Source organism: Musca autumnalis, unplaced genomic scaffold (genome assembly GCF_047663935.1).
Source record: "Musca autumnalis isolate F117 unplaced genomic scaffold, ASM4766393v1 scaffold_1, whole genome shotgun sequence".
Taxonomy (NCBI): Eukaryota; Metazoa; Arthropoda; class Insecta; order Diptera; family Muscidae; genus Musca; species Musca autumnalis.
Genome location: NW_027411644.1, coordinates 198039113 through 198299124, shown reverse-complemented (window position 1 = coordinate 198299124; position 260012 = coordinate 198039113). Strand labels below are relative to the sequence as shown.

Sequence of the window (260012 nt, the reverse complement as noted above, 5' to 3'; positions counted from 1 at the left end):
CCCATATAACGGTACCCCCGATTTACGGTATTTTGACGTTTTTAGCTACATTTTCAGACCGATGTAGGTATAATTTGACATTTAGGGTTCTTAAGTGCCAATAAACTTATATAACAAAAGTTGTGGACATAGGTCCATGTTTTGGTATAGCCCCCATATAACGGTACCCCCCGATTTACGGTATTTTGACGTTTTTAGCTACATTTTCAGACCGATTTAGCTCTAATTTGACATTAAGGGTTCTTAAGTGTCAATAAACTTATATAAGAAAACTTGTGGACATAGGTCCACGTTTTGGTATAGCCCCCATATAACGGTACCCCCCGGTATTATGACGTTTTTAGCTACATTTTCAGACCGATTTATCTATAATGTGACATTTAGGGTTATTAAGTGTCAATAAAATTATATAACAAAAGTTGTGGACATAGGTCCACGTTTTGGTATAGCCCCCATATAACGGTACCCCCGATTTATGGCATTTTAAAATTTTTAGTTACATTTACAGACCGATTTAGCTATAAATTGACATTTTTGGTTCTTAAATGTCAATAAACTTATATAACTAGTGGACATAGGTCCATGTTTTGGAATAGCCCCTATATAACGTTATCGCTAGATTTCATTTTGACGTTTAAATTCACATTTCTAGACCGAATTAGCTATAACTTGAGATTTAGGGTTCTTAGTGACCAAAAAAACTTATATTCGAAATAATTATGACCGTAGGTCCGTGTTTTGGTATAGCCCCATATAACGGTACCTCGGTATAACGGATTAGGGTATCCCCATATAACGGATTTTCGGTATTTTGAGAATTTTACCTACAAGTTTTAACCGAATTATCTGTAATTTGAGCATTTGACATTTGAAATTCTTAGTGGTCACCACACCTCTCCACCAAAAATTGTCAAGAAAGGTCGATGTATTGATAAAGCTCCCATATATGTAAAAGTACCTCCTGATTTTCAGTAATTTGATGATTTTAACTACAATATTAAACCGAACTAGCAGTAATTTGACATTTGAAGTTCCATAAAAAATTGTCATCATAGGTCGATGCTCGGATAGAGCTCCCATATGACGGTACCTCCCAATTTTCAGTAATTGGCAATTTTAGCTAAAATTTTTAACCGAACTAACTGTAATTTGACATTTGAAGGTTGTAGTGGTCACCACACATCTGTATCAACAATTTTCAACATAGCCCCAATATAACGATACTTCCCGATTTTCGGTACTTTGAGGATTTTACTTAAAATATTTAACCGAACGTAGGTCCATGTTTTGGTATGGCCCCAAAAGAAACCTCCCGATTTTCCGTACCTTAGCTTTATTTTTTGGACGAACTTTCTGTAATTTGAAATTTAAAAGCCAACAAAAATTGTTCATTTAAGTTCATATTTTCGTATAGCCCACATACCTCCGAACTAGTTGTTAATGATATTTGAAGTTCCCACGTTATGTACCGATTTTCGGTATTTTGAGGATTCTAGCTACAATTTTTAACCGAATTAGGAGTTATTTGACATTTGAGGCTCCCATCAAAAACTGTCAACATAGGTCGATGTTTTATTATAACCCCTATATAACGGTACCTCCCAATTTCTAGTCCACCAAAAATTGTCAACATACATATTTAGAAATAGGCACCATAAAAAAGAGCCTACCGAATGAAACATTTTATGTACATTATCCGACATTTTCACGTACCCACTTAAAGTTGGGGACAGGAATGAAAACTAATTATTCCATTTTAGTTCAGAATATTTTATGGTGGAGGGTATGAAAAGTTCGGTCCGGCCGAACTTAACGCTTTTTTACTTGTTTCCTTTCACTCATATACATATATGTTTATATCACACTGATATCACCCTGAAATACACAAAACCGTGTGCATTATCAAACATAAGTATGACACAAGTGCACAACTTTTGGACGATAGATTTTCAATAATTTCAAATTTTACCTTTGAACATTTTTATATAGCATATGTAGTTGCTTTATGTAGAGCTTTAGGTCAATGTGGATTTTTATTTATTTTATTTTTTCCATATTTCGCAATTGGATAAATTACAACCTCAGGGAATATGTAAAAATTCTAAAGTCAAGTTAACTTTAGAATTTTTACATATTCCCTAAGGATGGAATTTATACAATTGCGAAATATTGAAAAATAAAATGAATAAAAATGCAACTACAATGTTCATAGATGAGAAAAATCAAAAAAAAAAAAAACAAATCGCCGGAGGGATTTTCAAATAAATCGCGGTCAAAGTTCACATTTTTAGGGCTTTTTTAGTTTTTCACGATTTTGCTTGGAAACCGCAAGCCCTATCGAAATAAGATTAAAAAAAATGTTGTAGCAATGAAAATTCTCTACAAGATTGACCTCAATGGTATTTTTGTAGGTTTTACAATTTACTGACTGTATGGCCCCCTATAAGACAATGTCATGCAGGGCGCACCGCTTACACCTGTGAAGTTTTCGCGGATTCTGAAACAGCAATGTTCTAGATGAGAAAAATCCAAAAACAAGAAAAAATCACTGAAGGGATTTTTAAATAAATCGCAGTCAAAGTTCACATTTTTAGGTTTATTTTAAGTTTTCACGATTTTGCTTGGAAACCGCAAGCCCTATCGAAATGGGGCTAAAAAATTTTGTAGCTGTGAAAATTCTCCGTTATGATTTGTTCCTAGGTTTTACCATTTTTGAGATATAGCATTTCAAGTCATATTTTTAGGTTTTCAAGATTTGCTTGAAAATGGTAAGTCTTATCGAAATGTGAAAAAATTATCTATAAAATTGGTGTTTGTAATTTTTTCCTAGGTTGTACCATTTTTGAGATATGTATATAAGTTTAAGTTGGTAAATTGCAGTCATGACTTTGTTTTATAAGGAGACGATACCGTCAGTAAATTGTCAAAATTTGAACTCCTATATCTCAAAAATGGTAATACCTACGAAAACATCATGGAGGACAATCTTATAGAGAATTTTCACTGCTACAACATTTTCTTTAATCCCATTTCTATAGGACTTGCGGTTTCCAAGCAAAGTCGTGAGAACCTAACAAAGCCCTAAAAATGTGAAATTTGAACGCGATTTATTTGAATATCCCTCCGGCATTTTTTTTTTTTTGATTTTTCTGAGCTTTGAACATTGTATTTTCAGAAACCGCAGAAATTTAGTTAAGGCGCACCGTGTGTATTTTTAGTGCATTAAACTAAAACCATGTCATCAATATTAAAACGGCATTTAGAACATTTTTCTAAAGAAGCTTTTTGACCACAAAGAACAAAAATTGCCAATGTATGTCTGTATATACTGAATAAAGGACTAAACACTATAAAATATATTCAAATCTAATACGTGGATATTCAAAATGTATACTTCTTATTATAGTTATATTCCAGAACCTGAAACTGTAAATGGTACTCTAGTATTTTTTCCCATTTTGTGCTAAAAAACGAACCCTTTTTCCAAAAACTAGAAAAAAATTGCGCTTTTATCTAAACAAAAAATGCGATTATTAACTCTAGCTCCTTTGTTTTTCTACTAGACAATTTTGGCCGAGTAGAAACTATCGCCATATTTGGACAAGTTGATTTTGACATTTCTGATTGAGTTTTGAAATTTTAAATCCGATGTCTATAATACTGTATCCACACAATGTCATATTTCTGTTTTACATGATTTTATATTCTGAAATATCATATTGTTTGGATTCTGCATTAATCTTTATTCAGATATATTATTGTCAATTCACATTTGTTATCAACATTGAGGAATTTTCCACATTTCCATTGTGCATTCATTTTATGGAATTATGCCAGAAAAATATTCATTCAGCCTTACATAATATGTGTTCCATTCTTCAGAAAGCAATCAAAAATAATTCCACAATATTTTCACCTACATGTCTGCATACAAACTGCCAGTCTGCCACCACCATCTACCCACCCAGGCATTGATGTCGGACTTTGTTATTGTTCCTGAAATTTGTTGTTCATGGTTTTTTGTTGGTTCTTTTTTGTGCTCTCACCCATAAAAAACACCAACAGCAGAAAATTAAACAAATGATTTGGTCTATTTTTAACAATTTTCTTAAAACGAAATACCAACTACTACGTATGACAACAACAACAGAAACAACGACACGAGATTGAAATAGAACTATTCGACGAATAGCATTTGGTAGGCAGGCAAGTAAAATTGTAAAATTGTTGGCCGATTTTGAAACACCTTTCGACCCTATTCAGACAGAATGCCAACGAGTTGAAAGTAAATACCTTGATGTTTACATTCGTCATCCCACCCCACCATTAATCAGCATGGCCTCCCAGAGTATGAAATGAGAAAAATACCTTAAAGGAAGATATGTTTATAGTACATTTCGAATACCAAAAATAGAAATTGTTTCTTGAATTGCGTCGAACATTAAATGGAATCTTTTAAACATAGTATGTATTTAATGAATTAGACAACAACTGTAGGTCTTATACACGATGTTTTGTAATGATAATTGCTTTTATTTGAAAAATTGACATATTATGTACCAACTTTTGTAAAATCCCTGCAATTTCCTAGATCCCGATATCAAAATAACAATAAGTTATGTTCTTTTAAATGTTGCAAAAATGTAGGGTGTTTTGAAGTATTTTAAAACAAATTTTCTAAAACATAGCATTTAAGGATCTCTGGCTATTATAATTTGTATGATTATTTGATATTGTCTTATACGATTATTTATTTCTATCACATTCATTAATTTCAAATAGGATGAAAAATATTGGATCTTTAACGACATAATTTCAATTGTATTATAAAGGATCCTAATTAGGCAATGGGTTGGAGGCTATGCCATTGTGGACCTCAGCATCTCAACACATAATGACTAGAAAGGGGATTTTGCATATTTTTCAAAAAAAAATCAAATAGGATTTCTGGAGAAAAAAAGTTCATTTTTTATGGTAGGTAGGATTGTTGCCTTTGAAAAACGATTCGATAAATTACCGTAGCGTTTGCACGAAGTGAGCTATTGTATTTTGTCTCAGCTACTAAATTTTAACGAAATTCCAACTTTAGTGGACTAGAACTTTAAAGGAACAACATGGAACAAATTTTCATATTCACAAATAAAATACATTCTTTCAGACAGTATATACTTTTGTATGCGTACCGTTCCGTCCGTTTAACCCTTTTTTCAAATTTATTGACATTACATTGGTAAATATGAGTGCTTTTTCTTACGGTTTCTCATATTAATTATAGTTTTCTTATACAAATAATTATTTTTATACCCTACACCACACAGTGGTAAGGGGTATTATGTCTTTGTGCATTTGTATGTAACATAAAAAAGGAAACGAAATAGACCCACAGTTCCTTTTGGGGATATACATATAATCACTTTCTGAGTCGATTTAAGCGTGTCCGTCCTTCTGTCTGTCCGTCTGTCCATTTCAGCTGAAAATTGGGGACTTCAACTTTTTTAGCCATAGGAAGAACGCTATTGCTTTTGGTGAAAATCGGTTCAGATTTGGATATAGCTCCCATATATATTTTCGCCCGATTTCACGTATTTGCTGCACCAAACACGCTATATACGTCCAATTTAGATGAAATTTTGAATGTGTGACTGAATTTTGTCTACAAATAAGTGTGCAAAATTATATTGAAATCGGTCCGGATTTGGATATAGCTCCCATATATATTCGGCCGATTTCACGTATTTCCTGTATCACACACGCTATATATGTCCGATTTCGATGAAATTTGGAATGTGTGACTGAATTCAGTCTAGAAATAAATGGGCCAAATTATATCGAAATCGGTTTAGATTTGGATATAGGTCTCATATATATGTTCGCCCGATTTCACGTATTTGCTGCACCAAACACGCTATATACGTCCGATTTTGATAAAATTTGGAATTTTTGACTGAATTCGGTCTAGAAATAAATGTGCCAAATTATATCGAAATCGGTTCCGATTTGGATATAGCTCCCATATACAGCTGTGTTCAAAATAATAGGAGTGCTCATTCACACCAAGGGAATGGTCGAATAAACATGGTTAAACTTACCCATTTTGGTTTATTTTGAATTTGTTTAACATTGTTGACATCCCAACAGTTAATTCGTCAGCAGAAATGTGGTAATCTGTTTTAAATTATTTACTGTTTACACCACCATTATAAATCGCCTTCAAATTTGTTGTTAAAAAAAATAGGAGTGCGGAAGAAAAAGGACAATAAAAATATTTTTAGTTGAGTTTAAGATCAAAATTGTCTATATTTTAGTTGACAGTAGTGAATCCAATAGATTTTATGAGATTTGATGGCTGTTTGAAAACAAAAGTTCTTTTGGAGGTAGCCTAAAAACAGGTGATTGTCTTTGCAGCGATTTTTTCCATAAATTGAGCACTTATTGGGTAACTCATTGGATTTTGTAGACAGAACTTTAGTGATTAGAGTTTTTTGATGCTCTGGCTGTTATCTCGAACAATATATAATGATCGATATCCCGGAAATTCGTGTATTTTGATCCTTGAGCCAAGTTAAAGCCGGTTTCCATTAACTCTTTACGTAAGGATTGGTTAAATAAGCGTATCTATAAGGCATTAATTTCTCGATCAAGTGATGTTTTGAGGTCCTTAGCATCTTAACTGCACGCAGAATTCATTATATGGTTCATTTTTGAATAATTGGATGATTGGCACATATGAGACATTTTTCAAAACACTTTGTTGAGAAGGAAACTTTAAAGACAAACTTTTGAAGTTGGCCTAAGATTATTTTTATTAGGTTTTGCATCGTAGAATAAACAGTTTTCTAATGAAACTAACCTAAATGAAGTATTTTTGAGTGAAGAGCGTAAGTTTATATTGAAAAATATATTACGGCGTATACCAACCTTAGTGCAATCCCAGCCTGCCTATCACTAAATGGTTCAAAGTACATTTCAACCGTTCACGTTTTAAACATTCTTTGAATACAAGCGAAATTGATTGCATACACAAGGTTAGCATCCTAAGGACTTCCAAATATTATTTGGTTGGGGAATAAATTCCTTATAGATACGCTTTTTGGGTCGATCCTTACCTTATGGGCTAATGTAAACTGTCTTAAACTTGGATCAAGGATCAAAATACACATATTTATGGGATACCAATCATTATATATTGTTAGAGATAACATCCATAGCATCAAACAAATTTAATCGTTAAAGCTTTTATCTACAAAATCCATTGAGTTGCCCAATAAGTGCTCAATTTATGGAAAAAAATTCTGCAAGGACAATCGCCTGTTTTTTGGCTACATCCAAAGGACTTTTGTTTTCAAACAACAATCAAATCTCATAAAAACTATTGGATTTACTACTGTTAACTAAAATATTGACAGATTTGATCCTAAACTCAACTAAAACTATTTTTATCGTCCTTTTTCTTCCACACTCCTATTTTTTTGAACAAACACATTACACACGATTTATAAAGTTGGTGTAAACAGTAAATAATTTAAAGCAGATTGATACATTTCTGCTGATGAATTAACTGTTGGGATGTCAACAATGTTAAACAAATTTAAAACAAACCAAAATGGGTAAGTTTAACCATATTTTTTGACAATTTTCTTTTTTTTGTATGGGCGCTCCTATTATTTTGAACGCAACTGTATATTTTCGGCCGATTTCACGTATTTTCTGTACCAAACACGCTATATATTTCCGATTTCGATGAAATTTGGAATGTGTGACTGAATTCAGTCTAGAAATAAATGTCCCAAATTATATTGAAATCGGTTCAGATTTGGATATAGCAGCCATATATATTTTCGGCCGATTTCGTGTATTTTCTGCTCCAAACATGATATATAAGTCCGATTTCAATGATATTTGGAATGTGTGACTGAATTCGGTCTGGAAATAAATGTGCCAAATTATATCAAAATCGGTTAAGATCTGGATATAGCTCCGATTTATATTTTACATATTCACAGTGGTGTAGGGTATCATATAGTCGGCCCCGCCCGACTTTGATCCTTTCCTTACTGGTTATTTTTAAATTTATGAGTTTTCACGGTGCTCTTGGACCAACATTAAATGGAAGGTGCTTACATCTGGGAAGTTTTTGCGGATTCTGAAACTACAATGTTCATAGATGAAAAAATCAAAAAAATCGCAGGAACCCCTTTTAAATAAATCGCGGTTCAAAGTTCACATTTTTAGGTTTCCTTAGCCCTATCAAAATGGAACTAAAGAAAATATTATAGCTGTGAAAATTCTCTACAAGATCGTCCTTTATGATATTTTCGTAAGTTTTACCATTTTTGAGATATATAAGTTTAACTTGGGACAATTCACTGACTGTATCGTCTCCTTATAAAACAATGTCATGACTGCAATTTGTCAAATTAAAATTATAAATCTGAAAAATGGTACAACCTAGGAAAGACTTTTCGATAGGACTTGCCGTTTTCAAGCAAACCGTGCAAACCTAAGAAAAAAACCTAAAAATGTGATCTGAAATTCTATAGCTCAAAAATGGTCAAACCTAGGAATAAATCATAACGGTCAATCCTCTAGAGAATTTTCACAGCAACAACATTTTCTTTAGGCCCAGTTCGATAGGACTTGCTGGTTTCCAAGCAAAATACCGAAAACCTAAAATAAACCTAAAAATGTGAACTTTGACCGCGATTTATTTAAAAATCCCTTTTTGGATTTTTCTCATCTATGAACATTGCCGTTTCAGAATCCGCAAGTTAATTAAGGCGCACCGTACATGACATTGTTTTATAAGGAGGCGATACACTCAGTACATTGTCCTACTTTGAACTTCTATATCTCAAAAATGGTACACCCTACGAAAATATCATACTGTCACTCGTGTAGAGAATTTTCACAGCTACAATATTTTCTCTAAGCCCATTTCGGTAGGACTTGCGGTTTCCAAGAAAAATCGTTCAAACCTAAAAACCCATAAAAATGACAACTTGAATCGCGATTTATCTAAAAAGCGCTCCGGATTTTTTTTTTTGGTTTATTGATTTTTCTCAGAATCCGCAAAAAATTCCCAGGTGTAAGCACATTCCATTTAAAGTTGGTTCAAGAGCACCGTGTTTTCTGAAAAATTAAGTAGTATTGTTTTTCATTTTTGAAAAAATTTTAATTTTTTTTATTCGCGTTTTACTTTTTTAGTACACCTTTTTCAGATGTAATTCGAAACATTCCAATTGTAACTTCCCAGCAAAAATACTCATTACAATTTGGCCTACTTTCTCATTATTTTAACACGGGCATGTCATAGGGAGTAAGTACTTATTTTTTGGCCACTAAAAAGTAGATAAATAAGTAGTTACTCCCTGGTTACTTCAAGTCGTAACTACTTATATAAGTACTTTTTTTATTTACTTTTAAGTGCCAAAAAAAGAAGTACTTACTCCCTATGACATGCCCGTGTTAAAATAATGAGAAAGTAGGCCAATTTGTAATGAGTACTTTTGCTGGGTTGTAATATTTCATTTGTAATTCGATTATTACATTTGTAATTCGTAAAATTTTAATTGTAATTCTACTTATTCAATTACAAATGGAATAATTCGAATTACAATTGAAATGTTTCGAACTACAAATGGAATTACGAATTACAAATGGAATTCTCGAATTACAACTAAAATGATTCGAATAACATCTAAAAAGGTGTAGATTAGCAGATATAAGAAAAACACTCATATTTTGATGAAAAATAATAAAAAACTCAAAATTTTAACTTTGAATATGAATACCTCTGCAACTACCAAATTTTACCATTTTTATTTCGTCGGAAAACAGAATAAATCTGTCGGAGCTAAAATCATCAATATACCTAAAATTCGGAGGTATAATTAGTACGTGGACCGATAAAGCCCATATTAGAACTTGACCTGCTTATGGAAAAAATACAATCGAGTGCAAAAATCAACCGACGGAGATATCGCAATAGTCGGTACTACATCCCACTTTTCCATTTTTTGTAATCACGCTACATGTTGCAATTTATTTATTTAGTTTTATACCCTCAGCATTTATGCTAACGAGGGTATATCACAAATGTTGTCAAATATTTCATATTCCATTTCAAAAAAAAAATTTATTTTTTTTCGCGCAACATCAAAGATTTTTGGTACATAGGTTAAGAAAAGAAATTCCCGCTACGAATCCGCTCGCGAGCCAGTTTTTTGTTGATGCGGACAAAAGTTATGGCGGTTTTATTTTCGTTTTAAAGATAAAATTATTATAAAAACGCTAATTATTTTACCGCGAGCATTGTTACTAAAAAGTTATCTGGAAGTGGCTTGAGTTAGTAGATTGCATAATATTTGTTAATGTTACTCAGTACTCGCGAAATGTATAATAAATTGATAAATTATTAAATGTAAGTCAACTTTTTTCAAAATAAAGGTCCATTTACCACCTATAAAATTACGAAAAAATTCGTATGGAAGCAAAACATCACGGCGAATCAAATGAGACTAAAACCATACAGATTGGTATTATAGTTTCGATGTCACAGCCAAAACAAAACACATATTTTGGTTAAAAAAAAATATTTTTTGTTTGAAAAAATATTTTTTCACATTCATTATCCCAGCAAAATAAATTGGAAGTAGTGCAATGTAGACTAGTTCTTTCACCGCATGTTTTTATGCAGTTCAAACGGAGTCGTGAAAAAGGCACTCCATTCCTCACATTTTAACCGCATTTGGATGCAATCCAAAGAATCACATCCATTTGTCATGAAAAGGCACTCCACTTCCTCACAATTTAACAGCATCCGGATGCAGTGCAAACGGAGTCGTGAAAAAGGCACTCCGTTCACTACATTTTATTAGCAGTTGTTAGAGATCCCTACATGTACATAAATCAGTTTGTACATCTCTACAGGCAGCGGAATACATTTCCAAAAAGAGATAATCGTGTTAACATTTCCAAACATTTGTTGATACTAACTAAATAATATTTAATTTGTGAACATTTTTCCGGTAATTCACGAGAAGAAAATTTGCCAATGGAGTGCTGTTGGAGTACATGTCGAAATCTTAACTGGTGATGGGAAGACAATATCAAACCCAAATGAAGAGCGGAGGAAACACACATGTTTCCGATTGAATTCAATAGAGAATTTTCATAATTTGTGTTAATTTAATAAAGTTATTAATATTTTTGTTTGACACAAATAATAAATGCATTTTATTTTGTTATTCAAAACACGTGCTCTGGACCGCCTACTATTCTACGCTAAAGGGTAAGTTAAAATGCAATACCAAAGGGTCAGTTAAAATGCAGTGCCAAAGGTTCAGTTAAAATGCAATGCCAAAGGGTCAGTTAAAATGCGGTGCAATGGAGTGCCTCTTTCCGGGGTCACTCCCTTGTAAAAATCATGAGTGAAAATTCATAATTTAATGCACTTCCAAATCACTTGTACATATTATTTAAATGCCTCTTTGGAGGCAAACTTTTCGCTGGGATGTAGTACATATACAATTTTGGAAAAATCTATAGGAATACTTCCTTCATTTTGCTTAAATCTCCCATTAAAATATACGGATTTTGCTTTATAGACATTGCTGAGGATATATCTCAAGGCTTCTGAAATGGAAATAGAGGTCAAATAACCCACTTTAATTTATATGCATTTTAAAACAAATGTAAATCTCGTAGTTATCAAAATCATTTTGTCCGCATGTGATTTTCATGTACAGAAAAACCATATCTTTTAATTTGTATATATTTTTCGAAATTTAATTTGGAGGCTAAGATGTAGCATCGGCTGCATTTTAGCACTAAAAAAACCTATAAAATATCGCTAATTTGCGCAAAGTGAATACAATTTTTGTCCGCATCCGATTTCAATGTCCACCATGAAAATCTACATCGATATAAGAACCGTGGATGTAGCATCCCACACTATTTTTTGGGTTAAAATGAATGTGGCTCCCTTATCATTGAAGTTTTCAAATCTCTGTTTCCGCTAAAAGGAAGATGCTGTGCTAATTGTTTCATTGCAGTGGAAACGAACCGCAGAAAACGCGATAAAATACGCGATATTTTCAAAAATATTTTTATGTGATTTTAATACTTTGGAATTTCTCGTAACTCGCGTTTTAGTAAATGGATTTTCACGGGGAATGATTTATTGGACCCGGAACCTAAAAAACTAAAATGTGCAATCAAGTACGAGGAATTCGAATGACGATTGTAAGAATTAGGCCCGAAAAATATGATTTTTAGAAAAATGTTCGCACACAATTTCCGTATTTGGATGCAGATTTCTATGAAGCTGTGTAGACTACATTCACGCCACATATATTAAATAACTCAGAATCGCGAGTTCTACAATCCTATATACGATTTTTTGAAAAACCTGTTTGCGGAATAAATTTAGAAGAAAATGTCAAAAAACACTGTAAATCTGGCTTCAAAATGTCAGCATCATTTAATGGTAGAAGCAGATCAAATTTTGAAAAGTAATACATTAGTGAGATGATCCTTATTAAGCTTGCTTCTGCTTTTACTTTGACAGGAAAATGAAAAAAGACACGTTGGCTTCAACCCATTTTTACGTATTTTTTTAACATAAATATAGCCACAGCTTCCACGCAAATTAACTTTTGATGCCAATAATTTTTTCCACGTCCAAAAACATCTCATTTTAGCCAAAAACATTTAATTTGTATAATATACATTCATAAGTCGCGTGTTCTAAAAGGGTAAACCTTGGCTTCAACTATGTTAAATTTTCAAAAATATGGGTGATACACAGTTTCATACGGGCAAAATGTGCCTCATCGAAATAATGGTTTTAGACCCCAAGTATGTTTGGACGAAATGTGTTTCAGACAATTTGGAGTCGATTTGGCTATGTCCGTCTGTCTGTCTGTCTGGCTGGCTGGTGCGCACGATAACTCTCGAACGGATCAACCGATTCGGTCCAAAATTTGGCTTTCGTAATATTTTGTCCAAACTTAGTTTAAGTTCGGAGATGGGTTATATCGGTCCACTCCTTCCGGTACCTCCTCCACAAAACTTCGGAAATGTTCGGAAAATTTGTGCGCACGATAACTCTTGAAGGGAGTAACCCATTTGTCCCCACTTTGCACATCGTGAAATTTCTACTAGACTTAGATGAGGTTTCAATATGGACCCAATCCGTCCACTCCTTCGGGTACCTCCCACACAAAATTTTGGAAAAGTTCAAATTAGGACCTGCTCTCGAATCGTTTTGGTTTTTGTTGTAGCAACTTCTATTCACTGTCCTCTATACGACAGTACAACTTTCATCAGGGGCAAGTCCATACTTCCTGAGAAAATAGCCTGAATGGTGCCAAAAACCCCTATGACACCGTATGTAGTGGTTGGAGCGCAAGATAACTCTTGAACGGATCTGCCGACTCTGACTAAAATTTGGCCATTCTTTGGTCTATACTTGACACATCCAAATATAACTTCCAAATAAATATCAGGTTCGAATATGGACTATATTTGTCCACTCCTTCGGGTACCTTCCACACAAAATGTTGGATAAGTTCATTTTAAGAACTGCTCTGGAATCACTTTGATTTTTGTTAAAGCAACTTTCATTCGCTGTCTTAATTACGACGGTAAAAGATTTTTCAGGGGCAAGTCCATACTTCTTGAGAAAACAGTCGGAACGGTGTATAAACCCTCTATGGCACCACCTAGTGGCTGGAGAGCACGACAACTCTCTAACCAAATACTGAGTTGATATCATATTTTTCGTAGGCAAGTACATGCTTCCTGATATATTGGTCCAAAACCTGTGAATTATATGGTGACCGACTGAAAAGACAGGTGGTCGCGATATCTTTCGAGGGAAATGACACCCAAAATTAGACCCACTTTCAAAATGGAATATGTCGGTCCATTCCTTTCGATATCTTCCCCGCAAAACTTTTTGAGATTCTATCCAAATCCATATTTTTGTCGGTTCATTGGCCCATAATTTTCAAACCCCTTTAAATGTATAGGTTTTTTGGGGAAACATTTGTTTCAATTCACACAGGCTGAGGGTATATCTCTGTCGGCAAAGCCGACTGATCCTTTTTTACTTGTTTTGTTTATATGTTGCGAAGAAGCCATTTGGCCTACCTATTAATGTCACAACATGCAAAAAACTACAAATGTGTTCTTCGAATCAGGAAATGTATCTTAAAATATTACAATTCAAATCTTATAATAATAAGTATGTAATTAAATGTACACATGTGTGTGTGCAAAACAACTACAAGGCAAAAATATGGCTCCCCAGCCAAAATGAAGAAAGAGTTATCATATGCCTATTGTTGGTAATATACAAATTGAAACAATGCATCAGTAATTCCAATACACAATCTACAAATAATGACAAGATATATACGTGACTATAATATCACATCAGCCCATCGTATTATTAACAGCAAAGCTTTCAAAACTTCGTCGAAATACACTTCCACAAACGTGCAGAGCGAATAATGAAAGGTCTTTCGTATAAAGATGTGGAAAAACGTGGAAAAATTAATTGTGTGTTTCTAGTAGATCTAAAGAAAACAAGCCGATCTCGCAGGAAACCGGGTAGTTCAAAAATTACCGATTTATAAAGAAATGAAACAACTCGTTGCTGAACAAAAACAATAAACGGCACTCCTAAGAAAATCATTGCCTGTTCCGAAATATGTTCAGATCGGCGCATGTCATATACATATCTTACAATCATGTTGAACAGTTTTTCTACCTTTACAAAAAGTTCATGCTTTGTACCCGATATCACTTCTATACCATAAGAAATGATCGATATTAACATAGAATAAGCAAGCTTTTTCTCGACAAATAGGGGCAAATAGAATTCAGTAGAATACAATTTCCGACGCATATTAACTACTCTTGGGTATAAGGCATCTATATGCGCTGAAAAATCAAGTTTTGTGTCGAGTATAACTCCTAAACATTTAAACGATCAACGAATTCAATCGACAGTCCATTAAGCTGTATATTAATACTACTACTGGATGCATTTCAACAAAGGAATCCTATTAAAGAAGACATTATGAGCTTTAAAATGATCCCAATTGTGGTGCCAAAAGTGGTCAAATACTAAAGATAGAGAAAAAAGACGCTCAGATATCCCAATTTTCAATATGTGTAATTTTATTTCCAATGCGGATATCGTTGCTTCTGTTGGACATATTTCAAGGGAAGAGCTTGATAATGAAACTAGACCATCTGAACTTTAAATTAATACCAAATGTGTTGGCATTGATCAGGCTTATTGCAAAATGCGCTTAGCTATCCCCATTTTAATACTAGATCCTTCAAAAAATTTTGAAAAATTATACTGTTATACAAAAGTTGAAAAAAATGCAGATGTTCTGATGAACTATTTTTTATTTTATAACTGTATGCGTGACTAATAACTTTCGAATAAGCTATACATTTTTTAAAAAATGGTTAACCTAACCATTTGTTAAACACTTTTAAAAAAATATAGCTTATGGTTATACTCTAGGCTACTTAGAAGATACCAAACTGTCGAATTTATTTCTTATTTTATAATATGTTATTTATTATTTGCAAGTAAGCTTTCGAAAATTGGAAAAACCAATGAATTCGGTTGAAAAATAGATGAGATATGTAATTTTTACCACATTTTTACCCACCACCATAGTATGGAGGGTATATAAAATTGGTTTTTCCGTTTGTGACGCATTGAAATACTTATTTGCAACCCTATAAAGTATACATATTTTTGATCAGAATAAAATTCGGAGTCGATCTAGTCATGTCAGTCAGTCTGTCGAAATTAAAGTCGGTCCAAACTTAGTTTAACTTCGAAGAGGGCCATATCGGTCCACCTTTTAATTATTTGTGATGTCAAAATGTGTTAAATAGATATTTTTGTTTAATCATTGAAAACGGTTTTATTTAAGAAAGCATAGATGCAATTTTTCAAAGTATGTTTGGACGATCTATGTCTCGTAGAAATATTATGATGTGCAAGGTATGGACCAGATTTGCCGTGCGAGCCATTTTAGCGAAAAGTTTCGAATGTTTATGGGGGAGGTACCTGGAGAAGTGGTCCGATATGGCTCATCATCGAAATTAAACTAAGTTTGGATAAAATATTACGAAGGCCAAATTTTTGACCGAATCGGTTCATCCTTTCGAGAGTTATTGTGCGTCCAGTCAGCCAGACGAAAGGAGATAGCAAAAACGACTCCAAATTGTCTGAAACAGATTTCGTCCAAACATATTGAGGTGCTCCGCGCCAAAACGGCCTAGCCCACATGTCCACAAAAATATTGCATTGATTAATACCAGGTAATACTATCTTCTAAAATAATACAATATTTATTTTTTGGAATTTGTTTCAAAAGGTTTCAGTTAAATCTTTACAGTCTGTTTGATTTTTTGGGCATGTGGGTTAGGCCGTTTTGGCGCTGAGTGCCTCAATTGGGGTCTAAAATAATTATGTCGATAAGACACATTTTGATCGTTAGCATAAAAGCTGAGGGCATGAAAATGCCATAGCAAAACGTGGACCTATGTTCCCAGTTTTGAGGGGGATATTGTCTTTTCGCTGGATAAATTTTTTGACCACCTTGAACTTAGAAAGCCAAATTTCAGCAATTTAATGACTTCCAAATGCCTAAACCCTAAATTCAAAATTAAAGCAAATATATTTATAGATAAAATCTTAAAAATAACTGAAATCGGGCGGTACTGCTATATGGGGGGCTATACCTGTGTCCATAATTTTTGGTGCAGATTTGATCACCCTAATTGCCAACTAATTGCTAATTTCGTCTTTCTAAAACTTCAGTGTTATATCTAAATTTTTGTGGATTATCAATTTTACCATAGTAAAATGGAAATTGGTGTTCGAAATTGACGCGAACACTATATGTGTAGAAGTAAAAAATTGATTTATATGCTGATTTATTGATATATTTTATCAATTTTGAACGAAAAAATGATTAAAGAGTGGTATTGAGTCTTCTTTGGGCCTATAAAACTTTTCCCCGGACATGTGTCAGCACTGGTCCACGTTTTTATTACCCACAATAGAAAGATACCGCCCGATTTTCGGGGGATTTCAGGGATTTAACTGCATTATCCTATAGAAATGGTTGTAGTTTATAATATTTAGTCTTCTTTGGGGCTACTAAACTTTTCTTTCAGAAATTTGTCAGCACTGGTCCATGTTTTATATAGTCTATAGCGATTTAGAGTTTTTAGGATTTTAGCCGTACTCTCCTACAGAAATGACTGACATTTTGTATTTAGTCTTCTATAGGGCTATAATAACTTTTTCCCTAATTTGTCAGTACATTTCCACGTTGTAATATAGCCACAGACATTTATGATAAGTACCAGTGTTCGAAATTTTGATCAGTCAACTTTGCACATATGTAAAGTCGTGCTTGAGCATCTAAATCATCTTCTTTATATTTTGTGAAACGGTTCCATATATTGGCAATAATTCACCATGATTACTTTTTAAATTTCATTTTTTTTTAATTTTTTACATTAATTTAAAAAGTATCCAAAAATATAGGTTTCAAAAATGTACCCCTACCATCTAGGAGTAGGGGGAGTTTTCAAGGGAAGATTTTTTTTATTTGCTGACAGATAAGACTTACTAGGCGTTTACACTAGACAGTTTGTCTTCAAATACAACTCTGATTTACTAACACATACATACATTTGTCGTTTGGCTACCAGCTGTCCATCATTCTTTCACAGACAGCCGGGTTAACAAAATTTTGACATTTTTTGTAAAAATGTGTGAGATAATAATTGAAATGTGTTGAAAACAAAACAACATGAACAAAAACAAAATATGTGAACGGAAAACAAAAGGAATCGATGATTTTCATTCATAATTTTACAACTGTTTTTGCAGTCGTCTGGACGCCTACGTCACAAAGGCAAGTTTTGGGATTTTGACAACCAATACATGAAGTAAACTGTCCTGTCATTTGTAAACGCAGGGTTAAAATACATACCAAAACTTGTTTAAAATTTGTTTACTGTTCAAAAAATCGAACACAAAGTACGTAACCCTGTGTTTACAAATGACAGGACAGTTGACTTCATGTATTGATTGTCAAAATACCACAACTTGCCTGTGTGACGTAGGCGTCCCGACAACTGCAAAAACAGTTGTAAAATTTTGAATGAAAATCATCGACATCCTTTTGTTTTCCGTTCACATATTTGTTTTTGTTCATGTTCTTTTGTTTTCAACACATTTCAATTATTATCTCACTTATTTTTACAAAAATGCCAAAAATTTGTCTTCCTTACTGTCTGTGAAAAAATGATGGACAGCTGGAAGACAAACGACAAATGTATGTATGTGTTAGTAAATCAGAGTTGTATTTGAAGACAAACTGTCTGGTGTAAACGCCTAGTTATTGGTTAAACAGGTAAACAAAGACATACATATACAGTCGAAATCGCTTATAACGTTGTCGTTTATAATGTCATATCGGTTATAACGACGATATCCAAAAGTCCCAAATCTCTGGGGCCCTTTATAGCCCTATCGCTTATAACGACATATCGATTATAGCGACAAATTCCGTCGGTCCCTTGGCCGACGTTATAAGCGATTTCGACTGTATTAACATTATCTAGGTATGCTATATGTATCTGTTAAGAAATTACTATGCTCGAACCACAAGAAAATGTGCATCCAATGTCATTAGGTGTATATTTCGCTTGTTTCGGAATATATTCTGTAAAATAGTCCAAAATTTGCACATCGTATTATTTCATCCAGTCATGTATCAAGTCGGATATAGTCCATATCAATCCCGTTCTTCGGGTACCTCCCATTCAAAATTTTTGTTTTTATTTACATTTTCTCTATAAATTGGGTGTAATTTAGCATTAAGGGTTCATAGTGATCAAAATACTTCTCCGCCAAGAGTTGTGGACAAGTATTGTACAAAATTTTAGCTGACCGGCTAAGGTTAGGTGGTAGGTAATTGGTTTACGAAGTGGTCAAACAAATTCGCCTAAAATTGTGTGAAATGGTACTTTCGTAGGAGAAAGAAAATTATCTATTCCATATTAGTTCAAAATACTTCATGGTGGACGTTTTTTTACTTGTTTTTTCTTTAGGTAAGTACCTAAATAAAGGTTTTAAAAATTTGTATGTAAAAACTATACACATCACTAAAAAAAAAAGAAGTTGCCCCCCCTAGATTGGATCCTGGCTACGCCCTTGGCATTGTTGTTGTTTTAATATTTTAAAACAACGAATTTATTACTGGAGAAAATTTGGCATTGTTCGGCAAGGAGTAAGGCAAGGAAGACTTGAGTTTCCATCCTCGCCTCAGTACCCTTGTTTCTTGTTTGTGATATTCTCCACCAAAGTTATTCTTTAATAACTTCTCCAACAAAACACTTGCTATACCCAAGCATCAATCGGCGGCTCGAAATATAAGAGTGAACAAAAAAAAATCTCAATGAAGTTTTTCCTAGGCAACTCCAACGAAAGTGTTTGAAAAACATGTTGATTCGCTATACTTAAAATAATAATTGTTCCACAAACATCCCATAAGGGACAAGGGAGACTTCTCTCATATCAATGAGTGCACCCCGATTCATATTAGCTCAATGATATCAATGATATGGGGCCTACAGTTTATCGCCGAGTCCGAACGGCGTGTCTAAGACACCACTTTTGTAGAGAAGTTTTACATGGCTGATATACTCAGGAAATGTCGCCAACATTACTAAGGGGTATTTTGCCACCGTTGAAAAGTGTTTTGATGTCGCTTGGCCGGGGAATCGAACCCACGACCTTATGCGTGCAAGACGGGTGTGCATACCATTGCACAACGGTGGCACGCTATACTTGCACGCTAAAAAATAATATAACTGCCTCTGAAAAATGATTTGCAATCGGATTTCCAGATTTTAGAACGTTTATACTTGGATTTATTTGTTTGCTGTATATCTGCATTAAATATAGATGACATGGTGAGAGTAAGATTGTATGTTCGTGCATGTAATGTCAATCCCTGTTTTTCTAAACCCCCACCAATGTGGATTAGATAAATGTCAATATTTTTATCTTTGTAGTAAACTGATTTTACGACTCATTCATAAAATTTTAGCATCAATGGAATCATATGTTTCATTGATAAGGTTTTCCAAGGATAACCAACCTGTTGCTTCCTGAGATGCAAAACAATTTCTACGCAGCCTCCATTTACCACAGATGTTTTTCATTCATCTTGTGATTTACACACACAGAGATATCCTTACAGTTGCTATTTTCGAGACAATAATATATCCCTATCTTTTTTCTCTCCAAAATTATTTAAATATTTTTACGCTTTGTGTTTATGTATCTCTCACGCATATTCCAATCTCTCTCTGCTTTCGGCGCCAAAATTATTGCAATATGAAATCAAAGTTATTTATTCTACGTTTCCAAAATTTATCTGGAATTCAATCACATTCTCGTTTCAGTTACATATTGTTTTTATTATTATTCGAACTGTCAAATATATTTTTATTACTCAAATTTATGTTGCTGACTTAAATAATTTTAGCAATAAATCCCCAACTGACTAATGTGTCAGTCGGTTATTCTATCCTGACACTAGTTTTATTTATTTTTGCTACGGCAGAAAGTATTTAGCGGCATTTTGCGTTAATTGATTGAATTCCAACAAAACTCACCCTTAATCCACCGTCGTTTTATGTCCGGTTATAAATGATACTACCACAAACAGTGGGGTGTGTATGACATTCTCAAGTGTATTTGGTTTTATCGCTGTAAGGGTTCAGTGGCGTACTAATGACAATATTTTTGAGGAGGGTTTTTTTTGCTAAACAACAATGACGCTTCATTTAAGGGGCTATGGCCACTTATTGAGCACGAAAAATTACATTTTTCATTAATTTTTTACAAGAAATCCAATATCACACCTTGAGCTACTTTCGAATTATTTTTTTTTTTTCTTTTTTGTTGAAAAATATTGCACAGTGTTCTGACAAATGGCCGCCTACGAAACACTGTTTTTACTATAGCAGTTTGCGGTGCCCACTCTAGCTCGTAAACGTATGAACCGATCAGCATATGCTTTTGTGGGACCATTAAGAACCTAATAATGTTGTACTTAAGCGAAACAGTCTGTCAAAATCGAAATTCTGATTTTAACTGAAAAATGGATAGCTTTTTCGCCATAAATCCGCCAAAATTTTTTTTAAAAAAATCTCTCCCTTAAGTACAAGCTTTTTATATGTATAACAAGCCCACAAAAACATTCGAAGATCGGATCATCCGTTTTCGAGCTACATTGGGCACCGCATTCCAAAATGCCATTTTGAGAAAACTGCGTTTCAAACTTCGATGTTGCATACAAATCACAATGAATTTTCTATTTCTAACACTCATATCTCAGCTAATTTTTGTCCGATCGTCCCGAAGTTTTAGCAACATATTCTATTCTACCTGTACTTTAAAATGAGCCAATAAAAAAATTTTCGATTTTGTAAAACTTGTAAGTGGCCATAACCCCTTAAGATTTTAAAAAAGCTTAAAACGAACTATATCGATAAAAAGCTAGAGCTCGAAAAATATTCCCTACATTTTAAAACTTGTTTGCTTCGTTGGTAAAAAAGAAAAGATTTTCATTCCTCCCTATTTGTTGATTTACTTTTTAAATTTCGAATATCGCGTTTTTTATCTCGTCTTCCACTTGTTTACTACTTGGCCTTCCACTTATTCGTGTACCGCACCTTTTTAGCGGTTTAATAATAGCTCATTCCTATGGCATGGCCTAGCCAAAGCAATCGTTGTATCTCGATACCTTTATGTATTCTAATGTCGTTGTGTAGGTGATACTGCATGTAGTCCAGTCAAAATAGGCATTGAAATAGCAACAATTCCCACAAAGCTGAATATTGGTGGAGAGCTAGGGTTTTCCATTAGAAGCAATGTCCTAAAAGTCCTCATCAATCACATTTTTGCAAAATCAATTATTCGGGGTCAAAGGTCAAAATTTAGGGAATTTTTAGGTTTTAGGATTTTTTCTTGAAAAAAGAGAGTCTAATCAAAAAGTGACTAGGGCAACTATGGTAGACAGACAAATTCTCTACAAGTTTGGTCTTTATAACTTGTTTCCTAAAAGGAACAATTCTTGAGATATAGCGGTTCTAAAAAACACATAATTTATTTGCACATATTCAGGTGAAACGATTACATAACCGGAGTAAGCGGGTATGTCGCCAAACTTTTCTAAAAACTTTCCTACGATTTTTTTTTTTTGAATTTTTGTCAGAAGATAGGGTCTGTTGTGCTGATTACGGAAATGTATAATTTTCGTGGGCGGTGGATTAGCTTTACCGGTTATTTGACCCGAAAGGCCAGATTTAAAATCGGGATAGACCCGGTTCAACTGAACCGATTACTACAGAGTGGGTATGTTTTGAAAGCTTATGGAAATACTTCACACATGGCGTCCGGTCTGCCTCTTGTTGTTCTTACGCGTTTTACTTCTTCACATGAGTAATTTGACACTTATATCACGATATCTCAAGAATGGTGACTCCTATTGAAAAGTCATAAAGATCTTACTTGCAGAACATTTGTATACCTACAACTTTTACTTTAGTCGGTTTTTAATAGGTCTTACCGTTTTTGGAAAAAATAAAAAAAAAACTGAATAAGCCCTCCAAAAAATGACCTTTGGCACTGAATATCGATGGGGACTTTTAGGACGTTACTTCTAATGGAAAACTCTGGCTTTCCACCAAAATTAAGCTTTGTGGAAATTTTTGCTATTTCCCCCTTATAAACAAACAAACAAACATTATTCCACAACATCCCATACGGGACAAGGGAGACTTCTCTCATAGCTCATGCACCCCGATTCATATTAGCTTAGTAATATGGTACCTACAGTTTATCGCCGAGTCCGCACGGCGTGTCCTACGACACCACTGGACTAATGTGGTTCATACGACGACGATATTCACCGTCAACACATATTGACCAGTAGATTTTTCGAAGAATTTTTTTTATCAAACACACCAAGTACAAGATAAACTGTGTTATCTGCTTGCGCAAGTACCCAGGCTTCGGAACCATACATTAGCACAGGTAGTATCAGTGTTTTGTAAAGCGTTGTTTTTGTTTGAATATATGTTGCTTTATTCCTAAACTGCTTACTCAGTCCGTATTTCACATCTTATGTTAGACGAAGACCTTTACTACCTCAAAATTATAGGAACCAACCTCAAGAGTTGGCCCGATCTCTATGGACGCTTTGCGCGTCGACTCCATCAACTTGGTCTTCTCGCCGTTTACCGCCAGACCCATTTTAGAAGATTCCCTTTCGACTTTTTCAAAGGTATCAGTTACTTACTTTACTGATCGGCATAAGCAAGTAACATATGGCTGTTTGTATATATTGTGCCACTTTTTTTTGACCTTCGCATCTCGTATAACCTTTCCCAGGAGCATGTTGAATAAGTCACACGAGAGACCGTCTCCTTTTCTGAAACTAGAGTTGTGTAGTTCTTGAAAGAACTAGTTCCAAGAAACTATTGCGGACAAGGAACTATTGGAACTATATCCAGTTCTTGCGTTTATATAGTTCCTTTCGTTTTTCGCGTTCCTTCAATTTAAAGCCAACTTCGATCATTCGTCTTTGCTGGTTTTTCGCTGCAATTTATTTATTTTTATGTCATTTATCCACCAAACCATGAAAACATTTCGGTCTCGGAACTATTTGGAACAAAGGAAACAAAAAGAGCGACGAAAGAGGAAGATTCGTTGAACTATTTCGGTTTCGGAACTATTTGGAACGAAAAGAACGATGAAAGAGAAAGATTCGTTAAACTATATCGGTCTCGGAACTCTTTGGAACTATGGAACTATATTAAGGAACTAGTTTCTTTTGGGAAAAGGAACTAGAAGGATCGATCCGCTCCTGGAACTAGATTGCCCAACTCTATCTGAAACCTCTTTTGGTACTAAACTCTTCGGAGAGGTTCTTTCCTATTTTAACTGAGGACCGAGTATCAGTTAATGTCATTCTACAAGGCCGAATGAGCTTTGCAGGGATACCAAACTCAAACATGGCTTGTAATAACTTTGAACGTAGGGGATTGCCGAAGGCTGCTTTATAATCGCCAAAAAGGTGTTAAGTGTTGATCTGCATCTCTTGGGTCTTCTCCAGGATTTGCAGCAGGGTAAATATCTGGTCAATGGTGGATTTACCCGGTCTACAGCCGCACTGATAGGGACCAATTATTTCATTGACCATAGGCTTTAGTCGCTCACACAACTTGCCAGATACTATCCTATATGCAATAGGGAGAAGACTTATGCCCCAATAGTTAGAGCATACAGTCTTATCTCCTTTCTTGTGGACAGGGTACAGGATGCTCAGATCCCAATCGTCGGGTACTCGTTCTTCCTGCCAGATAGCGCTAACTAGCTGATGCATACACCTTATCAGCGTGTCGCCTCCGGTTTTGAACAGCTCGGCTGGTAAGTCATTGGCTCCTGCTGCATTATTATTCTTTAGCCGGTTTATTGCTGACTTCACCTCATAATGGCTAGACGGTATACATTCAATACCATCTTTTGGGACTGGAACTGTGGTATCTTCACCGTCTTCGCTACTATTGGATACCAACAGTTTGGAAAAATGCTCTTTCCATATCCTAAGCTCACTATTTGTATCAATTACCAAGTCGCCTAGCTGGTCTCTACAGGAGGATGTGCCAGTACCAAAGCCATCAGTTTGATGTTTCACTCTTTGGTAGAATTCTCGTACTTCATTCTATCTCCTGTACATCTCGATTTATTCACACCCCCGCTTTTCCATCTCTCTCTTTTTTCTGCGGAAAAGACATTTCTCCTCTCTCCTTTTCTCCCGATACCTCTCTCGTGCGCTCCACGTTGCTACTGATTGTAGAGTGGCTCTATATGCCGCATTCTTCTCTTCGGTAGCAGCACGGCACTCAATGGGTTCCTTGGTGGCTTCCTAAATTTTAGAATATGGATTTTCCGACTGTTTGCATGGACTGGGTAATACTTTGCTACTGTGCTGATATGGTATCGCGACGAGGAGTGCTTTGATTAAGCAATTGGGTCCGTTGAGTGGAATATACTTTGGCTATCTGTTGTGATTACAGCTTACCGATACCCAACTTCGTGTGTGTTCGTATTTTATTTTCTACGATCGGGTACGTACCTTTGCTGCATCAAGGTGCTGATCCAAGTTGTGTGTTGCTCCTCGGAACGATCGTTCATCCAACGCTCTCGATGAATATCAAACACAACGTGATCAATTTGATTTCTTGTTTTGGTCTGGAGACAGACAGCTGAAATTATGAATGTCGAGATGCTTAAATCTGGTACTGCTAACTACCATATTTTTCGCTGCGAAGTATATCAGCCTCATTCAATTTTAAGAAATGTTACTTTGAAGATTGAATTAATTTTCCGACTTTTGGACCAAAGATACTCATCTTTCGAATTTTCACCTAGAATACTTCTAATGGAATGGATAGACCAACGGTCATTTGTTTGTCTAAGCGTTCGTGAAATATATCTTTAGTCTGGTCGGCCAAGTCTTCAGTGGGACCATGAGCGCAAACAAAATGTTATTTTGTCGCCTTTCCCAATCCATCGTATTTCCTGTATGGCAGTAATATCGGCCTTGTTTTATGGAGGGTTGGGTTACTAGCCCAACGCCCAACCCAAGTTAACGTTTCCATAGTTGAACCCGCGGCATATGTTAACTCTCAAACTTTAACGAGGTGTTAAAGGCAGTTCCCCAGGTGACACTACGGAGAAGTCACTGTCCGCTTGAGAGAGGGACGGGGACCAAGAAAAGTCCTGGGCTTTCCCATGTTAAAACCGGTCAGTGCCGTCGATTGTTTTCTTTAGTGCCCTAAATCGCCTGGCATTACAATTAAAACATAAAAAAGTTAAAAAATGGTATGGATAAGAGATATCTCCGTTGTTAGAATACCTACGCCAACTTTATCATTTTAAAGTTGAGATTTTCTACTTTAATTGTTAGGCTACCAGTTAGTACCTTTTCCACACTTATAGTGCGGATTTACCAAACCCTTTTCTTATTTTCAAAACCACTTCCTTATCCAAATCATAAATCCTAACCGTTCACATAATACCAATTGGTACCAAATTGAGTATCTTATACATCTTTAAGGCACACCACCAATGACCTTCGTTGCAAACTTCATAAAGGTCTGCTCGTTCGCCAAATACATTTTAGTACTTTAGTTCCTTCTAGTACCAAATTCCTCAAACCAAGGCTTATCTCACTAATACACACAGTGACCTAAATTCAAAATTTTAGCTTCAACCCTTTCGTCTGAGCGTAAATGAACCAGCCCTCACTCATCTCATTAGATATTACATATATCTTTGATATAAGAAAACTCTACCGTTGTTGATAAGGGACAACTAGAATGTTGATTATAAAAATGTTTTACAATTCTTATTAAGAGAAAGGATCAACTTTATATAATAAGGTTATTTATCGATAACAAGTTCCCTCTTATATCCTCCCTCTCGACATAACGCTCCTGTTGATGTTCACCCCCACCAAACTGAATGTGTTGTATTTGTAAAAATGTCAACTTATCAGGTTGCAACCCCCGCACAAATAAATTATTCGCCAAATAACAGCGCACATAACGACGACAATGAATGTGAGTAGAGTGTTGGTATTTTATCTGGCGAATGTGTAGACGACTCGTGGACACAAACACACTCGGATATAACTTTGACCTAAACACGAGAGAAGACAAAAACACAGCAAACCGTATACACTTTATGGCACATACATCGAGTACAAATGGTTCAATTTGTTATCTTTGATAAAGAGAATTTGCACTGCAACAATACAGGGTACCCTATAAATGACACACCCAAACAAAAGCTTTGAATATTTATTTATATTTATTCTTGAGTTGGGGCAGATATAAAATTTGTTTCAATACAAAAGAACTAAGAAAACTGAAAGGATATGTGAAATGAAAATATAGTCTTATCTGCCTTTTCCGAAAGCGAAATAATTAAAAAAAAAACCTTTGCGTTTTAAGAACAAACTGAAATTAAGCAGAATTAATTTTCAAATAATAAGTAATACACATCTCAACAAAACTGTGTTTATTTATATTATGTTGAATATTTTTATACCCTCAGCATTTATGCTAACGAGGGTATATACACTTTCATACGGGCAAAATGTGTCTCATCGAAATAATGGTTTTAGACCGCAAGTATGTTTGGACAAGATCAGTTTCAGACAATTTGGAGTAGATTTAACCATGACCGTCCGTCTCTCTGGCTGGCTGGAGCGCACGATAACCCTCCAACGGATCTGCCGATTCGGTCCAAAATTTAGCCTTCGTAATTTTTTATCCAACCAAAGTTAAAGTTCGAAGATAAGCCATATCGGTCCACTCCTTCAGGTACCTCCCCCATAAAAGTTGAAAAATGTTCGGAAAAATTGTGCGCACGGCCGATGGGAGTGACCGATTTGGTCCATTCGTTACACATTCTAATATATCTACCAGATATAGATCAGGTTCGTATGGTGGACAAATATTGTCACTCCTTCGGGTACCTCCCCCTATAAAATTTCGGAAAGTTAACTTTAAGACCTGCGCTCAAATCACTTTAATTTTTGTTGAAGCAACTTGCATTCTCTTCCTCCATTACGACGGTAAAATTTTTTTCAGAAGCACATCCATAGTTCTTGAGAAAACAGCCCGAAAGTTGTAAAAACCCCCTATGGCACCATATATGTATGTATGTATAGTGGCTGGAGACCACGATAACTCTCGAACTGATCAACCGATTTGATTCAAAATTTGGTCTTCGTCATAATTTGTCCAAAATTAGTTTCAATTCAAAGATGGGCAATACCGGTCCGGTACTTCCCCTAACTTTTAAAAACGGTCACTAAAATGGTATGCACGATATCTCTTCAACGGGGCAACCAATTTGGTCCAAACTTAGTTTAAATTCTAAACTAAATTCTAAAATTGCCCATATCCGTTCAATAATTGTGCCTAAGTGAAGTTTAGGGTCTGTTCGAAGATCTTTTGGAAATGTATACCGATGCTTTTCGTTGTGGTCCTGTTTACCGCGATATTGTGTTTTAGGTGGACAAGTCCATGCTTCCAGAATACTAGTCCAAAAGTTTTACGATGACACACTGAAATGACTACTGTGCGCGATATCGAAAATATATGACTCCTAATATAAGATCAAATTCCATATTGGACTATGTCGGTCCATTCCTTTAGGTACCTCCCTAATTTGACATTTTCTCCTAATCCATATCTTTGTCGGCAAGTTCATACACCCAAAATTCGGAAGACCCTCTAAAAACATACGTTTTTGGGGAAAAGGGGTTTCAATTCACACAGGCTGAGGATATATGTACATACATGTGTCGGCAAAGCCGACTGATACTTTTTTACTTACATTTAAACTAGCAAACAGCGTATGTTTAATAAAATGGCTAATAATTTCCATTACTTATACGCAATAAGGACATTACTTCATACTGCCTGACTATAATGAATCAGTTCACAAAGAACTTTAATCTATTTGTAGAAGCGAAATAGGAAAAAAATCGGAGTAGCCTCCCGAGTCGAAATATAAGTGAGTAAAAATGATAAATATCGCAAATCTAACTAGAAATGTGATGCAAATAGAGTGTGAAAAAAACTTCAAGACTTCACTTTTTGGTTATTTCATTTCATTACATCTTATGCATTGGTTCGAAGGAAGTCTTGAAAGATCCGATCTTTTCATTAGCATTTGAACAAATGCAAAGGAAGTCGTGAAAGATCTGATCGTTTCATCAGCATTTGAACCCATGCAAAGGAAGTACTGAAAGATCCGATCTTTCATCAGCATTCCATCGATCCAATAGAGATGAATTTTGTGTTTTTATGTATACACATTTTTCTAAATATATAAGATTAGTTCTTTACAATAGGCTTGATTTAGTCGGAGACTCGAAATCACAACCAACGTTGTTAAAACTCTCGTCGTAATGATAATGTTATTGCCAAGGGTTGGTTAAAATGATAATGATAAAATTCATCGATGAAGATCCTAAAAATATGACATGCCAGATCACTTGCACCCATGATTGAATGGCATCTTTGGCATCGAACATTTTTCTGGGATTATAATACATACGAGGGCCACTAGGAAAAATTTCTGGAATAATAGTGAAAATGCGAATATCTTTCATCAAATACAGTTTTATTGTTTTCTTAAATATTCTCCAGCATGATTTATACATTTGTATGCGCTCGAACTAAGTGTCGAATCACTTTTCCAGAGCTAAACGGCGGATGACCCATCAATTTAACGTTTTGTTCGGTCAAAAAGGCACTGGTTTGAATCGATGTGTGAGAGCTCGCATTGTCATGGTGCACAATGATTCGTCTTTTCTTGTTCGTTTTTCGAATTTCTCTGAAGACTTTGGCAAATAAATTGTGGTGTACCTAATGACGATCTTGACAAAGGCCATTTTGGACGACCTTTACATCCTTCGTTTTGGAGCGAGCGTCGGCCACAATTAAATTCATTAAACCCGTTTTTCACAGTGGTAGGGGTTTTGCTTCATTGAACATTTAATGACATCGATACAAATGAAGTCAAACAAGTAAAAAGGTATCGGTCGGCTTTGCCGACAGAGATATACCCTTAGCCTGTGTGAATTGAAACTTTTATATATTGACAATAACGAATCGAATACCACTTACCTATGCACTGTTCAGAATCGCTTTTTCCTGGTCAAAACACTGTAACTTTTGAACGGATACAGTTATTTTTATAATTCTTTTTTGTTCGACAGATAACACTTTCAGCTTTCCGAAACCAAATTCGGTCTAGCGGTTGCAGAGGAATGCTTGGTCAAAATTAGCATAAATGCTGAGGGTATAATAAATGTCAAATGTCGTTCGTTGGTAATGGCATCAGTTGAGAACGGCTAACCCAATTTGGATAATTCTTTTTTTGAAATGTTTGTCATAACCCATCTTATGTTTTTATGCGAAGAAAATTCGACCACGCCCACTTTTACGACCACTTTTTTCAATTTTAATCTTTTCTACAAAAACTAATGAACTGATTTTCGTGAAATTGTCAGGGAGTGTGCAGGTAAAAATAGGCCACAAATTTAGTTGAATTTTTTGTGAAATGTTCGCCATAACCAGACTTAAATTTTTATGTAAAGAAAAATTTACAACGCCCACTTTTTCAATTTTTAATTTTTATCGTTGCTTCAAAAATTACAGAACCGATTTCCCTGAAATTGTCAGGGAATGTACAGCGATGGCCCTCGATAAAAATAGGCTACAAATTTAGCTGAATTTCGGAGGGGCGGGGTACTTCCCCTATTCCCTATTTCTTTAAAAATTCTATATCTATATAAATAAAAATCAAATGTCGTTCGTTGGTAATGGCATCAGTTGAGAACGCCTGGACCAATTTGGATAATTCTTTTTGTGGAAAGTTCGCCATAACCCGACTTAGGTTTTTATGCAAAGAAAATTTTACCACGCCCACTTTTTTTTCAATTTTTATCTTTTCTACAAAAACTACTGAACCGATTTTCCTGAAATTGGTAGGGAATGTACAGTGATGGCCCCGGTAAAAATAGGCTACAAAATTGAATTTTGAAAGGAGCGGGGTACTTTCCCTATACTCTATTTCTTTAGAAATGCTATATTTACAATAATTACGAATGTATCCGTTTGGAAATATATTTGGGAGACACTTGTGGTTGTGTCTCCGACCTTACCTACTTATTTGGGACCCAAAGACATGACTACACCAGCTTTATAAAATATGTTACATGTACAGAACTACTGAGCCTATTTTCTTGAAATTGTCAGAGATGTACAAGGATGCTACATATGCAAATATTACGAATGTATCGGTTTACAAATTTACGAATTAATCTACAATCCAGGTATTTCTTTGGGGCCTAAAGACTCGATAACGCCTGCTTTTTATACCCTCAGCATTTATGCTAACGGGGTTATATACACTTTCATACGGGCAAAATGTGCCTCGTCGAAATAATGGTTTTAGACCCAAAATATGTTTGAACGAAATTCATTTCAGATTAAGCAATGTCCGTCCGTTTGTCTGGAGCACACAATAACTCTCGAACGGATGAGCCGATTTTGTCCAAAATTTGGCCTTCTTAATATTTTTTCCAAACTTAGTTTAAGTTCGAAGATGAGCCATATCGGTTCACTCCTTCAGGTACCTCCCCCACAAAAGTTCGGAAAATTTGTGCGCACGGTAACTTTTGAAGCGAGTAACCAATTCTGTCCGTAGTTGGCACTTCGTGAAATATCTACCAGACGGAGATGAGTTTCCAATATGGACTCTATCGGTCCACTCCTTCGGGTACCTGCCACACAATATTTCGCAAAAGTTCAGTTTATGATCTGCTATCGAATAGCTTTGATTCTTTTTGCAAATACTTGCATTCGTTGGCACATTACGACGCTACAACTTTTTCAGGGTCAAGTCCATACTTCCTGAGAAAATTGGCCGAAAGATGTGAAAAGCCCTACGGCACCATGTGTAGGGCCGATTCGGTCCAAAATTTGGTTTTGGTACTATTTTGTTTATACTACTTAGTTTTGGTTCAAAGATGGCCCACACTTTTGGGTACCTCCTCCCAAATGTTCGAAACTTCTCGCTAAAATTGTGCGCACGACAACTCTCGTAGGCAGTAACCGAGTAAAATTTCTGCCTGACATAGATGAGGTTCCAATATGGGCTTAATAGGCCGACTCCTTCGTGTACCACTAACACAAAATTTCAGAAAAGTGCAGTTTAAGACCTGCTCTCGAATAACTTTAATTTTTTTTTTGTGCAAGAACTTGTATTCGCTTTCCCCATTACGATGGTACAAGTTTTTTCAGGGGCAAGTCCATACTTCCTTAGAAAATAGCCTGAAAGCAGTAAAAATGCTCCCATAATACTTTTGAGTTCTAACTCTAATATACATATCGTCACCATAAATGCCGGAAGACGTAACCGACATGAAAATCGAAATTCGTTTTTTGGTGGAATCAGATACATAAAGCTAAAATACATGTTCTGGCAAAATTTCAAGCATCTACATTCAAAAATCACGATCCTATACAAGAAATGCCAAAAGACGTAACAACATACTGAAATTTTCATAAAACACAAAAGGCGTACCCTCACTATTTTAAAATGAAACATCAGTAGTGTTCAATGTATTCTTTGATTTTTCCAGAAATTATTATGCCACAAGTAGAGTTTATTGGGCTGATTATGAAAATGTGGAGCGGATCCGCTTATCCGGTTATTTGACCCGAAAGTCCAGATTAAAAAAAAAACCAGGTTAGACCCGGTTCTACTGAACCGATTACTACAAAATGAATGTCGTATGAAAGCTTATGGTGGGTTACTTTAACAGTTTTGGCTCTTAATAGGCTTATTTCTCCATATGTTTAATTTGACTCTAACGTGACGACATCTCAAAAATGGTGGCTACTTTCAAAAATCACAAACACCATTCTTGTAGTTAATTTTTAAATCAACAACTTTTAGTTTAGACGGTTTTCAATATGTCTTACAAAAAAAATCCACAATTGAAACAATTGAAGAGGATGACAGAAGACCTGCATAAAACGGCATATATGGAAAAAATATGTTAAACGGCCAAAAGGAAGTGGTTATTGGAAAGGCAATGCAAGACAAATGAAGCCCGGATGTACATCATCATTTTGTAAAGGCAGGTCGCTTCGAAATTGCTCATTTTTCCAAGAGAAAGAAAGAACGGAAATACTCAACATTTCTGACAACAAAACGTACGTAACGAGAATATTGAGACGTGGATACGAAAACGTGTATATGGTCAAAATTCACGTCGTTCCAATACAAAGAAATTTTCTGTATTGGTTTACTTAGACAAAAAGACAAGAGCTCCTACAGTCAATAAACTGCGAGAATTGGCTTATGATCCTAGTGGTATAATCTGTTTTAAAACTGATATCAAAAACGACTACCAGATTCTACCATAGAGAAGTTCCGCAAATTTTGAAGCAATTTTGAAGAGTCGTTCCATCCTACTTTTATGACAAAATTCCTTATGAGAATTAAAAGTTTCATTTAAATTATTACAGATCACTTAATTTATATTAACTACATTTTGTCGATAAATTGACATAAATACAACAATAAACATAATATTCTAGATCTGATGATTTAAATATAGTCTAATACAATTGAACTTATAAATAATTATAGTGATGTTCACCTAATTGCGGTCCATTGAGATATCAACGCTAAGACTGGGAATTGAACCCAACACCGTCAGATTGCTAGTTTTAAGTTCGCTTACCCGTGTAGGCCAATAAACTAATTCTAATTTAATTATAATTTTTCATTTATACTACTTTCTTCAAATGTATACTCAATAAATTGTGGGTTACGTCGTTTGGCATTTCAGAAAAATACAATACCAAAAGACGTAACCCACACAGCTTCTAACATTCTGGAAAAAATTTTAATTTTTTTCCAAAAATATATTTCTTCTCTGTCTTAAAACACGATACTAAAATTGTTCGATATTTTATAACACCGTTTTCATTTTATAACGTTTTTTGCTTCTCCTGTAAAGTTTTATTTTTGTGGGTTACGTCTTTCGGCATTTATGGTAACGATATATTATATCGTTTTCGGCAAGTTCATACATCCTAAATGGGCCTAATACATAATTATTGGGGAAAAGGATTTTGGTTACGTAGCACAGTAGTTCAGAAATCGATTTTCCCGGTCAAAGCCCCATTTTTGTTGTCACCGATTGTTAATTTCTATACGGGATTCGATAGTAAACATATTGAAACTAAGGAAAATAAAAAAAAAATAATAATAAAACAAAATATCGTAAGGTTGGTTCCCAATTTTGGAAAATACGTAATTTGTGCAAATTTCTAGGGAAAGAAACAGCTATTTCTCAGAAACTATAAGAGTCGTTCTAAGACAATTACCGTAGCGTTTACACAAAGTGAGCCCTTTTATTTTTCCTCAGGTATTAAATTTTAGTGAAATTCCAAGTTTAGTGGACTAGAACATTTAGAGAACAGCTTGGAACAAAGTTCCGTTTTCACAGAATTATGCCCGAGAGTGTCCTCTTTCAGCCCATATACACTTTTGTACACGTCCACTTCCGTCCGATTAACACTTTTTTTAAAATTACATGGGAAAAATGTGTGTTTTTTCCATACCGTTTCCTATATAAATTACAGCTTTTTCACACAAATGGACATTTTTAATTTTGGAAGAAAATTTAAATTTTTCGAAAAAACATTTTTTGAAAAATATTAAAAAAAAATCAAAGAAAAAATATATAATTGTTTGTATTTTTATGGTAGGTTTATTGTGGTTTCTTTTTTAAATTGTTAGAACTTATGAAAAAATCAAACACACTCATATTTTGATGCAAAATATGTAAAAATCATTTTTTTAATTATACCCTCTGCATTTATGCTAACGAGGGTATTTACACTTTCATACGGGCAAAATGTGCCTCATCGAAATAATGGTTTTAGACCCCAAGTATGTTTGGACGAAATGTGTTTCAGACAATTTGGAGTCGATTTAGCAATGTCCTTCCTTCTGTCTGTCTGTCTGTATGGCTGGCACGATAACTTTCGAACGGATGAACCGATTTGGTCCAACATTTGGCTTTCGCAATATTTTTTCCAAACTTAGTTTAAGTTCGAAGATGGGTTATATCGGTCCACTCCTTCCGGTACCTCCAAAAGTTCGAAAATGTTCGGAAAATTTGCGCACATGATAACTCTTAAAAGGAGTAACCGATTGGGTCCATACTTTACACATCGGTTCCAATATGGACTCAATCGGTCCACGCCTTCGGGTACCTCCCACACAAAATTTCGAAAAAGTTCAGTTTAGGGCCCTCTCTCAAATCGCTTTGATTTTTGTTTTAGCAACTTGCCATACGGCGGTGCAAGTTTCATCAGTGGTAAAACCATACTTCCTGAGAAAATAGCACGAAAGGTTCAAAAAAACCCTCCTTAATGTACCTCCCCCATAAAAGTTCTAAAATTTTCGGAAAAATTGTGCTCACGATAACTCTTGAAGGGAAGGACCGATTTGGTCCATGTTTTACGCATCTTAATATATCTACCAGATATAGATCAGGTTTGAACATGGACTATATGTGTCTATTCTTTCGGGTACCGCCCACACAAAATTTCGGATAAGTTCACTTTAAGACCTGCTCTTGACTTACTTTGATTTCTGTTGAAGCAACTTGAAATCGCTATCTCAATTCGACGGTAAAAGTTTTTCAGTGGCAAGTCCAAACTTCTTGGGAAAACAGCCCGAAAGGTGTAAAAAACCTCTATGGCACCATATGTAGTAGCTGGAAAGCACAATAGCTCTCGAACTGATAAACCGATTTGGTCCAAAATATTTTGTCCAAACTTAGTTTAACTTCTAAAATGGCCCATATTGGTCCTCTTCTTCACAAAAGTTTAACATTTGTGTCCAAGTGCAGTTTAGAGTCTGTTCGGAGAACCTTTAGAAATGTATACCGATGATGTACAGCCATATTATGTTTTCCGCAGAGTTCGAAAATAAACAGTACACTAACATAGTGTACCGCTCCGAGTACAGTATCACTAAAATATTTTTAGCGTTAGTGTTCCGGAACACAAACACTAAAAAATATTTTAGTGATACTGTTCCGGAGCACAACGATAAACGTAGTGTACCACATTTTGGTACACTAAAAACGTTGGGTACCGCAGTCGGAACACTAAAAATCGTAGTGCTCCGCAGTCGGAACACTAAAAATCGTAGTGCTCCGCATTCGGAGCACTAAAAATCGTAGTGTTCCGCAGTCGGAGCACTAAAAAATCGTTGTGTACCACATGTCGGAACACTAAAAAATAACGTAATGATAAATTACCACACTCGAGTTTATTATGATTTGCGAGGAAAATTAAATATTTATAATTTTTGAGATAAGTACAAATTAAGACATAAAAACTCATATACACCTCTTAAATCCATGTATGTATACATATTAATTAATAACATTGGGAACTTAAGTAGAAAATATGAAAAACATTGATTCGGTTGTTGTACAATGGCGCACTACAAATTGTAGTGCCCTGACTGTGGATACATGAGTTTATTATGATTTGTGTGGAAAATTAAATATTTTATATTTTTTTTAATAAGTACAAATTAAGAAATAAAATTTAATAGAACACGCGAAAAACGCCTGATTTGATTATTGGACAATGGATCAATAAAAATCGTAGTGTTCGGCTGCGGAGCACTAAAAATCGTAGTGTTCCGACCGCCGGATCACTAAAAATTGTAGTGTTCCGACTGCCGGATCTCTAAAAATAGAAACAATGGAACAATAAAAATCGTAGTATTCGGCTGCGGATTACTAATAATCGAAGTGCTCCGACTGCCGGATCACTAAAAATTTTAGTGTTCCGACTGCCGGATCACTAAAAATTTTAGTGTTCCGACTGCCGGATCTCTAAAAATCGAAACAATACATCTGGTCATATTTTCTACTTACATTCTCAAATTTTTTTAACTAATTTTAAGTACATGGATACAACATGCTCATCTTAATTTGTATTTATTAATTTTTAATTGACCCAAAAGCCATCAAATATTTAATTTTCTTCATAAATCATAATAAACAGATGATTACCTAACCGTCGAACAGCAAAATTTTTACTGCTCCATTGTCCAAAAACCAGTCAGATGTTTTTCACATTTCCTACTAATTTTTATTTCTTAATTTGTATTTATTAAAAAAACATAAAATATTAAATTTTCCTCACGAATCATAATAAACTAATGTGTGGTACATTATCTTATTGTATTGCACGTGGTGCACTACGATTTTTAGTGATCCGGCAGTCGGAACACTAAAATTTTTAGTGTTCCGGCAGTAGGAACACTACGATTTTTAGTGTTCCGCAGACAAACACTACGATTTTTAGTTCTCCATTGTCCAAACACCAAATCAGATGTTTTTCACATTTTCTTTTAATTTTTATTTATTAAAAAAAAATATATATATGAAGAAAAGACAAAATTTTTTAGTTTTCCATAAAAAAAAAATTAAAAAATTTTTTTTAAGCTACATGAAAGATTTTTGGTACATAGATTGGGAAAAAAATCCCATTCTTAAATCTGTTCGAGATACTAATTTTGGTTGTTGCGCGCAAAAGTTATGGCGGTTTCAATTCTGATAAAAAGAAAAAATCTTTAAAAAACTCTAATCATTATATTGAGAAACTCTCTTAATTAGGGACTCCCTACATACTATATGTTTACTGAGGTCCCATAACTTTTGTGAAAAAGTTGTAAATTTTCGCCGAAATTAGGAAAGCATTCAAAACAATTGGTAGTTTACAACTTGTTCTAATAAAATTCAAGCTGTTTATGCATCTGAAAAATATATAAAAAAATATGTGCGTAATCTAAACATCGCGAAGATTCAAATGAAACCAAAACTATACAAATCCGTTTAGCGGTTTGCATATTATAGTAAAAAACAAAAATATATTAAGGAAATTTATAAAATTTTTGTAAGAGAAAATATTTATTAAAATTTATTTTTTGAGTTAGTTGAACAAAATGTAAGAAAAATAGGTCGGAGTTTTTCTTCTATTTTAGTCAAATTTCACGCTATAAATCACATTTTTTATTCTAATCACTTTTCGAAAACACGCTAACATCTAGCAGAAGATATGGATATATTTCAAATAAATGTTGGGTTCCTTTAAATGGGGTATAATCTTGAAATAAAATTGTATCGGGTAATGTTCATTTTGAAATGCGTGTAAATCGCGAAATCCTCAAAATCACTTGATGCGCATGCGGTTTACCAATACAGCGAATTCTTTTTTTTTAATTTGTACACATTTGCCAGGATTTACTTTGGCCGCTAAGATGTAGCATCGTCTGCAGTTTAGTGTGCAACGAATTGTATAATGCTTATATTTTGCACAAAGTGCATACACTTTTTATGCGCATCCGATTTCACTATCAACCGTGAAAAAATACATCGATCTAAACATATTTCAATGAAATCCATCAAGAACCGTGGATGTAGCATCACACAGTATTTTTTGGATTAATCGGATACAGCTCCCATGCCACTAAATTTTTCAAACCGCTGTTTTCGCGTAAACGCGAGTGATGATTGACTTTCTTCATTGAAATGGAAACGATCCACATAAAACGCGAATTAGTCAGCGATATTTTGAAAAACATTTTTCGCAAATTTTTCAATTTTTGCAGTAGCCATTTCCGCCGTTCTAGTAGATGGATTTTTACGATCTGTGATTCATATGATCCGGATCGTCGAAAAACTAAAATATCGCGGGGTACCAGCACACTCAAAACGATATTGTAAATACTGTACCCAAAAAAAAAGGTTTTTTAGAAAAAATATCGCACTAAATTTTGGCCTTTGGCAGTAGATTACCCTGCTGCTGTGTGGACTACATACCCAATATACATATCAGATTATGCGAAATCGCGAGTTCTTTAATCCTATAATTGGTTTTTCGAAATATCCGAATGCGCGTCCCAGTTACATAAAAAATACAAAAAACACCTGAAATCCGGCTTCAAAATGTCAGCATCCATAAAAGGTGGATGCAGTGGAAATTTTGGAAAGTGATACATTAGAAGTGTAATCTTCATTTTGTGTTCTCCTACTGTTACTTTGGACAGATGTCCGTCATTTGAATGGTTTAATCAGAAATCGAATAGCAATGTAAAAAACCTGTTTAGCGTCAACGTGTTTTTACCTATGTTTTTTCCTTTACGCGGTCGTAACTACCACGTAAATTAAATTTTTTTGCTAAATTTTTGAGCTTTGTACAAAAACATCTAAATTAATCCAGCAATAGTCATAGTTACTGGTAAACTACAATAGTTCGCGTATTATAATAGTGCAAACCTTGGCTTCATGGAAACTAAAAAATTTTGACTTTTCCTCATATATATAAAGTATTTAATCTCCTCAGAAATCATTATAAATTCATGTATGGTTCATTACCTTATAGTTTCAAAACGTGATACAAAACGATTTTTGTGCTCCGGCACGAAGATTTTTGTGCTTCATTCCACAAAACTAAATATTGTTTTTTCATAATTTTGACCAAATTTCGCAATGTGTTTAACTAATTTAAACATACATGGATGTAACAGTCTATCTTAATTTTTATTTGATCAAATTTAACAAAATATTTAATTTTCCTAAGAAAACATAATACCTTTATTATTTTTTAGTGTTCCAACACGTGGTACACAATGATTTTTAGTGATCCGGCAGTCGGAACACTAAAATTTTTAGTGCTCCGGCAGTCGGAACACTAACATTTTTAGTGCTCCGGCAGTCGGAACACTAACATTTTTAGTGCTCCGCAGTCAGAACACTACGATTTTTAGTCCTCCGCAGTCGGAGCACTACGATTTTTAGTGCTCCGGCATGTGGTACACTACGATTATCGTTGTGTTCCGGTACAGTATCACTAAAATATTTTTTAGTGTTTGTGTTCCGGAGCGGTACACTATCGTAGTGTACCTATCCACCTTGGTACGGTACAGAACGGTACGGTACGATACCATAGTGTTTATTTTCGAACACTGGTTTTCCGTGGACAAGTCCATGCTTCCTGGCATACTGGTCCAACAGGTGTACGATAACCCACTGAAATGACTAGTGGGCGCGATATCTATCGAAAAGATATGACTCTCAAAATAAGATTCACTTTCGTAATGCACTATGTTGGTCCATTCCCTCCTCCGCAAAACTTTTGAACTTTAATAATAATCTACATTTTTGTCGGCAAGTTCAAATGTCCAAAAAGTGACAAAAAATTCTGAAGAGACAATAAATACATTCGATCTGTCCGTAGACGAAAGTTCCAATTCACATAGGTTGAGGGTATGTCTCTGTCGGCAAAACCGACTGATACTTTTTTACTTGTTTACTTGTTATTATTTTAGATAGATAGATTTATGGCATTTTATTGTTGCTACACAATGTAGTGTACATTTTATTTATTTCAAATATTTGTTATAATAAAAAATTACAATATAATTATGTAAAAAATAGCACTAGCATCTTAGGCTATCGGCTAATCGCGTACATTTAATTTCTAAGCACCCTGTGAATACACCAGAGTTCGAAAATAAACAGTACACTAACATAGTGTACCGCTCCGAGAACAGTATCACTAAAATATTTTTAGCGTTAGTGTTCCGGAACACAAACACTAAAAAATATTTTAATGATACTGTTCCGGAGCACAACGATAAACGTAGTGTTCCACATTTTGGTACACTAAAAACGTTGGGTACCGCAGTCGGAACACTAAAAATCGTAGTGCTCCGCAGTCGGAGCACTAAAAATCGTAGTGCTCCGCAGTCGGAACACTAAAAATCGTAGTGCTCCGCAGTCGGAACACTAAAAATCGTAGTGTTCCGCAGTCGGAGCACTAAAAAATCGTTGTGTACCACATGTCGGAACACTAAAAAATAACGTAATGATAATGTACCACACACGAGTTTATTATGATTTGCGAGGAAAATTAAATATTTATAATTTTTGAGATAAGTACAAATTAAGACATAAAAACTCAGATACACCTCTTAAATCCATGTATGTATACATATTAATTAATAACGTTGGGAACTTAAGTAGAAAATGTGAAAAACATTGATTCGGTTGTTGTACAATGGCGCACTACAAATTGTAGTGTTCTGACTGTGGATACATGAGTTTATTACGATTTGTGAGGAAAATTAAATATTTTATAATTTTTTTAATAAATACAAATTAAAAAATAAAATTTAATAGAACACGTGAAAAACGCCTGATTTGATTTTTAGACAATGGAGCAATAAAAATCGTAGTGTTCAGACTGCCGGATCACTAAAAATCGAAACAATGTAACAATAAAAATCGTAGTGTTCGGCTGCGGAGTACTAAAAATCGTAGTGTTCCGACTGCCAGATCACTAAAAATCGAAACGCTGTTAATTATAATTTCTGAGGAAAATTAAATATTTTATGGGTTGTGGGACGAGTAAAAATTAATAAATAAAATGCACGAGTTTTAAATTAGTTACAAACGTTGAGAGCTTTAGTAGAAAATTAGAAAAAAATCATCATCATTAATTGATGAATATTGTTTCTTGTACAATTGGCAACAGGTACAATTTCCCCAAAATAATAAGTGTCTTCAAACGTACAAGTCTACTTGGGAAAATCCACATACTTTCTTCAACTGAAGTCACTGAAGAATTTTGTTTTTGATACAAAAAGTTACAGGTACAATTTCCGCAAACATTGTGTTGTTATCAATATTTTCCGTTCCTTATTTCTTTCTGTTCACATTAAAAAACTACAGTAACGTGTAATATTTTAGATTATATGTAACAAAAAATGTAATATATAGTGTTTTATAAAAATTTTTACCGCATACATCTTGTCATATTTTCTACTAACGTTCTCAAATTTTGTAACTAATTTTAAGTACATGGATATAACATGCTCATCTTAACTTGTATTTATTAATTTTACTTGACCCAAAAGCCATCAAATATTTAATTTTCCTCATAAATCATAATAAACAGATGATTACCGAAACGTCGAACAAAACCAGTCAGATGTTTTTCACATTTCCTACTAATTATACCCTACACCACTATGTGGAGAGGGTATTATAAGTTGGTTTTGGCCAAAAAGTTTGTAACGCATCGAAATAATGGTCGTAGACCCATACTTATATACATATATCAAAATGAATGTCTCGACGAGCTGAGTCGATCTGGCTATGTGTGTCCGTCCGTCCGTCCGTCCGTCCGTCTGTCCGTCTGTCCGTCTGTCCATCTAAACCTTGTAATCACGCTACAGGCCGCAATTATGATCGGATCGTCACGAAATTTTGTATGTTGATGGGGGTCCCGGAGGGGAAGAAGCCTATTGATTTTGGTGATGGTCGGATAATATTTAGGGGTCGGAAAGGGCAAAAAACTTAGGTGGATAAAAAGACAACACTTTTTTCCAAAGCCAATATCTCAGCTTCTATATGGGGTATACCAAAAGCAAAACCTGGCAATGAAAGCAGAAAATATCACCTTTCTAATGATGTAAAGTAGGTGCTCGTAGGTGATCAAACAACGAAGATATCGCAATAGTAGCAAATAAAACCCCAATTTTCATTTTTGCGATTTTAATTATATTGACAAATATCACAGCTTTGGTTGAACATTTTCCAAAAGCAAAGCCTGACTATGAAAGTTGAAGATCCCGTCTTTACAATGATGCAAACTAGGTCGGCGTAGGTAACCAAATAACGGAGATATAGCAATAGTCGGTAATACATCCCATTTTTCTATTTTTTTGGAAATCACGCTACAGGTCGCAATATTGATCGGATCGTCACGAAAATGTCAAGGTTAATGGGGGTCTCACAGATGAAGAAGCATATTGAATTTGGTGATTGTCGGATAATATTTAGGGGTCGGAATGGGCAAACACTTATTTGGAGAAAAGTCAACATTTTATTTCAAAGCCAATATCTCTGTTTCTTTAAGAGGTATATCAAAAGCAAAACCTGGAAAGGAAAGTAGAAAATATCACCTTTACAACGGTGTAAAGCAGGTTGTCGTAGGTGGTCAAATAGCAAAGATATGGCAATAGCCGATAATGCATCCCATTTTCCGATTTTTTGTAATCACGCTACAGGTCGCAATTTTGATCGGATTGTCACGAAATTTTGGGGGTCAATGGGGGTCCCAAAAAGAAAGAAGCCTATTGATTTTTATGATGGTCGGATAATATTCAGGGGTCGGAATGGGCAAACACTTATTTGGAGAAAGGTCAACGTTTTATTTCAAAGCCAATATCTCTGTTTATTTAAGAGGTATATCAAAAGCAAAATCTGGCAAGGAAAGTAGAAAATATCACCTTTACGGCGATGTAAATTAGGTTGTCATAGGTGGTCAAATAGCAGAGATATGGCAATAGTCGATAATGCATCCGATTTCCGATTTTTTTGGAATCACGCCACAGGTCGTAATTTTGATCGGATCGTCACGAAGGTTTAGGGGTTAATGGGGGTCCCACAGAGGAAGAAGCCTACTGATTTTAATGATGGTCGGATAATATTCAGGGGTCGGAATGGGCAAACACTTATTTTGAGAAAGGTCAACGTTTTATTTCAAAGCCAATATCTCTGTTTCTTTAAGAGGTATATCAAAAGCAAAATCTGGCAAGGAAAGTAGAAAATATCACCTTTACGGCGATGTAAATTAGGTTGTCATAGGTGGTCAAATAGCAGAGATATGGCAATAGTCGATAATGCATCCGATTTCCGATTTTTTTGTAATCACGCCACAGGTCGCAATTTTAATCGGATCGTCACGAATTTTTTGGGAGTTGATGCGGGTCCCACATAGGAAGAAGCCTATTGATTTTGGTGATAGCCGGATAATATTTAGGGGTCGGAATGGGGAAAAACTCATTTGGAGACAAATTTAAAGTTTTATTCTTTGTGAATATATTGGCTTCTTGTAGGGGTATTCCAACGACAAAGCCTGTCAATGGAAGAAGAAAATATTACCTTTACATTGGTGAAAAACAGGTTGGCGAAGGTGGTCAAACAAGGGAGATACCACAATAGTCGGTAATGCATCCAATTCTTCCATTTTTTTGCAATCAAGCTACAGGTCGTAATTTTGATAGGATGGTCACGAAATTTTGGTTGCTTATGGGGGTCCCAGAGACAAAGAGGCATATTATTTTTGGTGGTAGTCGGTTTATATTCCCTAAAAGAAATGTTTACCAGTGAAAAGCTTATGCACAGGGGTAGTGGTGTAGGGTATCACATGGTCGGCCCCGTCCCGACTATAGCCTTTGCTCACTTGTTTTTATATCTTAATTTGTATTATTAAAAAAACATAAAATATTAAATTTTCCTCAAGAATCATAATAAACTCATGTGTGGTACATTACCTTATTGTACGAGTATTGCACGTGGTACACTACGATTTTTAGTTATCCGGCACTACGATTTTTAGTGCTCCACAACCGAACACCACGATTTTTATTGTTCCATTGTTTCGATTTTTAGATATCCGGCACTCGGAACACTACAATTTTTAGTGATCCAGCAGTCGGAACACTACGATTTTTAGTGCTCCACAGTCGAATACTACGATTTAGTGCTCCATTGTCCAAAAATCAAATCAGATATTTTACACATTTACTTCTAATTTTTATACCCTCCACCATAGGATGGGGGTATATTAAGTTTGTCACTACGTTTGTAACTACTCGAAATAATCATTGTAGACCCCAAAAAGTATATATATTCTTGATCAGCGTGCAATTCTACATCGATATAGCCATGTCCGTCCGTCTGTCCGTCTGTCCGTCTGTCCGTCTGTCCGTCTGTGGAAATCACTCTAGCGTCCGAACGGATTGACGTAGGTTGATGAAATTTTGGGAAAATATGTTATATTTACGTAGGACTTTTGGTATTGAAAGTGGGCTATGTAGGTCCACGCTTTCGTATAGCCCCCATACAAAATGACGCGTGACGCGTCGTCGTTTTATGGAATTTTTAAGATATTTGGCCCATTTTACCACCGAATTGGTTGTAATTTGGTACTTTGTGTCTCCAGAGGCCAAAAAATATTCCTACCAAAGTTGGGTTATATAGGTCCACGTTTTGGTATAGCCCCCATATAAGGCCCCATATAAAGTACGCGTCATTTTAATATATTTTGAATGTATTAGACCCATTTGACCACAGAATTGGTTGTAATTTGGTATTTTGTGTCTTCAGAGGCCAGAAAACATTCCTACCAAAGTTGGGTTATATAGGTCCACGTTTTGGTATAGCCCCCACATAAGGCCCCTTATAAAGTACGCGTCATTTTAATATATTTTGAATGTATTAGACCCACTTAACCAAAAAATCGGTTGTAACTTTGTATTTTGTGTTTCTAGAGGCTAAGAAACATTTCTACCATAAAATGTTTATATAGGTCCACGTGTTGATATAGCCCCCATAATGCAATATCTCCCGATTTTCGATATTTTGAACGTTTTAGCCTCATTATCACACCGAGATGGCTGAAATTTGGTATTTAGTCTTCTTTAGGCGTATAAAACTTTCCCCCAGAAATTTGTAGGTATAGGTCCACGCCATCATATAGCCCCCATAGAACGGTACCTTCCGTATTTCGGTATTTTGAAGGTTGTGGCCACATTAATCCACCGAAATGGCTGAAATTTGTGGTGGAGGGTATAAAAAGTTCGGCCCGACCGAACTTAACGCTTTTCTTACTTGTTATTTATTAATATGTATTTATTTATCCTAAAAACATAAAATATTTAATTTCCCTCATAAATCATAATAAACAGACGATTACCTTAACGTTACTTTTTAGCGTTTCGTCTCGTGGTACGCTACGATTTTTAGTGTTCCGACAGTCGGAACACTACGATGTTTAATGTTCTGCAGTCGAACACTACGATTTTTAGTGCTCCATTGTTCAAAAATCAAATCAGATGTTTTACACATTTTCTTCTAATTTTTATTTATTAAATAATAATTTATTAAATAATAAATAAATACATATTTATTTATTCTAAAAACATAAAATATATAATAAACACATAATAAACAGACTATTATCTTAACATTATTATTAGCGTTTCGGCTCGTGGTACGCTACGATTTTTAGTGTTCCGACAGTTGGAACACTACGATTTTTAGTGCTCCATTGTCCAAAAACCAAATCAGATGTTTTTCACATTTTCTTTTAATTTTTATTTATTAAAAATATATATATATATAATATTTAATTTCCTCAGAAATCATAATAAATTAATGTATGGTTCATTACATTATAGTTTCAAAAAGTGGTACAAAACGATTTTTAGTGCTCCGGCACGACGATCTTTCTGTTTCATTCCAGAAAAACTAAATATTGTTTTTTCATAATTTTGACCATATTTCGCAATTTGTTTAACTAATTTAAACATACATGGATGTAACAGTTTATCTTAATTTTTATTTGATCAAATTTAACCAAATATTTAATTTTCCTAAGAAAACATAATACCTTTATTATTTTTTAGTGTTCCAACACGTGGTGCACTATGATTTTTAGTGATCCGGCAGTCGGAACACTAAAATTTTTAGTCCTCCGCAGTCGGAGCACTAAAATTTTTAGTGCTCCGCAGTCGGAGCACTACGATTTTTAGTGCTCCGGCAGTCGGAATACTAAAATTTTTAGTGCTCCCCAGTCGGAACACTACGATTTTTAGTCCTCCGCAGTCGGAGCACTACGATTATCGTTGTGTTCCGGTACAGTATCACTAAAATATTTTTTAATGTTTGTGTTCCGGAGCGGTACACTATCGTAGTGTACCTATCCACCTTGGTACGGTACAGAACGGTACGGTACGATACTATAGTGTTTATTTTCGAACACTGGAATACACCAAGCGCTTGTAAACACTAGGACATCCCCCATACGCACTGTTGGTCGTACAGATGAATTCCTGTGTATATCTTCTCTTTTATGTGAGTTTGCCTTCATGTTCAAGTATGTGTGTGTACGTGTGTATTCCACAAAAGGCAAGATACTCGTCATTTGTCGTTACACTCCTTTTGGCAGATACAGTTTTTCCCTTTTCAGTTACATCCGAAGCTTCGAACCGTTTAAAAGTATTTTGCTCTGTTAACCACAAATCGCAACAAAACCAGTTAAAGAAAAAATATTGAAAATGTAAGTTTTTCTTTGTCTGTTAGAGAAAACAAGAAATAAAACAGAAAAATTAAATCAAATTGAAAATTATCCTTGGAAATCGTTAACACAATTAAAATCCAAACGGAATTGCAAAGAAAGAAATTAAAACCAATCCCATATTTGCCATTTTCAATTCTATCTTTATGAAGTGCTAAGCATAACCAATTATTGGTCAAATAATAAACGTGGGTGCGGTAACGGTTATATCAACAAAAGCAATTGTGATAAAGTGTTGAAAGTAAAGAAAATTCAATGTAATATTTAATAAAAATATTGAGAAAATCCAAGAAAATATTAAAATGAAAAAATTGTCAAGTGATTATATAAGCAAGTGAAAATTTTCCAGCGAACAAAGGCGACATCTATAGAGTTTGTGAAAAAATTTTCATGTCTCTATACCAAGGAATACCAAGATTTGGAGTCTGCGTTTATCAAACGGATGGTTGGCACACAAAAACGACATTCCACAGACACCACCACCACACGCTCCCACTCCAGAACACATAGATAACAAAACATATTTGGGCCAACAGCTGTCTCCAAACTAACCAAAACAAATACTCGTACTGTAGTAATGTCATTGGATTGTTTACAAACATTACAAAGCAGCTGTTACAGATTTTTCGTTGGTTCTGCGCAAAGGATGCTGCTGGTTAAAGATGATGAGAGAGATTATTTATTTCTCTCTGAAAATAGTATCTTAAAACATAGGATAGACAAATATATAGTGAAACAAAGAACCTGTTGCTCTAGGAATGTAATTTAAACATATGATTTCTAAGTGTTTACAAATATTAACATTAGTGTGCATTATTGAATGAAGTTTTTTTGTGATAACTTTGGTCATTAAATATCTCAAATTCAGATCATCGTTCGTATTTAAATAGTCATCTTCTGGTGAAAATATCACATTAATAATCACGAATAATCTATTCGTCTCGGATTTTGTTTTTAATGTTTTTGGCAATTTGTGTCACATGGACAAACTTTTGATCAATTGTGTTCCACCTCCGTTATGTGAAGTGCTGCTGTAGAGCTGAAAATTCGGGGACTTCAATAAAACAGTTGCAGTAGAAAATAAATGCTTTGGGGACCATTGTTATATGTTGCCTTTAAATTTATTTAAGGAGTGGACTCTTACACTTTCGAAAAACATAATTTTCATTAGCTTATTTTTATTGTCTTATTTCATCGTTTAATTCATTCGAAAAAGCAATAATCGTTCTTTGAACTATTAGTAGTGGCAATAGAATTCTATTTTAATTAATTTTCTGAAATTTTAATTATCTTACATGTATTTTATTAAGCCGAAGGCGTTAAATTTCAACAAAAAATAATTTTAGTATCATATAACAATACAAAATTTTAAAATATCTTGATTTATACACTATTCTTCTTCAGGTTTTAGACCCAGTCCTTTAAAACAAATTGTTCCAAACGCCACATTGTTCGTAACTTGACAAAATTGGGTAATTTTTTGTTCCAACCGCCATCATTTTTTGAGAGGAACAATTCGTTTTTGTCTTTTTTTGTTCCATACGCCAAACGGTATGGATATGGAACAAAAAAGTTCAAAGTTCTTTTGTTCCATACGCCAGACTTTATGGATATGGAACAAAAAAGTAGATTTTTATGTGTCCAAAGTGGATATGGAACATACTGACATTTCTATATCTCGAAAACAATGAGAGATAGAGGAAAACCGACTAGAAATTCAGAAGGAGCAGGGTTGGAAACTTTGAAAGGTACCTGTAACTCAAAATGTCAAAAATGGAGTATGGAACACTTAAGCATGACACCGACAATATATTTTATAGTGTTTCTTCGAAATTCTCATTTTGACGGCAATTTAAACCGCGATAATGGCGCTGTTTTGAAAAATATCATTCATATTAATAAATTTTGACATGTTCTTTTCTAAAAGCTTATTATTATTAAAAGTTGCAAAATCGACTTTTTGCCTCAAAAAACTGGGCAAATTACCTATAGTGCAATTGTATTGACAAATTTTAAAAAATTAAGAAAAAAAAATAGCAGTCATTCGAATCCCACTACCAAATAGGACTTAAATTTTTGTAATTGATTGATGAGTTTAATACAAAAAATTTCAGGAAAATTAAAAATTGATTTTAAATTTTAAGTCGCAAAATTACATTCAAGGCCACTGTACAAATTTTTCTATTTTGAACCAATATTAAAGAAGTTATGAGTATTTCTTTACATGAAGTTTTTACAGAAATGGACGTTTTCAAGGCGCGATATCCCTAGAACCTTTAGTAAAAAAAAAATCTGAAAATATACTAAAATGTTTTGCTGATAAGCAGCATAACTACAGCAACAAATAAAGGAAATCAAAAAGCTCATCTTGAAAAAGTGTCCGATTTCACTCGGAAATCCCCGAATATACCTTCTAAGTTTAAGACATTCCAAGGTTCCAAGGTACTTCCAAAGTCAATCCATGTCGGAATTGTTTCTACCTAACAAATCTGTTTACCACTATTTGCCGTTGAAAAAGTTGTAAAACCACAGGGTCGCATACATGGCGACAGAACGTATACGCAATGGAGGTCCAACAAAAAGACATGAACATTTATTTATGTATTACTTTAAAATTTAGGTACTCCAAAGATACCTTTAATTAATCTTACTTTATGTCTGTAATTATTGATATAACAAGCAAAAAAGTATCAGTTGGCTTTGCCGGCAGAGATATGGCAAAAACACAAAACTGTTTTACACTCGATGAATACGAGTTTCACCCTTTCAGAATTCGCGAACTAATAACACATTATATATAGTATGAATGAAATTCTTTAAAATGAAGTTTTTTTAAGTGTTTTAATTAATTTATGTGGCTGTGTTGGCGTCAATGTAGAAAAATGGGTTAAAGCCAACAAATTTTTTATGTTCCCTTCCGATTTCTGCCTTAACCTTACATTTTATAGACCTATGCCCAAAGAAAGACTCAAAGAATACTCCATAGGCAACATTATACTAGTGTATGATTTTTCGATATATCCACTGCATCCACCTAAAATTGATGCTGACAATTTGAAGCCGGAATTTCGGGGTTTTTGAATTTTTTCAAAACTTGTAATAGGATTATAGAACTTGCGATTTTACATCGTTTAATGTACAGTGACACAGAAAAGTATAAATACACCCTACAAAAATGCACTTTAAGCTAAATCGTTGGGTTTTTTACAGCAACAACTGCAATGTGTTGCTCCTTGGTGACAAAATAACCAGAATTACACAAATTTATTTTAATCTAATACGTATTATTTTAATCTAATACGTATCACAACACAGAAAAGTACACATACACCCCAAGGAAATACGAGTATTATCGTAAAATTTATGGAATTATACATTTTTTAGTTTTGGCGAATGTCTCTCGGTGTCTGAGATATATTTTAGAGAAAACAAATATTTTTTGGGATTTTAATACCGTTATTTAAGGTCGGACTTCTTGTATAGCTCATTAAAGATGACCCTTGCTTAATTATTTGCGTTTTTAGGTATTGTACTTTATAAAAGCACAATTAGTTTCAGATTGCAAATCTTGAGACCCTAGAAAGCTTTGGAGTTGTTATTGAGCAAAATATTCCTGCCTGGACGTCGATTAAGACACGTTTTTCCTCAAATTGCCCAGGAAGTTTTATATTCCGCGGAATTTCTGGCGAAAATTACATACAAAAGGTATTGAATTGGATTGTAATATGGTCTGATACAATTCTTGGGCATTAATTGATTGTAAGCCATATTCTTGACGAAGTTTTATGAGAAAATATTCATTATTGTATGAGATTTTAGCGAAATAGTTGGAGAACTCCCAATTTTTTTTCTATCCAAACCATTATAATCGAATCAAACCAAAAAATATATTTGGAACAATATTCCAACAATAAGTTATTCTCTTTTGTTGTTGCTATAATATGCAATTTATATACCCAATCTCTATAAATTTGCTCACATATTTTTTTACGCTTTGTCCAGATTCTGTACATATTTTTAATTTATTTTTTTTAGAGGTTTGTACGGACTCTGGGGCAGTATACTTTGGATTTACTTCAAGATTTTTTTATTATTTGTTGATTTTTTCGCAAAAATTAAAATAAATTTAGTAAAAATTTAAACATCTTTATAAATAAAAATCAAATGTCGTTCGTTGGTAATGGCATCAGTCGAGAACGGCTGGACCTATTTGGATAATTCATATTTACAATAATTACGAATGTATCGGTTTGGAAATTAATTTGCGGGACAATTGTGGTTGTGTTTCCAACCTTACGTACTTATTTGGGATCCATAGACTTGACAACGCCTACTTTTTCAAATATGTTATATGTACAAAACTACTAAACCGATTTCACTGAAATTTTCAGGAATGGCTGCGGTGAAAATTGGCTGCATATTTTGATTGATATTTAGAAAACGCTACATTTGCAATAATAACGAATGTATCGTTTTTAACATTTACGAATTAATCTAGAATCTAGCTACTTCATTGGGGCCTAAATATCCCACCATGCCTACTTTTTATACCCTACACCACTATGTGGGGAGGGTATTATAAGTTGGTTTTGGCCAAAAAGTTTGTAACGCATCGAAATAATGGTCGTAGACCCATACTTATATATACCAAAATGAATGTCTCGACGAGCTGAGTCGATCTGGCTATGTGTGTCCGTCCGTCAGTCCGTCCGTCTGTCCGTCTGTCCATCTAAACCTTGTAATCACGCTACAGGTCGCAATTTTGATCGGATCGTCACGAAATTTTGGATGTTGATGGGGGTCCCGGAGGGGAAGAAGCCTATTGATTTTGGTGATGGTCGTGTAATATTTAGGGGTCGGAATGGGCAAAAAACTAGACAACGTTTTTTTCCAAAGCGAATATCTCAGCTTATATACGGGATATACCAAAAGCAAAACCTGACAATAAAAGTAGAAAAGATCACCTTTCTAATGATGTAAAGTAGGTTCTCGTAGGTGATCAAACAACGAAGATATAACAATAGTCGCAAATAAAACCCAAATTTTCATTTTTGCGATTTTAATTATAATGACGAATATCACAGCTTTGGTTGGGGACTTTCCAAAAGCAAAGCCTGCCTATGAAAGTAGAAGATCCCATCTTTTCAATGATGTAAACTAGGTCGGCGTAGGTGACCAAATAACGGAGATATCGCAATAGTCGGTAATACATCCCATTTTTCCACTTTTTTGGAAATCACGCTACAGGTCGCAATTTTGATCGGATCGTCACGAAATTTTGAGGGTTAATGGGGGTCACACAGATGAAAAAACCTATTGACTTGGGTGAGGGTCTGATAATATTTAGGGGTCGTAATGGGCAAAAAACTTATTTGGAGAAAAACACAACGTTTTTTTCCTAAGGGAATATCTCAGCTTCAATATGATGTATACCAAAATCAGAACCTGGCCTTGAAAGTAGAAAACATCGCCTTTCTAATGATGTAAAGTAGGTTTTCGTAGGTGATCAAACAACGAATATTTCGCAATAGCCGCTAATAGAACCCAACTTTTTATTTTTGCGATTTTATTAATAATGACGAATATCACAGCTTCGGTTGGGGATCTTCCAAAAACAATGTCTGACTATGAAAGTAGAAAATCCCATCTTTACAGTGATGCAAAGTAGGTTGGCGTAGGTGGCCACATAACGGATATATCACAATAGTCGGCAATACATCCCATTTTTTCATTTTTTTGTAATCACGCAGCAAGTCGCAATTTTGATCGGATCGTCACGAAATTTTGGATGTTGATGGGGGTCTCGGAGGGGAAGAAGCCTATTGATTTTAGTGATGGTCGGATAATATTCAGGGGTCGGAATGGGCAAAAAACGTATTTGGAGAAAAAATCTACGTTTTATTTCAAAGCGAATATCTCCGCTTTTAAAGGGGTATATCAAAACCAAAACCTGCTAATGAAAGTAGAAAATATTACCTTTGCAACGATATTACGTAGGTTGTCGTAGGTGGTCAACCAACGAAGATATCGCAATAGCCGCTAATAGAACACAACTTTTCATTTTTGCGATTTTAATAATAATGACGAATATCACAGCTTTGGTTCGGGACCTTCCAAAAGCAAAGACTGACAATGAAAGTAAAAAATCCCATCATTACAATGATGTAAAGCAGGTTGGCGTAGGTATCCAAATAACGTAGATATCGCAATAGTCGTTAATACATCCCATTTTTCCACTTTTTTGGAAATCACGCTACAGGTCGCAATTTTAATTGGATCGTCACGAAATTTTGGGTGTTGTGATTTTTGAAAATGGTCGGATATTATTCAGAGGTAGGCATGTGAATAAATGGATTTGGAGAAAAAGTCAACATTTTATTTCAAAGCGAATAGAAAATATCACCTTTACAACGATGTGAAGTAGGTTGTCATAGGTGGTCAAACAACAGAGATATCGCAATAGTCGGTAATGCATCCCTTTTTCCATTTTTGTGCAATCACACTACGAAATTTTGATAGGATCCTCACGAAATTTTGGGGGTTAATGGGGGGTCTAACAGAGAAAGAAGCCTATTGATGGTTGGCATACATCCCACTTTTCCATTTTTTATTTGGGTTGTACAGTCGAAACACTTAAATGCGTTTCAAAAAAATTGACCTATCCCAATTTTAATATTTTGAATTTTATTAGTCAAAAGCTTATGAACAGGGGTAGTGGTGTAGGGTATCACATAGCCGGCCCCGACCCGACTATAGCCTTGGCTCACTTGTTTAAATATGTTATATCTCAAAAACTATTGAACCGATTTTCATGAAATGTATACATTGCTTCTTTCTTGGTGCCCGAAGTCCCCACGGCGGCCAGTTTTTAAGTATGTTATATCTCGAAAACTAACGAACCTATTTTCATTAAATTTTGTGGAATGTGCGGTGGTACATGTAGGAATAAGTTTTGAAGGTGGCACGGTATCTCCCATATTAAGAAACACGATATATATACAAATTTCCTTAAATGGTGAAGTTCAACGGTTCATCAGCCATGAACAACTAAACACATATCAGGAAAAATGTCTAAAATAGTCTTTTCAATTTCAAAAAAATCAAAAAAAATTTTTGATACTACATCAATGATTTTTGGTACATAGATTAAGAAAAAAAATCAGCATTCCAAATCTGTTTTCGTTACTAACTTTGATCGTTGCGCGCAAAAGATATGACAGTTTTAATTATGATAATTAGAAAAAATTCTAAAAAAACGCGGCTTAATATAGTTAGCTGTTATATCCTATTATCGTTAACTGAATTCGTAACCTTTGCGATGATGCAAAAAATAATCGCAAAGTCTCAATGGATTCGCGAAAAATCAAGTTTGTTAAATAATTTCACGTATTTACAAACATATTTTTGAAACAATAGCGCTTATACTTACGAAAAATATAAAAAAAAAATTATAACAGCATCCAGACATTATGAGGAATAAAATGAAACCTAAGTTGTGAAGGTTGGAGCTATAGTATTCATGTTATTTGCAAAAATACGAAGAAAATATTAGGAAAAAAATTAAAATCATATTATTCTAATTTTATTTTTTATGGTTTTATAGGAAAAGTTGGAGAAAAAATGTTTGGGTTCTTCGGCATTTTCATGAAAATTTCACGCAAAAATGATGATATTTCGTTGTAACAAATTGTTCGCTTATAGTTTTCCTATTGGATAATATTATTAGAACCTTATATTAAATTAAAAGAAATTCCAATTGTGGCATAACGTTAAAATAATGTTGTATTGAATATTACAACATCTGAGACGCATATAAACCGCGTAATTATGAAAATGACATGATGCGCATCCGATTTTCCAACACAGCGAATCAATTCCTCTTATTTGATGTACAGTTTGTCAAATTCTATTTGGCGGCCACGATGTAGCATCTGCTGCATATTAGGGTGCAAAATACTGCAAAATGGTCATAATTTCCGCGAAGTTCATTTACATTTTATGCGCATCCGATTTCAATAATCACCATTAAAAAATACATCATTCTATGCCGTTTCAATGCGATCCATCAAGAACCGTGGATGTAGCATCGCACTCAATTTTTAGAAAAAATCTATTATATCTCTGGATTTACGAGAGTTTTTAAATATCTGTTTTCGCACAGTTTAAACACGCGTATCGATCTATTTATTAAAGTAGAACTGGCACATCCAAAACTCGTTTTAATTTGCGATATTTTCAAAATATTTTTTTGCAAATTTGAGGGGTATCATATCCGCCGATCTAGTGGGTGGATTTTTACGCGTCGCGGCTTGTTAGATTCAGAACGTAAAAAAACTAAATTTACGCGGGTTTCCACGGAAATCGAATGAAGTTTGTCGATTTTAAACCAAAAAAATAGGTTTTTGAGAAAAATTTACGCACAAAAATTTCGTGTTTGGGCGCAGATTACTGTGATCCTGTGAGGGCTACACCCTCATGTTATACATTAAAAAATGCGAAATCGCGAGTACTACAATCAAATAATAATCTTTTATGGAAATCCAGCTGCGCGTCCCGATTAGAGCAAAAATTCAAAAAACCCCATTTTTCAGGTTTCAAAATGTCAGCATCCGTTTGAGGTAGATACAGTGGATATATTAAAAAATCATACATTAGAAACTTCAACTCTGAAGTGCACTCTTTAACTTCTCCTTTGAGCATTAAGCTCTACATTATGTTGTAAAACCACTAATTGGAAAATAACATAATGAAACTAGTTTAATTCAACGATTTTTTCCGATTTTTTTACATTAGTACGACCACAGCTTCCGCTCAAATTATTATTTTAAGAAACCCCTCTGTGAATCGGGCTAAAACAGTTTATTTTACCGAAATGCGGTTAAAAGTTATGGTATAGTAAAACTGATCGCGAGTTACAATACCCCATACCTCAGTTTCAACATAAGTTAATTTTCTACAAAAAGCTTGATATAAGTCTCAATAAGCGGGAGAATTCGACGTTACCCTTTTTAACTTTTATAATTAGATTGCTTTAGGATAAAGATAGGGACATGGGCGATAATAAATCCCAACCAGCATCAAAGGGCGAATAGATCATACAAAGTCCATAAGAGAAAAGAAAGGTTACAGACAAAATCGGTTGATAAATTTAAAATCCTCAATGATAACTCGGTTTGACAATGGGCATAAACTCCATAAAAAGTTATATTAAAACTCAAAACGACGGGCCAGCAACGCGGAACAGGGTCTGCTAGTCTATGAATAGATATGGAATGCTATTAACAGTTTACGCATAACTTTTCTCATAAACACAAATAAGGCATTTTTTAATATTTTATCTTTATATGAGAATAAAAACCGGTATAAATTTTGTGCGCATGGGCCAATTTTCTGAATGCGAACGGATTTGAAACCAACACATTTTATTTTCCAAATGGCATTGCAAAATAAATTTGGTTTTTTCATATACCCTTAGTCTGTATGAATTGAAACTTTCATCTATTGACAGTACCGAATTGAAACCGGCTACGCAACCGAAATCCTTTTCCCCAATAATTATGTATTAGGGGGTTTTCAGATTTTCTACTGAGGGATACCTGAAGGAATGCATCGGCATAGTCAATCGATGAGAAATTTTTACCTGTTCATTGCTGTGGCTAGAATACAAAAATTTATGAAAATCGGGTAAGATTTTGATATTGCTCCAATAGTTTATTTGGTCAATTGAGGCCCTATAATATAGCCTTATATTAAAATCCAGCCGATTTTCACAATTTTTTGTAGGATTGTGATCAAACTTTGTCAATCTTAAAATCTAACAAAACTAAACACCTTAGGGGGGGGTGTCGTATAAAAAAATGGGACATCGAATTTAATTAAAACCAGTCTAACGACACATCTTCGAACTTAAACTAAGTGTGCACAAAATATTACAAAGCCCACATTTTGAATCGAATCGGCTGATCCGTACGAGAGTTACCGTGCGCTCCAGCCCGACAGACGAAATAACATTGCCAATTCGACTAAAAATTGTCTGAAACAGATTTCGTCCAAACATACTTGGGGTCTAAAACCATTATTTCGATGAAGCACATTTTGGCTACGGTTTTGCTTAAAATGTTCTCATATCGACACCGTAAAAGTTTTTTTTTTCAAATATTATTTCTTGTAAAAATATTCGAACTATGTTTTGATATATAAATGATTATAATTTTGAATTAATTATCTTTCGAGTTGATTCGTATATACAATTTTAGAATGATTTACGTATAAATGCTAGTTTCCAAGCTTAGCCTTCGTTCATCCACAAAAATAACATTTTAATATGCCTGATTATCGGACTTAACCATCGGTGAAACGTAGCATACTAGGGGAACTAATCACGTTTCTGGCCTAACAATGAAAACGCGAATATTTATCATAGTTTTATTGTATTCTTAAATAATCTGCAGCATGATTTATACACTTTTTTCATGCGCTCAAACTCATTGTTGAAGCACTTTTTGAACGCCGATTGAGACACCTCAAAAACTTGGTTTTTGATGCTTTTACAACATCTTCTTGCAATTGCTGCTATTTTAGGGCTCAAACACTTAGTTCCATGATTCGTCACCTGAATCCATCTTATAAACGTCTTCTGAAGCACTTCCATCGTATTTTTTCGAAATTTCTTACACCAATCCAAGTGTTCATGAAATATCAAATGTTTCTTGGTGGATGGCCCTTACGATCTTCGATTCAATAATCCAGTTTTTCAAAAAGCTTTAGGATGGTCCTTTATCGACCTACAAATATTTAATAGTTTTTCTTAAACTTATTGTTAAAATATTATTCCACATATATTATTGGTTAGATTAGATAAATTAGAAAAAAATATTTTGGAGTTCTCCAAGTATTTCGCTAACATCCCATACATTAATTAATGTATACTGCAAAACTTTATTAAGAAATATGGTTTACCATCGCGAAAGGTTAACTGCTTACTATGATAAGGACTAAAATAAGGATAGGAAATTAAGAGTAATATTGAAATTACAATCATTCAAAAAATATGAAAATTAAAAAGCCTGTTATTCACGAATTAGTTAAAGCCAGTTGATGCGCACTCGATTTTCGATACAGCGAAAGTCAACAACTCAAACTATAAAACTGAGAAATGTTATCCATTACAGACACTCTGGTAACTAATATTTTGTTTTTACATTGTTGTTGTAAATATTCTCTCAGCTATTCATTATCCAATGCAAGAAACTTTTCTGCATCAGATTTTAAGAAAATTGTTCCAAAATATCTAACTTCATATTTGTTTATTTGTTAAATAAATCTAATATATAAAAGGCAATGTGTGTATGTTAGTATGTTTGTATGTTCCGTATAGACTCAAAAACTGCTTAACCGATTTTCTTGAAAATTTCAGAGAATATACACGGAACACCGGTGGTGAAAATAGGCTATATAATTTTTTGCATTTCGGAGGGGGCGGGGTACCTCCCCTATGCCCTATTTTTTACAAACGCTTTTTTAACAAAATTGACGAACGTATCGGAGAGAAAATTAATTTGACAATGGACAGACAATGGTTGTTGTGTCTCCGATCCTAGGTACTGATTTGGGTCCTGAAGACCCGTCCACACCCACTTTTTTAAATAGTTTATATAATAAAAACTGCTTAACCGATTTTCCTGAAAATTTCAGATAATCTACTGGGAGGACCCGTGGTGAAAATAGGGTATATATTTTGCTGAATTTCGGAGGGGGCGGGGTACCTCCCCCATGGCCTACTTTTTTAAGAACTCCATTTTAACAAAACTGACGAACATATCGGTGAGAAAATTAATTTGCGACACAATGGATGTTGTGTCTCCGACCCTAGGTACTGGTTTGGGGCCCAACGACCCGACCACGCCCACTTTTTTAAATAGCTTATATATCAAAAACTGCTTAACCGATTTTCCTGAAAATTTCACATAATCTACTGGGAGGACCCGTGGTGAAAATAGGGTATATATTTTTTGAATTTCGGAGGGCGCGGGGTACCTCCCCCATGCCCTACTTTTTTAAGAACTCGAGACAATGGTTGTTGTGTCTCCGAACCTAGGTACTGGTTTGGGGCCCAAACACCCGACCACGTCCATTTGTTTAAATCTTATATATAAAAGACAATGTGTGTATGTTAGTATGTTCCGTATAGACTCAAAAACGGCTGAACCAATTTTCTTGAAAATTTCAGAGAATGTACAGGGAATACCCGTGGTGAAAATAGGCTATATATTTTTTCGAATTTCGGAGGGTGCGGCTTTCCTCCCCCATGCCCTACTTTTTTAAAAACGCTATTTTAGCACGCCCACTTTTTAAATAGTTTTTTTTTTGAATGCCGTACTTTAAAAAAAAACTATTTTAGCACGCCCACTTTTTAAATATGTTATATATCCAAAACTATTAAACCGATTTTCCTGAAAATTTCAGAGAATGTACATTTAGGGCCCTTGGTTATATATTTTATTTGGTTATTGTTCTTTTTAAGCAAAGCTGAAATGAAAGATTGAATTAATTCCGAACCACCCTGTTGAATTTCGGAGGGGCGGGGTACCTTCCCAATGCTCTATTTTTTAAAAAACGCTATTTTAGCAAAACTGACTAACGTACCGATGAGAAAATAAGTTTGCAATGGTGGTTATGCCTGCGGCCCTAGGTACTCATTTTGGGGTCTAAAGACCCGAGCACGACCACTTTTTTAATATCTTCTATCTCTGAAACTACTAAGCCGATTTTCATGTACCAGGATTATCCTGGTGAAAATATACTGCATATATGTCCCCTGGTGAATTTCGGCGGAACGGGGTTTGAAAATTAATTCGATAGACAATGGTGGTTGTGTCTCCGACCCGAGTCACATATTTGTGGCCTTAAGGCCCGACCACGCCCCCTTTTTAAAAATGCTATTTCTCCAAAACTTCTAAACCGATGACCCTTGGTGGAAAAAGGCTATATATTTTGTTCAATTTCGGAGGTGGGGGTTATGCCCTGTGCCCTATTTTTAAAATGTATGTATGTAAACTTAAGAACTTAAGAACCATAAAACCCGACCACTCCCACTTTCTCAAATATGTTACAAATTAATGGAAATGCCAGATGTACGAAGATGAACGAAGCTTTGGCCTTATTGGAAATCAAGTTTTTTAATTAGAAGACAACATATAGATAGCTATAGCTTCATCAGGTATATAAGATATACATACAATATAAGAAGGTGAAAGGACGACACAGTCGGTCCTTAAGTTGCCACTGCACATTCATTTGAATGAAGGGCACACATACAATATTATATAGAAGTTATCATCTGGAACGAATGTACGTACGATGGCACATACAAATTACCTAGAAGCTTTAGATCGATTCTTGAAGGATTTAACAAGCAATTCACGTTTAGATTTTAGACAAACACTTCCAGTTATACTATTGCAGCTGATGAAATAAATGTATGCCCAAGTCATAAACTTTTTGGCGGTATGTTATTATTGCGTATCGACACCAACATTTCTGACGATTTTTTTATTTCATTTTTTTTTTTCACTTCCAGATCCCGACTAATAGATACATGGGGTTTTGCTAAAACATTGATTTATATAATAAAGATTCTAGAGGTATCAATACTAGGTAGATAAATATATACAATACTAAGGTTTACACGGAGAACCCAAACAACGGGCCAGCAGCGCGGACCGGGTCAGCTAGTCTATATATATAAAATAGAAAAATGTTTGGACGTTTGTTTGTTTGTGCCTTATAGACTCAAAAACTGCTGAACCAATCTTCCTGAAATGTTTAGGGTACATTGCTACATCGACTGGAATGAAAATAGGCTATATAATTTTTTGAAATTCCGCGTTGATCTGGAGATATAGCTTCAAAACCGGATATACCTCAAAAAAATGTAGATTTTGTATGCAAATATCTTTAGAACTGTTAAAGATGAAATCTCCAAATTTAGTATATGTGATGGAATTTGATGTAGAAATAAATTTACCAAATTATATTCAAATCGGTTCAGATTTGGATATAGCTCCCATATACATATATTTTCGGCCGACTTCCTTATTTTATGCACCAAACACGCTATTAATGTCCAATTTCAATAAAATTTAAAATATGTGACGGAACTTGGTCTAGAAATAAATTTGCCAAATTATGTTAAAATCGGTTCAGATTTGGATATAGCTCCCATATATAATTTCCTCCGATTTTCTGTATTTTATGCACCAAACACGCTATGTATGTCCAATTTCAAAGAAATTTTGAATGTGTGACGGAATTTGTACTAGAAATAAATGTGCCAAAATATATCGAAATCGGTTCAGATTTGAATATAGCTTCCATATATATTTTCGGTCGATTTCATGTTTTTGTTACGTATGTCCGATTTCAATGAAATATTGAAGAGACTTAGAAGTCATCATTATATACACATGTGCTTATAGTTGGGAAGGAATTGACCAAGGCTCCAGCTATTAAATATCATATCTTTGAGAGACTTCTTAAGAATTATATCTAAATCATCCTAAGAGTAATTTAATATATCACAATATGTTAATATATCCTGTTTTTATTCTTAATTTAATTCACTCAGGTAGATCTAAATCTAATCTGTAGAAATAAAGAGAAATTAATAGTGTGAGAGTATATAACCTACGTAGGAACACTTATAGTCGAAAAGGCTTTAGGAGGAGTGTTACCCCCTGAAACATACAAAAAATACCATTGTAGCTCCATAACAGCTTGAATGGGTATGGAACGCCTTCATATTTCCTATATTTATACGTTAACCTATTAAAAAAGTTAATATAATTATAGCATTCCATTATATTTTATCTTAGTCGGGGTAGCAAAGCGCACCGGCTTCAGCTAGTTCTTAATAAAATTAAAAACAGTTTATCTTTAATTAATAGAGAAGGGTGTACATCATATAAAAAAAAATAGTTTTGGGGCTTGGAGGTACAAAGGTATATAGCAATACATTTTCTAAAATTATTATTTTTCTTGTGTTTTTTAGTGTAATATACTTTTGTTAAATGGAGCGTAACTACAAAAGTTCTCTAATGTCCAGTCCAATTCTTTTTCGACAAATTAAATTGTACTTCCTAGATGTCGAGTAATCAACTTTTGGCTCAAATAGCCGCAAATCTTGGTAATAAATGCATGGAAAATGTAGCTAAAGTCCTCAAACTACCAACAATCGGGCGGTACAGTTATTATTATTATTTTTGGTGGAGAAGATGTACGACCGCCGAGAACCTCCAATACCAAAATTTAGCTCATTTGGTTTGAAAATGTGGACAAAATCCTCAAAATACCAAATATTGGGAGGAACCGTTATATGGGGGCAATATCAAAACGTAGACCTATAGTTATGTTTATGAGTTCGAAATGAAACACATTATTTTATTATTATTCAATATTTTATTACTATTATAATTATTGCATTAATTACTGTCGAAGCCTTAATATTCGACCGGTAATTGTTCAAACAATATCTTTACATGAGATCCAAATACGAACTAAGAACTTATTTCTAAAACCTCTTCTTTTATAATATGTAGTATGTAATGATAATAACAAAGAATTAATGTTGGAGAAAATTGAGGAGAATGATAATTAATAAATTGGAGAGAAAGAGAGTTTATATATAACAGTAAGTTTGAAAGAGAGTTTGACTTAGAATGAAAAATTATAAATTTGGAGTGTTGAAAAACAACTAAGAGAATAATATAATATTAAACTAGGATGAAGTGGGGAAAGTTACAGTGGGGGCCATGAATATGACTCCCCCATCCCTTGATAATACATTACTCCTGGAATGTAATTTACTGGCATATTTTATAAATGATGGATATGAATTTTTTTTTTTTTTATAAAATTTACTTTTGATTTAAAATTATTTTTAATTATAACAATTTTTTTAATTCTTATAGCATATTTATATAATTGATTGAAATATTAACAGTTGTTAGGTAATTTTGTATGTACACAGATGAGTTGTAATGAAAAGTTTTGAATATAACGTTAATTACAATGGTGAATGAATGAGATATGAGCAGTAATAATAATGTTCTAAAATATACGTATAATCTGTTTTCTTCTTAAATTTTCTTCCATCATTCATATGTTTATATGTTGTGTTGACAAAGTGTTTATCTCTTTTAAATAATTTAACAACTAAATATATTACATCGATTACTTCTATTATACTTCTATTGTAGCATTTTCTTCTTTTATTTAGTGTTAGATTAGAATACTCATTTTTATAATCTAACATTATGTCTTTTACATTTTTTCTTAAAAGGTTGTTTGTAATTCTGTGATTAATTATATTGCCTTTTCTTTTTTTCTGTTTTCTAAACTTTTTAAATTTTTGGTAAACTTTATGAATTGGTTGCTAAAGTGGGGGTTTTTATTTGTTTCAATTGTAGATAATGGAGATAATATTGTATTTTGATTTGTGATTGTCTGGTGGATCTTAACGGGTATTAAAGTGCTCTTATCTGGGATTGGTTCAAATACATCATTTTCTAAATTATATCTCACATTAATATCCCTAAAGTCTTCAGTAATTATGTCAATCTTTTTTGGAATCATACTATCTCCTATAATAAAATAGGGTAGAGATCTTGCGTTAATATTTAGTATAGTTGGTTTACTTCTTTCAAACTTTTGGCTAATTGGGGAGGGTATATTTTCTGAGATATTATCACCTCTTAAAATTTGTGATTGTAAAGTGTCTGCACAGTTTGTGTTTTCTAATTTTCTTTCGTTATTATTATGGTTAACATTGATATTACTTTGAATTAAGTTTAAATTATTTTCATTACAATATGTAAAAATATTTCTTTGTGATAAATTATGTATTTTCTTGTAAGAATTATTAAAATATTCATTATCTAATAATATAGGTTTTTCGTCTAAAAGTGTGTTTGATTTTTTATCATTTATACATGTTTCATATTCAAGATTTTCATTATTTCTAAATATTTTCACTTTTTCATCTCTCTTCGAATTCGAATTTAATTTGGTTAATAGGATTTCTGAATAATCTCTTTGTTCTGATACTTTAATTTTATTTTGATTACTTTCTCTACTTTCTTTAATATAAAAGTTACTCTTCAAAACCGTTTTTATTTCTTCCCAATTCATGGGGTTGTTATTATTAATGAGAACATTGCTAGATTTTCCAACAGTTTTATACCTTATTTGAATGTCAAAGAATTTTAAAATTGGATCAGGGACATTTTGCCTTATTTGCTCAACATTTTTAATAAAGAGAGAAAGTTCCTCAGGATTACCGTCAAATGCAGGTATTCTCTTTAAAGAGTCTAATAAAGTGAGCGGTGACATGACGAATGAGAGTGTTAAGCTATCTCTTCTCCTTGCTGTTAGCTCCAAGAATGGGTGGGTGGGGAGTTGATCGAAGTCGTTGCTGTTCTCCAATTGATTTCAAGGCTAGTTGTATGGTTTATTTTTGTTGTTGTTTAATTTCTTTGTAGTAGCTCCAAAAGGGTTTATTTGTTGTAAATGTATGCTATGTGGAGTGGGTAAATTTTAGCAGGTGCAGCTTCTATATTGGTGGTCACGTACTCCAATTTTTGTGTGAAATGTGACAACACGTTAATTTTGGATTCTTATTAAGGGCTTTTTTGTTGTTTTTCACTTTTTTGATTGCGCTTCTGTTGTTAGACTTGGTAGTTTGTGAAATCATTTCAATTCTGTTAAAAGTTATTCTTCAATATTTGGGTACAGTTTCGTATTAAATTAGTAGATTTAGTAGTTAAGTGTTTTTTTCTTTGATATTGATTTGATGTTGTTGTAAATTTGTACAATTTTTTTATTTTTTTTTTTCAATATAAATTTGGTTTACGTTAATGACGATATATTTGCTTTTTATGCAAGGCTAATATTATTTGTTCGTTAAATTCACTTAGTTCTTTTTAAATTATGTTCTGTTTGAATATAAGCTATTTATTAAATCGAATTATTATTCTGTATCGTTTAGTTTTTATTTTTTACTTAATATTTTAGTCCGAGAATCCGGTAACTTGGGAGATTTTTACCCAAACACATTTTATGTACGTTGGATGGAACACGCTGTAAGATGATTTGATAATCCCACTATGCCGTGTTGTTTAGGAAAATGCTTTAATAACTTTCACTTAATATATTTATTGTTCTTCCGGAAAAAGCCTTATATCTTTCACGGTTTTTAGTTCGGGCTACCGACTGCGCCAGTTATGGCGTCTTAACTTTTATTTCGTGAAAAAGCCTTTATATTTTTCAACGATTTAGAGTCCGATTACCGACTGCGCCAGTTATGTTTATGAGTTCGAAATGAAACACATTATTTTATTATTATTCAATATTTTATTACTATTATAATTATTGCATTAATTACTGTCGAAGCCTTAATATTCGACCGGTAATTGTTCAAACAATATCTTTACATGAGATCCAAATACGAACTAAGAACTTATTTCTAAAACCTCTTCTTTTATAATATGTAGTATGTAATGATAATAACAAAGAATTAATGTTGGAGAAAATTGAGGAGAATGATAATTAATAAATTGGAGAGAAAGAGAGTTTATATATAACAGTAAGTTTGAAAGAGAGTTTGACTTAGAATGAAAAATTATAAATTTGGAGTGTTGAAAAACAACTAAGAGAATAATATAATATTAAACTAGGATGAAGTGGGGAAAGTTACAGTGGGGGCCATGAATATGACTCTATGTCCACATTTTTTTCGTGGGGAATTTTTGTGTCCACTGGGAACCCCATATACCAAATAACACCTAATTTGGGCGGAAAATGTAGTTTAAATCCGCCAAAATAATGAAAATCGGGAGGTACCTAAAAAGGGGTCTATACCCAATCATGGTCCTATGTCCACAATTTTTGGTGGAAAGGTTTAGTGACCACTAGGAACCCTAAGTACCAAATTGCAACTATTTTGGAAGGAAAGGATTGCTTAAATCCTCAAAATACCGAATATCAGGAGGTACCGTTATATGGGGTCTATACCAAAATATTAGCCGATGTTGTGAATATTTAGTCCATTATTACCCACGGTCACATACTACGTTTGTGCTAAATTTCAGAAACATATCTCTATTCGTTTGCAAGTTATTAATTTCGCGGCGCTAGATCAGTGATTTCGACCCAGCTAATCAATCTCTTTCAATATATGTGCACATTTCGATGTTTCAGTCAGCGATAGGGTTTTGGGTTTTCCCGGTTTTTATCATTCCCGGGAAACGGGAATCATAAAATCGCCATTCCCGGGAATCCGGGATTTCCCGGGAAATTTAAAAATAAGAGATTGGATCAATACAACAATAATTCTGAGGTTTCTAGTGGCTTTTTGAGTTTTTGAGCTAATTTCTTAGGAAGTGTGGATTTGCCCCGAAAAAATTGTACCGTTTTAACTAGGGTGGCACACAAAACTTGTTGCCAAACATTTAAAAGAGAGAGTGTGGGACATTTCTCCCTTCGACGGTTATCTTACGTACTACCTACCCTATGTAGTTGGAACCGGCAGGCATTTTCTGAGATTTTGGGCCATTACCTCAGGAAGAGTGGACTTGCCCTCCCAAAAAAAGGTGCGCCGTCGTAACTCGGCCTTCAAGTAGAACTTTCAAAACGATTTGAGATGAGCTTTTGTGTTGGAGGTACCTGAAGGGCTGGGCCGGTATAGTCCATATTCCAACCTGATACACGACTAGATGAAATAATACAATGTGCAAGATTTGGACCAATTAGAAACTTCCTGGGGAGTTATTTTTCCAATTTTCCATTTTTGGTGTTGCCGTCAAGGTTTCTTGGAGCTTTTCAGACACTATTTCAGGAAGTGCGGACTTGCCCCCTCCAAAATTTGTACCGTCGTAAAGACAAACTGCTAAAACAAATTTCAAATCGATCCGAGAGGAGCTCTTAAACTTCACCTTTTCAGAATTTGGTATGGAACCTGTTCTATGCCTGGACTAGTATTACCATATGCAAAATTATGACCGATTCGGTTACTCCCTTCAAGAGTTGCGTACGAAACGCACAATTTTAGTGATAATTGTTGATCTTTTGTGGGGAAGGTACCGGAGGTAGTGGACCACTGAAAAAAATCTCGAATGCCAAATTTTTTACCTGATCGGTGCCTTAGTTCGAGAGTTATCGTGCGCACCAGCCAGCCGGACGCTCTTTAGCCCAATGACTGAGGGTATAAAAATGGGACTTTAAAATAGAAAATGTTCTTTCGCACTTAAATGGAACAGAATAAAAATCCGTCGTTATAGTCCATGGAATAAATGGAACAGAATAAAAATCCGTCGTTATAGTCCATGTTTTTGGTGCGGCTCTTATAACTTTTTCCTTGAAAACAATTTTGTAGATTAAAGTTATTACCAAATCTTTTGTAATTTATTGATTCTGTAAAATCTAATCGAATTGTGATTCTATGATATAAAAGTGACGGGCATAATTTAGTCATTCATTCAATATTAGTTGCGAGATATGTAAAAAGATATTTCCCGATTTCCCGGGAAATATGATTTTGTTTCCCGGGAAAATCCCGTGACCATAAAACCGAGATTTCCCGGGAATTCCCGGTGCGGGATTTCCCTACCCAAAACCCTAGTCAGCGATCATTGTGTGCCGTCAATTGCATCTCACAATGCTAAAACACTTGAAGTGGGTAAAAGTCGCGCACTGTGCATACGATTTTGATGCGCACCCGGTTTCATTAGCGCCCATAAAATATACGTCAATATACACCTATTTCAAATAGATTCTTTAAGAACCACTGATGTGCATCCACGTTCTATTTTGCGTAAAAAACCCATATTACTCGCATATCTCTGTAATTTATGACACGCGTTTTCGCAAATATAATCCCGTATAAAGGATTCCATTTATATAAGTTTTTTTATACCCTCAGCCTTTAGGCTAAAGAGGGTATTTACACTTTGATATGACCAAAAATGTGCCTCATCGAAATAATGGTTTTAGACCCCAAGTATGTTTGTACGATATCCGTTTCAGACAATTTTGAGTAGATCTAGCAATGTCCGTCCGTCTGTCTGTCGGTCTGTCTGGCTGGCTGGCTGGTGCGCACGATAACTCTCGAACGGATCAATCGATTCGGTTCAAATTTTGGGTATCGAAATATTTTGTCCAGATTCGATTTAAGTTCGAAGATGGGCCATATAGGTCCACTCCTTCAGGTACCTCCCCCACAAATGTTCAAAAATTGTCGCAAAACTTGTGCGCACGATAACTCTTGTAGGGAATAACCGATTTAGTCTATACTTTGCACATCGTGTAATTTCTTAGATTACGTTCCAATATGGACTCAATCGGTCCACTCCTTCGGGTACCTCCCACACAAAATTTCGGAAAAGTTCAGTTTAGGAACTGGTCTCGAATCGCTTTGATTTTTGTTTACGCAAGTTGTATTCGCTGTCCTCTATAAGACGCTGTAAGTTTCATTAGGGGCAAGTCCATACTTCCTGAGAAAATAGCCTGAAAGTTACAAAAAACCCTATGACACCGTCTGTAGTGGTTGGAGCGCAAGATAATTCTCGAACGGATCTGCCGATTCGGTCCAAAATTTGGCTTTCGTAATATTTTGTCCAAACTTAGTTCAAGTTCAAAGATGGATTGAATCGGTCTACTCCTTCCGGTACCTCCCCCACAAAAGTTCGAAAATGTTTGGAAAATTTGTGCGTGCGATAAATCTTGAAAGGAGTAACCGATTTGGTCCATCTTTGCACATAATGAAATTTCTACCAGACTTAGATGAGGTTCCAATATGAACTCAATCGGTAAACTCCTTCGAGTACCTCCCACACAAAATTTCGGAAAAGTTTAGGACCTGCTCTCGAATCGCCTTGGTTTTTGTTGTAACATCTTGTATTCACTGTCCCCTATACGAAGGTACAAGTTTCCTCAGGGGCAAGTCCATATCTCCTGAAAAAATAGACTGAAAGTTGAAAAACAATTCTCGAACTGATATGCCGATTCCGGCCAAAATTTGGCCTTCGTAATATTGTTTCAAAACTTAGTTTAAGTTCGTTGATAAGCCATATCGGTCCACTCCTTCAGGTACCTACCCCACAAACGTTCAAAAATATTAGGAAAAAATGTGCGCACGATAACTCTTGATGGGAGTGACCGATTTGGTCCATACTTTACACATTCTCATAATATCTACCAGATATAGATCAGGTTCGAATATGGACTATATTTGTCCACTCCATCCCGTACCTCCCACACAAAATTTTGGATAAGTTCACTTTAAGACCTGCTATTGAATCACTTTGATTTTTGTTGAAGCAACTTACATTCGCTGCCCTAATTACGATGGTAAAAGTTGTTTCAGGGGCAAGTCCATACTTCTTGAGAAAACAGCCCGAAGGGTGTAAAAACGCCCTATGGCACCCCCATGGTCTATGTCGGTCCATTCCTTTAAGTACCTTTTCCGCAAAATGTTTGAACTATAATCCTAATCAACATTTTTGTCGGTTCATACGACCAAAATTGTGAAACCCCTAAATACATTTGCACAGGCTGAGGGTATATCTCTGTCGGCAAAGCCGACTGATGCTTTTTTACTTGTTTTAAAGAAAATCGCGGTTTAGTACGCGGATTTGTCAAAATATATTTTTGCTGATTTTACTGTGAACATTTTCAAGGTGATCTTGTGCAAACAATTCGAACTGAGGATTTTTTGAAAGTACAGACACAAACGACAAGAAACCCTAGTTGGGTTTTGTTGTGTCAGATCCAACTCGGATTTTATAGCCCCATCTAAACATGGTTGAACATTGAGTTTTTAAAGGAATTTGGGGCTATATCTCTGAAACCAATGCGAATCTTTTTCTGACCTCTGAAGGAAATTTGTAGATAAGGACAAGAATAAAATATTTTGATAAATCATGAACTCGAAAAACTACATTTATTGGCTCAAATTTCAAAATATATGCAAAAATTCCACAATTTTTATACATTTCGCACCGTATCTCCAAAACCGTTAATTTTTTCTGAATGTTTTCTTTTGGAAAAATATTCTCTGGAATGTAATACACAACTCTCCAGAAATGCCTCTATACCGTTGTTTTCAGTACATTTTTCAACGACGATTTAATAAAAATTTCAATAATGTATTGAAATCCGAAATGCGAGAATAAACTGTTGGTGTGAACTGTGTTTGAAATACGTGTTGTAAAAGATATGATGCAAAATATCGCTGAAACAACATGAAGTAAGCATTTTAGAGTTTCATAATGTTCTAAAGAATTGTTGCGGACTTCATTTGGAAGATTTTTGTGAAATGTTACTTGGTTCAACTCCCAATAGTTTAGCCGATACTGACCAGAATTTCAGCAATTATGTAAAATGTTCTATATTTTATAGATTTTGATGTTTTTCTTATGTGATTTTTTGAAAATATAAGTTCTACTGGTTTAGGGCTATAATATTGCTAAAGACAGCAAGGCCAAATTCCTATTCGTTTCTGAGATAAAGGCCTGATAAATGCAAAAAAGTGTAGATTTAGCCCGGTTTAGATGAGGCCATAAAATCCGAACTGGATCTGACAGGACAAAACCCTACTAGGGTTTTTGTAGTCTAAATATGTACTTTCAAAAATGCATACTAGAAGTTGTTTGCATTTTCAGTGTTGCATAGTGTTTTCCTATTTTCAAGGTATCTATATCCACTGTTTCAGTGGATGGATTCGATGCGGAAGAGCTCACTAGATCGTCACGTAAAAAAAAAAACTAAATTCACGTGGGGTTCAAAGGAAATTGAATTACACTTGTAAATTTTAAACGCAAAAAATAGGGTTGTTTTTAAGAAAATTCACGCATTAAATTTTTGCCTTTAGACTCCAATTACTAGGATGCTGCACGGAGAAAACTCGTGAGATATATGTACATTCAACGACATAAACTCACAAGTTCTATAATCCTATTATGAGTTTGGAATATTATCTTGTTGCGCGTCCGGATTAATAAAAATTTAAAAAAAACCCGAAATTCCGGCTTCAAAATGTCAGCATCAATTTTAGGTGGATGCAGTGTATATATCGAAAAATCATAAAATAGTACCATGTTGCCCATGGAGTATTCTGTGATTCCTTCTTTGGGCATAGGTCTATAAAATGTAAGCTTAAGCCAGAAATCGGAAGGGAACATAAAAAACTTGTTGGCTTCAACCCATTTTTCTACATTGATGCCAACACAGCTTCCACGTAAATTATTTTTAATAGTCGATCCCTTCTAAAACTTCATTTTAAAGTCATATTATATAGACTATGTGAACGGTTCGCGAACTCGGATTTTTCGATTGTAAAACATTTTTTGTTTTTTACCATATGCAGATTAAAAACAAATTCTATAAGGATTGCAAATATCTAAGAATTGTTTACAAACATCAAAAACCGCTGATGAGGATGTGATGCTGAACTCTCCGCTCTCAGCAGCATCCCATGCGCAGAGATAAAACAAAATATGATTTTTCTCTCTTCAAATATTATCTCAAAAACATATGTTAGGCCTACAACAAACAAATCTCCAATCCTTTCGAACATTTATCTAAACATCTGTTGACACACTTTCAATCTAAAAAGCCGGTTTACTATTATAGCAAGAGTAAATCACAGGATTCCATTCATAACATCCGTTGCTTTACACACCCTCTATTACCATTTCCTATTTTTTTTTTTCTCCACTCTTCTTTACAACTTTCAATTTATAAGAGCACGAGCGAGCACACGCAAACAACACTTGTTGCTTTTAAAAGCTACCATTACCAACATTTCAATTAGCCGGCCTTCAGTCAGACAGTGGTGATTGGTTGAATGTTTGTCAGGAATTTCCTGGGTGAAATTGTTGGGATAGGTTTCATAGCTTCCTTTGTTGAGCATGTTTGCGTTTAACTTTTAAATTAAGAAAGCATTTTTATTAGCTTCTGCGATTAGTTGAACAAATCACTTTTGGCTTAATGGCATTTTGTCAGGCATGCAATAAACAAAAACAAATATCCTGAAATCGCTCAATTTGAGAGGTTAATTTTTAAATGAAATTTTATTGCTGACCATTATTCAAAAGGAAGTGATAAGGATATGGTTACATTTAGCATTGTATTGAAAAATGATGGATGATATTTTTTTCATCTTAAAAATGAACGTAAAATATAAAATATAAAGGTTGGTATGATGAAATAAATATGGTTAAAATTAAAAAAGTTTTACCATCGATGAATCCGATTTCACCCTTTCAGAATTCGCGAACTGTTGACATATTCTATATAATATGACTGAATCTCTTTAAAGTGAAGTGTTTTAGGAGGGGTCTAATAATATCGACCATTAAAAATAATTTACGTGGAAGCTGTGTTGGCATCAATGAAGAGAAATGTGTAAAAATGGGTTGAATCCAACTAGTTTTTTAATGTTCTTCGCCGATTTCTGGCTTAACCTTACATTCCATGGACCTATGCCCAAAGAATGAGTCAAAGAATACTCCATGGGCAACATGATACTAATGTCTGATTTTTCGATATATCCACTTGAGTTATGACTTTTTTACAACCTCAAATCTCTGTATAATATTTTGATGAGTTTTGACCTAACATTGCATAAAATCTTAATTATACAGTGGTTGGATAAGAAAGCTTCCGCACAAAAAGCTTTTAAAGTTTTTATTTTTCAGAACTTTTGACAATTTTTTGATATAACTGTAAGCAGATATTTAACTGAAAAAAAGGTATGGGGGCACACGACATAACATATACAGTATAATCTCGATAATCCGGACACCACATGTTTCGGCGGTGTCCGGATTATCGAATTGTCCGGATTACCGAGTAGTATCAAAAACATATAATTTTGTTAGCTTAAAGTATTAATAACGTACGTTTACTAGATAATAACCTGACATATATGGTAAATGAATTCATATTAAGCAAATATAACGGGTTGCGACCATTTTAAGTCTGGCAGTCGCTTCTTAAATTCCTTCCAAATTTCCAAATTTACTTCTTACTTCTTAAATTCCTTCAGCGTAATTTTGGTGACGTTTACTGAGCATGTTTGTCATCAAAAATGCGAAAATTAAAATTCTAAAATGTGTCGACCATAATGGGATGTGCGCATTTGAATTCTGAAATTCGATCGCGAGTCCATGGACACGGGAAATCAATATATGTACATGGACTACGGAATTTATATACTTGAAAAAAAAAACTATGAATAAATATACACCAACAGCACATGTACAGTTGTGATCGCGATAGAATTTCAGAATTTAAATGCGAACATCTCAATATGGTCAATACATTTTAGATATTCCTATGAACTTCAGCAAATGACCACATCTCATTGTGGAAGCTAAAAAGGTATTTTTTATAAAAATTTTATATCCTATGAATAAGAAAAAAATTGAATTTAAATCTATTGGTTGCATAATTACGAGAATATGATAAAGTAATCTGTGTTTACCGGTGATTTTAAATGTCAAATAATGAAAATAAAATGAAAGATTTGTTTAATAACTCTCTACTCGTTTCCCTGTTCAGCTTTACATCCTGATAAAAACTATGCTATTAATCACAAGACTTTTATCGGTTTAAACATACTCGTAAGGTCTTTCTCACTAACCGTATGGCTGATGAACTAATTCCCGTAGAGAAAAGGATCAAACAACATCAGTTTTTCAGGGAACAAGGCTATCCAATACTATGTTTTAAATACTATTGCTTATCATAGTCAGCCATCAATGGGAGAACGGTAGAAAAATCATTCAACAGATTCAGATAGTTAATGCCATATTGACTGTATAACTGATTCAATTGTGAAAAACTTAATTTTTCTTATTTATACACCAATTGCTGTTACTTAAAAGAAAAACGACAATGAGATAAATAAGAATCTAATGCTCAAGATAGGAAAAAACAATGGTGTCCGGATTATCGAGGTAAGAAAATATGTGATGTCCGGATTACAGAGTCAACAATGTAAAAAATTCTAGTGTCCGGATTACCGCATTGTCCGGATTAACGAGTGTCCGGATTATCGAGACTATACTGTATATCATTTAATATTATATATAACTTTATTTTATATATCATAAACAATAAATGGAATACAAGTTATTTTAGTCATTAATAGGCAAAGAACCATTCATTCGTGCAACAGGAAATATTTTTTTTTTTTTTTTGAGAACAATTTCTAATCCGTTTCATAGAATTTTTTCAAAAAAAAAAAAAATTCAAAGTGATTTGTGCGGAACCTTTTTTTATAATTAAATGGAATGAATGTTATTTTAGGCATTAATAGGACAAAGTTAATTCATTCTCACTACAGGAAATCATTTTTGAGAAAAAATGTCAAAAAGTCATAAGCCTAATAATCCGGACGCGCAAAAAGATGATATTCAAAACTGAATCCTATTCGATTACAGAACTCCTGATGAAGTGTCATTACATTTCCTTTCGACCCCATGCGAATTCAGTTTTTTTATGCAACGAATCTATTGTGCCCTTCGGCGTTCAAGCCCATCCACTAAAACGGTGAATATAGATAACTTAAAAGTAGAAAAATCTGCAAAAATATATTTTGACATAATAGAATGTGGAGTCACATCCGCTGTTCTTGACGAATCTATTTGAAATAGACGTATATTGACGTATTTTTGAGGGGTTCTACTGAAATCGGATGCACAGCAAAATCGTGTGCACATTGCGCGACTTTTATCCACTTTAAGGTTTTTGTATAAGGTGATTCAACTGATGTCACACTTTTGCCGCTAAGTGAAACATCGAAATATGCATAGGTATTGAAAGAAATTGATTCGCTGTATCCAAAAAGTGGATGCGCATCAACAGATTTTAACTAATTCGCGGGTAACAAGCTTTTTAATTTTCATATTTTTTGAATGATTGTCACAGTAAGCATTTAAACTTTCGCGATGGTAAAGCATATTTCTTATTGAAGTTTTAGCAGTATACCTTAATATAGTATGGGGTTTTGGACCACGGGACATTCCTGAATATTTTCTGAAAATTTCATGCAATTAGGTTCAGTTACTTACTTACTTAGCTAGCCCATTATAGAACATTTGTTCCATAGGCCGAACTAAGAAAAGATCTCCAATTCTCTCTGTTTATTGCTTCGCTTTCTGGAATACCGCGCCTTTTCATCTCTTCATCCACTTGTTTGCGCCATCTATTCCTTGGCTTGCCAATTCTGCGTGCACCGCCAAGCGGCCCGAATTTATACTTTTTAGCGCGTTCATCATCGTTCATTCTTATTATAGGCCTAGCCAACGAAATCGTTGCATCTCGATAAGTTTAACTATAATGATGTCGTTGTATATCAGATACAGCTCGTGGTTCATGCGACGTCTATATTCACCGTCAACGCAGATTGGTCCGTAGATCTTTCGAAGAATTTATCTCTCAAACACACCAAGCACTGCCATGTCTGCTTGCGCAAGTACGCAGGCTTCCATTTCCTGAGCACACTATCTGTATCAGTTACCAAATTACCCTGCTGGTTTCTACAGGAGGATGTGCCTGTACCAATGCCATCAGTTTGATGTTTTATTCTTTAGTAGAACTTTCGGACTTCTGGCTCCTATACATCTCGATTTTTTCACACTCTCGCTTTTCCATTTCTCTCATTTTCCTGCGGGAAAGACGTTTCTCCTCTCTCCTTTTCTCCCGATACACCTCTCGTGCGCTACGCGTTGCTACTGCCCTATATGCCGCATTGTTCTCTTCATCACACTATCTGTATCATTTACCAAATTACCTTGCTAGTCTCTACATTAAGATGTGCCTATACCAAAGCCATCAGTTTGATGTTTTACTCTTTGGTAGAACTTCATTCTGGTTCCTGTACATCTCGATTTTTTCGCACTCTCGCTTTTCCATTTTTCTCTTTTTCCTGCGGAAAAGACGTTTCTCCTCTCTCCTTTTCTCCCGATACTTCTCTCGTGCGCTACGCGTTGGTACTGATTGTTGAGAAGCCCTATATGCCGCATTGTTCTCTTCGGTAGCAGCACGACACTCCTGGTCATACCATGGATTCCTCGGTGGAGATTTCTGGTATCCAAGTATGGATTTTGCGGTTGTTTGCATGGAATGGACAATACTTTCCGCTACTTTTAACCGGGCACGTACCTTTGCTGCAAAAAGGTACTGGTCCGAGTCTATGTTTGCTACTCGGAACGAACGTACATCCAACATGAACGTCTCCCATCTATCACAACGTGATCAATTTGAATTCTCGTTTTCGGATCCGGAGACTGCTAGGTGCCCTTATGAATGTCGAGATGCTTAAATCTGGTGCTGCTAACTACCGTCTTTTTTTGCCGCGGCAAAGTCTATCAGCCTCATTCCGTTTTCAGATGTTTCACTGTGGAGACTGAATTTCCCGATATTCCGATATTCTCCTTTATAATTTTGGCATTAAAATCGCCTAGTATAATTTAAATGCATCAGTATAAAGGCAAGTAGGGCTAGAATGGCACGAGAGTTCCAGCGAGAATTTCAAATGTTTGGGATCTGCTTAAAATCTACAAAGAAATCTCACTCTTCTCAGTGAAATGGCGGAAAACACGAGTAATGTGGAAGAGAAACTTCATGTCGCCTCTCCAGCCACCTGTTTCCTTAAACAAAGTTGTACCATTACTGAAGGCTGCTTTCAATTGAGCGTAGTTTTTCATCAAATCCTTCGCAAAAAAGGATTCGATGTTTGGTGATGTTGTAGACTTATGGAGTTAGTTCATCGTCCATGACAACCCAAAGAACTCGATCCAGCACGTGGTCGTGCCAACTAATGAACTTGGGTGCGGTGTAACTTTTCGCTTCCAACATTTGCTGCAGTCGAACTACAACGCCTGCCTTTTTGCCGGTATTCACGCTTATTGTATCGGCAACAATCATCACAATTGATTCCCAGAAGTTGAACTCCGCTAACACATTCTGGACACCTTCTGCGATTGTTTTAGCTTTCCCATCTTTCAATTTGAGCGCAGTCAATCTAATTTCTTTAAATTCGTTCTTGAGGACCACTGCCTGATAATCATAGCTCTTAAGGTGTTTGCCGTAAAAATGCATGCTCCACTCCTCCAGATAAAGCGTGTTTACTAAGTGGGGTTAAGATTTCAATGCCTTCAGCGGAAAACTGCTGGAACATCGTAGCTGCTCTATTGGACGAAATCTTTCTGTTTGGTTATGCTTCCTTTTGCTCGTTGATGCTGCATTTTCATCCTCCCAGGGACTATCGGTACTACTGTCGTAAAAATCCGAGCCACTTTCGGAACAATCAGGTATTGCTGAACTGGTAAATGTGGGCGCACTCGCTTCTATTGTCTTATTTCGCTTGGACGGGTGAATGGTATTGACACCAGCAGGTTTGCCGCTTGAATAACCAACCAGTTTATAGAGTTTCTCGCCTTCTTTGCATATCCACTCGCCTTCATTGGAACAAAGTTTCGTTTTCTTCTGCAGCGCTCGTAGTCTTTCAGAAGAGTTCTTAGTTTTGCCTGAATGGCTTGGTCCAATATATGAGGGAAGTTCAATATTTTACTCCATAGAATTACAGCGATCTACAGCAATTAGAGCGATCCTATCTGTACGTCCTTTTGTTGTAGACTGAAGAAATTTGATGCGACCAATGAAGTGTATCTTCAGGGGCATGCGACTCCGTTCACTCAGTGCTGTTTCCACAATTGCCAGTATGCCTCTTCTTAATGGCGCTTGAAACTGGAAACTGGACTAGGTTCTTTGTTCTTCTCCGCGTTGGAAGCACTCTTCTTGAATGACATGTTATATGTAGTTCACTTTTCACTTTTTATATTTGTTCTTTTCGGGGTTTTCAACACTTGTTGAATGACACAAAACGGTCAATGAACACCTATTTATACAAGAATTTTTCAATATTTTTCTGACAGGTACTTATAAATGGGCTTGTTTATGGTGACATTATACTTGATTCAGCACGTGTGCGTTGTAAAATTTAATTAAAATTTAAAAATTTAAAATTTAAAACTCGCATCAGTAAATGAGGCAAATCCTTTCCTTCATACATTGAATGTAAAGGAGTAACTCCCATAAATGAACCAGTAGAGCAATTAGTCATACATTTATGAGAGTTTATTAGCTCCCTACCGCAATCATAAAAATGAGTTATCCTTTTTTCACTAATTTGCAAATTGTGAGAATCATAAAAAACCGTCAAAGTTTTTCGATTCAACATGTGATACCTTCACTTAATTGTAAATAAAAATGTGAGATGTTCATCGATTTTTATGATCAATGTCTCATTTTGTTCATAGGTTATGTGGCTTTTCGTGGGAGTAATAAAAATTTTAAATTTTTTCCGTTTTGGGTTTATAAAACTAACAATAAAGAAAAAAATGTAAAATTTTTCACAAAAATATAATTTCAAAGTGGTTTGTGCGTGACCTTTTTTAATAATTAAATGGAATGAACGTTACCATTGGCATTAATAGACAAAAGTTCATTCATTCCTAGGCTTTACCATGTTAAAGCCGGTCAGGACCATTCCTTGTTGTCTTTCATCCCGAAATATATATTTTTTAATTTTTCTGATCAAACCAAAACATATATTTAAAATAATATTTCAACTATAAGTTTTAGTCCGTTGTCGTTGCTAAATATGAAATTTATATACCCAATCTCTATAAATTTGGTGTCATATTCATATCATAAAATAAAATTATACAATGAATGCGTAGAGTCTAGATTCTATAGATATTTATAGTTTTATTTTTAAGGTTGGTACGGATTCTGGGGCTCCTGCCCCATTTACTTCAAGTTTTTTTTTTATTTTTTGTTGATTTTCCATGAAGATCAAAATAAATTGAGTAAATATTTGAATAGATATGGAATGCTGTTAAAGATTTATGCATAAATTTTCTCATAACAACAAATAAGACATTTTTAACTATTTTGCCTTTATATGAGAATAAAAACCGCTATAACATTTACGTGCATCGATGAATTTTGTGAAAAAAATTAATTTTTTCAAATGGAATTGGAAAACAAATTTTTTTAACATATGTATTTTCAAAGAAGTGAGCAAAGGCTATAGTCGGGACGGGGCCGACCATGTGATACCCTACATCTACCCCTGAGCATAAGCTTTTCACTGGTAAACATTTCTTTTAGGGAATATAAACCGACTACCACCAAAAATAATATGCCTCTTTGTCTCTGTGACCCCAATAAGGAACCAAAATTTCGTGACCATCCGATCAAAATTACGACCTGTAGCTTGATTGCAAAAAAATGGAAGAATTGGATGCATTACCGACTATTGTGGTATCTCCCTTGTTTGACCACCTTCGCCAACCTGCTTTACACCAATGTAAAGGTAATATTTTCTTCTTCCATTGACAGGCTTTGTCGTTGGAATACCCCTACTAGAAGCCAATATATTCACAAAGAATAAATCTTTGAATTTGTCTCCAAATGAGTTTTTCCCCATTCCGACCCCTAAATATTATCCGGCTATCACCAAAATCAATAGGCTTCTTCCTATGTGGGACTCGCATCAACTCCCAAAAAATTCGTGACGATCCGATTAAAATTGCGACCTGTAGCGTGATTACAAACAAATCGGAAAATGGGATACATTACCGACTATTGCGATATCTATGTTGTTTGAGCAGCTACGACAACCTACTTTACATCGTTGTAAAGGTGATATTTTCTACTTTCCTTGCCAGGTTTTGCTTTTGATATACCTCTGAAAGAAACAGAGATATTGGCTTTGAAATAAAACGTAGACCTTTTCTCCAAATAAGTTTTTGCCCATTCCGACCCTTGAATATTATCCGACCATCATTAAAATCAGTAGGCTTCTTCCTCTGTGGGACCCACATTAACCCCTAAACTTTCGTGACGATCCGATCAAAATTGCGACCTGTGACGTGATTACAAAAAAATCGGAAATCGGATGCATTATCGACTATTGCCATATCTCTGCTATTTGACCACCTATGACAACCTACTTTACATCGTTGTAAAGGTGATATTTTCTACTTTCCTTTCCAGGTTTTGCTTTTGATATACCTCTTAAAGAAATAGAGATATTGGCTTTGAAATAAAATGTTGACTTTTCTCCAAATAAGTGTTTGCCCATTCCGACCCCTAATTATTATCCGACCATCACCAAAATCAATATGCTTCTTCATCGGTGAGACCCCCATTAACCCTGAAATTTTCGTGACGATCCGATCAATATTGCGACCTGTAGCGTGATTTCCAAAAAAATAGAAAAATGGGATGTATTACTGACTATTGCGATATCTCCGTTATTTGGTTACCTACGCCGACCTAGTTTGCATCATTGTAAAGACGGGATCTTCTACTTTCATAGTCAGGCTTTGCTTTCGGAAAATTTTCAACCAAAGCTGTGATATTTGTCAATATAATTAAAATCGCAAAAATGAAAATTAGGGTTTTATTTGCTACTATTGCGATATCTTCGTTGTTTGATCACCTACGAGCACCTACTCTACATCATTAGAAAGGTAATATTTTCTGCTTTCATTGTCAGGTTTTGCTTTTGGTATACCCCATATAGAAGCTGAGATATTGGCTTTGGAAAAAAGCGTTGTCTTTTTATCCACCTAAGTTTTTTGCCCTTTCCGACCCCTAAATATTATCCGACCATCACCAAAATCAATAGGCTTCTTCCCCTCCGGGACCCCCATCAACATCCAAAATTTCGTGACGATCCGATCAAAATTGCGGCCTGTAGCGTGATTACAAGGTTTAGATGGACAGACGGACGCACATAGCCAGATCGACTCAGCTCGTCGAGACATTCATTTTGATATATATAAGTATGGGTCTACGACCATTATTTCGATGCGTTACAAACTTTTTGGCCAAAACCAACTTATAATACCCTCCCCACATAGTGGTGTAGGGTATAAAAAAAAAAGAAAAATATACAGATGTTTACCTGTCTGCAAACAGATCTGATACAGAAACATTTTACGATTAGGTTTTTTGTTTCTAATATTGAAATAAAGACACTTTTCATATAGATTTTCAGAATTCGCTAATTAAAAATGCGCTCCTCTAGAAAAAATATTCTGTAGTTTTGGGAATTGTTTATAACAAATCAAATATATTGTTTTTCCAGATTATTAAACCAAATCATGTAACTTCACATAAAAAATACCAACAAATAAAATAAAAAGGAGGAAGTAAAAAATAATCAAAATCCAAAATAACAACAAAACACCAACCAATCAAAATGGTTGCCAACACATCTACAACGAATAACAATAATCATCCGAATAACAATGACGAATTCGATATTGATCAGGATGATGGTTTACAGGATTTGGGATTACCGGTATCGGTGCAAACATTTCTATGGCAACAAATTGCTCCCTTTATAAGACCAAAATTGGGAAAATTACATGAAGCCAGTTGTATGGTAAGTATATGTTGTAATTTATTATTAATTCAGAATTCAAATTTAATCACAAAAAAATATATATATATTTGTGAAACAAATTGTTGTGTACATAAATTATGACTTCAAAACGAAAAACTAAACACATTTTATTCAAATGTGCTGTAAATACGGCTATTTATGTTGAACTAAATTATTTTTTATTATTTTTATTTTTCAATTCAGATTGAAAGGAATCTCTATACAAGAAAAGAAATAAGTTTGTATATGTTTTATGACAATGGTTTTTTCGACACAATGGTGCTACTAGTAACAGCTCTTTAGGCTTTCTTGAGGAGAAAGAATTACAGTCGAAATCGCTTATAACGACGGTCAAGGGACTTACGGAATTGGTCGTTATAACCGACAACAACAAATATAGCTTTGTTTTGTAGTAGCAGAAATTTGAGTCTTTTGAATTTTGTCGTTATAACCGTTATGCCATTATTAAGGAAGACGTTATAAGCGATTCCGACTGTGCGTTTCTTATCATAAACTGGCAACTCATTAGCCAAAAAATGAATATATTTCCACTTCTCTCTAACTGTTGCTTTTCTTTTTATACCCTCCACCATAAGATGATGGGTATATTAAGTTCCTCATTCCGTTTGTAACTCATCAAAATGATGACCCACCAAAGTATATATTTTCTTGATCAGTGTAAAATTCTAAATCGATTTAGTCATGTCCGTCCGTATGTTGTTGTTGTAACAGTGTTTATTATTATGTTTGTATGTTCGTTCTTCTGTTCAATATGGCTCTAGGTCTATCTCCAGTTCCAGGAAAGTGGCTGCTGCGATGGGTGTAACCACAGATCCACTGAAGTTAGATGAGTAGGTTTGGCGGGTCAGTTGAAAAGGTGTCTCGTGTCTTTCGGGCGCATGCCATATACTGGGCAGATGTCTTGCACGGCGCGGTCGATTTCCGCCCAACAAGAATTTAGGCGACTGCAATATCCCGAGCGTAGTTGAGCCAAAACTAAACTACTCTGGTTTGGCGTGGCAGCTGACGCTCCTCAGCTGCGATAGATGGGGAATGTACTCCGAGGACTTTATTCACACTATATTTGCTTATGGCTTAAGCAACTGCATCCGTGTGAATAGTATTTAAACCTGCTTGATATGCCTGTTGATCTAGGGGTTCTCTCCCATATTGTTGGACCTCCCTCTCTAGAGCATGAATATCCTTCCTGATATGTCTGAATGTGTCGGGCCTAGCCACTCTCACGGTAACACCCGAGCAAGTACTGCAACAAAAGCATCTCATTGTGTTGCTTTACTGGAAGAATCTTTGCCTCCCTATTGCTGTTCTCAGGGCGGCGTTCTGGCAGGTTTGAATCTTTTTCCAATTCGTAATCAGCATATTCCTCGCTTGGAAAAAGGTGGTAAGATCAGTCTCCCACAGATGTCATCAGGGAAGGTACCTGACGTCAGGATCGTGCAATCATCCGCATACGTTACGATCTCGATGCCGTCTGGAGGAGGCGGAATACAAGAGAGATAGAGGTTAAACAGTTCCGGAGATATCACAACAACTTCGGGAACTCCCTGTGTCACTCTACGGGATTTGGACTTCTTGTTCCTGAATTCCACGTACGAATGGCTTGCACACATACAATTGACTATCCAACGTTTCAGGCTTGGCCGGAGGGTTGTCTGCTCAATGACCTCAAACAGCGTGGAGTGCCTGACTGTATCCAAGGCTTTTGATAAGTCAAGCGCCATCATTACTGTTCTATCACACGGCTGTCTCTGGTTGAGTCCTTGACAAATATATGTGGAGATGGCGTGCAGCGCTGTTGTCGTGCCGTGCTGCTTACGGAATCCATGCTGATGATCAGCAACTTGATAGCTATTCCTGATACTGGGGAGAACTAAGGCCTCAAGGGTCTTTGCTACGGGCGACAAATGCGAAATCGGCCTGTACGATTCACCTTTGCTGGCATCCTTGCCTGGCCTCAGTAGCGGGACCACCCTGCCCATTTTCGATACTTCGGGAACAATAAGGGTGGCTAGCGACAGTTTGAGAACTTTAGTGAGATACTCCACTCCCGGCACATCCAGCTGCTTCAACATTACCATGGAGATTCCATCAGGGCCCAACGCTTTGGAAGATTTAGCGTTCCTGATGGCATTCGCAACATCATCCATTGTAAACTGTGGTGGTTCATCTGATGCGATCTAATACTCTCCTCCTTGCCCTGTCACTCTAGGAATGCTCGACAAAATGTCTGTTAAAATATCTTGTGCAGCTCTTCGCATCAGCGTAAACGTGACTGAGGTCCTATCTTCCTTCTTTCCAGGGCTCGAGAGTGACTTAACCGTTGCCCACAATTCACATATACCGGCTCCAATGTTGCATCTCTTCAGATGATTTAACCACTTGTTCCGTTTATGTTGGCCGACCAGCCTGTTAACTTCCAGTGTCAGCTCCCTGACTCTGGGGTCATTGGGGTTGCTCGACGAAACCCATCACGCTCATTTGCTACTGCCGTCGCCTCTTATGGGAAGTTTGGTCTTACTTCTGGTATTCGACCAGCAGGGATATGGCGAGCGGTTGCAGCAGTGATGATGTCTCGGAACGTCCTTTCCGCTACCCGAACATCAGAAGGATTGGGCAGTTCTCTGAAGCGGTGATTGGTGGATTCTCTGAAACCCGGCCAATCGGCTTTCTTATGATTGACGAATGTGCGGCGTTCAGAGGCAATGAAATCGGGTGGTCTGCTAATGGAGACAATTATGGGGAGATGGTCTGATACAAGGGAAATGACGGGTTGCCAGGTAACGTCATTTGTCAGACCAGGTGACACGATGGTTATGTCTGGTGAACTGTGACACTCTCCTCCAATTCTGGTAGGGGCGTCCTCATTGACCGTGCAAAACGTAGAGCTATCAATCTGCTCAGCCAGCGCTGTACCTCTCTGGTCGTTTCCGAGGACAGAGTGCCACATCTCATGATGCGCATTGAAGTCCCCCAGGAATAGACGATTATGACCTACCAGAAGTGGGCTAATGTCAGGCCCGTAATCTGAGATACAGCTATTTATCGGCAGGATGTATACGTTCTGCAACTCTATCTCGGCAGTTCCACACCTGACTGCTACCCCCATACATTCCATGTAGGGGATATTAGAGACAGGCTCAAGCGAGGGGGAGGAGTAACGCCTTAAGAAGGTGCTACAGGTGACAAAAATAAGATGGACCTGTATGATTCACCTTTGCGGCCATCCTTGCTATGCTTCTGTAGCCGGACCACCCTGCCAATTTTCCCAAGCGCTTTTAGAGTAACGAACGATACGTTAAGTAGAGTGGAGCCACCGTGCTGCAATGTTAAGCACGTCCGGCATGAAAAACTTCTCTCCAAATGTTGCCGTCAGACACGCCGTTCGGACTCGGACAATAAAATGTAGACCCCATATCATTGAGAAGTCTCCCTTGTCGCTTCGGTGATGTTGTGGAAATATATGTATGTATGTAACGATAACTTGAGGGCTTTCCTCAGATACTCTACTCGTGGTTCAATCAGCTGCTTTAGTAAAGGACTTCGCTTCTTCCGGCCACTATAAATTGTCATTTGAAATAACCCTCGCACCTTTTAGGATCTGTCACAAACACGCCGTTAAACATGATAAAAGTTCGATCATCCCATTTTCCCAGGGTTCGATAATGCCTCAACCGTTGTCCACAATTTGCTGCTACCGATTACAGCGCTTCAGATGCTCTAGCTTCCTTTTCCATTTGTGCTCACCAACTCTTCTATGAATTTCCATGTCAGCTATCTGACTCTGCATTTTAGAGGTTTTAGGCTCATCCCATCGAAATCAATAAAATTTGGTAGTTGGAGCTACAAAACTTTCTCCGCAGAAAGCTTGTTATATCCCCCATATAAGAGTACCACCCAATTACCCGCTCTTACATGTTTTAATTCTTTAGGAAAAAAAATTGTCATTTCAGAAAAATTTAAATATGGACTAAGGATTTTCATAATGATTAGTAGCAACCACGTGTCGAAAAATACTTCATTTATGTTCTTCTTTTATCTTAAAAAAAATTAATTATAATATTAAAAATAAAACCAAAGATTTTCTGCAGGTTATAAACAAAATTAATCGAATTTTTAAAACAACAAACATCATTATCAATAAATTATACCGTATCTTTTATAAAAATATACATATATTTTTAATTTTCTATTCTATGTATTAATTGTGGCTTAATCTATATTCAATGTTTGTTTCTTCTTTATTGTTGTAATTTATCCACAATTTTGTTGCTTTGAACTAAAACCAATACTTAATACATCAATAAAATTAAATTAATTATTTACACGAATTTTTATTTTAATAAAAAAAATACTAAAAAATCAATCACATAAATCAATTTAACATTTCTTGTGTCTGTCTTATATAACGTTTGATGTAGTTTTGTCAACATGCACCGGGACACCATGTAAGTTGCCATTTAAGCGGTAAACCAAAAAAAAAACTAAAACATTTAGTTACCCCTAGAAAATGAAATGAATGACTTTCACCCAACCACCCACCACCACAAAACACCATTTTTCTTTCAAAATTGCGTTTTTATACTTTTTTCCTTTGAATTTATTTTGTATTTGTTTAAATTAATTTAATCTTGTTATTTTTTATGAGGCATTATTAAAATTTAAGAATATCAAGAAATCAATTATGTCTTTGTTATCGATAAGGTCTATACCACACCATTAGGCACGAGGTCTTCCACTAAATACATATTTTGAGTTTAAGAGTGTGGAAAATATTGGCATTATTCTGTGTTATTATTTTTTTTATATAAAGGTATCAATCTCGAGGTATATCCTAACCCTGCAAACTTTTGGAAGTGAGTTTTTCACTTTCTCCTTAATATGTCAGTTTTGCGACACTTACAACTGCACCAAGTGCAGTTTAAGGACTGTTCAAGTATCTTTTCGAATTTCTCGAGGTCCTGATTGCAATAAAAAAAATTATATTATACTCCAGTACCACAAAGAATGATGTATGGAAGATGAATCTTTTGAATAATTTTCTCATTTATTTTTTCTTGTTTAAAATGAAACAGTTTTTACCACTAAAAACTTAATAAACTTTTGTATATAAATTTGATTATGTTCAATGGACCTATTTTCTACTTCCATGTTTTTGTGTACAAAGTAACAATTTTTGATATATTTTTATGTTTGATGTTAAATGTTTTCTTATAATTGTGTTAATTTTATTCAAAAACCCTCCCATTAGAAAACACAAATTCATTCATAATACAAAAATTTGAAATAATATTTTAAAATTTATTATATTTTTTCCTGGGAAATATATGAACATCGCAGGAATCAAAAGGAGCATGTAAGGTAAGTGTTTTATTTTGATTAGAAACTATTTCTCCCAAATATTCTAAAAATATATTTATTAAACATTTTAGTCCTTTGAAAAAGTCGTTGTCCTGAATATACAATTTGGCCTGTCACCATCTCTGACCGATGGTTTGGCTGCAATACCGCGTTGGCGTCTATTGCAGGCCGCGTTACCCCATGTCATGCATTGTGTATCAGCTCTGCTACATAGTCGTGTTAAGGATATGCAAGCTATTGGACAAATTGAAACAACTTTGCTATATGCCATGCAATGGATTTTACTCTATGCCGCCGAGGAATGTGCCGGAGATGAAGGTGGTTTAGGGGGTGCCTTGGGGGCTGGTGATGGTGATCACAAAGGCAAATCAATGGAACAATATCTGTTTTCGGTGCCCACCATTACGGTAAGTATCGGAGAAGAGTTGCTTATTTTCCTAAGAGCAAATAATAAATGTTTTGCTTTTTGTTTGGCTTGCAGTTGTTTGTCTATTTATTTGCCCCCATAATTCACCATTTAAAAGAATCGGATTTCCAAAATTGCCGCTTGGAAAATGGCATTAAGCTATGGCAAGGCATGTGGGATAATCGTGCCCCGGGAGCTCCATGCTTCACCGCCCCTGTTAAGCCAAAGGCACGCAATTTATTGTGTGCTCCCACACCTAAAGGATCAACAGATGTTTTTACTGGACGTAAGTATATTACCTTTAAAGATTCGGATAACTAATTGGAAATAAGTATTAAATTAATGGAATATATCGGACACAAGAAAGAAGGCAAATCGAATTTTGAGGACATTATATTTAATACAGTTTTAATTCGCAGATTGCCCATAAAAACTGCAAGGACTTTCCCAGCAAAAAATACTCATTACAAAACCCCCAGCTAACCCATTATTTTAACAAGGGCATGTCGCGCGATAGAAGTAGTTACTTTTTACCAGTTAAATAAGTAGTTAAATTAGCAGTCACGACTTTTAATAAGTACTTATTTAACTACTTATTTAAGTGGTCAACAAATAAGTACTAATTTCGCGCGACACGCCCTTGTTAAAATAATAAAATAACTTACTTACTTAGGTGGCCCATTACAGAACATTTGTTCCATAGGCCGAACTAAGAAAATATATCCTTTTCTCTTTGTTTATTGCTTCGCTTTCTGAAATACCGCGCCTTTTCATCTCTTCATCCACTTGTTTGCGCCATATATTCCTTGGCCTGCCAATTCTGCGTGCACCGCCAAGCGGCCCGTATTTATACGCCTTTTTAGCAGGTTCATCATCGCTCATACTTATGATATGGCCTAGCCAACGCAATCGTTGCACCTCGATACGTTTAACTATATTGATGTCGTTGTATAACAGATACAGCTCGTGGTTCATGCGACGTCGATATTCACCGTCAACGCAGATTGGTCCGTAGATCTTTCGAAGAATGTTTCTCTCAAACACACCAAGCACTGTCATGTCTGCTTGCGCAAGTACCCAGGCTTCGGAGCCATACATCAACACGGGCAGTATCAGTGTTTTCTAGAGCGTTATTTTTGTCTGACGAGATGTGGCTTTGTTCTTAAACTGCTTACTTAAACCAAAGTAGCATCTGTTGGCCAATACAATTCTTCTTTTTATTTCACAACTGATGTCGTTTGTTGTGTTTACGGCGGTGCCGAGGTAGACGAAGTCTTTTACTATCTCAAAATTATTGGAACCAACTTTGTTGATTCGATCTCAATGGACGCATTGCGCGTCGACACCATCAGCTTGGTTTTCTAGCCGTTTACCGCCATACAAACTTTAGCAGATTCTCCTTCGACCTTCACAAAGGTATCAGTTACTTCTTGTACTGATCGTCCCATGATGTCTATACCATCAGCATAAGCAAGTAACATGTGGCTATTGGTGTAGATTGTGCCACTTCTTTTGAGTTTGCCTCTCGTATGACCTTTTCCAGCAGGATGTTGAAGAGATCACACGAAAGGCTGTTTCCTTGCCTGAAACCTCTTTTGGTACAAAACTCTTCGAAGAGGTTCTTTCCTATTTTAACTGAAGATCTCGTGTCAGTTAAAGTCATTTTACAAAGCCGAATGAGCTTTGCGGTGATACCAAATTCAGACATGGCTTGGAATACCTTTGAACGCAGCGAGCTGTCGAAGGCTGCTTTATAATCGACAAAAAGGTGGTAGGTGTCGATCTGCATCTCTTGGGTCTTATCCAGGATTTGTCGCAGGGTAAATATGTTGTCAGTTGTGGACTTGCCAGGTCTAAAGCCGCATTGGTATGGCCCAATTATCTCGTTGACCATAGGCTTTAGTCATTCGCACAATATTCCTGACACGATCTTGTAGGCAATAGGGAGTAGTCTTATGCCCCTATAGTTAGAGCATACTGTCTAATCTCCTTTCTTTTGGACGGGGCACAGGATACTCAGGTTCCCATCATCGAGTACTCGTTCTTCCTGCCAGATGGTGCGAACTAGCTGATGAATACACCTTATCAGCCAGTCGCCTCCGGTTTTGAACAGCTCGGCTGGTAAGCCAGCGGCTCCTGCTGGCTTATTATTCTTCAGCCGATTTATTGCTATCTTTACCTCATCTTGGCTGGGCGGTATACATTCAATACCATCTTCTGGGATTGGATCTGCGGTATCTTCGTCGTCTTCGCTGCTGTGGATACCAAAAGTTTTGAAAAATGTTCTTTTCATATGCCGATCACACTATCTGTATCAGTTACCAAATTACCTTACTGGTCTCTACAGAAGGATGTGCCAGTGCCAGTGCCAAAGCCATCGGTTTGATGCTTGACATTTAGATTGACGTTTCTCCTCTCTCCTTTTTCCTCGATACCTCTTTCGTGCGCTACGCGTTGCTACGGATTATAAAGTAGCCCTATATGCCACATTTTTCTCTTCGGTAGCAGCACGACACTCCTGGTCATACCATGGATTCCTCGGTGGAGGTTTCTGGTATCCAAGTATGGATTTTGCGGTTGTTTGCATGGAATGGGCAATACTTTGCCATTCTGCTGATATGTTATCGGGACGAGTTTTGATTAAGCAATTGGGCCAGTTGAGTGGAATATGCTGTGGCTATCTGTTGTGATTGCAGCTTACCGATATCCAACTTCCGTGTTGTGTCTGTTCGCACTTTGTTTGCTACGTTTAATCTGGTACGTACCTTTGCCGCAACAAGGTAGTGGTCCGAGTCTATGTTTGCACCTCGAAACGATCGTACATCCAACACGATCGATGCAAGTCTTCCATCTATCACAACGCGATCAATTTGATTTTTTGTTCATTGATCTGGCGACAGCCAGGTGCCCTTATGAATACTATGAAAACTAACATGTTTTTTGCAGCTGCAAAGTGTATCAGCCTCATGCCACTGTCAGATGTTTCGCTGTGGAGACTGAATTTCCCTACTGTTGGGCCAAAGATATTTTCATTTTTCTAATTTTGGCATTAAAATCACCTAGAATAATTTTAATGTCATGGGCAGGACAGCGGTCATATGTTTCTTCTAAGCGCTCGTAAAGTATTTTAGCTCGTTGTTGTTGTTGTAGCAGTAAGTTTGTAAGTTCGTTTTTCTGCTTAATCTGGCTCTGGGTCCATCTCCAGTTCTAGAAATGTGGCTGCTTCGATAGGTTGTAGCCACAAAGCTATTGGAGTTAGTTGAGTAGGTTTGGCAGAGCAGTTGAAAAGATGCAGTGTGTCGTGCGGACCTGTGTCGCATGCTGGGCAGGATTTATAAAGCAATATAGGAATTTAGACGGCTGGATCATCCCGAGTTAGTTGGGTCCTTAGATGTTCTCCGAGGACCACATACACACGGTTGTTGTTTATGGCATCTGCGACCTAGGGGGTTATCTCTTGTAACATTGGACCTCTCTTTCTAGATCGTCAAGATCTCTTCTGACATGGGTGAATGGGGGTCATCTTAACCATATGGTGTTTAGGATTGCTCTCACGGTAAGCCCCGAGCAAGTACTGCAACGAAAGCATGCAATTGTGTTGCTGTGCTGGAAGAATCTTTGTCTCCCAATGTATATGGTCCACTGAAGACATGAGAAGGCACCATATTGCAGTTCTCAAGGTGGCATTCTTACAGATTTGAATATTTTTCCATCTTATTTTTCTTATTCTCAGGGACCACACTAGCGCCCCATAGCTTACCACAAACCGACCAGTCGCGGTATATGTGATCAACAAGGTTTCTTTATCTGTACACCAATTTTTGCAAAGTGCTTGTCGCCAACAGCTGTGTCGAATGTGACCCCTATAATTTGGGGTAGTTGGTGATAGGAATTTTACTGCCATCGACCATGACATTCCATTCAGTGCACGCCTCCTCGCGTGTTACTACCTTTTTGTCAGTTAAATAAGAGTTCAGCCTTTCACAAATTACATCAAGGAAGGTATCTGGCGCCAAGATCGTACGACCATCCGTTACGGTCTCAATGCCGTCTGAAATGGATGTAATACAGGAGAGGTAGAGGTTAGACACTTTCGGAGATATCACTCAACCTAGAGGAACTCCCTTTTTATTCTACGGGGATTGGACTTCTTTTTCCTGAATTCCCAGGGTACTCGACAAACAGTCGATTAAAATAATCTCTTCGGAATAGTCAACGTAGCGTCGCCAAACGTGACTGATGTTCCATCTTTCATCTTTCCAGGACTTAACCGTTACCCACAATTCACTTATTCCGGCTCCAATGTTGCGCCTCTTCGCATGGTTTAGCCACTTGTTCCGCTTATGCTCACAGACAAATCTTTTAACTTCCAGTATCAGCTCCCTGGCTCTGCGGTCACTGACGTTGACACGACGAAGTTCATCCCACTCATTTACTAATCCTGTGGCCTCTAATTGGAAATTGGTCTCACTTCGGCTATTCTACCAGCAGGTATATGACAGGCAGCTGCAGCAATGATGATGTCTAGGGACGTACTTTCTGCCACCCGAACAACAAGATGGTTTGTTAGTGAGCATAAGCGGAACAAGTGGCTAAACCATGCGAAGAGGCGCAATAAGTGAAGAGCCGGAATAAGTGAATTGTGGGACACGGTTATGCCACTTTCGAACTGACTGATCCGAAGAGGTACTCAAGTTATTTTAATTTAATCTGACTAATGTTGGACCTATAACTTGTAGTACATAAATTTATCGGCTGGATGTATACGTTCAGCAATTCTACGCCATACATTCCATGTACAGGTTATTAGGGTCAGGCTCAAGCGAAGTAGGTTTGTATTAAACAGACTAGTGCAGTAGGAATTCTAGTCCCCACCCCTACTTCTGGTGGGATCCTTTCTCAATACGTTGTAACCATCACAACTGTAAGCTGCAGTTGTTGTTGAATTTGGTTTCCTGCACCGCCGCGGCCAGGATATTCTTCCGACTCATAAAACCCACTATTTCCCCATCTTAGCCCGGAATCCATTGCAATTAAATTTGCAAAAATAATGGTGTTAAGTGCTGCTTGTGCGGCTGCTGTTGGGGGGGGTCGCTAATTCTGATGATGACGATGACAACTCACTGGTGGCTGTGTTCACGCAGCATGCAACAACATAGTCCATGTCCTAGTCCCTCGCATGTACGAGTCACCGAAGTTTGAGTGTGGTGGTAGAGGAAGTGACAGAATAAGCACAAATAAATTGGTCCTGAAGCCATATCCCGCCAAAAGAATCCGGACCAGGCATTCCGGGATATGCTGTTCCTAAACACAGCCGCTGCCCGGAACATAGGTGTAATGTGGTTCCGGATCAATTGGGTATCGAAGAACCCCAGATGTTGGATTGTCAAAAATTTTGTCTCTAACTTTGATGGTTGGTTTTGCAGGGAATTTTGTTGGCCTTCGAATATCAATGACGTGTATTTCCCCACATTGAGCTTTAAACTCCATTTGTTGAAATATTCTGGAGATTTTTTGCGTCTCTCCACGGTATGCCAGAAGCGACCTTATAGCAATTCTCCTTCAGATGGCCTGCGTATGTCCCTGGCGAACAGATGTATAACACTTTTCCAAGAAGTTATCATTGAAGAACTCCTGTTTCGACCTTATTTCCAACTCTCACACGGAAGTTTCTACTCTTGAGGTCTGTTCATCGTTTGCGAATGACTGCATGAGACACCATATTGTCAAACGGTGTTAAAGACTTGGCCAAAGTCCAGGCCCACAACAAACGATCTAATCGTTTCGAATCGATCTGTTGCATATGCAGGGAATAGTCCCGATGTATGATTGATTGAGTGCCCTTCTCTGAATCCGAACTAACAGAAAATATCTGGATACAAATGTTTAGAATAACCTCGAATAGTAGAGACGATTTCGACTCGAACCTAACCTTATCTTCACCCTGGCAATTTGTTAAAATTTTAAATTAATAAAGAAATCATTTTCCCCTTTTTTAGGTAAACAATCCGCCAGCCTTGATGCCATGTCACCAAAAGTCGATTCACCACCTAGCAATGGTTCTGATCACACAACACGCCAGGATGAAGAGGTATGTTCGCACATAACTATAGAATTTACCCTGCCATACATAGCTAAAGCCTTCAATAGCTATTCTATTCTTCTTCTATATGTGTGTAATTTCAATATGAATGTTTGTATTTATTTTCGTTTTTCGTTTTTCCGTTTTTCTTTTCGATAACCACCCTACCTACATACACATACATACATACATATTATTAATTATTAATGGATATTAAATGTTTTTAGAGCTCTTGGGTGTCATCGCCCAAGGAATTTTTCCCCGAAACCATACCCGAAGAAGCATCCAGTGTTGAAGATGAACGTGTTGTTATTTTTCGTTTACCTTCTGCTTCCCATTTAATGGACAATTCATTTTTTACTGTAATTGTTAAATGCTTTTATATATTTTTAAACTGTGGAGTTGATTACACTAACTTCCGTTATTTTTTCCTTTACATGATAATCACAGGCTGATGCCAGCCTATTGACCCAACAACAACCACAAAGTCGCCGAGGTAGTCGCCAGTCGATACATTCAAGGGACAAGGATAAGCCATCAACAAAATTTGAATTTGATCAGCAGGAATTGATGCGTGGTGCTTCAATGAAAGAGAAACGCAGTGCTTCAATGGAGCGGGAAACGGAATCGGATAAATCGGAAAGTATTAATGCTGATGTCTCGGCTGCAACATTTTTAGATGTGGGCGTTATGCGTTGCCTGTTCATTTCACATTGGCAGGAGGAGGGTATATTTTGGAGTCTGCAGTATATGTATAATCGGTAAGTTATACATTTTAAAAGCTTGCGTAATTTAACCGGTGTAATACAACAGGTGGACAGATTATTCGTTATAGAAAACATTTCCATACCCACTAGGTGACTTTTAGGATGCAAAATGTTCAAAAATTGTACAAAAATATTATTACGAAATTAGGTTTAACTTAACTCTATGCAGATGTTGTTTTATTTCGCGATGCTATTCGCACAAAATAAAAGGAATATTCGTTTACATTACGATTATACAATGCTTTCTTGACTTTTCTTCAATTATTCTGACAAGACTTCAGTTTACTTAGTTTACATTTTGCTTAATTTCATATACTTCTTTACTGCAGTTTTAGTTCGTAGTATGATTTACAACTCAATTCGCCCACCTGCTAGTCTCCTATATTTATATTCACTCTCTGAAGAAAATACTGCTTCAGCATCCTCAATCACTAATGTTCTCCAACGAAATGGGGCAGAGGTGATAAATAAGGGAGAGTAGAAGAGGTAATAATGTAGGCTACAACTGATTGAATATACCAAATATGAGAACTTCATCCGAATTAAATCCACTTGTTATATTTTTAAAAATATTAATTTTGGCAGAGCCGGGGCTGACGATCGCTCGATGGTAATACATCATCGTAAAGCAGCCCTTCATCACGTAGTTTTTATAAGACGGAATCATGGGATATGAAACACCAATCCCCTGTCCACAAATTGGATCTTGTCCAGGAAGTTTAGAGAAAATCTTATAATACAACAAACTGTTCAACAGCTGTAATCGTTGACCTCAGTCCTAGACATTACGTCAATATCATCCTTACCAAGATTTGTATTCTTTCAGTTTACTTAGTTTAGACTTTGCTTAATTCACGATTACTGCTGACGGCTTTAGTTCGCGATATAATTTACAACTCAACTCGCCCACCTGCTACTTTCCGGTATTGATACTCGGAATTAAAGAAATTGTAATATTTGTAAAAATAATTATTTTGGCAGAGTCAAATTAATTGGGTGGTAATACACAAAATGATTATCACCGTATTACTTGATGATAACCAACTTTGGTATGCAAAATGCATAATCCACTTTTCGACAGAAATTAAATTTATCATAGAAGTACTTCATACTAACTGATATTTAAAAATGGTGTCTCTAACTTTGGTGGTTGGAATGTATCTTCTAAACGGGTTTCTAGTGGATTTTAGTTTGTCCTAGAATGCCAATGACGTATATTTCTCTACATTGAGATTCAGACATCATTTGTTCAAATATTTTGGCGATCTCTCAACGGTATGCTAGAAGCGACCTGAAAACAATCCTCCTTCAGATGGCTTTGTAGTGACGAATGACGTCACTACTAGTTATTTAAATAAAAATCAGTAGCAGTTGGTTTTCTTTCACTTCTTTATTAATTTCTTTCTGCCTGAATGTAGTCGCTGCATCTTTTTGCTCACCCTCGATAATTTGTCCACAACCTTTTGTTGTTTTTGTGTCCGTAATTTGTTTGTGGGCGGCTGTAAATTTTGTACATAACTGAAAACACCATAAATTGTATTTCTGTATTTTTATACCCTCACCCTTTAGGCTAAAGAGGGTATTTACACTTTGATACGACCAAAAATGTGCCTCATCGAAATAATGGTTTTAGACCCCAAGTATGTTTGTACGATATCCGTTTCAGACAATTTTGAGTAGATCTAGCAATGTCCGTCCGTCCGTCTGTCTGTCTGGCAGGCTGGTGCGCACGATAACTCTCGAATGGATCAATCGATTCGGTTCAAATTTTGGGAATCGAAATATTTTGTCCAGATTCGATTTAAGTTCGAAGATGGGCCATATAGGTCCACTCCTTCAGGTACCTCCCCCACAAATGTTCAAAAATTGTCGCAAAACTTATGCGAACGATAACTCTTGTAGGGAATAACCGATTTGGTCCATACTTTGCACATCGTGTAATTTCTACCAAACTTAGATGAGGTTCCAATATGGACACAATCGGTCCACTCCTTCGGGTACCTCCCACACAAAATTTCGGAAAAGTTCAGTTTAGGACCAGGTCTCGAAACGCTTTGATTTTTGTTTACGCAAGTTGTATTCGCTGTCCTCTATACGACGCTGTAAGTTTCTTTAGGGGCAAGTCCATACTTCCTGAGAAAATAGCCTGAAAGTTACAAAAAACCTTATGACACCGTGTGTAGTTTTTGGAGCGCAAGACAACTCTCGAAAGGATCTGTCGATTCGGTCCAAAATTTGGCTTTCGTTATATTTTGTCCAAACTTAGTTCAAGTTCAAAGATGGATTATATCGGTCCACTCCTTCCGGGGCCTTCCCCACAAAAGTTCGAAAATGTTCGGAAAATTTGTGCGTACGATAACTCTTGAAGGGAGTAACCGTTTTGGTCCATACTTTGCACATTACGAAATTTCTACCAGACTTAGATGAGGTTCCAATATGGACTCAATCGGTAAACTCCTTCGAGTACCTCCCACACAAAATTTCGGAAAAGTTCAGTTTAGGACCTGCTCTCGAATCGCCTTGGTTTTTGTTGTAACATCTTGTATTCACTGTCGCCTATACGAAGGTACAAGTTTCCTCAGGAGCAAGTCCACTCTTCCTGAAAAAATAGCCTGAAAGTTGAAAAAAAAACCCTATGACACCATGTCAATGGGTGGAAGCGCAAGATAATTCTCGAACGGAAATGCCGATTCCGGCCAAAATTTGACCTTCATAATATTGTTTCCAAACTTACTTTAAGTTCGTAGATAAGCCATATCGGTCCACTCCTTCAGGTACCTAAACCACAAAAGTTCAAAAATATACGGAAAAATTGTGCGCACGATAACTTTTGATGGGAGTGACCGATTTGGTCCATACTTTACACATTCTCATAATATGTACCAGATATAGATCAGGTACGAATATGGACTATATTTGTCCACTCCATCCCGTACCTCCCACACAAAATTTTGGATAAGTTCACTTAAATACCTGTTATTGAATCACTTTGATTTTTGTTGCAGCAACTTACATTCGCTGCCTCAATTACGATGGTAATAGTTGTTTCAGGGGCAAGTCCATACTTCTTGAGAAAACAGCCCGAAGGGTGTAAAAACCTCTACGGCAATCCCATGGTCTATGTCGGTCCATTCCTTTAAGTACCTTTTCCGCAAAATTTTTGAAGTTTAATTCTAATCAGCATTTTTGTCGGTTTGAAACCCCCTAAATACATAAGTTTTTTTTTTGTGAAAAAAGGTGTTTCAATTTGCACAGGCTGAGGGTATATCTCCGTCGGCAAAGCCGACTGATACTTTTTTACTTGTTATTCACCATTTTAATCATCAGCTTCGTCTAAATTCTTTTGAGTTTATCTTTATCGTCTAAATTATTTTGAGTTTATCCTGTAAATTTTGCATTTCCCCGAAAACACCATCATAGATTTAATTCATGTTTTTGTACTTTCCTCTACCTTATGAACATTAGCTTCGTCTAAAATTCTTGGCGTTGTGAAAGTCGACTGTACCATTTTGATCTCCCCATTTTGACATCGTTCTATTTCAAATCGCTATCCAACGGTACTGTATTTTTTTCTTTGGGACACATCTTCTGTAATTTATTTGGATGATCGGTGAAGGGCGCTGCTTTAAATCCGAACTTATTAAATTCAATATTTTTCTCTATCTATGAATCAATTGATTGGGTTTAGAAGAATTCGTTCAAATATTTCCCAAAAGGACGACAAACTGGCCTATATAACTACTGTAGGAACAAGCATCAGATCCACCCTTCGGGATTAGGACCACTTGTCGTCTTCTCTTCCGGTAGCTGTTCCGACATAACATCTCCAACTCTCACACGAAAGTTTCTATCCATGAGAGGAGACTTACTAACATGCGGTCTCTTGATTGAATACGAATATGACTGCATGATACACTATATTGTCGAATGGTGTTAAAGACTTTGCCTAAGTTCAGGTCCACAGCAAAAGATTTATTTTTTTGAATCGATATGTTGCATGTGTAGGGATTAGTCCCAATGTATTATTGTTTGAGTGTCCTTCTTTGAATCCGAACTGATAGTCCCTTAGTATTTTTCCCCTATAGATGAATCTATTGATGTGGTTTAGAAGAATTCGTTGAACTAATTTTTTTTGTGGGCTTTTTGTCATTACAATTTTAGAACAGGGATTGAGAAGGATGTAGAGAAAGAGTACGGCTTCTCCTGATTAATTCAACTCGGTGTCCAGAATCTTGTCAATGCCGCAAGATTTTTGTGGACGTATTGCAAATTATTCTTGCATCGGCTTTCATTTCACTACTGAAGTCTATTACCGACTGTTGCTGATCCTTGTTCCGCTATCGATCATCGATAAGCAGTCAAAATGAAAGATTAGTTGCAGTTAAAATTTAGTTGATAATTGACTTAAAGCGATCCCGCTCGGGGATTCGCAGCGATGAATCTCTAGATGTTCGTTGGTAAATTACCAAGGAATCTTCTCCTTAACCTTTGTCTCGGTTCATTGTCACCAACGGTTCTTCTGAAGACAGAACTAAGTTGCCTGACCTATCGATAAATCGATAGATGCGGTTTAGAAAAATTCATTGAAATAATTTTCCAAAGGACGAAAAGAGAGATCAACAGATCCACTCTTCAGAATTAGGACCACAATTTCTACTTTTCAATTCGGTTTTAAAAAAGTTGTTGAAAAGGATGTTTTCTTCATAGAATGTTCGAAGTCAATTATTATTGATCCGAGTGGTCCTCTACCTTACCATATGGAAGTATTGCGAATTATTCTTGCATCGGCTTTCATTTCACTACTGAAGTCTATTGCCGACTGTTGGTGATCCTTGTTCCGCTGATATCGATCATCGATAGGCTGTCTAAAGGAGAGATTACCTGATGTTAGAATTCACTTGAGTGTTACTTGATACTTGCCTTGTACCAATACCAATGGTGGATTCTCAGCGATAAATCTCTTGATGTTCGATGGTAAATTAACAAGAAAAATGTCTCCTTGACGTTTGTCTCCGATCATTGTTATCAATGGTTCTTCTGAAGACATAGCTATGTCCTTCCACATATGTACATATCCACCAAAGCTGTAGTGGCTTTCGGGAAGGCTATAGGATAGTTGCTGATCACCCTACCAGAATTAGCTGAGAGTGTCATAGTTCGCTAGACATAACCATTGTGTCAGCAGGTCTGAGAAATGACGTCACCTGCCAGCCGGTCTTTTCTCTTGGATGAGAACATCTCCCCATATTGTCTCCTTCAGCAGATCGGCGGATTTCATCAGCTCTGAACGCCGCACTTTCTCTATCAAAATAAAGCTAATTGGCCTAGTTTCAGAGAATTCACTAATACCGTTTTAGAGATCTGCCTAACCATTCTAAAGTTCGGGTAGCAGGAAGGACGTTCCGAGACATCGTCACTGCTGCAAGTGTCATCACTGCTGCCCGAAATGAGACCAAACTTCCCAGCAGAGGCAACGAGATTTGCAAATGAGCGTGAGCGAACTTCGTCAAGCCAAACCCAGTGACCTCAGAGTCAGGGAGCTGACACTGGAAGTTAGCAGTTTGGTCGGTGAACATAAGCGGAACAAGTGTTTGCGCCCTGATTTAACCTCCATTGTAATGCTGAACAGGTGTATGAGCCGTGAGTCGAGTATCTCACTAAAGTTCTCAACATGTCGCTAGTCACCCACATCGTTCCCGAAGTCTGGAACACTACTGAAGCTTTTGTCGCCTGTAGCAAAGACCCTTGAGGCTTTAGTCCTCCCTAAAGATAGGTCATCAGCATGGGTTCCGCAAGCCTTTGCAACTGTCAAGCACTTCACGCGGTTTGAGAACATCGAGCAGACAATCCTCCGGCCAAGTTTTAAACGTTGGATAATCAATTATGTGTGTGTGCACGCTAGTCGTTCGTGGAATTCAGAAACAAGATCTGAAACAGAGTGTCCCCCAAGGTTGGTGATATCTGCGGAACTGTATAACCTCTAAACCTCCTGTTTTCCGCCCCCTCCAGACTGCATTGAGATGGTAACATATGCATGTGGACGTTTGTGCAATTTTAGCGTCAGGTACCTTCCCTGATGTCATTTGGCTGATCTTACCACCGTTTTCCACGCGAAGTATATGCAAAGGTTTAGGTTTTAGGACGCGCGACTGGAACTAACGCAGTCGCTCTACTCGGAGACCAAAGGTCCATTGTGTTCATCCTGTAAATAGAAAAGAAAAGGTAGAAATAAAAAGTCTGTTAAAAGTAGATTTTTTTAAGTTTAAACTGGTCGGCGTTCCTTCCCCATAGCCATTTGAGGCTTATTGAGAAAAGAACAATCACTGATGGGGCCATGCTAGATAGGTCTGAGGCAGAAGAGAACTCATAGTACCCGAAAATTCTGTGTCTAGTGTTGTTTAACATTGGGCAATGGCATAGTAGGTGCTCAACCGTTTCAGTCTTCTCATCCTCATAGCCTGCAGTAATCGACACTACTGTCCCACAGACAAGTTCTGGATCTTATGTGGCAGTGCCCCGTCATGACCCCTACAGCAATTCTGATCTCAGCCTTGTTAAGGAGTAGCAGGGAAGAAGTTCTACGGCTCGATATAGGCGGCCAGGTAAGCCTCAAGATCCTACATCAGGACTCGCTCTGCCATTTGCGAGCAAATAGATCTCTGTAGAAGTTGTCCAGTTTATTGTGAAGTGACACAGATGCGGATGCACAGTTTCCTCAATTTCAATATTTGAGACTGCGATCCAGCACATGCCAGCTCATCGGCAATTTCATTTCCAATTATGTCACAGTTTCCCGGTACCCAGCAGAAAGTGATTTCATTCTTCAGTCTTCCTAACAATCCTTTACGCGTGTTAACAATCTTGAACTTGATAGAGCAGGATTTGAGTTCCTGGAGTGCCGCCTGGCTATCCACAAAATCCACTATTGGTCTCTCATAACCACGCAAGTTGACCTGAATCAGTTCTAGGGCCTTTACAATGGCTAATACCTCCGCTTGGAAGACGCTACAGAACTGGTTCAGATTATAAGACCGGCATCCATCGAGCTCCTCGCAGAAGAATCCGGCTCCTGTGCTCTCTTCCATTTTGGATCCATCTGTACAGATGGCCAAGGTTTGTAGAAGTGGTCTTCCATGAGTCCAGTCACTCCTAGTTGGAATCAAGATATGCAAATATACGCCACTAAATCTACGGCCACTCTGATCACCATATGGACAGCTGAGGTGTGAACACAAACTACCCCACGTTTCTAGGGGTATATTCGACAGTATGTACATGTTGAACGCGCAGGCAACAGCTATCTGCCATAAGCTGAGATGTAGAAAACAGGTTTTCAAGTCCTAGCCGACAGCTTATAAAGAAACCTTGTTGACCACATATAACGCGATGGGTCGGTCTGTGGTAAGCTATGCGGCGCCAGCGAGGTTTGCGAATTAAAGTACAACGCGATGGAAACATATTCAAACCTATCCGAAAGACTGCAACAGGGTGCCTCCTCATGTCTTCAATGGACCATCTACATGAGGAAAACCAGATTCTTCAGGTTTAGCAAGACAATGACATGCTTTCGTTGTCATACTTGTTCGGGTGTTACCGCGAGAGCCATCGATGAATCGATTGATGGGTTTTAAAAAACTTCGAAATAATTGTTCAACGAGAGATAAGATAGGGACTTGTATGGGACTAATAGACAAAGAGAAATCTAGTTCGATATCGGCTCGACCATTCCTTATTCTTTTACCAGAGATTACTTAAGCAAGAATACCATTCTGCTAATGTACCAAGATAAGATAGGGACTTGTAAGGAACTAAAAGACAAAGGAAAATCTAGTTCGATATCGGCTCGTCTTGTAAGGGACTAATAGACAAAGGGAAATCTAGTTCGATATTGGCTCGACCATTCCTTATTCTTTTACCAGAATTTACTTAACCAACAATACCATTCTGCTAATCTGCCAAGTCTGTTCTCTGCTTTGGGAGAAAATATCACTTCATAGATTCAAAAGATTCTTCCCACCTTCTTAATAGCTGAAGAAGGTGGGAAGAGTTATTATTAGGGATTATTTTTTTTTTCAGAAAAACTTGCTTCTTAGCTTCTGTTTGTTGTTTCTTACATCTCCTTTTCTTTCAGACTAAGTGATATTGGTGAAGAAGCTGCTATTTCCATCAATCAACCACGAAAGCGTTCCAATTCCCTGCCCATACCACATATAGAAATATCTTTGTACCAGGGGCCGAATAGTAATAATCGTGACAGTCCAGGAAGTTCCATAAATAAAGATTACATTGAGATACCTGAACCGTCTATAACAGCATGCTTAGTGGGTAAGTTCGGAAAATCTTTTACAATTCCATAGTATATTCCAACTAAATATGTTCTTCTTGTTGTTCCAGAAGAAGCCTCACCAACAGCCGAACGACGTGGCAGCGAGAAAAAGAAACGCGTTAAAATGTCCGATTTGCGGGCATTTGTCGAAACAAAAATGTTTTCGAAATCGGAAAAGAATTTGGAAAAAGTAGGCCTTGATACTGGTTCAGCTAATGGCAAGAGACCACTGCAACATGCAGTAAGATTTGTTTTAATTTCAAAAAAAATGTTTTCAAAGAAAAGTTAATTATTTCGGTGTTAACCCACATATCTTATCCTATTAGTTCCTGCAAACAAATAAGTGTATCTCCCCTCAAGATTTATGTGTGCGGCATGGTTGCACCACCCATCCCATTCCATCACACATTTTGAAATTTAGCTAATAATTGAATTAAAAACTGTATGCAGGCACTTACTGAATGCAACTATATCAATCTACGGTATCGATCAAAAATACTTTTTTTATAACAGACAAATGAAAAATCATTATTGCATTCCGTTAGTGTCCGACATAATCTCCTTTTTCCAATAGCGCAATTCCGACATTTATTTAATCAATATTATCTGATCAATCAATTACATTTTAACCTACTCACGTTGCATTTGTTTCTTGTTCAATGTTCATTTTTTCAATGTTCAATGTATTCCTCCCCACCATGCACTATGGACTTTGTATAGTAATATTTGGAATTTTTTTTATTATTTTTCATAAAATTTTCTAAGGAATATCATCGAAGTTTGGATACTGGAGAAAAGAAATTATCACGCTCAGCATCAATGATTTCAAGAGAACCAGCTAGTAACTTAATTAAGGGCAAATCTATGCCAAGTTTGAGGTAAGCATTAATTCAATTTAATAATGGATTAAATTAATGTGATTATTTAAGTAAATACAAAACACCTAAACAAAACACCTAAGGAAATGAAAAACGAATAAGCGACCGTGGATAATGATAACGCTACCACTACTGATAGTGGTCCTACACAGAGATCACCATCGTGGAACCAGTTTCGCATTACTTCGGGGTGAGGCTCATTGGCTGCTCTATGCAGTTGTTGCAATGATAGCTTAGTAGGGGTTTTCGCCGTTCCTATACCAACTAAATTTTCTAAATTTGTAAGGCTATAGGTGGTGGGTGGCACCGGCAGAACTGCTGTTGATACCGTTCAGTACGCAAAAGTGAACTGCAAGGAGTACACACGATGAATCTAGTCAATGTCATTCAACAGTATTCAATACTATCCTCGATACATTGCTTATAAGAAGTGTCACGTAAAACATTTGAGCTACTGATATTATTAGCATTTTAATAATTTATCCCAGCCTTTTAAATTGGTATTCGTTTGCTTGCTGCAGCTAGTGCCATTTCTAAAGAAACCCTCCAGGAATTTGTGATATTTTTTTCTGCTCATGTCCATCAACAATTAACCACGGGTTGTGGAAAGAACATCTTTTGGTTATTGGGATTGTCACCATTTTGTGTGCAGCGAAAGACAGAAAGACTATGTGATACCCTATCACTACCCCTGGAAACAAGGTTTTCACCGGTCAAAATTATTTTAAGGATACTAAACTTTAGCAATTAAAATTATTCGCCATCCTTTTAAAAATAGTTAAACCAAAAGTAATTACAGTCGCACTATCCAAATCAAGGCATTTTCATAAATGCACATTAGGGTGACCCCAAAAAATCTTTTGTTTTTTATTTCCTACCCCCTATATTTTTTCCATTTGATCCAAGAACCTTATACATATATAAAATTTTATGGCTATCGGTTAAGGGTGACGTAGGGGATGAATGATACCAAGGAATGGTCTTGACCGGCTTTAACATGGCAAAGCTCAAGACTTATCTTGGTGCCTTTTTCATCTCAAGTGCACACTGACCTCCCCGGGGTTTCACCTGGGGAGCGTTCACCCATAAGAACCATAAGAACTTGATTTGGACGTTGGGCTAGTAACTCACCCCGTCAAAACAGCTTACTATGAAAAAACAAAGGAAAAGAAGAAAAATAAACATTTCTAAAGTTGACGACCCCCGCAAACGTATTAAGGACCATGATATGCGAATCTGCACCTGGAATGTCAGGACTCTCTACAGAGTAGGTGCAGTTTGCGCATTGGCGGATGTACTTGATAAGTACAAAGCTGATATTATCGCCTTACAGGAAGTGCGATGGAATCGGGCAGACGTAAAGATCACAAACGATTCGAAGTGTATTATAGCTGCCATGAAACGAAGCATGATATGGTAAACCAGAGGCTTAAAAATCTCGTATCCAGTTTCACTTCGGTTAATGAGAGAATTGCCACAATTCAAATAAAAGCAAAGTTTTGTTAACATCAGTCTCATCTGCGCCCATGCTACGACCGAAGAGAAAGACGAACAGACCAAGGATATATTCTACGAGCGCCTAGAGAGAGCGTATGACCACTGCCCTGGCCATGACATTAAGATTGTTCTAGGAGATTTTAATGCAAAAATTGGAAGGGAAAATATATTTGGTCCCACGGCCAGCAAGTTCAGCCTTCATGAGCTAACTTCCGACAACGGAATGAGGCTGACTGATTTTGCTGCGGCAAAGAACATGGTAGTGAGCAGCACCAGGTTGCAACACCTCCACATACACAAGGCTGCGTGGATATCCCCAGATGGGAAAACAAAAAATCAGATTGATCATGTTGTGATAGATGGATTCGAATTGCGAACATCGATTCGGACCATTTCCTTGCAGCAGCCAAGGTACGCACTCGTCTTAATATTGCGGCAAAAGTGCGATCTAACACAGGATGGAAGCTAGATGTCGAGAAGCTGCAACCACAACAGACAGCAAAAGCTTACTCTGTTTAACTGATGCGCATGTCCCGATAATGTTGAAGCGCAGTGGCAAAGAATAGCCACTCCCTTCAGATTGCCGCAAAATCTGTACTTGGGTACCAAAAACCTCCCCCTAAAATTTTCTGGTACGATCAGGAGTGTCTTAAAGCTACAGAAGGGAAGAACGCGGCATACAGAGCAACACTGCATTCAGTACCAACACGAAGCGCGAAAGAAACTTATCGGGAGAAGAGGAGAGAGGAGAAGCGTATTTTCAGGAGAAAAAAGAAGGAGCAAGAAAAACGTGAGCGTTAGAAACTCAAGATGTTCAGGAGTCAGAATGAAGTCAGACAAGAACGGCGTTAAGTTCGGACGGGCCGAACTTGTTATACCCTCCACCACAAGTTGTATTGAAGTAAAATGGAATAATTAGTTCCCTTTCGTGTATGAAGAAGACTTAATACTAAATTTCAGCACTTTCGGTAAAGCAATGTGAGGCACCATTCTATGGGGGCTTTTTTAAAACGTCGATCTATACCGACAAATTTTTGACTGAAAGTGTTTAGGCTCAAAGAAAACTAAAAACCAAATTTCTTATATTTCGGTAAGAGAATGTAGCTTAAACTTAAAAAACTTAAAAAATACCGAAAATTCAGAACTCTTGGAAGACGAAATAACGAATTTCAGCCATTTCGGTTGGATATTGACGTCACAATCTTCAGTACTACGAAAATCGGGAGGTACCGTTCTATAGGGGCTATATGGAAACGTGGACCTATACCGACGAATTTTAGTCGGAAATGGGGCAATACAGACATATTTCTGGCGAACAGTTTTATATAAAATTGAAGACTAAATACCAAATTTCAGCCATTTTGGTGAAATTTTGAATACACAACCTTCAAAATACGAAAAATCGGGAGGTACTTTTCCATGAGGGCTATATGAAGGCGGACAAATTTAAAGGGGAAGTTTGAGTAACCCCAACAAAGTCTAAATACCAAATTTCAGCCATTTCGGTGGAATGTTGAGGCCACAAAGTTCAAAATACTGAAAATCGGGAGGTACCGTTCTATGGAGGCTATAAGAAGGCATGGACCGATACCGACAAAGTTCTGGAGAAAAGTTTTATACCACCAACGTAGACCAAGTACCAAATTTCAGCCAAATCGGTGTGATAATGAAGCTAATAACCTTCAAAATACCGAAAATCGGGAGGTACCGTTCTATGGGGGCTATATGAAGGTGTAGGCCGATAGCGACAAAATTCTGGGAGAAAGTTTTATACCCCTAAAGAAGACTACGTACCAAATTTCAGCCATTTTGGTAGGATAATGAAGCTAAAACCTTAAAAATACCGAAAATCGGGAGGTACCGTTCTATGGGGGCTATATGAAGGTGTGGACCGATACCGACAAATTTTTGGGAGAAAGTTTTATACCCCTAAAGAAGACTACGTACCAAATTTCAGCCATTTTGGTAGGATAATGAAGCTAAAACCTTAAAAATACCGAAAATCGGGAGGTACCGTTGTATGGGGGCTATATCAAAACGTGGACCGATATATCCCATTTTCAATACCAACCATCCTGCAAGTAATAAAAACTTCTGTACCAAATTTTGACTCTCTATATTTAAAATTGCGAGCTGTATCTTGATTTCAACAGACAGACAGACGGACGGACGGACAGACGGACATGGTTAAATAGACATAGAATTTTATGCTGATCAATAATATATATACTTTATAGGGTCTCCGACGAATATTTCGATGTGTTCCAAACGGAATGACAAATTTAATTATACCCTCCATATTATGGTGGAGGGTATAAAAATATTACCAGAGTGTAAAACACCAGACTGAAGGATATAGCGCAGGCACATTCTCCTGCAAAGATGACGAAGGGAATCTGGTAACTGATACATATAGCGTACTGAGGATTTGGAAGGAGCACTTTATGAAGCTTTTCGTATCGAATATGGGTGGCAATGAAGATACTCCAGAACCAATCGTAAATGACAACGTTGAATGTCTACCACCTAGCCAAAGCGAGGTTATGACAGCTATTATTCGGCTGAAAAACAATAAGGCAGCAGGAGCTGATGGACTTCCCGCCGAACTGTTCAAGACCGGTGGCGAAATGCTGATCAGGAGTATGCATCAGCTAATTTGCAAAATTTGGCAGGAAGAAAACATATCCAACGATTGGAACCTCAGCCTACTATGTCCGGTACACAAGAAAGAAGACAAGACAGTTTGTGAAAATTACAGAGGCATAAGTTTCCTACCCATCACATACAAAGTGCTGTCGAGCATACTGTGTGAACGTTTAAAACCCATGGTCAATGAAATAATCGGGTCATACTAATGCGGTTTTAGACATTGTAAGTCGACAATTGACCAAATCTTCACACTGCGCCAAATATTGGAGAAGACCCACGAAAGACAGATCGACACATACCACCTGTTCGTCGACTACAAGACCGCTTTCCACAGTCCAATTAGAGCAAAGGTGTTTCAAGCCATGTCTGAGTTTGGCATCCCTGCAAAACTAATTCGACTATTCAGGACCTATTGTGACCTATTTAACATCTTACTGGAAAGGGTCATACGAGATGCGAATCTATATACGGCCAGAGATAAAAACAGCACGATATACAATAAATGTGTAATGTTGCTTAAATACGCAGATGACATAGACATAACATGTAGATCAACGCGAGCCGTAACAGACACCTTTGCAAAAATTGAAAAAGAGTCTGACAAAGTGGCTGTCAACAGCGATAAGACGAAGTTTATACTATCAACACGCAAGTTGTCCAGTAGACTCGGGCCAACTGTGGATGTTGATAATTACAAATTTGAGGTAGTAAATGAATTTATTTACCTCGGCACCACCACAAATAAAACTAACAATATAAGCTTTCAAATAAAGAAAAGAATAATATTAGCCAACAGATGCTACTTTGGTCTAAGTATTCAGTTTAAAAGCAAAACCACCTCTCGTCAAACAAAACTTACACTCTACCAGACACTGATACTACCCGTTCTTATGCATGGATCTGAAACATGGGTACTTGCGAAAGCAGATGAGGCACAACTTGGTGTGTTTGGGAGAAAAATTCTTCGAAAGATTTATGGACCAATATGCGATGACGGTGAATACCGACGTCGTATGAACCACGAGCTATACCAGCCGAACGACATCGATATAGTAAAACGTATCGAACTACAACGATTGCGTTGGCTTGGCCATGTCAGCAGGATGGATAAAGATGCCCCCGCCAAAAAGGCATTTGAATACGAGCCACTCGACGGTGTATGCCCCAAGGGAAGGCCAAAACTCCGATGGAAAGACCAAGTTGAAGAAGACATCACAAAACATGGCGTCGGTGCGTTTGGAAATGTATTCTTAGATCGGCTTATGGAACAAATATTCATATTGGAGCTCTATAAAAATCTTATGCGATTTTCAAAATTTTTTGTAGAAATCGTTTTTAGGCACAATAATCAACTGGTAAAGTTTTTTTTTTTCAACGATTGGACCATAATTGTGGTATTTAGAGAATTTTCGTGAAAATGCACATTTGGCCCCATACAATTTACTATGGAAACAAAGATCGTTAGATTGGCACGGGTTAACGTTAACCGATCTCTATAAAATTTTATATATAAAGTTTTTGGATCAAAAAATATTTTTTTTGAGTCACCCTAATGTACCTCGATTACTTCAAAGTCAACAATATCGGTACATTCTGCACTAATATTGGGATAGCTTGACGTATTTTGCTACATATTTAGTCTTTAAGTATAAATAAAAACATGAAAAGTGGGAAAACTTATCGCCATTTACAAAATCTGGGATATTTGACCATCAACACAGACCGAAATTTGATTTTCAACTAAAGCTCAGTCCAGAAACCTTGTTTTTTATGGTCCAAGATTCCTGGATTAAACCAATATGTATATTACCTCCAGCTATTTTCTCCATCAGAGCTAGTGTTGCCGTTTCACTCAATGGAGGTTAATCTGGATGACCTCAATCATGGATTCCCTCCTTTGTGTCGCTTGGAGGTTTGACCTCCTGGCTGTTTAATTTGGTATTTTCATCCTCACCTATCCAGGACACGAAATGTGCTCTGCCCTTTGTCTTTGTGAAACTGGCTAGTGAGAGATCGTCGATCCCCATCTCCTCCCTGTGTCTCGTCTTGCAGTTCAAAGGCCTCGAGCATGCGTTTCGTCTCGAGTTTGTAGCCATAAGCTTTGACGTACACCCACATACGCTTGGTCAGTTAAAGAATTTCGTCTTTCCTCACCCGCTTCAGTCTACCACCCTACCAAGGAGTTACTATACTGCTGACTACGTCCACGAAAGCTGCAGTGTTTGTGTGTGGCTCCAGGTGGTACATTAGATGGTTCCCCTTGAGCTCACTGTTGTCGATTTTTATTGAGAGCCGCCATTGCAGGATTTGTTCCAATAGTTCGTCGTTAATCGATTTCTCGATCTGTGCCAGATGGTCTTTGTGTAGACTTCTAGACCCTTTGCTGGTGTCTCGTCCTATAGTACAGCCCGTCCCTATAGTACTTCTTAGCTACCTTAGCGAAAGTTGATGGCGGCTCAGCTTCGGCTTCCGCGTCCATTTTCCTCTTCTGGAAGGCCTTAGATTTATTTCCTAAGTCCCCGACCATTTTGGAAGATTTCGACGTAGCGCCCATCATCTTCATGTCCGAGCTCGTCTTGTCAGTGAAAGAAGAAGTGGAGGGAGAATCTGTGGCATCCTTTGAAGCATCCTATTATCCTTCTTTAGTCGAGCGTGGTTCTTTTTGAATTTACATATCTGAGCCCATGACCACTGCACTCGTTTTGTAGTTAGTTTTGAGATACTATCGCTCACTTCGTCCACTATCTTGTGGACATCCTTTTTGGGGGGTTTTTACAACAGCGATATTAACTTATCCGCAGCTATCGGATTTGGATTCAAGGTCGCTCCCAGTCTCTGATGGTTTCTCGATCTCTGCCGGATGGTCTTTGTGTAGACTTCTAGTACTTCTTGGCTACCTTAGCGTAAGTTGATGGCGGCTTAGCTCCGGTTTCTGCGTTCATCTTCCTTAGATTTATTTCCTGAGTCCCCGACCATTTTGGAAGATTTCGACGTAGCGCTCATCGTCTTCATGTCCGAGCTCGTATTATCAGTGAAAGACGAAATGGAGGGAGAATCTGTGGCATCCTTTGAAGCATCCTATTATCCTTCTTTAGTCGAGCGTGGTTCTTTTTGACTTTACGTATCTGAGCCACTGCACTCGTTTTGCAGTTAGTTTTGCGGTACTATCGCTCACATCCTCCATCCTTTTTTTGGGGGGGGGGGGTTTTCCAGAACAGTGATATTAATTTTTTCGCAGCTATCGGATTCGGATGCAGGATTGCTCACAGTCTCGGATGGTTTCTCGATCTCTGCCGGTTGGTATTTGTGTAGACTTCTAGTACTTCTTGGCTACCTTAGCGTAAGTTGATGGCTACTCAGCTCCGGTTTCTGCGTTCATCTTCCTCTTCTGGAAGGCCTTAGATTTATTTCCAAAATCCCCGACCATTTTGGAAGATTTGGACGTAGCGCTCATCATCTTCATGTCCGAGCTCGTCTTGTCAGTGAAAGAAGAAGAAGAAGTCTCAGATGGTTGGGTCAAGTTAACCCTCTCTCTGAGCTGCCATTTATCCTCCTCCGCTGATGCCAAGGCATCCACAACTGTGGGAGATTTATGCTCATGGATCGCATGAAATCGGCGAGGTGTAACTCGCAAGGCAGTTCACTGGTCCCCGCCGTTACTGGGTTTAGTAGGGCCTGCACCGTAGCTTTTAATAGCTTTTAATTCATAGTTGTTTTTTTTTAGCGTTATACCCCCTAGTCAGTTTTTTGTCTGCTGGAAACTTAAGGTTTCCAGAGGTAGCTGATCGTACAACTCTACCCCAGGCTGGCCATGTCACGAGTGATTTCCCTCGTTTAGGGTAAAGTTGTATGACCATCCACTTCACCCTATCCACCGAAGGGGACGCGCCCGATAGAAGAACTGACAAACACCCTCTTGTTGAAGTCATTAATTACCTTAAAATTGTAATTGCCAACTTTCGCAATTGGTCTGGGTTCAGTGGACGCATTGCGCGCAGATATCATCAATTTAGTCTTATCGCCGGTTACTACCAGCCCACTATAGCAGATTTTCGTTGGACCACGGTTCGGAGCCAAGCCATTTTTAGTCAGACTCTGACTCCAGCCTAGTTTTTTTCAGGACGCCGACACCAACTCCGGAGACGACTACGAAAATAAATTCCATCGCCCATATTTTCTAATTCATATAATGCCAAATGCCTTCAAAAATTGTTTCTGCAGTGTAATCTCAGTAGACCGGGGCGATTTGAAAAACTTAATGGACGCGTCTCGTTTCTGATTCCTGGAATTGTACTGAGCAGAAAAGTTTACTGGAGCATATGTCTACGGTGAAAATCGAGCCTCCTGATTTTGACTTGACGTTCTTTATCCACGTTTTTTGGTTATTTTGGCATATAACAGCCAAATCATTGAGATTTTCTATCCAACACTAAGACAAAAATTACAGCCAAGACAGTAATTAAGAAATCTCTAGTACATCGCAAAAGCACTGGAACTCTCCTTCAGGCAGTTTTGGCCTTAGTGTTGGATCGAAAATCTCAATTGCTTAGCGGATATATGCCAAAATATCCACAAAAAACGTGTATAAAAAACGTCAAGTCAAAATCTGGAGGTGCGATTTTCACCATAGACATATGGCCATGCCCATTAAGTTTGTTTCCTTCCATATACATCGCCCCGGCCTAATGTACTTATATCTTTGGTCAGAGATTGATAAAAACTATAACTTTATTAAGAGTAATATGAATGTCTTACCAAAAGACTATCAAATTACTACTGGAAACAACATAAACCCACACCACATAACGTTTATCTATCCTCACTATCTGCACAATAAAATTGCACTATTTTCTCTTCAATAAAAACGAGCTTTTCTTTGCTGAAGCTAAGCTTTAATTTTATTTCACTTTTTCTTTTACTTGTGTCCTTTCTAACCATTAAAAATCCAGCTGTCTTCTCGATAGCGGGTGAGTTGTGTTGTTTACCAAATTAAGTTCGAAGAAAAGAAACATCAAATTTTCTGTTTAAAAACAAAACCAAAAAAACACCAGCACCATAACACCACCACAACTCATTGGAAACCTTTTAACACAATTGAATGATAAAGGGATAAGGAGACAAGAATGGAATGTAAAAAAGAACATGTTTCTCTATTTCGAGCAAAGTCATAATATTGGGCAACACAATAAACAGCACGGTGCGCCTGAACCAACTTTAAATTGAAGTTTTTAAGGATTCTGATTCTGATCAATGTTCATAGATGAGAAAAGTCAAAATAAATCGTAGATTTGTTTCTACGTTTTCACGATTTTGCTTGGAAACCGCCAGCACCATCAAAATGGGATTAGAGAAAATGTTGTAGCTGTGCAAATTCTCAAATTTACAAATTTGATCTGTATGATACTTTCGTAGGTTTTACTGTTATTGAGATATATAAGTTTATAGAATATGTTATCCGAATAACGTTTTCGTATAAAAAATGTTATTCGGATAAGGGTTTCGTATAGAAAATGTTATCCGGATAAAGTTTTCGTATAGAAAATGTTATCCGGATAAAGTTGTCGTATTGAAAATGTTATCCGGATAAGGTTCTCGTATAGCAAATTTAATCCGGATAGGGATTTCGAATAGAAAATATTATCCGAATAAGGTTTTCGTATAGAAAATGTTATCCGGATAAGGTTTTCGTATAGAAAATGTTAGCCGGATAATGTTTTCGTATAGAAAATATTATCCGGATAATGTTTTCGTATAGATAATGTTACCCGGATAAGGTTTTCGTATAGAAAATGTTATCCGGATAAGGTTTTCGCATAGAAAATGTTATCCGGATAAGGTTTTCGTATAAGGTGTTCGCATAGAAAATGTTATCCGGATAAGGTTTTCGTATAGAAAATGTTATCCGGATAAGGTTTTCGTATAGAAAATGTTATCCGGATAAGGTTTTCGTATAGAAAATGTTATCCGGATAAGGTTTTCGTATAGAAAATGTTATCCGGATAAGGTTTTCGTATAGAAAATGTTATCCGGATAAGGTTTTCGTATAGAAAATGTTATCCGGATAAGGTTTTCGTATAGAAAATGTTATCCGGATAAGGTTTTCGTATAGAAAATGTTATCCGGATAAGGTTTTCGTATAGAAAATGTTATCCGGATAAGGTTTTCGTATAGAAAATGTTATCCGGATAAGGTTTTCGTATAGAAAATGTTATCCGGATAAGGTGTTCGTATAGAAAATGTTATCCGGATAAGGTGTTCGTATAGAAAATGTTATCCGGATAAGGTTTTCGTATAGAAAATGTTATCCGGATAAGGTGTTCGTATAGAAAGTGTTATCCGGATAAGGTGTTCGTATAGAAAATGTTATCCAGATAAGGTTTTCGTATAAAAAATGTTATCCGATAAGGTTTTCGTATAGAAAATGTTATCTGGATAAGGTTTTCGTATAGAAAATGTTGTCCGGATAAAGCTTTCGTATAGAAAATGTTATCCGAATAAGGTTTTTGTATAGAAAATGTTATCCGGATAAGGTTTTCGTATACAAAATGTTATCTGGACAAGGTGTTCGTATAGAAAATGGTATCCGGATAAGGTTTTCGTATAGAAAATGTTATCCGGATAAGGTGTTCGTATAGAAAATGTTATCCGGATAAGGTGTTCGTATAGAAAATGTTATCCGGATAAGGTTTTAGTATAGAAAATATTATCCGGATAAGGTTTTCATAAAGAAATTATTATCCGGATAAAGTTTTCGTATAGAAAATGTTATCCGAATAAGGTTTTCGTATAGAAAATGTTAGCCGGATAAGGTATTCGTAAAGAAAATATTATCCGGATAAGATTTTCGTAAAGAAAATATTATCCGTATAAGGTTTTCGTAAAGAAATTATTATCCGGATAAAGTTTTCGTATAGAAAATGTTATCCGAATAAGGTTTTCGTATAGAAAATGTTATCCGAATAAGGTTTTCGTATAGAAAATGTTATCTGGATAAGGTTTTCATAAAGAAATTATTATCAGGATAAAGTTTTCGTATAGAAAATGTTATCCGAATAAGGTTTTCGTATAGAAAATATTATCCGGATAAGGTTTTCGTATAGAAAATATTATACGGATAAGGTTTTCGTATATAAAATGTTATCCGGATAAGGTGTTCGTATAGAAAATGTTATCCGGATAAGGTGTTCGTATAGAAAATGTTATCCGGATAAGGTGTTCGCATAGAAAATGTTATCCGGATAAGGTTTTCGTATAGAAAATGTTATCCGGATAAGGTTTTCGTATAGAAAATGTTATCCGGATAAGGTTTTCGTATAGAAAATGTTATCCGGATAAGGTTTTCGTATAGAAAATGTTATCCGGATAAGGTTTTCGTATAGAAAATGTTATCCGGATAAGGTTTTCGTATAGAAAATGTTATCCGGATAAGGTTTTCGTATAGAAAATGTTATCCGGATAAGGTTTTCGTATAGAAAATGTTATCCGGATAAGGTTTTCGTATAGAAAATGTTATCCGGATAAGGTTTTCGTATAGAAAATGTTATTCGGATAAGGTTTTCGTATAGAAAATGTTATTCGGATAAGGTTTTCGAATAGAAAATATTATCCTGATAAAGTTTTCTTATAGAAAATATTATCCGGATAAGGTTTTCGTATAGAAAATGTTATCCGGATAAGGTTTTCGTATAGAAAATGTTATCCGGATAAGGTTTTCGTATAAAAAATGTTATCCGATAAGGTTTTCGTATAGAAAATGTTATCTGGATAAGGTTTTCGTATAGAAAATGTTGTCCGGATAAAGCTTTCGTATAGAAAATGTTATCCGAATAAGGTTTTTGTATAGAAAATGTTATCCGGATAAGGTTTTCGTATACAAAATGTTATCTGGACAAGGTGTTCGTATAGAAAATGGTATCCGGATAAGGTTTTCGTATAGAAAATGTTATCCGGACAAGGTGTTCGTATAGAAAATGTTATCCGGATAAGGTGTTCGTATAGAAAATGTTATCCGGATAAGGTTTTAGTATAGAAAATATTATCCGGATAAGGTTTTCATAAAGAAATTATTATCCGGATAAAGTTTTCGTATAGAAAATGTTATCCGAATAAGGTTTTCGTATAGAAAATGTTAGCCGGATAAGGTATTCGTAAAGAAAATATTATCCGGATAAGATTTTCGTAAAGAAAATATTATCCGTATAAGGTTTTCGTAAAGAAATTATTGTTTAAGGCTAGAGATAGAGAGGCATTTGCAGATATACTAAGCAATCTATAAACAAAAAAATATTACAAATATTGTATCCATATGTATTTATAAAAAACTATTTGTATTGTATTGGTCGCTAACATTCGGAAAACGAATTAGCAAATAAAGAAGAAGAAAGAAATTATTATCCGGATAAAGTTTTCGTATAGAAAATGTTATCCGAATAAGGTTTTCGTATAGAAAATGTTATCCGGAAAAGGTTTACGTATAGAAAATGTTATCCTGATAAGGTTTTCATATAGAAAATGTTATCCGGATAAGGTTTTCGTATAGAAAATTTAATCCGGGATTTCGTATAGAAAACGTCATGCTGTTGTTGTCCTGATAAGGTTTTCCTTTAGGAAAATTTATCCCGATTAGCTTTTTCCTATAGAAATTGTGATCCGTTTTTAAAATAGAGAAACATTTATAAATTCAGTATTTACATACACCATTATTGTCCCTGTCCATCGAAATTAATAAAGAACAACAACAACACTAAATTAACAGTTATTGCGTTTGCGAATTTGTTTTGCATATTTCTTGCTTCTCATGTTTATTGCACCTCTTTATTCAAATACAACATACCCCAGTTTCCCCTTTCCCAAAACCACGTTAAATGTTTTGAAAGTTCCGTTCCAAGTAGAACTTTGTTGCTACTCCGTTGGTTGTTAAGCTAAATTTTTGTATATAACAAAAGCCAGATTTTATTTCAAATTCAGCTTTTTTCTTACAATATTTACAACAACAAATATTATTACAACTACAAATAATTATAACTCATCCTGCACCATCATGTCATCTTTGTTAACTAATGTTTCGGTTTTTCATATATTCCCCTCGATGGAATATTCAAATATTGAAGATTTTACAGATACGTTGAACCGCCCAAAGTTATAAGATCATCCCAGTCATCTGGTCAGAGGACAACATTTTATCCCCGCAATCCGATAATAACTGTGACAGAGCATACGCCAACACCGTCGCCAGATTACATGAAGAGACAGGTAGGTATCCGACAAAACACATTTTTGGACTATCATAAATCACACATTTTTATTTCTGTTTACAGGGCTCCATTGATTCCCAATTGGATGCCATGAGCAGTGGTGGCAGCATTGGCGGTGGTATGCCTTGTGTCAATGGTTATAATGGCAGCATGGCTGGGTTATCCACCGGTAATGTGGGATCACGTGTCCGTTGCCATATGTTACGTTCCAATACAGATTCCCATATTGATTATACTGGCGTGGATGAATCCGAAGCCCCGGGGTCTTCATTTTATATTACCCGTGATGGTGGCATCGATTATGAAATTGTCTTACTGGCCGTATTGAATGTTTTCAAGAGAGATTTAACCGTTGTCTCGTTGAGAGTATTGGAATCGGGTCTCAATATCTGCGAGCTTTTGCTGGAAATGGGTGTTCTAAAATTGGGTGAACATGCCCATGAGATTTCAATGGGAATCATTAAGAGAGCTCTACAAGTACTTGGGTGTCCAAATGGTTGCAATGATGGTAAGTGGAAAAACTACAACCAACGAACTTAAAAAAAATTATGGATAGATAATGTTATCCGAATAAGGTTTTCGTATAGAAAATGTTATCCGGATAAAGTTTTCGTACAGAAAATGTTATCCTGGTGAGGTATTCGTATAGAAAACTTTATCCGGATAAGGTTTTCGTATAGAAAATGTTATCCGGATAAGGTTTTCGTATAGAAAATGTTATCCGGATAAGGTTTTCGTATAGAACATGTTATCCGTATAAGGTTTTCGTATAGAAAATGTTATCCGGATAAGGTTGTCGTATAGAATATGTTATCCGGATAAGGTTTTCGTATAGAAAATGATATCCGGATAAGGTTTTCCTATAGAAAATTTTATCCGGATAAGGTGTTCATATGGAAAATTTTATCCGGATAAGATTTTCCTATAGAAAATTTTATCCGGATAAGGTTTTCCTATAGAAAGTTTTATCCGTATAAGGTTTTCCTATTGAACATTTTATCCGGATAGGTTTTCCTATAGAAAATTTTATCCGGATATGGTTTTCCTTTAGAAAATTTCATCCGGAAAAGGTTTTCCTATAGAAAGTTTTATCCGGATAAGGTTTTCCTATATAAAATTGTATTCGGATAGGTTTTCCTATAGAAAATTTTATCCGGATATGGTTTTCCTTTAGAAAATGTCATCCGGATAAGGTTTTCCTATAGAAAATTTTATCCGGATAAGGTTTTCCTATAGAAAGTTTTATCCGGATAAGGTTTTTGTATAGAAAATGGTTTTTGTATAGAAAATGTTATCCGGATAAGGTTTTCGTACAGAAAATGTTATCCGGATAAGGTTTTCGTATAAAAAAAAATAGAAAAAAATGTTATTCAGACAAGGATTTCGTATAGAAAATGTTATCCGGATAAGGTTTTCGTATAGCAAATTTTGTCCAAATAATATTTCAACAAATTATTAACTGATAAGTCTATCTTATATTCAAATAAACTTTTGTTGAGAACATATTTAAATTAATTAATATTATTGTTTTTCTATTCAGGTGTTCGTGGACCTCCTGCCGACTTTCTTCGCAGTCAATGCCAAAAAATTCTCTCACGCCTTTTGCGACACGCTAATCAACGTACAAAGCGGTATCTGCAGGAAATGGTGAAAAATTGCGGTCTTCAAGAATTGGTGGACTTCTTTCATGCTTTTTGTGCATTCTGCGTGGATCCAAGTTCATTGTTATCGCCGCTAAGTAAGTTCCATTACTATTTTAGTAGAAAATTCGTAGAAAATAGGAATGAGATAATTTCAAATATGATTCATTGAGATTAGTTGCATACAATCATTCAACGCGAAAATACCATGGGCAACAAAACAAAAACAATTATGAGTATGTTGTTCATGCCCTAGCCAATAATCTCTTATTCTTCAAACATCACACCTAGCAAAACAATTACATAATACATACATTAAAAATTTGCATGATTTCTTAAAGCTTTGCGATGCTTGCAAATTGCTTTCCGCATATATCTTGAAATTAAAAATTGTTATTGTTATAAAAAACTAATATACATTATGCATGCAAATAAATAAAATATTAAACTTATTTTGCTACGAGTAAATCAAAATTTATAGCAGGAATCAGGAATAAAAAATATATTCGGAGGAAATCTTCTCCAGATAACACTTTCTATAAGTAACAAATATCCGGATAAAATTTTCTATAAGAAAACCTTGTCCGGATAGCACATTCTATAAGAAAATCTTATTCGGATAATATTTTCTATAAGAAAACCTTATCCTGATATTATTTTCTATAAGACAACCTTATCCAGATAACATTTTCTCTAAGAAAATCTTATGCGGATAACATATTCTTCGAGAAAACCTTATCCGGATAACAGTTTCTATAAGAAAACCTTATCCGGATAACATTTTCTATGAGAAAACCTTATCCGGATAACATTTTCTATAAGAAAACATTATCCGGATAACATTTTCTATAAGAAAACCTTATCCGGATAACATTTTCTATAAGAAAACCTTATCCGGAAAACATTTTCTACAAGAAAACCTTATCCGGAAAACATTTTCTATAAGAAAACTTTATCCGAATAACATTTTCTATAACAAAACCTTATCCGGATAACATTTTCTATAAGAAACCTTATCCGGATAACTGTTTCTATAAGAAAACCTTATCCGGATAACAGTTTCTATAAGAAAACCTTATCCGGATAACATTTTATATATGAAAACCTTATCCGGATAACAGTTTCTATAAGAAAACCTTATCCGGATAACATTTTATATAAGAAAATCTTATCCGGATAACATTTTCTGTAAGAAACCCTTATCCGAATAACATTTTCTATAAGAAAACCTTATTCGGATAAAATGTTCTATAAGAAAACCTTATTCGGATAAAATTTTCAAAAAGAAAACCTTATCCTGATAACATTTTCTATAAGAATCTTGCATGGCTATTTTTTAAAAGATTATTGGCTTCTTACTTGTAGCATATAAAATAAACGAATTTCTTCTTATATTGCATTCTTAAAGTGATTTTGTTTCTTTCGTTCCCCCTGAAATATCCTGCCCATCCTTGCCTCTCTCTCTCTTTTCGAACTACACCGTCCGATAACGCATCTATTTGTTTGTTTGTTTTGATAACACCCACACGTACACACACTTTGTTTCTCTATCTTTCTTTCTGTCTCTCTCTCCCTCTTTCTTTCTTCTATCTTTCTCTCTCGCTATATCACTGTCTGTATATTATTTAACCGTTTCAATTAAAAAACACCCACACATATTACTGTACAAATCAAAACACAACAACAAAAATATCGAATAAAACGAACACAAAATAGCTCATAAACGCACGAGTGCCTTTAAAAATCTTAACACCGATCTTGGCAATGGTGTATCCTCATCAGGCGGTCAAGGTGGATATTCAACGAATTTCAGTGGTGGTCTTAGCGGTGGACCTGAAGCTCAAGTTATTGCTGCAGTTTTCAAGCCGCTGGTAACACGTTTTGTGAATGCTTCGAAAGAATTGAAATCGGTGGATAATACCAGTTTATATAGCGATGTGCGACAGTTTATAACTTATGTAAAGGGGGCACATGGCGGTCCATTCCGCCTAGTGGCTCTCAGTGGAATATTGGCTGTTACCCCAAGGCCGCATAGGAAAGGACCGGCTTCACAAACAACCAGAGTTATTAGGTGAGTAGAATTATATAAAAAACCTTTTCTGGATAATATTTTCTATATGAAAACTTTATCCGTATCGCAGATCCTATACGAAAACCTTATACAGATAAAAATTTCTATATGAAAACCTTATGCGGATAAAATTTTCTATACGAAAAATTAATCCGAATAACATTTTCTATACAAAAACCTTATCCGGATAATAGTTTCTATACGCAAACCTTATCCGGATAACATTTTCTTACGAAAACCTTATCCGGATAACAATTTCTATACGAAAAACATATCCGGATAACATTTTCTATACGAAAAACTTATCAGCATAACATTTTCTCTACGAAACATTTATCCGGATAACATTTTCTATACGAAAACCTTATCCGGATAACATTTTCTATATGAAAACCTTATCCGAATAACATTTTCTCTACGAAAACCTTATCCGGATAACATTTTCTATACGAAAACCTTAACATTTTCTATACGAAAACCTTATCCGGATAACATTTTCTGTACGAAAACCTTATCTGGATAACAATTTCTATACGAAAACCTTATCCGGATAACATTTTTATACGAAAACCTTATCCGGAAAACATTTTCTATACGAAAACCTTATCCGGATAACATTTTCTATACGAAAACCTTATCCGGATAACATTTTCTATAAGAAAACCTTATCTGGATAACATTTTCTATACGAAAACCTTATCTGGATAACATTTTCTATACGAAAACCTTATCCGGAAAACATTTTCTATACGCAAACCTTATCCGGATAACATTTTCTTACGAAAACCTTATCCGGATAACAATTTCTATACGAAAAACATATCCGGATAACATTTTCTATACGAAAAACTTATCAGCATAACATTTTCTCTACGAAACATTTATCCGGATAACATTTTCTATACGAAAACCTTATCCGGATAACATTTTCTATATGAAAACCTTATCCGGATAACATTTTCTCTACGAAAACCTTATCCGGATAACATTTTCTATACGAAAACCGTAACATTTTCTATACGAAAACCTTATCCGGATAACATTTTCTGTACGAAAACCTTATCTGGATAACAATTTCTATACGAAAACCTTATCCGGATAAAAGTTTCTATACGAAAACCTTATCCGGATAAAAGTTTCTATACGAAAACCTTATCCGGATAAAATTTTCTATACGAAAAGCTGATCCGGATAACATTTTCTGTACGAAAACCTTATCTGGATAACAATTTCTATACGAAAACCTTATCGTGATAACATTTTCCATACGAAAAGCTTATCCGGATAACATTTTCTATACGAAAACCTTATCCGGATAACATTTTCCATACGAAGAAGCTTATCCGGATAACATTTTCTATACGAAAACCTTATCCGGATAACATTTTTCTACCAAAACCCTACCCGGATAACATTTTCTATACGAAACCCTTATCCAGATAACATATTCTATACGAAAACCTTATCCGGATAACATTTTCTATACGAAAACCCTATCCGGATAAAATTCTCTATACGAAAACCTTATCCGGATAAAATCTTCTATACGAAAACCTTATCCGGATAACATTTTCTATACGAAAACCTTATCCGGATAACATTTTCTATACGAAAAACTTATCCGGATAACATTTTCTATACGAAAACCTTATCCGGATAACATTTTCTATACGAAAACCTTATCTGGATAACATTTTCTATACGAAAACCTTATCTGGATAACATTTTCTATACGAAAACCTTATCTGGATAACATTTGCTATACGAAAACCTTATCCGGATAACATTTTCTATACGAAAACCTTATCCGGATAACATTTTCTATACGAAAACCTTATCCGGATAACATTTTCTATACGAAAAACTTATCCGGATAACATTTTCTATACGAAAACCTTATCTGGATAACATTTTCTATGCGAAAACCTTATCCGGGTAACATTTTCTATACGGCCTTATCCGGATAAAATTTTCTATACGAAAACCTTATCGGGATAACAATTTCTATACGAAAACCTTATCGGGATAACAATTTCAATACGAAAACCTTATCCGGATAACATTTTCTATACGAAAACCTTATCCGGATAACATTTTCTATACGAAAACCTTATCCGGATAACATTTTCTATACGAAAACCTTATCCGGATAACATTTTCTATACGAAAACCTTATCCGGATAACATTTTCTATACGAAAACCTTATCCGGATAACATTTTCTATACGAAAACCTTATCCGCATAACATTTTCTATACGAAAACCTTATCCGGATAACATTTTCTATACGAAAACCTTATACGGATAACATTTTCTATACGAAAACCTTATACGGATAACATTTTCTATACGAAAACCTTATCCGGATAACATTTTCTATACGAAAACCTTATACGGATAACATTTTCTATACGAAAACCTTATCCGGATAACATTTTCTATACGAAAACCTTATCCGGATAACATTTTCTATACGAAAACCTTATCCGGATAACATTTTCTATACGAAAACCTTATCCGGATAACATTTTCTATACGAAAACCTTATCCGGATAACATTTTCTATAAGAAAACCTTATCTGGATAACATTTTCTATACGAAAACCTTATCTGGATAACATTTTCTATACGAAAACCTTATCCGGATAACATTTTCTATACGCAAACCTTATCCGGATAACATTTTCTTACGAAAACCTTATCCGGATAACAATTTCTATACGAAAAACATATCCGGATAACATTTTCTATACGAAAAACTTATCAGCATAACATTTTCTCTACGAAACATTTATCCGGATAACATTTTCTATACGAAAACCTTATCCGGATAACATTTTCTATATGAAAACCTTATCCGGATAACATTTTCTCTACGAAAACCTTATCCGGATAACATTTTCTATACGAAAACCGTAACATTTTCTATACGAAAACCTTATCCGGATAACATTTTCTGTACGAAAACCTTATCTGGATAACAATTTCTATACGAAAACCTTATCCGGATAAAAGTTTCTATACGAAAACCTTATCCGGATAAAAGTTTCTATACGAAAACCTTATCCGGATAAAATTTTCTATACGAAAACATTATCCGGATAACATTTTCTATACGAAAAGCTGATCCGGATAACATTTTCTGTACGAAAACCTTATCTGGATAACAATTTCTATACGAAAACCTTATCGTGATAACATTTTCCATACGAAAAGCTTATCCGGATAACATTTTCTATACGAAAACCTTATCCGGATAACATTTTCCATACGAAGAAGCTTATCCGGATAACATTTTCTATACGAAAACCTTATCCGGATAACATTTTTCTACCAAAACCCTACCCGGATAACATTTTCTATACGAAACCCTTATCCAGATAACATATTCTATACGAAAACCTTATCCGGATAACATTTTCTATACGAAAACCTTATCTGGATAACATTTTCTATGCGAAAACCTTATCCGGGTAACATTTTCTATACGGCCTTATCCGGATAAAATTTTCTATACGAAAACCTTATCGGGATAACAATTTCTATACGAAAACCTTATCGGGATAACAATTTCAATACGAAAACCTTATCCGGATAACATTTTCTATACGAAAACCTTATCCGGATAACATTTTCTATACGAAAACCTTATCCGGATAACATTTTCTATACGAAAACCTTATCCGGATAACATTTTCTATACGAAAACCTTATCCGGATAACATTTTCTATACGAAAACCTTATCCGGATAACATTTTCTATACGAAAACCTTATACGGATAACATTTTCTATACGAAAACCTTATACGGATAACATTTTCTATACGAAAACCTTATACGGATAACATTTTCTATACGAAAACCTTATCCGGATAACATTTTCTATACGAAAACCTTATCCGGATAACATTTTCTATACGAAAACCTTATCCGGATAACATTTTCTATACGAAAACCTTATCCGGATAACATTTTCTATACGAAAACCTTATCCGGATAACATTTTCTATAAGAAAACCTTATCTGGATAACATTTTCTATACGAAAACCTTATCTGGATAACATTTTCTATACGAAAACCTTATCCGGATAACATTTTCTATACGCAAACCTTATCCGGATAACATTTTCTTACGAAAACCTTATCCGGATAACAATTTCTATACGAAAAACATATCCGGATAACATTTTCTATACGAAAAACTTATCAGCATAACATTTTCTCTACGAAACATTTATCCGGATAACATTTTCTATACGAAAACCTTATCCGGATAACATTTTCTATATGAAAACCTTATCCGGATAACATTTTCTCTACGAAAACCTTATCCGGATAACATTTTCTATACGAAAACCGTAACATTTTCTATACGAAAACCTTATCCGGATAACATTTTCTGTACGAAAACCTTATCTGGATAACAATTTCTATACGAAAACCTTATCCGGATAAAAGTTTCTATACGAAAACCTTATCCGGATAAAAGTTTCTATACGAAAACCTTATCCGGATAAAATTTTCTATACGAAAACATTATCCGGATAACATTTTCAATACGAAAAGCTGATCCGGATAACATTTTCTGTACGAAAACCTTATCTGGATAACAATTTCTATACGAAAACCTTATCGTGATAACATTTTCCATACGAAAAGCTTATCCGGATAACATTTTCTATACGAAAACCTTATCCGGATAACATTTTCCATACGAAGAAGCTTATCCGGATAACATTTTCTATACGAAAACCTTATCCGGATAACATTTTTCTACCAAAACCCTACCCGGATAACATTTTCTATACGAAACCCTTATCCAGATAACATATTCTATACGAAAACCTTATCCGGATAACATTTTCTATACGAAAACCCTATCCGGATAAAATTCTCTATACGAAAACCTTATCCGGATAAAATCTTCTATACGAAAACCTTATCCGGATAACATTTTCTATACGAAAACCTTATCCGGATAACATTTTCTATACGAAAAACTTATTCGGATAACATTTTCTATACGAAAACCTTATCCGGATAACATTTTCTATACGAAAACCTTATCTGGATAACATTTTCTATACGAAAACCTTATCTGGATAACATTTGCTATACGAAAACCTTATCCGGATAACCTTATCCGGATAACATTTTCTATACGAAAACCTTATCCGGATAACATTTTCTATACGAAAACCTTATCCGGATAACATTTTCTATACGAAAACCTTATCCGGATAACATTTTCTATACGAAAACCTTATCCGGATAACATTTTCTATACGAAAACCTTATCCGGATAACATTTTCTATACGAAAACCTTATCTGGATAACATTTTCTATGCGAAAACCTTATCCGGGTAACATTTTCTATACGGCCTTATCCGGATAAAATTTTCTATACGAAAACCTTATCGGGATAACAATTTCTATACGAAAACCTTATCGGGATAACAATTTCAATACGAAAACCTTATCCGGATAACATTTTCTATACGAAAACCTTATCCGGATAACATTTTCTATACGAAAACCTTATCCGGATAACATTTTCTATACGAAAACCTTATCCGGATAACATTTTCTATACGAAAACCTTATCCGGATAACATTTTCTATACGAAAACCTTATCCGGATAACATTTTCTATACGAAAACCTTATCCGGATAACATTTTCTATACGAAAACCTTATCCGGATAACATTTTCTATACGAAAACCTTATACGGATAACATTTTCTATACGAAAACCTTATACGGATAACATTTTCTATACGAAAACCTTATCCGGATAACATTTTCTATACGAAAACCTTATCCGGATAACATTTTCTATACGAAAACCTTATCCGGATAACATTTTCTATACGAAAACCTTATCCGGATAACATTTTCTATACGAAAACCTTATCCGGATAACATTTTCTATACGAAAACCTTATCCGGATAACATGTTCTATATGAAAACCTTATCCGGATAAGAATTTCTATACGAAAACCTTACCCGGATAACCTTTTCTTTATGAAAACTTTTTTCAGGCACATACCCCAAGCCGAAGTGGCTCAAAGTGTCCAAAATGATGATAATCGTTCTCAGAGGCGGCTCTTGCTAAAGAAGCGAAGCACTTCATCCGCTTGTGCAGTGGTAAGTGAGCCATGCTTGGGTCAGCCTAAGAAGTTTTCAGAATTTTGTCCACTTTTAGAGTCTACTCGAAACGGAGCCCTGTGATGAACATTACAAAACCAGTCAATCTCCCTTGAGCAATTTTCGACGACGTACCACTGGTATAAGACCAACCCTGACACCTCGTCACAGTGAACGGCAACTTCTCTCCGACTCCACCTCAAGTTCTGAGAGAAATTCTTTGGGACGCTTAAGTGGTTTGGTGCGTTGGTTTAAGGGCACCCCCAAAGAAGCCTCATCCATAGATCTCGAAATTGGTTCACTTAATCCCGAAATGTCCACCACATTCGTAAGGCATCCTTCGTTGAAAATCCAGAGAGGAAGATCCAGTGATGGTATAGGTCGCTCTATACAAAGAGCCAAGAGAAGAGTTGAACGAAGGCTAAACCGTTTTGGTGGTATTGTCAAGGGAAAGAAGAAACAGGGTGGCATAGAAGAAACAGCTGATTATAGTCGACGCAGTTCCTCGGATATGTGTGATGGACCAAGAGAGTCCGAAGTGGTGGTATTGAAAGAACGTAAGCTCATACCCTTGGAACCCGTGAGAATTGGTATGTTACGTTTGTCGTTTCTTTTGGAAACCTGTGCTCCCGGCTCATTTCCCGATCCTCAGTTGGTGGCAGCGGTTTTGGATTTGGTAGGTTCGATAAAAATAAGCCTTGAAATGTGAGATTTTTATAACTTTTTTTACAGCCCCAAGCTCCCTTGGTTACAAGGGCCACCTTCCTCCTGGAATGTGCCCACTTTGTGCATTTGTGTAACAAGGGCCAGTGGCCAACATGGATGAAACAAAATGTTGCTGGGTATAGACCATCCGGGGCCAATATTAGTGCCAGCCAAATGAAACATCAAATGGGTAGCACAAGTTCCCGGCGCACTCACATTTTGCAAAGGGCAGCTGGCAAAATGTTCCATCAGGTAGGTTTGGAGTGTGCGAAATTCCACATCATCCTTGTTCATTTGTGTTCTTTCTGTAGTGGGCCGAAATGCTGGGTGCTCGATTGGAAGAAATTCTCTTTACCGAACGTCTGCAATATGAAACCGTCAATGCCAGCCTTGCAGATCCAGAAAAGCAAAGAGAACTTTTACAACAGGATGAGGAGGAGGATTTCCTTGATGAAGGCTCTGTCAATCCGCATGGCAATGATTGCCCTCATGCCTTGAAGTTGATTGCCTGTGTTTTGCTCTTCGAAATCACAGCCTTTTTGAGGGATGTCTATGTCACCCTGCCAAAGGCCTCGAAATTGTTGCACAAAGATAAACCAGCACCCTGGGAAAAGGTATATCGTGAAGCAAATCGTCGTTGGTCTATGGCACTAAGTTCTATGGGTCATTCGCAGACATCGGCTCAGAGTCTTCAATCGATTGCGGCCGGCAATGAGGCAACTGGTGCCCAAACAGAAAGGAAAATATCATTTGTGTTACATGAACCGGACAATGAATCGGAGAATAGTAGCAATACCACATTGACCAAGGAGGGGGAGGAGGGTAAGGATCCCAAATAAACTTCTTGAAATTATGAGAAATTCAAAATTTATATTTTTCTCGAAACTTGCAGCCCGTCGCCCCACCGCCTCTGCAGTTAGACCATTCCTGTTACGACGCGGCACAGCCACCACAACTGGAGGCTCTTTTAAACGTCGTTCCCTAAAACTGAGACGCAATACCAAAGATGGCAAAGATATGGAAACTGATTGTAAGTTCCGATACCCTGTTGCATCTCAAGAACATCATTGCTTTAATTCCTTGTTATTGTTTTCAAATTCCAGTTAAACGCGTCGATTCGATTCAGGCCAAACGTAAAGTATCTTCGCTTTCGGATCGCAGTGACACTTCGGAGCAGGGCATTGCCAGTGGTGGTGAAGATGACCATGGTTCTCCGGGTATTTTAAGTGATGATCAACAACCAGAATCACCCACCGATTCGAATGAAACCGATGAAACAGCAAAGAATATGCCTTGGCTTAAGGCTGTCATTGATTTGATTAGCAGCTATAATTTCTATTGTCAACACAAGGGTTATTGTCATCCGTATTGCTATAAACGTCATATGCGTGCTTGCACGCGATTGATGAAGGCCACAAGGAAGGTAAGTTCAATGCAGATTTGTGAAACCTGCCAAACCGAAGATTCTCAAAGCTTTAGAGAATGTGTTGTGTGAGAATTTACAAAATGTGTTCGATAGATTTCGATAGAGAGATGAAGAAACGGAAGATAACGTTTGCGGGTTCAGTCCGAAAATCATATGGCGTAGTTTACGTGTTTTCTGACCGGAACTCGGATGAAAGTCGGATGTTTTGCCGACTGAATTGGGTGGGAGCTCTGATGTCCCCACCGCCCCTTCGCAGCTAAGCAATCTGTCAGATTTCGGACGAAGAAATGGAAGAAGCATCCGACTTCGGATGCGAGTTCAGTCCGAACTGTGAGGTGTAGACCGGATTCGATCTGTCCATAGATCCAAGTAAAACAAGTAAAAAAATTTAAAGTCGGCTTTGCCGGCAGCAGTTTACCCTCAGTCTGTATGATCCGGGCTACACAACCGAAGTGACTTTTCCCCAAAAATCTTCTAATCAAAAATTATTTATGTAGTATCAGAATGTTAGGGCCTTTTTATTTCCCTTTTTGGACGTTTGAATTTGTCGATAAAACAAGTAAAAAACTATCAGTCGGCTTTGCCAACAGAGGTATACCCTCAGCCTGTTTGAATAGAAACACCTTTTTCCCCAAAAAAAAACGTATTTATGGTATCTTCAGATTGGGTGTATAAACTTGCCGACAAAGATATTGATTAGGATAAAATCTCAAAAGTTTTGCGGGTGAGGTACCTAAAGAAATGGACCGACATAGTCGATTTTGGAAGTGTGTCTTATTTTAGGAGTCATTGCACAGGAAAAGTGGACTTGCCCACGAAAAACATCATATCGCTGTAAATAGAGCTACTAGGAAACCCTTCGGTAAAAATTTCCATAGGATTTTGGCACAGACCCTTAACCGCATATAAACAAAATGTTGATCATTTGTGTGGGTGGTGGTCTCAGAAATGGATCAATAGGGTCCACTTTTCAGCATAAACTAAGTTTGGATCAAATATTTCGAAATCCAAAGTTTTGACCAAACCGGTTGCCCAGTTTATGAGATATTGCGCATACCATTTTAGCGAATATTTTCGAACCTTTGTGGGGGATGTACCGGCAAGAGTAGACCTATAAGCACCACCTTCGAATTTCATATAGTATTCTAAGAAATATTACAATATGCAAAGTGTGGACCAACGCATTATTCGGTTCGGGAGTTGTCGTGCGCACCAGCCACTACACATGCTGGCCCCGTAGGGTTTTTTTTACAGTTTTCGGGTCATTTTCTAAAGAAGTATGGGCTTGCCACTGAAATAACTTGTACCATCGTAATAGGGGTCTTGAGAGCAACCTGTTGCAAGAAATATCAAAAGGATTCGAGAGGAGGTACTAACCTGCACTTTTCCGAAAATTGTTGTGGGGGGTATCAGAAGGAGTTGACATATATAGTCCATATTCTAAAATGATCTATGGCTCGTAGAAACACTACGATGTCCAAAGTATGGACCAAATCGGTTACTCCCTTCGAGAGTTATCGTGCGCACCATTTTAGCGAAAACTTTGAACTATTGTGGGGGAGGTACCCAAGGCAATGGACCGATAAGGTCAATCTTAGAATTTGAATTAACTTTGGGCAAAATATTACGATTGCTAAATTTTGGATCGAATCGGTTTATCCGAGAGTTACCGCGCGCTCCATCCACAACACAAAGTGCCATAGCGGGTTTTTACAGCTTTCATGTCATTTTCTCAGGAAGTATGGACTTGCACCTGAAAACTTGCACCGTCGTAATGGGGGCAGCGAATAAAAGTAGTTACAACAAAAATCAAGCGGATTCGGTAGGAGGTCTTAAACGACACTTTTCTACCCGAATAGTCCATATTCGAATATAGTCGGTGCACTCCGATATAGTCCATATTCGAACATGGCCTATGTCTTGTAGAAATATTATGATGTCCAAAGTTATCACCAATTCGGTTACTACTTTCAAGAATTATCGAGCGCACCATTTTGGCGAAAAATTTTGAACTTTTGTAGGGGGGTACCAGAAGTAGTGGAACGATATGGCCCATCTTGGAACAAAAAATAAGTTTGGACAAAATATTGCGAATGCCAAATTTTGGACCCGATTCATTGATTTGTTCGAGAGTTATCGTGCGCACCAGCCCGACAGACAGACGGACGGACGTGACTTAATCGACTCTAAACTGTCTGAAACACTTTTCGTCCAAACATACTTGGGGTCTAAAACCATTATTTCGATGAGGCATATTTTACCCGTATGAAAGTGTATATACCCTCGTTAGCATAAATGCTGAGTATAAATATCGATACTTTTCGAGCATTTATCTTAACGATTTGGGACGTTCCGAATAAATGCTTTTATTTTGGATTAAAGCGCAAAAGTGTCGAGGAGAAGGTACCCGAAGGAATGATCCGACATAGTCCGTTTTGGAGGTGCTATTATTTCGGGAGCCATTACTTTCAATAGATATCACGCCCACATTCATTTAGACCTTTTGGAACATTATTTCAGGAACAAAGCACTTGTCCACGAAAAACATAATATCGCTGTAGACCACAGGGAGTACATTCGGTAAAAACTTTCAAAGGCATTTCGAACAGACCTTACATTGCACTTAAAAAATATGAACACTTGTAAGGGAGGTAACCAAAGATGTTTTCCAAGAGACCCTCTAGGAATTTGAAGCACGTATGGATTGGTTGGTTGGTTTACGTGTGATGGCTATACTTTATAGCCTCAATTAGTATATAAGGAATACTGTTTTGAAAACCACACCACTCGTTCAAGGATTGTTATTTCGTAGTATTCATTTGACAGTTAAATCCAACCTGATAAGTTGAGAAATCGGAGAAGGTCTCCCGGACATACTTCGGCTATCTCGGCGATATTATGAAGGAACGTCGTCCTATAGCTTTAAGTCGTCGTTGCATTAGTGCAGGGCAGGAACAGAGGAGATGCTCCACAGTTTCCTCCTCTTCTTCATCTCCTCAGCTGCGACAGTGGTCGTTGTGTGGTATATTTAAACGCTTTGCGTGGTTTCCAATAGCCCAGTGACCGGTTAACACTGCAATAAGTCTTGCCAGGTTCCGTCGATTTTTGCTGATTAGGAACTTTGTGTGTTTGGCGTTGTATTGAGGCCATGTAGATTTTGATATTCGGCATGTTTCCGTTTTGTCCCATCTACTATCGGCCAATGATAGATAGTATTTGAAGATATCCTCTTTAACTACTCCCATTGGTGTTGCGACTGACGCCTTTGGGAGTTCGTTAGAGGCGGATCCTGCTCTGGCTAGTTCGTCCGCTTTTTCATTCCCATCAAGTCCCTTATGGCCTGGGATCCAGGTGAGAGTTACTCTTGCCAGACGCCCTAGTTTAGCAAGTTCATCTTTACAATCTTTCACTAGCTTTGATGCGGCAGAGTTAGATTTTAGTGCAAGGAGCGCCGCTTGACTGTCGACATAAATTCCTATTGAGTTTGGTGCGTGGATTTTTAAGAGAATAATACAAGCTTCCTTTATGACCAGTATCTCCGCCTGAAAAACACTGCAATCGTCAGGTAGCTTTATGGATGTAGATATGTTTGCATCATCTGAGAAGACACCAGACTCGACTCCACATTTCATCTTGGAGCCATCTGTGTATACCTTGATGTCATGACCTGTCAGTGGTAATCCATTATTCCATTCTTTCCTGCTTGGAAATTTGACTTCAAAAAGCTGATCGAATGTCATTGTAGGAGCGCATTAATCAGCAGTAGTTGCTATTTCTTTTGGTAGTTTGTGAAGCACGCACGCATGTCCGTAGGCTCTATCGCTCCATATACCTAGAGCCCGCAGCCTTGCCTCATTACATGTTGCAATGATATCACTTATCACCGACGGGAATAAACCGAAGACGAGTATTAACACATCGTCCGCATAAGCAACCACCTTAATACCAATATGGTCAAGTTTGATAAGGACTTCATTAATGACAAGGAGCCAAAGCAGTGGCGATATAACTCCTCCCTCTATTTACGTGCTTTGACAGCGTATTGTTTCTCACTGAGGCAGTAATAACTCTACGTTGCAGCATGGTGGTAATCCAGCTACCGATGAATGATTTCACGCCGAAGTTTTCTAGAGCTTGTTTTATTGCTGCGGTACTGACATTATTGAAGGCTCCTTCTATATCCAGAAAAGCAGCAAGGTGTATTGTTTATGTTCTAAGGATTTCTCGATAGTCCTTACGACTTCGTGTAGGTCTGTATCTGTCGATCGTCCTTTTATGTAAGCGTGTTGACTGGAAGATATGTTGTTTGAGTTGTTCATCTTTTCTCGAATATGAACGTCGATGAGTCTTTCGAGAGTCTTAAGTAGAAATGATGAAAGGCTTATGGGTCTGAAGTCTTTAGCATTTTCATGACTACGCTTTCCTGCTTTGGGTATGATGACAACTTTGACTTGTCTCCAACTCGCTGCAACGTAGTTAAGGGATATGCATCTACTGTAAATGTACACTAGCCAAGGGTTTATTATGGTCTCCGTACTTTGTAGCATTTTTGGTATGATACCATCTGGCCCCGGAGAGTTGTAGGGAGAGAAGCTGTTTATAGCCCATGTGACTTTACTCAGACTTATTATCTTATCGACTTCTGTATTGTTTGTTAGTATTGTTATTAGTATTGGATTGCTCTTCGCTGGTTCTATCAGAGCAGCCAGGGAAGTGCGTCGTAAGAAGAATTTCAAGAGATACGGCGGAGTTATCAGACCATGTGCTGTTGTTTCTCTTTATATATATGGGATTCGAGTGCTCTTTTGCCATAATTTTGCTTAGTCTGGCAGTATCTTTTGTGCTGTCTAGCGATCCGCAAAATTCAATCCATGATTGCTTTTTTGCTCTAGCTATGGCCTTTTTGTACCCCTTTAGCTTATCCTTGTATGGCTGCCAGGGTCCGCTTTGGTAGCTGTCGTTGAAGGCTTTCCGTGACTGTTTGCGCAGTTTAGAGAGTTCGGATGTCCACCATGGTGGATAGTACTTTTTCGAGCGCGTCATGGGGCATGATACTTTAAAAGCTGTATTTAGAGATTTTTTCCAAAAAAGAAACAGCTTTATCTATACACTACCTTGATCTTAAAAGTGTGCACGAATGGAAGTGATTTTACGATATGCAAAATTTCGGCCAAATCGGATACTCAATTCCTAAATTATATTGCTCATCAGTCATTTAAATTATACCATCAAAAAAGGGGCCGCGGAGCAACATAACGAAATTTAGCAGGAAGAAAGCTTACGGAACGATTGGAACCTCAGCTTACTATGTCCCGTACACAAGAAGAAAGATAATGCAGAGGCATATGTCTCCTACCCATCGCATAGGAAGTGCTGCCTATTTATGTCTTGTTTATGTCCTCTTTCAAATCTTTAACAAATCCGGAGTTCTTGCATTGACTGAGTACTCTTAAAAATCTTTAAAAAAAATCGACTTTAATAGTCCTTACTAGTTAAGGTCCTCTTAAAAATCTTTACAACATTCATGTCTACTGCCTTGTTGTCCACATTTAAAAATAAATAAAAATCTACATTTATTGCTTTTACAAAATTTACTTGTAACTGCTAAACCTTAATAACGACGGGACGTACACAAATATTTCACCAACCTACCAAAACAACGCTCTCTGAGCGTTCGTATTACCCAAATACGTTGAGTCCCAAATCACATTTAAAACACAAAATCCGCGACCGAAACTTACTTAAATGTTTTGATTCGTAAAACAAATAATTTTCCTTTGCAATGACTTGTATTTCATGTTGGTGGGCTTTTGTTTTTAAAATACAAAACAAACACACATACAAACAAACAATAACGTTCTGTCAAAGTTAAACTTTTTCAACTTACAAAAAGTATACGCTCGACGTATTTCGGTAGTTCTCATAAGAATACATGTGTTCTACTTTTTTCACCACACACGCCCTGGGTATACGTCCGTATACAGGTATGGGCCGAACGGGCTTCCTAAAAATGTTTAAAAGTCCACTTTTTCCACATACCTGTTCCTCCCAAAAAACTTGCATTTAAAACAGGTGTTTTAAGAATTTTCGTAATTTGACAGATATTCTATGGAATTGACATATTTTATAAAACATGTTAGATGTAAAAACCGCTTAAGTGCTTCTTAAATTAATGATCCACTGGATTTCAAATGTCAATTCGTATCCGTCAAATAAATCCTCATAAAGAATGTTAACCCTGCAAAATTTCTAATATAAACATGACCTGGATCTCAATCATTTCTAAATTTAAAAAAAAACACTGCAAAAATAAGAAATGATAATTGATTTTTGCCTCCTGTGAGGATTGAACTCACGACCCCTGGTTTACGAGACCAGTGCTCTACGACTGAGCTAAAGAGGCGGAATGGCAAACGGCCTCCTAGATGGTTAGACAAGCAAAAAGCTATGTGTGTATGTATGTGTACCCTGCAAACATTTTCAATCGCCTAAAGATAATTTGCGATTTTCCAGGAAGATCAATTTGATCGCGGAAGAGATTGCCTGAAACTCTTCTGAGAATCCCCAACATAAAGTACTTGTGTCCGGGTGGCGAATCGCGACCAAATATCACAGACGAATCATATGGAAGATCTTTAGAAGATCAAAATAAAAGAGAAAAAAAGAATAGAACAAAAGAAAGTTCTTTTTCATTCTTCTGCGGTTTTTTTATTTTTTGCCGTTAATTTTTACAGTTTTTATTGTCTGTTCTGCTTTGTTATGATTTTTAATTATTCCTTGTTGTTATGGGCGCTTGGATGAGCGCAATGGAATTAGTTAAACCCCTGCAAACATTTGGAAGATTGTTGAACGATTTTTTGATCGGATGCGCTTCTGTTATCTTCTGCTATGCTTCACGGCGATCTTTCCGCGAATTTGTATTATGTTCGGCTGTTGTTAGTGCAGGCGAAAAATATATTATTCTTCCGAACCCCGATCACACGATTGTTACTAAAATTTTTGATTTGGTTGCATATAATTCTCATATACACATTCTGCATAACTTTGATATAAATGGCACGTATAATATTATGAGTATTGACAAACACAGCACATGTTCGGGTTTTGCCAAGTGAAATGATGAAAATGAATGAGAACCAGTATACAACCACACAACATAAGAAATAATTAACATTATAACAAATCAGAAAAGCAAACAAAAGGGGTAAAAATCAAGGACAACAAATGAATGAAACAAAGAATAATGAGAAATAAATTTCCTTTAATTTTTTCTTTATATTTTCTTCTTAAGATCTTCCATAAGATTCGTGAGCGAATCTTGGTCGCGATTAGCATTGCATAAACACTTACATTAGGTTGGTAATTCGCGGAAGATTTATAGTCGCGCTCGCCTGCGAAAAATTGATCTTCCAGGAGAATCGCGAATTATTCTTACGCGATAGAAAATGTTTGCAGGGACTTGGCTAAAGCTTGTCATTTGTTGCGTTTGCTAATCATCAATGTTATGCAAAAATTGTATATGAGAATTATATACAACCAAATCAAAAATATCACTAACAACCGTCTGTTCGGATTTCAGAAGAGTATTATATTATTCGCTAGGACGATCGAAAAGAAGAAAATGTAAATAATCGTCTGCTCGGGCTTCAGAAGAGTATTATATTATCCGCTAGGACGATCGATAAGAAAAACATGTAAACAATCGTCAAATGATCGTCGATAGGAATAACAGATGATTCATCTGATCGAACAATCTTCGAAAAATTCAAAAAATGTTGGCAGGGTGACAAACAACAAAGTTGTACTTTGAAATGTTTCTTGCAATCTTTAAATTAACTTCTTTGTTGTTACTGCGGTTTTGAAATTTGAGGGGATGGAGGTGATCGTCTGTTTGTTTCATTGTTACAAACAAGACAAGCTAAAATGACGATGACTCAAATGTTAACAGCAACAACAACGATAACTAAACTGATAATATTGTTATGACGTTGAATTATTTTTTGTTTGAATACTTTTTGTTGTTATGTCTTGTTCATACTAAGGCTAATTCGCTCTCTATTCGTTGTTCGAACCCAAATTACGATATAATTACTTTAGTCTTCGTAGGGGGCATTATACCTTCAACTTGAAATTTGTCCGCATAGGTCCACGCCTTCATATATCCCCCATAGGACGGTACCTCCCGATTTTCGGTATTTTGGAGGTTTTAGCCTGATTATCACACCAAAATGGCTGAAAATTGGTATTAAGTCTCCGTTGGGGGACTTATAACCTTCCACCAGAAATATGTCGGTATAGGTCCTCATCTTCCAATAGCCCCCATAGAACCGTGTCTCCTCATTTTCGGTATTTTGAGTGTTGTGGCCTCAATATCCACCCGATATGAGTGAAATTTGGTGTTCAGTCTTCAAATTGTTTGTGAGCACATTGAATATATCAAACTCTTGTCTTTATATATGAGAATTTTCCTTTAAAAATTTTTGTTGACCGATTGATGGTCAAAAAACGTTAAATTTTTTGTAAAAATCGAATTTTGATTCTCGCTGTTCACATTTTTTTTTTAAATTTATATTTTTAAAATTCTCTCGTTTTAAAGCAAGATTATTAGGTACTTAATAAGCCCACAAAAATATATGATGATCGGTTCATTCGTTTTCGCGCTATAGCCAACACCACAAAACGATTTGTAAAAAAGGGGTATCCTCTCAGTGAGGTGGTCGCTGAAAAAGAGAAATGACACATTCGTCTGCAAACCTCTGCAGCTGGGACCTTTATATATTTGAAGTACTTACTTTTTACTACTCGTACAGCAAAAAATATCGATATACCTTTTTATACAATTTTTTCCACTCCACTCAATTTAAAATTTGCTTCAGAAAATTAATAAACTTAGTAATACATGTTTGGGTAAGTGTAAACACCATATGATTAATATTTACATGCAAACAAAAGTGAAGCAAGTTTATTACATCCCAAGAGAACTTAGGAACCATTTTTGCAGCGACCGTTACTTTTAAATTTTACATATTAACGCATAATATAATTTATTAATTTAAAAAAAACCACAAAAATACGTATTAACTAAAATAGTCGGATTTAAATCCTCATATAGCAAAAACTACTTCACGTATCAGTACCAAAATTCAGATTCTTCTTAATTAATATGTTTTCTATCACTCCCCATCAATAAATTTGTTCAACGAAGTATTTAGTTTTTACCATTTTTGGCCGCGGTTGTGACACTGTGCGACGTGATTCAAATGCTGGTATGAACATGGCATTACTCTGACTTTCTTTATGCAATGTTAACAATTTTTTTTTTTATAAAAAAAAACAATGAAACAATTTGGCAAAACTTGCAGATTCGGAAACAAAGCTTAAATACTTTTGATGTTGTTTCAGTGTTTTGTTTCATCTATAGAATATCTTGTAGTCTTCTATAAGAAGATCATCTGTAAGAAGGTCTTGTCGTTATATATAAGAAGACCCTGTAGTCTAATGGTCTTCTATAAGAGGCCTTGTGGTTTTCTATAAGGAGGCATTGTAGTCTTTTATGAGAAGGTCTTGTGGTCTTCTATAAGAAGGCTTTGCGGTCTTCTATAGGAAGATCTTCTGATTTTCTATGAGAAGACCAGAAATCTTTGTGGTCTTCTATATGAAGACTTTGTGATCTTGTGGTCTTCTATAAGAGAACTATTTTTTCTTCTATACGAGAACCATTTGGTCTTTAATAGGAGGATATTTTGGTCTTCAATAGGAGGACTATTTGGTCTTCTACAGGATGAACATAGGATCTATCATAAGAAGTAGTCTTTTATAAGAACACCTTATAGTCTTCTATAAGAAAACCATTTGGTCTTCTATACGAAGACCATGTGGTCTTCTAAAAGAAGACCGTGTGGTATTCTATAAGAAGTCCTCGCGGTGTTCTGTAATAGACCTAGTGGTCTTCTATAAGAAGGCCTTGTGGGTTTCTAAAAGAAGGTCTTATGGTCTTCTATAAGAAGACCTAATGATCTTCTATAAGAAGACCAAGTGGTCTTCTATAAGAAGGCCTTGTGGTCTATATGAAGACCCTTTGGTTATCTAGAAGAATACGTTGTGGTATTCTATAAGAAGACCTAGTGGTCTTCTATAAGAAGTCCTAGTGGTCTTTTATAAGAAGTCCTAGTGGTCTTCTGTAATAGACCTAGTGGTCTTCTAAAAGATTGCCTTGTGGTCTTCTAAAAGAAGGTCTTGTCGTCTTCTATTAGAAGACCAGAAATCTTTGTGGTCTTCTATAAGAAGGATTTGTGGTCTTCTGTATGAAGACCCTGCGGTTATCTACAAGAATACATTGTGGTCTTCTATAAGAAGGCCTTGTGGTCTTTTATAAGAAGATTTTGTGGTCTTCTATTAGAAGGTCTTGTGGTCTTCTATAAGAAGGCCTTGTGGTCTTTTATAAGAAGATTTTGTGGTCTTCTATTAGAAGGTCTTGTGGTCTTCTATAAGAAGGCCTTGTGGTCTTCTATAGAAAGATCTTGTGGTTTTCTATGAGAAGATCAGGAATATTTGTGGTCTTCTATAAGAAGGCTTCTGGTCTTCTATAAGAAGGTCTTGCGGCCTTCTATATGAAGATCTTGTGGTCTTCTATGAGAAGACCAGAAATATTTATGGTCTTCTATAAGGCCTTGTGGTTTTTTATATGAACCCCTTGTGATTTTCAATAAGTGTACCTTGTGGTCTATAAGAGAACCATTTTTCTTCTATAGGAGGATAATTTGGTCTTCTATAAGAGGACCATTTGGTCTTCAACAGGAGGATAAGTTGGCCTTCAATAGGAGGGCCATTTGGTCTTTTATAAGAAAACATTGTGGTCTTCTACCTGATGAACTTATTATCTATCATAAGAAGTGGTATTTTATAAGAAAATCATTTGGTCATTTATAAGAACACCGTGTGGTCTTCTATAAAAAGACCTTGTGGTCTTCTATGAGAAGACTTTGTGGTCTTTTATGAGAAGACCTTAGGTCGTTTCAATAGGTGTATCCATATCATATGCCATTAGTGTACAGACTAACACGTCTTACATACAGTTTCAACATTTTTCTTTAAATTGCTTTCAGGTCTATGGTGAAGAATTCGGCTTTACCTTTGATTCGGATCATCCAAATTTGGAACCTACAGTCATATCTTCATCAAAAGTCCATTCACAACAACGTCCACGATCGGCACGTAAGGTCTCCGAACAAAGTTCAACACAGACATCACCCTCAAAACGTAAAGATAGTCTATCGCGTAAAGATCGTATTAGTGATGATCCCGACTTAGAAATGGCTGAAAAACTGGCCAAAGCTTTTCGTCAGGAACGTGAGAAAAAGGAGCAAGAAGAACCGCCAATATTGAAATTTATACGTTTCCATATACGCAGCCTATTCCATTTTCCGTTGGCAACAATGCTGAAGGGTGCAGTGGTGCTCACCGAAGAAATGGTAATTGAAGCCATGCCAGCGGCATGGGAATTGCTATTGGAAACAAATCAAGATACTGCATCAGCAAGTGCTGCAGTGTTTCTTATGGGTTCGGTAAAGGCTCAAAATTATGCTTTTGATATTATGCAAAGGGCCCTGAAGAACAAGGATCCTGATATACGGATTGGAGCCATACAAAGGTGGGTGGGGGAGGCAAGTAATTAAAACATTTTCCATTATTAAAAAAAATATTATTTTTTAGATATTTAATTTTGTGGAAAAATCGCTTCCATGTGTGGCCTCGCATGGAGGAAAATGCCCATGATGTTACGTTTAAGGTGCCCCCAGGCGGGATAGAATTTACTTTGCCCTCACCAAAAATTGGCATAGAAAGTTTGCCGGTGGTGGATCCACCATGGATGCCGGTACAACAAACCAAGGACATGGATGTAACCCTCAATCAGGATCGTCATGTGGGTTATAAAGGTAAAAAATTAATATGGAACTATGAAACCCTGGAACCAAAACCTAATGTAATCGTTTTTCTCTTTCGTTGTAGTTACCGCCACCAAAAGTCGTAAAATGCAGCAAACCGAAGCCATACGCAATGCTTTAAGACAGCAACGTGATAAACAACGTGCCGAACGCCACAGCTTTTTGATTACCACAATACCTGTTAGCCAACAGGCTTCGCATGAACCTGGCATGGAACATGAAGATCATGAAGGCGAGGAAGAAATTGATGGAACACGCATGTCCTCACATCTGCATCATTCCCACTCGCTGTTTCCATCGGTTCTATGTTCTTCGGTAATGCAAATTGTGGGCTGTCTAGATGATGCTGCAATTGGCTCCGATGGTAATGCAGTCTATGAGATAGCATATCAGGTTATATGGGTATGCTTGGTCGAGGAGTCAGCTCTCTTTTTACGTTATGTATTTGAACGCCTGACACGAGATCGCCAGGATCAAATGTTTAAAATATTGCGACATTTGATACGTTTTGTACCACGTCTTCCCCAGCAGGCTGCCTTTGCTCTGTACAACTCGATTATTGGTTATATTATGTTTTATGTTCGTTCATCGAATGATCTTAAACAGGAGGTGGGTCAGAAAATCTATAACAAATTTCATAGGGAATCTAATTTTGTTGTTTCCATTTTCCATATTGCAGCTTGTCGGTTCGGCTTTATCCATTTTATGGATGGTTGTCCACAGTGTTCACGGCATTATGTTCAAAGATTTAAAACAGATTCTCCGTAAGGAACAATGTGATGCATCGATTCTCTTAACGGCCAATGTACCGGCTGCTAAGAAAATCGTTGTTCATGGCCCAACGGATGATGATTGCAATATACCCTCCCAATTTCCCGTTCAGGAAGATACCCTCTTCTGTCAATTGCTAAAAGAAGCCTTGGACTATTACCCGGTGGATGAAAAGAATATCAATAATTATTGTTTGGTGGACTATAAGAGCAGTAAGTATTAAAAAAAAAAACTGTACAAAAACGAACGAACTAGTTCAAATGAACAATTCAGCAAAAAGAGCATTGGGACAACGAATTCGAATTGAATAACGAATTTGCTCCTCGGAAATTGTAAAATCAACTAAAAGTAAACCCAAAATAAAGTATTGAGATACGATAATAACCATATGATCTGAATAGTTGAAGACCGAACGAATAAATTACGAACGAAACTGACAGATTCTAAGAAAACGATCGATCGATTAGTAATACCAAATTTGAGTTCCAGATCTTGCAGGATATTACTATCTAGCCCGATTTATTCAATATTGTGCTATTCACTGGCGTTGAATGCTGGGTAGCTGTTCTGCGTTGTGCCATCAATCCTAACCCAATAAGAATTGAGTCGACTACAAACAACTCTCGCTTGTCTAGGCATTTGTTGTACTTCCGCTGGCACCATCCGCGATCTCCGAGGACAGTATACATACGATAGGCTCTTATAGCCTCGGTGACTGCATCAGTATGAATATCTCTGAAACCTGTCTGACAGGCCTGTTGATCTAGAGGTTCTCTTTTGTATCTTTGGACCTGCCACTCTTGATCATGAAGATCTTTCCTACCATGCCTGGACGGGGGAAACCTATCCTTTAGGTGGTCGTCTAGATGCAAGCAAATATTGCATCGAAAACATCCTGTTGAGTCGACGCACTGCAAGATATTAGACTCCACATATAAATGGTCCACTGAAGACATGAGGGGAGACCCTGTTGATGTTCTCAGGGCTGCATTCTGGCAAGTTTGCAAGTTTTTCCGTGGCGTATCACTTACGCTGGCAAACCACACTCACGCCGCATGGCTCACCGCAGACCGTTGTGCTGCATTCTGCCAAGTTTTTCCGTGGCGTATCACTTACGTTGGCAAACCACACTGGCGCCGCATGGCTTACCGCAGACCGTTGTATGCGGTTAATAAGGTTTCTTTATTTGCTATCCAAGTGCTGCCGGCTAAGTACTAGAGGATCTTATTCCTGCTTCTCATATTGTCGCAGATAACTGTGGCATGCACATACGACTTATATCCGCTTGACTGTCGACAAAAAATCCTATTGAGTTTTTTGTATCAGGCTGTATTATCTCCGTCTGAAAAACTCTGCAAGAATCTTTGCCTCATCATGTAGAAGGTCCACTGAAGACTTGAGGAGGCACCCTGTTGCTGTTCTCAGAGCGGCATTCTGTCAGATTTGAATCTTTTTCCAATTCCTATCACATAATCCCGTGGATCAAACTGGCGCCGCATAGCTTACCACAGACCGACCTATCGCGTTATATGTGACCAACAAGGTTTCTTTATCTGCCCCCCAAGTGCTGTCGGCTAGGGACTTGAGGACCTTGTTGCTACTTTTCATTTGTCGCAGATAGCAGGGGCGTGCGCGCACGACTTGAAAGAAGTGTCGAATGTGACCCCTAAAATGTTTGGGCAGTTTGTGGTCGGAATTCTGCTACCGTTGACCACGACATTCAATTCTCTACCAAACTGCGCTGTCCATGTCGTGAACAGAGTGTCTGTAGATTTTGTGGCGGAAATCTGCAGATTCCTTGCGTGGAAAAAGGTGGTAAGATCGTTTAAATAGGAGTTCAGTCTCTCACAGATGTCATCAGGGAAGGTACCTGTCGCCAGGGTCGTGCGTCATACGTTACGATCGCATGCCGTCTTGAGGGGGCGGAACACAGTAGCGGTAGAGGTTAAAAGGTTCCAGAGATATCACTCTACCTTGGTGAACATCCTGTTTCACTCTACGGGGTTTGGACTTCTTGTTCCTGAATTCCACGTACGACTCGCGTCTACACATATAGCTGACTATCCAACGTTTCAAGATTGGCCGAAGGGTTGTCTGCTCAATGTTCTCAAACAACGTGGAGTGCCTGACTGTATCAAAGGCTTTTGATATGTGAAGCCCCACCATCACTGTTCTATCACACGGCGGTCTCTGGTTGAGTCCTTGACAAATATATGTGGAGATGGCGTGCAACGCTGTTGTCGTGTTTGCTACGGGCGACAAAAGCGAAATCGGCCTGAACGATTCACTTTTGCTGGCATCCTTGCCTGGCTTCCGTAGCGAGAACACCCTGCCCATTTCTCAGACTTCGGGAACAATGAGGGTGGATAGCAACAAGTTGAGAACTTTAGTGAGATACTCCACTCCCGGCTCATCCAGCTGCTTCAGCATTACCATGGAGATTCCATCAGAGCCCAACGCTTTGGATAATTTAGCGTTCCTGGTGGCATTCGCAACATCATCCATTGTAAACTGTGGTGGTTTATCCTCGGCAGGAAGAGATCTAATGCGACGTAATACTCTCCTCTTTGCCCTGTCACTCTCGGGGTGCTCGACAAACTGTCGATTGAAATAACTTGCGAACCTCTTCGGGTCATCAACGTAACGTCGCCAAACGTGAGTGAGGTTGGCTCGACGAAGCTCATCACGCTCATTTGCTAATCCCGTCGCCTCTGCTGGGAAGTTTGGTCTTACTTCGGGTATTCGACCAGCAGGGATATGGCGAGCGGCTGCAACAGTGACGAAGTCTCTGAACGTCCTTTCCGCTACCCAAACATCAGAAGGATTGGGCAGTTCTCTGAAGCGGTGATTGGTGAACTCTCTGAAACTCGGCCAATCAGCTTTCCTATGATTGACGAACGTTCAGAGGTGATAAAATCGGGTGGTCTGCTAATGAAGACAACTATGGGGAGATGGTCTGATCCAAGAGAAATGACGGGTTGCCAGGTGACGTCATTTGTCAGACCAGGTGACACGATGGTTATGTCTGGCGAACTGTGACAGTCTCCTCTAATTCTGGTAGGGGCGTCCTCATTGACCGTGCAAAACGTAGATCTATCAATCTGCTCAGCCCTCTGCCACCCGAATGCCAAATCATACGATGCACATTAAAGTCCCTCAGGACCAGATTATCGGGATGTATACGTTCAGCACCTCTATCTCGGCAGTTCCACACCAGACTGCTACCCCCATACATTCCATGTACGGGTCATTAGAGACAGGCTCAAGCAAGATAGGTCTGTACTGGACAGACTGGTGCAATAGGAAAGCTAATCCCCCACCTACACTTCTGGTGCGATCCGTCCTTAACACGTTGTAACCATCACAACGTTGTAAGCTACAGTAGTTGTTGAGCTTGGTTTCTTGCACCGCCGTGACCTTGATGTTCTTCCGACTCATGAAATCTACTATTTCCTCGATCTTACCTCGGAGTCCATTGCAATTAAATTGCAAAAATTATGCATTTTCTGGGATTGGGACAACAGCGGCTGGTGTTAAAGGCTGCGTGTGCGGTTGCTGTCGAGTGGACTGGGGGGAGTTTCGTAATCTGACGACGACTCACGGGGGACAGCAACATAGTCTCCGTCGTAGTTCCTCACGTGGACAAGTCCAGAGCAACCCCTTAGATGCACCCACTCCTGAAATCTATTGCATCTCACCGAAGGTTGGATATGGGTGAATATGCGAATGTGACAAACTAAGCACTAATAAATTGGTCCTGGGTTTTCCTCCGTTCCGGCACGGACCAAAAGAATTCGGAGCAGGCATTCCGGGATATGCTGCTCCCAACACAAAAAACGAAACAAATACAAACACATGTACACTGAGGTGACAGCCGCTGGCCGGAACATTGATGTTGTGTGGTTCCGGGTCAATTCGGTACGAAAGAACTGCAATGCCAAACCTACTCAACCACCTCCAATAGCTTTGTGGCTACAACCCATCGACATATTGTGGGTTGTACAGCCCACAACTTGTACATCAACAAGTCTATCAAGCAGGTTTAAATAGGGATGGTGCAGCCCTTTCATCTACCTAACCACATCCCTAGACCATGAGATAGAACCAGAGCCAGATTAAGCAGGAAAACGAACCTACGAACATATCATATTCGTTTACAACAATAACAAAAACACATGCCCTTCATGTGGACTTAGACCCCACTATGCGCTTCGTCTCTTTTATTGATCGGATAGGCCGTGAGCCGTGAGTCTCCTGATTTTTTGTTCACGCGGCCGGCCCAGATCGCACAATTTTTAATTTGTTTAGGTCACAGGAAACTTTCGAGTTGCTACAACAACTCTGGGGCAGGACTTTACATCTCTTTCACCTTCTTCAAGCATCGCTGCAGGGAAAACTTCTTCGGAATTTAGTTCTTAATAGTTTCTATTCTTACTTTTGCTCCAAATATTCAAAATCCTTTTTTTCTCTTTTATTTTCCAGATAAAATTCTCAATCCAAATTGGTATATAAGAGACTTGTACTTCTTCAAACGATCACAATATCCTGAGGTTCGTTTGGTCCTACTCAAACCGGAAGAGTCCTTTTTGGCGTTACAAAAACAAGAGCTGACAAAGAAATTCGTCGAAATTGGTAAGGTACACCTCACCTGGGCAATTCTAAAGAATGTCGATATGGTTGTCCAACGTGTTGTGTTCCTACACGAAGAACTTATGAAGTTACCCTCGTTTCCACGTAAAGCTTTAGAAGTGGACTTGGATTTACATCAATGTGGAGAATATGGCAAAGTGCTGCTGGGGCTGGATGTTCTGCATAAATTTATGTGGGTCCGATTGATTGCTCGTATGTTTGAGGCGATGGCTGGTAATTTTGCCTATTCAGCGGATATTCAATTGTTTCTGAATGTCTTATCGGGTGCGGCATTTTTACATGCCGAGGATTCGTGCATCATGCGTTATGTTATGGCAACCTACATCAATGCTGCCTTTAACTTCAAGAATATCTTCTCAACCAATGGCTATTTTATGATAATGCCAACCCTGTTGCAGATCTATTCGCTACATCAGACAAATAAGTTAATTACAACAACGATTGAATATGCTGTGAAACAGTTTTATTTGCTGAATCGCAAGCCGTTTATATTGCAAATGTTTGGTTCGGTATCGGCCATATTGGATACCGATGAGGATGGCACCTATGGTGATGCCCATAAGGTAAGAAGCAGTGGATTCCCATTTGAATTATTTTCAAATAAATTTCTACTTTTTTAGGTCCAATCCAGTTGCCTGTTTAACCTTTTGTTAAGTTTGGAAGATCCCTCCCCGGATCCCTTGAATATTGCGGAACTGGTAAAGGAACCAAAACCCTTGAAGGCTATTGATTTTTGTTATCACGATGAAGATGGTGATGTCACGGTATTGGATTGTATTACCCTGTGTGTTATGGTGGTTTCCTATTCGGCAGAAAGTACCAGGGGTTATCAGATGTTGGTAAGTATCATCACATGCAATAAAATCTTCTTGCGATTGGTTATAATCTTCCTTTCAGATCATTTTGGAAGCCATTTTACCCTGTTATCTGCAACAAATCCAATCCCCCAGTTATATTCCCTTGCAAGGCAAATCCGAACGTGACATTATCCTGCAATTGGCTGTGGCAATTCGTACCATGGTCCATAACTGTGAAGGTTTGGCAAAGAGCTATAATGGCCCTTATCGTAACAGCCCCGAACACAAGGGTTCATCTCAGCGCAATTGCAGCCGAGGCCCACCCTGCTCTCCTGGCTTGGATTTTGAAGAAGAATCCCATTCGAAGTATATTAACGATCCACGAACCAAGAATATAATCGACTCCGGGGAAGATTCAGAAATGATCAGAACAGAATATCGCAGACCCCGAGATGTTCTACTCTCGGTGGTGGGAGATTTTCTTAGTAAGGCCACCACACGCCTGCAAGAACTCTCCAAGAAAATGCCCAAAGATGATAACAAATCCACCGAGGTTTTAGATGCCAAATGTCACATTCGTTTGGCGGATATTGCTCATTCTTTGCTCAAGGTATCACCATATGATCCCGAATCAATGGCCTGCCGAGGCCTACAACGTTATATGCAAGCTGTTTTGCCACGAGCCGAATGGTCTAATGACACCTTGCGTAATGCCTTGGTAACAATACTGCGCCGGATAGATAAAGTATTTTTGAAAATCTCCAAGAAACCCTCCATAAGACGCAATACTGACTGGGAGGCTGCCGCAGGTCTACTCAAGGGTATTCACGAAACAATTGTACGTCATCCATATGTCTTGCATTGGCAACAAATGAAAACCCTTATAAGCACTGTACAAAATCTCATTGTTAATGAACCCGGTTCCTCGGCTCCGGAAGGTGTCTCAAGTGCCGGGGCAGCTCTTATGTCTCAGAATCCACCGGCCTTCTTTTGCTCAACGGTAGTGCGTTTGGTGGCTCTACAGGTGGTAAGTCCTGTCGATTGTTTTTCGCTTGTGCAAATTTGTGGCGGCAGTGCAGAATTTGCCACCCAGGAGAAGGCCGAAGGATATCTAATGCATTTGATAATGCCTCTGTGCTTGAAAGTCTGTTCGGGGCGAGGAGTTTCCGATGTGGGAGAGCTAAAAATGACCGATGTTAGTTTTTTGTTAACTGCCGTGCTCAATGCCATGAGTCCTCCTGCAGGACGCACCGGACAGGCGGTATCACAAATCAATAGAGTTGGAGGTGATTTGAGAACGGGATCTTTAACATTTACTGGCAGTCGGGATGCCAAAAGACCAGCAAGAATTGCGGGATCTTTGTATCAGGCAGCATTTTTGGCCCTGAGAATTGTATGTATTTGCTTTGAGAGTCGTTTGTCAACCGAATGGCCAAGGATTGTAAGGGTTATGAGGGATTTGGGTCGCAGAAATGAGGCAGCACCGGATCTGTGGAGTTTCCTAGAGTTTGTGGTGACACATAGGACGCCTCTTTACATAGTCCTGCTGCCATTTATTTTACACAAGGTAAGTCGAGGGGAACTACATTTCCAATTCCAAGGAGAGGTACATTTCCAATTCTCATCTGCTTGCAGATCTCCCAACCCCCAATTGGAGATCACGAACGCCACATGCAGTTTATTATTAGAGAACGCTTGAGAGGCACTCCACCGCAGGGTGGAATTAAGTCCAAGGGAGCCTTGCTCTTAGAATTAGCCAGGGACATGAGGGACTTACGAGACGAATTGGAGGAAAAACGTTATGGTAAGCCGGGGATCTTGTTTTCTCATATAATTTTTTATTTATTTCTCCCCCATATTACAGATCGTGAGAGTTCCGATCAAAAGAAGAGCGATACCCCGGCAGCCACAAGCGGTACAGATGCACATAATAAATCCCAACAACGACCTTCTTTAATTTCAATTTTCACTGGTACCACTACAGGGCAAGCAACACACTCACATGTTTCGGCAGCACCCATAGATTCACGCAGCGGTTCGGGCGGCATATGTACACCCAGTGATACTTTGTCCCAGCAAACATTGCATCCACCACGGGAGTCGCTGTCGAGTAGTTCAACCGGCAAAGATCATCATACAACCAGCGAAAGTCACAGTGGTGGTGGTGGTGATCAAGCTGCGGGCTCAGCACCTACCCTAATTGGTGCCGGAGCCTCTGGGTCGGGAGCTGCTTCCAGTCAAGGCACAAGCTCGGCCACTATTGCCACTGAGCTACCGTCTGGTGTAACATCCCAACTATCCCATTCACAAAGTCTACAACAGGCACCATTTAAGGCCCAACCACCGAAATTGCGTTTTGTTTCATCTGTGGAGTTTAGACATTCCTCTGGCGAAACATCAACCACACCCCTATCACCTGAGAGTCCAGCTGAAGATAGTTCCGGAGATCATACACGTTCCAGATTGCAAAGAACAAAGGCAGCCAGTCGTAAAACATTCCGTTTGAAACGTAGTCGTCTAACACCCATGGAACCACCGAGTATTGTAAGTTCTCAACTCAAATACCGCGGCAGAATTTGCTAATTTTCTTTTCTTTGCAGGTTACTGCCTTGTCCCAGGAAGAACATCCCAAACCGATTGGTGAAATATCTTGGGATTCTGTATCGCAAACTTCTTCCACATCTGGCTATCGTGATACAAATAGTTTGCAAACGGGTTTACTTTCACCCGATGGTTCGCTGGGTGGTTTAACATTGGGTCGCTCACCCTCTCAGCATTCTCTTTTAATGGTGTACGAGGGGCAAGATGAGGATACGCTTATATAACAATCACAGTTTGATGGTGCTGACGGAGCTGAGGGGCGTCATAATGTGTAGATTTCATAGATGGAATAATGAGAATGTTTGCTCGTGGGCAGCTTAAAAGTTTATTGAGAACAAAAATTGATTGATTTTTTTGGAGCTGGATAATGTTATCCATTGTCGAGTCCTGACTTTTAGGACCGATTCACATACGAGTTTTTTATACAACTAATTGTTAATCTACTTATAAATGTCTAGCCTATAAGATGCCAAATAATATAAACTGAAAAATCTTGAATGTACGGAAATGTATAAGGTTAGGCTAACCTTTGTCTGGTGGATTCTTGAATCCCATACCATACGGCTTCTAAACATATTGCTTTTCAGAGCCAAGATGGAAATATGTTCATTTAACAATGGTTTTGATGCAGCATAATGTAGACTTCTGGAGCATCTAAAATATTTATTGAGAACAAAAATTGATTGATATTTTGTACTTGGATATAATATCCATCTCCGGGTCCCAACATATTACAGGACAGAGTTCTATAAGATATGTTTTGATACACTGACAACCCACTTATGATAGTCCAATCTGAAAATATGGGTGCAAATATGTGTTATGTCTTATTATTATGGGAGATTGTACAATACGGGAAAATAGGGAATCTATGTAAGAGAATTCCCCACTTATTCGCTTATATAATGCCGGAAAGGTTATTGATTTAATTCAGTGAGCTGACATAGGTCTGATGAGTCATTTGCAATTCTCATCACATCTGCTGACAGTATTCGCAGGAATGTAGAAGATGTTCCTCTCAGCAGTCTATCGTAAGAATGACAATCATGTATGGCAACTAACAGTTAAGATCAATACATAAATTCGCAGCATGTGGAAGATGCAACTAAGCCAACTGCAACCACTCGAACAGTAATTGATTGTCAACGGTTAAAGCAAAGAAGTGCAAGTATTATTTTCACTGGTAATGTAAGGAGACGACTGCAGCATCCCGAGCGTAGTTGAGTCCAAAGTACTCCGGCTTGTGGTGGCACCTGACGCTCCTCAGCTGCGATAGATGGGATGTACCCTGTTACTGTTCTCAGGGCGGCATTCTGACAAGTTTGAATATTGTTACATCGCGTTGCACTTATATTCACGGACCAAAATGGCGCCGCATAGCTTACCACAGACCGACCTATCGCGTTATATGTGCTCAACAAGGTTTATTTATCTGCACCCAAGTACTGCCGGCTAGGGACTTGAGGACCTTGTTCCTACTTTCCGTTTGTCACAGATAGATTTGGCATGGGCGGACGACATGAACATGCTGTCGAATGTGACCCCAAAAATGTTGATGTAGTGTGTGTTCAGAATTCTGCTACCATCGACCATGACATTCAACTCTGTTCTCACCTCTGCCGTCCATTTGGTGAACAGAGTGATCGTAGATTTAGTGGCGGATATTTGTATATTTCTCGGCTGGAAAAAGGTGGTAAGATCGGTCAAATAGGAGTTCAGCCTTTCACAAATGGCATGATGGGAAGGTACCTGACGCCAAGATCGTACAATCATCCGCATATGTTACGATCTCAATGCCGTCTGGAAGGGTAGTGGTTAAACAGTTCCGGAGATATCACCCGACCTTGGGGGACTCTCTGTTTCACTCTACGGAACTTGGACTGCCTATTCCACGTACGACTGGGGTGCACACACATATAATTGATTGTCCAATGTTTTAAACTTGGCCGGAGGGTTGGCTTCTCAAAGTTCTCAAAAAGCGTGGAATCTTGACAGTATAAAAACTTTTGATAATTCAAGCGCCACCATCACTGTTCTATCACACGGCTTGATCTGGTTGAGTCCTCAACTAATATGTGTCGTGATGTACTGCTTACGGAAGCCATGCTGATGATCGGCAACTGGATATCAATTTCTAACGCTGGGGAGGACTAAAGCCTTAAGGGTCTCTGCTAACGATTCAACTTTGCTAGCATCCTTGCCAGCTTCAGTAGCAGGGTGGTCCCGCTACTCGATCGACAGGTTGAGAACTTTAGTGAGATACTCGACTCCCGACGCATCCAGCTGTTTCAGCATTACAACTCTACAGGTCATTTAACCAGTTGTTCCGCTTATACTCACCGACAAACCTGTTAACTTTCAGTGCCAGCTCTCTGTCTCTGGGGTTGGCACGACGAAGCTCATCACGCTCATTTGCTAATCCCATCGCCCCAGTCGGGAAGTTTGGTCTCACTTCGGGTGTTCGACCAGCAGGTATATGACGAGCGGCTGCAGCAGTGATGATGCCTCGGAACCTCCGTTCTATTTATCAAATATAAGAAGGGTTAGGTAAATCTCTGAACCGGTGATTAATGAACTCTCTGAAACTCGGCCAATTAGCTTTCCCATGATTGACGATCCATCGGTATACTGATGGAGACAATTATGAGGAGATGGTCTGATCCAAGAGAAATGACGGGTTGCCAGCTGACCTCATTTGTCAGACCAGGTGAGATGATGGTTATGTCTGGCGAACTGTGACATTCTCCGCTAATTCTGGGGGGCGTCCTCATTGGCCGAGCAAAACGTAGGGCTATGAATCTGCTCAGCCAGCCCTACAAGCCTCTGATCGTTTCAAAGGACCGAATCCCACAACTCATGATTAGCATTAAAGTCCCCCAAGACCAGACCGGTGGGATGTATACATTCAGCAACTCTACCTCGGCAGTTCCACATCTGATTGCTACCCCTATTCATTCAATATACGGATCATTACAGCCAGGCTCAAACAAGATAGGTCTGGGGGGTTACTCTGTATTGCGATGCGAAAGCAAATGCGATGCGAAAGTTAAATGCGTTAAGAGTACAATTTGGTACTCTGTATCACAAACGCAAACGCTTTCGCAAAATAAACTGAAAATATGGCAACGCTGGCTGCACAATGTAAAAAATAACGAAGAATGAGAAAAAGAAATGTCAAAAAACTGTAAATAAAAACATTTTAAAAAATTTTTGTTCGGTACGTGCGTTTTTAAAACTTGCTATTCGTTTATAACAAACAAATATTTATGGATTCGGTGGCGGAAAGGAGAAAAAAATTTTTCGTCTCAATAAAGATGCGGTTATGTACATTTAGACAACTAATGTATTGCAAATTGTTCGTTTGTAGCAACAAATTATGTAAAAGCTTTACGATTTCTTGTGCAAATCTCTTGCTATTGGTCCTCAAAACATTATTCCATTTAACTATACAAAGTGTTTTTACGATTTATAAAAAGTACAGTGAAAAATAAGCATTGACAACTACTTTGGGTGACAAATAAAGAATTTGGAACAAGTGTCGTTTAGAAGCAACTCTCGGATGGCTCTGAAATTTTTACCATAGCTAGCCCTTGGTACCCTGATTATAACGATATTTAATTTTCCAGAGCTTAGTCTATACTTCCCGACATATGGGTCTTAACATTTTTACTTGTATCACCATTATTACTAAAACCTATGAAATATGAGACTCGACGAAGAGTACTTTCCAATGCCGCAAATAATTACTAATTGTAATTTGATTTTTTAATAATAATTTATTAAATTATTATACGTCAACATTTTAGCAACATTTCCCTAAAAGAATAAACAATTCTGATATAAATACAATCATTTAATTATGCTAACTTACATGATTCGTTTCCTTTGCGTTTGATATTTTGTTAACGCAAGATATTTGCGCTTATCGCACGAGTTTGACATACGCTTTCGTATTACAGAGTGCGGTGATACCAGATTTGCGAAAATTAGATGCGAAAGGAGATGCGAAAACGCATTAGAGAGTACCAATTACTGGATTCGGTACAATTTTTCTTACGCATCGCGATACAGAGTAACCCCCCTGTATTAAACAGACTGGGGCAATAGGAAAGCTAATCCCCCCAACTCAACTTCTGGTGCGATCCTTCCTCAGTACGTTGTAACTATCACGAACCAAAAGAATCTGGAGCAGGTATTGCGGGAAATGCAGTTCCCAACACAGAAAAACGATACAAATACAAACATGTGTACACTGATGTGACAGCCGCTGGCTGGAACACGGGTGTTGTTTGGTTCCAGGTCAATCCGGTATCAAAAAACCCGCCTAATGTGAAGTAGCCGTCTACTACGACAGCTACGCGTCCTTTAACCTAACCTATTTGGCTTTTATGAGTCCACATATAGGTCTTTTACTACCATACCTACTGATGTTCTGAAAAAAAGACCTCTTGGTTTTCTAAGTATTAAAAAGACTTCTGGCTATTTTAGTCCTTTGACGTTTAAGACAATATAAAAAGACATTAGAGAAAACCGATTCGTCTACTATGAAAAAAATTTAAGAATGCATGCAGATGACTACAACTGACGCTTTCCGGTGCTTTCCTCACAAAAGTTCAAAATTTTTGCTCCTAAGTTCAGTTTCGGACCAGTTCTCAAAAATCTTCTTTTACGAAATGTATTCCTTGCGAACCTTGGTAGAAATGTATTATTTCTCTTGGAAAGGTCTTTACTTCCCAAGATAACGGATCGAAAGTTCTAACCAAACAATAGCAACGATAACGGCGGAGAGACAAAACTCACGCGGAGTTTATATTCATAATCAGGCTAAAAAGCTGTTGGAGAAAAATTGTTGCCGTATTAACAATGCAATATGAAATAGAACCACCAAAGACGGAATTTTTAGATCAGTGCAAACAGATATTCTTAGTAGAATAGAAACCCCGATTTTATATAATAAACTTTAGGGGTAAAGAAACGGAATATAATGAATGTGAAGATGTAGGTTCAAAAAGAAGAAGTTCATCAACTAGAAAGACCATCTACTAGAAGGTATAACACCTGTGAAATAAATAAACGATTAGACTAACTAAGACAACTATGTGTAGGGTTATCCCAAATTAAACTGCAATAAGATAAAGAGTATAGCTAGTCTTATATGTTTTATTCATACATTCAAGACTTTGATCTTCAAACTGACATAAAATAATCATATTGGCATTTAATGTTGCAAAATATCTTTTTACAAAAAATGATTTTTACTATACAAGAGAAAAGATTTATCAATGTTATTAAATGAAATACAATATAAAATTTCTAATGACTAAGTAAAAAAAAATATGTGGCCAAAATGTAGCGAAAAAACAAACAAACGAAATGTGTCAAATTAAAATCATCATCTGTTGATTTAATATTTTTTAGAAATATTTTTTATAGTTTATAAAAAATGAAATCAATGTTAAATGTTGTGTTGTTATTCCAACACTAGGAAATCAGTGATATAGAAACATGTCTATATAGTAAAAAATAATTCCATATTTAAATACAAAAAAATATAGATAATAAAAACTAACCTACTTTGTTCTAATTAATTGGTAAAAAGTTAGGATGGGATACTTATGATTAAGAATTAATTTTATTGGCAATGGCTTTCAGACGATTCTCTTTGACCATTTTACGCCATTCTAACCATTTTTGCATTTCTGGATTGTCACTATTGCCCCGTTCTTCCAGTTGCATATAATAGGCTTCTCTTAAAATCTTAAATGCTTGTATACTATAGTAGGGTTGTTGAGTAACGGGATCAAAGTAGCGAGCGGGTAATCTAAAAGAAAGAAAGCAATGTAACATGTATTAAAAAATCCTTTTAAATCTATACTTTTGTTTACATACTTTGTTATTGGACACAGATAGGGAGTATTTCTTTGCAATTTTTTACTCTTGAATATACTGTGGAAAACTTTCTCGTCCAAATCATTTTCCAGCGATATAAATGTTCGTTCGCATTTACTCTTTGGATCATTAGGATCGTGTGGTGCAACAGAACCACGTGTTTGTTTTCGCACAACCGGCATTGTTACGGAGTGATAACGTATCATTGGTCCGGTAAATATTCGCTTTGTGGGTCGTGTTTTCTTCTTCTCCAGTTCCATTTTATGGAATTTTTCTGAAAGTAATCAAATACAAGAATTCATTAATTTGAAAAAAATATTACTTGAATGAGATAAAAGAACAGCACTATGAGCAAAGAAATCTTAATGATCCATTATAAAACAATACAAAGTTGGCAATATGCCTCCCTGAGAACTTCAACAGAGTGTTTAATTTTCCCTATACATTTGGATGAGAAGACGATGAGCCTATTCTTGTCACTGCCTAATTTTATATATCTTTGGTTGTTTTAACAGATGTCATCAAAAGCACAATCGGCAGCACTAGATCTAGCGCTACAGAAGAGGGATTTTAGGTCAAGCGTTGTTATAACATAACACATGTTGTAACAGCATATGATATGTTTGTAAGTTCGTTCTGCTTAATTTGGTTTTGGGTCTATCTCCAGTTCTAGGAATGTGGCTGTATCGATGGGTTGTAGCCACAAAGCTACTGGATGAGTAGAGTTGAGTAGATTTAGCAGGTCAGTTGAAAAGGAGCATTGTGTTGTGCGGGGAGGTACCGCATGCTGGACAGATGTTTTGCACGGTGTCATCGATCCTTGCCCTATAGGAATTCAGACGGTTCCACCATCCCCTGAGTAGTTGAGACAAAACTACTCTGGTTTATCGTGGCAGCCGATGCTCCTCAGCTGCAATAGATGGGGATGTTCTCTAAGGACTGCATTAACACGATAGTTGTTTATGTCTCCTGCGACTGCATCCGTGTGAATGCTATATAGACCTGCATGATAGGCTTGTTGATCTCACTTGTAACATTAGACCTCTCTTTCTACATCATGAAAGTAACATCCAAGCAAGTACTTGCAATGAAAGCATACCATTGTGTGGATGTACCAAAAGAAGAATATTTGTCTCCTCATGTAAATGGTGCATTGAATACATGACGAGGCATCCTGTTGCAGTTCTCAAGACGGCATTCTGACAGGTTTGAATCGTTTTCCACATCGCGTTGTTGTTATAGACCGAACTATCTCGTTATATTTGGTCAATATGTTTCTTTATCTGCTCTCCAAGTGCTAGGAGCTTGAGAAATTAGTTTCTACATCTCAGTATGTCGTTTATAGATGGGACATGCGATAATAACGTTAACATAATTTCTTTGATGACCCCTATACTCTTGGGTGGTTTTTTCATAAAACGAGCACCACCAACACTGTCTGGAGCAATTGGTACATATTTACGAAATTTTGAAGACTCATATCTCTGGAAGTTTGGACTTGTGCAAGACAACATTTATATCGTTATACTCAGGACCCCAAGAGCTATCTGTGTTGAGCCCTAAACTTCATTTAAGTCCTTTTCCCTGCCAAAGCCATATTATCTGTTCAATAAATATGTGATTTTTCTCTAGCAGGAAATTAATAGTTTTCCTAACTAAAATTACACTCACCCAATGATTTCAAATTTTCTTCTTCTGTTATCTTAGCCTCCTCCAATAGCTCTTCCTGTGTCGGCATATATTCCTCTACACGAACAACTTTTTTCTTTTTCTTACGGGCATCATCCATTTCTTTGAGACGTATTTTGGTAGCTTGTGTTTTTATGGCAGTGGACATACGTATCGATTTTCTACCCGAGTCGAGAACAGTGAATTTGGCGCGAGTCTTCCGTTTTGCAACTTTTGTCACCTTTTTCTTTATGGCTGCAGATTTTTCCTCCTTTTTGGTGGGTTTGGCAGGTTCCTTGAATGGAGATACCAAATATATTACAAATTAACTCCTCATTTTTTCCAAAACAAAAAATACCTTATAAGCTTTGGTGTTGATGCCGGCACGTTTCCGTTTTTTGCCCTCTTCCTCATCATGATCTGAGACAGGTTCATCGTTTTCATCGATACTAAAATCTGAGTCGACAACATCTTCCTCTTCATCTTTTTGTCTAGAAATAAGAAATATTTTTATATTAAACAATACATTTCTTTAAATTTTTCGTTCCAACTTACACATATTCCTTGTCCTCTTCTTCCTCCTGGAAACCGCCATAGGAAGTTTTATAGAACTCGTCCTCTTCTTCTTCATTTAATAGTTTAGCAATTCTGTTACCGGCATTTGATCTACGTGATCGTGTTGCAGCCATTGTAATGCGTTTTTGTTTATATTTTTATAATTTTTAATAATTTCCAAAATAAAAGTTATTGTTTTTAATCCGCAAGTGGCGACAGAACATTTGCGAACTGTCAATGTATAAGCGTTGCCAATCTACAGTAAATCGGGTGCAACTTAAAGTAGTACGCTAATAATGTCCAAACAAATGTGAAATAAAAGCTTTGTTCCTTTGCTTTTTTAATAGCAAAAGAGAGAATGGTAAAATTTGCTCTCACGTAACAAGTTTTGCACAAAAGTAATTGTTTAATTTTTTTATTTTTTATACTTATTAAATTTCTTTTTATTTGCCTTTGACAGTGCGCGTTGTTTTCTTTTTTTTTCATTTGCCTTAATTGTCACAAAAATGTAAAATCAGCAGCTCTCTTAAATTTTGTTTCAAGTTTTACTGCTTTTTGAGGTTAAGGAACGCTTTCCGAGTTAAAGATGGTAAAAGTGGTAAAACTTTAACGTAAAAGAACAAATCTAAAGTGGTGACAGCGGAATTTTATGCAACCCCTATTTTTGGTCCGATTCATGTCAAATTTTGGGACTGGTCATATTTTTGGCTTCTGATTACATTGCAATCGAAACATATGACATATGCAAAAAATTTATGCATTTTACATATTTTCTTATGCAACAAATATTTCAATAATAGGTACAAAAATGTCTGTGTGTACATTTTTTCTGTTTAAAATTCTCTTCAGACAATTCAATAAAATATAGATATGTATAATCACAGCCACAACATTCAAAATACAGAAAATTGGGAGGTATCGTTCTATGGGGGCTATATGACGGCCTGAACCTAAACCGACAAATTTTAGGTGGAAAGTTTTCTATTTACCTTTACCTTTCATTAATGTGCTTTTATTTTGTTTGCCATAGTCATGTAATTATTGTTTAGTTTGTCACTTCTTTTCTTACATTTATTTGTTGTTGTAATTACGTCATTGATCATCCCCCATGTATGTATGTGAGTATGGTTGTTCGCTTATGGGTACTTTACACGATATGCTTTTTACATATGAGTTGTCACATCTCCCATACAAAATGTATATGCAAAGTGACAACTCATATGTAAAAAACATATCGTGTAAAGTACCCATTAGTGCGAATGTGCGTCTGTGTGTTCGTTGTACAGATTCGAGGTGTTGCCATATGCTCTAGATATTTCTCGAACAGGGAGACTTTGGGATATAAATGCAGGGGAACTGGCAATGAGAGTAGTTGTGTTTTAAGCGTTGAACTGAACAGATCGGTTAAAGAATTGCTGCGTGCTAACTAGAGACTTGCTGTGTGCTTTGTAATTAAAGTCGGTTCTGAATAAGTGTAATAAAGTAAATAAAGCATTGTAGAAACGTAATCTAAAACGAACCCTGTTTTATTTGGTACAAATCGTATCGGGGAATAAAACAACGTCTACACGGAGATTAGTTAAATCTAATTCCGTAACAATTGGTGTCAGAAGTGGGATTACGATCATCCTACAATGAAGTTTAAGGATCTACGAGTGGAAGACTTGAAGAAGGAGCTAAGTAAGTTGGAGTTGTGTTCTACTGGCAACAAGGCCGAACTACAAAAACGCTTGTTGGAAGAGTTCGAGCGCCGTGGAATGAACATCGACGCATATGAGTTCGACAGTAAGGAGGAAGTCGAGTTATCGGCAACGGGCGAATCCTCCGTTGAGGAAGTTTCATCGGTAGCTGCCAGTGGAGACGATTTGATATCAATGTTGGCTATGATGATGCTGGAAATTAAGAAAATAGAAGGTAGCTCCATGGAAATGAATAAGAAAAATGAAGAAACTTCCAGACTTATGATGGAGAAATTAGATGCTAAAATGGAAGAAAATTCCAGAAAGAGTGAAGAATATTCCAGAAAATTGGAGGAGAACTCTAGAAAAATCACCGAAAACTTAATGGCAGAAAATTCTAGGATGTTTGAAGAAAATTCAAGAAACTTAAAAGAGGAGTTGGAAGAGAATTCTAGAAAAATTAACGAGAAACTCGAGAACATCACGATGGTGATTGAAAAGAGAGTAGAAAACGTGGAGGTACAAATGAAAGAGTTGGATAAAAAGATTTTGTCTGTTGACGAGAAAGTTCTGGCCCATGATGAGAAATTTGTGAACCTTGAGAAGAAAATGTCGGAACTGGAAATCAAAGGCGGCCCAGTGAGAGCTATCCATAACACGTTAAAAATTAAGCCTCCAGTGTTCGACGGCTCTACCTCTTTAAATGTGTTCAAATTACAGTTCGAGACATTGGCTGCTAGAGATTCTTGGAACGACAACGACAAGGCGGTATCACTCCTTATGGCATTGAAGGGTGATGCTGCTGACGTCTTACAGAGTATTCCCGCCGCTTCTAGGAACAACTATGGAGATATAATGGCTGCTCTTGAACGTAAGTACGGTAGTGAACACAAGCAAGAGATCTACCGAATGGAACTGAGGGGAACAGTCCAGAAGCCAAATGAGACTTTACAAGACTTTGCGGCTGATATAGAGCGGTTGGCGCAGTTGGCATATCCAGGAGAGACACATCCATTGGTGGACCGCATAAAGATTGAGACATTTGCAAGTGGTATTCGCGATCCAGAGATAAAATTTGCGACGTATGCGACACCGATAGGAACATTTGCAGAAACCGTGTCATTTGCCCTGGCCCAAGAAACCGCGAGGATGCTGGTGAAACCTAAAGCTTACAACGTGAGGAGGCTGGAAGTTGAGGACAACAATTCCCAGACCGTTGTCGATCATCTGAAAGATGCACTAATGCGTGTGAAACGAGGGGCTGAAAAAACGAGAAAGACTTGCTACAACTGTCGTAAAGCTGGACACCTTGCACGAGAATGCATATTACAACGACCAAGGCCCAGATCCACCACACCGCCTTCAAAAAGCGACGACCAACCGGTGGCCAAGAATCTGGAAAGAGAGACATCAGGTGAATTAAATAAAATGAATTCCGTCAATCACGAGGCGCCGCGGGCAGAGGATGAAAACGATGGTCCCACAATTTCTATAGCCATAGTCCAGCAGAAGAATCACAACTTAACGGTTAAAGACTTTATCAATGGTGTATTGCGTACCTTGACATTGGACACCGGTGCAACAAAGTCCATTATTAGACCGGATTTGGTGAAAGGGAAGGTATTGCCGTTAAATGGAGTCAAATTGCGGACGGCCACAGGCGAGACTACAACGGTGCATGGAAAGGCCTACCAAAGGCTGAGCATGGGTAGAAAATCTGTAAATTTCGATTTTATAGTGGCCGATATTGTGGACGAAGTTATACTTGGTGTAGACTTCATGATTGCCTTCGATATCAACCTGGACATAAAGCACCGCGTGATGACATGGTCCAATGTGGAAATACCGATAAGTGTGGGCTACAACGAGAAAAGCAAATACCGCCCGAAGGCAGAATCCAGCGAGATCGCTGTCGATATCCGTACGCTGAAGGTGGATGCCGCCGACAATTGGCCCGTAGGAAAGCGGAAAAATCCCGTAACGAGAGGGAAAAAGCGAAGATGTATGTCGAGGAAATGTCCATCGAAAAACGGGCATACAGCAAGGAAGGACAAGTCCGATGAAGAACAGGTGGTACTTAGGAGGCTGACCACGAGGAAAGAAGGTATAACGTCGCGATTCCAGGAAAGAAAGCAACATCGACCAGAAGAGCGAAAGTCCAAAGCAGATGACGTAGAGGGTACATCTAAATCGGTTGTCACCACTACGGAAAGAGAACTGCGTCTAGTCAAGAGGAACAGGCTTAAGCGGGAGGCAGTGTTACCAATGCCCATACCACCGAGAGGGAACTGTGCCTATTCGGGACGAACAGGCTTAAGCGGGAGGCAATGTTACGAATGTAACTGATAGGTTTAAGTTAGTTTAGTTTAATTTCCGTTAATTTAAAAATTTGAATTGTAACGTAAAGTTTTATTACGCAGTTACTTTATTTAAGCAACAACAATTATCATGTAGAATTATCTTCATTATTCTAGATGTTCTTTACCTTTCATTAATGTGCTTTTATTTTGTTTGCCATAGTCATGTAATTATTGTTTAGTTTGTCACTTCTTTTCTTACATTTATTTGTTGTTGTAATTACGTCATTGATCATCCCCCATGTATGTATGTGAGTATGGTTGTTCGCTTAGTGCGAATGTGCGTCTGTGTGTTCGTTGTACAGATTCGAGGTGTTGCCATATGCTCTAGATATTTCTCGAACAGAGAGACTTTGGGATATAAATGCAGGGGAACTGGCAATGACGAGTAGTTGTGTTTTAAGCGTTGAACTGAACAGATCGGTTAAAGAATTGCTGCGTGCTAACTAGAGACTTGCTGTGTGCTTTGTAATTAAAGTCGGCTCTGAATAAGTGTAATAAAGTAAATAAAGCATTGTAGAAACGTAATCTAAAACGAACCCTGTTGTATTTGGTACAAATCGTATCGGGGAATAAAACAACGTCTACACGGAGATTAGTTAAATCTAATTCCGTAACAATAAGATTCCGCAGTCTACATATGAGATGTCAATTTTGCTTCATATGAATGTTCTACACATAGTGTGACCAATATGAAAAATTGCATCTATCAAAATGATGTGGCAACTCATATGTAAATTTTTTAATTAGGGAGCTCTCCATTTGATTCGGCATTCTCGTATGTAAGTCCTGGTCCACACTAGAGTCAGATTCATTAAAAAATTTCGGAATATCTATCCTTTACCGACAGTATGACAGTATAATTATGTAAAATTTGTAACAGATAGTGCTTTTCGTCCTGATTCCAACGACGTATAACATTTTCTGGGGAAATGTAAGTTAGCACATCCCTGCCGAACTAACAAACAACATTGTTGCTTGCTTGGCTGTGTTGTGTGCTTGCTAGGCTACATTGATGGAGTCGTGTTACGTCTAGTGGCGTGATCATGGTGTCAGCACTTTTTGTCTTTTATAACTTAAGTAGTTTAAGTAGAATAAGTTTTTGGATTTCAATAAAGAAACATTTTTTTTAAGCTCACCAAAAGACGAAGAAGTCTTTTATTGTTAACTGGCGCCCAACCGGGTTCAACCCTACAAATATGAAGATCTAAAAAAAGAGATCTATCAGTTTAAATCAGTCCTACGAATATAAAGATCTAAAAAAAGAGATCTATCATCTTAAATTTAAATTTTGCTGAAAAAGGAAGCTTTACTTAAAACTTGCTGGATTAAGAGGCCTCGCTTAAAATTTGCTGAAAAATCTAAGGATCTACTCTTTTTAAATAACGTAATACTTACTGAAAGTAATATTTACTGGAAGGAAGCCTTACTTAAAACTTGCTGGATTAAGAGACCCCGCTTAAAACTTGCTGAAAAATATAAGGATTTACTCTTTTTAAACAACATAAAGTCATGTAAGTGTGTCACTCATTGAATTTCAAAATTGTGTCCAAAACTGGTGGTATTAAGAACTTAATATTTAAGAAAAAACAAAGTGTAGTGCGTGCTTAAAACATTTTTATCTTTGTGCCAAAAAAAAAAAAAAACAAACACAGTGATTTAGATCTAGTTATAGTCGTAACAATTTTTTGTTTGAAAAGACAATATGAACAGTGAAGAAATGACTGCATTAATAGAATCCGCTGTACGTACAGCGATTCTGGCATATAATAGGAATGATGAAAAAAAGTTAAGGTCTGAAACCTCAAAAAAAATTCAGCCAAGAAAACCGTCTGATAGTGGTTGGAACTATAAACAACAAAACTATCATAAACAGAAAAATCCACATTACGAAAATGGTGGTGATGCTAATTTACAAGCTAGAGATCAAATAGAGGACATGGACTTGGACCCAACTTCGTCTAAATTCAGACAACCGACCAATTATGGTAACGGTAAAACTTCTCACAGACAACCATTTAAGCGTCAAGCTGGGTCTGGCCGGAGTACGGGCCCAAAATTTCAAAAAGTGAATAATATGATTCCAGAATCCCATTCAGGAGAAGAGCAGGCGGGACACTATTGTGACATAGCTCAATCCGAATGTGGAGACATAAACGATGAAGTAAATGAAGACCGTGACTATGTAAATTTTTTTAGAGGCAGGTCCCTACTACCGTTCATAAGGCGGACGATAGCAGGGAAACCAATACGCCTTTTAATTGACACTGGTGCTTCAAAAAATTATATAAAACCTCTCAATGAACTGAAGCATATAATTCCCGTAAGTACTCCTTTTTCAGTTCACTCTGTCAACGGACAAACTCCTATTAAACAAAAATGTTTTGTAAATTTATTCGGCATGAACTCTACATTCTTCATTTTGCCAACTCTAACAACATTTGATGGAATTGTGGGCTTAGACCTATTAAAGAAAATCAATGCAAACATTGATTTAAAAAAAGGATTTATCCTACATAATTCTGGCTCTGAACTTATTGAATTTTTTGAATGTAAAGATGTTAATTTTATAGACGTCGATAAAATTGATGTGCCTTTCGCAATTAAGGCGGATTTTCAGAAAATGTTAAAAAAACGAATAAAGGTTTTTGCTGATCCTAAAGAAGCACTACCTTATAATACAAATATCGTTGCTACCATTAACATGGAGAACGAAGAACCTATTTATTCTAAACTATATCCATACCCAATGGGTGTATCTGAATTCGTAAATTCAGAAATAAAAAAATTGTTGGCAGATGGTATAATTCGACCTTCAAGGTCACCATTTAATAGCCCAGTATGGGTAGTCGACAAAAAAGGTGTCGATAATCTAGGCAACCGAAACAAACGTCTCGTTATAGATTTTCGGAAGCTTAATGCCAAAACAATTAGTGATAAATATCCCGTTCCGAACGTAACAATGATATTATCAAATTTAGGTAAAGCAAAGTACTTTACCACTTTAGATCTGAAATCCGGGTTTCATCAAATTGAACTCGCGGAAAGAGATAGGGAAAAAACGGCATTTTCTGTAAATAACGGAAAGTACGAGTTTTGCCGTCTCCCATTTGGACTAAAGAATGCTCCTAGTATGTTTCAAAGAGCGATAGATGACATACTAAGAGATGAAATAGGCAAAACATGTTACGTTTATGTTGATGACGTTATTGTTTTTTCAGAAACCAAAGAGGATCATGTAAAACATATCGACTGTGTTCTTAGGAAACTGCTCGATGCAAACATGAGAGTCTCTGTCGAAAAATCAAATTTTTTTAAATCTGAAGTTGAATACCTTGGCTTTGTCGTATCCAAAGAAGGTATAAAAACCGCACCATCAAAGATAAGTGCAATACAAAATTTCCCAGAACCAACGACGTTGTTCGCACTAAGATCGTTTCTTGGGTTAGCAAATTATTACAGATGTTTTATCAAGGACTTTGCCAAAATTGCAAAACCTTTAACTGATATTTTAAAAGGAGAAAACGGTAAAATTCCTGCAACCAAATCCAAAAAGGTTGTAGTCAATCTTAACGCCTTCCAACTGGATGCATTTCACAAACTGAAAAATATTCTATCTTCGGAGGACGTCATGTTGATGTACCCTGACTATAAAAAACCGTTCGACCTTACCACTGATGCATCAGCACATGGTTTAGGTGCTGTCCTATCCCAAGAGGGAAGACCAATCACTATGATTTCTAGAGCATTGTCGGATAAAGAGTTGCATTTCGCAACAAACGAAAGGGAGCTTTTAGGAATAGTCTGGGCTCTTAAAACATTAAGACATTACCTCTATGGTGTGAAGACTCTTAACATCTTCACTGACCATCAACCTTTGACATATGCAGTTTCGGATCGTAATCCGAATGCAAAAATTAAGCGCTGGAAAGCTTTCATCGATGAACATAATGCAAACTTGTATTATAAGTCAGGAAAAGAAAATCAAGTTGCAGATGCGCTATCAAGGCAACTTGTCCATGCGTTGGAGAACGATAATTCGTCAGACATGGCAACAGTCCATAGTGAAGAGTCATTCACTTACACTATGGAAAGCTCAGACAAACCGGTCAATTGTTTTCGCAACCAAATCATTCTGGAAGAGTCGGAATTTCCCACCACTCGAAATTTTATACTTTTCGGAAACAAAACGAGACATATTGTACAATATAGAGATAAAAACGAAATATTGGCCAAAATTGTTGATGCAGTCAACACTGAAGTTGTCAATGCTATTCATTGCGGCCTACCTGTGTTGGCCCACATTCAACACGATTTGATTAGGATGTTTCCTTCAACGAAGTTCCGATTTTGTAGTAAATTTGTCTCTGACATTTTCAACCAATGCGACCAGAGAGAAATTGTCGTAAGTGAACACAATAGAGCTCATCGGGCAGCCCAAGAGAATGTTAAGCAAATCCTTTCAGACTACTATTTCCCCAAAATGGTGAAAATAGCGAATGAGGTTGTTGCCAACTGCAAGACATGTTCAAAAGCAAAATACAATCGGCATCCAGAAAAACACGTTATAGGAGAAACAAAGGTTCCTTCTTATTCCGGTGAAATTCTACATATTGATATTTATTCAACTGATAAAAACCATTTCTTAACTTGTGTGGATAAATTCTCAAAATTCGCTGTGGTACAGCCAATAGCGTCCAGAACGATTCTAGACGTAAAAGAACCAATTCTCCAATTAATGAATATTTTTCCAAATACCAAAGTTGTCTACTGTGATAATGAGAGGTCCTTTAACTCTGAGACTATCAGATCAATTCTGAAAAACAGGTTTAATGTAGATATTGTCAACTCACCTCCTCTACACAGCACCTCAAATGGGCAGGTAGAGAGATTTCATAGCACTCTTGCCGAAATCGCAAGATGCTTGAAAATAGAAAGGAAGATCGAGGATACCGTCGAACTCATCTTACAATCAACTATAGAATACAACCGAACAATTCATTCTGTCACGAATGAAAGACCTATTGATACGATACATTCTGCACCCTCTGAGGTAAAACAAAAGATTAAAGAGCGAATCTCTAACGCGCAAAACAGGCAGTTACATTACTTTAATAAAAGTCGTCATGACAAAGTTTACAATGTGGGGGATAAAGTCTTTGTTAGGAATAATCGTAGACTTGGAAATAAAATGACACCACTTTATGAAGAAGCTACTGTCGAAGCAGATTTGGGGACAACTGTCCTAATAAAGGGGAGGGTGGTCCATAAGGACAACCTCAGATAAATTTTAGTTTATATTGATAAAATGTTTTTTTCTGCTTTTGTTTTTTACCTAGGTTGTTACTACAATTTCTTTTCATACTAACGTTGACTCGTGCAAAGATTATTGACTATTCACACTCCGATTATGTCCCAATTTTGGATGGGAAAGCCATCGTTTGGAATGACTATGGGTATCTAAGGCATACAACTAACTTAACAACGTACTTTGAGATACAACGTGAAACTAAAAATGCAATTAGCATATTTCCTCAGACTCATGTAAAAAAGATATTAGAATCCGATTTATTGCATATTGATACTCTTTTAACAACCCTCACCATACATCATCGGCATGCAAGAAGCATTAATTTGATAGGCAAAGCACTTAAGATCATTGCGGGTACACCAGATGCAGATGATTGGGAAGAAGCAAAATTAATCGAAAAACAACTTGTAGACTCCAACAATAGACAGATAGAAATAAATACAAAAATACAAATTGAAATCGAGAAATTAACAAACGCTGTAAACACGATTCTAAGGACTCGTAGAAAGGAACAAATTGATACCGTAAATCTATTTGAAATTTTAATGGCCAGAAATCGGATGATAGTTATGGAACTACAAAATATAATTTTATCCGTAACTTTAGCTAAAGTAAATATTGTAAATCCAACAGTTTTGGACCAGGACGATTTAAAATTATTTATAAAAAATCAGAGCAATGAGCAACACACAGATTACACCATATCAGAACTAATGTCTTTGTCTAAAGTAAAAGTAATATCAAATGAATATTGTTTGTATTTTATCATTAAATATCCTATTCCAATAAGAACATGTCAGAAAATTTCTTTATTCCCAGTACCTCACGATAATAAAATTATCCAATTCGCTGACAACAACACTGTAGTAGACTGCGAAGGCAAGACGTATTCAGCAACAAATTGCAAGCAAACAATATCTTCAACCTATTGTCAACTTATGCCAAGCGAAACCTGCGCTCAACAACTCATATCGGGTGAATCAGCACACTGTAATACGCAAAGCAATAATCTTGATAAAGTGGCAGAAATCGACGATGGAATTATCATTGTCAATGACGCTATTGCAGAAGTGAAAGAAGCAACCGAAAATGTAAGAAACATAAACGGCACATTCCTCATAACCTTTGAAAAAAATGTGACTGTCAATGGTACACTATTCGTTAATAGAAACAACATTGATATGCGGAAACCAGGAACACCATCATTCCCCTCAATTATTATAAACAACCACAGTGAAATTTTAAGTTTGTCATCTATCCATCAGATGAACTTGCAAAACTTACAATATATTGGCGACCTTGAAAAAGATGCAAGAATGCGACCAATTTTAGTTGGCGGTGTTGTTTTTATGAGTATCGGAATACTCCATTTCATATTGTGCCTCGTCAAACGTAGGACAAAGATAAGAGAACAACAAAGATTTAAATCTGCCGTAGCAATGGCTATAAAGAAGACCGAGGACGGCCTCCACTTAAGTGAGGGGGTAGTTAGCACATCCCTGCCGAACTAACAAACAACATTGTTGCTTGCTTGGCTGTGTTGTGTGCTTGCTAGGCTACATTGATGGAGTCGTGTTACGTCTAGTGGCGTGATCATGGTGTCAGCACTTTTTGTCTTTTATAACTTAAGTAGTTTAAGTAGAATAAGTTTTTGGATTTCAATAAAGAAACAGTTTTTTTAAGCTCACCAAAAGACGAAGAAGTCTTTTATTGTTAACTTGTATACTTCCCGAGATATGGGCTTCTGAAGTTCCAAAAATACCCTTGTTTAATGGCCGGCTACTTAGATTATAAATTAAAAGAAAAGTGAGTTCCCGTTCCCGAGATTTGCACCTGTCCATTGGAGAAAGTCTTTAAATCAGGGCCGAAGGCCGGCTATTAAGATGAACTCACGATTTGTTTAAAAAAAAATTTTGAACTGTCGGTAAAGGAAATTTGTCCCAAAATTTCATAATACTACTATTACGGAAAAAGCATGGTATAAGTAAAGAGGTAGATTTAAATGAAAAAATCTATAGAACCCTTATTTTTCCTGAATTCCTAAAACTTCAAAATAAAAGCAACAAGTGGGTTTGTTTACAATGCATTTTTTGAGCATTTTATAAAAATCGATAAAAATGAATGAAGTGTTAAGTTTTCTCCACATAATCGAGTTGTGAATATGATAAAATGATTGTTTCAATGCAAATCTCACCAATTTCTTCCATACAAATGGTCTAAAAACAATTTTAAAAATCATTGAATTCGATTGTTTTTAAAATTGTTTGGCATATTATTCAAACACCACACACACACATACACATTTTGTGTATTTTCTTTTGAAGTTTTAGGAATACTGGAATGAAAAAATTTAAATTGACATAAAGCTTTGGCTAACCTTTCTTATTAAACCATGGGAAAAAGTACGAAAAAGTGGAGTTACGTGCAAAAATTTTTAATTTGTAAAGAAGCTCGTGCTCGTTTATCACAGAGCCCATTGTGCGGACTTGTCTGTTGGTTGGCAATACCACAATAGTTTGACAGCTGTTCTGTACCCAAACAAAACTGGGCAGGCAGGCGTGAATTTTATTAGCAAAGCAAATCGCGACATTTTTTTGGCAATTTTCATAAATAGAATTAATATTGTAATATTGAAAGAAAGAATAAAATTGCTGATAAAATTGCAATGTTGGTGTGATTAATACAACGAAAAATTTAGTGCAGCACTTAATATTTTTGATAACAACAATGATAAGGGTGGCGAATACTTGCGGTTGATTTTGACAATAAATCATTTAATTGTTTGTTGGTCGATTAGGTCGATTAAAGAATTGTACAATAACAATCTTCAACGGAAATTGAAGTGACTTTTTCTCAAAGTTATTCACAAGCCGAACGATTTTCACAACAATTATTTTCTTGTAAGGAAAAGCGACCCAACAGAATGAGCTCATACAAGGTAAGAAAGAAGAAGGGAATAAAACATTTGTAGCCCATCATAAATGTATGTGGGGTATGTAAGTATGTGTGTATGAATCTGTGAATGAACAAAATATGTTCCATATGTTAACTATATTAACAAAAAAAAAAAAGAAATTTCGATTCATTCTATAGATTATTTAGACCGGTCTTTCTTCCGCCGTTTGCTTACCTCATGCCATATAGAATTTATGCCTTTGGGAGGGTTTATAAATACATATGTATGTTTGTATGCATATCAATGAAGAATTTCGAATGTTATCTTTTGCAAACAAAGAATGTAGAGCAGGCAGGTTGTTGATGAACTCTTGTGTTCCGATCCCCGTATAAGAAGAACTAATTAGAACCTTGTTGATAACAACAACAATTAGCAGCAATGTCACAAAAGATCTGTATCAACAACTAGCTAGCAGAAAATGTAAAGAAAGTTGCAAGAAGATAAAAAGATACATACATATGTATGTATTTCCTAGTGTGTCTACTAAAAGAGAAAAGGGAAGCATTAGCCAGAACATCATGAGAAAACTGCACAAGACAATCGATGTTATTACAAATCAAAAGTATACCATGCAGGTACTGCCGTGGAGGTATCCAAGATGTCATTTTTTTTTATGACAGCAGATTGTCGATAATGATACCTAGGAATAAGGCAACAGCCTGTTTTCTAAGCAATAAATGACCGAGAGGTACCGATTCCCAAAGCAATGTTGTTAAAGTAAGACATTTCCGAAATGTAAATGCCAACATCGCGAAGTATGGACTTTAGTGATGTATGGAAACGTTAGCGCTGCGCACGTATACCATGATTATTCTATCTGCAATTTCCACTAGTAGTTCTAAGGCTTTTAGCACTGCAAAAACTTCTGACTTAAAAATACTGCAATTGTCGTTAAGTTTGTACGAGAACCTGATGTTCTTCACAATATACACCAGCTTCCGTACCTTCTTCCATCTTCGACCCATCGGTGAAGATTGTTATGCTATTAGGAAGTATGCTGACCTGCGCCCACGCACTCCTATTAGAAATTATTATCTCAAAGTCGAGGATGTTGAGAGTACTTACAAGAGTAGAGTTCACTTAGGCCCTCTTGGGACACTCCTCCGTGTTCCTCTTCCATCTTGTTTCAAGTATTCTTATTTTAATTATTTCGAACCTATTGGAAATTTTTTATGTAATATTACTAATAACATTTTCATTTTTTTCTTTCGCAGTCCGCCGTCCGCCTGCTAAAATGCTTTTGTGGCTGTCAAGATATGACCGTGGAAGAAGTCCAGCGAATATACTATCTAACGCTACAAGCAACACTCATTGATCGTCAAGCAGCAAAGCTATTTAAAAGCTACTTGGAAAAAAATCGTCGTGGTGATAAATCGCTGGCCGAACAATATTTTGAAGCCTATGAATTATGTGGAGAATATATGAAGCCTCATGTTGGTGTTATAACGCTCGATGAATTAGATGAATTAGTTGATCTAGGATTACCAAGAGAACTGGAAATAGAACTGAATGAGCAAATTAAAACCGGTGATAATGATAAAATTACACGTTGCCTGTTTCGCATACAGGGGACACTAAGAAATGCAATCGAAGAGAGTGAGGAATATAAAGGCTATAAAGATGCTATTTTAGAAAAATTAAATCGAGCATGAAAGTAGGATCGTCTCACAACTACTGGGTGCTGATACTCAGGAACAGTGTGTTTTTTACCACAAGTGCTTTCACCAAAATGACAATGAACTTTTTTATATACATACATATAAATGGAAAAATTATTACTGCCCGCTCCAACAACAATGCACCAACAATGGACTATTGCACCAAACGATCAATGTCATCACAAACATAAGAGCTTTTTTTTACATTTCATAAAAGATATACATACAAATAAGTTTTTACTATTATATCCCTCCAATTGATTGGTATTATGTTTATAACATAATTTATTTTTGTATATATACGAAAAATTCTTGATATTTTATTTCAATATCAGACTTTAAATTCCTTATAAATCGAAACTGTAGTTACTTAATTAGACAGCTTTTTATTTTAATATTTTCTTCAGTTCTTCCGGTAAGAACTTTATATACACCTCAGTGTACTTTTATTTAGCTTTATCAGTTATTAAGTAGATTTTTTTGTAAATTTATATAAGAATAATAAAATGTATTTTAATATATGAAAAATAATGTTTTATTGTGAGAAAGATATTTAAGGAGCTTCTCTGAAATTTTTTAACTTTCAGAGCTGTGAACTTTATAAAGATTTCAGATTTTTAAAGAATATTTGGATTTGGTGGATTTTTAAAGTATAATTTTTCGACAATCTTCAGAGCAATAAACGTGGATTTTTAAAGAATAATTTTTCGACAATCTTCAGAGCAATAAACGTGGATTTTTAAAGAATAATTTTTCGACAATCTTCAGAGCAATAAACGTGGATTTTTAAAGAATAATTTTTCGACAATCTTCAGAGCAATAAACGTGGATTTTTAAAGAATAATTTTTCGACAATCTTCAGAGCAATAAACGTGGATTTTTAAAGAATAATTTTTCAACAATCTTCAGAGCAATAAACGTGGATTTTCAAAGAATAATTTTTCGACAATCTTCAGAGCAATAAACGTGGATTTTTAAAGAATATTTTTTCGACAACCTTCAGAGCAATAAACGTGGATTTTTCAAGAATAATTTTTCGACAATCTTCAGAGCAATAAACGTGGATTTTTAAAAAATAATTTTTCGACAATCACCAGAGCAATAAACATGGATTTTTAAAGAATAATTTTTCGACAATCTTCAGAGCAATAAACGTGGATTTTTAAAGAATAATTTTTTGACAATCTTCAGAGCAATAAACGTGGATTTTTAAAGAATAATTTTTCCACAACCTTCAGGGCAATATACCTGGATTTTTAAAGAATAATTTTTCCACAACCTTCTGAGCAATATACGTGGATTTTTAAAGAATAATTTTTCCACAACCTTCAGAGCAATAAACGTGGATTTTTAAAGAATAATTTTTCCACAACCTTCAGAGCAATAAACGTGGATTTTTAAAGAATAATTTTTCCACAACCTTCAGAGCAATAAACGTGGATTTTTAAAGAATAATTTTTCCACAACCTTCAGAGCAATAAACGTGGATTTTTAAAGAATAATTTTTCGACAATCTTCAGGGCAATAAACGTGGATTTTTAAAGAATAATTTTTCGACAATCTTCAGAGCAATAAACGTGGATTTTTAAAGAATAATTTTTCGACAATCTTCAGAGCAATAAACGTGGATTTTTAAAGAATAATTTTTCGACAATCTTCAGAGCAATAAACGTGGATTTTTAAAGAATAATTTTTCCACAACCTTCAGAGCAATAAACGTGGATTTTTAAAGAATAATTTTTCGACAATCTTCAGAGCAATAAACGTGGATTTTTAAAGAATAATTTTTCCACAACCTTCAGAGCAATAAACGTGGATTTTAAAAGAATAATTTTTCCACATCCTTCAGAGCAATATACGTGGATTTTTAAAGAATAATTTTTCCACAACCTTCAGAGCAATAAACGTGGATTTTTAAAGAATAATTTTTCCACAACCTTCAGAGCAATAAACGTGGATTTTTAAAGAATAATTTTTCGACAATCTTCAGAGCAATAAACGTGGATTTTTAAAGAATAATTTTTCGACAATCTTCAGAGCAATAAACGTGGATTTTTAAAGAATAATTTTTCGACAATCTTCAGAGCAATAAAAGTGGATTTTTAAAGAATAATTTTTCGACAATCCTCAGAGCAATAAACGTGGATTTTTAAAGAATAATTTTTCGACAATCGTCAGAGCAATAAACGTGGATTTTTAAAGAATAATTTTTCGACAATCTTCAGAGCAATAAACGTGGATTTTTAAAGAATAATTTTTCGACAATCTTCAGAGCAATAAACGTGGATTTTTAAAGAATAATTTTTCGACAATCTTCAGAGCAATATACGTGGATTTTTAAAGAATAATTTTTCCACAACCTTCAGAGCAATAAACGTGGATTTTTAAAGAATAATTTTTCGACAATCTTCAGAGCAATAAACGTGGATTTTTAAAGAATAATTTTTCGACAATCGTCAGAGCAATAAACGTGGATTTTTAAAGAATAATTTTTCGACAATCTTCAGAGCAATAAACGTGGATTTTTAAAGAATAATTTTTCGAAAACCTTCAGAGCAATAAACGTGCATTTTTAAAGAATAATTTTTCGACAATCTTCAGAGCAATAAACGTGGATTTTTAAAGAATAATTTTTCGACAATCTTCAGAGCAATATACGTGGATTTTTAAAGAATAATTTTTCCACAACCTTCAGAGCAATATACGTGGATTTTTAAAGAATAATTTTTCCACAACCTTCAGAGCAATAAACGTGGATTTTTAAAGAATAATTTTTCGACAATCTTCAGAGCAATAAACGTGGATTTTTAAAGAATAATTTTTCGACAATCTTCAGAGCAATAAACGTGGATTTTTAAAGAATAATTTTTCGACAATCTTCAGAGCAATAAACGTGGATTTTTAAAGAATAATTTTTCGACAATCTTCAGAGCAATAAACGTGGATTTTTAAAGAATAATTTTTCGACAATCTTCAGAGCAATAAACGTGGATTTTTAAAGAATAATTTTTCGACAATCTTCAGAGCAATAAACGTGGATTTTTAAAGAATAATTTTTCGACAATCTTTAGAGCAATAAACGTGGATTTTTAAAGAATAATTTTTCGACAATCTTCAGAGCAATAAACGTGGATTTTTAAAGAATAATTTTTCGACAATCTTCAGAGCAATAAACGTGGATTTTTAAAGAATAATTTTTCGACAATCTTCAGAGCAATATACGTGGATTTTTTAAGAATACTTTGCGACAACCTTTAGACCAATAAACGTGGATTTTTAAAGAATAATTTTTCGACAATCTTCAGAGCAATAAATGTGAATTTTTAAAAAATAATTTTTCGACTATCTTCAGAGCAATAAACGTGAATTTTTTAAAGAATATTTTTTCGACAATCTTCAGAGCAATAAACGTGGATTTTTAAAGAATAATTTTTCGACAATCTTCAGAGCAATAAACGTGGATTTTTAAAGAATAGTTTTTCGAAAACCTTCAGAACAATAAACGTGGATTTTTAAAAAATAATTTTTCCACAACCTTCAGAGCAATATACGTGGATTTTTAAAGAATAATTTTTCCACAACCTTCAGAGCAATATACGTGGATTTTTAAAGAATAATTTTTCCACAACCTTCAGAGCAATATACGTGGATTTTTTAAGAATACTTTGCGACAACCTTTAGACCAATAAACGTGGATTTTTAAAGAATAATTTTTCGACAGTCTTCAGAGCAATAAACGTGAATTTTTAAAGAATAATTTTTCGACTATCTTCAGAGCAATAAACGTGAATTTTTTAAAGAATAATTTTTCGACAATCTTCAGGGCAATAAACGTGCCGATTTTATCATCCTGAAGTTATATGTAGAGCTTGACATCGACATCTTTCCCAAAATGTTAAAAACTAAAGCACACTTTTAAATACTACAGTTGTTGTTACTTTATTAAATATATTTTATTACGTGACACATCATAATGATAAACATTAAAAGCAATAATTATTTGTGTGAGTACGTACGTAATATTGTTTTGCATAAATACACATTGATATATTAAAACTAAAAAAATATATATACGTTTCTATATACTAACAAAATACATATATCTATTAATTAAAAAAGCAAAGAGAAAAAAACTTGAGAGGGTCACAAAATGAAAACATCTACACAACATTTTCTTTCAGTTAGCAATGTATACATTTGCCACATAGTTGTCTTACTGCAGAACTATTACGCTTACTGTCTATTAGCCATTTTCTGGAAAGGTCTTCCAGAAGGTAGCAACCAATTTTAAGATTTCTTCCATGAATAAAACATTTCCATGGGTTTGTTCACTTTCCAGAATTTCTCATTGACTTGATGTAGAGTCTGATTACCATTTAATATTACCAATTGAGAGGGTTGTGGAGCAATATAAATACACAAATTTAGCATACGATATTGCTCGGGTAGTTCTGAACCCAAATCGAGAGTCATACGCAAAGCCAAGTATTTGCTTAAATGATCAACTGTGGCATTTGCTGTGGTCTTAATGTAGCGTATACAATTTTCTTTCAGTGCCTTCATCAATGGATTATCGCCAGCCATTTCTGTGGGATGGGGTTTGAAGACCAACTCGATTTCATCGTTAATACCCAACTCCCCATTACCTTCACCTTCTGTGTCAATATTGGAATCTCCCTCAGTACGACAATCCATTTGTGAATCCGATTCCGATTCTTCAGATCTTTCGGAAGTCAAAACAGACATTGCTCTTTTGGGCTTGGAACTACTGGAATTCGAGGGAACTGGGGAGGGAGTAGAACGAACAGATGGTGGATTAGAACCACCATCATCCATGCGAGATGTAGAAGTGCTGGCAGCTTGATTAACCATGCCTGTAGATGATGTTGGAACAACGTTACCACTGCCTGTAGTTGTTGGAGTAGTCGAATGTGTTGGAGGTGGTGGTGTGGCGGCCCGTGTAACATTTGTTGGACCTGTGGAATTTTCTCGATTGCTATCACTTTCATTGCCATTTGTGTTGCTTTCATTCGAAACATTGTGGGCATGTGAAGAGTTGTGATTGGCACCATTTGCCTGGGAACCTCGTCCACCACCACTGCCCTTGGTACGGAAACGTTGAGGTCGATTTTGACTTTGCAATTTGATGCCCTCATTAATGGAATTAACCAACGCCTGCTGTGACTGTGTTTGATTGAACTTAGCCATCACTTTCTCTTGTATAGCCTCATACTCCTCACGACTGGGATAGATTTTCGATATTAATAAATCAAAATTGGGATCTGGCCGTAAAGAACGTTTTGACACCAACTTCTTACGGCATGTTGGACACTCTTTATTACCCGAACGCAATGCTGTGATAATACAATCTTGACAAAAACGATGCAAACACTCCTTGGTGGTCATTGTCTTCTTGAGCATATCCAAACAAATGGGACACATCAGTTCACTGTGTAAACTTCTTGGTGAAACGGCAATCTCCGTGTTGTCTGTGATTATTTCCTGGGGTTTGCGTTGCAATTCGTACAACGACAAATCCCAGGTTTTGTTCTGAGCTGGTTCCAACGAAGCCATTCTCGAGATGCACTGCTTAGAGCACAGAACTACCTTCGAATATGAGAAAAATTAAATTCCCTAAATTATAGTTTGATTGTTTCCAAATCCCAAATCAATATTCCGAAGAACACCGCACTTTTTATTTTTCTTCGTGTCGTTCTTTGTTGTCAATCAGTTTGCCCACTTGCTTTTTGCTTTACTTTTGACGTTGATGTCGTTGGCCATCTTGGATTTGTAAAGCCGAACTAATTTAAAAACGTTCCGAAAAATTAGAATCAACAACACAAGAGGGAAACCATGACAAAAATTAAAAACAAAGCAAAATTACCGATTGGCTCTCTTGTTTACGAATGAGGTGAAGCATAATAGCCGATTGTTTACGAATGAGACATAATAGGAAAAGGCAAACTGGTGGTCGCTGGTCTGGTCTGATGAGGGCACAGCTAATGGCTATATTACACCATATGTTTTTCACATGTATGACATCAGCTGGTCTGTATATTAGTATACCCAAAGCGACTACATAAATGTGATGTGATGTGTTGTTATGGCTTATTATTCTGTCAAAAGCAGGGTTTATATTCATTACTGTTGTTCACATTAATGCATGGTACAATAAAGTAGAGGTAGGCCAGGTATGAAAATCACTGAGAAATGTCACCCTGCAGCCATGGCTTAAAACGTCAAATGGCATGGTACAATAATAATGGTAGATGTATCTGCATAGCTATCCCGTATTACAAAAACATATGGAAGTTAGAGCTTCACTTTTTATATGTTAAAAGTGCCATATAGTATGTGTGTTCGTTTACTCAAAATTTGTACAAATTGTTACTGGATGTTGTTCGTTTACTCTACAGTACAATGCAAAAGAGCTTAGTCGATTGGACTGGACTTGTACAAATTTGTACAAATTATTGAGTAAACGAGCACACCTAGTGTAAAACCATTTCTTTACAGGGTGTTTTTGTAAAAATGCTTGCCTGTCACACGAACCGTTCGTACTAAAACGTATACGTTCAAAATTTGGTTCTTGTAAAATTTTACGAACCATTCGTTTTTATCTGAAAGCTTTCGTCTATTTCATAAAAGCTTTTATATTTCAGGGTTTCCATGATGCTTATTTTGTGAATTTTGCATAGGCATCTGCACGTAAAATGGGTTAGTTGATGGCAACCCCGAAAAACAGATGAAAAACAAAAAATAAGAAAAAAATTTAATCAATTTGTCCAAAAATAATTGTGATAAGTCCATATTTATATTAGGCAATTTTCCTTGCGCCAATTGTCATTTTGATGGAGAGAGAGGGGAGGTATATGGTACCCCTTTGCTTCTCAACACCCTCTCTCACCGACAAACTGACAATTGCCGCAAGGAAAATTGCCGAATGTAAATATGGACTAATATGAAGAAACGGATGTACATATACGCGTGTGCTTCTATGGAAATAAATAAAATTGCATTCCCTTCCAGTTTTCGTGTGTTTTGTGCCATTTATTACTCAAATTATTTAATTTTCATTCAAAACGATGGGTCTTTTCCATTCGTTTATTTTTGACGTATTCGTTCGTCTGATTTTGTTACGAAAACTAAAAAAATTACGAAAATAAAAAGCTTTCATTTGTTTGTCACACGAATACAAACGTCAACCGCTATGAAAACCAAATTATGTCTTCGTTCATGAAATCGACGAACGAATGGGCAAAAACTTTTTACAAAAACACGCTGTTAGTCTGTGTTTAGATACACAAATTTCTCGGGAAAGTAAATTGAGTTTTTGGGAGAGAGCGGAGAGGAAAGAGCTCTTCAACACTCTTTCCTACCCCCTATTGCCTAAAAACTGAATTTACTTTCCCGTGTGTCTAAACACGGACTTAGCTAGGCTCCAGAATATTCTCGTTGGAAAAGTGTTCCAAAAATAGCAAAAGTTCTTGAAAAATGTCATTCACTTATTTTCTACTTGACAAATTTGGCTAATGCTGCCATCCGATTTGCAGATAAATATCAGCAGAATTTTTACATTCCCGTACTTTTGGAACAAATTTAAATTAATATCAATATTTGATAAATCGTTCATTCGTAAGTTTTGCTAAAAAAATCAACAATTTTATTTTGCCACGCGAATACACATTTTTTGTCCTTGTTTTCTATTTTTGCCCTGTATCAGGGCAATCATGAATATTTCCCTCGGAATTTTTTATACAATATTCTCGCTGAATCGACAAAAAATATTTTTCTTTTAGACAAAAATATGGAAATAAAAATGCTGAAATTGAGGAAAGGGAAAATATTCCTCACGGAATTTTTATTCATGATTGCCCTGTATCAGGGCAGAAGTTTTTTGTTGGAACAATTCAGCGATTTTTGAACCGGTTTTAAGTAACCGATTAAATTTATATGTATAGCATAAAAAGCTTATAGAGTTGACAATCAAATTAAATTAATTCGCTTATGAAAACTTTGCTAGTTGCAGTTCTAGAACAAAAAACCGTTTTCTTACCCGTTTTTAAGGAAAAATATCAGTACGCGCAAATATGGAGATCAAAAGCTGGGGGGGTGAAAAGTTCTTTTTCGCAATGAATGTCGATGAAGATAATATGATGAACCCGGAAGGACAGTTCTACCATAGGTCAAACTTCTGAGTTATGGTTTTAATGTCGGAATATTCGGTTCAAAAATAGAGATAACCGGATCTATCATCCAAGAAAATTTGTTATTAACGTGTTAATCATTACAAGAGCTAATTGTGGTAAATATTTCAGAAGCACCCCAGATGTCTACATAAGCAATAACCAATTGTTATGTCTACATACCAATAAATAACCAATGACGAATATACAGAAAAACAAAACATAGTTTAATTCTGAACCAAGTCCGAATAAATGTCAAAAAGGACAATGAAAATGGGACAAAATCGATTAGTTGTCAAAGAGAACCGTACCTAAAATCTTCTGAGCTACATTTTTGTAGAATATTTGGATGCTGAAAAATCTCATCTTGTGGTACTTTCACTACGGTTCAAGAAATAAAGGACGAAAAGGACATGAAAGGAATTGAGTTAGAAAAATGAAATGTTCCACAAAAAGATTCGCCAATCGATTTGACTGAAGACATGTCACCTCGAAACGAAGCTACAATAACAGCAAACAGCGATATGGAGCTATTTTTCCAAGTATTATAGGGAAAAAATCAAAAACTTCATCACGCGATATCTCAGAAACTTGACCTATGGCGAAAATTTCCTTTTGGGTTCCTAGTATACTCATCACGGGCTATATCTCCAAAAGACATTTTTCACCCCCCAGACTTTGAGTTCCATTTTGTGTCACAGTGTTATTATTGGTCGACTGTAAAAGCCCAAACATTCCTGTATGTTCTGCAACTAAAGTATAGTACACATTGACAAGCAAAACTGACAGTCATCGAGGTCTATTTCGTGAATATCAAAGCCTAACTGACAAAATTTCTTTTGTAATCTCTAAATAATACCGTAAATATTGTATTTCAAACGTTTTTAGCTTTGTTATTTGCCGGAAAATTGACCTAAAAGTACGTTGACTGTCAGTTTTGACTGTTAGTGTGTACTCCCCTTAAGTAATTGTTGTTATAGATAACAAAATTTCAATGAAAATATTGAATAAATGTTATTAGGACAAATATAAAAACATTTCGAAAGACAGCTAAAATATAACAAATTTGACACAAAATATTATAAAAATATAGTAACAATAGTTTCTTGAAAATAATTTATTTAGTCGGGAACTACTAGCATGAACTGTCGGATTTTTTATGCGGCACCCTTCTAATACTTTTAGTTTTCAATCAGAGTATGTTAACACGTGCCACTGGGGCCTCAAAATTTCCATGGGCCCTTTATATAGCCAAAATTAAAATCTGACCCGATTTTCAAAAATGTTTGTGGGATTACTTGTTTAGCAACTTGTAAACTGTTTTCATCGATTGGACAATAAATGTGATCTGTAAAGTGATTTTGTGAAAAATCGCCAATATAAATTAAAATTAAAATTGGTCCCCCATTTTATAGGGCCAAAGGCGAATTTTCACAAAATCACTCTATAGACCACATTTATTATCCAATCGATGAAAAAAGTACCATGTATGTACCTTGTAAGCAATAAACAACACTGAACAACTCATAGGGCCATTGTTATAAGTTTTCTTTTACTATTAGATGTATTTGAAAACGCAAAATTATAAGTTAATACCAAGAAAGTTCTCCTTGAAATTGAATGATCCCTTTTAATATTATTTTAACCGGAACGCTAAAAAATCTGATCGACAAATCCAAACTATAACCAAAGAAGGCTTATTTATAATAATGGGGGTTAGTGAGTTTGCTGGGTTAACGTTAATTATGCTATGCTATGTAGAAATGTTTACAGCATAGCAGAGCACAGCAATCGTTTTTCGATTTCATGACTATGCTATGTGCTATGCTACTTTTATGTTCGTAGCATAGCACAGCAACAGTTTTCGTTTTTGTTTTTGAAAACAGCACAGCATAGCAATAGCATTCGTTTTTGATTTTGATGACTATGCTATGTGCTGTGAAGATTTCAGAAGCACAGCATAGACCTTGTGCTATGCTCGATTTTCCTTGTGCTGTTTTCGATTTTGTTTTTGAAAACAGCACAGCATAGCAATAGCACTCGTTTTTATTTTTGATGCTGTGGCTATGTGCTATGCTGCGTCACTTTCACAGCACCAGCATAGACCTTGTGCTGTGCTGTGAAAAACTAGTAGCCAATTCAAACACTGCTTTTTGTAAATGAAGTTGACGGCGTTGATACCTGGTGACATCTCTGTTATGGGTACTTTACACGGCATGTTTTTTACATATGAGTTGTCACTTCTCCCATACAAAATGTATATGCAAAGTGACAACTCATATGTAAAAAACATATCGTGTAAAGTACCCATAAGCCATGATGGAGATGTGTTCAATGTGTTTATGCATTGCATTTCATTCATGCTGTGTTGTAGTTCAGACACCAACCGATATAGTTGTAGCATATCCATAAACCACGTTAATCCATGTTTCCTATAAAACGTATTTTACACTTGTACTTAAAACAGGTTTTTGGGAGTTTACGTGTTTTATTTGATAGATATTGTATGGAATTGACAACTTAAATCATACATGTTTTATAAAACATTTCAAATGTAAAATGCATTTAAGAGAGTGTTATTGTACGCTTGTATATAACCTGATTTAACAAACCCACTAGGTTTCATTTCTTATATTTCAAATAAATCCTTATGAAGAAGGTTAACCCAGAAAAAGCTATAATATAAACAGGCTATTGCTGCAGTCTCCTTTAGTCCGTGTTTACACGTTCAAACTGGAAAGACCAATTTTCTTCTCAATTTCTTTTAAAATTTCCTTGAACAATTTGAAAAAAATAATAACGTATTTCGATTGCCAACACTCTGAATCACTAAAAATAAAAAAATAAATCAATCTGGTAACATCACATAGCGACATACTGATCTGGCAATGGTGACATATTTTCTTATGCATCATTTTCCGACATTCATTATAAATAAGTAGTGAAAGAATTTTAGGCGCCAAAAAGAACATTTCAAAATTTTTATATTTTTTAAACATGGAAAGCTCTTCAATGGGTATGTAAAATAAGATAGTGTTAACAAATAATAAAAATGTTATGTGTGGTAAATGTATTTTTGAGTTAAGATGTGATGTCTTTTTTGGAGTTTTTTGCTTTGTTATCCATGTGTTCTCTGGAGTATAACTTTTGAGATCTAGGTAGATCTAGGATATTATATATATGTGGTGAAAGGTATTAATGTGTACTATCATTTTGTGAAAAAATTAGCTGCGCCTATCTGCGCCTTTTCATAAAAATCTGATTTCAGATGTCGTAATACTTAAAAATATGGACATTTTTATGTTTTGGGTGGCGAATAATCGGAAACCCATTAATGTTACCAATTGGATTTCGGAAAAATTTAATAGACGTATATAATATTAATAATATATAATTTCAAGGATATCGCAAACTTTGGCTTTTGTGGCGGAATCTTAGCCGATTTTTACCAAATTTGGAACCTTTTTTTATTAACTTTTAACAAACCACAGACAAAACCATGACATTTGAACATATGTATATAGGGGAGCTATTTCTATATCTGAACCGATTTCAATATAACTTGACAAACTTATTTGTAGTCCGAATTCCGTAACATTTTCCAAATTTTATTGTAATTTGATGGAATTTGCATGCTTGGTCAATCATTTTCCTGAAATCGGGCGAACATATATATGGGATCTATATCCAATTCTGAACCGATTTCAATATGATTTGCCAAAAATGTTTCTAGACCAAAAACCGTCACACATTTCAAATTTCATCAAGATTGGACATACATAGCGGGATTGGTGCACCAAATACCTAAAATCGGGCGAACATATATATGGGAGCAATATCAAAATCTGAACCGATTTCAATATAACTTGGCAAACTTTTTTGTAGTCCTAATTCCGTGGTATTTTCCAAATCGCATAAAAATTGGGCAGAATTTGCGTGTTTGGTCCATCAATTGCTTGAAATCGGGCGAACATATACACGGCAGCTATATCTATATATGAACCGATATGAACCAAATTTGGCATATTAGTTTCTAAGCCCATTATAAACATCTGTACAAAATTTGGAAGGTCTAGCTTGCCCCAGTGATTTGTTGCCTCGAAAACCTGTCATTGGCCCCATCGTGCGTGGTATAGAATGTTTGTTTAGAAAGGATACAATGTGGGTTGCACTTGTATGGAGGAAGTGGCCAAAAATATTTCAAGTGCAAATAGAAGATTGTTTTAAGAAACCACGAGCTTAGCATTCTCCCCTCTTTCCCCTCTGGAGCACGGACAAAATACCGATTTAGTGCGCCCAAAATAAAAGTCGATGTATTATTGCATGTTAATTCATAATTATGATAAGAATAGCTTTATATTGACAATTTTACTTCATTTATTGAGATATTTGGTACATTTTTATTTTTTATTATTTTTTGGTGTAGACCGCTTAGGACGGCACTTCCCGATTTTGGTAATTTTGAAGGTTTTAGCCACATTATCCAACTGAAAGAGCTGAATTTTGGCAGTTAGTCTTCTCAAGGGGTATAAAATATTCCGAAAGAGAATTGTTGGTGCATGCCCGCGTTTTGATATAGCCCCCATTGAACTGTACAGCCGATTTTCGGTATTTTTAAGATTTTAGCCACCTCATCCAATCGAAGTTACTGAAATCTGATTTGAATATACATACGTTATGGTGGAGGATATGTATTTGACAGTTTGTTTGGGGATGCATCACTACATTCATTTTCATACTTTCACCCATTTTGCAGGAAACGTAGGATGGTGTTTATACCGTCGGCATTTATGCTAACGAGGGTATATACACTTTCATACGGGCAAAATGTGCCTCATCGAAATAATGGTTTTAGACCCCAAGTATGTTTGGACGAAATCCGTTTCAGACAATTTGGCTCGAACGGATCAACCGATTCGAACAAAATTTTGGGTATCGTAATATTTTGTCCAAACTTGGTTTGAATTATATCGGTCTACTCCTTCCGGCACCTCCCACACAAAAGTTCGAAAAATTCGGAAAATTTGTGCGCACGATAATTTTTGATGCGAGTAACTGATATGGTCCATACTTTGCACATGGTGAAATTTCTTTCAAATTTAGATGAGGTTCCCGTATAGAGTTACACAAAATTTCGGAAAAGTTCAGTTTAGGACCTGCTTTGATTTTTGTAGTAAGAACTTGTATTCTACCATGCTTGTATTCACTGCCCCCCCCCCCCCCCCCCACACGACGGTACAAGTTTCATCAAGGGCTAGTCCACACTTCCTGAGAAAATTGCGTGAAAGGTGCAAAAAACCCCTATGACACCGTGAACAGTGGTTGGAGCGCACGATAACTCTCGAACGGATCAACCGATTTGGTCCAAAATTTGGCTTTCGTAATATTTTGTCCAAACTTAGTTTAAGTTCGAAGTTGGGTTATATCGGCCCACTTCTTCCGGTACATCCCCCACAAAAGTTCGAAAATTTTCGGAAAAATTATGCGCACAATAACTTTTGATGGGATCGACCGATTTGGTTCATTCTTTACACATCCTAATATATTTACCAGATATAGATCAAGTTCAAACATGGACTATATTTGTCCACTCCTTTGGGAACCTCCTACACAAAAATTTGAATAAATTCAGTTTAAGACCTGCTCTCGAATCACTTTGATTTTTGTTGAAGCAACTTGCATTCGCTGCTTCAATTACGATAGTAAAAGTTGTTGCAGGGGCAAGTCCATACTTCTTGTGAAAACAGCAAGGAAGTTGTAAAAAACCCCTATGGCACCATATGTAGTGGCTTGAGATATTTTGGATATCATAATATTTCTTCGAATATTAGATGTGATTCGAAAGTGGTGCTTATAGGTTCACTCCTTCCGGTACTTCCCCCACAAAAGTTCGAAAATATTCGCTAAAGTAGTACGCGCGATATCTCATTGACGTATCAACCAATTGGGTCCAAACATTGGATCTATAAATATTTTCGAAACTTAGTTTTTGTTCAAATTTGGGGCCCTATCTGTCCAATCCTTGGGGAACCACCACACAAATATTCAACATTTTTGTGTGGTTAAGGGTCTGTTCAAGTATCCTTTGGACATTTTTACCGAAGATTTTCCTAGTGGTCCTGTTTACCACGATATTATGTTTTTCGTAGGCTGGTATGTTAAAAATCCCTATCTATCGATATCCCCGCAAAATTTTGAGCTTTAATCCTATCCATATTTTTGTCGGTTCATACGTCTTAAATTTTGAAAACCCCCCTAAAAACATAATTTTTTTTTAAAAAAATGAATTTCAATCCACGCAGGCTGAGGGTATATCTCTGTCGGCAATGTCAACTGATACTTTTTTACTTGTTTTTATAAAAATTAAGCTATTGCCACGGTAACTATGGGAATCTCCTCTGATCCCGGTGGGAGCGTCCTCGTTTATGGCTCAAAAAGTGAAGCACTTGTGAAAACAAACAAAATGCAAACATTTAATCTATGTATTTTTTTTATTAAATTACATGCGATTAAAAAATATGTGCCAGGAGGTCATCATTCATATCTGTACTACTACAAATTTCATCTTAACATTCATCACAAGCATCAATATTCGCTTAGCATAGATTTCATTTGGACATTTGTCGATTTGCTAATTGGGAAAACTATTCTTTGCTGGCACGCGATTTTCCAATCACTGGTGAATTTATGTGTGCGAAATGTCAGAAGGAAGATTCAGGTTTGTGCATTAAACGGAAGAGACGACATGAATTAGCACTTGTATGCAAACAATGACAAAAACAACAACAACAACGTGTTAATTGGTATGGTCATCAACGTCCACCAAAGAATTGAAATATTTTATTTAACTGCAAAATGACAGTGGATGTTAATAATGGAGCAAAGTGGTTCTTGTGTACAGCGATATTAGGTCTATAAGGAGGCCAAAATGTTTCCATAAACCTAAAGGTCTTCTTTGGAAAATCTAAATATCACTATATAGTAGACTAAGGGGTCACCATATAAATCACACGTTGTTCTTCTTTATTACGATTTCTTCTTATAGGGCATTTGAAAAGGTGCAATATGTCGTGCGCGCCTGTGGCGCATGCTGGGTTAATTTAATGGGAGTTGGGATGGCTCTCACCCTAACACCCGATCAAGTACTGCTACGAAAGAATGTCATTGTGTTGCGGTATTGCACGATAGGTTAAATAGCCCATTTTACTGGCCAAAAGTCATACAGTTGAAAAAAATATTTGGTTCAAATCAGAATAGCTTTCTTAGCTTCGGAAAGGAAAACGACACAATTTTGGCAAAAAAATTAACCCTTTATGGACCTAATACATAACAGGTACCTTAACCCATTGGTGACCAAAATTGAAAAACCTGTTGTTTGTCAACAGAATTGAAGGCATCGATGTCCCGTAATCGTAAACACATTTTCAGTTGTGTTTCGTTGTAGTTTTAATGCAAGGAGGCCTTCAAACTATTATGTACCTTTACCTTGGAACCCCGATTATATTTTCTGATATGTTTTGCACTTTTACTAAAAAGATTTACAAAAGAGTTGTAATTTTTTTGATTTTAAAGCATCATACTTTTGTAAGCTCTAATTTGGCTAGCATAATTAGGCACGAGGTTTACTTCTGACGTCAAATAAATCAATACTTGAGAAAATTGGGTTATCTGACAAAAGTTACATAACTCGGATCCAGCAAATTTAAGCAATATCACATATTATTTTCGGTGTTTGGCACGAATCGGGGAACCCATTTCAATTTTTGCTTCGGTTGCCAAACATTGCCGAAACTTTAAAAGCCTATATAACCTCAAAATTTTTATGTTTCTGCGTTAGTCCCAATTTACATTAGGCGAGTTTACTTGCGACAATTGTCAGTTTGATGGAGAGAGAGGTGAGGTATATGGTAACCCTTTGCCTCTCAACACCCTCTTTCACCCACAAAGTGACAATTGCCGCAAGTAAACTCGCCTAATGTAAATTGGGACTTACTTCTAAGTCAACGCTCATTGAATGACTATTTATAAACAAACATGAATATACCTACATACATATTTTTGATAAACCGACATCGAATACTTATTTGTCAATTCGTTACTCATATAAATATTTTGATTTTGGTACACTTTGAACGGTTAGAAATAAACATATTTCTTCAGCACATTTTTAATGATACATGAAAAGTTCGCATTTCCCCGCTTACCATGTAACGGTAAAATGACAAATACAAAAACAAAATTATTTTTCAGTTGATTTGACATGTTTCTTACAAAAAAGTAATACCAAACAGATGAAATTAAAAGGCTAGAAATCTGACTTTTGGCCAGTAAAATGGCCTATTTAACCTATAGTGTATTGGACGAATCTTTGTCTCTTCATGTACATAGATGGTCCACTGAAGACATGAGGAGGCACTCTGTTGCAGTTATCAGGGCAAAATTCCGACAGGTTTGAATATTTTTCCATCGCGTTGCTTTATATTCATGGACCACACTGGCGCTGCATAGTTTACCACAGACCGACCTATACGACCTATATGTGGTAAACAGGGTTTCTTTGTCGGCACCCAAAGTGCTGTCGGTTAGAGACTTGAGGACCTTGTTCCTATATGTCAGATTGTCGCAGCTAGTTATGGCATGCGCGGACGACATGAACATGCTGTTGAATGTGAATCGTAGGGTAGTTAGTGGTCTGAATTGTGCTACCATCGACAATGACATTCAAGTCTGTGCTCACCTGTGCTGTCCATGTGGTGAACAGAGTGTCCGTAGATTTGATGCCGGATATTTGCGTATCCCACGCGTGGAAAAGGTGGTAAGATCAGTCAAGTAGGAGTTCAGCCTTTCATAAATGACATCAAGGGAGGTACCTCACGCCAAGATCGTACAATGATCCGAATACTTTACGATTTCAATGAGGTCTGGAGTGGGCGGAATACAGTAGAGGTAGGGGTTAAACAGTTCCGGAGATATCACCCCACCTTGTGGAACTCCCTGTTTCACTCTACGGGGCTTTTACTTCATGTTCCTGAATTCCAGGTTCGACTGCAATCCACACATATAATTGATTATCCAACGTTTCAAACATCGCTGAGGGTAGTCTGCGCGATTTCCTCAAACAGTAATTGACAGAACCAAAGGCTTTTAATAAGTCGAGCGCCACCATCATTGTTCTCGATTAATATGAGTGAAGATGGCGTGTAGCGCTGTTGTCGTGCTGTGCTTCTTACAGAATCCATACTGATGAACGGCAAGTCTTTGCTACGGGCGACAAAAGTGACATCGGCCTGTACAATTAATATTTGGTGGCATCCTTGCCATTGCTAATCCTGTCGTCAGTAGCGGGACCACCCTGCCCATTTTCTAGACTTAGGCAACAATGTGTGGGTCCAGCGATAGGTTGAGAACTTTAGTGAGATACTCGACTCCCGGCTCATCCAACTGTTTCAACATTACGATGGAGATTCCATCAGGGTCCAATGCTTTGGATGATTTAGCGTTCCTGATGGCATTCGCAGCACCATCCATAATAAAACGTTGGCAGGCGACATAGTACTCTTCTCTTTGGGGTGCTCGACCAACTGTCTATTAAAATAACTTGCTCACCTCTTCGAATCAGTCAGCGTAAATTCGCCAAACGTGCTTGAGGTCCTAACCGATACACACAGTTCACGTATTCCGGCTACAATGTTGCAATCCTTAAGATGACTTAACCACTTGTTCTGTTTATGCTCACCGGTGTCAGCTCCTGACTCTGGGGTCAATTGGGTTAGCTAGACGAAGCTCATCAAGAGCAGTTGTTGTTGTAGCAGCTTCAACAAGTATATGTAAATCTTTATTTTATTGATTCGGCTCTGTCTCCAGCTCCAAGTTCAGAAAGGACGCCACCTGAATAGGTTTCGTCCAAAGAGAGAGTGGAGTTAAGTTAGTCGGGGAGGCTGGGCAGTTAAACAGGTGCTGCGTAGTATGTGGACTGGTACCACATGCTGGGCAGATATTCCGCGTGCCATCAATCTTGGCCCAGTAAGAATTGAGGCGGCTGCACCAACCAGATCTAAGTTGTGCCAACACGACCCTCGTTTGTCTTGGCAGCTGTTGTTCTTCTGCTGGTGGATGATCGTCGAGGACGATATTCGCACTGTAGGCTGCCTGAGCCTCTGCAACCGCATCAGTGTGAATGTCCCTTAAACCTGCCTGGCATGCACGTTGATCTAGAGGTTCTCTTTTATATCTTTGGACCTCTCTCTGCAGATCTCGATAATCCTCCCTAACTTGCCTGGGGGGTTCAGGCATATCCACCAGATGGTGATTTGGGTGGTCTTGCCTATAGCATCCAAGCAAGTACTGCATCGTCAACATCCAGTTGTGTCGACGCACAAGAAGGATCTTGGTCTCCTCATGTAAATGGTCCACTGCATACATGAGGTGACACCCTGTAGCTGTTCACAGAGCAGCATTCTGGCAGATTTGTAGTTTATCCCATTGCGTATCACTTACGTTAGCAAACCACGCTGGCGCCGCATAGCTTACCACATACCGACCTATCGTGTTGTATGTGGTTAAAAAGGTTTCTTTATTCGCACCCCAAGTGCTGCAGGCTAGGGAATTGAGGACCTTGTTCCTGTTTCTCAGCTTATCGCAGATAACTGTAGTATGCTGGGACGACTTATACATGCTATCGAATGTGACCCATAGGACTATGGGGTAGTTTGAGGTCGGAATAATTGAACCGTCGACCTGCATATTCAGTGGGAGCTTCATTTGGGACGTCGATGTAGTGAACAGTGTGGCTGATGACTTAGTGGTGGATATTTTCATATTACTCGCGTGGAAAAACTCTACAAGATCAATGAGATAGGCATTTAGCCTGTCACAAACGTTACCGATGTTGGGACCTGACGTCATGAGTGTACAATCATCCGCGTACGTAATTAACTCAATGCTGTCGGGAGGGCGTGGAATTGCAGAGAGGTAGAGGTTAAACAGTTCCGGAGATATCACCCCTCCTTGGGGAACTCCCTGCTTCACTCTACGGGGTTTGGACTTCCTGTCTCTGAATTCCACGTATGACTGGCAACCACACAAATAGTTGATGACCCAGCCTTTCAGACAAGGCCGGAGGGTAGTATTCTCGATATCCTCGAACAGCCTAGCATGGCTGACCGTATAATGCTACCATCACTGTTCTGTGACATGGTTTGTCCTGGTTGAGTCCTCGTCCAATATATGTGGAAATGGCGTGCAGTGCTGTTGTGGTACTATGCTGCTTCCGGAATCCGTGTTGATTATCCGCAACTGGATAACACGTTCTGATGCTGGGGGGGAGTAATGCCTCGAGTATCTTTGCTAGTGAAATCGGCCAGTATGACTCACCTCTACTGGCATCTTTGCCAGGTTTCAGCAGCGGGACCACCCTGCCCATCTTCCAGTTCACGCTCAGTTGCTAGTCCCGTCGTCTCTGCTGTGAAATTTGGTCTAACCTCGGGTATTCGAACAACATGTATATGGCGAGCGGCTGCAGCAGTGATTGTGTCTCGGAACCCGAACATCAGAAGGGCTAGGCAGATATCTGAAGAGGTGGTTAATGAAAGTGCTGCTTCAGAGGTGATGGAAATTGGGAATACTGCTGATGGAGACAATTTAGGAGGAGCTGGTCTAACCCAAGAGAAACGATGGGTTGTCAGTTGAGGTCATTTGTCACACCAGGTGACACGATGATTGTGTCCGGTGAACTGTGACACTCTCCGCTAATTCAGATGAGGGTGTGGCCATTGACTGCGCAAAACGTAGCCCTATCAATTTGCTCATCCAGCCCTATACCCTCTCTGTTTACTTCTGTGGACCTAATGCCATATCTCATGATGAGCATTAAAGTCCCCAAGACCAGATGTTATGACCTTCTATTTATCGGAGGGATGCATGTATACGTTCAGCAACTCTAGCTCGGCAGTTCCACACCTGACTACTACCCACATACATTCCATGTATGGGTCATCAGAGCCAGATTCAAGGGAATAGACTGGTGAAATAGAAAAGCTAATCCCCATCTACACTTTTGGTGCGATCCTTCCTCAGTACGTTTCAAGCATCACAACACTGTAAGCTGCAGTTGTTAAGCTTGGTTTCCTGCACCACCGCAATCATGATATTCTTCCGACTCGTGAAATCCACTTTTTCTTTGATCTTACTTCGGAGTCAATTGCAATTAAATTATAAAACGTGATGCGTTTTCAGGGATTGGAACAGGATCGACTGGTGGTAAGTGCTGCGTGTTGGGAGGATTACTGGTGTGTCGCGTATTGCGATGACGACGACAACTCGCTGGGGGCTATTTTCACGCAGCATGCAGCAACAAAGTCCGTGTCGTAGTCCCTCACATGGACGAGTCCAGAACCACCCCTGAAACGCACCCACTCCCGGCATATATTGCACCGAAATTTTAGCACATCAAAATTGGTCCTGGCACGGACCAAAAGAATCTGGAGCAGTCATTCCGGGATATGCTGCTTTCCACATAAAAAAACGATACAAATACAATCATGTGTACACTGAGGTGGCAGCCGCTGGCAGGAACACTGGTGTTGTGTAGTTCCCGTTCAATCCGGTGTCGAAGAACCCACCGCCCTGGGATTAATAGAACTCCAGTAGGTCTTCTTATAGAAGCCCAGTAGATCTTGGTACAGAACTCCAGTAGGTCTTCATATGGAAGACAGGTGGGTCTCTTATAGAAGATCAGTATGTCTTCTTAGAGAAGTCCAGTAGGTCTTCTTAAGAAATTAAGTAGGTCTTTTTATAGAAAACCTGTAGGTCTTCTTCTTATGACGAACAATAAATCTTCTTATAGATCAGCAAGTCTTCTTTTAGATTAGTAGGTTTTTTTTTATAGAAGACCAGTAGGTCTTCTTATAAAAAAATTCAGTAGGTCTTCCTCTAGAAGTCCAGTATGTCTTTTTATAGAAGTCCAGTAGATCTTCCTATAGAAGTCCAGTAGGTCTTCTTATTGAAGTGCTGTTGGTATATTTAAAGAAGACCAGCAGGCCTTCTTAAAGAAGATCAATGTTTCTGCTTGCAGAAGACCAATGTTTCTTCTTGCAGAAAATCAGTAGGTCTTCTTATAGAAGGGCCAGTAGGTCTTCTTATAGAAGTCCGGTAGGACTTCTTATAGAATTTCAGTAGGTATCTTTATAGAAGCTCAGTAGGTCTACGTCTTCCTCTAGAAGTCTAGTAGGTATTCTTATAGAAGTCCAGCAGGTCTGCTTATAGAAGTCCAGCAGGTCTTCTAATGGAAGTCTAGCAGGTTTTCTTATAGATCAGTAGTGCTTCTTATAGAAGTCCAATAGGTCTTCATATATAAATCCAGTCCAGAAGTCCAGTAGGGCTTCTAAAAGAAGTCCAGCAGGTCTTCTTATAGATCAGTAAGTTTTTCACAGAAGTCCAGTTGATCTTCTTATAGAAGTCCAGTAGGTCTTCCTCTAGAAGTCCAGTAGATCTTCTAATAGAATTCCAGCAGTTCTTCTTATATATCGGTAGGTCTTCTTATAGAACTTCAATTGGTCTTCTTATAGACCAGTAGGTCTTCTTTTAGAACTGAAGCAGGTTTTTTTATAGAAGTCCAGCAGGTCTCCTTTTAGAACTAAAGCAGGTCTTTTTATAGAAATCCAGTAGGTTTTCTTATATAAATCTAGCAGGTCTTCTTATAGGAGCCCAGTAAGTCCCTTTATATAACTCCAGTCGGTCTTCTTATAGAAATCCAGCAGGTCTTCTTATAGATAAGTAGGTCTTCTTTTAGAACTAAAGCAGGTCTTCTTATATAAGTCCAGTAAGTCCCTTTATATAACTCCAGTAGGTCTTCTTATAGAAGTCCAGCAGGTCTTCTTATAGATAAGTAGGTTTTCTTTTAGAACTAAAGCATACTTTTGGCAATTTAATTGCAATAGACTCCGAGAAGAGGAAATAGTGGATTTTATGAGTGGGTAAAATCTCATGGTCGCGGTGGTACAAGCTCAACAGCAACTGCAGGTTACTTCTTGTTCCTGTGTTGGGGAGGTAGCAGTCCAAGTTGGTCCTTGCGTCGGCCCCGGAGCATAGATGCGACTGCTATGTAGGCCGATATTCGACTGCTGTGAAGGCATAGAACAGACAATGAAGCAGGTCCATAAAGAGATGGTACACAATTACACTTCATCATACACGATCAGCATTGTGCTCGTTGTAGACCCCCACACATCAGTGATGATGAAAGGACATTACCCAGAGACACCAGATCGGTACTATCACAACTCCGATCTGGTATCTCCAGGCATCTAAACAGCTATCTATCACCCTTAAACCCTGACATCTCAGATGTATGCCCTAAATGTGGACAGACACCACATATCACAAAACACTTCTTCTCATACCCTGCTAACCCTACTAACCGTACACCTGAATCGCTACGGACACACCCAGTCGAGGCAGCCCCCCTCCTTGGATTGGATGTGGATGCTTAATTCATTGTTTTCTCTTTCCTATTTTTCTCTTTCATTATCTCCAACTCTGCGTACATACCAAGCCTGTAGGAGCTACAACAACAACTGAAACTTCTTATAGGAGTCCAGTAAGTCTCCTCATACAACTCCAGTAGGTCTTCTTATAGAAGTCCATTGGGTTTGCTTATAGGAGTAAAGTAGGTCTTCTTATAAAAGTCCACTAAGTGTTCTTATAGAAGCCCAGTAGCTGTCCTTATAGAGGTATATCTTCTTATAGAAGTCCAGTATGTCTTCTTTTAGAAGACCGATAAGACCAGTAGGTATTTTTATAGAGGACCAGTAGGTCCTCTTGTAGAAGACCAGTATAACTTCTTATAGAAGATCAGTGGGTCCTCTCAATGAAAACCAGTAGGCCTTCTATCGTTTTGGTTGTAAGTTAAAATGTCACAATTTGTTCTTATCACTTCCTAGCATCTCCGAAAAAGTCATCCTTACTTACAATTAACTCCTATTATGAGCTTATTTTCATGTCAGCATTTGAAAATGGCATGATGGACATAACATGTAAATTCTCAGTTTCCAGAATAAACAGGTGTCCATACCAAGCATACGAAGCTGACCACGGCATAGAAAAAGAAAGATTTCTTAAGGCAATCGCAAACATGAGAATCTTAAATGGAAAATAAATGAAGTGTACCGTCGTCAGTGTACAGTTCTAGGCAACCAACCAACCACATTTTCTAGCCATAAATGAAAGTCAAGCTAATCCGAATGCTTTGAAAGTATTTAGCACTTTGCAGATGTTACACCTGAAATGTGACCAAACACAAATAGACAAACAAAAAACGGCAGCAGGGATGGATGGCGTGAATGCCTGCCTACCTACCTGCATGGCATGCTCTGTTAGGCATCACAATTTGACAAAATGTCAACACCTCAATTAGAAGCTGTCAATCACAATGCAATGCAATTCGATTCGATTGCTAGAAATAAATTGCGGAAAAACAAACATAACCTCAAATACCCATGGTCCAATTTGGATGTGAAACAAGTGGCCGGATAGCCAACCAATATCGAATTGTCAGGCAGGCATCTGTGGACATGCAACGTAACGTTCGTCGGAAAGTGTTCGGCTCGAATTTGGGGCTATTAAGGCAAAATGTTGTTATTGCTTTTGTTGTTTTTGCACATTTATATGGAGCCTAATAAAATGTTAAACTTTGTTAAATGACAGCGGATGTGCCGTTGGTATTTGTTTTTTTTTTCGAAGTCTTCTGGTCATTGGCATAGAGTCATGGATGGACACATAGACACACATATTTGATGTTAAAGGATTTAAACGGTCTTCCTTGTAAAATTACATTATTGCAAGAACAACAACAAGCAAATTTTAATCCGTTAGCAGCAATTCGCGAACAACTAGGCGGACATTTATTCTTTATTCCGTCAATCACTTTGTTGAAAAAAAACTAGGTTATCACCTGCAGGTTGTAACACACATTTATTATGACCGCTTATTGTTGGTTACCTGCCTCGCTATTTGGCAAATTGGCGTTTCCGATTAAATGTGAGAATCTTAACAACTGTGATATGTAGGCTGAGATTGGAGGTCATTGTGCTTCTTCCAACGGCTTTCACCAAATGTTTAATATTTAAAACACAATTGCCTTAAAGGCAATATTGCTGAAACCTAAAGGCTGCAATGACAGCGAAGTAGTCATTGGTGGTTTTGCCTTAAATCAAAAATTACCTCTGTACATAAATTTTCCATATTCTTCTTATATAGGGCCAGTAAATTTTTGCAATATGGCATAACCTGTGGAAAATCTTTGCATAAAATGGATACATATTCTGAAAAATCCCATTACTTTCATTTACTCCAGGTCAATACAACGGGCGCGGGTTCTTTGTTACCGGATTGACCCGTAACCACAAAACACCAGCGTTTCGGCATGCGGCTGGCACCTCACCTGCTCTTCTTCGTATCGTTTTTCTGTGTTGGGAGCAGCATATCTCGGAATTCCTGTTCTGGATTCTTTTGACGGGAGCGAGGATAACCCTGGATCAATTTATATGTGCTCAGTTTATCACATCCGTATCCACCACACAGAAACGTTGGTGAGATGCAATAGATGCCTGGAGTGGGTGCATCTCAGGGGTTGCTCTGGACTCTTCCATGCGAGTGACTACGATGTGGACTATGTTGCTGAGTGAACACAGCCCCCAGTACGTCGTCAACAGAATACGCAACTCTCCCACAGTCCCCCCACACCAGCCGTTGCTGTTCAAATTCAAATTCCTACTTTTGGCAATTTAATTGCAATGGACTCCGAGAAGATGAAATAGCGGATTTTATGAGTCGTTCAAATCTCATGGTCGCGGTGGTACAATCTCAACAACAACTGCAAGTTACTTCTTCTACCTGTGTTGGGGAGGTAGCAGTCTAAGTTGATCCCTGCGTCGGTCCCGGAGCACAGATGCGACTGATGTGAAAGCCGATATCCAACTGCTGTGGGGGCATGGAACAGACATGTCTATAAAGAGATGGTACATAATTACACTTCATCATTCAGCATCAGCAGCATTGTGCTCGTGGTAGGCCCCCACATTACCCTGAGACACCAGATCGGTACTATCACAACTCCGATCTGGTATCTTCAGGTATCTAAACAGCTATATATCACTCTTAAACCCTGACATCTCAGATGTATGCCCTAAATGTGCACAGACACCACATATCACGAAACACCTCTCCTCATGTCCTGCTAACCCTACTAGCCTTACACCTGAATCGCTACGGAACAACCAGTCGAGACAGTCCACGTCCTTGGATTGTCTGTGGATGCTTAATTCATTGTTTTCTCCTTCCTATTTTTCTCTTTCATTCTCTCCAACTCTGCGTACATAAGTGCTACAACAACAACTGAAGCTTACAGCGTTGTGAGGGAGTTGGGGGATTAGCTTTCCTATTACATCTGTCTGTTCAATTCAGCTCTGTTTCGCTTGAGCCTGGCTCTTATGACCCGTACTGGAATGTAGGGGGTAGCAGTCAGGTGTAGAACTGCCGAGGTAGAGTTGCTGAAAGTATGCACATACATCCCGCTGATAAACAGCTTTACTTTAGGTTATAGACTCAAAATTAGCCCGCTCATTATGAGTTGAGAACTTAAGTCCTCGGTAGAGTTTCTGGTCGGAAATTCCCGACCCGGGATTTCCCGGGAATTCTCGATTTTTTTCAGACGGGATTTCCCGGGAAATTTTTTTGAAATTCCCGGGAATACGGGTTTTTGCATTTTTCATATATAAGTCTTATATTACACTGTGCAGCAGCATTTTTGGGGGGTGGAAAATTTCATTTGGAGATGAAAGCCCTTGATGAGTATACTAAGAACCCAAAAGGAAATTTTCGCCATAGGTCAAGTTTCTGAGATATCGCGCGATTAAGTTTTTGATTTTTTCCTTATAATACTTGCGAAAATAGCTCCATATCTCTGTTTGGCGTTGTTGTAGCATCGTTTTGAGGTGACATGTCTTCAGTCAAATCGATTGACGAATCTTTTTGTAGAACATTTCATTCTTCCAACTCGATACCTTTCATGTCCTTTTCGTCCTTTATTTATTGAACCGTAGTGAAAGTACCACAAGATGAGATTTTTCAGCATCCAAATATTCTACAAAAATATTTCTCAGAAGATTTTAGGTACGGTTCTCTTTGACAACTAATCGATTTTGTCCCGTTTTCATAGTCATTTTTGACATTTATTCGGACTTGGTTCAGAATTAAACAATGTTTTGTTTTTCTGTATATTCGTTATTGGTTATGCATATGTATGTAGACATTACCAATGGGTATTGCTAATGTAGACATCTGGGGTGCTTCCGAAATATTTACCACAAATAGCTCTTGTAATGATGAACATGTTAATGACAAATTTTCTTGGAGGATAGATCCGGTTATCTCAGTTTTTGAACCGGATATTCCGACATTAAAACCGATTTTTGAACCGGTTTTAAGTAACCGATTAAACTTAGATGTATACCATTAAAAAGCTTATAGAGTTGTCAATCAAATTAAATTAATTCGCTTATGAAAACTTTGTTAGTTGCCATTCTAGAACAAAACAAGTAAAAAAGTATCAGTCGGCTTTGCCGACAGAGATATACCCTCAGCCTGTGTATATTGAAACAATTTTTTCCCAAAATACGTATGTATTTAGGGGGTTTTAAACAGACAAAAATGTTGATTAGGATTAAAGATCAAAAGTTTTGCGGAGGAGATACTAAAAGGAATAGATCGACATTGACCGTTATGGAAGTGGATCTCCAGCCGCAACATATGGTGCCATACACTCTTCGGTCTGTTTGCACAAGAGGTATGGACTTGCCCCTAAAAAAATTTAACATCGTAAATGAGGCAGCGAATGCAAGTTGCTTCAACAAAAATCAAAGTGATTCGATATCAGGTCTTAAAGTGAACTTATCCGAAATTTTGTGTGGGAGGTACCGGATGGAGTGGACATATATAGTCCATATTTGAACCTGATCTATATCTGGTAGATATATTAGGATGAGTAAAGTATAGACCAATTCGGCCATTCCCTTCAAGAGTTACAGTACGAACAATTTTTCCGAACATTTTTGAACTTTTGTGGGGGAGGTACCTTATGGAGTGGATCGATATGGCTTATCTTCAAACTTTAACTATGTTTGCACAAAATATTACTAAGACCATATTTTGGACCGAATCAGCAGATCCGTTCGAGAGTTATCTTGCGCTCCAACCACCTTACACGGTGTCATAGGGGTTTTTTGCAACTTTCATGCTATTTTCTCAGGAAGTGTGGACTTGCCCCTGATGAAACTTGTACCGTCGTATGGAGGGCAGTGAATACAACTTGCTAAAACAAAAATCAAAGCGATTCGAGAGATGGCCCTAAACTGAATTTTTCCGAAATTTTGTGTGGGAGGTACCCGAAGGAGTGGACCTATTGAGACCATATTGGAACCTCATATTACTCTGGTAGAAAGTTTACACTATACAAAGTATGGACCAAATCGGTCACTCTCTTCAAGAGTTATCGTGCGCACAAACTTTCCGAAGATTTTCGAACTTTTGTGGGGGAGGTCCCGGAAGGAGTGGACCGATGTAGCTCATCTTCGAACTTAAACTAAGTTTGGGCAAAATATTACGAAAGCCAAAATTTGAACCGAATCGGTTCATCCGTTCGAGAGTTATCGTGCGCTCCAGCCAGCAGGACAGACAGACAGACGGACGGACATGGCTAGATCGACTCAAAATTGTCTGAAACACATTTCGTCCAAACATACTTGGGGTCTAAAACCATTATTTCGATGAGGCACATTTTCATCGTATCAAAGTGTATATACCCTCCTTAGCCTAAAGGCTGGGGGTATAAAAAAAAACGTTTTCTTAAAACGTTTTTAAGGAAAAATATGCGTACGCGCAAATATGGAGATCAAAGGCTAGGGGGTGGAAAATTCTTTTTGGCTATGAATTTCGATGAAGATAATATGATGAACCCGGAAGGACAGTTTTGCCATAGGTCAAACTTCTGAGTTATGGCGTGATAAAATTTCGATATGTTTTTTGTCATGTAGGTGTGTATAGTTTGTCAAGAAAGAATTCATTTCGCTATAACTCAGAAGTTTGACCTATGGCAAAACTGTCCTTCCGGGTTCATCATATTATCTTCATCGAAATTCATAGCCAAAAAGAATTTTCCACCCCCAGCCTTTGATCTCCATATTTGCGCGTACTGATATTTTTCCTTAAAAACGGGTAAGAAAACGGTTTTTTGTTCTAGAACTGCAACTAGCAAAGTTTTCATAAGCGAATTAATTTAATTTGATTGTCAACTCTATAAGCTTTTTATGCTATACATATAAATTTAATCGGTTACTTAAAACCGGTTCAAAAATAGGTTTTAATGTCGGAATATCCGGTTCAAAAACTGAGATAACCGGATCTATCCTCCAAGAAAATTTGTTATTAACATGTTCATCATTACAAGAGCTATTTGTGGTAAATATTTCGGATGCACCCCATATGTCTACATAAGCAATACCCATTGGTAATGTCTACATACCTATGCATAACCAATAACGAATATACAGAAAAACAAAACATAATTTAATTCTGAACCAAGTCCGAATTAATGTCAAAAATGACAATGAAAACGGGAAAAAATCGATTAGTTGTCAAAGAGAACCGTACCTAACATCTTCTGAGAAACATTTTTGTAGAATATTTGGATGCTGAAAAATCTCATCTTGTGGTACTTTCACTACGGTTCAATAAATAAAGGACGAAAAGGACATGAAAGGTATCGAGTTAGAAGAATGAAATGTTCTACAAAAAGATTCGTCAATCGATTTGACTGAAGACATGTCACCTCAAAACGATGCTACAACAACGCCAAACAGAGATATGAAGCTATTTTCGCAAGTATTATAAGGAAAAAATCAAAAACTTAATCGCGCGATATCTCAGAAACTCGACCTATGGCGAAAATTTCCTTTTGGGTTCTTAGTATACTCATCAAGGGCTTTCATCTCTAATAGAAATTTTCCACCCCCAGACTTTGAGTTCCATTTTGTGTCACAGTGTTATTTGTCTTATAGTTATCTTATGTTGAAAATATAGTGGAATAGCGATTATTCTTTTCCCGATAATTCGTAGTTCATGAGCATTTGTAACAAACTTAGGTCCCATAGTAAAAATCGCGATAATTCGTGTAAAGTACATACATTTTGGTCCTCTCAATAATTATTGTTATTTCTGAAATTCGAAGTCTGTATAACCTCACATAATTCTCAACTTTTTGGAGCCATTTCCTTGTTGTTCTAGTCCATATTTTTTTTTTAATGGCATACCTGAAGTATTTTAATTTGCTAAGATATAACTCTGTGATTGATTCGAATTGTTGTTTTCTCCAAAATTATTGTATGTAATATTAAAAACTGTGTAATGTGTAAGTGGAATTAGGAATGGACGTCAGTAATAACTATAGTATGTATGTTCATATAAGTACGCCTCTATATCTTTGGTACCACAGTGGTGCAATTGTGAAGCTTTGTACACAAGATCAACCTTGTAAAAATCCTTTATCAACGGATTTATTCTATGATCGACACGCCCTTCGAATCATAAAAAGAACTCCCCATATCATTGACCTAAAAAATGGAGTCGCACAGCAATCTGTGATATGAAGGAAGCCTTTGCGAGGATGGTCCTGGGAAACAGCAATTTATATAATCTCCGCTAATTAGTCAGGAAGAATTGGTTGACTTGAACAGCTGCCTTATATGATGTATTGATACTTTCAAGATTTTGGCGCATCATCGTTAATATTGTTCCATATTATTCCAAAGAGGTAACTAATGATACAACTATACATATAAGGAGTATTTATTTCCTTTATGTTTGCTCTCTGTCACGTCTATGCCCCACAAACTCGATTTCTCATATTCCCGGGAATTCCCGGGTTCCCGGGAATGAGAAATTTGTATTCCCGATTACCCGGGAATGGAAAAAAGTCGGGAATTCCTAAACTCTATCCATAATCAATACTGCATGACAGCATCGCTGCACGCCATCTCCATACTTATTAGTCGAGGACTCAACCATTGGCATTGAGATCGTAACGTATGCGAATGATTGTACGATCTTGATGTCGGCAGTCTCGGAGAACGTCCCCCATCGATCACAGCTGAGGAGCGTCAGCTACGACGGCAAATCAGAATAGTTTTGGCTCAACTATGATCGGGATGGTATAGCCATGTGAATTCCTGAATTCCCATCGGCACCGTACAAAACATCTGTCCAGCATGCAGTACATGCCCACACGACGCACTGCACCTTTTTAAATGCCTTGCCAAACCTACTCTGTGGTTACATCTCATCGAAGCTGCCACAATTCCTAGAACTCGAGATAGACCCAGAGCCAGATTAAGCAGAACAAGTAAAATATCGTTAAGTTCGGCCGGGACGAAAGTTTAATACCCTCCATCATTGGTTTTCGTTTCAGTCTACAATGTAAGGTGTAAAAATTGTTCGACCACGGATACCACAAATGCCTAAATTATATAATCTAAAAAGTGTGTTCAACTGGGTGGGTCGCTTTATATGGCGGCTATACCAAACATGGACCTATGTTAACGATATGTAGTGAAGAAATTCCGTGACCACTGAGAACCTCAAACGCCAAATTACAGCTAGTTCAGTTAAAAATTTTAGCTAAAATCCTCGAAATACCGACAATCGGGAGATACAGTTATATGCGGGCTATGTCAAAACATGGACCTATTTTGACGATTTATGGTGGAGAACTTTCGTGACCACAGAGAACCTTAAATGTCAAATTAAAAAATGGACCTATGTTGACGATTTTTGGTGAGAACTTTTGGGGCCACTGAGAACCTCAAAGTCAAATTACAGCTAGTCCTATTAAAAATTATAGACAAAATCTTCAAAATTCCGAAAATTGGAAAGTACCGTTATGAGAGGGCTATACCAAAACATGGACCTATGTTGACGAGTTTTACAGACGAAGAGGAGTCAATATGGATGACCAGAAAGTAATATTTATACACGAGCCGAAGGGAGTTTTATAGACGACCAGAGGGAGCCTTTATGGGCTACAAGAAGGGAGTCTCTATAGACGACCAGAAGAATGACTTTATAGACGACCAAAATGAAGTCTTTAGCGCCGACCCGAAGGAGGCGTTTATAGGCAACCAGAAGTTGCATAGACAACCTGAAAGGAGTCTTTATAGACGAACAGAAGGGTGTATTCATGGACGACCAAACGGGAGTCTTTATGGACTACTAGAAGGGAGTCTTTATTGACGATCAGAAGGGGGTCTTTATAGACGAACAGAAGGAAGTCTTTACAGACGTCTAAAACGAAGTGTTTATAGACAACCAGAAGGTAGTCTTTTTAGACAATCAGAAGGACGTCTTTGTAGATCTCCGAAAGGGGAGGTACATGTATAGAAGGGTGTCTTTACGGACAACCTGAAAGGAGTCTTTATGGACGTACAGAAGGGAGTTTTTATAGATGAATAAAAGGAAGTCTTTATAGACAACCAGAAGGGAGTCTTTAAAGACGATCAGAAGGACCTATATTGGCGAACAGAAAATAGTCTTTATAGACGACAAAAAGCGAGTCTTGTATACGACCAGAAGGAAATTTTTATAGACTACGATAAGGGAGTCTTTATAGACAGCCAGACGGGAGTCTTTGTAGACAACCAGAAGCCAGTCTTTATAGACCAGGCCTGCTCAGACACATACAAACACATTTTGTAATTGTGTTGGTTTTGAAATACACAAATTTCAATTTTCCTTTGTCTCTCTGTATACTGTGAGAAATATCGTAACAGTTTTTTTTTTATTTTTTATTTCAAAATATAGAGTAGAATAATTATTTTATTTTGACCAAATGTGACTGTTGATGTTATAATTTGTTGCAAATCAAGTTCGTGACAAACCAAAGTGCGTTGACAAACCAAACACTCTAATTTGCCGTAAAAATTTTAGGCAAATAAAAATTCGTATTCAGTATCTTCATTCATTTTTTCAGTGTACGCATATAAATTCATAGACAAATTCGAAAACAGAACCTTCCTCATTGAATGTTCAATAGAGACTGATTTTTAATTTTGAAAATATTCAAAACAAAAACAAAAGCTCTCTTTTTAAATTGTGTGTGTGAGAAAATTGACACACACCGACAGCTCAGGTGCGCACCTTGAGCAGGCCTGTTATAGACGAACAGAAGAGAATTTTTACATACAATCAGAAGAGAGTGTATTTATATACGAACATAATTGAGCCTTTATAGACGAACAGAAGTGAGTCTTTATAGGCGAACTGAAGGGAACCTTTATAGACAAACAGAAGGGAGTCTTTATAGACGACAAAAAGGGAGTCTTCATAGACAAACAGACAACCAGAGACAGTGTCTTTATGAACGAGAAGGAAGAAGGAAGGAAGTCTTTATACACCAGAAGAAGGGAGTCTTTATAGACATCCACAAGAGAGCCTTTATAGATAAGCAGAAGGAGTCTTTATAGACGACCGGAAGAGAATTCAATATCAAACTCAGCCTTTGTATTCTAGGCATTCACATCCGATATGCCTGATGAGCTGAATTAAACCACCAGTGAAACGAACACAAACACACACATATATGCGTTGCTACAACAACAACAACAACCAGCGAAACGATCGTAGCATATTGGTTGGGTGTGTGGGACTTCGCTAGAATTCACTTTTTCAATACAAAAACACCTTAGGTCATGTTAGCTCGATTAATTCAATTAATTAAAAACTTCCATAAATAATGACCTTCATCCTAGTAAGACAACAATAAATAAAAATTCACAGCAGAGCCCGGCTGCCCCGGTTGAGGTTTGAACCTGAACCTGGGTCCTCTCCAACAAAATCGACAACGTTGTCGAGGACTTAGCGTTCTATGCCACTTCCGAAATGGAAGCCGTTACAATTCATGGCCTAAAGGTGACCAAAAGGAGTCTTCATAACCAACCAGAAGGGTATCTTTGCAGACGACCAAAAGAGGTCCAGAAGGAAGTCTTTGTGGAAGTCTTTATATACGACCAGAAGGGAGTCTTTGTAGACAACCAAAATAGGTCCTTGAAGTGATCAAAAAGGAGTCTTCATAAGCTACCGGTACGGTGTCATTGTAGAGATCCAGAAGGAAGTCTTTATAGCCGACCGAAAGGGAGTCTTTATAGGCGAACAGAATGCCTGCTTCGAATTCATTTACAGTCATGTTTCTGCACCGAACCTCATCGACCTGTCAACAATAGGTTAACCTCGGTGAAATACCACGAACTTCTTGAATGGATGCACTTCAGAGATTGTTTTGGGATTACAACGACAAGGTTTTCTTATTCTGGACCAATACAACCTCCAGTTAGTCTGCATCCTCGGTGTCTGAAAGGTACGTTGCTCTGATCCACCTCGTCCACCGACCAAGACAATGATTGCTACTCTCAAATAATCCAAGAACGACACTTGCGCGCATTTATCATGGTACGAAATGCACAGTGAGGAGACTTCAGTTGAGTTATTTCCACAGTCCGTGATCGGTGATCTTCATCTTTATGCCACCTCCATTTTCCTGGTGAACGGTTTAGATGGCGAGACACTTGGGAAGCCAACCGAGTCCATTTTAGAGCCAACGCTTGTTTCACATCCCTTCCTTCGGCTACCTCCCACACAAAATTTGGGAAAAATGCAGTTTGAGGACTCATATATTAAAAGGTTGTTTTCACAGTCCCCATTACAACTGTACACTTTTTCCGAAGTAAGTCCATTATTCCTGAGATAATGGACAAAAGCTCAAAAAAAAAAACCCTGCCGGCACATACTTAAATGGCTAATGTGCAAGATAACTCTCAAATTTTTTTTCCAAATTTAACTTAAGGTAGTTTAGTTTTTCGAGTTCTCTTTGAATCAGAAGTAGTCCTACTAAAAATGTTTGGTATGATTTGGTATAGCCCCACAGAACATGGATCAATGTGGACGATTTTCAGTGAATAACTTTCGTGGCCACTGAGAACCTCAAATGTCAAATTACACCTAGTTTCGTTAAAATTTTCAAAACGATTGTCTAAGTCTGGAGTTCCCCCATTGGCTTAACTTCATCACTTTCCTCTTTGCAGAGAAAAATGTTTACAAAACGCACTGACAGCTTGCAAAATTTACTGATCGCTACCAATATCATGATTTCATCGCGGCGAAGGGAATTATCAATTGGCTTTTCAGTTTTTGAAATGATGATTTTTTAGTGAAAACCTGAACTCTTTAAGCATCGAGTATTCTCATGTTAATGAGAATGATGCTCACTTTTCGGCTTTCCCAAATCATGATATTGGTAGCGATCAGTAAATTTTGCAAGCTGTCAGTGCGTTTTGTAAACATTTTTCTCTGCAAAGAGGAAAGTGATGAAGTTAAGCCAATGGGGGAAACTCCAGACTTAGACAATCATATGATTGAATCTTCAACTAAAACAAAACAAACAATTTTCAAAACGCCAAAAATCGGGTGGTACCTTTATGTGGGGGGTATGCAAAAAAAATGGACCTATGCTGACTATTTTTGGTGGAGACGTTTTGTGACCACCGAGAACCTCAATTGTCAAATTAAAGCTAGTTCGGTTAAAAATTGTAGCTAAAATCCTCCAAAAAAGTGGGAGGTATTTGACTATGGTTATACCAAAACTTGGACCGATATAGCCGCTATACCGAAATTCTTTTTGCATGCTCAATGTTTACATATTCTGAAAGTATACGCCAATAGCTTTCATTTGTACCTAAGTAGTTGTGTAGGGTATCACATAGTCTGCCCCGACCCGACTATATTATTTGTTTAGTTGTTTTGTTTATAAGTTAAACGGAAGAAAATGCAAGTTGTATGCTCTTCTTCCAACGCATTCATAGCCATAACATTCCCACAAAAATCTATCATTAGTGGCATTTACAAATAATTTTCCTATAGAAAGAATTTTGATAAAAACAACTTTCCTACATTTCTCCAAGGCAATGAGTCCACTTGTAAGCACAAACAAGGAACGGCATAGAAACATACAAACTAACATATGTACATACGAGTATTCACATAAGTGCAACCTAGTCACAATGTAAACGAGCAAATCCACAACTTTCCTTGGGCATTGGGAAATTTTTCATATAAATTTGGTTAAGTTTTTTTGGGCAAATGATTACAATCATGAAATCACCAACAGAAATCATCGTCATCATCATCCGTTCTTGTTAAGAAGAAAAATTGTTATTAAAGTTTTGTCGAATAAACCATAAATCCAAGTGGACAAACAAAAATCCCTCCAGTCATTTTGTCGAACAAGACAAATCAATAGTTTTCTTTCTTGAAGCTCAGTCGGGAATGAATGAATGGATGACTTAGTGAAGAATGGGAACCTCAATTGCTGAAATAAATGCCATGAGAATTTTCTAGAAATGAGGACGTATGGGCGAAGATGAATTGTGGTGATTCTCGATTTTACATGATGAGGTTTTTAAGTATATTTCATGGATTTAGCAATGAATTCAGATATGGGATATTGCATACAATCTTATATTTTTTGCGAGTAAAATACGCGTTTACTAAAATGAATTACATAATACATTATTCAAAGTATTGCTACTACTTTTCGCCAACTTTTCTTATACTTTCCGTAAGCGTATGTATTCCGCGCCAAAAGAACTAACTCATTCAGTTTTAAAACAATTCTGATACGAGTACCCAGTTTTGAAGTGAAACACGTAAAGAGAGAGTGTTCTGCATCAATCGAAACAAGTGGTAATCGAAAAGGGGCAAGATCTCTAAGGCGGGTGTGTCAAAATTTCATGTATACTGTTTTCAAAATAGTGGGTGACACACAGTGGTTCAGAATCGTTTTTTCTTGGTCAAAACTCTGTAACTTTTGAACGGACAGAGATATTTTTGGTCAAATACCAATAAACAAACCATAAAAATACAAACAAATAAAAAAAAAAAAATTGAAAATTTTTTTTCAAAAATTTTTTCAAAATTTTTTTCTAATTTTTTTTTTTCAAAAAATTTTATTTTTTTTTCCAAAATTAAAATACATACTCCTTGAGTTTTCATAAAACTCATATAACTCTTATAAAAATTCATACATTTAACAAATATAAATTTGTGTAAAAAGCCAAAATTTATATGGGAAACGCACACATTTTTACCCAGGTAATTTAAAAAAAAATTAAAAAGTGTTAAACGGACGGAACGGTGCGGGTACAAAAGTGTATATAGGCTGAAAGAGCACACTAAGAAGTATGCTGTCAGTAGCAACACAAAGAGGAGAGACGAGAAGGACGAAAAGGCATATGTCAGAACCCTATGCAATATTTTTCAAAGAAAAAAATCTAAAATTAGCTCAAGGTGTGACCTTTCAGATAAAAAAAATCTTTGCAACTGTGTAGATATGTTATCGGAACGAGGAGTGTTTTCATTAAACAATAGGACCAGTTGAGTGGAATTTGCTGTGGCTATCTGTTGTCATTGCAGCTTTCCAATGTCCAACTTCTGTGTTGTGTCTGTTCTGTCTGTGCTGCAACAAGTTGATTTCTTTTTTTTTTTTTGGTCTGGAGACAGCCAGTTGCCCTTATGAATGTCGAGGTGCCAAAATCTAGTATTGCTAACTACCATGTTTATTGCCGCAGCGAAATCTATCAGCATAATTCCATTGTCAGACGTTTCACTGTGGAGACTGATTTCCCGACTGTTGGGCCAAAGATATTATCCTTTTCAATTTTGTTATTAACATCGCCTAGAATAATTTTAATGTCGTGGGTAAGACAACTGTCATATGTTTTATACCTTCCCGCCGGGGATAACGATCTTGGCGCAATTTGGGTGCTAGATACCGCAATCTTCCATTCAACTTCTAGAGTGTTGAATTGGGTGGTTGTGACCGACCAAAGGTTATCCACTTCTACTGTCACAAACCAACACAGTGCACTAAAAACCCACAGTGTATCTCTGAAATGTGTGACACATATTTGGTAGCGATCTCCTATCAAAATAAAAAAAATTGAGATCCCCTAACAACGGGGTGTTAAGCGGCCACGTGTCCATCGGTATTCTCAAGGTTTGCAGTTAGGGTACCAACTGTATTTGAACGGAGCCTCGTTGATACCTGGGCGACACAACGATTAATTACCATTCCCTTGCCGTGGTAAGGAGGCTATGCCACGGTAGACCTCAGCTCTTCCACAACTCAATATCCCATGGACATTCGAACTTTTAACCAAACAACCAAAAACCCAAAACCCTCAAAATGAATCTTCGACTGATGTAGGTGTGGATGCCTTGGCACCCCTCAGCCTTTACACTCACAAGTGCAACCTCTTTATTATCCCTGACAATCACAAATATGGACATTGACAACGTTTCCCCAAATGTTGCTGCTAGCAGCTCTAACTCTGCTGCAAATGAGCGGACTGAAAAAATGGGCGGGGACGACACTCCGGAACTGGACCATATAAACGACAGTCTAAACAGACAAAGCCTACGACTCCTCAATCTAATTGAGGAAAGTGTCCCCTTGACACTCAAGGAGGAAAGCATCACGGATGAAATTTGGGAAAAATTATCGCTGACTGAGGAGGAGGAAGGTATGGACGCGACGGTGATCAATGTCCCTACCTCTAGTCTCGTTAATGATACCCCATTCGGTGATGTTTTGGTGTCGAAAATTAAGACAAACCTCTACTTCTAAGGCAAAAAAACAGTAGAGGAGGAGAGTGGCTCGAGCGAAGAATCTATCGATAAGATGGATGATTCGCTGAATACACAGACCTCCAATTCTGCCAAACCCAAAGAAGCAAGAGACAAAAAATCATACCGAAGGGCAACTAACTATTGCAATCGGTATGCTAAAAAAGACCGCAACACCATCAGCGTAAGGGAGTTTCAAATGATACGTTATAATCTCAAGTTCGTGAAGAGATTGGGAAGAGAATATCCTCACGTAACAAAGAGGGAAGTGCGTATCAGTGAAATCCCTACGTCAAGAGAGGGAGTAACCCCCATCGAAACCTCCAAAGAGGTGACGAAGGGAGGAAACTTCAGCTCTGATAAGGACACCCCTTTATCCAATGCGGCAACGTCGCAGCCCTCCAAGAAGGCTGAGAAGAAGCCAAAAAAAGAAAAATAAGTTATCCAAATCCTCTGGGAAGGTTTCGACTGATTCTGTAGCTGGCCCAACTTCTAAACGAAAAAGAAGATACCATCCGACACAAGTGGGAACACGAGCGGGCGGAACAGTGATAGGTCAGTGACGGCATTGACTTCCCCAAAGGATTACGGACCGCGGTCGACCGATCCAAAATCACAACTAGTGGTTGTGAAGAGGATGAGGTCGTCACTAGCCACAAAGCTAATAAGGACAACGCGGAAACTAGTGTTTTGCAGACTATAAGCTCGTCTGTGAAGGCGAGTAAGGACAATGCAGGACCTAGCGGTCTGCAGATTCGTAGTCACAAAACATCACCACTAAAAAACGTCAACAAGTTACCTCCCGATTTTCGGTATTTTGAGGATTTTAGCTACAATATTTGACCGAAATAGCTGTAATTTGACGGCTAAGGTTCCTAGTAATCACAAAACATCTCCAACAAAAATCTGTCAATAAAGTTTCCATTTTGGATATTTTTGACCGAACTATCTGTAATTCGAAAAACTGTCAACATATTTCCATGTTTTTGTAGAGCCCGCATAAAACGGTACCTACCGATTTTCGGGTTTTTGGATTTTAGCTACAATGTTTGACCCAAGTATCTGCAATTCGACACATGAGGTTCACAAAACTTCTCCACCAAAAACATAGGTCCACACTTTTATATAGCCCGTATAAGGTTCCCGACCGATTGCATACATTTTTTATGATTTTTTACATTATTTAGGAATCAGTGGTCACAAAATATCGGATTTGCCATTTTGGTGGTGCCGTCAGGGTTTCTCGGAGCTTTTAGGCCAATATCTCAGGAAGTACGGATTTGAGCAAGAACAAAATTGCATCGTCGTAAAGGTAGCCGAAAGGAAAACTTACTGAAAAAATGTCAAAACAATCCGAGAGGAGCTTTTAACTTCACTTTATCTGAATTTTGTGTGGAGGTACCAGACGGAGTGGACCGATATAGTCCATATTCCTACCTGATACATTACTGAATGAAATAATGCGATGTGCAAAGTGTGCACCAATCAGAAACTCCCTGCGACTTGCGGATTTGTCATTTTGGTGGTGCCGTCAGGGTTTCTCGGAGCTTTTAGGCCAATATCTTAGGAAGTATGGACTTGCGCAAAACAAAATTGTACCGTCGTAAAGGGAGCCGCAAGGACAACTTACTGAAAAAAAAATTCAGAACTATACGAGAGAAGCTTCTAAACTACACTTAATCTGAATTTTGTGTGGAGGTACCCGAAGGAGTGGACCGATATATTCCATATTCGAACCCAATCCATATGTCGATTGCTTACTTCGAGAGTTATCGCTCACAGCATTTTACAGAAAAATGTTGAACTTTTGTGGGGTAGGTACCCAAAGGAGTGGACCGATATGGCCCATCTTCGAACTTAAACTAAGTTTGAACATAATATTACGATACCCAAAATTTGGTTCGAATCGGTTGATCCGTTCGAGAGTTATCATGCGCACCATCTAGCCTGAGTGACAGACGGACGGACATGGCTAAATCGACTCCAAATTGTCTGAAACGAATTTCGTCCAAAAATACTTGGGGTCTAAAATCGTTATTTCGACCCTAGCCTAAAGGCGTAGGGTACAAAAACATTGAACTGACAGCCGCTTATGTACTTTCGGCTTTAACCTGTTTGAGGATCTAAAGAATTTTTTTGAAGTGTTAACTCATGGCGAAATGTAATGTTGTGGTGCTATGGATTTTCCGAAATCCATGCGGATGTTGGACAATTGGGAAAAAGCTTCACAACATGAGGACGAGTAGAGTCTTCGGTTCCTCGATTGATAGGGCTCTTATAAGGCGTAGCACACTCCTCTTCTCCCTGTCACATACCTTTTATGCTCTGTCACTGTCGCGGCGTTGAAAGTAATAGCAGTTTTATCATCCTTTTCTTTCCCTTTGTGCTCGCCTAATATTCTGTTGGCTTCAAGACAAAGTTTCCTAAATCTTAGGTTTTTAGGTTCAGTGCGACGAAGCCCATCACGTTTATTTGGGAAATTTGGTTGAGATATTCGACCAGCAGGTATGTAGCGAGCGGATGCAGCTGTGATAATGTCCCGGAAAATTATCTAAGCTACCTGAGGATCTGAGGGAATGAAGAGCTCTCTGGAGCAGTGTTTGGTAAATAATACGCAAACTAGCCAATCAGCTTTCTCATGATTTAAAAAAAAAATTCGGCGATTAATTTTTCATTTATTGACAGTAAATACCAGAGACGTATGCAGGTTGTTGTAATTTTATTAACGTATACATGTATTTTTTAGGATTTAAATACTAATTTTTTGTAATAAAAACAATATGTTTTGACGGTAAGATTACACATCTATTGATCTTACTGTGTGACCTTTTTTATTGCAACATGCAACTACCCATACCTGAACACTTGCATCAACTTTAAACAAATCTCAGTGGGCTGAAAAAAACAAACGAAAATTTTACAACTAACCCATGATCCTATGTGTGTGCAAGTCAATCATTGTGTTATTTTTATTCCCCCCATCCTTTATGCCTCTTGGCCATATCAAAAGTTCATACTAAGTTCAAATAATAATCATGGTCAAGTGCAGAATAAAACAACGCCAATATAAAGGAAAACCACTTCGACAATGAAAATCTACAAATATTAGAAAATGATGAAATGTGTTCCGCAATCTGCACTCGGCACAACATTGTAGTGGTCACTTACATACTTATATGCCCATTTGTCGGTGTCTCTCAAAAGAAATTTCTTCAACAAAAACAGCGACGATGATTGTGAAGAAAATCGAATTTCTTCTATTTTCATTCGATTGCTTAACGTCAGCTAAAAACCATGCAGACTTCCTTATTCTATTTATAGACATTCCACTAGGAAACAAAATGAAATGAGTCATCATTACTCACTAATTGCATTAGCACTGATGATTGAACTTTAATAAGTATTGAAAGTGTGGTCACATTAAAAAAATATATTATAGAAACAAACAAGTAAGGAAGGCGTTAAGTTCGGTCGGGCCGAACATCTTATACACTCCACCACTAGTTGTATTGAAGTAAAATTGGAAAAGTTGATAGTTTCCTCTCGTTTATGAAAGCACTAAGCTCTTCTGTCACGTCAAGGCATAATTCTAGGAAAATTGAAAAATTTTTAAATTTCTTTTAAACGCGGTTTAGTTCGAATGAGACATCGATGTTTTCTACCCCACAAAAGTTCAAATTCTATTTTACCAGGTCGCGGATATTCTTCAAGATGTCAAAATGTTTACGAGTATTCACAATAACAAAAAATTGACAGATTGAAATCACTACGCTGTAATATTTCTACTAGCTATAGATCAGGTACGAATATGGGCTACATCGTTCCACTCCTCACATTTTAATACCTCTTCTCGATTCTACCTCCAACTCCTTCTACCTCCTCTACAACACCTTTGTGCTTTAATCCAAATCCATTTCGGCAAGATCAAATGTCCCAAAATTCTGAAAATCCCCTAAATACGTACCGACTACCGGGTCTGAGGATATATCTTTTTCGGCAAAGCCGATACTTTCTTACTAAAATAGCAAAAACTAAAATCCTCAAAATGGCAAAACTCTTCCAAAGACCTTTTGAAGGTCTCAAAACCTTAGAAGACCTTCAGAAGACCTTAGGAAGCCTTCAGGACATAGAAGACCATTAAAAGGTGTTCCAACCATAGAAGACATTTAGAAAATTTTTAACCCATAGAAAACCTTAAGGAGGAGACCTTCCTAAATGCCTTCTATGACCTGAAGATCTTCTATGGGTTAGTCTTCTGTCCTTAGAAAACCTGTAGGAAGTCTTCTGTCATTAGAAGACCTTTAGAAGCATGTATATAAGATCATTAGAAGGTCTTATGTACATACATTTATAAGGTCTTCATGCCATAGAAGGCTTTCGAAGGTCTTCTATTCATAGTAGACCTCAAAATGGCAAAACTCTTCCAAAGACCTTTTGAAGGTCTCCAACCCTTAGAAAACCTTCGGAAGACCTTATGAAGCATTCAGGTCTTCCAACGATAGAAGACATTTCGAAAAATTGTAACCCATTGAAAACCTTTAGGAGGAGACCTTCCTAAATGCCTTCTATGACCTGAAGATCTTCTATGGGTTGGTCTTCTGTCCTTACAAAACCTGTAGGAAGTCTTCTGTCATTAGAAGACCTTTAGAAGTTCTTTAGGTTATATGAGACTTTCAGAACGTCTTCAGGTCATAAAAGACCTTTGTGAGGGCTTCATGCCATAAAGAACCTTTATAAGATCTTCAAGACATAGCAGAGCTGTATAACGTCTTCAGACATTATTAAGTCCTACGGCCGTAAAAGACCTTTAGAAAGTCTTAGGCCATTAATAAGGTATGTATATAAGATCATTAGAAGGTCTTATGTACATATATTTAAGGTCTTCAAGCCATAGAAGGCTTTCAAGGTCTTCTATTCATAGTAGACCATAGATGTCTTCTGTCCTTAGAAGATCTTTAGAATGTCTTCTGGACATAAAATACCGTTATATGGTCATGTGTCCTTAGAAAACCATAAAGGTTTTCTGGACATAGAAAACCTTTAGATGGTCTTCAGACCATGCAAAACCTTTAGAATGTCTTCTGTACATACATATATATCTTTATAAGGTCTTCAGGTCATAGAACCCCTTTAGAAGGTCTTCTGTCCTTGGACGACCTTTAGAAGATCTGCTGGACATAAATGACCTATAGAACGTCTTCTGGACATAGAAGACCTAATGGTATTCAGGCCCCAGAAGAGCTGTAGGTCTTTAGGTCCACAGAAGATCTTATGAACTTCTTCAGGTGACAGAACCATAAAAGTCCTTTAGAACATCTTCAGGCCACTTTAAGAAAATCTTAGAAGATCTTCATAAGGTCCGAACGCTCTAAACTCAACAGGAATTACAATGGGCGTATGATTATTATTTTTACCAACAAATTAAGTTAATCATACGTCATACCAATATAGGTACTCCACTCGAAAATCACGTGTACCTCTTATATGAGGGCTACACTGTGCAACATTTTTAAGGTGATCTTGTGCAAACAATTCGAACTGAAGATTTTTTGAAAGTACAGACCCAAACGACAAGAAAGCCTAGTTGGGTTTTGTTGTGCCAGATCCAGCTGGGATTTTATGACCCCCATCTAAACATGTTTAAATATTGAGTTTTTAAAGAAATTCGGAGCTATATCTCTGCAACCAATGCGAATCTTCTTCTGACCTCTGAAGCAAATTTGTAGATAAGGACAAGAATAAAATATTTGGAGAAATAATTAACTCGAAAAACAACATTTATTGCCTCAAATTTCAAAAATGCAAAAATTCCACAATTTTTATACATTTTGCACCGTATCTCCAAAAGCGTAAAATTTTTCTGAATATATTCTTTTGGAAAAATATTTCCTGGAATGTAATACACAACTCTTCAGAACATGTCATTGTTGTAAAATACCTCCATGCCGTTGTTTTCAGTACATTTTTCAACGACGGTTTAATAAAAATGTCAATAATGTAGTGAAATCCGAAATGCGAGAATAAACTGTTGGTGTGAACTGTGTTTGAAATACGTGTTGTAAAAGATATGATGCAAAATACCGCTGAAACAACATGAAGTAAGCATTTTAGAGTTTCAGAATGTTCTAAAGAATTGTTGAGAACTTTATTTGGAAGATTTTTGCAAAAGGTTACTTGGTTCAACTCCCAATAGTTTATCCGATACTGACCAGAATTTCAGCAATTATGTAACATTTTCTATATTTTATAGATCTACGGCATCAAGATGGAGTTTTTCTTATGTGTGTTTTTTTTTCAAAAGATAAGTTCTACTAGTTTACGGCTACAATATTGCTAAAGACAGCAAGGCCAAATTCCTATTCGTTTCTGAGATAAAGGCCTGATAAATGCAAAAAAGTGCGGAGCTCGGGCGTGGAATTGACATTTGAAATTCAAACCCACTGGATGCTCGACCGCTCTATCTTTTCAGCACTGATTTCAACAGACGGATGGGCAGACGGATATGGTTATATCGACTTAGAATTCTGCCCTGATCGCAAGGGCAGCGGCCATATGCTCTCTCTAGGCGCTCGTAAAATATTAACTTGGTCTGTTCATCTATCTCTTCGGTCGGGGTAGGGGCACACATGAGACTGAAGACAAAGAACTTTGCATTTAAAAGGATTGTGGCAATTCTCTCATCAACCGGAGTGAACCCGGAGACGAGATTTGTAAGCCTCCGATTTACCGTAAATCCAATACATATCTCATGTTTAGCTTCAAGGCGGCTATAATACAGTGAGTAATCGTTTGTGATCTTTACGTCTGCCCGATTCTATCGCACTTCCTTATGCGGTAATATCAGCTTTATACTTACCAAATACATCCGCCAGTACGCAAACTGCACCTTCCCTGTAGAGAGTCCTGACATTGCAGGAGCCAATTTGCAGATTTTAAGGATCATTAAAACGTTTGCGGGGGTCATCAACTTTAGAAGGGTTTGACGGATTGGGTTACTAGCCCAACGCCCAATCCAAGTTTTTATCGTTCTTATGGGTTAACGTGCGGCACATGTTAGCTCACTACCTTTAAAGGGTGTTAAAGGCAGCTCCCCACGTGACACCACGGGCAGTAGAGTTGGGTAATCTAGTTCCTAGTTCCTTGTACTAGTTCCAAAACGTATGAGTAACATCATGAAATATAACGTGTAATATTAAGTATACGCAGTTTGTTCGAAGAAAAATAGTGGGCCATTGGAACTGCGAAGTGAACGAGATAGTTCCATATAGTTCCTTTGGCACAACTCTAACGGGCAGGTTAGTGCCCACTTGAGATGAAAGAAGGACCAAGATTGGTGGTACCATTCATCCCCTACGCCACCCACAAAATTATTAAGCTCTATCTTAAATATTGAGAGCTGTATGTATCTTGATTTCAACAGACGGGCGGACGGATGGACATAAGGGTTATGACTTTTTTACAACCTCATAACTCTGTTTCAGAGCGTGATGAGTTTCTACATAAGATTACATAAAATCTTAATTATAAGGTGATTCGGTGAAAAAAAAAACTCACGCAGAAAATGATTTTAAAATTTGAATTTATCAGAATTATGGGAAAATTTGTGAAGTCACTGTAAGCAGATATATAATTGAAAATAAACTGCAGAGCAGATATATAATTGAAAATAAACTGCAGAGCCACATGAGATAACCAAACCGGCATAACATTTGTTTCTCACTAATTTTCTTTAATTCTGAGAATCAGAAAAATGTCGTAAACGCTTTTTTCAAAGATTAAATTTTTAAACAAAAAAGCAAAAAATCCAAACATTTTCGAAGTGGTTGGTACATGACCTTTTCCAATATTTAAATGGAATAAACGTTATTTTTGTTTTTAATAGGTGTTAACGTCAAAGTTAACTGCTCCGGTCACCCTATTTCCAATTTCTAATTTTTAGCTTTTTACTCCTAAAATTGTATCTCTCTCCTTGTGATAAAATGGATAATTCTTGTGTTTTTCTTCAGTTTTTCATGTGTTTTTCTTTCTTTTTTCATGCGAGTTGGAGTGGAAATCCTTTCTATTTCAAAGAAAGTTTTCCGATACCACAGCAACAAACGACCATCACAGCATTTCCAGAATATCCTCATCTTGGCATTTTCAGTAGGCTTAAATTTATCCATTCGTGCAACAGGAAACAATTTTTGAGAATTTTTATACCCTACACCACTATGTGGGGAGGGTATTATAAGTTGGTTTTGGCCAAAAAGTTTGTAACGCATCGAAATAATGGTCGTAGACCCATACTTATATATACCAAAATGAATGTCTCGACAAGCTGAGTCGATCTGGCTATGTGTGTCCGTCCGTCTGTCCATCTAAACCTTGTAATCACGCTACAGGTCGCAATTTTGATCGGATCGTCATGAAATGTTGGTGTGATGGTCGGATAATATTTAGGGGTCGTAATGGGCAAAAAACGTATGTGGATAAAAAGACAACGTTTTATTCCAAAGCGAATGTCTCAGCTTCTGTATGGGGTATACCAAAAGCGTAGGTGATCAAACAACGAAGATATCACAATAGACGCAAATAAAACCCAACTTTTCATTTTTGTGATTATAATTATAATGACGAATATCACGGATTTGGTTGAAGACTTTCCAAAAGCAAAGCCTGACTATGAAAGTAGAAGATCCCATCTTTACAATGATGCAAACTAGGTCGGCGTAGGTGACCAAATAACGGAGATATCCCAATAGTCGGTAATTCATCCCATTTTTCAATTTTTTGGAAATCACGCTACAGGTCGCAGTTTTGATCGGATCGTCACAAAATTTTGAGGGTTATGGGGGTCTCACAGATGAAGAAGTCTATTGTTTTTGGTGATGGTCGGATAATGGGTGACGTAGGGGATGGAAGATACCAAGGAACGGTCCTGACCGGTTTTAACATGGCAAAGCCCAGGATTTATCTTGGTCCCTCTTTCATCCCAAGTGGACACTGACCTCCCCGTGGTGTCACCTGGGGAACTGCCTTTAACACCCGTTAAAGGTAGTGAGCTAACATGTGCCGCGCGTTCACCCATAAGAACGTTAAAAACTTGGGTTTGGGCGTCGGGTTAGTAACCCTCCCCTAGAAAAAACAGCCTACTATGAAAAAACGAAAGAAAAGAAAAACAAACCCCTCTAAAGTTGACGAACCCCGCAAACGTTTTAAGGACCATGATCTGCGAATCTGCACCTGGAATGTTCGCACTCTTTATAGAGAAGGTGCAGTCTTCGCATTGGCAGACGTACTTGAAAAGTACAAGACCGATATTACTGCCATACAGGAAATACGATGGATTGGGAAAGGCGTCACAACAACACCTAAAGGTGACGCACTGTATTATAGCTGCCATGACGTAAAGCATGAGTTTGGTTGTGGATTCGTAGTTAGTCGGAGACTAAAACATCTTGTATCCAGCTTCACTCCAGTGAATGAAAGACTTGCTGCAATTCGAATAAAAGCTAAATTCTTCAACATCAGCTTTATTTGCGCTCATGCTCCCACTGAAGAAAAGGATGAACAGACCAAAGATATATTTTACGAGCGCTTAGAAGAAACATATGACCGTTGCCCTGCCCATGACATTAAAATCATTCTAGGCGATTTTAATGCCAAAATTGGAAAGGAGAATATCTTTGGCCCAACAGTCGGGAAATTCAGTCTCCACAGTGAAACATCTGACAATGGTATGAGACTGATAGACTTTGCAGCTGCAAAAAACATGGTAGTTAGCAGTACCAGATTTAATCATCTCGATATTCATAAGGGCACCTGGCTGTCTCCAGATCAGAAAACAAGAAACCAAATTGATCATGTTGTGATAGATGGAAGACATTCATCGAGCGTGTTGGATGTACGATCGTTCCGAGGCGCAAACATTGATTCGGACCACTACCTTGTTGCAGCAAAGGTACGCACCCGCTTAAACGTAGCAAACAAAGTACGAACAGACACAACACGAAAGTTAGACATCGGTAAGCTGCAATCACAACAGATAGCCACAGCATATTCCACTCAACTAGCCCAATTGCTTAATCAAAGCCCTCCTCATCCCGATAACATATCAGCGCAATGGCAAAGCATTGCCCACTCCATGCAAACAGCCGCAAAATCCATACTTGGATACCAGAGACCTCCACCAAGGAATCCATGGTATGATGAGGAGTGTCGTGCTGCCACCGAAGAGAAAAATGCGGCATATAAGGCTACTTTACAATCCGTAGCAACGCGTAGCGCACGAGAGAGATACAGGGAGAAAAGGAGAGAGGAGAAACGTCTTTTCCGCAGGAAAAAGAGAGAGATGGAAAAGCGGGAGTGTGAAAAAATCGAGATGTACAGGAGCCAGAATGAAGTTCGAAAATTCTACCAAAGAGTCAAGCATCAAACTGATGGCTTTGGTACAGGCACATCCTCCTGTAGAGACCAGCAAGGTAATTTGGTAACTGATACAGATAGTGTACTCAGGATATGGAAAGAACATTTTTCAAATCTGTTGGTATCCAATAGCAGCGAAGACGACGAAGATACCACAGTCCCAATCCCAGAAGATGGTATTGAATGTATACTGCCCAGCCAAGATGAGGTAAAGACAGCAATAAATCGGCTGAAGAATAATAAGGCAGCAGGGGCCGATGGCTTACCAGCCGAGCTGTTCAAAACCGGAGGCGACACGCTGATAAGGTGTATTCATCAGCTAGTTAGCACCATCTGGCAGGAAGAACGAGTACCCGACGATTGGAACCTGAGTATCCTGTGCCCCGTCCACAAGAAGGGAGATAAGACTGTATGCTCTAACTATAGGGGCATAAGTCTACTCCCTATTGCCTACAAGATCGTGTCAGGGATATTGTGCGAACGACTAAAGCCAATGGTCAACGGGATTATTGGACCATACCAATGCGGCTTTAGACCTGGCAAGTCCACCATTGACCAGATATTTACCCTGCGGCAAATCCTGGAGAAGACCCAAGAGATGCAGATCGACACCTACCACCTTTTTGTCGATTATAAAGCAGCCTTCGACAGTCCGCTGCGCTCAAAGGTATTCCAAGCCATGTCTGAATTTGGTATTCCCGCAAAGCTCATCCGGCTTTGTAAAATGACTTTAACTGACACGAGGTCCTCAGTTAAAATAGGAAAGAACCTCTCCGAAGAGTTTGGTACCAAAAGAGGTTTCAGACAAGGAGACAGCCTTTCGTGTGACCTCTTCAACATCCTGCTAGAAAAGGTTATACGAGAGGCAAACGTCAAAAGAAGTGGCACAATCTACACCAATAGTCACATGTTACTTGCTTATGCTGATGATATAGACATCATGGGTCGATCAGTAAAAGAAGTAACTGATACCTTTATAAAGGTCGAAGGAGAATCTGCTAAAGTGGGTCTGGCGGTAAACGGTGAGAAGACCAAGTTGATGGTGTCGACGCGCAATGCGTCCATTGAGCTCGGACCGACTGTGGAAGTTGGTTCCTATAATATTGAGGTAGTAAAAGACTTCGTCTACCTCGGCACCTCCGTCAACACAACAAACGACATCAGTTGTGAAATAAAAAGAAGAATTGTATTGGCCAACAGATGCTACTTTGGATTAAGTAAGCAGTTTAAAAACAAAGCCACATCTCGTCAAACAAAAATAACGCTCCACAAAACACTGATACTACCCGTGCTGATGTATGGCTCCGAAGCCTGGTTACTTGCGCAAGCAGACATGGCAGTGCTTGGTGTGTTTGAGAGAAAAATTCTTCGAAAGATCTACGGACCAATCTGCGTTGACGGTGAATATCGACGTCGCATGAACCACGAGCTGTATCTGCTATACAACGACATCAATATTGTTAAACGTATCGAGATGCAGCGATTGCGTTGGCTAGGCCATATCATAAGAATGAGCGATGATGAACCCGCTAAAAAGGCGTATGAATACATGCCACATGGCGGTGCACGCAGAATTGGCAGGCCAAGGAATAGATGGCGCAAACAAGTGGATGATGAGATGACAAGGCGCGGTATTCCAGAGTGCAAAGCAACAAATAGAGAGGAATGGAGATCTCTTCTTAGTTCGGCCTATAGAACAAATGTTCTGTAATGGGCCAGCTAAGTAAGTAAGTAAGTAAGATGGTCGGATAATAATTAGGTGTCGGAATAGGCAAAAAAACTTATTTGGCGAAAAAGTCGACGTTTTTCCAAAGTGAATATCTCATCTTCTATTATGGGCATGACAATGAAAGTAGAAAATATTACCTTTCTGATGATGTTAAGTAGGTTCTCGTAGGTGATCAAACAACGAAGATATCACAATAGTCGCAAATAAAATCCAACTTTTCATTTTTGTGATTATAATTATAATGACGAATATCACAGATTTGGTTGAGGACTTTCCAAAAGCAAAGCCTGACTATGAAAGTAGAAGATCCCATCTTTACAATGATGCAAACTAGGTCGGCGTATGTGACCAAATAACGGAGATATCGCAATAGTCGGTAATTCATCCCATTTTTCAGTTTTTTTGGAAATCACGCTACAGGTCGCAATTTTGATCGGATCGTCACAAAATTTTGATTGTTAATGGGGGTCTCACAGATGAAGAAGCCTATTGATTTTGGTGATGGTCGGATATTATTTAGGGGTCGTAATGGGCAAAAAACTTATTTATATAAAAATACAACGTTTTTTTTTCCAAAGCGAGTATCTCAGCTTCTATATGGGGTATACCAAAAGCAGTAAAGTAGGTTCTCGTAGGTGATAAAACAACAATAGTCGCAAATAAAACCCAAATTTTCATTTTTGCGATTTTAATTATAATAACGAATATCACAGTTTTGGTTGGAGACTTTCCAAAAGCAAAGCCTGACTATAAAAGTAGAAGATCCCATCTTTACAATGATACAAACTAGGTCGGCGTAGGTGACCAACTACTAGTCGGTAATATATCCCATTTTTCCATTTTTTTTGGAAATCACGCTACATGTCGCAATTTGGATCGGATCGTCTCGAAATTTCGAGGGTTAATGGAGATCTCACAGAGGAAGAAGCATATTGATTTTGGTGATGGTCGGATAATATTTAGGGGTCGGAATGAGCAGAAAATTTATTTGGAGAAAAGGTCAACATTTTATTCCAAAGCAAATATCTCAGCGTCTATAAGGGGTATATAAAAAGCAAAAGTAAAAAATATCACCTTTATAACGATGTAACGTAGGTTGTCGTAGGTGGTCAAACAACGAAGATATCGCAATAGACGATTTTAATACACGGTGCTCTTGAAACAATTTTAAATGGAAGGTGCTTACACCTTGGAAGTTTTTGCGGATTCTGAAACTACAATGTTCATAGATGAGAAAAATCCAAAAACAAAAAAAAAAATCGCCGGAGCGCTTTTTAAAAAAAATCGCGATTTAGGTTGACATTTTTAGGGGTTGTTTAGGTTTTCACGATTTTGCTTAGAAACCGCAAGTCCTATCAAAATGGGACTAAAGAAAATGTTGTAGCTATAAAAATTCTCTACAAGATCGGCCCTTATGATATTTTCGTAGGTTTTACCATTTTTGAGATATAGAAGTAATAGACAGTAGTCAAATATAAAATTAAATATTAATTATTTTGGTTCAGTTCGCCTTAAGTCATTTGGTATAAAAGCCAGATAGGTGAAAACTTTCGTATCTCTCTAAAAGTATTGTTTTCGAGTGAATAGATTATGCACAGAGGTAGTGGTGTAGGGTATCACATAGTCGGCCCAGTACCGACTATAGCATTTTCTCACTTGTTTTTTTAATTTCATACATATTTCAACAAAAAATTTTGTGTGTGAAAAATTTGTGCGTGAACTTTTTTATATTTCAATGTACTAAACGTTAGTTAAGTGATTAATTGGCAAAAGTTCCCGCTACAGGAAATCGTTTTTAAGAAAAAAGGTCAAAAAGTCATAACCCTAATGTACATATTTATATCGACATAGAATTTTATGCTGATTAATCGATGCGTTACAAACGATATGACAAGGTTAAGTATACCCTTAATATAATGCTGAAAACATTAACTAGCACCTATACATACATACGTATAGCTCTGAAGATTCTTTAAAATATATTGTCAAAAAATCCACGATTAGCTTTTATAGATAGTGGTTGTTAAGGATAACATATGGTTATGCATACCATTTGTTTTACTTTAATTTGATTTTAATTACATAAATTATTCCAGTCTGCTAGGCACTTTCGAATCAACATTGACACAAAAGTGTCAATTTCCAAAGAAAACACTGAATGAATAACGTCTGGGATGTATAGGACATACGAGTACACGCTTGTAATGTTAATTGAATGTCTGCTATACGAAACTGCTTTCCAAAATCTTTCCTCCATCATCATCAGTGTCACTTGTTTTTGCAAGTGTCTGTTGTATTGCCACTAACTTCCTGTCCTTTTTACCAAACCTGCATTCCACTCGCTCTCCCGATCCTTGTAGACATAACCTTCTTCTGTCTGCTTAAAATAAATAAACTCTCTATTGTTAAGCTGTCATTCATTTATTTTTCGGAACAATTTTTGTCGAAGTTTTGGGAAAAACTTTTACTTTTCCGACCCGCCTACGCAAAAAAATATCAACAACAACGAACATGGAAAGTTCACATGGCAGTGAATGTTAAACATGCAACGTCAACGATAATAACAACATTTACAACAAATTATCTTTTGTCCGGACAATTTTGATTTAGCTTAGGAATGAGGTTCAAGAATATAACCACATAAGTATGTGCATTGATATTTATTTTGGGGAACAATAGCCTGTCTTAAAATTAGATAATTGATAGCTGGTGACCTCAGGACAATGCAGAATGCATAATAACAAATAACTTGTCAAAAGGAGTCAAGGGTCGAAATATTTATTTCCTACAGTATATAAAATAAGTGAAAAAGACGAAAGAGAACAATCTCGGACCATGGATCGGTTCCGTTTCATATCGACATTGGTGACATGAAATGAATGTTGGAAATAGGTTTGGAAGTTCACCAACATTCACATATTTGCTCAGGTCTTAGCTGCTGCGTGCATGCTGCGCCGGAATACGAAACACCACCGTAGTCCCCAAAACAACCCAGCACATTACACCCTATGTTTTTATGCATCATTCCTGCAATTCACAATGGCTACCACGTTTTGCGAGAAAGGATAGTACAAAATGCGGAGGAGGAGGACTTGCCTTCCTTATACAGCTGTACGTGCAGTACGTACCTATCTAGCTAGAGCTTGACTCTAGTGACAATAAACGTCTGGTGCTATGGGGCTTCCGTGCTCATCCTGAGATTTGCCATTCCGTCTTAGACAATGACCAGTAGGTTGCCACAGTTCGCCAGATATCACAATTTTGGCACCCTGTCGATAAATAACGTGTCTTGGCAACCCATAATTTCCTTTGGCTCAGACTTTCTTCTTATCATCGTCTCCCTTAACAGACAATCCGTACTTTTCTGAACCACTTAAAAACGGATAGACAAGGGTTCAGAGAATTTAACAACCAACGCTTCAGAGAGCTTCCTCATTCCCACACATCTTCGGTTAGTTGATAGGATTTTTCAGGAAATCATTACAGCTGCAGCCGCTCGTCACAAACCTCCTTAACGAATACCCGAAATTAGACCAAATTTCCTAGCAGAGGCGATGGTGCAATGGTAAGCAAATCCGCCTTCTACACTGTATGCCCGGGTTTTATTCCTAGGCCAGGCACATCACATTTTCAATGGTGGCAAAAATACCCCACAGCGCAATGTAAGCGACATTTCGTAAACTTCAGCTATCTAAAACTTCTCTACAAGTGGTGTCGTAAGGCCCGCCGTTCCGCCTCGGCTATAAACAGTAGGTCCATTATGATTGAGGCAATATGAATCGAGGTGCACTCATTGATATGAGAGAAGTCTCCCGTGCCACATCAGATAGCAAATAAGCGTACGAAGCATGAAGACCAAAGATTAGAGAACTTACTCATGAAGTCAACATGCTCGCCTAAGCGGAAGAGTGGTTAGACCACCTGAAGCAATGCATAATTGGTACAGGATTTAGTTAGAGGTGTGGATGCTACACAGAGGTGTGTATGCTATTTTAACCTATTTTGCTATTTTTTATAGAGAACACCGAGAGTGATAAGACGAAGGATTGTGCTAAGTTGGTAGGGTAGTCCCGCTACTGAATACACGCAAAGATTCCACCGGAGCGAATCGTACAGAGTGATCTCTCTCTTGTCGCCAGTAGCGAAGATTCTAGAGACACTACAACAACCCCTTGATTATAAGCTGTTTGCCAGTTGCCCAACATCAGCAAAAGTTCCGGAAAATACCCAATACCACAACAGCATTACATGCCATATCCACACATACATATCTGTCGGGAACTGAACCAGAAAAGGCCGTGCGATCGAACAGTCATGGTGGCTCTTGACCTATCGAAGCCCTTCGACACCGTCAACCATGCCAAGCTGTTCGGGAATATCGAGAAGACTTCCCGGGGGTCCTATCGCCGATGGCATATCTGATAGAATAAATGAAAGATTATATGACAATTTCGAAAATTTTGTTGATAATAGGTGTGTCTTTTTACTTACATAATGTTTTTGAAATATTACCAAACATAACTATCATGTGTGGCCTGGTCTGACAAATGGCGTTATCTGGCAACACTTCGATTCTCTTGGATGAGACCAACTCCCCATAATTGTCTCCATCAGCGGACCGCCCCATTTCAAAACCTCTAAACGCAGCACTTTCATCAATCATGGGAAAGCTAATTGGCCGATTTTCAAAGAGTTCACTAATCACCGTTTCAGAGATCTGCCCAAACCTTCTGATGTTCCCAAACCGATGATGTAGTAAGCGGGTGATATCTCCGAAACTGTTTACGGCATTGACGCCGTAACGTTATTTATGAACTCCTATTTGTCTGATCTTACCACATTTTCGCACGAGGAATTGTGACGACGTGTTATCTCACTTTGAAGCTGGGGTAGGTTCAGCGGGTGCCAGGGTCGTCACAAGAATTTATTTCAGATATTGGACGTAAGGGAGAGAAACTCACACTGATATATTTTGTTTAATAAATCGTTATAAATGTCTTTATTTACTTAAAAACTATCACTACACTACACTGAACACTTTGACTGCACGGCAACAATAACACAAAAACAGCTTGTCGTTAATACGGGAGCATTGAAAATTCAGCAGCGGATCTGTTGTTGAAGTTATTAACGAGATGCAGCAATAGTGGCACGATGATTTAGGTTGGATGACGGCGAGTTGTATTGGCAGCGGCTTGGCCACAGCGGCGACCCGATGTGGATGGCGTAGATTGTTACTGGCGGCGGCTTTGGTACAGCGGCGGCCCGATGCGGATGACGACGAATGGTGATATTGGCCACTTGGACAGTAACGGCACGATAAAGATGATGGCGGCAGCTTTGACCAACTGCCCGGTGATGAAGCGCTATGATGGTGGCAGATTTGACACAACAACTGCCCGCTGATGATACGCTATGATGACGGCAGCTTCGACACAACAGCTGCCCGAAGCTCACAACGATGACACGTGGTGACGCTATGCTGACACGGTCAATGTACGATAAGTCGGCGTCGGCGCAGTCCTAAGAATAGGGTGTATTGCTACAGCCCCCACTTGGCCCTGCGGTCAGTCGGCGCAGCCCGAAGAATAGGGTGTATTGCTACAGCCCCCACTTGGCCCTGCGGTCAGTCGGCGTCGGCGCAGCCCGAAGAATAGGGTGTATTGCTACAGCCCCCACTTGGCCCTGCGGTCAGTCAGGCGTCAACGCAGCCCGAAGAATAGGGTGTATTGCTACAGCCCCCACTTGGCCCTGCGGTCAGTCAGGCGTCAACGCAGCCCGAAGAATAGGGTGTATTGCTACAGCCCCCACTTGGCCCTGCGGTCAGTCGGCGTCGGCGCAGCCCGAAGAATAGGGTGTATTGCTACAGCCCCCACTTGGCCCTGCGGTCAGTCAGGCGTCAACGCAGCCCGAAGAATAGGGTGTATTGCTACAGCCCCCACTTGGCCCTGCGGTCAGTCAGGCGTCAACGCAGCCCGAAGAATAGGGTGTATTGCTACAGCCCCCACTTGGCCCTGCGCACGGTCCAGTCACCACAACGAGTTACGGCTTATTGTTCAGCTTACTAAGGCTCAGACCAACCAAAGTTGCGCACCTTTTCTTCTTCCCAATCAACCTCACTCATCAGCCATCAACAGACGACTGCCCAGAATGTGTGAACAACAGCTCCTTTTATAGCAGAACGGCCGCTCACTCCATCCACTCACTGCTTTCCCACAGGCAATGTTTACAGTACGTTGTTCTGTCAGTGGTACTATTAATTGTCGCTTTAGTCTCATTCTTAGCCGCCAGGGGTGCATATATGTGTTGATGTTTAATATCCTCACTAGGTGGCCTGTTTGACCGTTAATATTTAAATGATAATTTAAATAATTTATTATTTCAAATATTAAGAAAATAAAGTTTACTTCATCCATTAAAGGTAAATATATGAAAATTAATTACAAAGCATAAAATAAACACATTAATATTCATGGATACATAAGTACAATATTGAATAACAAATAATAGTTGTAATGAACCCCAAAAACAAGTGTAGGGACTTTTGGGCGTTACATGGCCCCCCTTTTTTCCTCTGATTTTTTTTTTGTTTCCCCGTGTGTGGCTGTCTCGTTGCGGTTGGCTATGAACTGCAGGGAAGCCCGGTGGATTGTTCTTTCTGTTTTATCATCAGCATAGGTGCTTTCGTTCGACTTGATAAGTGTCGAATCCTAAGATATGTCTGCGACTGATGCAGAGGCTCGGCGGGACACTTTAACGACCCCGTCCGCTGTTATCACGATCCGGTACTGCTGCCCTTCGGATTTAATAATACGCTTCAATTTGTATCCTCTCTTCCAATTATCTTTAATTTTTTGTATACGGGCTTGTAGGGCTACTGGGTACTCCACCACATCGGAATATTGATCATCCACATTTTCCTTTGGTATGGCCCCTGTTGTATGATCAGGCAGCTGTGGCTTTGCCGTGTTTGGAGTATCATCAATGGGAGTAAATATATCATTGATATATTGCACACTGCTACATACTTTATTTGGTGGCACTGACGCATTGGTCGACGTCGATACACTAGTTGACGATTCCGACATCGATCGGGAACTGGATGAAACTGACGAACAGCTAGTAGAGTTGGGACTGTTTTGTTTTCCACTCTCTTCATCTGAGGTGTCTGGCTTAGGGTTTGACCAGCCATAGCAGGTACCTGTTGTGGTTGGTACTTTGAACGCTTCGCTTTGTGATATATTTTCCTCTACTGGTATAGACAGAGGGGATGGTGGCGGGACACCAACTAATGTTTGCCACTGTGTCCACCACTCCATACTTGGTTCCTCTGAAACTGTCACGAAACTGTTCTGGGAAGATCGTGAGTCTTCCTCCCACTGAGGGTTCGGGTATGACGATGAAGGGACGTCCTCCTCGGTAGGTGCTAGGGCGGGACTTTGTATAGCGTGTTTTCCCATTCCTTGGAGGGAGGTCATCTCATCACTCCTAGCGACGACATCAGTGTGGGTGTCCCCAGTTGATTTCTGCTGTATGGTCATGTCACCTGCTTCATCGCTATCGGATGTCTGTTGGGCTGCTACGGTCAGTGGGGGTTCACCTTCTACGTCGCCGATAGCTGGTACCGTATCTTGATCGTTATCTGGTACTAGAAGCTGGACAGTAACCGTCCTTTCGTAGCAACGGCAGCCTAGATATTTGTATTGACGATCTGTTTGGCGTATGAAACCCAAGCCACGTCTACGGGGTGGGGTGGGTGTATGGAAATCTTCGTCTCCCGATCCCTCCATTGAAACATCACTCTCTGACAGCGGTGATCGTGATCGGCGCATGACATCTCGGTCTAAATAACCATACAGCGTGTGACGATCCCCTTCGTCCATGTCGCCTAATGTTTCTGTTTCTGACTCATCATTTATTGATCGAGGGATTGTTGATTCATCATCGGAGTCCAGGCACCACCCTCTACCCGGGGCAATGGGTATTTCTGAGCCTATCGACGTGGATGGTGTTACGGTTGTGGTGGTCTGTTTATTGCTCCTTGGGGACTCAAAATCTCTGGCATAGGTTGGTGTGCGAGGGACGTCCATATTGGGCTGTGTTTCTTCGTCCACCGGGCGGTTTTCTTGCTCAACACTGTCACTCGTTTTCTGGTCTGTCTCCACCTGTTCATTGAATGTTTCATTTGGCGTAGTATGTTGCATTCGATAAAAAATTTGTTGTGCGGATGACATTGGAGTTTGTTGGCTACTAGGCGTTCTTTGATTTGGCTTACGACTTGTTCTCCCTCTGGATGCTTGGCTTGTACTCGGGCCCTCCTCTAGCCAGATCGTTCGACGTTTTTGCGCTTCCGCTTTTTCCCAGTTCGCTCGAAACTTCTGTTTAGCGTTTTTGAATTTTTGTGTATTTGGACTATCTGGCTCCATGGTTGCCGTGCAGAGTAGCGTATGTTATTTAATTTCTGATTATTCGGTTGGTACTTAACTATCGATTTTAATTTTAATGATTTCAATTTGTGGTCTATAAATAAAAGAATGAGAAACAGTTGTTAGGAAATTAAAGTGACTCGACTACCATGCAACCGAACTACGATTTACTACGTATCTATGAATCTACGGACTATTTCTACTTTGTTCTGCTTCAAAATAAGGTTTCATATCGCTCAAGTGGGCCACTCGCGTATCATTGTCCTTTCCTCTAACGACTGCGATGACGGGGGATTTATATGTCTGGACTATAAAAGGACCTCCGTATTTTGGGGCTAATTTTGCAGCGAAACTGTCGATGGCTTTCGATTGTGGGTGGAGACGAACCAGTACTTTCTCACCAATTTGAGGCTTCCAGACCCGCCGTCTTAAGTTGTACTGTCGTCGTTGGTTTTGGGAAGCTTTAGCCAGATTCCTTCGAACAATAGTAAAGATCTCCTTCAACTCTTGGGCACGATCATCGGGTAGCACCTCTCTTGCGCCAGTCCCCGTCGTTACCTGATCATACAGAGCCTGGGGTAGCCTTGGTTCTCGGCCCTGCGTCAGGTATGCCGGTGAGTATCCTGTAGACTCCGATGCGCTGGTATTTATAGCCAACATAATTTCTGGCAGCTTATCGTCCCATTTGTTGTGATGTTGCTGTGACACCTGGGCTATCATCGTTTTTACTGTCCTATTTGCTCTTTCCGTGGGATTTTCCTGTGGCGTATAAGGAGCCGTCAGCTGGTGTCTAATGCCCATTTCTGCGAGGAATTTCCCAAATTGCTTGCTCGTGAATTGTGTACCGTTATCGGTTATTATTACTTTTGGGACTCCATATCTGGAAATTATTCTTTCCCTGCATCCTTTTATCAGTCCTTCCGATGTAGCTTTTCGCAGTGGGATCAATTCGGTCCATTTTGAGAACCGATCCACAATTACGAGAAGCATCGTGTTTCCATGCTTCGATCGTGGAAGTGGCCCTACGAAATCGGCACAAATAGTGGCCCATGGTTCCTCCGGTATTCTCGTAAGCATTTCTCCGGCTGGCTTCTGTTGACTGACCTTGTATTTCTGGCAAGATTCACAACGCTGGACATAACGCCTAATGTCTTGAAACATCCCTGGCCAGTAATATCGGTTTGCCACTTTGTTGCTGGTCTTCCTAATACCCATGTGCCCTCCTGTCACGCTATCGTGGTTTTCTTTAAGCACCTGTGTTCTTGAAGCGGCAGGCACGCACAATTTCCACGGCGTACAGTCCTCATCGTTGATTTGTTTCGGTAGATGACGATACACGTTTTCTTCAATGATGGTGTAATCGGCGTGCTTTGTGGGGTTTTTCTGAATGGTTTTTTTCAACTTCTCGATCCAAGAACAGCTACTATTGTCGGTTTTTATCGAAGCCAAGCCCAGCATCTCTACCGGCTGCCTAGAGAGAGCATCAGCGACAACATTCTGCTTTCCTCGACGATATTTAACTGTAAAATTGAACTGTTGAAGCTCAAGGGCCCAACGAGCAAGTCGGCCGGTGGGACTTTCAATAGAATTTAGCCACTTTAAAGCTAAATGGTCCGTAATAACGATGAAGTTATAGCCCTCTAGGTATGGCCTCATCTGCCTAATGCCCCAAATAATAGCCAAACACTCCTTTTCTGTGGCCGAGTAATTTCGTTCGGCCTTGTTGAGGTGTCGGCTGGCATAGGCTATAACTCTTTCTTCACCCTCCAATTCTTGCGTCAACACTGCCCCAAGTCCATAATCGCTGGCATCTGTTTGTAGAGAGAAGGTTTTGGTAAAATCTGGGCATGCGAGCACCGGAGCCTCCGTTAATTTGGTTTTCAGTGTTTCAAATGCTTTCTCCTGTTCTGGTCCCCATTTCCAGTGCCTTCCTTTCTTTAGCATACTCGTTAGGGGCTGGGATATGGTCGCAAATTGAGGCACGAATCTCCGATACCATGATGCTACCCCGAGAAATCGTCGTACTTCCTTCACGGATGTTGGCGGCTTCATATCAGCAATGGCCGCAACCTTGGCGGGATCTGTTTTTATGCCATCGCTGCTGACGACATGGCCTAAATACTTGGTTTCCGTTCTGAAAAATTCACATTTCTCCACATTAATTTTGAGGTTAGCCGCTCGTAGTCTCATAAAGACCTTCCGCAGGTTATCCAGGTGCTCCTCAAAAGTTCTGCCAATTACGATTATATCGTCGAGGTATGCGAAGGCGTGGGGATCCATTTCTGGTCCAATTACACTATCTAGTGCTCTTTGGAAGGTTGCTGGCGCAGAATGCAACCCGAACGGCATCACCTTCCATTGATACAACCCTCTTCCAGCTACTGCAAATGCGGTATACTTTCGACTTTCTTTTTCCATGGGAATTTGCCAGTAGCCATCTTTGAGATCCAAACTACTCACATATTTGGCATTCCGGAGTCGATTTAATATTGAGTCTACGCGCGGCAAAGGGTATGCATCTGGAACGGATCTTTTATTTAGTTGGCGAAAATCAATGCATGTCCTCCAGTCTCCATTTTTCTTCCTAACTAGGGTTATAGGGAAACTATATGGACTTTTCGAAGGCTCAATACAACCACGTTCGATGAGTTTATTTACTTCCGCATCAATGACGGCTTGCATAGCAGGATTTCTTGGCGCATACCGCAACTTAATGGGCCGATCGTCTGTCATACAAATTTTGTGTTCTGCTATCGTTGAGAGACCCCTTAATTTGTTGAACAATGGCAATTCTTGCGATAAAAAGTCTTTGATGATATCTCTTTGGGATAACGTTAGGCGATCATTAAGCACATTTAGTTCTTCTAGGACATTTTCTACCACTGTCACTGACTTTCTTACCTCATTCGACGTATCATCACTTTCCATGACCATTGTACAGCGCTCGGTCGAAGTAGTGGGCTTTCCTAGGGTGACACTTAATCCTGCACAATGAATAGTGGTCGGAAATAACTTCAAGAATTCCAATCCTAAAATTATGTTTTCCTTAAACTGCGGCATGATGAAGAACGGGCAATTTGAACTTTGGCTTCCAAAAGTGACGTAAAGTAAGGTTGATTTGGTGATGTTTACCGCCGTGCCGTCTGCAAGGATGACACTGGATTGTTGTCGTGTGTAGGCTACATTCTTCTTTAAACTTTCAGCAAATTCCCTCTTGATAAAACAGCTGGTGGCCCCTGTGTCGACAGTTGCTTTAACTAATCGTCCTTCTATTAAAACGGTAGCAGTAAGCCGGTGTTCTTCACATACAAATGATGTGGCTTGGCGATCACTCTTTCTGGTGGGGGGTTCATCCTGTTGCTGTATTGAACCCGATGAATTCCTTCTTTTCGACTGATTGTCTTGTTCCGTTCTGTAGAGATTATTCCGGTGACTGTCTGTTTGTCGACTATAATGCGGCATATATCTCTGGGGCTCAGGACGACCAGGATTCGGAATGCTCTCCAGTTCATCTGCTAGCGCAATCAATTCTGGTAGCGTAGTAAAGTCTTTACGGCGAATATACCATTGATATTCTGGCTGCGAATTCCGAAAAATACGCTCCAATTTTTGTTCCTCGGTCATGTCGATGTGTTGCATCAGGTTCTGAATAGCCAGTACATATTCCTTAAACGGCTCTCTATGTCGTTGTGATCTCTTCCGAATTTCATCCTCCAGTTTCTCGAAGTATCTTGGTGGTAGGAAGAAATTCAGGAAATCTCGTTTGAATTCACTCCACGTAGACCAGTGTCCATTATTATTCCTTAACCAGATTAAAGATTTACCTCGCAACAATTCAGGAATTACTTTGGTTAAGAGATTTAATTGCACACAGTATGTGGTTGCCAATTCTTCAACCCGTTCCACAAATCCAATGGGGTCCTTTCCGTTGTCGAATGTAACATTCCATTTATGAATTTGATCGAGGATTATATGCAATTGGCGGGGGGAGTTGTTGGCTGCTTCAGGTAGCGTAATTTTACGGCGGGCACCCTCAGTTTGTACAGGTGATAACTTTTTCGTGTTTTTTTCGTTTAGCACTCCATTAGGGACTTGTGTCTCTTTAGTAGGATCCATCTTGGATGAAGAGTGTGGTAGGAGGTTCTCCATTAGCGCAGGTGTCGGGGTTACTATTATAAATGGCAACTTATTTCGTGACGAGGTAGGAGTGACACACTCGTGTTTGCTTTGTAATGCCAGGAGTCTTGAGTAGACGCTTTCGTCGTGATCTTCGTGCAAAAATTTCGCCAACCTTTTCCGAAGTTCATCCACTTTCCCGTTTGTATCAAGTTTGAATTCGGTTAGATATTCAACCAAATCTTCTTGTTTCAGCATGTAAGCCCAGGATACTTTCAACGATGTATTATCTTTTTGCATGGTTTCTATTATTTTTTTCACTTCACCGAGTTTCTTTTTTTTCACGTCTTTTATAAATTAATTGTTTTATTGTTAATATATATTTTTTTTTCTTTTAATATCTCTCCCTTTTACTGTCCCTGCTCGGGCGCCATTGTGGCGACGTGTTATCTCACTTTGAAGCTGGGGTAGGTTCAGCGGGTGCCAGGGTCGTCACAAGAATTTATTTCAGATATTGGACGTAAGGGAGAGAAACTCACACTGATATATTTTGTTTAATAAATCGTTATAAATGTCTTTATTTACTTAAAAACTATCACTACACTACACTGAACACTTTGACTGCACGGCAACAATAACACAAAAACAGCTTGTCGTTAATACGGGAGCATTGAAAATTCAGCAGCGGATCTGTTGTTGAAGTTATTAACGAGATGCAGCAATAGTGGCACGATGATTTAGGTTGGATGACGGCGAGTTGTATTGGCAGCGGCTTGGCCACAGCGGCGACCCGATGTGGATGGCGTAGATTGTTACTGGCGGCGGCTTTGGTACAGCGGCGGCCCGATGCGGATGACGACGAATGGTGATATTGGCCACTTGGACAGTAACGGCACGATAAAGATGATGGCGGCAGCTTTGACCAACTGCCCGGTGATGAAGCGCTATGATGGTGGCAGATTTGACACAACAACTGCCCGCTGATGATACGCTATGATGACGGCAGCTTCGACACAACAGCTGCCCGAAGCTCACAACGATGACACGTGGTGACGCTATGCTGACACGGTCAATGTACGATAAGTCGGCGTCGGCGCAGTCCTAAGAATAGGGTGTATTGCTACAGCCCCCACTTGGCCCTGCGGTCAGTCGGCGTCGGCGCAGCCCGAAGAATAGGGTGTATTGCTACAGCCCCCACTTGGCCCTGCGGTCAGTCGGCGTCGGCGCAGTCCTAAGAATAGGGTGTATTGCTACAGCCCCCACTTGGCCCTGCGGTCAGTCAGGCGTCAACGCAGCCCGAAGAATAGGGTGTATTGCTACAGCCCCCACTTGGCCCTGCGGTCAGTCAGGCGTCAACGCAGCCCGAAGAATAGGGTGTATTGCTACAGCCCCCACTTGGCCCTGCGGTCAGTCGGCGTCGGCGCAGCCCGAAGAATAGGGTGTATTGCTACAGCCCCCACTTGGCCCTGCGGTCAGTCAGGCGTCAACGCAGCCCGAAGAATAGGGTGTATTGCTACAGCCCCCACTTGGCCCTGCGGTCAGTCAGGCGTCAACGCAGCCCGAAGAATAGGGTGTATTGCTACAGCCCCCACTTGGCCCTGCGCACGGTCCAGTCACCACAACGAGTTACGGCTTATTGTTCAGCTTACTAAGGCTCAGACCAACCAAAGTTGCGCACCTTTTCTTCTTCCCAATCAACCTCACTCATCAGCCATCAACAGACGACTGCCCAGAATGTGTGAACAACAGCTCCTTTTATAGCAGAACGGCCGCTCACTCCATCCACTCACTGCTTTCCCACAGGCAATGTTTACAGTACGTTGTTCTGTCAGTGGTACTATTAATTGTCGCTTTAGTCTCATTCTTAGCCGCCAGGGGTGCATATATGTGTTGATGTTTAATATCCTCACTAGGTGGCCTGTTTGACCGTTAATATTTAAATGATAATTTAAATAATTTATTATTTCAAATATTAAGAAAATAAAGTTTACTTCATCCATTAAAGGTAAATATATGAAAATTAATTACAAAGCATAAAATAAACACATTAATATTCATGGATACATAAGTACAATATTGAATAACAAATAATAGTTGTAATGAACCCCAAAAACAAGTGTAGGGACTTTTGGGCGTTACAGAATATGCAAATATCCGAAACTAAATCTACGGCCACTCTGTTCACCACATGGACTGCAGAGGTGAGCACTGAGTCGAATGTTATGGTTTATGGTAGCAGAATTCCCACCACCAACTACCCCAAGATTGTAGGGGTCACATTGTCCACGTTAGAGTTGTGCCAATTGAACTATATTGAACGACCTAGTTCTCCATCTAGTTCAATGAACACCGGTCGTGTGTTATTACGTATACGAAGTTTGTTCATACAACTTCGTATACGTAATATCACACGTTAGTTTGTATGACGTTACTTATATGTTTTTGAATTAAGACAATAAACTAGGTCGTTCAGTTGCCCAACTCTAGTTCACGTCGTCCGCTCAGCTATCTGCGACAAGCTGAGATGTAGGAACAAGGTCCTCCAGTCCCTAGTCCGCAGTACTTGGGGTGCAGATAAAGAAACCTTGTTGAACACATATAACACAATCTGTGGCCGGTTTGTGTGTGCTGCACGGCGTCAGTTTAATCCGCGAATACAAGTGCAACGCGATAAAAAAATATTCAAACCTGTCAGAATGCCGATCTGAGACCTGCAACATGGTGCCTCCTCATGTCTTTAGTGGACCATCTACATGAGGAGGCAAAGATTCGTCAAGTACATCAATGCAATGGCATGCTTTCGTTGCAGTACTTTCTCGGTTGTTACCGTGAGGGCCATCCTAATCACCATATGGTGGATAGGACCCCCCAGGAATGTCAGGTGGGATATTCATGATCTAGAAAGAGAGTTCCAATGATACAAGAGATAACCCCCTTGATGAACAAGCCTATCAAGTAGGTTTAAATAACATTTAAATAGGAATAGTGGGTATGAGGTCCTCGGACAACATCCCCCATCTATCGCAGTTGAGGAGCGTCAGCTGCCACGGAACGATAACAAGGAACGATAACTTCGTGCAAAACATCTTCCCAGATTGCGGCACTCCTCTGCACGATACACTGCACCCTTTTAACTGCCCTGCCAACCTACTCCATTAACTCCAGTAGATTTTTGTTTACATTCCATCGAAACAGCCACATTCCTAGAACCAGATTAAGCAGAAGGTGGAAGATACAAACCTATAAATTACTGTCACAACAACAACACGTGCCATGGACATGATACGTTACAAAAACACACTCGCATGTCTCCTGATTCTTTATGGACGCAGTCAGGTTGCAGAAGTTCCGTCCCGTATTGCGGAGAGAACCGAGAAATCTCGGCATAAAAAACTTACAAATAGGCAAATTGAAAAAAAAAAAAACAAGTAAAAAAGTATCAGTCGTCTTTGCCGACAGAGATATACCCTCAGCCTCTGTGAATGAAAATGTCCATCTATTGATGATATGGAATCTACGGAATACGGATTTTGTAGCCCTTTTTGAAGTTTGCCGAAAAAAATACATTTGGTTTGAAGCTCAAAACTGTTGCGGAGGGTTACTTAAAGGAATGGATCGACATAGTTCATTTTGGAAGTGGATTTTATTTCATTCCTTTTCATAGATTTTGTGCCCACTATTCATTTCAGTTGGTCACAGTATAACTTAGAGGTTTTGGACCACGATGTCAGGAAGTATGGGCTTGCCCACGTAGAACATAAAATCGCTTAAACAGGACCACAAAGAATAGAATCGGTATAATTTTCCAAAGGTTCTTCGAACAGATCCTAAACTGCACTTAAACAAAAATGTTGAACTTTTGTAAAGTAAAACTACTTTTGGACAAAATATTAGGAGATCCAAGGTTTGGACGGTTGCTCCGTTCAGCAGATATAGCGCGTTATATTATAGTGACGCTTTTTAATTTGGGTTTGGGGGGAGGTACCGGAAGGTGCTCACAGATAGTGCCAATCTTCAAACTTAAACTTAGTTTGGACCAAATATTACGATGGCCAAATTTTGGATCGAATCGTCTGATCCGTTCGAGAGTTATCAAACACAAGTTCTTACAACAAAGTTAAAAGCGATTCGGGCCTTGCATTTGCATTTGTCGAAATTTTTTGTGGGATTTACCTTTTCTAGCCTGATCATTGTCTTGTAAAAATATTAGGATGTGTAAAGTATGTACCAAATCAGTTACTTGCTTCAGGAGTTATCGTGGCCACAAATTTTCCGAATATTTTCGAACTTTTGTGGGAGCGTTACCTAAAGGAATGGACCGATATGGCTCACCTTCGGACTTTAACTAACTTCAGACAAAATATTACGATGGTCAAATTTTAGACCGAATCGGCAGATGCGTTCGAGAAATATCGTGCGCTCTAACCACTACACATTGTGCCATAGGGGATTTTTACAACTTTCTGGCTATTTGCTCAGGAAGTATGGACTTGCCCCTGAAAAACTTGTTCCTTTGTAATGGGGGCAGCGAATACATGTTGCTACAAAAAAATCAAAACGATCTGCGAGCATATCCTTAACTGAACTTCTCCGAAATTTGTTGTGGGAGGTACCCGAAGGAGTGGACGATAGAGGCCATATTGGAACTTCATCTATGTCTGGTACTTGTTCGAACTTTTGTGGGGGAGGTACCGGAAGGAGTGAACCGATATGGCCCATCTTCGAACTTAAACTAAGTTTGGACAAAATATTATGAAAGCCAAATTTTGGACCAAATCGGCTCATCCGTTCGAGAGTTATCGTGCGCACCAGCCAGACGGACGGGCATTGCTAAATCGTCTCCAAATTTTATTTCGATGAGGCACATTTTGCTAGTGTGAAAGTGTATATCAGGAATATTGTCAATTATTTCATATTCCATTTCAGAAAAAAAGGATAAATTTTTTTCGCGCTACATCAACGATTTTTGATATGTAGGTTAAGAAAAAGATTCCCAGTACGAATCTGGTCGCGAGCCAATTTTTGGTTGTTGCGGATAAAAGTTATGGCGCTTTTATTTCGCTTTTTAAGAAAGAAAATATTATAAAAACGCTAATTATTTTAAAGAGCACAATTGTTACAAAAAAGTTCTCTCGAAGTGACTTCAGCGAGTAGATTGCATAATACCTGCAAAATGTTACACAGAATTCGCGGAATGTACATAAAATTGATAAATTATTGAATATAAGTCTACTTTTTTCAAAATTAAGGCCCATTTAGTGGTCATATAATTACATAAAAAATTGTTGTGGATCCAAACTTCACGGCGAATCAAATGAGACTGCAATCATACAGATTGGTGTTATAGTTTGGATGTTACAGCCAAAATAAGCACATATTTTGGTCAAAAAATAATTTTTTGTTTGAAAAAATATTTTTTTCACATGCATTATGTAGTAGAAAATGTTGTAAAAATTTATGGGAATACTTCCTTCATTTTGCTTAAATCTCCCAACAAAATAGACGGATTTTGCTTTATTGACATTCGTATTAAAGCTTTCCCATTAGGGAAGCTAATTGGGTTGATGAGGATATATGTCAAAGCTTCTGAAATGGAAATAGAGGTCAAATAACCCATTTTTATTTATATGCATTTTAAAATACGCGTAAATCACGTAATTATCAAAATCAGTTTGTCCGCATGTGATTTTCATGTACAGCAAGATCGTAGCTTTTAATTTGAAAATAATTTTCGAAGTTGAATTTGGTGGCTAAGATGTAGCATCGGCTGCATCTTAGTGCCTAAAAACCTATATAACGTCGCTAACTTGCGCGGAGTGCGTATGCTTTTTGTCCGCATCCGATTTCAGTGTCCACCATAAAAATCTACATCGATATATATCTATTTCAAGGCGGTCAACGAAGAACCGTGGATGTAGCATCACACACTATTTTTTGGGATAAAATGAATGTAGCTCCCTTATCAGTGAAGTTCTCAAATCTCTGTTTCCGCTAAAACGAAGATGCTGTATTAGTTGTTTCATTGCAGTGGAAACGAACCGCAGAAAACGCGATAAAATACGCGATATTTCCAAAAACAATTTTAGGTGATTTTTCTACTTTGGATTTTCTTGTAACTCGCGTTTTAGTGGATGGATTTTCACGGAGAATGATTTATTAGATCCGGAACGTAAAAAACTAAAATGTGCAATCAAGTACGAGGAAATCGAATGACAATTGTAAAAATTAGGCCCTAATAATATGATTTTTAGAAAAATATTCACACAAAATTTCGTCATTTCGATACATATTTCTGTGAAGCTGTGGAGGCTACATTCACGATATACGTATCAAAAAGCTCAGAATCGCAAGTACTATAATCCTATTAAAGCCTTTTTGAAATATCTGTTTGCGGAACGCGACTAGAAGAAAATGTCAAAAAACACTGTAAATTTGGCTTCAAAATGTCAGCGTCATTTAATGGTAGACGCAGATGAAATTTTGAAAAGTTATACATTAGTGTGATTATCCTTATTTAGTTGGCTTCTACTTTTACTTTGACAGGAAAATCGTGAGAAGTGTGGTTTACTCACAAATCGAGAGAAAACAAAAAAAGACACGTTGGCTTCAACCCATTTTTACCCATTTTCTAACATAAATATAGCCACAGCTTCCACGCAAATTAACTTTTGAGGCCAATATTTTTTGCCACGTCCAAAAACATTTCATTTTATCCATATATATTTAATTTTTATAATATACAATTACAAGTCGCGTGTTCTAAAAGGGTAAACCTTGGCTTCAGCTATGTTAAATTTTCAAAAATATTGGTGATATATGCTGAGGGTATCAAAACAACTTTATGACGTTCTCAGTTCTTGTTCAGTTATTACGACGGAATTGTCCTTTTTTTCATACGTCGGTAATTGCAATTTGTGTTGTATTTGCCGTCCGAGACCTTCTATCGGTCCTCTATCTATGTACATATGGAACACATTCTATGGACGCTGTAGATGGAATTGCCCATAGGCCCTTTACATATAAAAGATCTTCCGCTCACAGACCTTGCAATACTGTTACAAAATCTACTACCACCCAGAAACAGCCTATCTAATCGAATATACCGCCACAAAAACTTATGAAATATTCGACAACAAAAATATTTTAAGTTATTTTCCATGTTAGGATAAATTTTTAATTAAAAACGAACAACAAAACAATTTCCTCCCAAATACAAGCCACTCATTCCCACGATAATTGTGTTTACACTACCAAATGGCCAGGGGCCAATAATCAAATCACGCATATGTTGGAAATACCACAATTACTTGATGTTCGTTCGACCGGAGCACTTCCTTTAGCCCGAAAAACTTGAATGAAAAATTTGAATATTTTAAATAATCTAGACAAAGCCGAAACAGCGACGATTAAGACCCACAATGTGGCAAGTTTCCAAAGTGAGAATATTCCAGAGAAAACAAAAACAAATAACAATAGAGGAGCCTTTGGTTGGTGTACAGTTCCACAGATATTGTGCATGGAGTGGAGAAGTGGCCTGCAATGAAATGCAGCAATAAATGTGATGAGGTGCGTCATAGAACAGCCATGTGCGTATATTTCCGCCCTTGGGGCATCAACGGAAGATTACTTGATTTATTTATGCACTCGGACGAACGGACCACTCGGAACATGTTAACACAAAACTCAAACTTCAAGTGTAAATAACAGCAGCAGCAACAACAAACAATTGAAATGTTCATAATTTCCTAAAACTGCTGCTGCCATCACTTGTCTTTGTGGGTTAGGTGCGTTATGCTGACATGGTCACACTGCGTTTTGCATCCACTCGAACCATTCATCCAGTCAGTCAGTCATTCATCTGTCTAACAAGTGCGACGATGATGATGCCAATGACAAACATTGACTGCAGACCAACACTACACGAAGAAACCACAAAACGAACACGAGAGAGAACAAATACCAATAATGAAAAATCACACCCGTTAACAAAGAAGAGAATGTACCAATACAACAAGAACAATAAGAAGAACAACATTCATAAAAGCAAATACAGCAAAAGCAAACGTTTTAATAATGTTCGGTCATCTTTTAAAACCCGCGTTCTTCATCGTATAAGAATAACAGATATTGCAGGGTGTGGAACACTCGAAGAAAATTATTCGTTCTAACAAAAGGAATTTGGTTTAATGATATCACCAATCGCTGCTCTGGCTTCGTGAGAATATTAACCACGTAACAGTTATCTGCAAGTAAGGTCGTACTATGTTCGTACTATGTTGCAATTAAATTGCAAAAAGGATGCATTTTCAAGGATTGGAACAACAATGGCTGGTGTTCAATGCTGCGTGTGCGTTTGCTGTTGGGGGGACTGCATGGGAATCTCGTAATCCGGAACAACCACTTAGATGTACCCACTCCCGACATCAATTGCATCTCACCGAAGAATCTAATCTTCTTGGGTGAAGATGCGGATGAGAAAAACCGAGCACAAATATTTTGATCCTTGGTTTTCCTCACGGACCAAAACAACAAGGATGAGGTACTGAGGAAGGATCGCACCAGAAGTGGAGGTGGGGGGAATAGTTTTCTTCGCATGAACAATTCCGGAACAACCCCTTAGATGCACCAACTATTGCATCTCACCGAAGAATCTAATCTTCTTGGGTGAAGATGCGTATGAGAAAACCCGAGCACAAATATTTTGGTCATTGGATTTCCTCACGGACCAAAACAACAAGGAGCAGGCGTTCCGGGTATGCTTACAGCGTTGTGTTGGCTACAACGTACTGAGGAAGGATCGCACCAGAAGTGTAGGTGGAGGATTAGCTTTCCTATTGCACCAGTCTGTTCAATACAGACCTATCTCGAGTGAGCCTGTCTCTAATGACCCGTACATGGAATGTATGCGGGTAGCAGCCAGGTGTATAACTGCCAAGGTAGAGTTTCAGAACGTATATATCTCGCCGATAAATAGCTGTACACCAGGTTATATGCTTAACATTAGCCCGGTTTTTGAAAGTCATAACCGTCTGGACTTAAGGGACTTTAATGCTCTTCATAGCATTCGGTCCTCGGAAACGACCAGAGGGGTACAGTGCTGGCTGAGCAGATTGACAGCTCTACGTTTTGCACGGTCAATTAGTACGCCCCTACCAGAATTAGCGGAGGGTGTCCCAGTTCGCCAGACATAAGCACCGTGTCACCTGGTCTGACAAACGACGTCACCTGGAAACCCGTCATTTCTCTTGGATCAGACCATCAACCCATAATTGTCTGCATCGTCAGAAAGCTCTATTTTATCACCTTTAAACACAGCACTTTCGTCAATCATGGGAAAGCTAATTGGCCGAGTTTCAGAGAGTTCCCTAATCACCGTTTCAGAGATCTGCCAACATCACATAATCACTTATGCAGCAGATCGCCATATAGCTGCTGGTCGAATACCCGAAGTAAGACCAAAGCGTGATGAGCTTCGTCGTGCCAAAAGTCTGGGGATCACATTCGACAGCATGTTCACGTCGTCCGCGTATACGACAGCTATCTGCGATAAGCTGAAAGGTCCCCAAGTTTCTAGCCGGCTACACTTGCAGGTAAAGAAACATTGTTGACCACATATAACGCAATATGTCGGTCTGTGGTAAGCTATGTGGCGCCAGTTTGGTCCACGAATGTAACTGCAACGCGATGGAAAGATATTCCAACTTATCAGAATGCCGCTCTGAGAATAATAACAGGGTGCTTCCTCATGTCTCCAGTGGACCATCTACATGAAGAGAAAAAATTACAATGGCATTATTTCTTTGCAGTCCTTGATCGGTTGTTACCGTGATGGCATGGCTCTCACCATATGGTGGATAGGACCCGCATCCAGGCAGGTCAAGAGGGATCTTCATGTTCTAGAAAGAGAGGTCCAGCGTTACGAGACAGAATCCTAGATCAAAAGGCACAGGCCCGTACGACTCACTGTACCTTCCAAACTTACTCAGCTAACTTCTGTAGATCTGTGGTTGCATCCCATCAAAGCAGCCGCATTCCTAGAACTGGAGGTAGACCATGAGCCAGATTAAGCAGAATAATGGATTTACAAACATAAATATAATAAAAACACTGTTACAACAACAACTGGATAGATGAAAGACTCCACCAAGGGAGTACCAGTTTACGGTGTCGTGCACTGTCCGAGTGTGCTGCTGTTGCAGACCTGCAGCTATTGACAATATATTGAAGTCAGTTGTTAATACGTCTTGGATGTCATGGTGGTGGATCCTGAATCACAATGTGATGGTTGGAATGACATGTAAAGAGAAACAGTATCATTGTCTCATCATGTAAGTGATTCACACTCGACATCTGGACACATGCGGTACTATTTTGAAGGGCAGACGAACTGTGACACTCACCGCTAATTCTGTTAGGGCGTTCTTAATGACCATGGAAAACGTAGAGCGATCAATCTGCTTAGCCAGCACTAAACCCCTCAGCCAGCACTAAACAACTCATGACCAGTAGGGTAGGACCCCCAAAAAAGGGGTTAATTGTTCCACAAACATCCCAGAAGGGACAAGGGATACTTATCTTATATCAATGAGTGCACTCCGATTCATATTAGCTCAATGATAAGGGGCCTTCTGTTTATTCCAGAGTCCGACCGGCGTGTCTCACGACACCACTTGTATAAAAGTTTTACATGGTTGAAATACTCAGGAAATGTCGCTGGAATTACTGAGAGTATTTTGCCACCGTTGAAAATTTGATGTTGCCTGGCCTGGGAATCGAACTCGAGCATTCAGAGTGCCACCATTGCACCATTGGCTAATTTTGGGCCTACATGACACTCCTGAATAATATCTCTATACATTCCATGTATCAGTCATTAGAGCCAAGCTCAAGCAAGATAGTTATGTATTGAACAGGCTGGTGAAATAGGAAAGCTAATCTTATGCGATCCTTCCTCTGTATGTTGTAACCATCACAACAACAACGCTGTAAGCTGCAGTTGTTGTTGAGCTTGCTATCCTGCATCGCCGAGACCATTTTACCTCGAAGTCCATTGCAATTAAAATACATAACATGAATTTGAACGGCTGGTGTTAAGTACTGCGTGTACAGCTCCTGTTGGGTAGACTGCGGGAGGTGTTGTATTCTGATGACAACGACTCACTGTGGGCTGTGTTCAGGCAGCATGCAGCAATGTAGTCTCTGTCGTAGTCCCTGACATGGGCTAATCCAGAGCAACACCTGAGATGCACCACTCACGACATCTATTGCCTTTCAGCGAAGTTTAAGTGCGGTGGATGTCGATGTGACAAAGTAAGCTCACCCATATTGATCTTGAGTTTTCCTCTGTGCCGCGACGCGGACCAAAAGACTCCGAATGATTTGTGATTTTTTCTTTGAGCGTAAAATTAGTTAGTAGATTCAACTCATTCATTGTTTGGTACATGTTCTTCTTGTTGCTGCTCACTGTCGACAACTATTACCACGACTGATGATGACAGTGTTTATTTATTGAAATTTTTTGAAAGAAATAAACGCCCATACTCTTACCTGTCACAAGTTAATATATTTTGTCAGACATACACGAAGACATCGTTGGTTGGTTGGCTGGCTAATAAAGAATTCCTTTTAAAATGACATATTGTTTTCCTATGGATAGGTCAATGGAGGTCATAATGAAAAAAAAAATTATCTGTGTGTTATGACGCGGTACAATTTTCTCTTGAGTCCATACACAGATGACTGATTAACGGAAGAATTTGTTGTTTTTGGTTTTGTATTGACAAATGATTATTAGATATTAAATATTCTACAGAATAAAAATTGTTGAGAACTCATGTCTATACTTCCATAGAAAATTTCCAAATCGACGACATTTCATTGCGTTTTGCATTCTTTAAATCACAGAAATAATATCTTGTTCTAATCAGAGAGCGATCCAATGCTGGCGACCATTTCCGTGTTACCTTTCACTTTTGGAAAATGGAATTTTAAATGTCAAATAGAAAAGAGATCCATATCTGTGAAGACCATACTTTTCTGTATCCATCCTATCTACAGTCTTACTTACTTAGCTGGCCATCTATAGAAAATTTGTTCCATAAGCTATTCCCCTCTATTTGTTGCTTTATTTTGCCAATTCTGATTTCGTAATCGACTTGTTGACTCCATATAAGCCTTGGTCTTCCAGTTCTGCATGTACCGCCCGTATTTATATCATCATCGCTCATTCTCAAGACATGGCCTAGCCAACGTAATCGTTGTATCTCGATACGTTTAACTATACAACTCGTGGTTCATAACACGTCGATATTCACCGTTACCGCGGGTTGTGTCATAGATCTTGCGAAGAATTTTCCTCTCGAAAGTACTAAGCACTGCATTATCTGTTTTGTAGAGCGTTTTCTTCTTACTTGGCTTTAAGTAGCTTCTGTCTTCTTTATACACTCAGCCTTTAGGCTAAGAAGGGTATATACACTTTGATACGACCAAAAATGTGCCTCATCGAAATCACGGGTTTAGACCCCAAGTATGTTTGGACGAAATTCGTTTCAGCTAATTTCAAGTCGATTTAGCCATGTCCGTCCGTCTGTCTGACTGGAGCGCACGATAACCCTCGAACGGATCAACCGGTTCGTAACAAATGTTGGGTATCCTAATATTTTGTGTAAACATAGTTTAAGTTCGAAGATGCGCCATATCGGTCCACTCCTTCGGGTACCTCCCCCACAAAAGTTCATTTTTTTCTGTAAAATTGTGTGAACGATAACTTTTGAAGGGAGCAACCGATTTGGTCCAAACTTTGCACATCGTATTATTCCTTCGAGATATAAATCATGTTTAAATATATATATATATCGGTCCTCACCTTCAGGTACCTCCCACACAAAATTCGGGTAAAGTGAAGTCTCGTAAGAACACCTCTCGGATCGTTTTCAAATTTTTGTTTCTGATTTGTACAAACTTTGCAAATCGTATTATTTCATATAGTCATGTAGCAGGTCGGAATATGGCCTATATTGGTCACGTCCGTCAGGTACCTCCCACACAAAATTTGGGAATTGTGAAATGTTTTGCAATTTTTTTGCTAAACGTTTGGGTAGTACGTAAGATAACCCTCCAAGGGAGAAAGCGACATTGTCCAACCGTTGAACATCGTATTTTTTCCAACCGCTTCGAATTGACTACATAGGACCACTCTTTGGGGTACGTCCCACACAATGTTTGGAGAGAGCAGCTTAAGGACTCGTCTGATCGTTTTTATATTTTTGATAACATGTTCTGTATGCTATTGATTCTTTTCTTTGGGTCCGTATTTATGTTATTTATCCTCAATGTAAACCTAGTTTAAGATCAAAGATGCACTCCAGAATTTAAAAGATAACCGCTAAAATTCAACTATGTAAATATTTTTCTTACTACTATTTTAAGCAACTACTTTTAGACGACTATATCCCTTCTCATAAGGAGCCGCTAAGTAGAATAAAATTTAAAGAATTCGCTCATTCAGCAAACTACATTCTAATGCGTTACATCGTAACTATCAGATAAGTTTGCTCAGAGTAATAACAAAAGTGTTCTTTGAAATTAAAGTCTTCGGTGTTTTTTTTTTAATGTACAGTGGGTGACGTAGGGAATGGAAGATACCAAGCAACGGTCCTGACCGGTTTTAACATGGCAAAGCCCAGGATTTATCTTGGTCCCTCTTTCTTCTCAAGTGGACACTGACCTCCCCGTGGTGTCACCTGGGGAACTGCCGCACGTTCACCCATAAGAACGTTAAAAACTTGGGTTTGGGCGTCGGGTTAGTAACCTCCCCTAGAAAAAAACAGCCTACTATGAAAAAACGAAAGAAAAGAAAAACAAACACCTCAAAAGTTGACGAATCCCGCAAACGTTTTACGGACCATGATCTTCGAATCTGCACCTGGAATGTTCGCACTCTTTATAGAGAAGGTGCAGTCTTCGCATTGGCAGACGAACTTGAAAAGTACAAGGCCGATATTACTGTCATACAAGAAATACGATGGATTGGGAAAGGCGTCACAACAACACTTAAAGGTGACGCACTGTATTATAGCTGCCATGACGTAAAGCATGAGTTTGGTTGCGGATGTGTAGTTAGTCGGAGACTAAAACATCTGGTAACGAGCTTCACCCCAGTGAATGAAAGACTTACTGCAATTCGAATAAATTCTTCAACATCAGGTCGAACAGACCAAAGATATATTTTACGAGCGCTTAGAAGAAACATATGACCTTTGCCCTGCCCATGACATTAAAATTATTCTAGGCGATTTTAATGCCAAAATTGGAAAGGAGAATATCCACAGTGAAACACCTGACAATGGTATGAGGCTGATAGACTTTGCAGCTGCAAAAAACATGGTAGTTAGCAGTACCAGATTTAATCATCTCGATATCCATAAGGGCTCCTGGCTGTCTCCAGATCAAACAACAAGTAATCAAATTGATCATGTTGTGATAGATGGAAGACACTCATTGAGCGTGTTGGATGTACGATCGTTCCGAGGCGCAATCATTGATTTGGACCACTACCTTGTTGCAGCAAAGGTACGTACCCGTCTAAACGTTGCAAATAAAGCACGAACAGACACAACGCAGAAGTTGGACATCGATAGGCTGCGAACACAACAGATAGCCACAGCATATTCCACTCAACTAGCCCAATTGCTTAGCGCGAGCACTTCTTGTCCCGAAAACATAACAACACAATGGCAAAATATTGTCCACTCCATGCAAACATCCCCAAAATCCATACTTGGATACCAGAGACCTCCACAAAGGAATTCGTGGTATGACCAGGAGTGTCGTGCTGCTACCGAAGAAAAAAATGCGGCATATAGAGCTACTTTACACTCAGTAGCAAAGTGTAGCGCACGAGAGAGATATCAGGAGAAAAGGAGAGAAGAGAAACGTCTATTCCGCCAGGAAAAGAGAGAAATGGAAAAGCGGGAGTGTGAAAAAATTGAGATGTACAGAAGCCAGAATGAAGTCCAAAAATTCTACCAAAGAGTGAAACATCAAACAGATAGCTTTGGTACAGGCAAACTTTGCACATCGTATTATTTCATATAGTCATGTAGCAGGTCGGAATATGGCCTATATTGGTCACGTCCGTCAGGTACCTCCCACACAAATTTGGGAAATGTAAAATTTTTTGCACATGCTCCTGTAGAGCCCAGCAAGGTAATCTGGTAACAGATACAGATAGCATGCTCAGGATATGGAAGGAACATTTCTCCAATCTGCTGGTATCCAATAGTAGCGATGACGATGATGCCACAGATCCAATCCCAGAAGATGGTATAGAATATACAACGCCTGGCCAAGATGAGGTAAAAACAGCAATCAACCGGCTGAAGGATAATAAAGCAGCAGGAGCCGATGGCTTACCAGCCGAGCTGTTTTAAACTGGAAGCGACGCGCTGATAAGGTGTATGCATCAGCTAGTTAGCACCATCTGGCAGGAAGAACACGTACCGACGATTGGAACCTGAGCATACTATGTCCCGTCCTCAAGAAAGGCATAAGTCTTCTCCCTATTGCCTATAAGATAGTGTCAGGGATATTCTGCGAACGACTAAAGCCAATGGTCAACGAAATAATTGGACCATACCAATGTGGCTTTAGACCTGGCAAGTCCACCATTGACCAGATATTTACCCTGCGGCAAATCCTGGAGAAGACCCAAGAGATACAGATCGACACATATCACCTTTTTGTCGATTATAAAGCAGCATTCGACAGTCCCCTCCGATCAAAGGTATTCCATGCAATGTCTGAATTTTGTATCCCCGCAAAGCTCATTTGGCTTTGTAAGATGACTTTAACTGATACTAGGTCCTCAGTTAAAATTGGAAAGAACCTCTCCAAACAGTTCAGTACCAAAAGAGGTTTCAGACAAGGAGACAGTCTTTCGTGTGACCTATTCAACATTTTGCTAAAAAAGGTAATACGATATGCAAATGTCAGAAGAAATGGCACAATTTACTCCAATAGCCACATGTTACTTGCTTATGCTGATGATATAGACATCATGGGACGATCAGTAAAGGAAGTAACTGATACCTTTAGGAAGGAAGAATCAGAATCTGCGAAAGTGGGTCTGGCGGTAAACAGCGAAAAGACCAAATTGATGGTGTCGACGCGCAAAGCGTCCATAGAGCTCGGACCAACTGTGGAAGTTGGTACCTACAATTTTGAGGTAGTTAAAGACTTCGTCTACCTCGGCACTGCCATAAACACAACAAACAACATCAGTTGTGAAATAAGAAGAAGAACTGTATTGGCCAACAGATGCTACTATGGTTTAAGTAAGCAATTTAAAAACAAAGCCACATCTCGTCAAACAAAAATAACACTATACAAAACGCTGATACTACCCGTGCTAATGTATGGCTCCGAAGCATGGGTACTTGCGCAAGCAGATAAGGCAGTGATTGGTTTGTTTGAGAGGAAAATTCTTCGAAAGATCTACGGGCCGATTTGCGTTGACGGTGAATATCGACGTCGTATGAACCACGAGCTATATCAGCTATACAAAGACATGAATATAGTTAAACGTATCGAGATGCAACGATTGCGTTGGCTAGGCCATATCATAAGAATGAGTGATGATGAACCCGCTTAAAAGGCGTATGAATTCATGCTACACGCAGAATTGGCAGGCCAAAGAATAGATGACGCAAACAAGTGGATGAAGAGATGACAAGGCGCGGTATTCCAGAAAGCGAAGCGAAAAACAGAGAGAATTGGAGATCTTTTCTTAGTTCGGTCTTCGGAAAAATGTTTTGTAATGGGCCAGCTAAGTGAGTACAGTCTGAGTGGCAGAGCTGTTTCAAATTTATATATCCCAATTTAAACTTATATATCGCACAAAATGGTACAACCTAGGAAAAAATTATAAAAGCCAGTCTTGTGGAGAATTTTCACAGCTATAAGATTTTCTCTAGTCCCATTTCGATAAGACTTGGCTTTTTAAGCAAAACCCTGAAAACTTAAGAAACCCCAGAAATGTGAACTTTGACCGCGATTCTTTTAAAAATCCGACCGGCGATTTTGTGTTTTTTTCATCTATGGACATTGTAGTTTCACGTTCCAATCGTCGGGTACGCGTTCGTATGCATCAGCTAGTTATTTAGCGTACCCGACGATTGGAATGTGAACATCCTATGTCCCGTCCACAAGGAAGAAGAGAAGACTGTGTGCTCTAACTATAGGGACATAAGTATTCTCTCCACGGTTCGGGAAGTTTTTGCGGATTCTGAAACTAAAATGTCCATAGATGAAAAAAGAACAAAAAAAAAATCGACGTAGGGATTTTTAAATAAATCGCGGTCAAAATTCACATTTGTGGGGTTTTTAGGTTTTCAGGATTTTGCTTGAAACGCCAAGTCATGTGGAAATGGGAATAGAGAAAATCTTACAGATGCGAAAATCACCGTGTCGCCTCCGGTTTTGAACAGCTCAGCTGGTAGGCCATCGACTCCTGCTACCTTATTATTCATCAGTCGGTTTATTGCTGCCTTTACTTTATCTTGGCCGGGCGTTAGGCCATGTTTATATTATAGCCTTTTGCAGGGTTAGCCTTCTTCATGAGGATTTGTTTGACGTATATGTAATGGAATTGACATTTAAAACCCAGTGGGTTTGTTAAATCAAATTAATACCTTCTTCTGGGATTGAACCTGCGATATCTTCGTCGTCTTCGCTACTATTGTATACCAACAGTTTGAAAAAATGCTCCCGACACCTCTCTCGTGCGCTACGCGTTGCTACTGATTGTGGATTAGCCCTATATTCCGCATTTTTCTCTTCCGTAGCAGCACGAAACTCCTGGTCATATCATGGTATCCAAGTATAGATTTTGCGACTGTTTGCATTGAGTTCCCAATATTTTCCTCTTTACTGATATGTTATCGCGACGAGAAGTGCTTTGATTAAGTAATTGGACAAGTTGAGTGGATTATGCTGCTAGCTGCTGTGATTGCAGCTTACCGATGTCCAACTTTCGCTTTGTGCCTGTTCCTACTTTATTTGCTGTGTCTAATCGGGTACGTACCATTGCTGCAACAAGGTGGAAGTCCGTGTCGATGTTTGCCAAAGCTATTCTCCTTTCCAATTTTTGTATTAAAAACTATTTTAATATCATGGACAGGACAACGGTCATATGACTAGGCGCTCGTGAAATATATCGTTGGTCTGTTTGTCCTCGTCTTCGGTGGGGGAATGGGCGCAATTAAGACTGATATTGAAAAATTTAGCTTTCATCCGAATTTCGGCAAGTCTTTCATCCACCGGGGTGAAGCTGGAGTCCAGATATTTTAACCTCCGATTAACTATAAATTCGAAATCAAATTCGCAACCTTGACAGCTATAATACAGTGCGTCACCTTTAGGTGTTGTTGTGACGCCTCTCCCAATCCATCGTATTTTCTGTATGGCATTATTATCGGTATAAAGTGGTAAATTCTTAAAAACGTCAATGCTCCCCATTTTATACTGTAACTTGGCATTTTTCCTTAAATTACTGCAATTTGCTCCTTAGCGCTTATCCCCACTGTAGATTACATATGTATGTCCAACCAAATACACATTACATCCAAATATGGGAATTATTCATATTAGCAAGCAATTTGCTTGTAGGTTATTGTTTGGACCACTACAAATTGTGTAGCACAAAGAATAGAATTATCCCACTACATAGTAGTGAGCTGTAGTCGTAATACCACTTCAACTATTACTGAGGGATAGTGTGTTAGCCAACAACATATGTTGTTGTAACAAGTACCAATGCCGCCAATAACAACTTTGAGCAGACATTGTGAATAACCATCAACATTATCAATGTATTGTCGAAACAAATGGAATTTCAGCGATGACTACATGCGACTATCATTGAAGCTCTGAGGAGGAACCTAAAAACCTACTACAAAGAACAACATCAAATGTTCATCGTTTGAGGGAATAACTGTTGTTTTGTTGGCTTCGTTCTTGTTGGTCCAGCCATGTCGATATCAAAGTCACAAAATAGTTATTGTCCATCACAAAATGTATTTTTGGATGAAAGTTACAATTTTAGTTTTTTTTTGCCTAAGGATTGGGGGAAAATGGGAATCTGAATTTATTCCTATCAAGGAGAATTCGGGATACCCTAATTGTACCCTAACAGTATCGTAGCCCCCTTTAAGAATAGTCATAACCGTCTGGTCTTGGGAGACTTTAATGTTCATAATGAGTTGTGGCATTCGGTTCTGAAGGGACATTCCGAGACATACCCGAGGTGAGACCAAATTTCCAGGCAGAGGCGACGGTATTAGCAAATGATGGGTAATGGATAGCAATAATCGACTTTTCGATTTTGGTCTAAAACTAAAAATGCGATTTTCGGTCTGGCGATTATTTCAGTTGTCCTAAAACTCGACTTTTCGACTTTTTCATAACCGCAGAAAATCGATTAGTCGTCGATTTTTGCGTTTTCTTTTGAAACTGTAAAACGGCCAAGTCAACAAACAATGGGCCAACTCGAAAATCGATCACAAGATAATCGATTATGTGATTTTCCCTCCAGACAAAAGTCAACTACAATTTTTAGACTTTTGACTGCAAAAAGTCGATTAATCGAAAGTCGACTTACCCATTTCTTGTTCGTAGCAAAGACTCTTAAGGCTTTACTCCCATCCAGTTCCCAAACATCAGCATGGGTTCCGAAATATCCACAGTATCACAAAAGCATTACACGCCATATCCACACATATCAGTCGAAAACTGAACCAGAGCAGGATGTGCGATCGAACATATAGGGTAACTCTTGACCTTTTATAGGACATAGAGAAGATTTCCCTCAGACCGTGTTTGAAATGTTTTCTATAACCAACCATGGACGCCGTAGATCCGTAGAGTGAAACAGGGAGTTCCTCAAGGCGGGGTGATATCTGTGGAACTCTATGAAATTCCACAACCTCAAGATACGTATGATTGTACGATCCGCATGGCTAACTTAGTGCAGTTTTTCCATCTGAGGAATATGAAAATATCCGCCGCTAAATTCACTCCCACACTGTTCACCACATGAACGGCTGATATGAGGCTGATGGTTCTGATATCCCAAGATATTAGGTATAATGTTCGATAGCATGTTTAAGTCTTCCGGGCAAGCAACAATTAGTTCAGAAAATATCAGAAGTAGAAACAAGGCCTTCAAGTCACTGACCGGTAACACTACGGGTGCTGACAAAAAAATCTTGTTAACACAATAGACAGGCCTTTGGTAAGCAATGCGGATCCAGTGTGGTAACTACCCCTCATTTGACATTTGAGGTTCCCAGTGGCCACAAAACTTCTCCATCAAAACTCCTCAACATATGTCCATGTTTTGGTATAGGCCTCATATAAAGGTACCTCCCGATTTTTCGGTATTTTGAGAATGTTGGCTACATTATTTATCGAAATAGCGGTAATTTTGCATTTGAGGTTCCCAGTGGTAGCAAAATTTTTACACCTAAAATTGTGGACAGGAAAGGAAAATGGTTATTCCATTTAATTTCAGAATATTTTATGGTTGAGGGTATAAAAACATCGGCCCGACCGAACATAAAGATTTTTTACTTGTTAACGTTGTTATAAGTGAACGCGCTGCACAAGTTATCTTACTATCTTTAAAGGGTGTTAAAGGTAGTTTTATAGATGACACCATTTGAGATGAAAGAGGGATCAACAAAAGTGCTGGGTTTTCCAATGTTACAGCCGGTCAGAACTGTTGCTTTGTATCTTACATCAGTATTGGACTTATCGGAAGAACACCTCAACTCTGACTGCTACTGCATAAAGTTTAAATTAATCCGACTAATGTCGATTTCTAACAATCTTTACAGATCTCGGGGTATTTGGGCCAGTACAAAACCACTAAATTTGCAAAATTCTCCGAGAAAATAAATCTGTCAGTAGGACTTACCAATATTGAATGGATTTGACTCCTCTTTGCCACCTCCATGCAATAAATTCATACTGCATCAAACCAAGTGATAAACCTCACATTACCCTGATTTATTTCGAAGCCATTAAGGATATCGCACACACAAAAACAATAGACACAGACAATGGAAATGACAGTTATACATTTGTAAAGTTCAAGTGGTGGTGATAAGTGGCTGCTGATACATAAGTGAGTGAGTGAGTGAATGACGAACTGAATGCCTGAATGATGAAGAATAATAGCAAAGAAAAGGAGTTGAGTAAAGTGGAGTCAATGTTTGGAATGAATGAATTCGTGGTATTAAAGCAACTACAAATTGTTCGTTCGATGATGGCTAGAGTTGAACAATGATTGGGAAAACAAAAAAAAATTACAATGCCCATCAGCAGATATTGCTTGGTAAGCTAGTAATGCAAATCTAACGGTTATTTCCATAGACGATTTACATATGTTGCTGAGGAAGAAAAAACATGATTATTTTCTACATTTGATTTGATATTAACGAATGTAACACTCATGTCCATCATAGCCATGGAATATATAGGCGATTTTTCCTTCACTTGGAATTGGGAATTTTTTATTTGCCTCGTTGCAGTTCAAAGTCCATTTTAGGAAAAATAGAAAAGCAAAGAGTAGGAGGAGTTGGCTGAATGCGTTTAAATGTAAAACCAACTGACCAACTATCATCATTCTTGGCCATTTCGGTTTTGTTTTGCTTTTTTCTTTGGTCTTTTTGTTCCATTCCAAAGATAATGAAATGTTTGGTATTTTATGGTCGCCTGGGAAGGAATAGGAACGCATCGCAACTTCCAATTGCAGCACTGAACTATGTAACCGACTATGGTTTCTGCTTTGCTGTGCCGATGTGTGTTGGATTGTTGGTGGTGGTGTAGTGCAAAGTCTTGTTATTTTATAGGCCATTGTTGCAGTGAATGAATGGGAGGGAAATTGTTAGTTACACTGGAAGAAAAAACACAAAGAAAAAAAAAACGTTAAGTTCGGGCCGAACATTTTATACCCTCCACCATAAAATATTTTGAACTAAAACGGAATAATTAGTTTTCTGTTCTGTCTACTATTTTAGGTGGAGAGATTTTAGTAGCAAGGATACCCAAATGCCTAAATTAGGTCTGAAAACGTACTTAAAAATGTTTTCAATGGGGGCGGCGCCATGTGACCTATATCAATGTGTGGATCTATGTTGACATTTTTTGGTGGAGAAGTTTTGTCACCACAGCAAAACTCCCCAAAAATCTAAAGGTACCGTGGCTATACTAAGGGCTATTCCAAAACAGGGACCAATGTTAACAATGTTTGGTGAAGAAGTTTTGTGGCCAAAATGTCAAATTACAAATGTAACTAAACTCCTCAAGACATCTAAAAACGGAGGTACCGTTGTGTGGGGGAAATACCAAAACATGTTGACAATTTTTGGTGGGGAAGTTTTGTGGCCATTGGGAACCTTAATATCAAATAACCTGGGAATCTCATATGTCAAAAGTTTTCCGACCACTGGGAACCTTCAAATGCCAAAACACACAGAGTTCGGTCAACAAATGTACTACAGCTACAATCCCAAAATACATAAAATCCGGAGGTACCGTTATATAGTTATATGATTTTCGGTGGAGAAGTTTAGTGACCACTGGGAACCTAAAACGTCAAATTACAGCTAGTGCGGTCAAAAAATGTAGCTAAACTCCTCAAAATACCTAAAACCCGGAGGAACCGTTCTATGGAGCTATACGAAACATGGACCAATTTTGTAAATTTTTGGTGGAGAAGTTTGTGACCACTGGGAACATTACATGAGAAATTGCAGATAGTGCGGTCAATAAATGTAGCAAAACTCCTCAAAATACCTAAAATTCGGAGGTACCGTTCTATGGGAACTATACCAAAATATAGACCTATGTTGTTAATTGTTGGTGGAGAAGTTTTGTGACCACTGGGGACCCCAAATGACAAATTACAGATAGTGCCGACAAGATAAGTAGCTAAACTCCTCAAAATACCCAAAATCCGGTGGTACCGTTCTATGGGAGCTATACCAAAACATGAATCAATGTTGACAATTTTTGGTGAAAAAGTTTTGTGACTAGTGGGAACTTAAAATGCCAAAATTACAGAGAGTTCGATCAGCAAATGTAACAAACAACAAATCTAACCATTCCCATGGCAGCCGGTTTTTTCGTACCGGATTGACCCCGAACCACGCAACAACCGTGTTCCGGTCAGGGACTGTCACTTCAATGTATACATGTTCGTATTCGTATCGTTTTTTTAGTTTGGAAGGAGCATATCCCGGAATGCCTGCTCCGGATTCTTGCGGTCCGTGTCGGGATAAAATAGGACACAGTACGAATTTATATGTGTCAAGTTTGTCACATCCGCTTCCACCACACTTAAACTTCGGTTAGATGCAGGTAAAAATATTCTATAATAAATCCATGCCTTGAGGGGCCACGAAAAATATTCTAAAATAAATCCACGCCTTGAAGGGCCAAGTGTCGGGAGTGGGTGCATCTCAGGGTTTGTTCTGAGCTCTTGGTACTACATTGCTGCATGCTGCGTGAACACAGCCATCAGGGAGTCGTCATCGTCGTCATCAGAGTACGCGACTCCCCCCAAACAGCAGCCACAGACAACACTTAACACCAGCCGTTGTTTTTCCAATATCTGAAAATGCATCCTTTTTGCAATTTAATTGCAATGGACTCAGAGGTAAGATCGAGGAAATAATGGATTCCATAAGTGGGAAGAATAACATGGTCGCGACAGTGCTGGAAACCAAGCTCACCAAAAACTGCAGCTTACAGCTTTATGATGGTTACAACGTACTGAAAAAGAATCGCACCAGAAGTGAAGGTGGGAGGATCAGATTTTCTATTGCACGAGTCAGTTCAATACAGACCTATCGCGCTTGAGCCTGGTTCTAATGACCCGCACATGGAAGAATGTATGGGGGTAGCAGTTAGGTGTTGAACTGCCGAGGTAAAGTTGCTTCATTTATAAACAATAAATAGCTGTACTCCAAATTATAGGCCCTACATTAGACCGCTCTTGGAAGGTCATAACGGTATGGTATTGGGGGACTTAAATAATCGTCATGTGTTATGGCATTCAATCCTCGGAAACGACCAATGTGGTACAGTGGTGGATGAGCAGATTGATAGCCCTACTTTTTGTCGACGTCCCTACCATAATTAGTGAATAGTGTCACAATAACCATCGTGTCACCTGGTCTGACAAATGACTTCACCTTGTTTCTCGTGGATCTCCATTAGCAGATCGCCCGATTTCATCACCTTTGAACGCTGTTCTTTCAACAATCATGGGAAAGCTAATTGGCCGAGTTTCGGAGAGTTCACTTATTACCGCTTCATGGATCTGCCCAACCCTTCTGATGTTCGGGTAGCAGAAAGGACGTTCCGGAGATCATCGAATACCCGCGGTGAGACCAAACTTCCCACCAGATGCGACGAACATTGGAAAGAAGGAATATAGGACCTCAGTTACGTTTGGCGACGCTGACTGATCCGAAGAGGTGTGCAAGTTATTTCAATCGATAGCTTGTCGACCACCCCGGGAGTGACAAGGCAAAAAGAAGACTACTACGTCGCATTAGATCTCTTCCTGTCGAGGATGAACCACCATAATTTACAATGGATGATGGTGCAAATGGCATCAGGAACGCTAAATCATCCAAAGCGTTGGGCCCTGGTGGAATTTCCATGGTAATGCTGAAACAGCTGTATGTGCCGGGAGTCGAGTATCTCACTAAAGTTCTCAACCTGTCGCTAGCCATACCATCGTTCCCGGATTCTGGCAAATGGACAAGGTGGTCCCGCTACTGAAGCCAGGTAAGGATGCCAGCAAAGGTTAATCGGACACACCGATTTCGCTTTTGTCGCCCATAGCAAAGACCCTGGAGGCTTTAGTCCTCCCCAGCGTTAGAAATAACTATTCAGTTGCCGACCATTAGCATGGGTTCCGTAAGCATTACATTACGACAACAGCGGACACATATCAGTCGAGAAATCAACCAGAGCAGGCCGTGTGACAGAAAACTAATGGTGACGCTTGACTTATCGAAAGCTCCCCACGCTGTTTGAGGACATCGAGCGGACAACCCTTCGGACAAGGTTGAAACGTTGGATAATCAGTTATATGTGCGAATGCCAGTCGTACTTGGAATTCAGGAATAAGAAGACCAAGCTCCGTCATGTAGTCCACCCATCCAGACGGTATTGAGATGCGGATGCTTGTATGATCTTGGCTGAACTTCTATTTGACTGTTCTTGCCACTTTTTTCCACTCTAGGAATATGCATATATCTGCCACTCTGTTCACCACATGGAAAGCACAGTGGAGAAGAAAATTGAACGTTATGGTTGATGGCAGCAGAATTCCGACCAAAATATATTCCAAAATTCTAGGGGTCACATTCAACAGCATGTTCATGGTGCCTCCTCATGTCTTCAGTGGACCATTTACATTAGGAGACAAAGAGTCTTCCAGTACAGCAACATAATGGCATGCTCTCGTTGCAGTACTTGCTCGGGTGTTATTATGATAGCCAACCTAATCACCATATGGTGGGTAGGTGTTACCCATCCAGGCATGTCAGGAGGGATCTTCATGATCTAGAAAGAGAGGTCCAACGTTACAAGAGAGAACCCCTAGATGAACAGACCTATCAAACGGTATAAATAACATTCACACAGATGCCATAAACAATTATCGTGTCGTTGCGGTCTTCAGAAAACATCACCCATCTATTGCAGCTTAGGAGCGTCGGC

The 260012-nt window shown here is 37.8% G+C and overlaps 4 protein-coding genes and 1 non-coding gene across 5 annotated transcripts; 2 read left to right on the top strand and 3 right to left on the bottom strand.

Annotated features, from left to right (window-relative positions):
* Positions 1-46873: 46873 nt before the first annotated feature.
* Positions 46874-149844, top strand: unc80 (unc80, NALCN channel complex subunit). Its single transcript, XM_073959781.1, has 33 exons — positions 46874-46965; positions 81209-81508; positions 85948-85974; positions 86867-86887; positions 86959-87294; positions 87369-87579; positions 93293-93384; positions 93603-93737; positions 93826-94136; positions 102274-102467; positions 102537-102709; positions 103234-103346; positions 112442-112459; positions 116603-116744; positions 116810-117254; positions 118287-118484; positions 120169-120457; positions 126503-126608; positions 126667-127284; positions 127341-127565; positions 127625-128135; positions 128206-128343; positions 128417-128736; positions 139845-140389; positions 140452-140675; positions 140749-141293; positions 141364-141667; positions 145938-146668; positions 146726-146944; positions 147003-148469; positions 148538-148706; positions 148767-149446; positions 149503-149844. The coding sequence occupies exons 2-33, from the start codon at positions 81323-81325 to the stop codon at positions 149725-149727; spliced, it is 9918 nt and encodes a 3305-aa protein (XP_073815882.1). The 5' UTR covers positions 46874-46965; positions 81209-81322; the 3' UTR covers positions 149728-149844.
* Positions 135071-135142, bottom strand: TRNAT-CGU (transfer RNA threonine (anticodon CGU)). The gene has a single exon. It is a non-coding gene; the product is annotated as a tRNA-Thr (tRNA).
* Positions 149845-154682: 4838 nt separating the features above from the next.
* YL-1 (Vacuolar protein sorting-associated protein YL-1) lies at positions 154683-158017 on the bottom strand. Its single transcript, XM_073963956.1, has 5 exons — positions 157616-158017; positions 157419-157551; positions 157064-157355; positions 155393-155666; positions 154683-155324 (listed from the first exon to the last, which is right to left on the bottom strand). The coding sequence occupies exons 1-5, from the start codon at positions 157747-157749 to the stop codon at positions 155123-155125; spliced, it is 1035 nt and encodes a 344-aa protein (XP_073820057.1). The 5' UTR covers positions 157750-158017; the 3' UTR covers positions 154683-155122.
* Positions 158018-169552: 11535 nt separating this feature from the next.
* LOC141391036 (uncharacterized) lies at positions 169553-172104 on the top strand. Its single transcript, XM_073963955.1, has 3 exons — positions 169553-169633; positions 169833-169900; positions 171133-172104. The coding sequence occupies exons 2-3, from the start codon at positions 169886-169888 to the stop codon at positions 171568-171570; spliced, it is 453 nt and encodes a 150-aa protein (XP_073820056.1). The 5' UTR covers positions 169553-169633; positions 169833-169885; the 3' UTR covers positions 171571-172104.
* A 3385-nt stretch (positions 172105-175489) lies between these two features.
* On the bottom strand, positions 175490-177373 carry Sce (E3 ubiquitin-protein ligase Sce). Its single transcript, XM_073959780.1, has one exon. It carries the CDS (start codon positions 177148-177150, stop codon positions 175864-175866), a length of 1287 nt encoding a protein of 428 aa, XP_073815881.1. The 5' UTR covers positions 177151-177373; the 3' UTR covers positions 175490-175863.
* Between the last annotated feature and the right edge of the window lie 82639 nt (positions 177374-260012).

What these genes read in the sequence shown, in the direction of transcription:
- unc80 (XM_073959781.1), top strand. Translation starts at nt 81,323, where the DNA reads ATGGTTGCCAACACATCTACAACGAATAACAATAATCATCCGAATAAC. An exon ending in AACATGCACCGGGACACCAT is followed by an intron (nt 85,975 to 86,866) that starts GTAAGTTGCCAT and finishes TGAACATCGCAG; the next exon opens with GAATCAAAAGGAGCATGTAA. An exon ending in CAAACAACCAGAGTTATTAG is followed by an intron (nt 120,458 to 126,502) that starts GTGAGTAGAATT and finishes AACTTTTTTCAG; the next exon opens with GCACATACCCCAAGCCGAAG.
- YL-1 (XM_073963956.1), bottom strand. Translation starts at nt 157,749, where the DNA reads ATGGCTGCAACACGATCACGTAGATCAAATGCCGGTAACAGAATTGCT. An exon ending in TCAACACCAAAGCTTATAAG is followed by an intron (nt 157,356 to 157,418) that starts GTATTTTTTGTT and finishes TCTCCATTCAAG; the next exon opens with GAACCTGCCAAACCCACCAA. An exon ending in AGAAAATTTGAAATCATTGG is followed by an intron (nt 155,667 to 157,063) that starts GTGAGTGTAATT and finishes GATTACTTTCAG; the next exon opens with AAAAATTCCATAAAATGGAA.
- Sce (XM_073959780.1), bottom strand. Translation starts at nt 177,150, where the DNA reads ATGGCTTCGTTGGAACCAGCTCAGAACAAAACCTGGGATTTGTCGTTG.